Source organism: Molossus molossus, unplaced genomic scaffold, assembly GCF_014108415.1.
Source record: "Molossus molossus isolate mMolMol1 unplaced genomic scaffold, mMolMol1.p scaffold_m16_p_4, whole genome shotgun sequence".
Classification (NCBI taxonomy): Eukaryota; Metazoa; Chordata; class Mammalia; order Chiroptera; family Molossidae; genus Molossus; species Molossus molossus.
Genome location: NW_023425377.1, coordinates 81,769,056 through 81,987,561, shown reverse-complemented (window position 1 = coordinate 81,987,561; position 218,506 = coordinate 81,769,056). Strand labels below are relative to the sequence as shown.

Genomic DNA, 218,506 nt, shown 5'->3' with positions numbered 1-218,506 from the left:
CTTGGGGCCCTGGCCCAAGTGAGCTGGTCGGCGGACGCTGGCCTGGAAGTGGGGCTGGGATCGAGTGTCGGCCAGATGGCTGGACAGTCCAGGAAAGAATCCGATGTCAGCAGAGCGGGTCCCCTGGGAGACGGTGGAACTGGGCAGCTGGGGCCAGAGCAGGCCCCAGGGGAGCTGGAACCACAAACACAACACCCACAGCCTTGTAGCAGGAGGTACTGGTGAGGTCATAGGCAGCATGGCCCCATTTCTGTAGCTGGGGAAACTGAGGTGCAGCCCAAGGTCATTCAGCAAGTTCACCACTCTGAGCCAAGAAGCCTTCCTACCTTCCTCCTTCCTTTCCTTCTTTCCTTCCTTCCTTCCTTCCTTCCTTCTTTCCTTCCTTCCTTCCTTCCTTCCTTCTTTCCTTCTTTCCTTTATTCAATAAACACTTAATGAGCACTGACTGTGTATTAAGGTTGTTTGGGTTTGTGGGGACACAACAGGACAGGAAGGGAGCTGATGTGCTTGGGATGAAAAAGAAAAAATAAACAGTAAATTAATAAATGAGCATAGTATATTACAAGGTATTAAATGTATTGTAAACAGAGCAGCGTCAGGAGTCCAAGAAGGCAATAAGGGGCCGCCAAGTGCTAGTTACGGCAGGATGAGAGGTCACTGCACTGAGAAGGTGAGAGAGGGGAATGGCTGTGCAAAGGCTCTGGGGCAGGAGCAAGGATGGTGAGGAGGCAGTGTGGTCCTCCAGAACAGCCACTGTCTCCCAGAGCCAGCAGGCATTTACTCCAGTCCAAACTAAAGTTAATCTAGAGTAACATCCCTGCCTGCACGGAAGGCTGCCCGTGTGTCAGGCTGCAAGACAGGGCTCGGGAAAACTTAGCTGAAAAGAAGTCAGTCCTGTCTCTTCCACGGTATCCTTGTTTGCAGGTGTATTGTCAGGCCTGTTGTGTTGCTATTGTTCATCCTCGCCCTAGATATTTTTCCATTGATTTTTAGATAAAGTGGAAAGGAGAGAGAGAGAGAGAAAGAGAAAGAGAGAGAGAGACATCAATCAGTTGCCTCCTGCACAACCCCAACCAGGGCCAGGGATCAAATCTGCAACCCAGGTACATGCCCTTGACCAGGAATCGAACCCACCACCCCTCGGTCTGCAGGCTGATGCTCTAACTGTTGAGCCAAACTGGCCAGGGCTGCACTGGAATTTTTTTAACAGCTTTATTGAGTTATGACTCATATACCATGCAATTCACTCCATAATGTAAGTTTTTTTTTAATGTTTTCTCCTTTTTTTTAATGTTTTTTATTTTTTAGAGTGAGAAAGGGAGAGGGAGAGAGATAGAAATATCAATGAGAGAAGCACCAACATCAGTTGGCTGCCTCCTGCATGCCCCCTACTGGGGATGGAGCCCACAACCCAGACAGGTGCCCTGACTGGGAATTGAACCAGTGACCACTGAACCACACGGACCAGTCTGCAATGTAATTTAATACATTCTGTAATTTTTAAACTTTTTAATCAAAATGTTGTAGTCTATGTAAAAGGCTATAAAACAAGTCTTAAATGCTTGTATTAGAAAAGAAGAAAGATCTTAAAATCAATGACCAAAGTTTCCACCTAAAAAAGTTAGAAAAAGGGCCCAACCGGTGTGGCTCAGTGGTTGAGTATTGACCCATGAACCAAGAAGTTGCCAGTTCGATTTTCGGTCAGGGCACATGCCCAGGTTGTGGGCCAAATCCCCAGTGGGGGGCATGCAGGAGGCAGCCAATCGATGTTCTCTCTCATCGATATTTCTTTTTTTTTTCTTTATTGATTTTAAAGAGACGAAAGGAGAGGGAGAGAGAGATGAAAACATCCATGAGAGAACATCGATTGGCCACCTCCTGGGGATCGGGCCCACAACCTGGGTATGTGTCCTGACCAGGAACCGAACCAGCCACCTCTTGGTGCATGGGTTGATGCTCAGCCACTGAGCCACACCGGCAAGATTCATCGATATTTCTGTCTCTACCTCTCCCTTCCTCTCTCTCTCTAAAATCAATAAAGAAAAAAACATTTGTGTGTGTGTGTGTGTGTGTGTGTGTGTGTGTGGTATGTGCCCTTAGCGGAAACCGAACCCAGGTCTCTCTGGTCCTCAGGCCGATGCTCAACTGCTGAACCAAACTGGCCAGGGCAAAACATTTTTTTTTAAGTTAGAAAAAAGCCCTAACTGGGGTGGCTCAATTTGTTGGAGCATCATCCTGTGGCAGGTTCCACTCCTGGTCAGGGCACATATCTAGGTTGTGGGGTTCAATCCCTAGTCAGGGTGCATGCGGGAGGCAACCTATTGATGTTTCTCACATCGAGGTTTCTCTTTCTCTCTCCCTTCCTCTCTCTAAAAAAATCAATTTTTTTAAAAATGTTTTTATTAATTTTTTTAAAGAAAGAGAGATAGGAACATCAATATGAGAAACATCAATCAGCTGCCTCCTACACGCTCCCTACTGGGGATCGAACCCACAACCCGGGCATGTGCCCTGACCAATAATCGAACCAGGACCTCTCAGTCCATGAAATGATGGTCAATCCACTGAGCCACACCAGCCGGGCTTAAAAATCAATTTTTAAAAAGTTAGAAAAGCCCTGGCCTGTTTGGCTCAGCAGTTAGAGCATCAGCCCGTGGACCAGAGGGTCACAGGTTCGATTTCTGGTCAAGGGCACGTACCTGGGTTGCAAGTTCAACCCCTGGACCTGGTTGGGGTTGTGTGGAAGGCAACTGATCAAGGTGTCTCTCTCAAATCCATCTCTCTCTCTCTCTCCCTCCCTCCTTCCTCCCTTCCACTCTCCCTAAAAAACAATCAATGGGAAAATATCTTCGAGTAAGGATTAACAACAACAAAAGTTAGAAAAAGAAGAGTAAGTGGCAAGAAGGAGGTCAAAAACATTAACAGCAGAAATGCATGAAATAGGAAACTGTAGAAAGAATGAACAAAATCCACTCCCCCCACCAAAAACAAGCTGGTTCTTTAAAAAAAAATTAACAAAATTGATAAACCTCTAGCCAGACTGATTAAGGGTACAAGAGAAAGGACACAATTACCAATGTCAGGAATATAAGAGGCACATCACTAGAGACCCACACACAAGAGTGATCAGACAGCCCCACATTCTCTCTGTGTGTGATCTTTTGTATTTTTTTATTTTTTTAAATCCTCACCCAAGGATAGTTTTCCATTTATCTTCAGATAGAGTGGGAGGGAGAGAGAGAGTGAGAGAGACATCAATTGGTTGCCTCCCGCACAACCCTGAACAAGGCCGGGGAACAGAGTGCAACCAAGCTACATGCTCTTGACCGGAATCAAACCCACGACTCTGACCTGCGGGCCAACGCGCTAACCACTGGGCAAAACCGGCCAGGGTATATGTGTGTCATCTTTAATTATCACAGCATCTCACTGAGGGAGGCACTGTGACTAAACCTCATCTGTGGTTACAGATGGGGAAACTGAGGCTCAGAGACTGGAAATAACATAGGCAGTCCCTCCGTAACTCATCAGCAGAGCTGGGACTTGAACTCAGGACACTGGTTCAGAATTTAATCAAGGGTCAAGGGCTTCTTCTAGGCTCTAATCCCAGTTCCGCTTTCTGGAGTGCCAAAAATCCAGGATGGATTCCTTCAGCCCTGAGAATAAAAACCAAGCCCTCACTGTCACACAGGGCTCTCTTGTCCCCTCTGCCCTCACCTCCACCCCTCAATCCTCACTCCTCCACTCCAACCACATCATCGGGCTTGTTGTTTCTGAACCACTAAGACAGTTTCCACCTCAGGGCCTGCACCTGTCCTCCCTCCACCTGGATGCCTTGGCCAACAAATGAACCCACAGTTAGCTCCACCCTCAGTCACCTGTGGGCCCCCAACATTGGATGAGCCATTCAATGTTTTTTCCAGAAGCAGCAAAACCCCCCAGCTGTAGAGAGAACTGGCACTGAGGAGGGAGATGACAGAAACATACCCCAACCTCTCCCTCTCCTCCAGCCAGTCAGAGCCTCCCACTGACGAAACCTGGCCAGAAGAGCGGGAGCCCAGGAACCCCACCACTAAGGTCAGCAAGGCACAGAAAAGACAAATGTCCCTCTGGAGGTTGCTCCCCGAACCCAGCCCAGGCTACATCAGCCAACCATGGGGTACAGACCACTGGAGACATTGGTTCCAGCCCAGACTCCGCCTCAACTGCCTCAGTTTCCCACTAGGACATGAACTGTGAACCCCTTCCTGGTTTCAGCTGGGACTCGGCCCTCACTGCCTCAGTTTCCTCACTGTAACTTGGGAAGAGCTAACATAGAGGGGCCTGTGAAGGGCAGCTTTGAGGACCTCAGGGCCTGGCCACCTCGCCGGAGGGAGATCAGCCCCATCAGTCTGCAGGTCCTACACGATGTCACCGCTTCTCTCTGTGACTCAGGCTCAGCTCAGAGCTCTTCTCCAGCTGCCAAGTAACCGACATGTAGATGAGCTGCTGTTTCATTTAAAGCACATGCAAACAAGCCATGCTTTTAATACAATGTCTGAAGAAGAGAGTACATGGGGTAGGGGAGGGGAGAAGAAAGGAAAAAGAACCCGGATTGATTGGGGGTCGGAATGTGGAGCTTCAGGAGAGCCTCAGGGTCAATCCAGTTGCTGCTCCCTAAATTACAGCTTTATCCTAGCTACTAATTCAGCCAGAATTGATCTCTTTTTCCACTGTGTGCCAGGTACTGGCAGGCTGGGGAACCAGGAGTGAACAAAACACGCAAACTCCCTTCCTTGCCTTTTTGTCCAGAGTAGCAAATAAGTATCAGGTTTCTTTAGAAGGCAAGGGGTGCCACTAAAAAAGGTCAAAGGTAAGGAGGAGTCGGAGGTGTTGGGAGTTCGCAGTTTGAAACAGGTGGTCAGGGGAAGCCTCGCTGAGAATGTGACATGGGAGAAGAGACCTGAAGGAGGTGAGGAGGGAGCCAGAGGGGTCTGGAGAAAGGCCATGCTAAGCAGCGGTCACGCACACGGCAACGGGCTGAGGCTGGACGGTGCTTGGCATGTTGGAGGAACAGCAGGAAGGCCCATGTGGCTGGAGCAGAATGAGCGAGGGAGGAAGTGAGGTCAAGATGACAGGGCCTGTCGTGCAGGGTCCAGTGGGCGCGGGAGGACTTAAGCTTTTACCCTGAGAGACATGGGAGCTATGGAGGGCCGTGGGCAGAGCAGGAACGTGCCCGTTCAGTGCTCACTCGCGTTCTCTGGTGGCTACTGTCGGGAGAACAGGCTGTGGGGGGTTGGGGCCAAATCTGACTCAGGTGCTCACAGGCGCCCTCTGGTGGCTTCGGGGAGAACAGGAGGTGGGAAGCGCCGGGGGACCGCGGCGAAGGGGACTACGCTGGTCTAGGAGGGATAGTGAGGAAGGTCGGGGGAGGGATGAGGGCATAGGAGGTGGGGTGAGGGGTTGGGGGGTGGGGACAAAGGTGGAGAGGAATAGTAGACGCCACCCAGGTGGAGGTGGAGGATGGGGGTGATAAACAGGGGTGTTTTGGGTGTATCTTTAAACTGGAGACCACAGGTGTGTGGTAGATTCCCTGTGGAGATTAAGGGAACTACATGCCTTGAGGCCGCCTCCAGGATTTGCGCCTGAGAACCTGGAAGATGAGTCTCTGTAAGGAGGAGGAGGAAGATGCAGGAGAGGCAGGTTTTAGAAGAAGATCCAGAGTTCAGTTTTGGAATTGTGAGTTTGGTGCTCTGGTGGGAGGTGCATGTGGACACTGTTGGCAGACAGCAGTGCAGGACTGGATAGTTGTCTATGCTTCGTAACAAATTCTCCCAAGAGCAGTGGCTTAAAACAACACATGCATTTATTATCTCACAGTTTTCAGGCTGCAGAGCTGGGTTCTCTGCTCAGGCTAAAATGATGGTGTTGGCCAGCACCAGGCCTTATCAGGGGGTTAGATTGGGGAAGGGCCCACTCTTAGCTTCCTCGGGTTGTCGCAGGATTTATTTCTGTGTTGTTATAGGACTGGGGACCCCTTCTTGCTGGCTGTTGTCTGGAAGCCACTCTCAGCTTCTGGCCATGTGGCCTTTCATCCCAAGTGAGGTGGGAGCCATGGAGGGTTTGGGGCAGAGGGGGGATATGGTCTAGTGTAAGAGGAAGGGAAGAGTCAAAATGGTTGTTGACTTCTTTAGTTGTTTATTATCCATTTCTTCCATGCTCCTTCATATAACACACATGCACAGGAAGAGGCAGGAGCTGTACCCCTGGTGTCCAGAGGCAGGAGCTGTACCCCTGAGAGTCCAGAACATAACTTGTCCATGGCAGGCGCACAACAAATGCCCGTTAAAGAAAGGGGTGAAGGGGAGCTCTCATCAACATTGTTGCTACTGCTAGTCTGAGTTTTCACCACCCTTTTCTAAAAATCATTTGAGGCTGCAAATGAGGACACACGGTCAGAGGGCTGGGTTTATTGGATGATCTGTCGTTTTCTCTCCTTGGTATACAGGAGGTGGCTGGCCAGGTGTTCACAGGGGCTGCTGCCCTATCCAGTGTCAGTTCACACTTCATGTCGCTTCCCACCTCCCCAGTGCCTTGAAATTGTCCTTTGTCCAGTGGCCAATCCCTTGACTCAGACTCACGCGCCTCTGTGGCCCCTTTTTCCATGGGGACTCTAACAAGGAAGCCTTGTTCTTCCCAGAGGACTAGAACACAGAGAGCCTGCCAGCCTCCCTCCCTCCCTCCCTCTATCCCAGAAAAAGCTGGCTCTGCATATGGGACTGAGAAGGGACCAAAGCAAATCTCTGTTCCGTTGGGTACCCTGCTGCACACCTGCCAAGTCCCCATTTTACAGATGAGGACACTGAGGTTCAGAGGAAAAAAGGAGCTCACATTCAGAGGACTGGGAGACTGGAGAAGGGTCCCAGCAGGCTTTCCTGGAGCCCACAAAGTCCTGCCTGACCCAGGTCCTTTCTCCTCTCTGGCTTTATCCATCCCTCTAGTGCAGCCTCTGGCCCCCTTGCCTTTTTTTTTTTTTTTTTTTTTTTTTTTTTTAAGAGCAATAAACACCGTTATTACATGAGCTAAGAGAAGAGAGAGGGGATTTATTTGCCTTTCTGGGCCTTGCTTTTCCTCAGATGGAACTCCAGTTTCTCGCCCTCCAGTGCATAGCCAGCTGCATGGCCACACTGGCCTGGTCTTGAAGCGAAGCATGCAAGAAGCTGGCCCTGCTGGAACTGCTCCTCTAGAAGACCACTGACTTTGGTCTTCTTTTCCCTTTTATCATATTTCTTCTGCATTTTCTTGGATCACTTTTTGTTCAAAATCTCTTCCTCCTCAGGAGTCAGCTTGGCCTCCTTCTTGTGACCCAGGTGCAGTGCATAGCATAGCAGGACTTGTACCACTGTGAGTACAGTGTGCTGTCAATGAGCACAATGCTGTTCTTTATTGGTGTCTTGGTGCAAACTAGTTTGTTGTTGGATGCATTGTAGACAACATCAATAATCCTAGCCCCAGAACAACACTCCTTGTCCACGTCCAACCTCAAGGCAAGGTACTTCTTGTTGCCCTACTGCACGCAGTCTGTGTGTATTCAGTAGGGGGCAAATCTTAGTGTTAACAACAGATTGCCCCAGCTTATACTTTCACTTCTTGTACTAGGGCTTTCTCTTGCCCCCAGTCTTGTGGTACTTGTGCCCATGGTTCAGCGACAGCTGGAAAGAGGAAGCCCACTTGCTTTTTAAAAACACACCAGTGTCCTGGCCGGTTTGGCTCCGTGGTTAGAGCCTAAGCCCGAAGACCAGAGATGCAGGTTTGATTCCTGGTCAAGGGCATGTACCTTGATTGCGGGTTCAATCCTGGGGCCCCAGTAGGGGTCGTGCGGGAGGCAACCTATCAATGTGTCTTTCTCACATCAATGTTTCTCTGCCTCTGTCTCTCTCTCTCTCTCTCTCTAAAAATCAATAAATAAAACATTTAAAATAAACAAATATTTGCTGAATTAATGAGTGATCCTCGCCCATAGAAACTGCTCATAGTCACAAAGCAGGACCCTCCTGACAAAAACACCTGATCTCTAGCACCATTATGCCAGTTTTCAAAAACATCCGTTCACCCTTAGATAAAACAGTGGTTGTTCCCTGGCACCTTGACCCTTGGCCAGGCAATAAGACCCTGAACGCCTTAGCAACATGACTCCATCCAAGCAACACAACCCTATCTCATCCCAGCCTCATAGCAACTTGAGATGCCCCGCAGCTCCTGGTGTGATGCGCAGCTCCTCCAGTCCATTCCCCGAGGTGTGCAAGTCAGGTGGCGCAGGTGTACCGGGTGACAGCCGAGTGGGAAGGGGGGAGGCTAGAGGGCCCTGCGGCGCCCCTCCAGACGCAGACCCCCGGCGCGCGCAGCATGCTGGGAGTTGTGGTCCGGCGGAGGCGAGGCGCGCCCAGGAGCGGCCGGGAGAAGTGGCCGGAGACCGTGAGTGCGCGCGACGACGGCGGCGGAAGCGGCGGCTGGTTCTGGCGCGGCGGGTAGTCGCTGGCCGCGATCCGAGCCAGGCCTGGAGCTTACCTCAGCGGCTGCGGGCTGCAGCATACTGGCGCCCCACGGGGCCGAGCCGGGGGGGAGGGAGGGCGGCGGCCCGGGCACCATGACCAGCGAGAAGCAGCACATGAACCGCAGCGTCCTGCTGGCCAAGATCGTCCTCAAGGATGGCGGTGCCCTGAGTTCTCGCCCCTGCCCCCGACGGTGCTGGGCACCCACAGCCCGTCTGGACCAACTGAGACTCTCAGCATCGGCCTTGGAAGATGAACCCTAGCTTCATTCCCTACTCAGGACCCCCACACAGCCTGATCCACCCAGATACCTGCCCCAGATAGCCAGGCACAGTGCTGCAACCCCGGCTCCCCACCCTTCCCGAAGATCCACCCCCAGTTCCACCTAGACCTTTCTCATTGGCCCCACCGTATCGCCCAGACCTGGCTGCCAGGCTCCCATCCTGCCCAAGCCCCTTGGCCCCACTCATGTTGCAGGTGCAGACACTGCACCTGAAAGAAGCTCCTTGGGCAGAAAGCTTCCCTGAGGAGCTCAGGTCTGGGCACTGACCGTGACCCCGCAGACCGCCCCCTCCCCTACAGTCAGGCCCTCCTAATTCTTACAATCCCTTCACCAGCAGCCTCTCCCACCCAGGGGTTCCCAACCTCTGACATTCCCAGCACTGCTGGCATTGGGACTTGAGTGTTCTCGGGGCACTGTGGGGTGTCGGGAAGCGCCTTTGGCCCCCACTTGATGCCAGGAGCACCCCCAATCTTGATAACCATCAGTGTCCTCAGACATCACCCTGTGTCCGCTGGCGTAGGGAGTGGACAGAATCCAACCCCTTAAAACAACAGGGGTGCTGTGGCTGGTTTGGCTCAGCGGTTAGAGCGTCGGCCTGCCGGCCAGAAACACCCAGGTTCGGTACCGCTAAAGGCACGGACCTCGGTTGTGGTTTTTCCCCGGCCCTGGTTGGGTCGTGCGGGTGGCAATCACTCGATGTGTCCCTTTCATGTCGATGTTTCTCTCTCTCTCCCTCTCCCTCTCTCTCTCTCTCTCTCTCTCTCCCCCCCCTCTATCTGAACAAAATATGGAAAAGTGTCCTCAGGTGAGGATTAAAAAAAAAAGGGTTCCCAGGTCTCAGCCTGAGGTGAAGTAGAGAGGGGAGCCCACTACCTGACCAAAGAATATTTCCATTCTATGTTCCATACTGGCCATAAACCCAGTCTGGGGCCAGAGCCCCCTGCCCACCAGAAATGGAATTTGAGCCTCACAGGCCAGTTAAAATCTCCAGCAGCACATTGAAAAATACAAAAAGAAATGAATGGCATAAATGAAATGAATTTTATAAAATATAAAATAAAATGTACTTTATTTAACCCATGTTACCCTGAGAAGAATATACCTGCCAAGAAGGACTCCTTGTGGGATGTTGTTTTGTTTGTTTTGTTTTGTTTTTATTGATTTGAGAGAGAGGAACATCAAATTGTTGTTCCACTTGTGTATGCTTTTATTGGTTGCTTCTCGTATGTGTCCTGACCAGAGATCAAACCCACAACCTTAGCTCTAACCAACCAAGCTACCCAGCCAGGGCTTCCTTGTGGTTTATTGGAACCAATTTCATAACCAGAGTCGAGCAGCCATTGTGTATAGGGGCTTTCAGCCAAGCTGCATATCAGAAAAAGGCCACAGACAGGGCTGTCAGCCTCCTGCCAGAGTCGCTCTTTTTTTTAAATCCTCACCTGAGAATATTTTTCTTTTTATCTTCAGATAGAGTGGGAGGGAGAGAGAGAAACACTGATGTGAGAGGACACATCGACTGGTTGCCTCCTGCACTACCCCGACCAGGGCCAGGAATGAACTGCAACCAAGGCATGTGCCCTAGACTGGAATTGAACCTGCGACTCATTGGTTGATGGCTGACACTCTACCACTGAGCCAAACTGGCCAGGGCCAGAGCTGCTCTTATAAGAGAACCACTAGGGTCAAAATTTGACCAATAGGACTGAGATATTCCCCATCAATTGGAGCTGTGCAGTACATCCTCATTTACATATTTACAGACCAATCAGACCATTTCATTCCAACTACTTTATTACAGTTCTTTTTGTACCAAACTAAAGATTAGAGTTCTCATTTACATGAGAATTGACTAGTCAGGAATGGGTTGGAACTCCTGTTTACATGGAGAGCACTTTCAGTTTCCACTGAGGACTGTATTTCCCTGACTGAAGTTTTCCAATAACTGAGTTAAGTATCTGTTTTTAAATTGAAATTGTAAATTTAAAATTACTTTTCAGCCCAGCTGATGTGGCTCAGTGAATTGAGCGTAGTCCCATGGACAGAAAGGTCCCAGTTCAATTCCCACTTAGGGAACATGCCCGGGTTGCAGGCTTAATCCCCAGTAAAGGGTGTGCAGGAGACAGCAATCGATGTTTCTCTCTCTCCCCTCCTCTCTCTCTAAAAAATGAATAAAACCCTACTTTTTAGAAAAAATTACATTTCAGGTGGTCAGTAGCTGAGAGTGGCTGGTGAGCTGCCTTGGCCTAAGTTGTTGTGTGACCTCCCTGGCTGGTCTCTGCTGGGGTCCATCCATCATCCAGGGTGCAGCCAACTGGTCTGGGGCAGGAAATTGCACACCATGGCCCAAAGCTAGCTCTGGTGCCCATGCCAAATCCTTCCAGTTGAATTCATCACCACCCCTACTCGAAAGTAGATGACATTCAGGCCACCCTTCCTCTTCTGTATCTGCTCCCAGAGCTCCTTTCACCTCCCAACACAATCACCTTGCCCTGTGGCCCAACACCCACAAGTAGCTCAGTGGTGGGTCCCTGAGCCATGCTCCCAGTTCCCCAACCAAGGCCCCATCAGCAAGGAGCTGCTGATGAAAGACAGCATGGCCTGAGCAGCCACAGGGCCTGAGGTCAGGGGTTGAATTTCTAGGGACCCCAACCCCACCACCTCTTGCTCAGGTCCTCCTGACTCAGGGTGGTGGAGCCAGCACCCTCAAATCTGCTCTCACCAAGATGTGCCTCCCTGCCCCGTGGGGCAGCCGAGGGGCCTGGGCACCTTCAAAGCTCCCCACCACCCTCACCTTGTCTAACTCCTCTAGAGTAGCTCCCCTGAGCTCTCCTCCCCAATGGGGGATGAACTGCAGTCCCTGGTGAGCTTCCAGGCACTTCCATCCTGTCTGATCCCAGACGTCACCACTCAAAGCCTCCACTCCCCTTAACACTCCTGATGACTTAAATCTCAGGCCCCCAGATGGCCTGAGGAGCTGGGCAACATGCAGACCCCCAGCTCGGACAGCCATAGGATGGCCACCTGCCACCACCTGTTTTCCCAAACTTGGGTTCATCTTCGCAAACAGATTCATCAAACAATGTTGTTGTCAGGCATTGTGTCAGTTATTCACTCAGGGTCCTGACCTCCCAGCTTGGTGCCCTGGGTGTCACCCTTCCTGCCATGTCCCCTCAGCTTAGCTCAAAGGCCAACAGGAGATGGAAGGTCTGATGGACTGAAACATTCCTTTCTGCTCTAGAGCCTTCTGTGTAGCTATTTATTAAACACCCTCCCAGGCTTCCACCGACCCGAGACCCACCAAAACGTGGAGTGACCCCATGGGACAGGACTTGGGCTGACATTTCAGGTATGGAGTCCTCCAGCACCAGAGCTGGGTGAGGGACCTCACAGATGTCTCAAATGACCCAGCCCTGCTCTCACAGCTGCAGCCCACCCCCCAGAAAAAGATCCTAGAGGTCCCCAACTGACCGGTGGTGGCAGTGAGGAGAGCTTGCCCGGACTGGGGCAAGGGTGTTCCTGAAGGGAACAGGCGTCTCCAGGGCTCCCTCTCCTGGACACTCTCCTTGGCCTGAGTCCCTTGCATCGCACCAGTGTTGTGGTGGGGGAGTGGAGGCCAGGATGTTGTCTTGGAGAGGGGGCTGGGACCCTCTGTGGGAAGAAGGCTTCCTGCTGAGGCCCGCTGAGGACTTCCTCCCTGGTGGGGACAATGCCGGGAAGGGGGAGCTGAGGGCAGGCTCTGCAGGAAGCCCAGGCCAAGGGCAGTTGGGGGTGGGGGGGCTGCGCAAGGTCCTCAGCCCCACACCAGGCAGCTCCCATGGACTCAGTCTTCCAGGGGCAAGACCACATGTCCCAAGTGCAGGTGTAAAATTGGTTCACTTCCCAGCTACTGCTGCCCGCAGGCTTCCAGGGGTCCCCCGCTTACCCCTCCCTGGGAACCACCCAGGCCCCTGTCCCATCCCTCTCTGCACCCCCCCTTACCCTCTTCTTTTCCCTTTCTCCAGGCTCCACCTCTGCCCAGAACCTTCTTCATCTCTTCAGCCCACCTGTCCTCAGAGTGGTGGCACTGACCGCCCCACCCACCCAGATCATGGGGCTCTCCTCGTGCTCTCTACAGCGGTATGAGTCTGAATGTGAAGATGCACCCATCACTTACACAAATAGAGCTCAGATCTGGGAGCCTGGGATGGGCAGCAGTGGGGGAGGCAGGGCCCCGAGAGCTGGGTCACGCCCTGCAAGGAGCCTCAGCTGCCAAGGCAGCAGGAAGTGGAGTCAGGGGCTGGGAAGAGGCCCATTCACCAGACCAGCTGGGGTTAAGGGCCCAGCTTCCCGAGAAGGGCCCACACCTCCAGGCTGGGGAGGACTGAAACTTGGAGTCTACCTTCCTGTGTGGCCTTTCCCGGCACCAGGGCAGGGGGGAGGGTTGGGACCAAGGAAGATGGACTCTGAGTTCACACACATGTGCCCTTGCCTCTCTAGGCCTCAGTTTCCCCTCTTATGCTCCTAGTCCCTCCAAGCCTTGGTTTACTCCTTCTGTTCCCGGCCCCTCAGAGCCCCAGTTTACCCCTCTGCTCCCAGCCTGTCCTCTTGGGCCTCAGTTTCTGCCCCTGACACGAGGATGAGGAGATGCAGACAGGCAGAGTGGTGGTGCTCAGACACCCCATCTCCTGGCTGCCCAAGAGAAACAGGCACAAGCCACACCTGGAGGTTGGTGCAGGACAAACCAGTATTCTTCCATTCTTTTCTTCCTATGTGCCTGCTGTGATGGGGTCTGGGGTCATCCGGGCCTACGGCAGACAAGATATCCACCCCACACCACCCCCACGCCGGCCCAGTACAGGGGAGTTAGGGCTTTGAGGAAAATGCACCTGGATTAAGTGAAGTAGAGGAGAGAGATGTGGGAAGGTGGTTCGGGAGGACTCTACCGTGACAACATTTGGGCAGAGACTGAACAGGGTGAGGGCACAGCCATGCAAAGGCCCTGAGACTGCCTGATCCCTCAGGGCTCTGGCCAGCAAGGAGCTGGGTTTTTTCCTTTATACCACAGGCAGCCTAGGGGTTGGGGTGTCTGTGTTTCTGAAACCGCTCTAGGTGCTGAGTGGTAATTGGCTGGGAAGGGCACACAGGGAAACGGGAACTAGGCTGAGGGGCACGGAGCAAAGGGTGGAGGATTCCGGCATTGGAATGATGAGGTTCTCAGGACAGGCTGGTGACAGCTGTGGTGGGGTCCCAGGCCTCTCCTGTGGACCCCAGACCCAAGACTGTGGAACAGAGTATGGAGGCACCCCCACGCCAGGGGCTCCCGGCCTTCCACCAGCCTGCCCCTTTGACAGAGAGGAGACATGCTCAGAGGTAGGGCGACATGTCCCAGGCACGAGTGGGCCTCAGTCCCAACATCCCAGGAGACCCTCCCCCACCCCAGGACCCTTTCCTCAAGGAGGCTCCATCACGAAAGACGCTCGCCCCTGGAGCCCCCCCCACCCCCCCTCAGCGTCGCAGAGGGAGCTGGAAGGCAGCGGTCTCCACCGACCCCCGCCGCTCAGGGCAGTGAAGGCCGAGATTGAGCCGATGGGCGCGCATGGGTGGCGCCGACCCTGGGTCTAGTTCGGTTTTCCATTCACTTGACCTCGACAGTCACCTCACTCTGGCCCCATCTTCCAGCCTTTCCGTCTCTGAAAGTGAGACCTGGAATTGGCCCAGATCTTCCCGCCCCATCTGTTGGGACCTCGGCCTTGCCGCGCCACCCCCCGCCCCGCCCCCGCCCCCAGCCCCAGTCTCTCTGTCGCCTCCAGGGTCGGGGGTCAGGGTGGGAAACCCCCTCGGGAAACCCCCGAGGAACAGCTGGAGGGGGGTCGGAGATGCAGGGTCGTGGGGCTGCGGAAAGAGCCCGAGGCACCACTATTTAAGCCACTTCTCTGGAGGCCGGGGACAGAGCAGGGGACCCAGCATGGAGCAGGACCTAGCCTTCCTGCTTCCCCTTCTCATGGGGCTCCTCCAGCAAGGCCGCGGTGAGCAGGGGAAGGGGCGCCCAGAGGGGAGGAGGCTAGGAAGGAGGAGGGAGTGGATGTGAAGGGAGTTCGGAAGAGGAGGGGGGCTTCGATAAAAAGAGGGGTTTCTGCCCTGGCCGGTTTGGCTCAGCGGTTGGAGCGTCCGCCGGCGGACCAGAGAGTCCAGGATTCGGTTCCCACTAGGGGCACGTACCCGAAATAAATAAATAAATAAAATAAAATAAAATAAAAAAAGAGGGGTTTCTGAGTCCGGCTGGTGTGGCTTCATGGTTCAGTATCGACCCATGCACCAAGAGGTTGCCGGTTCGATTACCAGTCAGGGCACATGCCCAGGTTGTGGACCCAGTCCTCAGTGAAGGGCATGCAGGAGGCGGCCAATCGATGTTCTCTCTCATCGACGTTTCTATCTCTCTCTCCCTCTCCCTTCCTTTCTCTCTAAAATCAATAAGGGGAAAAAATTTTTTTAAAGAGGAGTTTCTGAGAGGAGAGGGGCTTAGGAAAGAGAAGGGGGCAGTTGGGGAGTGGGATCCAGGAAGGGCGGGGGGAGGTTCAGGGAGGGTGATGGGGGAATCCTGCAGAGGATCGTCTTGGAAGAGAGGGCGCCCAGGACAGGGGTCTGAGGCTGGGGGCGCAGGTTGGGGACGGGGCGGGACTGAGAGCGCCGCCGTCTGCCCACAGGTGGGCCCCTGGAGGTAGAGCCCAGGGAGCCGGTGGTGGCCGTGGCCTTGGGCGGGTCGCAGCAGTTCACCTGCCGCCTGCCCTGCGCGGGCCCCAGGGCCGCCTCGGTGCAGTGGCGGGGCCTAGACACTAGCCTGGGTGCAGTGCAGTCGGGCGCCGGCAGCAGCGTCCTCTCCGTGCACAATGCCTCGCTGTCGGCTTCGGGGACCCGCGTGTGTGTGGGCTCCTGCGGGAACCTCACCTTCCAGCACACCGTGCAAGTCCTGGTGTTCGGTGAGCCCCTGCCCTCCTCTCCTTGCCGCCTTTGCACAAACCGAGCCCACCCAGCAGCCCTGCTCTATCTCTGTTCTTATGCCACCTCTGCCGGGAAGCCTACCCAGATTGCCTACCCTGCCCCAGCTCAAAGCCTGCTTTGCAGCTCCTGAGTCACTCTGCAGTCCACTTCCACCTCTACACATCCCCCCTCCAGGCCTCCCAGCTGTCACACCCCAGCCCCCAATCCACCCCCAAACCTTCCATACCCGACCCCCTGCCCTTTCTGCTCTGGATCCCTCTCCAGCCCCTTTTTTACATCCTAGCCACAAAGGGTGTGACCAGTGGGTCTTCCCTGTCCCTGTGCACCAGCAGTCCCCACTCCCTGCTTGGTCCCACCCCCACCCCCACCCTCAGAGCCCAGTCTTGATCCTCTAGGCTCAGCCCACCCCCTCCAACCCTCCCTACACAGCCTTCCCGAACCAGCTGACTGTCTCCCCAGTGACCCTGGTGGCCGGGCGAGACCAAGAGTTGGCCTGCACGGCCCACAACATCACTCCTGTCAGCCCTGATGCCCTCTCCTTGTCCCTGCTCCTGGGGGATCAGGAACTGGAGGGGGTGCAGGTCCTGAGCCGGGATGAGGAAGAGGAGCCCCAGGAGGGCGAGGACCTGCTTTTCCGGGTGACAGAGCGCTGGCTGCTGCCGTCTCTAGGGACACTTGCCCCACCCACCCTCCACTGCCAGGCGACCATGAGGCTGCCAGGCTTGGAGCTGAGCCACCGCCACCCCATTCCAGGTGAGTCTGCAGGACCCTGACTGCCCTGCGCCTTAGTGTCCCCCATGAAGTGGGTAAAGTCACACCACCAAGCTCCTATGAGCCTTGATGTGTAGTGTTCAGCGGCTCTTCTGGAATCCTGGTCCTGCTCCTCACCTGCTGGGTCCCTATCTAGAGGGTCAGAGTACCTACTGGCAGGTGAAAAAATTGTGTTCCATCTTTAGTCTGCCCCCTGGTGGCAGCCAGAGTGAAACGTCTAAATCGTTTGCTTATTCATTCATTCCACAAGTTTACTGAGCGCACACCCTGTGCCAGGCTCCGTGTGCTTTGGTATCAGCTCTGCCCTCCCACTTGGTCCCTGGTTCCCACCCTCATCCCCACAGTCTGTCCTATTGGTAGCAGCCACCAGAGGGCGCCTGTAAGCACCTGAGTCAGGCGTCACCCTTCTGCTTCTCACAGCCCTTCAGGGCTCCCACCTCCCTCCATAAAAAGCCCAACTCCTCCCTGGAGCCCCCAAAGCTCTGCACGACCTATCCTCTCATCTCCCTGCTCTCATTTTCTCCCTCTCTCCCTCTCACTCACTTTGCTCCCTCCACACAGGCCTCCTCACTATTCCTCCAACAGACATGGTCCAGCCTCAGGGCCTTTGCATGTGTTGTGCCCTCCACTGGGAATGCTCTTCTCCCAGATTTCTCCATGACTCCCTCACTCACCTCCCTCAGGTCACTTTTACAGGGAGGCTTCCCCTGACCCCTCATCCCACCCCTCACACATGTACATGTTTACACACACACAAGTCCTTTCTCTCCTATTGACTGTTTCATTTTTTGTTTTTTTTTAATAGAAGGAAAAGAAGGGAACTTTATTACCCTGCTCCATCTACCACAGTCTTTTTTTTTTTTTTTTATCCTACCTGAGGACATTTTTGCATTTACCTTCAGATAGAGCGGGAGGGAGAGAGGGAGGAAAAGAGAGAGAGAAACATCGATGCGAGAGAGACACACCGACTGGTTGCCACCCACACGACCCCAACTGGGGCTGGGGACAAAGTGCACCTGAGGTACATGCCCTTAGCTGGAACCAAACCCGGGACTCTCTGGTCCGCAGACTGACACTCCAACTGCTGAGCCAAACCAGCCAGGGCCTATTGACTGTTTCTTGATCAACATCTGACATTTTATGTTTTTATTTTGCCCCATTATCTATCTCCTTTGCTCTTAGCTTCACCAAGATAAGAATGTGTGTCTTGTTCATGGTTGTGTTCCCAGTGGCTAAAACAGTGCCTGAAGCATAGGTGTTGAACAGATACACTCTGAATGAATGAATAGCAGTTATCATGGTGCCCAGCACATAGCAGGTACACAGTAAGTACTTGCTGAATGGTGAACAAATGGTAACATTTAACACAGGCCCTGGCACACAGTAGGCGCTCAGTTTGTATCAGATGCACACTCTCCTCTCTCCACCTCCCAGACCCGTAATAATAAATTCCAGTGCTCACTAACCTTATGCTCTGGGCACATGTGTGGGCCTAGGTGGTGGGCTCTCACCTCCTTTACAGTTGAGGAAAGTGAGACAAAGAGATTCAGAAGTTCTCTCAGGGTGGGGAGGGCCACAACAGGCCAACTCCACTCCTGCCCACTGGTGTACATTCACCCAAGTGGCCCAGAGTGGGACTTAGAGCAGTTCTGATCCAACTCCATCATCCAGATGGAGAGGCTGAGGCAAGAAAGAGCACTGGGGCAGAAGGGAGAAAAATGGCTGCCCTCTTTTTCAGTCCTGCACAGCCTGACCTCCCCGGAGCCCCCCATCACAACCTCTCCTGAGGCCACCCTGGAGCAGGACTCCACCGACAGTCCTGGGAGTCCTGGCCCCAAGCCTGGGAACAGCTCCATCAAGCCCTGCCGCCCTGAGATCCACCAGTCACCAGCACCAGGGGGTCTGGAGCTGCTGTGTGAAGCAGCCTGTGGCCCTGATATAGCTGTGCATTGGACCCGGGCACCCGGCGATCTGGCAACTTACAAGATGTGGGAAGACGGGGCCCGGGCTTGGCTGAGCGTGCTGTGGGCTGGATGCAACCCCGAGGGCTGGTTTCAGTGTCGCTTGGAACCAGGGGGCCAGACGGCCAGTCTGTACCTACTCCCAGAAATCTGTGAGTTTGGAGGGCAGGGGAGGGCACTGGGGAGGCCTAGGAGGAGGAAGCTTTTCATCAAGACCTTAGACAAGGAGGTGCCCCGCCTAGCCTTAGTTTCCCCAACTGTCCAGTGGGCTTCCTCAAAACATAAGATTACAGTGGCCTGCATGGCGATGACTATAAATTTCAGGGACAACACAGGTTTCAGAGTAATTTGTAAACTGAACTTTATAGACTACAACAGCCTGTGGAATAAAAAGAGAATTCCCCCACTTAGGTCATTTCAAATTTTCTAGTAGCTACATTCAGAAAATAAAAGTAAAAATGAGTTAGATAATATATTTTATTAAACCCAATATATCTCAAATATTATCACTTCAACAAGTAATATGTTTGTTTTGTTTTTTAATCCTCACCAAGGATATTTTTACATTTATCTTCAGATAGAGTGGGAGGGAGGGAGAGAAAGAGGGAGAAACATTGATGTGAGAGAGACCTATTGATTGGCTGCCACCCTCGTGGCCCCAGAGGGGTTGGGGACAAACTGCAACCAAGGCATGTGTCCTTGGCTGGAATCGAACCCACGACTTTTTGGTACAAAGGCTGACGCTCTAACTGCTGAACCAAACCAGCCAGGGATCAACAAGTAATCTGTAAGAAACTATGAATGAGGTATTTTACGTTCTTACTATGTGTATTTTACACTGACAACAAGCACTTCTCCACCCAGACAAGCCACATTTCAAGCACAGACGTGAGTGGCCGCCTCCCTGGACAGCCCACTTCTAACTATAAGGTCCTACATACCTTTCAAAAGATTCACTCCACAGTCCTCTGGATATTCCAGTTGTTTTTATACTTTTCAAAAGATATTCTAAGCCAGTGATTTTCAATCAGTGTGCTGCAAGAATTTTTAAAACATTCAATACCTATTTAATCAGGGGCACTGACCTCTTTTCCCTAACATTATCAAATTGAAAAATGACAACAGACAACACAATAGCTGTCCTGTATGAATGAATCAAAATTATACCTTTTTGTCAGATATTTGGTGTGGCACAGAATTTTAGTAATTAGTTTACGTATACCATGAGATGAAAAGGCTTGAAAATCGCTATTCTAAGTCAAGTACTTTGTTAAATTTTAGGGAGCTTGATAAATTTGGAAGCCCTTGGCAGGTTCTGCTGGGCTTATCCCCACAATCTGCAAAGAGGTGTTCAGGCTCCTGCTGCTTCTCTCTCCAGGCTCCCCACCAGTGTCCGAAGCCCTGTGGATTGGCAGCTTGGTGCTGGGGCTGCTCCTCCTGACGTTCCTCACCTATCGCCTGTGGAAACGCTGCCAGTCCACCAGCTGACCACCAGGCCCACCAGCGCCTCTGAAGTAGCCTGCCTTTATTTCAACTCAATTGTGACTGCAAGACAATTGCAGGGTTCTGGACAGCATAAGGGCTGACCTAGGGTCCTTCACCCTGATGGCTAGAACATCTAGGCTCCCCACCTAGCTGGTTTCCCCTCTGTGGGATCCCTGGGAGCTGCCCCCAACTGGAGAATAAAGAGCAAATGGTCTGATTTCAGTAGCTTCTGTTGTAGTATGAGGACCCTGGACTCCTCTGCCTTGGGCGACTCCGCAGAGAGAGGGGATGGACAGACACCCTAGCCCCAGGCCAGTGGGGCTGGGGAAGTGTGTACTCTGACTGGGGAGGAAGAATACAAATGCTGTGCCTTTCCCTGGATGCAGGGACCCTGGAGCTTCAAGATTAACTAGGAGTCATCAAAAGAAATGGAGAATGTATTGGGGGTGGGGGAACAGTGTGGAAAAATACACAGAAGAGAGGTAGCTTATTAAGGGAGCTAAGGAACAGAGCCGAAACAGAGGCTACAAATGGGATCAGTAGATGCCAGGGGATTGAGCCCGTGGTCACTGGGGAGCTATGGGAATGTTCAGAGTGCTACAGGATATAGTGTGAGAAAGACCCCTCCGGTGGTGAGGATAGGTAACGGCCTGGGATGGGGACCGTAGATGGTCAACTCATTCCTCAAACACGCACAGGGCTCTAGAGTGGTATAGCGTAGACCGCTAATGCAGCCTAGAAGTGGCTGGGACGGGGGTCCCCATGAGGTGAACTATAAACGCAGACCAAGATTGGGTTAGGTTAAAAGCCAGGCTGAGAGCAAAGGCTCAAAGACGAAAATCAGAAAAATGGGAAGGGGCGGCGCTTCCTTGAATCCGGGTGGATCAATCTCCTCTCAAGCTACCCCAGCTTCTCTGGTAACCGAGGAGACTGGTTGCTAGGGAACTATGCTAAGGAAGGACTCGCCCACTATCAAAATGGCTAACATTCCGGCTTCATGCCGGAAACCAAGCCCTTCCTTGGGAGCCATTTTGGAATCTGGCAAAGTTCAGATTCTGAGACTAAGCCAAGAAATCCAATCAGTATATGTAAAGAGGAAACTGGAGGGAGAATGTCAATTAGAACCTAAGGAAAAGAGTGGCCTGCACTAGTCATTCACCAGTCTCCCAGAGGTAGCCAACGTCCTCTGCCCTTAACAAAGATGGCCGTCAACCCACCGTGGAATACGGCGGCGCTTCCGGTTCCGCTGCCCTCAGTGAAGATGGCGGCGGTGGAGAAGCGGCGGCCAGCCATAGCCCCGGCGGCCAATTTCACAGACAGCAGCCGGTCGTCGGTGTCCCGGACTGCAGCAACGACCGAGAGCGAGGAGGACTTCCTGCAGCAGGTCGGCGTGACAAAGATGCTGCGCGCAGCCCTGTTGAAGGTGCTGGAGGCACGGCCCGAGGAACCGATCTCCTTCCTGGCTCACTACTCCGAGAACATGGGCCTGAGTACTCCTGAAAACGGCGGCGCTGGGGAGCCCCCGGGCCAGCTCCTGCTGCAGCAGCAACGCCTGGGTCGCGCGCTATGGCACCTTCGCCTGGCTCACCACTCCCAGAGGTGCGGGACTGGGACGGGTCTCTGGGCGGGTAGGGGCCCCGACCGGACTTCAATTCCCAGCGTGCTCCGCGCGGCTCTTCGTCCCAGGCCCCAGCGCTTGAGCGCGTGGCATGCTGGGAACTGTAGTCCGCAGTGCCTCCCTAGCGCGGGATGGACCCAGATCGCGAAGGGCTGGATGTCACCATGGTAGCCTGGCGGTGGCCTGCATGCTCTGCGCCGCCGCCTATAGCTGCTGCCGGCTTCGTCTTTTGTGATGCCTTTCTGTAGGTAATGAGTTCCCCCTTGCAGTCCACCCAACTTTTTGAACATCATGGAGTCCAGAGAGGACTTTGCCCAAGATTGCACAGCAAGTTATCCCAGCCAGATCCCTCCCAGCTGGCTCATTACGAGCATAGCAACCCCAATGAGCTAGAAAATGAGTATTTTATAAGGTTGGGCTGTAGTGACAGAGAGCAACGCAGCCACCCAAGGCCCCTATCCTAGATGGAGGCTCCCAGCGTGCTGGAGGGGTGTCCAGATAGAGCCCTGAGTGACGCACAGAGAAAGGTAGTGCCTCGGGTGCACTTGCCTGGAGGCTGTACAGGTGTAGTGGGGGACCCACAGCTTCTCACAGCTGACGCATGGTAGGGTGGAGGGAATGTCACCTACCCACTCACCACGTGTCCCCCCTTCCTCACAGTTGTGACCCTATGTAAAGTGGTTGAGGAATATGTGTTGAATGCATGATCTGCATCAGGTGGATTGGGGAGAAGCAGCATCATCAACCAGACAGTCACTGACTGGATGTGGGTGGGCTGGGCCTTGGTTAAGAGCATCTCCAGAAGCAGAGCCTGAAGCAACCATTCATGTGGGGGTGCCTTTATAAGGGGATGCTTCCAGGAGACCCCAGGAAGGGAAGGAAGCCAAGCAAGGGAACATTTCAGCAAGGGTGCATCTGGGCAGACCTCCCAAGAGAGTCACAAGAAGGAACGCACAGATTCTGGGGAGGGACCTCAGCTGTGGGAGGGGTGTGGAAGGCGGGCATCCAAGCAGAGCAGCCACATTGCCACCACAGAAGGAAAGGGAATACGGGGTATCTAAGATGATAGCCAGACAAGGGAGCATCGGGGTGTCTGGATGTTGGGGCCACCCTGGAGATGGGAACCTGGAAAGAAGAGCAGGTTGGTGAGACATACATGGGCTCGGGACATTCTGTGAAGGCCGAGATGATGGATTTGCTGGGGCAAGGGTGGAAGGGGAGTGTGCAGGATAGTCCCACGTGTCCATGGGGCCAAATACTGAGATGAAAGGTCACCAGTTTGGGGAAGTTCCCAGAGTCCCTTGGAGACTTTTAAGTCAGGGAGCTGGGAGTACCTCGCAGCAGGAAAGTGGAAAGGCAGGTCTGCAACTGAAATGTGTGACTGGGACAGGAGGTTGTCAACTGGGAGGGGTTGTGAAAGCCTCAGAAGAGCTGAGAAGAATCCAGGCCTCAGCTCTGAGTAGCCCCAGCCTCGGAGAACTCACAAGAAAGCATTTCAAGGCAGACCAGAAGTAAAGGAAGGAACCAGAAGAGAATGGCATCCCTGGACATCCAACAAGGAATAATGGTTGGTGGCAGGGCCATGTACAGTTGTTCAGGTCAAGCACTGCATAAGCCACTCGCCCTGTGGACATCACAGATGAGAACATGTATATGAAGGCTTTTTGCAGAGTTTTTCCTAATTCACACAAAGACATCTTGTGGGCTGGTGGCAGCCCTGTGTCCAATGGCCCAGTAGATGAGGGCTAAGAAGTATCGGTTGAATTTAGGGTCCACAGGAAAATGTGTTAGTTCCCTGTGGCTTCTGTAAGAAACTTGTTTAAACAACAGAAATATATTCTCCCACAATTCTTGAGGCCAAAAGTCTGAAATCAAGGTGTTGCAGGGCTGAGCGCCCTCCGAAGGTTCTAGGGGAAGGTCCTTCCTGCTCTTCTAACTCCTGGGCATCCCTGGGCTTGTGGAAGCATCACTTCAGCCTCTGCCTTGTCGTCACACAGCCGTCTCATGTGTCTCACTGTGATCTCTCTACTCTTCTAAGAACATTTGGCATTGGATTTAGAGCCACCTCACCCTGTTTCCAGATCCTGATTTAATTACATATTAAAGACCCTATTTCCAAATAAGGTCACACTCACAGGTTCCAGATGGACATGCATTTTGTGAGGACACAAGTCAATGCAGTGCAAGGCATTGGATCCATTGCTGCAGGCAGCTGGGAGAAGCAGAGGCACAGAGGAAGAGCTATGAGCAGGGGATGTGGTGGGTGCTGGTGGCAGAATCAGCTCCTCAGAAGACAGAGCAAGTGGTGAATGAAGGAGGCCCTTAACTGTGCCTGCGGGGTTAGGAGCAGAAGCCTGGCCAAGCCAGTCCCAGGTGTAAGAGACAGGTTTTCTGAGATTGGGCAGCTTCGCCTGACATCGTAACATTGACTGGGCCATCGTGGGGCTGTTCTTGAGCATGTCAACATGAGAGATTTAGGTAGAAGTCAACTGAAACTCCTCTGCCGGTGTCTGGAGAAGTCGGAATTGCTGGCCTGCAGGACTGGTGATGCTGCAGCTGCATCCTATCACCCCCTTCCCTGGCCTCAAGACCCTGTGTGTCCTCTAGACTTGTGAAGGCTTCATGGCCATGAAGGTACAGGGCCAGAGTCAGACCCAGTCAGTGTGGCTCCAAGGCCTTCTTCCAAGCCACCATGTTGCTAATACTAACAGCAAGTGTGATGTCCCCCACAGGTCCCTGGGACCTGGGAAGACATTCAAAAGGTACTAAGAAGTCTAAGCCAAGGTTCCTTAGCTCACATCGCCTCTGGAGGACTGTCCTGGACACTGCAGGGTGCTGAGTATCATCCCTGGCCCCCAAGCTCTAGATGACTGGAGAACCCTCAGTGTGACAACTTCAAATGTCCCTAGATATCCAGTGTGCCCTGGGGGCAAAATCACCCCCATTGAGAACCCCTGATCTAAAGTGAAAAGTCTCCATGTCTCTCTCTGGGGACATCCCAAAAATATATTCCTTTTTTTGTTTTAACAAATGCTTGCATATTTCACAAACTGCTGACCGGAATGGAGCCCTCAATAAGTGCCCAGTCCAAATTCACAGACAAAGAGACTGAGGCCCAGAATCTCCAGGTAGAGCCAAGATGGAACCCAGGCTGCCAAGTCCAGAGTAGGCTGTCTTACCTTCACCCCCACCATGATTCAGCACATGGTATGGGTGCCCCTCATGGCTGAGAACCATCTGGGGAGCCCCCAGGAGGGACAGTTATGAAGCCTCAGCTTAGAGGTTGGTTGTTGCCTTCCTCTGGGCTTCTTGCCCAATCCTCGTCGAAGCTCTGATCTCACTAGCTGAGCTGTAATTACCCCTTTGCATGCCTTCCTACCCGACGAGGCCAAGAGTCTAAGATAAACAGCATCTGGACAGCCTGGCTGAATTGCAGCCCCAGTTGTAGCGAATGACAAGCACCCATGGGGCCCCTCCCATGTGCTGGCACAATCTTGAGCACTTGGCATAAAAACCTACCCTTCCGTCCTCACAAGACTCCTGAGGCTCAGAGATTACAGCCCTTGTTCTCCAGGTGACAAAACTGAGAGGCGGTGGCTAAGACTTGAGTGCAGGTCTGAGCTGGGGCCAGGAACAGGCATACACATAGAAGTTGCTCATTGAACACCTGGGGAATCAATGAGCACCTAGATGTTTGACCTCTGGTGGGTCAACCAGGTTGCTGGAACAGAAGCTTTGGGGCCCAGAGTTGAATGGATTGTGGGCCACTTACGTACCAGTCAGGGTAAGCTGTGTCCCACTAAATGAACAAACACCCCTGAAACGTCAGTGACCTCAACACAACTAAGGTTTGTGTCTCACACCATGGGGCTGCTGTGAGCTTACACATCATAGCAATGAGGAATGGACCATGGGGAATGGTGTGATGGCTCTGAAAACTTCCATCAAACATGGCCCTTGCATTGCTTACATTCACATTTCAGTGACTGAAGCAAGTTACAGGGCTCAGTCACAGGATGGAGAGAGTTGGACAGCACAGTGGTGACCAGCCTTCAAGATGCCCATGGAGACCCTCACCTCTTGGTATTCGCACCTGCATGCACTCATCTTCCACATCCACAGGGTTAGCCTATGTCAAATTAGGTGTCATGGACATGATAGAGAGTGATTTCTTCCTGGGAGCACATGCTCTGCGAAAACAGCCACCATGTATGCGGTGTTCAAGCCATCCCATGGGATGCCCAGCTATGGCCGCAGCTGACATCGTGACTTCAACCTTACAAAGAAATGGGCCAGAATCCTCCAGCTAAGCCGCTTCCAAGTTCCTGCCATACAGAAACCTCAACATAATAACTGTTGTTGCTGTTCTAGGCCACTAAGTTTTGGGGTAAGGTATTACACAGCAATGGGTAACTTATACAGGCACTCACGACTGCCACAGTTGACCAGGCTTCCCAACTTCTTTATTCTGATGAAAGGAGTTAATAAAAGCTCATACAAAGGGTCATTATGTGGCAACAGTTGTAACCATGGAAATGAATATTTGTTGAACATGAGGCTGCATCTGGCACCACCCTCAGTACTTCCCTGGATGGTCTCACTCACTGCAAAGCACCCAGCATATCAAAGGGCCCAATAAATGGGAAGACAGAGGAGTTGATAGCCAGATGGGTACAGACTGGATCTCAGCTGGGAGGGAAACCACCCAGGCGACTGCCCTCTTGCCTCTGGGCCTCAGTTTCCCCTGTAATGGGACTTTGACCACATAGCTCATTGAGTCAGCACAGCTATCCATAAGCCTCATACTGGGCAGCAGAGGTGACCAGAGTGTTCAAGTTTACTGGATACCTGCTATGTGATGGCCAGCATTTGCTTGGCACCCACTGTACACTACCCCAAAGAAAGGTGAGATGACATGCCCAGGTTACACATGAGTAAGAGTGGAGCTGCAGGTGGCTCGGTTGGTTGGAATGTCATCTCATACACTGAAAGGTTTTGAGTTTGATTCCCAGTCGGGGCACATTCCTAGGTTGTGGGTTTTTATCCCATCAGGGTGAGTACGGGAGGCAGCCGATCAGTGTTTCTCTCTCTTTGTCTCTCTCTTAAACATATCCTTGGACTCATATCTCAGTCATTTGGCTAAGATCAAGTGTAGTATCTGTTTTTATCAGTTTAAAACTTATCCTTGGGTAAGGATTAGCTGCAATGTGAACCATGGAGTGGAGCTTCCAGAAAGAATGAATATAAGGTCTAGGGTCAGCCCCTTCTTCCCTGGGATCCTTGGTCTGACCATCAGTCTACCCTGAACCTCACTTCCCTATTGTGACTGTGAAACTAGTAATAGGCCACCAGCCCCACTAGCACTGGGTCACAGGCCAGGTGCTGGGCTGTCAGTCTGATGAGAGTGAAACACCGGATAAACTAGCCACCCAGGCTCATCCTGCATCCCACACACTTAACTAGTGCTCCCCCACTTTGCATGTGAAGCTCAAAGCACGTTCAAGACACCTACTAAGACCTCAGGTTCCTCCTGGGGCAAGGAACCATACCCACCTCATAACCCCCACTTCATAGCCCTCACCTCACAACTGAGAGCATGGTTGACAGACTTCTGTAAACATTGCAAATTCTGTCAGCTTTGCAGGCCAATCTCTGTTGTGAACATTGGACTCTGCCATCGCAGCAAGAAAGCTGCCACAAGCAATGTGTCAGTGCATTGACGTAGCTGTGTGCCAATAAAACTTTGTTTACAAAAACAGACAGTGGGCTGGATTTGACCCACGTCTATAGTTTGCTGACTCTTGGCCAGTGGGATTCTGGAGGAATGGCATGAGTTAACCCATGTTAAATGGATAGGCACAGTGTTTGGCCAAGAGTGACCACCCTGTAAGTGCAAATGTCATCTTCAGGAGGGCAGTTGAAGGGTCCCATGGGGCGGATGCCCATCTACTGATTCAGCAGACATTTATCAAGCACCTGCTGAGGGCCAGGCACTGGTGCTGCACAGTGACTGACAGATAAACCCTGATGTGGGCTCCTGAACATTCAGATGGGAAAGACATAAACTCGTAAGGACACCATATAGCAAGTCTGACAGTGGTTAACTGCTATGAAGAAAAATAGAGGAGGAAAGGGTTAGGGAGGGGAGGGCTGGGGGAAGGGCATTCGCAGCATGTGCAAAAGCCCTGAGGCTGGACCAGGCCTGGCATGTTGGAGGAAGAGCAAGAGGGACAGGAGCCTGGGGCTAGGCTGGTGGGCATGGGGAAGAAAGCTCTGCTGGGCTGGCCCAACACCCCTGTCCGCCTGCAGGACAGCCTTCAACAACAATGTCGGTGTGGCCTACGAGTGCCTGAGCGCCAGTGGGCGCAAGAAGAAGCCGGGGCTGGATGGGCGTACCTATAGTGACCTGCTCAAGCGCATCTGCCGAGATGGAGAGGCCCCCGAGGAGGTCGTGACACCCCTGCTGCGCAAGATCCAGTGCCGGGACCACGAGGCTGTACCACTGGATGTCTTTCGCACTGGCATGCTCACCTGCTTTGTGCTGCTGGAGTTCGTGGCGCGGGCCGGCGCCCTCTACCAGCTGCTGGAGGACCCAACCCTGGCCGTTGCTGACCGCCGCATGGGCCAGGCAGTGCTGGACACTCTGGAAGGGGCCCTGCAGGCCAGCAACAGTGCTGCTGCTCCTGTCCACTACCTGGAGGCTGGCTCTCGCCTGGGGCCTGATAGCCTGGCACTAACTATGGACCGAGCCTTGGTGACTCGGCAGCCCAGCTCCCCTATGACCCGAGAGGAGTTCCTGGAAAAGGCTGCTGCCCTTTTCATTGCTAAGGTCAAGCCAGTGAGCTGAGCCCCTCTCACACCTCACTAGCCTTCTCCTCCCAGACAACTGGGATGCTTTGAGGCGTGGCTCTCCTGCTTCTAGGCAGAACACGGGTCTGGGACTGGGACTGGGGTTTCTGCATGCAGGGGGAGGTGTGGGGAGCCCTCACCCAGCCTCTGATTTGAAATGATACTCCAGCTGCCCCATCAGGGGAAGGCTGAGGGTCCCCGGAAATTGATACCCCTCCCCAAACACCTGTAAAGGCCCCTCTCCTCAGCAGTAATAAAGTCTGTGCCTGAGGCAGACCTGATGTGTATGTGTGCTCCCCACACCCCAGCCCTATGCCACAGAAATGATTCTTCACCCAGCTGCATACTGGCCAACCCCGGCAGGCCCATCATTGCCCAGAGGCCAGATTTGCCACCTGGATGCAGCTTTATGGGAGCAGAGGGCAATGGAGCATCCAGAGAGGTGCCCTAGACCCAGGAGGTCCTGCCCCCCAGGACTGTGGGCCTACGTTGCTCTGGAATATGGAGACCCAGTCCCTAACCGTCTTCTATACATGCCCCACCCAAGCAGTTCTTCTCTGGGCCTCAGTTTCCCCTGCTGTCAGATGAAAAGGTCAACAGCAGACTGGCAGTGATGATGGAAACAGCTAATACATTCGAAACCTACAACGTCTTATTTGACTCACCATGGCCCTATGAGGAAGGTAAGTCACTACCCTCATTTGACAGATGAGGAAAACACATGGGAAAAGCAGGTGCTGTGGCCAGAAAACAGGCAGAAACCGTAGACATCCACCACCACAAGTTTCAGAGCTTGAGCAGCAGGCTTTCCTGAAGGACAAGGTCCCATGTGGGACGAGCCCAAGGCAGGGCACATAAACCCAGTGCCTTCCTTTACATTTGTAGCACTTCCCACCCCCAGTACTTCCTAGGAATGTGGGGTATACATAGGGAGAGATCATGGCTAATCACTATTTATTGACAAGGTGCCACATGCAATGTTATGACATTGCTTTTATGGGCAATGAGGGTCAGAACACCTGGACCACTCAGCAAAGATAATAATAGCCCATTGGACAGATGAAGGGGCTTGATCCAAGTCCCCAAAGTGCAGGGCAGAGGGCCTGAAAGACAAAGCCTAGAGAAAGCCAAGGCTCTGCCCTGGGCCGCCATTTGAGCTGCTGCTCTGCCAGGGCTCTGACTCCTCTGTCCCTACCCACTGTTGACATTTTATTTTCCTTTCCCCAGACAGGTTTGCCTGCCTGTCAGCTGGGGCAATGCAAGAGGCCAGGTTCTGGGGCATCTGGGGGAGGGTGTCACCTCAGTCCAGCTTGAAGTGTTGCAGGTGTTGGCTGCCCAGGACATCTGCCAGGAAGGCCGCAGGCACAGCCAGAAGCCTGGGCCACAACAACAGGTCATCCTCACAGGTAGTTATCACCCTGCAGAGGTGGAGGGATGAAGTCCAGGGCACCCCACCTCAATCTCCTGACCAAGTGTCCTGGCAAGTGGTGTGTGGGTGTCTGGGCCCAGGAACTCAGCCAGGTCAGAGCTTAGGCATGTCGGGGTGAAGCCCTGGGTCAGGGCTAGCTAGCTGGGGTCAGGACTTGGGTGGGGTCAAAGGTCAGCCTGAGATTAGGGCCCAGCCAGGGTCAGGGGTCAGTCTGGGGATTCAGCCAGGATGGGTGCCGAGTGAGTGCTGAACAGGGTTTCTCTGCGGGGCAATTTTGTCCATCTCTTCTGATTCCAATTGGTGGATCTGAATGGTGACCAAGACTCTGCTCAGGCCTCCTAACTTTCTTCGCGTCCACATGGCCGTCGCAGGGCCTTCGCACTTGTCCGTAGCTGGGCCCAATCCTCAGCCCCACCGACGGGAAACTGAGGCACGGCCCGCCGAGGACCGGGTGAGCGGGCTCTCACCTCCCTTCTGCCTCACGGGGTCCTTTCTGGTCGCCGCAGCGACCCGGGAAGGGAATCCGCCAGTCCACCTTACGAATGTGGAAACAGGATCAGGACCGCAGGGTTGCGATCGGGACAAGCCGACTTGGCTGGGACCCCGGCCCGGCCCGGCCCGGCCCAGCCCAGTTCCCAATTCCCCGCCCCGGCCCCGCCCCGCGCCGGGGACGTCACAAAAAACGACCCCAAAAGCCCGGCGTACCGGGCCGCGGCGGCGCAGCCCAGTCCTGCCTGCCTCCCCGCGCACAGGCGTCCGGGGTGCCAGTCCGAGCCGGGGGTCTGCAGCGGCCTCCCAGCGGGTCGGAAGCACCAGGGCGCCTGGGCGTTCGGCCCCCTCCCTCCCGGCTGTCGCGCTCAGCGCGCGCCCGGCGGCCCGAGGGAGGGGGACTCCACTTCCCGGCGTACCCCGCGGGTGAGCGCGCAGGTGTGGTCCACGGCCTGGCCGCGGCACGCAGGCGCTGTCGGGGCCTGGCGGCGGCGCGCAGGCGCAGCGCGGGGCGGGGCGCTCGGGCCGGGCCGAGGGGAGCGCCGGGCAGGCGGCGGCGCCAGAGCGAGTGGAGCGCTCCGAGACTCCGGGAGGCGGCGGCAGCGGCAGCGTAGAGGAGGAAGGCGGCGGCGCCCCCCAAGCCGGCGCGCGGCCCGGCCCATCCCGCGCCCCCGCGGCGGCCCCGCGGCCCAGCGCATCCCCGATCCCGGGCTCCTCCGCTACCGCCGCCGCCGCCGCCGCCGCCGCCGCCGCCGCCATGGCCCGACCGCTGGTACCCAGTTCACAGAAGGCGCTGTTGCTCGAGCTCAAGGGGCTGCAGGAGGAGCCGGTGGAGGGCTTCCGGGTGACCCTAGTGGACGAGGGCGACCTGTACAACTGGGAGGTGGCCATTTTCGGGCCCCCCAACACCTACTACGAAGGCGGCTACTTTAAGGTGAGCCCGCAGCCCAGTTCGGACACCGCGACCCTTTTCCCGGAGTGGTCCTCCTTTCCCTCTCCCCAAGTCCTCCGCTGTCACTTACGGGGTCCCTCAGTCACCCCTTCTCAGACCCCAGGAGTCCCCGAGAACCTCCCAGTTTCCTCTAAGACAGATTCAGATCCCCCAGAGAGCAGACCCAGGACGCTCCCTGTTTTGTTTGGGTACGGGTTCTGGCTTACCTCACTCCTGGGAGGGCTTAGTCCCTGGTGCTCCCTTCCCCCCGCCCCGCCCTTGCTGACCCAGCCTTCAGCTGCCTTCCCAGCCCCTTGCCCTGAGAAGACAAAGCCCTCCCCAGAACCAGCAAGCACTATTGTTGGGGAGCACCAGCCTAGGGGAGGGAGGGAGGCCAGCAGTGTGGGGGTAGGGGTCTGGCTCTGCCACTTGATCAGATTTTAACAAAGGCCTGGATGGGGCCTTGGCAGCCAGGACCTGCTTGGAAAGCGGCCACCCTTGCCGATAGCAGCGGGCCAAGCCCTCTCAGCTTTATCTGGAGCTTTACATAACCTGTTCTCTCCGGAAGATTGAGGAGGAGCTGTCACTCCCATCCTTTACCCGTCCCTGGGAATTGCACTGCAGAGGTGCCCCCATGGACCACCCCCAGGCCTCTGGCTTCTACCAGCCTCCCAGACCTTAGTCTCAGAAGCTTGGGCTCCTCTCTCACCCCAACTGGCCTTTCTCATGTTCCACTAAGCAGATAGCTGGAATCTCATGCTCTGGGCCATTTCTTCTGTGGTTTAATTCCAAGCGGTTCCCTTTTGCTGTTGTTGGGATCAGGAAAGGGAAGTTAGTGCTTTCCCTGGGACTGGTGTGACAAAGGACTCAGGCCAAAACCCAGGCAGCTTTCTCAACCTCTTGATCTTAGTCCAGATGTGCCTTCGAAGGACCCCTTTCAGGTCAAAGGACTTGACTTTTTGAGCCAGAGGGACGAGGCAAGGGGTCTCCCTGTGGGAGAGGTGGGAAACGAGCTTTCTGCATAGGAACACACTCCATCACAGCCTGCCACCAGCCTGGCAGGGACCTGCCAGGTTCTGCCTGGTTGGGGAGCAAAAACCACATCTAGGCCAGGCTGAAGGTGCAGGGCAGTGCTGCCCAGACAGATGTCTCTGTTTGTACTTTTAACTTAAAGTTTTGGCCTCACCTGCTCACTCGTCTATGAGGAGCAGCCTGGCCTGCTGAGGTGGGATAGGCAGAGGAGTGTGAACAGCCCTGGACTGAGTTCTGCATTTGGAGTCAGGCCTCCCCTTGCAGGGAACAGATTTGGGGCTGATTACTGAAAGGTTTAACCAGCTCCCTGCCCAGCCTCTTTTGTCTGCTTCGGGAACAGCAGGTTGTGAGGAGGAGGGCTCTTTCAGAACCAGGATAACTAAGTCCCACTCCTAGGCAAACCCAGGTTAGGACTCTAAGGCAGGTTGCAGGTCAGTAGGAAAGGATGTGCATGTCTAGCTGTTGCCCTCTCAGTGGTTGCAAGGAATTGTGAGTAGAGCCTCCCAGGCTGTTGTGGGGGTAATCACATTTTCCTAGAAAAGAATGGATTGCAGAAAGAGTGCTGCCAGACTTTGATCACATCTGCCATGGGGTCTTTCCTCAAGGAAGCCAGCATGGGGCCCAGGGCAGTTCTGCCACCCACCCAACCCCCCCATTCAGGTCCCCATATGGTCAGGTAGGGAATGGGGGGGGGGGACCTCTTCCAAAGGAGATGTGGAAATGCAGGGGTAGGAAGTGCCCATGGGCCACCATCACTTCCCAACCACTTCCTGCAGCACCTTCCTTGAGGCCCAGCCACCCTCAGTTCTCCTTTATGAACCATGAGAGCTTATGAGCTGTGGCAACACTCAGCCCAGGGGGGGCTCCTGGACAATGCAGTGTGGTAAAGGGGTGCCAGAGAAACTAGGTTCTGGAGCCCTTCCACATTTTTTTAATGCTTCTTTTGTGTATGTGTGGTACATGCCCTTAGTGGTAACTGAACCCAGGATTCTCAGATCCACAGGCTCACGTTCAACCTCTGAGCCAACCTGGCCAGGGCAGGGCAGCCCTTCCACATGTTTCTTGCTGTATGCCCTAGGGCAAGGTGCTTTCATTCTCAGAGCTTTGGTAAACAAGATGCGATGGGACTTGATGGGTGCTTGGTGCAGGAGAGGCCTATCTCCCTGCTCCGCCGAGGCGTCGTCAGCTGTTCTTGGGGTTGTCACTTAGAAGCCCAGCACTGGGCTTAGAGATCTGCAGGGAAGGTACTGAAACCCAGGGGTCCGACTTGTTCTGCTGCTGTGGCCAGTGGCCTCATCATTCACCTGAGAACAGTGACTTGACCAAAATGCCCTCAGTGGCCCCTACCCAGTAGAGATACCCTGCTCCTCTGTGGCCCTTAGCCTGCTCCACGCCCCTGAGAACCTGAGGCACTGTCAGATTCCTGGGCCATATGTTCTGAAGCCTGGGACTTGGGCTCAAGCAGGCAAATAAAGCTTCCTTACCTACTGAGACTGTGTAGCTCTGTCACCAGTCAGGTGGCCCTCCCCATCTACCGCATGACCTTCCTGTCTGCCTTCCTCATTTCCCAAGATGGACACCTGTGGTCAGAGAGCATGTCCACCCAGCACTGACTCATCTCCTCCCATAGGGCCCAGGCCACGGAGGTGTTGGGAAGAACTGCCAAGTGAACACACATCTATTTTAATCCTCCCCACAACTTGGGAACTGAGTCTGGGAGTCTAGTACCGCGCTTGAGGCGCACAGCTCCCAGGGTCAAGGCCCCAGGCCCCTGCCGGTTTGTGGAGCTGTTTGCTGGTGTGAACCCACCCTGGGGCCCAGCCTCCAGACCTTCCTATAGGCCAGGGCCACAGGTGGGCTTTGAGCTGCTCTCTGGGCAGGCACCTACACTCCCCAGTAGCAGGGTAGGGACCAGGATTAGCTCAGGTGATCCCCAAAAAGCCCGAGGCAGCCCTGGTCGGTTTGGTTCAGCAATTGGAGCGTCGTGATCCCCAAAAAGCCCAAGGCAGCCCTGGTCGGTTTGGTTCAGCAATTGGAGCATCAGCCTGCGGTCCGGAGAGACCCGGGTTCGGTTCCCGCTAGGGGCACGAACCTCCGTTGCGGTTTGTCCCCGGCCCTGGTTGGGTCATGTGGGTGGCAGCCACTCGATGTGTCCCTTTCACGTCAATGTTGCTCTCCCTCTCTCTCCCCCTCTCACTCTATCTGAACAAAATATTGAAAAGTGTTTTCGGGTGAGGATAAAAATAAAAAAAGCCCGAGACAATCTATTGTGCACCTGACCCTAGGTCTATTAGGGGTGTGGGTGGCATTCGAGATTTCTTGTACACTCACACACGCACAAGTGCCCATCCCAGCTGGACAGCCCTCCTGTAGTGGGGGTGTCCATCCCAGGCTAATATCCTTGTTTGTGTGTTTATGGGCGGAGTCCTCAAGAGGTATCCAGTCCTGTCCAGCCTGAACTCATACACAGCACCGAGGGGACAACAGGGCCGGCCCTGGTTGAGTCCTGCTCTCTGCCCACCCCCCAGGCACGCCTCAAGTTCCCCATCGACTACCCTTACTCCCCGCCAGCCTTTCGGTTCCTGACCAAGATGTGGCACCCCAACATCTACGAGGTGAGCCTGCCCCTTCCCACCTACTCCTCCCAGCCTCTCTGTAATGGGGGTGGACAGAGAAGGGATGCTGTGTGGCCTGATGAGCTGGTGTGGACACTGACCCCTCCCTCCTCTCCCTGCACAGACAGGGGACGTGTGTATCTCCATTCTCCACCCCCCAGTCGATGACCCCCAGAGTGGTGAGCTGCCCTCAGAGCGGTGGAACCCCACCCAGAATGTCAGGTGAGGCTGGTTAGCAGGTAGATGTGCACCCCTCACCCCTAGCATTTCTGACCTCTTTGCTCCAGACATGGGAGACACACCTGTGTCATCCTCAGGGTCACAGCTTCTTGTGGTGTTGTGGCATCTATTAAAACTGATCTTCTGCCAGGGTGCTGGGGCCCCAGAAGGTCTTGGGCCATCTCTGCAGGCCTCTCCCGTCACTTCCTGACACCCACTGCCCCATCAAATGGTAATCTTGTGTCTATATCTTTCTGTCCACAGGGTCTCCCCTCTGCCTTACCCTGAAGTCTCTCCTCTTTCCTCAACCCCCACTGAGCTTAGCTACCTCTGTCCTCGGGGGTGAACTCCTCACCCTGAGTGGGCCAGCCCCACTGTGGCCAAGTCCCTGGGCCTGGTACCCTGCCTCCAGCCCAGGCCATAATAAGAGATGGTAGCACAGAGGGACCCATTTGTCAAACAGGGAACTAGGGCATGGGAGAGGCATGTTTCAGATGGAAGGAAGGTGATCCTGGGTATGGCTGCCCATACATGTCTTGTCCAGGGAGCTGGGCATGCAACAAAGGGCAGGAGGAGGCCAGCAGTCATGGAAGGCCCAGTGAGAAGTTGAGACAAATGTTGCTTTTGGGATGGGTGTGTACCATGGGCTCTCTGGGTGGGTCCTGGCTTCAGGGTGTATCCAGAGCTTCTCCAGTGAGTCTCAGGCCTAAAAGACTACAGAGCTGGGATTTTGTGGGTTCTCCAATAAATGGCAGCTACTGGGGGGGGGGGGGCTATGCTCGGCCTATGGTTCCTGGTACAACAAAGGACCTGGCTTCCAGTGAACACCCCCCATGCCCTGCAACTGCTGACTTCATGCTCCCTTCCCCAGGACCATCCTTCTGAGCGTCATCTCCCTCCTCAATGAACCCAACACCTTCTCCCCAGCCAATGTGGATGCCTCTGTGATGTACAGGAAGTGGAAAGAGAGCAAAGGCAAGGACCGGGAGTACACAGACATCATCCGGTAAGGAAGGGCTCCCAAATCAACCTGGCTTCTCAAGTCTGCCCACAGTGCAGGAGTCACTAACTAGGAAACCAGTGCTACTGGGCAGTGGGAAAGATCCAACCAGATTCAAGCCCAACCCATTTTTCTTTCCTCCTGGACTCTTCTCCATTTTTTAAAGAAAACTCAGTATTTTTCTTTCTTCTTTGCATTTTGAAATATCTGTTATACAAGTCCATATATTTAACATAGTACATAGACATACTGTGTGCATGTGCACACACTCGGGTGTGCGTGTGCGTGTTGGGATGTGGGCATATCACACACACAGGCATAATAGTACAGCACAGAAATAGACACCCAGGTGTCCAGCAGCAAGCTCCAGACATCCTCCTAGTCTTCCCTTTGCCCCTTGCTTCCCTCCCTTCCTCGCGGGCAGCACATCTGAGAATGGGGTCCTCCTGTTACATTCGGCCCATATAAGTATGTCCAGCAAATGGGGATGTGATTTGCCGGTCCACATTTAGGTGCCCCGTGACCCACATCCGGACGTACACATACCCTTCCACTGCTTGCTTCTGTCACTCATCAGTTTTTCATACGGTCATTTTTCATGTTACTGAGACTGTGCTTAGTGTAATGTGTTATCCTTCCCATGTAATAATTTGCTGCTGTGAGCCTCACTTATGTTAGTATTTTTAAACAAATTAAAATATAATGTTTTGGAATCATTATCTAAAAGCAGAAAACCACCATGGTATCAGCATATTTAGAAAATAACGTTTTAGCCCTGGCCAGTTTGGCTCAGCGGTTAGAGCGTCGGCCTGCGGTCCGGAGAGACCCGGGTTCAGTTCCCGCTAAGGGCACGTACTTCGGTTGCAGTTTGTCCCCGGCCCTGGTTGGTCGTGCGGGTGGCAGCCACTCGATGTGTCCCTTCACGTTGATGTTTCTCTCTCTCTCTCCTTCCTCTCTCTCCCTCCCACTCTATCTGTACAAAAAATGGAAAAATATCCTCGGGTGAGGATAAAAAAAAAAAAAAAAGAAAGAAAATAACGTTTTATAAAAAAAAGAAAAAAGTATACGTGCGTGTGTGTGTGTGTGTGTGTGTGTGTGTGTTTTGTTTTTTTAATCCGCACCTAAGGATATTTTTTCCACTGATTTTTAGTGAAAGTGGAAGGGAGGGAGAAAGGGGGAGAAAGAAAGAGAGAAATGTCGATTGGTTGCCTCTTGCATGTGCCCCAACTGGTCCAGGGATGGAACCTGCAACCCAGGTACATGCCCTTGATCGGGAGTCGAACCCGAGACCCTTCAGTCCTCAGGCCAATGCTCTAAATGCTGAGCCAAACTGTCCAGGGCCATTGGCACTTTTATCATGGAGTTTACTGACTTGTTTCATGATCAACAGCCCTTTATTAGGTTTTTTCCAAATACCTTTATAGTTTGTCATTTACCTTTTAATTAGAAAAGTAAATAAGAAATTAGAAACACCCCTGCTTTATGGCACGTTCGTTCCAGGCTTAAGTATTTACCCAACTGAAATGGGCACGTTCTGCTCCAGCATCCATGCGGATGTTCAAAATGGCATCAGTGTGCCAAAACAAACAACAATCCAAATATATGAGGTGAAGGGTGAGCAAGCCGTGGCCTGTTCGCCAGCCACGTGGAGGCATCACCAGGCTTTAATTTAAGCTTTGTGAAGGAAGCCAGGTACACACGGGCTGATGGCACACTCCCGGACAGGAATCCTAGGAAGTGCATTCGTGGCCATCGGGGATGTGGGGTTTAAGAGGCATAGGGGCCTCTGGGGGTGATGGGTACATTTGTGAGCTCATTTGTGGGATGCTTTCATGAGGCGCTTGTGGGTAGTTCACTGCTGACACTTGACATGAGTACAGTTTGTCTTCATAACGCTACGGAAACAAATCAACGAGAAGGCAAAAAATATTTATGTGCAAAAAGACACAAAAACCCCATGATCCTAATACCTAATGGTTAATGTTTCGGTGTATCCTTCCAGACATATATCCAAAAAGTGGGACCACGCTGTATATGCCACTTGGTAACCGGCTTTTTAGTCAGGTTTGTTGAGGTATCACAGTAAAGCTCATCCTTTTTGGGTTCAGTTTGGTGAGTTTCGACAGTTAACATGACTATCTCTTTGCTGAGGTCAGATCCAGCTCCACCACCCAAAACTTCCCTGCTACCCTCCACTGTCCCTTCCTTCCCCACTACACCCCGGCAGCCACTGCTCTTACCTGGAAAGTAGGAAACAGCCTTTTGTAGCTTCCTGGTACCTGACCTTTGAGGCTGTTCATGTGCTTTATCTCTTCCTAATAAAACCAACTGTTCCCTGTCTCTAGACAGCCCTCAGTTCTCCATTTCATCTTATTCTGCAGTTCGACTAGTTGTTTGTCTTACATGTGTGTCTTACATGTACATGCTTACATGGAGATGCGTGCAGTGTTTTGTTTAGGGCATTGGTGGCCTTGCAGTGTCTAGTCTTTTATTTGTTTTTTGTTTTTGTTTTTTTTTACTTGCGTTTTCCTTGACTGAATTCTGCTGGCTTCCTTACATAGTCTGGCCTGTTTCTGCTGGTTGTTCTGTGGTGGTTTATGTAAGAATTTTCTAAATGACTGACATATACAGTCCCCAGGGGACCCATGAGCATACAGGGTGCACCCTTCTTTTCTGCATCTCACTATCATTCCGGGAAAGCTGTCCTTGATGCTTAGGAGTCGTAGTTTCCAGTTTGTGGAGCTGATGAAGAGTTGTGATGGACGTAGCAACACAAGTCCCCCCACCAGCCCCCAAGAGCAGGTGTTTGCTCGGCCAACACCTGCTTTTGCCAGCCTCATTTGATACTTGTGCACAACCCACGGGGTCACAGGGTGAGTGCTGGGTGGCATCTCCAACGTGTCCTGCCCACATGGCCCACTCCTCTGCCAGTTCTTCCCTGCCACCTCCCACATGATGCTGAAATAAAATCCAGACTATTTTTATCCCTCCAGACTCCCTGTGGGCCAGCTCACATGTGCCCACGTGGGTGGCTGTGATGGCTGCTTTCTGCCTGTTTGTTCACCCCATCTGTGTCCCCACAGTTCTGTCAGGGTAGCGAGGCAGAGCCCCTGGTGGGCTTAGAGGTTTCAGCATCTGCAGGTTGGTCCTTCAAAATTCCAGTTTCAGACATACTTGGGACTAGAGCGTTGGACAGCTAGGTGTATGCCTTGTGGGATTCTACCAATCTGTCACCTCGCTTGTTCTCCCTTTCACTGTAAACAGGAGCATTTCCCTGACCTCACCTCTGCCTGGTGAACAGTGCAGTGCTGAGTCTGCACTTGCCTAGGTGAGCCCATTGCATCCTTTCCCTCTCACAGGATGCTGTCCCCGCCGTCCACTTTTCTTCCCCTCTGCCTGCCTCCCGCTCCTCAGCTGAAGTCCTTCAATCCTGTGGCCTTGGAGAACTAATCCCCCTTGATATTTGGTCAGGTGGGTTAAGTATATAATTTGGTGGCAGCGTTTTACCTGGTGTAGCGATCTTCCAGGATCCTTGGTTTCTGCTGCAAAGCCCCCTATAGCTTGGCCTCGCTCAGGCCCCTCCCTGGGGCTTAGTACACGAGTTGCCCTCCACAAAGCTGCCTGGTCACCTCCTTCCCTCCAGAGGCATCTGGTTATGGATCTTGACAAGGCCATAGCTCACCTGACTCCTGCCTGTCTCTCCCCCAGGAAGCAGGTCTTGGGGACCAAGGTAGACGCGGAGCGGGACGGTGTGAAGGTGCCTACCACGCTGGCCGAGTACTGCGTGAAGACCAAGGCCCCGGCGCCTGACGAGGGCTCAGATCTCTTCTATGATGACTATTACGAGGATCCTGAGGCTGAGGCCGAAGCTGACAGCTGCTTTGGGGACGACGAGGATGACTCTGGCAATGAGGAGTCCTGACACCATGTCCCCCACCGAATAAACTTACAGATTTTACCTCACCAGGCCCAGACTGTGTGGGCTCTTGGGCACCTCCTGACGCCGAGACTACCTCAAGGAGGTGGCTCCGCTCTTGCATTGTCTCCTTGATCTCGCTTTCCTTTCCCCGTGTTTGTTCTGGGTTTTCCTCTGCTTCAGAGAGGAGGGGCCAGGCCATCACATCGTGTACCGGGGCCCCAATAGTGCTGGGCACCCGGTGGGCGGGCCTGGGGGCAAAGGTGGCCTGAGGGGCCTGGATTCCGGCCCTGTCTATTGCCCCACTGGCTGGAACCAGAGACTTGGGGTTCCCAGCTCATGAGTAGACGGATTAACTTGTGGTCACCTCTTCTCTCTGCTTTGGTTTGTTTGGAATCTAAATAAAAGACTTGACGAGAAGCCCAGTGAACCAACCTCTCCTTGGCCTCCCCAAGGACCACAAGGTACAGTGGCCAGGCCTGGTGCCTGTTGCACCTGAGTGCATGGGGTCCAGGGGCAGGCCCTGCGGCGGGGGGTGTATTCTTGAGACAGGTTGTGGGCCCCACGTCCTGAGCCCTAGACGAAACAACCTGCAACCTCCAGCCCTCAGGTGGCTCCACCTTGCCCCTGCAGATGCTACACTCAGTGTCACCCAGGCCTCTGACTTTGTATAACTGAAAAGCCTAGAGCAAGTTGGCTTCAGGCTCTGGTAGGATATCAGAACAAAGGACCGAGTGAGCCCTGGCCTGACTGGTTACTGTGGCCAGAGCCTGTATGACCCCCGCGAAGGTGGTAGAAGGTGCACCCTAGGGCCCAGGCAGATCCTGCAGAGCCTGTGCACCTGGTCTGCTTCCTGCCCCACAAAGGCACCATAGCCCCGGTGCCACAAGTACGGCTTTCACGGCCCTCATGATTTTGTGTTTTTTAACATGAATGATTTTCCTACATTAAAATATGGAGAGTTTCACCCAGTTGTCTTAATTTCTCGCTTTTCTTAAACCCAACTGGTGGGCAGCACAGGGCCAGTGAGGGTCCATAACCATTGACCAGAGTTCTCAACTGGATTTGAGAGTCCCCCTGTGGCAACCATACCGGTCCCCCTCCCCAGGCCTTATTCCAGGAGCCTCTGAGCCCTGCAGTGCATTACAGGTGTCCTTGGACCCCCACATGTGTACCCCAGGAGTGTGACCCTCTCCAAGCACTGTTGAGGCACCAAGGCCAGGCCAACACCCCCCCCCCCTTTTTTTTTAAACTTGCAGGCACCTCCTGCTGCTGAGGCCTGGAGATATATAGCTTCCCCTCACTTCCTCTTTTAAGTTAGAGACATTTCCTTAAAGGGAAGCTGAGTCAACCTCTGCACCTTGAGGGTGGTGAGGGGGCAGGTGTGGCCCACAGTGTGAACTACTGGGCTGTTTCCTGTTTGCTATGAGCCCAGCAAGTGGCTGGCAGCCTCCGGAATGGCAGTGGAAGGGAAGGGCCTCCTGGGGCCCAGGAGCCGCTGGCCTGTACTAAAAGGCCCAGGTATCAGCCTGGCCGGTGTGGCTCAGTGGATTGAGTGTCCTCTCATGGACTGAGAGGTCCCAGTTGGATTCCAGGTCAGGTCACATGCCCAAGTTTCTGGCTCGATCCCCAGTAGGGGGCGTGCAGGAGGCAGCTGATCAATGTTGCTCTCTTATGTCAATATTTCTATCTCTATCTGTCTCTTCCTTCCTCCTTCTCTGGAAAATCAGTAAAAACACATTTTTTTAAAAAGGCCCTGGTATCAGCAAACCAGGACCTACAGCCAGACTGGCCACACCCACTTTTTTTTTTAATATGTTTTCTTTTTCTTTTTTTTTTTAATCCTCACCCAAGGACATTTTTGCATTTATCTTCAGATAAAAGGGGAGGGAGAGAGGGGAGAAGAGAGAAGAGAGAGAGAGAAACATGGATGTGAGAGACACATCGGCTGGTTGCCACCCACACGACCCTAACTGGAATTGGAGACAAACTGTAACCAAGGTATGTGCCCTTACCTTAGCAGGAACTGAACCTGGAACTGGTCCGAGGGCCTACACTCTAACCACTGAGCCGATCAGGCCAGGGCCACACCCACTTCTTTACCTGCGTCTGGTTGTTTATGAGCTGCAGCTTCAATACTGAGTAATGGCCCAAAAGTAAAAACTATGTACATCTAGCCATTTACAGAAAACTTTGCTGCCCTGGCTGAAGTTGCTCAGTGGTTAGAGCGTCAACCCTTGAACCAAAAGGTCGTGGGTTCAGTTTTCAGTCAAGGGCACATACTTGGGTTGCAGGTTCTATCCTAGGCCCTGATCTCAGCACCTGTGGGAAGCAACCAATTGATGTGAAGTCTCTCTCTCACATTGATGTTTTCTTTCTCTCTCTCTCTCCCCCTCCCTCCATCCCTTGTGCAAAAACATCAATGGGAAAAATATCCTTGGGTGAGGATTAAAAAAAAAGTAGAAAAGAAAGAGCCCTGGCCAGTTTGGCTTGGCGGTTGGAGCGTTAGCCCGCGGACTAGAGAGTCTGGGGTTCGGTTCCCACCCACTAGGGGCACGTGCCTCTCTTGCGGGTGGCAGCCACTCGATGTGTCTCTCTCACATTGATGTTTCTCTCTCTCTTCCTCTCTCCCTCCCACTCTATCTGAAGATAAATGCAAAAAAAAAAAAAAAATGAAAGAAGAAAATTCTCCAACCTCTGTCCTAGAGTTATGCTAGCATCCACTGCCACCCTCTTCAGGCTTGTTGGTTCAGCCTCTCTAGTGTCCCTTGGACCTCTTCTTCCTTGTCCCCATACTCTGCTACAGAACAAACCATCTGAACTTAGTGACATAGAGCCATTGTCACTTTATACTCAGCTTCTGTGGGTCAAGAATCAGGTGGCTTGTACCCTCTTCACCGTATCTAGGTGACTTGAACCATGGTGCCTGGGTTCATCTGGAGGTACCTTAACTCATGTTGGGCGTCTGGGCTGGGGCAACTTTGAGGGCAGACTCAGCGGGACTGAGTGCCCACACGTGGCCCCACATTCATCACCAGGGCTTCCTCTCGGCATGGCAGCACAGGCTCCAAGATGAGGGTTCCAGGAGCAAGGTCATTTCAGAGCAGCCTTGGAGGTCACACCATGCCCCTTCTGTATAAGATTGGTCAAAATAGTCATGAGCCCACTCAGATTCAAGGAGAGTGGACCCAGACTCCACCTCTTGATGGGAGCATGTCCTAGAATCAGTGGCCATGTTCTAAAACTACCACAATCTGCCATGGCTGGTGTGGCTCGGTTGGAACATCATCCCATACACCAAAGTGTTGCGGCTTCCATCCCAAGTCAGGGCATGTGCGGGAGGCAACTGAGTGATGTTTCTCTCTCACATCAATGCTTCTCTCTCTCTAAAATCAATAAAAGCATGTCCTCAAGTGAGGATTTGTTTTTGTTAATCTTCACCCAAGGATACTTTCTCCATTACTTTCAAGATGGAGTGGAAGAGAGGGAGGGGGAGAGAGAGAAAAATTGATGTGAGAGAGACATATTGATTGTTTGCCTCCCACACGACCCTCACAGGGGCCAGGCATTGAACGTGCAACCCAGGTACGTGCCCTTCACAAGGAATCAAATCCATGACCCTTTGGTCTATAGGCTGATGCTCTAACTGTTGAGCCAAACTGGTCAAAGCAGGATTTTTAAAAAATAAAATAAAATAAATAAAACCACCACAATCTCTTCTTTTCCTCCTCAGACTGTACTCCACACTATTGCCCAAATATCTTCTGCACACACAGATCTGACCATACTATCTGAGGCCTCCAAGTTTGAATCATCTTTAGTGACCAAGCCAAGGACAAGTGGCTTCAACATTCAGAGCTTCAGTGTTCTAAGCTGCAAAATGGGGTTAATAATTAGAGTTGTCCAGTTAAATGTGAATTTCGGATAAACAACAAAATATTTGCTATAAGGGTATCACATGCAATATTTGAGACATGCTTATACAAAACAAAATTATTCATTGCCTATCTGAAATGCAAATTTAACCAGGTACGCTCTACTTGTAGTTGCTAAATTTGACCATCCTGACACTAATGGAACCTACTTCCTAGGATTATTAGGATTAAACAAGACAGAACCTGTGAACACACACTATAAATATTTTTTCTTAAACTTGTTGACTCCAAGAGGAATATACCACCCGAGAAGGACTTCTTGCAGTTAATTGGGCCCAAAATCATAACCGGAGCCTAGCAACCATTGTTTGCAGGGGTTCCTCATGGAGGCTGCATATCCAGGAAAAGCCACAAATTAGACTGCCAGCCTCTGGCACTGTGCGCCTACCAGTGTCTCAGCTGAACCTTATTAGAGAGCTCTTAGGATCAAAATTTGACCAATGGGCTGAAGACCTGCCCTTCAATCACAGCTGTATGGCTATAACCTCATTTGCATCTTTACCAACCAATCAGAGTGGCTTCATTCCAACTAATCAGGACAGTGCCTTTGGAGTCCTCATTTGCATAAAAATGGACCAATCTGAAACCAAGGATGGGAACTTCTCTAAATATAGCAGCTGTTTTGGTGGAGCACACTTTCGGTTTCTGATGGAGATTATTTCCCACAGTGGGGCTGAACAAAGCTGTCTTACGGGGACTGAGCTGTGACACCAAAGCTGTAAAACTGGGCCACCTCACCCAGACTGGGCTGGTTGGGCTGTTTCATGACTGTGCTATATCATAATTGACTTGTCTCACAACCAAGACTGCCCATTGCCATGCAATATCACAATTTAACTTTCCTCTGAATAAAGTCTCCCTTCTCCACACCCCAAATTAGGGACTCCTGCTGGTGTTGAATTGAGGACCACCTTTGGTTGATTAACTCAGCTCTAGCTTCACACACTCTACTGAGTAAAGACAGAACTCCAGAGCCTCAAGCCAGATGCTGTCAAATGAGAGAATGAATGGTGACTTGCTTCCAGAGCCCCGGCACATAGATGAGTTCATCTGCTTTTGGGGATCAATTTTTTCAGCCACCTCTCTTTATTTGTCATGATCTTCTCAGTAGCAAAGGACAAAACGCCCAATTCAAAATGACTCAAGCAAAAAGGAAATTCTTTGGTTTCTGTGCCTGACAAGGCTGGTGGTTTCAGGAATAGCAGGATCCAGGCATTGGTTCTGTCCAGACTCTGTCTCCCTGACCTGTGGTCAGCAGAATAGCCCCAAAGATGTCCATTCCCTAAGCTCAGAGTCTGTGCTCTAGGGAAAGGCAGGAAACAATTCTCCCCTGGACCCTCCAGGGGAATCAGCCCTTCCTACACCTGGGTTTAGTCTAGTGAGGCCCACTTACTTTTAGCCTTCAGAACTAAGAGATTAAGTTGGTGTGGTTTCAGGCACTGAATGTGAAATAATTCATTAATTCGTTACAGTGCAAGAGGAAACTAACAGCTCCAAGCTCAGCTTTCTCTGTGTGGGCCTCATTTTCAGGTGGACTCCTCTAACTTTGGGGTCATCTCCAGGCGGACATCCTTCCAGCTCCAAGTTCAGCAGAGAGTGAGGACTGTTTCTGAAAAGTTCCAGTGGAAGAGACCCACATCATGGTCCTCGCTGAGCCTGCTTAGAATGTTCTGCCTCCAACCAAAGTGAGGGATGGAGAGATCTAATTGGCCAGTCTGGGTCACATGGGCGGGAAGGGCTGAGGAGTGGACTGTGATGGTTGGAGGACTGAAGCCCCAGAGAGCCTACATAACTGAACCCTCCATGCCTAGCCCAGGGCAGACATCACTAATTACTACAGCACTCCCTGCAGCTGAGGCTGACTAGGACCCTCAGATTTGTGGTCATCACCCAAGTGCTCATAGCACACGAGTGTTCAAATCATCTTTATCCAGAATAATGAAAGATTGGAAACAGCCCAGATATCCATAGAGCAATGAATGGATAAACAAGATGTAGTCTATCCATACAGTGGACTATGATTCAGCCTTAAAAAAGAAGGAAATGCTGCCGCCTGCTACAACGTGGATGAACCTTGAGGACATTATGCTTAGTGGAATAAGCCAGACACAGGACAAGTACTGTGTGATTCCACTCATATGTGGTCCCAGGAGGAGTCAAATCTGCAAAGTCAGAAAGTAGATGGTGGGTGCCAGAAGCTGAAGGGAGGGAAGTCAGTGTTTAATGGGGACAGACTGTCAGTTTGGGAAGATGAGACAGTTCTGGAAATGGATGGTGGGGACGGCTGCACAACATCGCAAACGTGCTTAATGCCTGAGCTGTGCACTGAAAAAATGGTTAAGATGGTAAATTTTATGTATTTTGGCATGATAAGAAACAGGGGGCAGCCCTGGCCGGTTTGGTTCAGCAGTTAGAGTGTCGGCCTGCGGTCCAGAGAGACCTGGGTTCAGTTCCCGCTAAGGGCACGTACCTCGATTGCAGTTTGTCCCTGGCCCTGGTTGGGTCGTGCAGGAGGCAGCCACTCAACGTGTCCCTTTCACGTCGATGTTTCTCTCTCTCTCTCTCTTCCTCTCTCTCCCTCCTACTCTATCTGAACAAAAAATGGAAAATGTCCTCGGGTGAGAATAAAAAAAAAAAAAAAAGAAACATGGGGCAGCCCTGGCCAGTTTGCTCAGTGGTTAGACCGTTGGCCTGAGGACCAGGGAGTCCCGGGTTTGATTCCAGCCAAGGGCACATACCTCGGTTGCGGTTCGTCCCCCGCACCAGTTGGTGTCGTGCGGGTGGCAACTAATGGATGTGTCTCTCTCTCCCTTCCACTCTGTCTGAAGATAAATGTAAAAATATCCTCGGGTGAGGATTAAAAAAAAAAAAGAAAAGAAAAGAAACAGGGGGCAAAGAAAACAATCACGTTAAAACCACACACGCACACACAAAGGTGTGTGAGAGGGGGATGAACATGACGGGATATTAGATGATGAGGGGGAATTTTTGTTAATTTTTCGGGTGTGATGTGTAGTGTGGTTTTCTCTTCAGCGAGCCTGTACCTTTTAGGAAAGACTTCTGAAATGCTTCTGGGTGAAATAAAACCAGTGGGGGGTGGTGTGTGTGCTGCGGAGAGTGAAACTGTGAACTTTACCTCCCCTATAAGAAAGGGTGGGTGAGGTGGGAGGTGCTGGGAGCCCAGGCACATGGCTCAGTTCCCCAGCGCCATGGAGGCCCCTTTATCTCTGCTGCTGCTGCTGCTGGCCCTGGGGATCCTTCAGGCAGGTAAGTGAGAGCGAAGCAAGGGGAGAAAGGCCGGAAACTTTGGCCCCCCAGGTGGTCATGGGTGGGCATCACAACAGAAATTGGAAACAAGTCCTCTGTCCCCAGAAGGGGACTGATGGAAGAAATGTCGGCTGCTCCAAAAAGGAGGTGAGGCTGAGCAGGGGCCCTGAGGTAGAGGTCAGGTCACATCAGGAAGGCATTTTAAGGTTTTTTTTCATATATTTTTAAAAATATTATTTTATTGATTTTTTTAGAGGGATAGGAAGGGAGAAGGAGAGAGATAGAAACATCAATGGGCCTTGGGTGGTTTGGTTCCACGGTTAGAACGTCAGCCTGCAGACCAAGGGTCGCAGGTTTGACTCTCAGTCAAGGGCACGTGCCTGGGTTGCATGTTCGATCCCCAACCCTGGTCGGCGTGGTTCAGGAGGCAACTGATTGATGTGTCTCTCTCACATCAATGTTTCTATCTCTCTTTAAAAAATCAATTTATAAAAAAGAATTTGTATGTTATTTTTCTGAACCAACAGTTTCAGATGCATTGCCCCTCACTCCTAAATGCCATGGCATGTTTTCTTCGAACAAGGACATTCTCTACACAATCACAGCAGGATTCTCAACATTCATACAGTGCTATTAGCTCATCTACGGACATTATTTAAAAGTTCCCATAGCACTGGCTGGTTTGGCTCAGCGGTTAGAGCGTCGGCCTGCGGTCCGGAGAGACCCGGGTTCAGTCCCCGCTAAGGGCACGTACCTCGGTTGCAGTTTGGCCCCGGCCCTGGTTGGTCGTGCGGGTGGCGGCCACTCGATGTGTTCCTTTCACATCGATGTTTCTCTCTCTCTCTGTTCCTCTCTCTCCCTCCCACTCTACCGGAACAAAAAATAGAAAAATGTCCTCGGATGAGGATAAAAAAAATAAAATAAAATAAAAGTTCCCATAGCGTTTTTTTGTGGGGACAAACCTAGCAGCGTGCACGTGATCTCATCCTCTACTGTGGGTAGTTTCTTTATTTCCCCCTGGATCTTGTGACTGATATTTGTGATGCCTGTGGGTCTGCCTGCTGTGTCCCCAAGGTTGGGTTCAAGTTGTTCATTTTCTGCAGGAATCACAGAGGGTTCATGCCTGCTTCATGGTGCCATTACCTTGATCACTTGGTGAACCTGATATTCACCAGATTTCTCCAGGGTAAAATCATTAATTTGTTCTTGCAGTTGTTTTAAGGGGAGACTTTGGGACTCTGAGAATATCCTGTGCTCCTCACACCTCACACTGAAGCTGGCTTCACAGAAAGTGAAGCAGATGCAGGCTTTTTGCCTCCTGCCAGCACCTGGGAGTCAGGGTCCTTATATACATATGTACATAACCCCGAGTTGCAAAGCAGAAAACCTCGACCCAGGGAATGAGGCAACGCCCCCAGGATCACCTGGCTGGGAAGGACAAAGCTGGAATTTGAGCCCTGCTGGCTGCCTCCCCAAACCATATATGTTTGGCCAGAACTGGATGCCTAAGAGCTTAAAATAGGAGGTGGTGGGTGATGGGTATCCCAGGATTCCGGCAAGGCTGGATGAGAATGGCTCCGTGATGAATCGGGGACCAAGTAGGATAGGTATTTAAGCATCCATCTACCATCCTTTCTCCCTTCTCTCCTTCCTTCCTTCTATCCATCATCCATCTACCCATCCATCATCCTTTCTCTCTCCCTTCCTTCCATCCATCCATCCATCATCCTTTCTCTCTCTCCTTTCCTTCCATCCATCATTCATCATCCATCCATTCATCTATCACCCATCTATCTATCATCCATTTATCGTTCAGCCATTCATCAGCCATCAGCCATCCATCTATTATTCATCCGCCTTCCTTTATTTTGTCATTCATCCATCAGTGTTTGCTGAGCACAGACTGTTCAGGCCTGTGGTGAGCAAGACAAGCACAGGGCCCGCCTCCAAGCACAGGACTGGAGGGGATAGATAGTTAATGAGCAAGTCTGTGTGATGCAATGTCAGGAAGTGCTGAGTGCTAGGAAGAGAACAGAACAAAGTAAGGGTTATATTAAGGAAGTTGGGGGTATTGGTTTCTGAGAAGAAGGCTTTTGAGCAGCTACCCAGTAAGGAAGCCAGACTTGGGAATGTCTGGAGAAAAGGCTGCCAGAACAGCATGTGCAAAGCCCCTGAGGTGGGAATGAAGGCAGTGCACTGGAGGAACAGCTGGGAGGCCAGAGTGGCTGGAGTGGAGTGAGGAGGCATGAGAAGGAGGCAGGGTGCCCTGGCTGGTTTGGCTCAGCGGTTGGAGCATCGGCCTGCGGTACAGAGAGACCCGGGTTCGGTTCCCGCTAAGGGCACGTACCTCGGTTGCAGTTTGTCCCCGGCCCTGGTTGGTTGTGTGGGTGGCAGCCACTCGATGTGTCCCTTCACATCGATGTTTCTCTCTCTCTCTTCCTCTCTCTCCCTCCTGCTCTAGCTGAACAAAAAATGGAAAAATGTCCTCGGGAGAGGATTAAAAAAAAAAAGAAGAAGGAGGAGGCAGGGCTAGCTGATGTGGTTCTTGTGGGTCATGGGGAGTTTAGGGGTTTAAATCATGAAGGGGCCCTGGCCAGTTTGGCTCAGCGGTTAGAGTGTCGGCCTGCGGACCAATGAGTCGCGGGTTCGATTCTGGTCAAGGGCATGTACCTCAGTTGCAGTTTGTCCCTGGCCCTGGTGGGGTCATGAGGGAGGCAACCAGTCGATGTGGCTCTATCACTTCAATATTTCTCTCTGTCTCTCTCTCTCCCACTCTATCTGATGATAAGTAGAAAAATATCCTCAGGTGAGGAATAAAAAATTAAAAACATTATAATAATAATAGTGAAGGGGCAGCATGAGGAGGAGGGTGTCTAGGGGGGGGGAAAGAAACATCTGTAACAAAAATAAATTAATAAAACTTGAAAAAAATTATAATAATAAAGCATGAAGGGGCTCTGGCCAGTGTGGCTCAGGGATTAGAACATCAGCCCACGGACCAAAGGGTCATAGGTTTAGTTTCCGGTCAAGAGCACGTACCTGAGTTACAGATTCAATCCCTAGCCCCATTCAGTGCTCATGTGGGAGGCAACCAATCAATGTGTCTCTCTCACATCGATGTCTCTCTCTCTCTCTCTCTCTTTCTCTCTCTCTCTCCCCTCCCTCCCTCCCTCCCTTCCACTCTCTAAAGATCAACAGAAAGCCCTGACCGATTTGGCTCAGTGGTTAGAGTGTCGGCCTGTGGTCCAGAGAGACCCAGGTTCAGTTCCCACCAAGGGCATGTACCTTGGTTGCAGTTTGTCCCCGGCCCTGGTTGGGTTGTGCAGGTGGCAGCCACTAGATATGTCCCTTTCACGTCGATGTTTCTCTCTCTCTCTTCCTCTCTCTCCCTCCCACTCTATCTGAACAAAAAATGAAAAAATGTCCTCAGGTGAGGATAAAAAAATAATAATGATAATAATAATAAATAATAATAAAATATTTTTTAAAAATCAATGGAAAAAGTATCCTTGGGTAAGGATTAACAAATAATAATAATAAAGCATGAATGGGGAATCGTAGGAAGATTTTTGAACCGATTTACATTTTAAAACTCTATCAACCTTTTTAAATTTATATTTGATTTAAAAATAATTTTATAACATCTTTATTGAGATATAATTCACATGCCATACAATTCACCCTTTTCAAGTATGTAATTCAGTGTTTTTAGTACATTCAGAGAGTTATGCAACTGGCACCTTTATCTAGTTCCAGAACAATTCATCACCCCAAAAACAACCCCATCCCCAAAAGCATCCACTCCTCACCTCCTCCCACAGCCCCTGGCATCCATTAGCCAACTCACTTCCTGTCTCTGTGGATTTGCCTGTTCTGTGGATTTGTATTTCACATAAGTGGAATCACACACTGTGTGGCCTTTTGTGTCTGGCTTCTCTCACTGAGCATCATGTTTTCAAGATCCATTCAAGTTGTAGCCAGTGGCAGTGCCTCACTCCTTTCATGGCTGAGTAATATTCTGTGGTGTGGATGTATCACATTGTGTTTATTCACTGGTTGCTGGACATGTGGGCTGTTTTCACTTTTTCACAATTGTGAGTCCTACTGCTATGAACATGTGTGAACAAGATTTGTGTGGATATACGTTTTCATTTCTCTTGGAGGGGAGTTTCTGGGTTGGGTAGTAACTCTTTAACCTTTGAGAAACTGCCAGATGGTTTGCACAGTGGCTGCACCATTTTACATGCCATGGAGGGAATGGGTGAGGGTCCAGTTTCTCCACTTTAAACAGCTTCTCTAGCTGCTCCAATAGGGGCTGTGCTGTGGTGCCCAGGGGAGGCCCAGCGAGGCCCAGAAGCAAGGGATGGGATATGAATGCTGGATGGTCACTTGCTGGTGACCAGGATGTGAGAGTGAAGGATGGGAAGGGATCAAGGACGGCCCTGCCTGTTAATCTGAATGTCTCAGGGAACAGAGGGAACTGTGTTAGGGCCCAGGCTCCCCAGGTCTCGGGTGGAAAGCTTGTGGTGGGGGTGGGGCACCCAGCCCTAACTTGGCATTTGTTCCTCTCCCCAGGAGGTGACACATTTAAGACCGACATCATTGGTGGTCATGAGGCTGCCCCCCACTCCCGTCCATACATGGTATCTCTGCAGAAAGCTGGCACCCACCTGTGTGGGGGAGTCCTTGTGCACCCGTGGTGGGTATTGACAGCTGCCCACTGCGTCGCCCAGCCGTAAGTGACTGACCTGCCAACCCCCTCTGTCACCATGAGTGTCCCGAATCTATCCCATGGTCCCTATTCTTACCAGGGAGTGGGTTCTGACAAATTTAAGCCAACTGTAGGGTCATAAGGGTGTCCCCTTTCCCTCTCCTGTGATTGTTGTGGTGTGTATACATGACATCAACCTTAGGCACACATAAGTGACATAGGCTGCAGGATTCCTAGGGAAGCTTTACTTGCTACAACAAAACGCCTTCCAACTGGACAGAGTTGGGCCTCTTGTGACACCCAGAAATGTGTCTCCCATTGTGGCCAGGGGGATAGACCTGGTCTGTGAGAGTGGCAGAACCAACCTAGGAAGCCACCAAATAAATCAGTCTTGGAACTGCCCTACTTCTGGACTAGCCAGTAATAAAGACCCCAGAGCAGACTGGTCAAAGTAACCAAAGGGGATCTATTGGCTCATGCAACTGAAAAGTCTAGGGGGACATAAGTCTTCAGGTACAGCTTGATCCAGGTGCTTGCATGAGTTGGTCAGGACCCTGTCTGTCTCTCAGCTCTTCTGTCCTGTCCCTTGGCCACAATATCAGGAAGGTTCTCACATGGTGGCAAGAATGGGCACCCTATCTGAGTCACAGCACCAAAAAATAAATAAAATAAAAAAAGATTAGGCCCCCTTAGATCCTGAGGAAAGAGTTTTTTCTCTATACTTTGGGCAGAGTCATGAGTATCAATACTGATGATCCCAGCCTAGGTCATGTGCCAGCCCTAGAACAAATTATTGTGGTTGAGGCATAACATGTGCACTGGCTGAGTCTGGAGACCCCACTTAGGGGAGCCCCACGCTGAAGATCACGATTTTTGGACACACATAGCCCTGCCTCTGGCCAGGAATGAACTGGAATCTGGGCAGGGTGGAAGCAAGGACAGCTTTCTGGAAGAGGTGGGGAGAAGACAGTTGAGAAGGAACAGGGGGAGGACCATCCAGAGAAAGGCCAGATAAGGGAGCGGGGTAGGGGTGGGATAGGAAGTTGGCGGGCAGTGAGTACACTTTGACCTTGAATTCAGCCAAGATGGACCCTGGAGTCAGGGCTCGGGGTATGTGAAGGGGTCCCCAAGCTGCAGAATGACAGCTCATACCCTAATCCTGCTGCCCGTAGGGCACAGCTGCTGAGGCTGGTGCTGGGGCTCCACAGGCTCGGAGACCCTGGCCTCACCTTTCGAGTCAGGGCAGCAGTCCTGCACCCCAGCTACAAGCCGGCCCCCAAGCTGGAGAACGACCTCGCGCTGCTTAAGGTACTGGGGCAGGCGGGAGGAGTGACAGCTGCACCCAGACTCGCACTGCCCCTCCCCCACTGTCCCTCACTCACCTGTCCCTTCCTATCACCTGTAGCTGGACGGGAAGGTGAGTCGCAGCAAGACTGTTCGGCCCCTGGCCTTGCCCCGAGCACACAAGGCAGTGACAGCGGGAGCAAAGTGCAGTGTGGCGGGCTGGGGGCTGACCCAGTGGAGTGGGCCTCCGGCGAAAGCGTTGCAGGAGCTGGACGTGCATGTGCTGGATGCCAGGATGTGCAACAACAGTCGCTTCTGGAATGGTGGCATCACCCCTTACATGATCTGCCTGAAGGCCAAGTCCAAGAATCAGGCCCCCTGCAAGGTGACGGGGCAGCAGCAGGGAGGCCGGGGCAGCCTGGCCTGAGGGGAGGGTATCAGCCTGCCTCCAGGGGTTACTTGGCAAGCCTCAATTCTCTCTGGGCCCCAACTCTGTCCGTTCTCTGGGGAAATCTGGACTAGCATTAGTCCATTTCTCAGATACAGAAACCAAGGCACAGAGAAGTTAAGTAACTTGCCCACAGTCACGTAGTCAAGGAGCAGCAGAGATAGGCTTTGAGCTCTGGCATCAAAGATGATCACAGCATGTGCAAAAGTCCTGGAGTGGGAAGAAGAAGAAAGAATGTTAAAAGAACAGGAAGGAAGGAAGGAAGGAAGGAAGGAAGGAAGGAAGGAAGGAAGGAAGGAAGGAAGGAAGGAAGGGAGGGAGGGAGGGAGGGAGGGAGGGAGGGAGGGAAAGAGGTGGAGGGGAGTAAGGAGGTGTGTGCAGGGAGATGTGGAACCACGGTATACAGTCATTGGGTGGGGGGAGTTCCTACCTCAGGAATAATCAGGCTTTCTCCAGCGGGCATAGAAAGTAACCTGTGCCCTGTGGGCTCCAACAGGGGGACTCAGGCGGACCCCTGGTGTGCAGCAAAGGCCAGGTGGCTGGAATCCTGTCCTTCAGCTCTAAAACCTGCACTGACATCTTCAAGCCCCCCGTGGCCATTGCCGTGGCCCCCTACGTGTCCTGGATCAGGAAGACCATCAGCCACAGGTCTGATGCTCCAGGAGTGATCCTGACTCCTTTGCTGTGAGACCTTCCCCTGCAGGATATAGGGAAGGGCAAAGAGGGAACTGGCACAGCTCAGAGACCAATTAATTGTAATAAAAAATTGTGTGATTCCTGCCTGGATTTTGACCCCACTTCTGTCATGCTGGCTGTGAGACCTTGGGCAAGCCTCAGTTTCCCCACTTATAAAACAGGTTGCCTCTGGCCAGTTTGGCTCAGCAGTTGGAGTGTCAGCCTGCGGACCAGAGTCCTGGGTTCGGTTCCCACTAAGGGCACGTGCCTCGGTTGCAGTTTGTCTCTGGCCTCGGTTGGGGTTGTGTGGGTGGCAGCCACTCCATCGACGTTTCTCTCTCTCTCTTCCTCTCTCTCTCCCTCCTGCTCTGTCTGAAGATAAATGCAAAAATGTCCTCGGTGAGGATAAAATAAATAAATAAAAATAAATACATAAGTAAATAAAACAGAGGTTGCACTTTTGAAGCTGCTGGAGGGAGCCCAGCAGCAGGCGAGGGCCGGCTTCTCGCAGGAGGGTCTTCAGGGCAGGGCCAGAGGATGGCAGGGGATGGCATTGGCCAGTGTTGGGAGCCACAGCCAGACTTTGGCTGGCAGGGGGTGTTGCAGGGGGTGTGCTGGGTGCTGGGGAGCGGGGTGGAGGTCACTGAACAAAAGCATCCCAGAATCTGCTTCCTTTTTATTTATTTATTTTTTTTAAAGAAAGAAATATTGATGTGAGACACACTGACTAGTTGCCTCCTGCATGACCCCATCCAGGGCTGAGGACCTAACTGCAACCGAGGTATGTGTCCTGGACCGGAATTGAACCTGTGACTCTTTGGTCTGCAGGCCGATGCTCTAACTGCTGAGCCAAACCGGCCGGGCTATGTTTTTTGTTAATATCTTTACAGTATTGAGATATAATTCACATGCCTACAATTCATCCATTTAAAGTATATATTTAATTCAGTGATTTTTGGTATGTTCACAAGGTTATATAATCATCACTTCTATCTAATTCCAGAACATCCCACCACCTAAAAAGCAGCCCTGTTACCATCAATAATCACCTCCAGCCTCCTCTGCAGCCCCTGATACCCATGAATCCACTTTCTGTCCCTGTGGGTCTCCCTGTTCTGGATGTTTCACATGAATGGAATCACACATTGTGTGGCCTTTGGGTCTGGCTTCTCTCACTGAGCATCAAGGTTCACCTGTGTTGTAGTGAGTGTCAGTGCTTCACTCCTTTTTGTAGCTGAGTAATATTCCAGTGTGTGGATGGGTCACATTTATCCTTTGATGGGTAGTTGAGTTGTGTCCACCATTCGGCTGTTGTGAATTTACTACCATGTGTACATGTGCATGAGTATTCGTGTGCACGCACATTTTATTTCTCATGGGTGAGCCCCGAGGCATGAGATTGCTCAGTCGTACAGTGACTGTGTAATTGTTGGAGGCCCTGCTGTTTTCCAGCAGAATCTTTGTATTATGAAAATTCTGAAACACACAGCCAAGTTGGACCAACAGCATAGTGAGCACTTAGGTGCTTCACCATCCACTGTCCCTCTGTCCATCTATCCATCTGGCTTCGCTGCTGACATACTTCACAGCATGGTTCCCCACACTCTTTTTTTTTTCTTTATTGATATTACAGAGAGAGAGGGAGAGAAAGATAGAAACATCGATGAAAGAGAATATTGACTGGCCACCTCCTGCATGCCCCCCACTGGGGATTGGGCCCACAACCTGGTCATGTGTCCCAACCACAAATTGAACCGGCAACCTCTTGGTGCATGGGTCAACGCTCAACCACCGAGTCACGCCGACCAGGCTCCCCAAACTCTTCAGCAGGGGTTCGAGTCCTTTCTCTCCCTCTGTCTCTCTGTCTCTTTCATACAATGAAATGAGCAAATCTAAGTGGATGACTTGCTGTTTTGATAAAAGTTGACAAATGGTTGTAATACAAACCCCAGCAGAGATATGCAACAGTCACCCAAGAAGAATCCACTGCCCCTCTAAGTCTTGCCTTAAATTTAATTTTTACACAGCCCTGGTCAGGTAGTTCAGTTGGTTAAAGCGTCATCCTGCTGTGCCAAGGTTACAGGTTCAATACCTGGTCAGGGAACATAAAAGAATCAACCAATGAATTCATAAATATGTAGAACAACAAATTGATATTTTTCTCTCTCTCTGAAAATCAATCAATTAAAAAAATTTAGTTTTGTCCTGGCCAGTTTGGCTCAGCGTTTAGAGCATCAGCCTGCGAACCAGAGAGTCCTGTGTTTGGTTCCCGCTAAGGGCACGTACCTTGGTTGCAGTTTGTCCCCTGCCCTGGTTGGGGTCGTGTGGGTGGCAACCACTCGATGTGTCTCTCTCACACTGATGTTTCTCTCTCTCTTTTCCTCCCCTTCTCTCTTCCACTCTATCTGAAGATAAATGCAAAAATGTCCTCGGGTGAGGATTAAAAAAAAATTTTTAGTTTTTGCCTAGTTATTACTACATATAGGAAAAGAGACGAAAGGTCACCCTGGAGGAAGACAGTTCCCAGGAGCTCATTTTCCCCCGGAGGCAACTGTTGCCAGTCTTATGTCTTCAACCAATGTGTTCTGTGCAACATTTTCACAGGGTTTTTGTTTTGTTTTTTGGGGGGTACGTGGTATGTGCCCCTGGTGGGAACCGAACCCGGGACTCTCTGGTCCACAGGCCAACGCTCCAACCGCTGAGCAAACTGACCAGGGTCATTTTTACAGGTCTTTATACAAACGGAAACACTGTATCCACTCAGCTGGGCCTGACTGTCACAGTTAACAGTCCTGTCCCACCACCAGGGTGTGTACCAGGAACCTGAGCTGTCACCTCCTTTCCTCCTGTCCCTCACCTCACGGTTGTGGGTGACTGTGGTGCATCTACCAGCTCAGTTGTGAAGTTTGCTACAAAGGCTGGTGCTTATTTTTTCTCTGATAACGGAACTGTGGTCATGTTCACTGAGCACATTCACTTATTAAGTTCCAGGCCTACTACAAAGTGTCAGAAAACCTCAGCAGACTCTTTCCTTCTTTATCTATTACAGAGCAAGAGTGAGAAGGAAGGACAGATACAGTCGAGCACTAGGGCAAGGAGGAGGGAAGATGCAGATTCTCTCTCCCTTTTTTTTGGAAAATTGCTGAATGACCCTTATCTTCTTTATTTTTCTTTTTTGGGGGAGGTGTGTTAATCTTCACCTGAGAATATTTTTCCATTAATTTTTTTAGATAGGGTAGAGGGGAGGGAGGGGGAGAAAGAGAGAAACATTGTTGAGAGAGACACATCAATTGCTTGCCTCCCAAATGACCCCGACCGGTGCTGGGGATCAAACCTGCAACCCCAATATGTGCCCTTGATGGGAATCAAACCTGAGACCCTTCAGTCTGAGGGCCAATGCTCTAACCACTGAGCAAAACTGGCCAGGGCGATCCTTATCTTTTTTGTAGCAGACTTTATTTATTTATTTATTTTTAATATATTTTTAAAAAATTTTTTCCCTTTATTGATTTTACAGAAAGAGGAAGTGAGAGGAGAGAGAGAGAGAGAGACAGAGAGACAGAGAAATATCGATGAGATTGGCTGCCTCCTCATGACCCCCCACCAGGGATCAAGCCCACAACCTGGGCATGTGTCCTGACCGGGAATCAAACCGGCGACCTCTTGGTGCATGGGTCGACGCTCAACCACTAAGCCAATCGGCTGGACTATTTATTTATTTTTTAATCCTCACCCAAAGATGTGTTTATTGGTTTTAGAGAAAGAGAAAGGGAGATGGAGAGAGAGAGAGAAAGAGAGAGAGAGAGAGACATTGATGTGAGAGAGAAACTTTGCCTCCTATACAAACACTGACTGGGTGATCAAACCCACAACCTGTGTATGTGCCCTAACTGGGAAGTAAATCCATGACCTTTCGGTGTATGGGAAAACACTCCAACCAACTAAGCCACACCAGTCAGGGCATAACCAACTTAATTTTTTTGTTGTTTAATGCTCACCTGAGGATATTTTCCCATTTATCTTCAGACAGAGTGGAAGGGAGAGAGAGGGAAAGAAAGGGAGAGAGAGAGAGAGAGAGAGAGAGAGAGAGAGAGAGAGAGAGAGAGAGAAACAACAACTTGAGAGGGATATATCAACTGGTTGCCTCTCGCAAGACCCCAAACAGGGTTGGGGACAAATCACAACCAAGGTACGTGCCCTTGGCTGGAATCGAACCTGTGACTCATTGGTCCGCAGGCTGATGCTCTACTGCTGAGCCAAACTGGCCAGGACCTAATTTAATTTTTAAAACCATTTTAGACTTACAGAAAAGTGGCAAAGAGCACAGAGTTCCAATGCACTCATGTCCCTTCCCCCATGTGCACATCTTGCATGAGCCAAGTACATATGTCACAATTAATGAACCAATATTAATACTTTATTCAGATTTTCTCACTTTCCCTGAGTGTCTCTTTCCTGGCCCAGGACCCCATCTGACATTTAGTTGTCTCCTTACGCCCCTCTAGGCTGTGACGTTTCCTCCGACTTTCCTTGTTTTGATGCCCTGGATGGCTCAGGAATTTTGTAGAATGTCCTTCAGCTGAGATCTGTTTTTCTCATGACTGGAGGATAACCCACCCCAAGACTGAGGTTTGGGGAAGTAAGTACATTAAAAAACAAATTTTTTTCTTCATTGATTTTAGAGAGAGAGGAAGGGAGAGGGAGAGATAGAAACATCAATGAGAGAGAACATCGATTGGCCGCCTCCTGCATGCCCCCCCTGGGATTTGGTCCACAACCTGGGCATGTGTCCTGACCGGGAATCGAACCGGCGACCTCTTGGTGCACAGGTCAACGCTCAATCAGTGAGCCACACTGTATATATTATATATATATTATTTTATCCTCACCCGAGGACATTTTTCCATTTTTTGTTCAGGTAGAGTGGGAGGGAGAGAGAGGAACAGAGAGAGAGAGAGAAACATCGATGCGAAAGGAACACATCGAGTGGCTACCACCCACACGACCGACCAGGGCCGGGGACAAACTGCAATAGAGGTACGTGCCCTTAGCGGGAACTGAACTCGGGTCTCTCTGGACCGCAGGCCGACGCTCTAACCGCTGAGCCAAACTGGCCAGGCAGTAAGTATATTTTTAATGTTAACTTTTACCTGTGCACACAACACACCCAGGTCACAACAACCTGGTGACTTCTCACAAACCAAACAGTGACGCTGTGATTTAATCAGAATGTATATTTGGTCTTCATCCACATTCTTGGCACAGGAGTTTCCTAAGTGTTAAGACAAACAAAGGGGTCTCTTGTTCACAGTGAGCACCCTTCAACCACATCTGGGACGGGGCTAACAGACAGAGAAACCAAGAGGTTAGAACAGCAATTTTCAACTTTTTTCACCTCATGGCACACATAAACTACTAAAATTCTGTGACACACCAAAAAATATATTATATTTTTTGCTGATCTGACAAAAAAAGGTATAATTTTGATTCATTCACACCAGACAGCTATTGTTGTGCTGACTGTTGTCATTGTTTTTATTTGCCAATCTAAGGGCGAAGAGGTCAGTGCCCCGAGTGAATAGTCAGGTACCGCATGCTTCAAAAATTTCTTGCTGCACACCGGTTGAGAATTGCTGGGTTAGAAGGTTGGAATTGTCAGCCTCAACCTGGGAAGGGAGGGATCTGCCAGTTGAGCTCAATACAAACTCACACCCCTGTTCCACAGGGGCAGACGCTCCTGCACTCGTGACCCTTCTGGATCTCACCTTGTGTGCCTTGTCATCTGCTGTCGATCTGTGTCCATCACCACGCTGCTCGTTATTCTTTATAATAAGCAGGTACATGTAAGCAATCTTTCCCTGAGGTCTGTGAGCAGCTCTAGCAAATTAATCAAGGAGGGGACCGAGGAAACCTCTGCCCTGTAGCAATCAGTCCGAAGCACAGGTGGAGGCAGTCTAGTGGGCGTTTCCTTGCCCCCTCCCCCTTTCATGGTGGTCGTTTTCAAGCTGAAAAGTTGGAAAGTTGTACAGACAATTGTATATCCTGCCTCTAGATGGGTTAATATTTTGCCATATTTGCCTGACCTATCATATATATATATATATAATAATTTGGAGGCTGAAGCACTTGAAAGTGAGTTCTGGCTCTTCATCCTTACATTATTTTATTTGCCTCTTGTCCCAGGAGGAGCCCCCACCCAGTCTCCCCTTAAGGCCTTCACTAGGAATCACCGGGAATGCCACCCAAATTTCTATTTCCTTTGCACTCTTTATTTTATTTTACTTTTATTTTTTTAGCAGGAGGGAGAAAGGGAGGAAGAGAGAGAAACATCAACGTGAGAGAGACACATTGAGTGGTCGCCACCCACACGACTCCAACTGGGGCCGGGGACAAACTGCAACCGAGGTAGGTGTCCTCAGCGGGAACCGAAGCCGGGACTCTCTGGTCTGAGGGCCAATGCTCTAACTGCTGAGCCAAACTGGCCAGGGCACTTTTTTTTTTTAATCCTCACCTGAGGATATTTTTTCATTTATCTTCAGATAGAGTGGGAGGGAGAAGGAGAGAGAAACATCAAGAGAAACATCAATGTGAGAGACACATTGACTGGCTGCCTCCCGCACAACCCTGACCAGGGCCGGGGATGAACTGCAACCGAGGTACATGCCCTTGACCAGGAATCAAACCCGTGACCCTATGCTCTAACCGCTGAGCAAAACCAGCTAGGGCTGAAATAGTAATAAAATAATACGTCTACACAGGATTAGATCAAAAGGAGAAACACCAATTCAATACATGTGCATGGGAGAATTACGACAGGATGCTCAGATCACATAAGATGAAGCTTAAAAAATTACCAAACCAGCTCTTCTTATATTCTTTTTTGACAAAGAATCAACTGAACCCGGGACTCTGGTCTGCAGGCCAATGCTCCAACCACTGAGCCAAATCAGCTAGGGCAGAAGGAGTACATTTATGAGAAATCAATAGGACTAAGAAAGTTAGTGCTCATTGGAAAAGAATCTGAGCAGGGTGTGAGCTTGGTGGGAAGTCAGCAATGTGTTTATAGAAGCTCTTTGGTTTTGGACTCAGCTCTGGTAATAAGAGGAGAGTTAGCTCCTGATTTTAGGGGGACAGAGAGGTCAGGGTTTTCTTCTTGCACAGGCAGTTTCTTAAGTAACTTTAATTCAAAATAATTAATGTGCCATTGTGGGACATCTTGGGGCAGCCTGCACAGGGCCCTAACAATATCAGTCACCCATTTACAGTGTATAGTTTAGCCCTGGCCGGTGTGGTTCAATTGGTTGAGCGTTGTCCCACGCACCGAAAGGTTGCCAGTTTGATTCTTGGCACATGCCCAGGTTGCTGGTTTGATCCCCAGTTGGGGTTTGTACAGGAGGCAACCGATTGATGTTTCTCTCTCTCTCTCTCTCTCTCTCTCCACTCCTCCCTCTCACTCTAAAAAAATCAATAAAAACATATTTTTAAAAATAGTTTAAAAAAATAAAATAAAGTGTACAATTCAGTAGTATTTAGTATTCATAATGTGGTGCAACCATCACCTCTACCTAATTCCAGAACATTTCATCACCCAAAAGGATGCCCTATCCCCATCAGCAGTCACTCCCCAGCCCCTGACAACCACTGATTCACTTCCTGTCTCTGTGGATTTGCCTGTGCTGGACATTTCACATAAACAGAATCACACATTGTGTGGACCTTTGTGTCTGGCTTCTCTCACTGAACAACATATTTTCAAGGTCCATCCACACTGACAGCAAGTGTCAGTGACTCATTCCTTTTTAGGGCTAAGTAGTATTCCACTGTGTGGATACATTGTATGTATCCATTCATCCATTGATGGACACTTGGGCTGTTTCTCTACCTTTGGGCTGCTGTGTACGTGGTGGCCTTTCCTCTCTGGCTGCTAATTTCCTGTACTTGAGCTTCCAGAGACTGACTGTCATCCCCTCCCCCACCCCAACCAGTATGTGGCCCCTGAACGTCTTTGCAGGAAGCTTTGATTTTTATTGTTCTTCATCAGCTTCAAGTGAGACCGGATTTAGGTGCAGGGCCACCAGCTTCCTTACTGGCCTCCCCCAGATGTCAGAGGTCCCTGAGCCCTCTGCAGGGTCCTGGCATGGCTCCAACTGGACAGAGATCACTGGAGGCCAGGCCTGTGTTTGCAGGGCTGGAGTCACACTAAGTTAGAAATCTTATCTTGCCTCCTCAGCTTTCCTTCCTGGCCCAGCTGGGTCTCTACCCCACCCCCAGGTGAGCAGGAGGCCTGGGATTTCGCGAAGGGACAGAGCAAGCCACTAGCTCCAATGAAGTGCTGCAGCTCCCCTCTGGGCTGGTGAAAGGGAAGGAGCTGAGGAAGGTCCTGTGCCCTGGTGCCCTGTCCTGCCTGGGGACTCACCTCCTAGCTGGTTTCTGAAAGTGTCCACAGCTGAGTGGGCCGTGCTCTGGTTTCCGATACTTTCAACTGGACAGATATGGAGGGGAGTGTGACAGTGCCACTGAGCGACTGCCCCTGGGTAGCCAGAACAAAGCACCACAAACCAGGTGGTTTTGGGAGGGCCATGCTCCCTTCCGAAGCTCCAGGGAAGGGACCCTCCTGCCTCTTCCAACTTCTGGGGACTCCTGTGTCTGTGGGCTTGTGGAAGCCTCACCCCAGTCTCTGCCTTCAGGTGGCTTATTCTCTGTGTCTGTGTCTCATCTTTCATCTCTTATAGGACACTAGTGCCTTCAGGTGGCTTATCCTCTGTGTCTGTGTCTCATCTTTCATCTCTTATAAGGACACTAGTTATTGGATTTAGGGCCCACCCTAACCCAGGATGACCTCATCTCCAGATCCTTAACTTAATTACACCTGCAAAGACTATTTTTCTAAATAAGGTGCCCACAGGTTCTGGGAGCTACCATTCAGCCCACTGCACCATCCTGTCCCCTACCCAAGTCCACTCTCAAAGCTCCCAGGCCCTCTCTTCTTGGTGGCTGAGACATCTCTCTACAACGTACATCGGATGATAATTCTCCCTTCCTCAAATACCTCCCAGAGCTCCCTAGTGCCCAGAGAATAAATCCATACTCCTCCCACCGCTGCAGTCACCCCTTGGGGAGGGATTGGATTTCAAAACTCCACCCTTTCGGAAAAATACACATAGAGAGTTAAGCTGGAACATTTTACGATGGGTGGATGGGGTGAGTGTGAAGAGAATAAAAACCCTATGCCCTCTTCTCTCCCATGTCTGTGAGTTCAAAAGATTTTATAAGAAAAAGGAAGAAGCAAACAAACCAAAGCCACAAGCACCCTGTGACAGAACAAGCAGCTGGCGCCCTTAGTATGAGGCTTCTGCCAGGAGGCAACTAGTGTGACGTAGGGAAGGAGCCAGGTAATAATCTGGGAAGGCACAACCCAAGCCAAGGCTTGCAGGCAGAAAACGGTGCCAGTGAGGCTAGTGCCGGGGCTTTGGAGAGATGGAGGGTGCTGAAGCCCAAGGTGTCAATGGGGACCAGGCCTGAGGGCTGCTGAGAAGACTTCGGCTTTTCCTTTTCCTGCAAGAGTAGCTGAAACAAAGAAGGAGGGGCTGGCCTGCCTTCTTCCTTGGCCATTTCTAACCAGGGGAGGACTGTCTACTGCTCAGAACAAAGTTGGAGAAATGGGCTGGAGAAGAGTGCAGGGAGGTTAGAGGTTCCTGAGCCTCTGCAGAGTCCTGGCGTGGCTGCAACGCCAGGGCAGCAGGGTCTGAGTTCCCCTCTACTTCCAAGGACAGGCCTTCCAGGGCCACTTCATCGACGGTAGCCAGACTTAGCCTTGCCCCCTGAGGAAGAAGTCCGGGTCTATCCCAGAGAGGGTACAGGCATCAGAGGTGGGAAAGGGGGACAGTGAGTGAGTGAGGATTACCCACAGCTAAGTAGGGGCAACTGTTGTGTGCAGGTGGGTGCACAGCAGGAGCCCAGGTGAGGTGGTCGTTCCTCAGCTCACGCAAGGTCAGAGAGTGACCAGTGCAATGAGGGCAATTACAAAAGGGGATGGAGCCAGGCTGCTTTCAACTGGGCCAGAGATGCCAGATAGAATGTAGGATGCCCAGTTAAATTTGAACTTCAGATATCGAATAGATAATGTTTTTAGTGTAAGTACATCCCAGATACTATGTGGAATATACTTATACTAAAAAAAATTACTGATTTTAGCCCTGGCCAGTTTGGCTCAGCAGTAGAGCGGCGGCCCGAGGACCAAAGAATTGTGGGTTCGATTCTGGTCAAGGGCACATGCCTCGGTTAGAGTTCATCCCAGGCCCTGGTCAGGGTCGTGCAGAAGGCAGTCAGTTGATATTTCTCTCTCTTTCCCACTCTATCTGAAGATAAATAGAAAAATATCCTCAGGAGAGGATTAAAAAAAATTACTGATTTAAAAAATCTGATATTGCCCTGGCCGGTTTGGCTCAGCGGTTAGAGCGTCGGCCTGCGGTTCTGAGAGACCCGGGTTCGGTTCCCGCTAAGGGCACGTGCCTCGGTTGCAGTTTGTCCCCGGCCCTGGTCGGTCGTGCGGGTGGCAGCCACTCGATGTGTCCCTTTCACGTCGATGTTTGTCTCTCTCTCTCTGTTCCTCTCTCTCCCGCCCACTCTACCTGAACAAAAAAAATGGGAAAATGTCCTCGGGTGAGGATAAAAAAATAAATAAATAAATAAAAATAAAAAATAAAAATAAAAAATCTGATATTTAAATTTAACTTGGTGTCCTATATTTTTACTTGCTAAGTCTGTCTACCCTTGATGAAGTGGTCCTGGAAGGCCTGTCCTTGGAAGCAGAGGGGGACTCAGACCCTCCTGCCCTGGGGCGGGGCCAGGACTGAGCAGAGCAGGGATCTGGGGAGTGGGAGGGGTAACGCAGGCTTTCCAGGGAGGGGAACAAAAAACTGGGTCTTCAGGAAGCTGAGCTTTATTTAGAAAACAAAGGCAAAGGCTATTTCCCATGAGATCTGTCCTCAGCCAAGCCTAGGGAGGGCAGGGGATGCAGAATAGGAGAAATTCCACCTCCCAGGCTGTAGGGGCTTTGGAGCCAGCTGGCTGTCTTTCTCCCTCATTCTGCACGTAGCTCACTATGCCCATCTGTGTGGCCTTGTCAATCTAATAGCCCCAGGGCTGGGGCTTCTAGTTGATTTCTCCCAGGAGTGAAATCTTCATCCTTCATTCCCATTATCAGCAAGTTCTGGCCTCTCTGCTACATCCTTTAAGCCTTTTTCTTGAGTGTCCTCTGCAGCTGGGACTCCACCAGCTCTGCCCAGCCTCCTACCGGGATGCTACCTCCCTACCTAATAGGCTGTTTTCAGACTGCTCACTCCTTCCCATGGCTTCTGCCTCCTCCCCAATATTGTGTCACCTCATATGTCATTGCCTGGAAGAAGCTGCCTGAGCCCTTAGGCAAAGCAACCCCCTTACATCACCTCTTTTTTGTTTTTTGCATTTATCTTCAGATAGAGTGGGAGGGAGAGAGGGAGGAAGAGAGAGAGAGAGAGAGAGAAACACCAATGTGAGAGAGACACATCGAGTGGTTACCACCCATACAACCCCAACCGGGGCTGGGGACAAACTGCAACCAAAGTACATGCCCTTAGCCGGAACGGAACCTGGGACTCTCCGGTCTGCAAGCCGATGCTCTAACCACTAAGCCAAACCGGCCAGGGCTACATCACCATTTTTGTAATTGAGATAATTCACATATCATACAATTCACCCATTTAAAGTGTACAGTTTAGTGGGTTTTAGAATATTCACAGGATTATGCACCCATCACCACAATCAATTTTAGAACATTTACATCACCCTAAAAAGCAACCCAGACCCAATTAACCATTACTCCCTATCCTCCTCCCCAGCCCCTGGCTACCACTAACCCACTTGCTGTCTCTGTGAATTTGCCAGTTTGGACATTTTACATAAATGCAATCACACACGGTGTGGTCTTTTGTGTCTGGCTTCTCTCAGTGAGCATCATGTGTTCAAGGTTCATCCATGTGTCAGTGCTTCACTTCTTTTCATGGCTGAGTAATATTCCAGTGTGTGAATGGACACATTGTGTTTCTTCATTCACCTGTTGATGGGCACTTAGGTTGTTCCACTTTTTGGCTATTGTGAATCCTGCTGCTGTGAGCATTCATGTGCAAGTGTTGATGCTGAGAAAGAAAATACCTGGCAAGGCCCTGGCCGGTTTTGCTCAGTGGTTAGAGAGTTAGCTTGTGGACCAAGGAGTCCCGGGTTCAATTCTAGTTGGGAGCACGTGCCTCAGTTGCGGTTTGTCCCTGGTGGCAGCCGGTCAATGTGTTTCTCTCACATCAGTGTTTCTCTCCTTCTTTCCCTCCCTCTCTGAGGATAAATGTAAAAATATCCTCGGGTGAGAATTAAAAAAAATTTTTATTTCTCACCCAAGGATACTTTTCTATTTATCATCAGATAGAGTGGGAGGGAGAGGGAGAGAAACAGAAAGAAACGTTGATGTGACAGAGCCACATCAACTGGTTACCTCCCATGCTACCCGACTGTGGGGGGAGCGGGGGGACGAACCACAACCGAGGTACGTGCCCTTGGCCGGAATCGAACCCACGACTCATTGGTCCACGGGCTCTAATCACTGAGCCAAACCAGCCAGGGCTAAAAAAAAATTTTTTTTTTGTAAAGAAAATATCTGGCAAGGATTCCGTGTGTTTAAGTGAGCCCAAATTCAGTCTAGCAGCCATTCTTCTAGAGGCCTTTCATGCAAGCTGCTAACAGAGAAAAGCCACAGATTGACCTGCCAGCCTCCTGCACTGTAATCCTGCCTGCTGAGTCAGCCTTATAAGAAAGATCCTAGAATCAAAATTCAACTGATAGGACTGAGACTTTTCCTGTCCAATCAGAGCTGTGCAGTTATATACTCATTTGCATTTTTTGTTAATCCTTACCCAAGGATATTTTTTCCATTGATTTTTAGAGAGAGTGAGACAGAAGGAGGGAGGGGAGAAAGATAGAGAGAAACATAGATGAGAAAGACACATCAATTGGTTGCCTCCTGCACGTGCCCCAACTGCAGCTGGGGATTGAACCTGCAACCCAGGTATGTGACCTTCACTGCTTGGGCTGACACTCTAAGCACTGAAACACACTGACCAGGGCTCCTGGTGGCATTTATTTATTTATTATTATTACTATTATTTTTTAATCCTCACTCGAGGGTATTTTTCTATTGATTTTCTGATAGAGTGGGAGGGAGGGAGGGAGAGGGAGAGAGAGGAAACATTGATGTGAGAGAGGCACATTGATTGGTTGCCTCCGGTACAACCCCAACCAGGGCCGGGGAAAGAACCGAAACTGAGGTATGAGCCCTTGACCAGAACTGAATCCGAGACTCGTTGGTCCCAGGGCCGACGCTCTAACCGCTGAGCCAAACCAGCCAGGGCTCCTGGTGGCATTTAAATAGTGGTGACGACCTTCAGTTGACACAAGTGTCTGTGTTGGTGTGAGTTTTCAGTTCTCGTGGTCATATACTTGGAGTGGAATTGCTGGGTCAGATGGTAGCTGTTTTGTTTGTTTGTTAATCCTCACCTAAGGATATAGTTTACTGATTTTAGAGAGGACGGCACATGATCAATAGGTTACCTCTGGTACGATCCCAGACTGTGGATTGGACCCACAACCTAGGTATGTGTCCTGCCCAGGAATCAAACCCAAAAACTTTTTGGTGTACGGAATCATATTCCAACCAACTGAGCTACCCAGCCAGGGCTGTAACTCTATGTTTAATTGTTGGGGTATTTTTCACAATGGCTGTACCATTCCACATTCCCACCAGCAGTGCATGAGGGCTCTAGTTTCTTCACCTTCTCCAACACTTGCTATTATTTGCCTTTTATTTATTTAAAAAATTTTTTAAATCCTCACCTGAGGACATGTTTAGAGAGAGGGGGAGAGAGAGAGAGAAACATCAATTGGTTGCCTTCCATACAGTCCCCGACTAGGGATCAAATCCAAAACCCAGGTATGCAACCTGACCCAGAATCAAACTGGTAACTTTTTGGTGCACAGGACTACGCTCAACCAAAAGAGCCACTCTGGGCCCAGCATTATCTATCTTTTTATTACAATCATCCTAGTGGCTATGAAGTAGTGTCTCACTGTGTTTTTTTTTTTTTTTTTTTTTTTATCCTCACCCGAGGACACTTTTCCATTTTTTGTACAGATAGAGTGGGAGGGAGGAAGAGGAAGAGAGAGAGAGAGAGAAACATCGACGCGAAAGAGACACATCGAGTGGCTGCCATCCACATGCTGCCGGGGACAAACTGCAACCGAGGTACGTGCCCCCAGCGGGAACCGAACCCGGGTCTCTCCAGACCGCAGGCTGACGCTCTAACTGCTGAGCCAAACCGGCCAGGGCTCACTGTGGTTTTGATTTGCATTTACCTGAGGTTCATGATATTGAGTACTTTTCATGTTCTTATTGTCCACTTGCATGTCTTCTTTGGAGAAATGTGTATGCAGATCCTTTGTCCATTTAAATTGGATTATTGTCTTTTAAAATTAAGTTGTGTTTATTATTTTCTTTTTAATTTTTATTAATTTATTTTTGTTACAGATGTTTCTTTTCCCCCTCCAGACACCCTCCTCCCCATCCCACCCCCACAAGTGTTTATTATATATTCTAGATATAAGTTCCTTATCAGATACATGATTAAGCAATATTTTCTCTCATTCTATGGGTTGTCTTTTCACTTTCTTGGTGTTCTTTGAAGCACAAAATGTTTTGTTTTGTTTTTTCCTTTATTGATTTTAGAGAAAGAGGAAGTGAGAGGGAGAGAGAGATAGAAACACTGATGATGAGAGAACATTGATTGGCTGCCTCCTGCATGCACCCCACTGGGGATCAGGCCTACAACCTGGGCATGTGTCCTGACTGGGAATCAAACCAGCGATTTGGGCATGGGTTGATGCTCAACCACTGAGCCACTCCGGCCAGACAAAGCACAAAATGTTTTATTATATCAACTTATTTTTTCTGTTGTTTTGTGTGCTTTGGGTGTCATATGTAAGAAATAATCGCCTGCTCTGGCCAGCATGACTCAGTGGTTAGAGCATCGGCCTGTACACCCAAGGGTCGCAGATCCGATTCCTGGTCAAGGGCACATACCTGGATTGCAGGTTTGATCCCTGCCCCAGTCGGGGTGTATGCCAGAGACAACCAATCCATGCATCTCTCGCACATCGTTTCTTTCTTTCTTTTTCTCCCTCTCCCTCTTCCCCTTCCCTCATCCCTTCCACTCTTTCTAAAAATCAATGGAAAAAAATATCCTCGGGTGAGGATTAATAAATAAATAAATACATCATTGCTTAATGTTTTAACTGGAATTATTTTGTAATTTTAAAAAAGTGCTCTGGCCAGTTTGGCTCAGCGGTTAGAGCGTCGGCCTGCAGACCAATAAGTCACAGGTTCGATTCCGGTCAAGGGCACCTACCTTGGTTGCGGTTCATCCCCGGCCCTGGTGGGGTCATGAGGGAGGCAACTAGTTGATGTGTCCCTCTCACATCGATATTTCTCTCTCTCCCTCCCTCCCATTCTATCTGAAGATAAATAGGGAAAAAAATGTCTTCCGGTGAGGATTGGGAAAAAAAAATACTGTAAAAAAAAAGTATTTGTTGAAAAACACTGGGACCTCATGGTAGGTTTTCCAGACAAAATATAGGACTGCCAATTACATTTAAATTTCAAGTAATAGTGAATATCAGATAAATAGGTAATACTTTCCTTGCATCACTATGTCCAAATATTGCATGGGATAGTTACATTAATAAATTGCTAATTTCTACCTGAAATTACAATTGAACTATCGCCCAGGTCTTTTCGCTAAATCTGGCAGCGCTGGCTCCCCCAGGTTACTTATCCCATTTGTTCATAGGGATCCCTATGGCCTCCCTTGACGATTTTTTCTGTTGTTGTTAATCTTCAGTGGAGGATATTTTTTCCACTGATTTTTAGAGAGTGTGGGAGGAAGGGAGGGAGGAGGGAGGGAGAGAGAGAGAGAGAAACATGGATTGGCTGCCCTAACCCCTAACCCACACAGGCCAGGCAACGCTTTCTTTTTTTTCTTTTTTCTTTTTTTTTTTTTTGTAGTGTGGTAAAATACACGTGATATAAATTAAGCATTTTAACTACTTCAGCCCTGGCCAGTTTGGCTCAGCAGTTAGAGCATCAGCCTTCAGACCAAAGAGTCCCTGGTTCGATTCCTGCCAATGGCACGTACCTCTGTTGTGGCCCGTACCCCGCTGTGGGTGAGGCAACCAGTGGATGTGTCTCTCTCCCATTGATGTTTCTCTCTCTTTCTTCCTCCCGCCAAGTCTATCTGAAGGTAAATGGAAAAATATCCTCCATTAATGATTAAAAAATAAATAAATAACTACTTCTGGAGTCACAGTTTAGTTCTAATCACTTTCTGAAATGAAGGCCCCGCCCCTTTTCCTAGCAACGTAGCCACGCCCCTAGGTCGCAGGACGTGCCCAAGCCCTGGAGTGCCACGGTCCAGGCCTGGTTAGTGCGAGCCTGCCTGGTCTTGCGCGAGTACGTGCATCTGCACGCGTGCGCAGACGGCGGCCGGCGCGCCATGCGCGTTCTTCCCTGCGCGCGCGCGCCCCGCCCGCCTTCCGGGTTCTTATAGAGCCGCGGGCGGCGGTTGGCGACGGGACGTCGGCGACATGGCGACTGGACTACTTGTGGTTCTGGTGCTCGCGCTGCTTGGCTCCGAGAGCGGCTCCGGGGCGGGTGAGGACTGGGTGGAGCGGGTGGGGGCCGCAGGCGAGAGCCGTTCCGGCCTCCGGGGTCCCTCCGGCGTGGGTGGAGGGGGGTACCCGGGGAGCTCTGGGGACGGCAGTACCGGCGGTTCGGAGGTACCCAGGTGTTTGGGGGCACCCGTGGGTCTCCCTGCCGAGGTAGTGTGTGGGCAAATCTCGACATAGGGGGCTGGGGTCCGCCGAGGGTGATGCTGGAGGTGAAGTCCCAGATTTTCGGCAGCCTGGGGCAGGCTCTGGGAACCGGGAGGGGTTTGGCCACTGGAGAGGGGATCTGGAGGCAGCCCCCATCCTCTCCCTGCCTGGAAGGAACGACCCTGCTGGTTCCTGCAGCGTTCCCTTTGGAAGGGTGCCCAGGAGTCTGAGGAGGCAGCTTGAGGGTGGGACCCCGACCCGGGTGTGCTGGCGCGAGGGGTGCGACGGAGGGCCCCCAGACTCTCCGGGCCCTTAGCTCTTATCTGGAAAGCGGGCTGTTGTCCTCAAGTGGAAGCTGTAAGCAAATGCACGTGAGTTTCCCAAAGGCGGGAGGCCCTGGAGTTGGCAGGGATTGTCATTCTTGCCGGGATTTAGGTCCCGAGTCTTGCTCTGGGTATGCACCTGCTCTTGGTATTTGCACAAACATTTAAGTTTAAACCCTTGTAGGGAAGCTAGCATGCTCTGCTGCCTGTTTTTCTGATTTCCCAGCACAGATGAGGCGCCATCTAGTCCACCCACTTCATTTTACAGGGGTGAAAATAGGCCCGGGAGGGGAGGTGGGTATGTTCCAAGGTCATCATGAGGTCGCCCTGTCCACCCAGTAAAGAATAGGAAGTGGAGTTTTTGTGGACTGTCAAACATTAACTTTTAGAGCTCTTCTTGGGGATGGACAGATGTAGTTTAGAGAATGCTCCTGAGAAATGGATCGAGGTATAGTTTTCCAGGGGAAGGCCTGATAAAGAGACATTTTCTTCCCATATCGAGACTTCCCATTTGGTTCTAGGTTAAAGATTTATAGTGGCCGGCATGTAGGGAACAAAGTGCAGGCCAGAATGGTCTGGGGCTCTTCTGGAGAGACAGGATCTGTCAGGCTCTTAGTGACTTGTAAACTGTCCTGGGCAGGAGCCCAGAGGGACTGCCTCCTGTAGAGGCTTCACTGGGTTACTCCTGATCTACTTTATGATCTTAATTTGCCTCTTTTGTCTTTGGTATAATCAAAACAGCCATTTATTGAATTCCTCTAGGTAAGGTCCTGTCTGCCTTCCAGCACTCTGGAAAAACTCGGGAGCCTGTAGGCAAAGTAAATTTGGAAGATACACAGCTGCATTTGGCAGCTTGAGCCCTTTAGAGATAGCCCTTGATGGCTGCAGCCAGCCAACGGGTGAAAGAACCTGTGGTCTTCCTCTGCTGGGAGCACAATTGCTGAGTTTGTTCCTCTCTGCTTAGAGCAGAAGCACTGGGCGATTCCAGAACTCCAGCCAGTGAAGCCTAGAGGGTCTGTGCCATTGCACATTTGGGGCTGTTCATGCACACTTATCTCATGTCTGACTCCCCCTGGGATTCCTGTCTGGTTCATTCGCCTCTTTCACTGTTGACAGTTCCCCCTTTTCCAGGGACTCTTGGAAAGATCTGAAAGTCTTTCAGAGGATGTCACTACACATCCTTTTTCTGTTTAGAAAGAGTGACTTAGTGATAGTGTTTGCCTGTCCTGGTCAGGTGAGTGCCCCAGAAGTGCTTTAAGGGCTCTGCCAGGAGTAGGTTCCTTGACCTGAGCATCAGCATCCCCATCCCCTGAGGCCCTGGGTCCATTCTCCTGCAGGAGACCCTGGTTCTTTCTGGGATGCCTAGAGTCCTGTTGTCTTGGTGAGGCATGTTTGAAGGGCATGGGTTTTCTAGCTGGGTCCCTTGGGTTGATGACTTGGTCTCTCTGAGCCTCAGGTGAGGGGAGAAGGGAGAAGGAAGGAACCACAGCTGGTATCTCTGAAATATTCTTGGCTCCTATCTGAGCCCTGCAGTGCTGCCTTGGGTGGGGCGAGGGCGGGTACCTTTCGCCTCATCCTGCAAGTTCCTTGGCTGTTTACCACGAGGCCTGCCTGGCCCTGTGCCCTGGCCCAGCTGCCGAGTGGGCACAAGGAGGGGTGGCTGTTTTTAGATGAAGGTGACTTTACTTGAGAACGTGTGTGTTACAGTCATGGGACCAGAAACACAGAATGGAGTTTTCACTTTCTCTCTCAGGTCTCCTAGTGTTCTAGGGGTGGAGGCTCCTGCCTCCTTTCCCTGTTAATTCTGGGGGTACTTCCCCCAAGTCTTCTAGGCACTAGGTATGGCCAGGTGTTGCCAGAAGATGTGCTTTTCAACCTTTCTCCAACATCTCTTTCCCCCTCCCCCCTGCCCCCAGGAGCCTTTTGAGATTTTTTTCCCCTAATGGCCCTGTCCTGGTGACATTTTAACATCATTTACAGGAGCTGTGGTTTCTGTGTGTGGTGACCCTGGGTAGGGCCACAACCATTAAAATGCCTAAGACACCCCGTCTTCAGGGGGGGGCGTCTATCTGAGGGGCTTTAGGCTCACTTTTGGGCCACCTCTTTCTTCCACAGAGAGGCAAGTGCAGCTGGGACAAGATCTAACCGACTTCTTTTCTAGCAGCCCCTGGGTGAGGGAATAAGAGCACAGATGGGGGTCTGAAGCTCTAGGGTAGAGAGAGGCAGGCCTGTCTGGGAGTAGGGCTACCTCAGCTTCACTTCCTGCCCTGACTGCTCCCAGCTTTGGCACATAGCTGCTTGTTTTGCAATCTTGGGAAATTTTGATCGCTGAGAAGTGTGGATTACCAAAAGGCTTCCAGATTAGGTAGTGGAGCTTCCAGCTTCACATCCCTGTCTGGTTGTAACTGTGCCTGTCCTGAGTCCTATGAGTTGCCTTTGGGCCACCACAGGTGGGGAGATGTGAAGGTCCACTTGTTCCTGGGGCCTTGAGGTCACTTTTCCCAGAATAGACAGCCTGAGGCCCCTGAACTTCCTGGCCAGCAGTCTGCTCTCTTACATGCAGCAAGGAGCTGTGATTGTGTGTGTATGTACATGTACACTCTGTGTGCATGTGTTTGTGCACATGCATATGTGTGTGGGTACACATCAATGTGTATGTCTGCCCCTACCACCTACACATGCACACATATAGTGGTGCATGATCATACGTGCCCTGGGAGCAGATGGGTGCCCCAGCCCCAGAGGCCTCCTTGCATTTCCTGTCTGGCTGTGATTGAGCTTTTTGCTTCATCCCCTGCTTGCCTGGAATTCTGAGACATTGTGTCCTCTTTTAAAGAAAGAACCAGCAGGTTGCCAGTAGTGGGTCAGTGAGGACTGGCCTACTCAGGAAGAGGCCCTGCCTGGCTGTGCATGTGTCCTGTTCACCAGCAGGCCTCCATTCTCCAGACTAGAAACACAGCTTGAAAGCTGAGTCTGCATGCGTCAAGTTTGCAATGGGAGAGGGTGGGGTGCCACGAGCCCACTGAGGACCTAATTGCCAGGCTCCTGGCTGTTGCCCTGGGACCCAATAGAGGTATGGGGCTGCACCTGTGGCCCCTGGCTATTGCCCTGGGACCCAATAAAGGTATGGGGCTTCACCCTTGGGGGATGCTGATCTCAGACTGCCTGAGAAGACAGGTGTATTCTGCCTGTGGATCATTCCAGATCCAGCTATGATGTTGGATGAAGTTTTTCTGCTGCCCTTTGGGTTTTGAGGTTTAATTTCCTTTTTTTTCTTTTTTATCCTCACCTGAGGATATTTTTCCATTTTCTGTTCAGATAGAGAGGAAGAGAGAGAGAGAAACATCAACGTGAAAGGGACACATTGAGTGGCTGCCTCCCACACGACCCAACCAGGGCCGGGGACAAACTGCAACCAAGGTACGTGCCCTTAGCGGGAACCGAACCTGGATGTGTCTGGACCGCAGGCTGATGCTGTAACTGCTGGGCCAAACCGGCCAGGGGGAGCTTTACTTTCCTTAATGACTAACTGGGTCTTTCTAGATAGGTGAGGCCAAGTAAGCTTTGCTTACGTGGTGAGAACCCAGTGTGGTGTCCAGTGGATACAGGAGAATACTTTTCCTGTCATTTCCCTCTGGATTGGGAGTATTAGGCATAAGCCAGAGGTTTGCTGTCCATGGAATCAATTTATACTGCTGCTGAGTTCCAGGCAGCTAAGATAACCACCCAGGTTGGGGTCACTACCTCTGACCATTCTGCCTAATTTCATGTGTTTTGTTTTGTAATTTCACTGTTTTGCTGTCAAAAATCACTGTGTGTCCCAAGTGAGGAAGGCGGGGGTCCAGGGTGGGCAGGCCTACTGGATGGCTGCCAGACTGCCTGGTTTCTTGTAGCCGCTCTTCTGGAAAGGTAGCCTCTGAGCAGAAGTTGTTTAAACACAGTCTTGTGTTCTGTTCACTTAACTTCATAGCACAGGCTTCTCTCCACAAACTAAGAGGAAAAGAAGCTGATTGCAAACATCTCTGCCTGAATCTCTTTATGCTCAATCCTGTGGGTGCAGCCTTTTTGAAGGGCCCTTGACTGCTGTGGCTCAGGTTGCTGATTGGATTCCCAGTCAGGGCACATGCCCAGATTGTGGGCTTGATCCCCGGGGAGGGGGTATGCAGGGCACAGCTCGTAGATTTTTCATTATCATCAGTGTTTCTCTTTCTCTCTCTCTCTCCCTTTCTCTCTCTCTCTCCCTTTCTCTCTCTCTCTAAAAATCAATAGAAATCTTTTTTTTAAAAAAAGGGATGCCTTCAGGGCTCCAAGCTGTAGGTGACCATCCTGGAGACACAGACACTTCTGAATAAAGCTCTGCCTTGGAGCCATCCCAGAGAAGGCAGGTGGGGGCCAGTGTGGGCAGTCCTGTGGTGTCTGGGACCCCATGTGGTTGGGTAGGGGTGTCCCCATGACACTTGCTCCAACCTTGGGACAGGGCTCCAGTGTGGACATGGGTGTGCTTGCTGCCCCACCAATGGTGGTCAGCATCTGACATGGTCAGGCAGTGGCTGGCCCTGCCCTCAGGGAAGGGTTCCATTCCCCTTACCCTCAACGTCTGGTCCATGGAACACCTGCTTGGCTTACTATCTGAGCACTAGGCGGTTGGGGTTTGCCTCCTATTTTTGATCCCAGAAGAGGAGCCCTCCCAGCTCATGCCCAGTCTCTTGTGCTTCTCACCTTTTGGTTCCAAGTGATTTTCACATTTCAGTTCCTCAGGAGACCATCCAAAACTAATGGGGAGATCTGCCTAATTGGAAATTGAGTTGAAGGGCCCTTGCCAATTGGGTCCACCCTCAGTGTCCTGGACAGGACAACATATTGTCTCCTGTACAGTGGCTTTGTGACAGTTGTGAGTGGGCTGTAGGAACTCTTGACCTGCTGGAGAAAAGGCTCCTTCCAGGACAGGAGCAGCTGGAGCCCCCTGGCCCTGTCATCCCCTGGTGCTTCTCAGCCCACAAGCCAACCACACCTGTCCTCACCGCAGGTGGCTTGCTTTTATGAGGGAGAGGGAAAGTGTAAGACTATCCATTGAGGGAGTGGTGCCCTGAGCAGTGGTAGATTTATTGTTTTAAAAGGAAAATAGATGCCCTGGCCGGTTTGGCTCAGCGATTAGAGTGTCAGCCTGCGGTCCCAAGAGACCCGGGTTCGGTTCCCGCTAAGGGTGCGTACCTTGGTTGCAGTTTGTCCCCGGCCCTGGTTGGGTCGTGTGGGTGGCAGCCACTTGATGTGTCCCTTTCACATCGATGTTTCTCTTTCTTTTTCTTTCTCTCTCTCTCTCTCTCTCTCTCTCTCTCTTCCTCCCACTCTATCTGAACAAAAAATGGAAAAATATCCTCGGGTGAGGATTAAAAAAAATAAAATAAAAGGAAAATAGAGTTCAGCCGATGTGACTCAGTGGTTGAGTGTCAACTCATGCACCAAGAGTTCGCCAGTTTGATTCCCAGTAAGACACATGCCCAGGTTGTGGGCCTGATCCCCAGTGGGGAGCATGCAGGAGGTGGCCAGTCGATGTTCTCTCATCATTGGTGTTTCTGTCTCTCTCTCCCTCTTACTTTCTCTCTCTCTAAAATATGTAAGGGGGGGGGGGAGGAAAGTAGCGCCTGGGACAGTTTTCTCAGTGGTTAGAGCATTTGCCCTTGGACCAAAGGGTTGTGGGTTTGATTCTGGTAAAGTGCACATACCTGGGTTGCAGGTTTGATCCCCAGTCCTGGTTGGGGCACGTGCAGGAAGCAACCAATCAATGTCTCTCTCTCTCATTGATGTTTCTCTATTTTCCTCTCTCCCCCTCCCTTCCACTGTCTCTAAAAATCAATGGAAAACATATCCTCGGGTGAAGATTAACAGCAACAACAACAAAAAATAGAAATTAGGGTCTGTGCTGGGTTGGGCCTACAATTTGGGACCCCAGATGGGTGTTGGCCTCTGTTCCCATACTTGCGACCCATGTCTTCTGATAAAACCTGCCTCAAGTCCTACATCCCATCCACTAGCTCTTCAGACCTGAGGCCCATTAATTCCACAGGCAATGTCCTTCCTAAATGTGCCATTGTGACAGTGGCCTTGTTAACAAGGCTGTGGCTTCTCTGCCAGGAGGGCGCTGTGATTGTGTGGAGGAACCACTGTGGATTTGCTGCGGGACAAATGGGCAAGTGGCTAGGGGGGTCATGGGCTTTGTCCTTCTCTGATCCCTTGGCTAATCTCCTCTTGTTTGCACAGAGAACAAAATCTTGACTACCATAACTGATGATGGCTCCAAAACACTCCTCACCTGCACCTTGAATGACTCCAGCGCTGAGATCCTAGGACACCACTGGAAGAAGGGGGACAGGGTGCTGCATGAGGACTCGCTGACAGATTCGACAATGAAGTACACGTGCGTGAGGCCCACAGAGGCGCCCAGGCCTTGTGTCTCAGTGGTCCTAGCAAAAGAGGGGTGGGACCTCTTTTCGGGGAGCTGGCTTCACCCTGGGCCCCCTGTTGCCCCTGTTTGCTCTGATGCGTTCTTGTGGCTCATAGCCATGTGGTTAGCTGGAATGAAGGCTCTGATCCATGGGCTCACTTTAGTAGGCGTTAGATACAAGCTCTGCTCAGATCCCTCGGTCATGAAAAGCCCAGGAGCCAGGGAGGGTCTAATAGCTGCCAGACATCATGACCTCCAAGACCCTTTTCTCCTTCTTCCAGGCACTGGCAGAGGAGGGGGATACTACATGGGTCCCCCTCAGCCGGGAGTCCCTGTGTTCCCAGTTCATTAAGGTCTTGGGCACTCAAGGCTGCCCATGTTGAAGCCTTGTCTTAATGGAGGTCAAGCTAGCTCTGGAAACACAGAGCCCTATTTTGAGGCTTCTGGGGTCGCTTAGTACAGAAGCTCATTTGGTGCAGGGTCCAGATCAGGGGTGGGGCCAAACCCATCTGCTGTCCCCAAAACCACCTTGTCCCTTCTTGATGGGACATGGGCAGTATGTACCCTCCTGCAGGGTTTCCTTACCATGACCTCCAAGGCCTTGCTCTGGCCCTACAGGGTCAGCTGTAGAGGGTCAACTCACGTTTGCATCTGCTTGCAGGATAGATACAGATGAGCGCATGGGGCGGTACTTCTGCATCTTCCTCTCGGATACTGAACTCAGGGCCTCCGTGGATGTGAAAGGTGAGCTCTGTGGCCCCCAGAGCACATCGGAAGGGGCAGGCTTATCCATCCCTGGGGTAGAGGAATCCACACACTGAAGGAGGGTTGGCTCCCCTAGGCTGTGGGACTCAGGTTCTGCTGTGTTCTGCCCCTACCAGGGTCTCCCAAGATTAAGGCTGTGAAGAAGTCAGAGCATGCCACCGAGGGGGAGAGTGTTGTGCTGGCCTGCAAGTCTGAGTCTTTCCCTCCAGTTACTGACTGGGTGTGGTACAAGATGAGTGATGGCGGGGACCAGGTGAGGGCTGCACCTACCTGGGGTTAGGGGTGAAGGCCTGGGCATCAGTGCCCTACAAGGTCCACCTGCCCCCAGGTTCTCACCAACAACTCCCAGAACAAGTTTGTGCTGTCTTCGGAGACCAAGACAGAGCTGCACATCCAGAACCTAGACCTGGAGGCGGACCCTGGAAAGTACGCCTGCAATGGCACCAATGCAGAGGGCACCGACCAGGCAGTAATCACCCTGCGCGTACGCAACCGCCTCGCCGCCCTCTGGCCCTTCCTGGGTATCGTGGCCGAGGTGCTTGTGCTAGTCACCATCATCTTCATCTATGAGAAGCGGCGGAAGCCGGACGAGGTCCTGGATGGTGAGCTGGCCCCATGCCCTCTGCTACCAATCTGTGGGCACCGTCCAGGAATGCAGTATAGTGGGGGGCACTTTGGAGTTGAGGGAGAGCCCCCTCTTCTGGGTCAGGTCCCCAGGTTTCTCCCCAGGAGCTTCCTTACTTTTTTTTGTTTTTGTTTTTTTATTTATTGACTTAAGAAAGAGAGAGAAACATCGATTTGTTGTTACACTTATTTATGCATTCATTGATTGATTTGTGTGTGTGCCCTTACTAGGGATTGAACCTGCAACTTTGGCGTATTGGGACAATGCTTTATGTAACTGAGCTACCTGGCCAGGGCCTCCTGCACCACTTTCTGAGGCTTGGGTCTGCTTACCCCCACAGCCTCACTTGGCTGCTGGCAGGTGTTCTCTGGTGAGCAGCTACCCTCAGCTGCTTAGCCTCTCCTCAGAGCAGCTGCTTGGGTACCTGACAAAGCTCAGGAAACTTGAGCCGCCCTGGCCAGGTGGGGGTACCTGCTTGCCTGCGAGTGGACAAAGAGAGCAGGCCGGGCTTCCCTGGGTCCCTTGGGCTGTGACCCCAGATAGCTCATTTTGAGGGTACATGTCCTAGGGACATAGGGCAGGGCCCAGCAGCACAGGAACCACCTCTGACACCTGTTCTCTTGTACATGGCTTGGCTGCGCGTCTGCACAGATGAAGACACGGGCTCTGCCCCACTGTGAGTCTTGGTCTTGCTGAGTGGGGGGATGCAGGGGTGGGTGTGGGGGCAGGTGGAGGAGCTGCTGGCCTGGATGCCCCTCTATCTGTGACTGGGGGTGGGGGTGAGGGGCGGCTCTTTTGTCCTCCTGAGCACTGAAAAGCCCCCTCATGTCCCCAGGAAGAGCAGCGGTCACCACGTGAATAACAAAGGCGAGAATGTCAGACAGAGGAATGCTAACTGAGTGAGCAATCCAGGTAAGGGGTGTGACTCCGGGCATGACTGGGGGCCAGGCTCCTGCCCTGCTGGGGCTGGGGTCTGAGTGCCCCTTCCTTCCTGCAGGCAGTGAGGAGGAGTCTGCACAGGCCTGAGCTGCTGTCCAGAGGAGCCCGGTGTTCCAGGTGTTCCTGGTATTCGCACCATTCCAAGTCCTCTCCTCTTAAAGGAAACCTAACCTGCCAAGTAGACAACGCTGTGGATTCAAATCACATGTTTTCACTTATTTTTAAAAGAAACTAAACTAGGGTTTTCTCTATGGAGAATTCCATTCCTTAGGGGTTTTGTTTTTTATTTTTAAGTGCACTCTAGGGGAGCCGTGAGGTTCTGTTGGAGACCTCTGCTATCCCCTGCCTATCCCCTTCCTGTTACCTCCTTGTATGTACCTCAGCTCATACCCTCAGTGTCCCCTGGGCATTTTAATTTAGCCTTTTAGTTCATCATGCTGGGGGGCTGTGGAGGGAAGACTGGCTTTTTCCCTGAGATTCCTTCCATAGGTTATCTCCTGAGACTGCTGGGCCTTGGTTCTACTGCTTCCCTGCCTTTTTCAGAAGGTCACAAGTCACGATGCCTGACATCCTGCCTGTCTGAAGCAAGTGCTGTCACATCACCACAGGTCTGTGTGACCTGGGACAGGCTGACCTCACTGTTCCTGCCATCCCCATGCTGGGGAGCAGTGGTCTGGGTGACCATCATGGAACGGGAGTTGCTAAACAGCCCCTTTCCCATCTGTGCCAATAGTAACTGAAAAAAAACCTTCCCCATCTGGGTCTGAGGCTTCTTCCTCCACAGCGTCCTGACTCACATGAGAACCCCCACCCCACCTGTCTGCTCACCAATAAAGGCTGACCCGCCTCTCCCTCTTCTGGCTCTGTCTGCACTGATCCTGGATCTTACAAGGAGAGTTGGGTGGGGATGGGTGGAATTTAGCTCATAAGGCAAGTTCTAAGCTGTACTGAGGCCCAGAGTAAGGTTACAGTGCACAAGAGAGCATATGTGGGGGCAGGGGCAGGACAGGGTGGGATGGCGCTAATCACTGGGGCTGGGAGCTTTGTTCCCAGGACAAAGGGTGTAGGCAAGGAAGGGTGGACAGGCCACAGGACTGTGGGGGGCCCTATAGCAGCTCTGAATGGGATGGGTGGGTAGTCACCAGCTGTTTCAGAGACCCTGGACAACTGGGATCCTTCCCACTGGTTCCTCAATGTGGGGTAGGGAGCCTCTACCCACCCATCCTGGGCAGGACACTCTGGTTGGGTGGCCTGTGAGCAGTGGTGGCAGCCAGGAACTCCAGTAGAGCACAAGGACTGTCTAGGACCCATGCAGGGGAAGGTGGGAGTGGGAGCATCTGGAGCCTGGTCTCTTGTTCCAGCTGAGGAGGGCAGGGGTCCAGCAAGCAAGAAGGGGCACCTGCTCGTGCAGACTGCACCCTGACAGGCAAGGAGGCATGAATAGGTTGAAGGGCCAGGGAGCACTCGGGCAGCAGGTCACAGGAGGCAAGGCTTTGCTGAACCGTGGGACTAGCAGGTACCATCTAGGCCTCCCACCCACTGCACTGAGGAAACCAAGTCCCAGACGGGAAAGAGCTTGTCCAGGAGTAAGTCTATTTCTATACCTATTAAATTCCCCCTTCTGGACACATTCTCAGGCTGTAAGCAGGTCTGGGTGAGGGTCTTGGGGAGTATTGGACTAGCTCTTCTCAGGTCTGCAGAGAAGCAGCTATATTCAGTGTTGGAAAAATGTCTGGCATAACTACCACAAAGCTGAAAAGATAGGCTGTACATTGGCCACCAGGTCCCTTGCCTTCTGTTTAGACACTTCACGGGGACCTCCAAGGCCGCATAGCTGTCAGTTGTGTCTGATTTCCCCAAGCTCCTGTGGGGAGAATAGGGGATTCTTTATAGAATCCCCTCACCCTCTTTGTTCTGTACCCCACAGCCTGGGAAGAGCCATGTCTCATTTCACAGGAAGGAATTCCATGCCAGAAACCCTAAGCCTGGGGATTGGGGGCTGTCCCTGCCCAGCCCTACCCTCTGGAAGCCACTAGAGGGTGCCACATACACACTGGAGTGAGACTTGGGCCTTGGGGAGTAAGTTCAGAGCCCCTTTTTTACTGCCTGGTCCCGTGTGCCTTCCAGCTGGACACACCCGAGTCCCGACCTCCCTGAGCCCTGGGGTCCCAAGGAACCCACTACTTTAACTTTTCTGTGGTCCATAAGATGCACATGCCTACTTGTTTGCTCAGCAATATTGATTGGGCTCCAATGGTATACGTGGGGCTGAGGATTCTTTGGACAGGTCCCAGGTCCAGTGGGAAGAGTCAAACCTGATAAGGGGACAGTGAATCTGGCCTCTCACTGGGGATGGCTTGGCTAAGCCTCCTCCTGTTCAGCCTACCCCTCCCCAACTCAGGGCTTGTTTGAGTGTTTGCTTGCTTGGGGTCAGATGAGGCAGCTGCACAGGGTTCTTAATCAAGATGGGCAGTGCCGCCCTGGCTGGGTGGCTAAGTTGGAGTGTCGTCCTGTATACCAGAGGGTTGTGGGGTCAGGGTACATACCTAGGTTGCAGGTTTGATCCCTGGTTGGGGTGCATATGGGAAGTAGCCGATCAATGTTTCTCTCCCTCTCTCCCTTTCTAAAATCAGTAAGAAACATATCCTCAAGTGAAGATTTAAAAATTTTTTTAATAAAAGATGATCAGTGCTGGGGGTTCAGAAGCGATTTTATAGAGCAGCAGATGGGGAATGTGTGGTGTGGAGAGGTGAACAGGACTCAGACTCAGGCAAGTTTACACAAAGCATCCCCCCACCCCCACCCCCAGAGAGACGCTGCTCGCTGCTCGCTGTGTATGGATCAGTCATCCAGTTCTGTGCACACAGAAAAATAAATCTAATTAGCAACTGGACCAGCAGCCTTGTTCCTCTTCCTCACACTAAGTATTCTTGTCCCTTTATCCACTCAGCAAGCAGCCCCATACCACTGGGGGGTGTTCTCGGTGAAGACCTGCTGAAACCTACCTTAGTTTCCCCAGCGATGGGATGGAGAAGTCAAAGCAGCCAAGTTTTGGGAATTATGAGAACATCTTTGGCAAGGGCTTGGAGGGTTCAGGAACCAAGGTCTCAGCACCCCAGCCTACTCAGGGCAGAGAGGCTGTCAGATAAACAAGGGCCCATCCCTGAGGCTGCTTGGAAATGTTCTACCTACTTTTCAGGGACCCCATGAGGACAGAGCCTGTGGTAGTGGCCTCCGTGGGCCTTCCCTGAGCCCCTGCAACATCCCCTCTCTAGTGTTATGACCATGACCCTAAGGGTATCTCTGCTTTATCTGAAACAGGGCCAGATGTGGGGGCTGTCAGACTGGTTCTCCTACCCCTCCCTGCCCTCACTAGCAGGTCTTGGGGAGCTCAGTAGGGAAAGAAAACTCAGGGGAGTCCTAAGTCAGCACAACTGGAGACCTTACCCTATGGTGCAGACTAAGGACCTGGGGAGGGATGCTCTGCCTAATGTCACTTGCCACTTGGGTTGGGTTGGCTCTGCCCTACACAATGGTGTTTGTGCATGTGACTTAGACATGGGACACAGCACTCCCCTTCCTAGAGGTGAATGTGGGGTCCCAGTCCTGCCACACACAGTTGATCAGACATTCAGAATTTCTTGTCTGGTAGTGGATTTTCCTGGTAGCCCTTAAAGCTTAAACTGCAGGGTTCTTCACTGGTCCCCAAACTATGGACTTTAGGGCTTTGGACTTGGGCCTGCCCCCACTGAGAGGGTGCTGAGATGGGTTTGAAGTGGTGGCTGGGAGGTCAGGGCCAGCTCTGGGGTGACTTCGAAGGAAGGGAACGATGGAGCAACGATCTGGGGCCTATTGAAGGCTCAGTTTGGGGAGGCTCTGGATGGTGGGAGAGATGGGGGTTCCTTTCAAAGGCACTAGGGAGTCAGGAGCAGTTTTAGGCAACAGACCATTGTGAACTGACTTAGAGTTTACACAGTCTAGTCCCACACTACCATCTCTGGGTGTCATCTACACCCATCCACTAGGTCCTCAATATCCCCTCTCACACAAGCCAGACACCAGCCTGCCTCTGTGCACAGGCCCTGTTCTGTCTGCCAGACACTCTTCCTGTCCATATAACACTGTCTCTCCCCTCCTCCAGATCTTCGTTCAGACACCACCTCCTCCTTGAGACCTCCTGATGTCACACCCTGCACCTTCCTCACCCCTTTCGTGGCTCTGAATGGTTACAGCACTTAAGCACCTTTTAAAGAACAATATAGCCCTGGCCGATTTGGCTCAGCGGTTAGAGCGTCGGCCTGCGGTCCGGAGAGACCTGGGTTCGGTTCCCTCTAAGGGCACGTACCTCGGTTGTAGTTTGTCCCTGGCCCTGGTTGGGTCCTGTCAGTGGCAACCACTTGATGTGTCCCTTTCACGTCGATGTTAATCTCTCTCTCTCTCCCTCTCACTCTATCTGAACAAAATATCGAAAAATGTCCTCGGGTGAGGATAAAAACAAAAAAAAACCATAATGCTTGCAGCGTTGGTTATCTGTCTCCTCTGCTCGACTGTCAGCCCAACCAGGCAGGGGTGGCCCATTATAGTCCCAGCCCCTGATCAGATGCTTAACAAATATTTTGAAATGAATGAGTGCATTCAATGCAAAGAATACGCTGACCTGGCAAGTAGTGAGAGTGGGAGAGATGGGGGAGACTGGTGGCAGCCAGGCCCAGGGTAGAGCCTGTAGTTTGGGGAGGAGTCACCAGGACTTGGGGACAAAACCCCCTGAAGGCTCAGAGAAAGGCTGGGACCCTGTAAGTCCCATGGACCTCTGACTCGCAGGTTCTCTCCAGGTCCCTGGGAAGCAACTGCACGTGTGCCTCTCTGGCTGCCAGGCGTGGTGGGTTCTCAGGCTGGTCCTCTTCACTTACTTGCTCTCAGCAGCGAGCCCCGGGGTTCTGGCGGCCTGCCTAGACTGACATCTTCCCAGGGTGCTCATAAAAGATCCCCCTTTAACAGGAACACACATCTGCCTGGGGGGGGGGGGGTCACAGCCTGGCACTGCCAACTCTGCCCAGCCTCTCTCTTGCTGCCTCTGGACAGACAGTGGCCCTGCCTGTCCACCCAGGGTCTGGCTGGGGGCACCACAGAGGTGGTCCTTGGGTGGCTGGACACCTGGTGAAGGCACGAGAATTCGCAGGGCTCAGGGCAGCCTGATGGGGGTGAGAGATGGCCTAGCTCAGCTCACCATTGTCCAAATGTGCAGGGACAAATCGCATCTCAACCCTCATGGGTGGAGGCACCCTATATGGCATCAGGCTGAAAAGTGCCATGAAGGCTGGAGGGTCTCAGGAGGCCAGGACTCCTGTGTCCTAAGCTGGGTGTTCCTCCTACTCCTTGAGACCCCTCCTCTCTCCTCTCTTTGTCTTTCCTTTGTGCCCCTCTCCATCTCATTCCATCACCCTTCTCTCATGATACCTCCCCCATTTTCTGGTTGAGCTGGGGGAAACAGCGAGGGGGGCGGTTAGGGACAGAGCCCTGGGCCTGTGTTTCCTGTCACCTAACACCAATCTGGCTCCAGCCCTGGAAACAGAAGCTCAGGTATATCTCAGAGCTGGGGGCAGAGGGGCTGGAGGCTGGGGGGGTTGGTCGGGGTAGAGAAATTGGGCATCTGGTGGGAAGGGATGATGGGCTCTGTGATCCCCTATGACCCCAGACACTTCCCGATTTTTTTTTTCCTTATTGATTTTAGAGAGAGAGCAAGGGAGAGGGAGAGAGAGAAACATCGATGAGAGAGAAGACCGAGAATGGAACCCGTGACCTCTTGGTGCATGGGTTGACACTCAACCACTGAGCCACACCAATGGGCCACTTCCTGATTTTAAAGCCTGTTAAGCTTGCCTTGGCAGGGTAGCTCAGTTAGTTAGAGCGTTGTCCCAATACAACAAGGTTTCGGGTTTGATCTCACGTCAGGGCACATACAAGAATCAACAAATGAATGCATAAATAAGTAGAATAACAAATTGATGTTCCTCTCTCTCTCCCTTCCTCTCTCTAAAATCAATTAAGTAAAAATTTAAAAAGCCACCCGGCCAGTGTGGCTCAGTGGTTGAGCGTCGACCCAGGTACCGGTTCAATTCCCGGTCAGGGCACATGCCCAGGTTGTGGACCTCATTCCCAGTGGGGGCATGCAGGAGGTGTCAATCGGTGTTCTCTCTCACAGATGTTACTATCACTCCTCCCTTCCTCTCTCTCTGTAATATCAATAAAGAAAAAAAAAGTCTTAAAAAAAATTTAAAAACCTTACAGGAGGCCCCAGCTTCCCACTGTGGTTTAGGGCACTGTTTTGAGGGTGTGAGTCACCAGCACCCTTAGATAGCTCTTCCTTTCGGCCTCAGTTTCCTCATATGTGGGGGGGGGGGGGGCGACTGTGGGGCTGGAGACCGGAGGCAATGACCCCACTTTGCCGCTCCCCACATAACACATTCCCACTTGAGGGTTTGTCTAGGGTCCTCAAGTGAACAAGCAAGGGCTCCAGTGGCCTTTAAAAACAGCCTTTTATTATGTAAATCCTCAAACCCATAGAAAGGAAAGAGGCTGGCACGGGAACGGCCCCACTTCTCTGCATCCCACCAGTAACAGTTACCGCCCCGCCCGGTGCTCCTGACAGAAGCGAACCCAAGGCCTCTTGCCAAAGCCAAGGTCGCGCGCAGAGGCTTCGTCCCCGCGGCTGGGCTCGGTGACCTTGGATACGTCCTTCCGTTTCTCCGGCCTTGGTTTCCCCTTTTGGGTAGATACCCAAGCGGGTCTCTCAGGTCTTGGGCCGCGTGACCTTGGGCTGTCCCCGAGGCGCGGCCTCAGTTTCCCGGGCGCGGACGCAGGCAGAGGCGGGACTCCCGCCCTGCCCAGCCCCTGAGAACCAGGCTCCACCCCACGCGGATCCGCCCCGCCCCGCCCCCGCCTCCCACCCCCTCCCTCGGGCTCCGGCCGGCGGCGGCGGCGGCGGCGGCTCCGCTCCGCACTACCCGGCGCCGCCTCGCTATGGACGCGCGCGGGGGCGGCGGGCGGCCCGGGGAAAGCCCGGGCGCGACCCCCGCGCCGGGGCCGCCGCCGCCGCTGCCGCCCGCGCCCCCCCAACAGCAGCCGGCGCCACCGCCGCCGCCCGCGCCCCCTCCTGGCCCCGGGCCCGCGCCCCTCCAGCAGCCTCCCCGTACTGAGGCGGCGCCCCCGGAGGCGGCGGACGAGGGCGGCCCTCGGGCCCGGCTCCGCAGCCGCGACAGCTCGTGCGGCCGCCCGGGTACCCCGGGCGCGGCGAGCACGGCCAAGGGCAGCCCGAACGGCGAGTGCGGGCGCGGCGAGCCGCAGTGCAGCCCCGCGGGGCCCGAGGGCCCGGCGCGGGGGCCCAAGGTGTCGTTCTCATGCCGTGGGGCAGCAGCGGGGCCCGCGTCGGGCCCGGCTCCGGGGCCAGGCCCGGCGGACGAGGCGGGCAGCGAGGAGGCGGGCCCGGCAGGGGAGCCGCGCGGCAGCCAGGCCAGCTTCATGCAGCGCCAGTTCGGCGCGCTCTTGCAGCCGGGCGTCAACAAGTTCTCGCTGCGGATGTTCGGCAGCCAGAAGGCTGTGGAGCGCGAGCAAGAGCGCGTCAAGTCTGCGGGGGCCTGGATCATTCACCCGTATAGCGACTTCAGGTACCGCCACCGGGAGGGGCGGGCCGGCGCGGAGGGGTCACAGCGTACCGAAGTGCAGGGGCCGTCCTTGGAGCGTTTCGGGGAGGGCGGGGCGGCGCGCCCCGCGGGTGACCTCGGGGCCTCTTGGTGACCTCGGGCGCGTCTACGACCCTCCTGGAATGACCTGGGCGCGCGAGGCTCCGCCCTTGGAGGGGCACTGGGAGGCGCGCGCAGTCTCCTGCCTTAACCCTGGCGCTCCCCCTCCCACGCACGCAGACCTCCCCAGCTCTGCCGGGAGGGCTCAGGTCACCGGCCGAAGGACCAGGGTCTGAGCGCGGAGGGACGGAGAGGACGAATAGAGGGGAACGTGGGCGCCAGGGAGACGGCGGAGCGGAAGGAAGGAGGAAGGAACTGCTCCCGGGAAGGACGCGCCCTAGAAGGTCTGACAGAGAAAGGGTTAAGCGGACACGGCCCGCTCCCACGATTTCCACCTGCGCTCCAAACCGCAGGGAGGCGCGTCCCGTCCTGAGCCGGGGTATTGCGCGAGGAGGGGCGCTAAGCATTCCGGGGTCTCCAGGCTGTGTCTTCTCTGAGGCGCATCAGCCCCAGCTGCTGGGTGGTATGCACATTGTCAGTGGGTGTGTAGATGTTGATATGGATTAAGCCGGTTAATTAATGCGTGGAAAGGCTCAGATCGAGGTCAGGTGCAGGCCACCACAGTGCCCCACACTACCTCTTCTGCAGCCAAGAGGAAGCCTAGGGCCACCCAACAAGACCTGTATTATTGCGGTTCTTGTTCCTTGGCTTGCGCTCTGTGGCCTGCGAGTATGGACGGTGCATATCACTGCAGATCGTGTGTGTGATCACGAGCATGTGACTGCGGGGGCGGGGGTCCTGGGGCCGTGGGCTGAATGATGGGGAGGAGTGTGTTCCTAGGGGTGTGTCTGCGTGGTGGTTCACTGGTGTATGTTAGGGGGAGATAGAGGTGTGTGTGCGTGTGCCCGGGTTTGTGTGCACCGGTGGGCAGTGTTTATGAGTTGTGTGCACGGTGTGTGTGAAGTTTGGTGTACTCGAGTGGGGTCCATGTGTAATGGGTCCAGGCCTCCCAGCCCTGGCTCTTAGGGCGGGCGCGATTTCAGCACCACGGACAGCATCCCAGTCGCCGCTCTGAGCGCGCCAGATCTCACCACACAGAAGTTCTCACCCCCACTCACCTTCCACCACCAAGTCGGAGGTCTCCACTTGACAACTGGGGAAAATGAGGCCCAGGGGCATAGTTCGGGACAAGGCTGGAAGAAAGTCTGGAATTTCAACTCCTCACCCCTCAAACCTTCCCTGGGAGGTGAATACAGTCTTGACCTGTGGCTTGAGTTTTGAGAGGCTGAGGTGGGGTGGAGGGCAAGGGCCCAGGGGCAGCCCAAATGGGATGCATCTGGATGGTCTTGATCTGCATGGGGGCTCAGCACTCCTTTGTAGATGGTACAGGCTGCGAGAGCTTGGGTCTCAGCTGTGAAGGGTCATGTTCCAGTCTGTGAAATGGGGAGCTAGTGCCATCTGGCTGAGAAGGTGCACTTGGGACACGGTGGGCAGGTGGAGATGGCTGCAGAAAGTAACCCCCCCCCCCATTCCCTCCAGCACGTGGATGGCCCTAGGTTTTTTTTCCTCTTCCTTGCAGAAGGGATAATGTGGGGCTTGGTTGAGGGATGCCAGGAGGAGCAGTTGGGCTCCCCATCCTGTGCCCTTTGAGCACAGTCACCTGTGGGATCCTGGGCAGGCCATGAGGTCTGGGCTGGTCAGATAAATTGTAAATGGGATGAGTAAGTGGGAGGGTGGTCTGTAGTTGGGAATAGGGGAGCCACAGTCAAACTGAAAAACTTAGGCTATTGTCAAGCTGTGGTGCAGTAGGACATCTACATCCTCCTTGCTTATGGAACTGTGCCCTATCTGGACCCTTCTGATTTAATATGGAGCAGATCCTAAGCACATGACCAAAGCAATTCTTCCTGAGCCCCTCCTGGGCCAGTTGTGACGGGAGCACCTTAGGAATATTGATTCAGTCCTCACATCAGCTGTGAGGTGGATGCTGCAGCTACCTGCATTTTACATGTGAAAAAGGTGGGGCACAGAGAGATAAAGTCACTTGCCCAAAGCCGCACAGCTAGTCAAGGGCAGATCGGGTATTTACACCTGGGCAGGCTGGCCCCTGTGTCCATGCTCTTGACTGCTGGACAGCCTGGCCTCTGGCCATGTCCTATACAGACCAAGAAGACTTGAGAGGGAAAGGTATTCTGGGGATTGTTCAAGATATTGGGGGCACCCGGAGATGTGCGTGGGTCTTCTCTGTTTTTATATATGTGTGTTATTATTTTTTTAATCTTCACCTGAGGATATTTTTCTACTTATCATCAGATAGAGTGGGAGGGAGGGAGAGAGAGAAACATCGATGTGAGAGAGACACATCAATTGGTTGCCTCCTGCATGACCCGACCAGGGCCGGGGATGAACCACAATCGAGATACGTGCCCTTGGCTGGAATCGAACCCATGCCTCTTTGGACCGCGCTAACCGCTGAGCAAAACCGGCCAGGGCTGTATGTGTTATCTTTAAAAAAACAACCACAGAGTAGTGGGGAGGGGCCTTTCTGGATCCACTTTTCCACTTTTGCTTCCTTGTGTCCTCAAACCCTGATGATGCAGATACCATCCCCAGTAGTGTTCATATCCACACACCTTTCTGATTTAAAAGGGAAGTTGGGGTGGTGAAGTGGAAGCGCCTGCCTAGTCCCCAGTCCCCACCTAGCGTCTGGGAGTCTCCCACTTCCTTGAGCTATGACTCCTTTTCTTGTCAGTGGAGCCTACCCCTGCCTGGCACTCACCTGGCAGCGAGAACGGGACAGTTACTGTTTGATGCACTGGAACAGCCCTGGCTCCGCCTCATTCTGTGAGGGCTGCAGTGGAGTATCCAGGGAGGAGGGCATTTGCAGAGGCCCTCAGGAGGGAGGCCTCCCAGCCAAGACCATGCTGTGGAGGGTGTCTGCTGCAAGCCCCTGTGCCACCTATGACTGGCCTTGATTCCTCTCTGGAACTCCCTGCTCAGTTTCCCCAAATGTGAGATGGTGGTGGTATGAAGGGAAGGAGTTGTCTGGCTTTCGCAGCCATGCCAGCATCTCTCCAGGCCTTAATTTCACACCTCTCTCCTCTCCTTCCTGTGGAATGATAGCCTTGGTACAAGCTGGTCCCCTCGCCCCCAGTGCTTCTGATTTTCAACTCCCAATTCACAAGCCACTTCCCCCAGGACCCCATCCAGCATGTGCACCCTGCTGTTCCCACCTGTTTTGTGTCTGCTGCTCAGATGCTTGAAGCTGCCTTTTCACTTGGTGTTGCCTACTTGTCCATCAGCCCCCCACCGTGGGCATGAGGGTCTGTAGAGGTCCCTGTCACAGTGGGTGCCCAGAAGTCTCAGAACTAGCTGAGGGGCATGCTTGGGTGCTGAGGAGGTCTAGGGGAGCTCTGGCCTGGGGGCAGAGTCCTCGTCTCCCTAAAGAGAGCTTGGGCAAGTGGCTTCCTTGCTGCCTTCCATCCTGTTTTTAAGTCTATAAGTGCCTCTGAGGTCTGACTTGATTTTTTCCTGCCGCTGTTGATTTTCAGTTTAATGCTCCTAAAGTGCCTACTGCTGGGAGACCTGGTGTGAAAGGAAAGAGATGAGTTGCTCCCTTTCCTGGCCCTCAGAGGAGTTTCTACACAGCCAGGATCTGTGGATGCTGACCTGTTTCTGTGTCACCTCCTCTGGGGTCCCCCAGACTGCGGTAATAGAGGCTGGCTTAAAGAACCTCACAGGAATAGAGGCCCCTGTCCCCTGCCTCAGATGGCCAGGAGGATCAGTGGGAAGTCAGGATGGGGGTCTCTCTGCAAATCCCTATATTAGCTCATAGGAATAAACCCCACATTATCCAGAGTGTGGGGTCTGGGGGGGCAGGTGTGAGGGTTTCTCTGGCTTCAGACCCAACATGAAGGCACTCGGAGTGGGAGACAGTAGAAAAAAAACCATTTCCCAGGTGGGACGATTGAGTCCCAGGCCCCTGGAGCTGGGAAGAAGTGATACCATGGTCCCTGTGAAAGGGTCAGGGCTGGGGTTCACCAGAGCCTCTCTCCTCACTCCAGAGGCTTCCTGCCAGAATTTCAAATCTCTGGACCCGGAATTTCTGCTTTAAAATTTCACATCCCCAAGCCTCCTCAGGGGGATTCTGGCAGGGGGTTGGGGGGCGGTGGGGGGTAGGAGGGAATTTCTGTTTTAAAATTTCACATCCCCAAGCCTCCTCAGGGGGATTCTGGCGGTGGGGGGTAGGAGGGTTTCCTCAACCACTTGTTTGCTCAGGCCAGACCTTGCCACACTTCCCCCATCAGCAAACCCACCCCAAATCCATTCAACACAAGTCATCCCGTCTCCTGCTTGCATGTCATCCTCAGTCCACTTCATCTCAGGGTACACATGTCTACCTTTCCCCCTCACCTAGAACCTCCCCTGGCCAAAGCTCCCAAAGCCCTGCAGAGCCTGGCTCCTGCCCCATCCCATCATCTCCTCTCACCTCCTTTACTCCCTCCCTCTGCTTCAGCCCCAGGCCACCCAGCCAGCCTTGAAAGGGGAAACCCCACTGCAGCCTCAGGACCCCTGCACTTACTGCCCCCTCTGCCACAGTGCAATGCCTCCCTCACTCTACCAAGGGGCTCCTTCTCCATCATCTGTTCAAATGACACCTCCTTTAAGAAGCCCTCTCAGACCACCCTGGCTAAAGTGGCTTCTCTGGAGCATCGCTTTAATTTGTCTGTTTGTGTGAAACACCTGTCCCTGCTGCCTGGACCGGGGGCCCTAGGGAGGGCCAGGTCTGTCTGGTCATTGTGTGTCCTTGGGGCCTGGCACACCATCAGCTCCCACAGTCCACCCTGTCTTAGGATAAGCTGGGAATCCAGCATCTTCCCTGGCAGGAGTATCCCTTTCCTAATCTCTGTCACTCACTTCTCTTGTAACTATATCTGAGGGCTCAGGCCCCTAATCCTCTATCCTCTGCTCTCCGTTAATCACTGACCTGGCCCCTAATCCCTCAGATTTGCCAGATCTGTAATTCCCAAGGTTCTGGATTCTCAAATTCTGGAGGGAGGGAGCCAGCTGCCTTGTTCACCATGTCCCTGACCAGTGGTGGTGGTGGTGGTGGTGGGGCGCTCAGCTGAGCTCCTGCTGGGAAGTCTGGCTGCCTGGGTCCTGTCACTTAACACTTGCCATGCCTCGGATTCTCTGTCTGAGCCAAGATAATAGCTGGGCAGCTGCTAGAGGAGGACTGAGCTCATGGTGGTAGCAGCTCATGTGGGTGCACCTAGGAGAGGGTTCCAGGCCCTCTCCCATCTACAGGGTGCTGGAACTGAGGAACCTGGACCTTGGGGCCAGGGGTAATTGCTGCTGAGCCCCCTTCTCCCTGTGTTTCTCTGGCCTGCTTTTCTCTCTCTGTGAACAAGGCATGAACTGGCCAGTCCATCCACTGCCCTCCTGGATGGAGTAGCCAGGATCTGGGTACTTCCACAGTAGCAAGGGCCCCACTATTTGTTAGGGAAGATTTTAAACTACAAGATTTAACTGTGGTCATTGAAGATGCTGGGTACCTGAGGGCTGGACATGTGCCAGCCCCTGCTGGCTACCTGACGACATCCCAGTGGTCCCTGTGTCCTGGTGGTCCCTGGGGTGCCCAATGAGGAAAGGGCTGCTGTGACTGGGTGGATGAGGCATCGCAGCTCAGAGAAGGAGAGCCATTAGCCCCTGGCTGCACAGCTTAAGGGGGTGGGCAGGGCAAAGAAAAGGTAGGGGTGTTGGTGCCTTGGTTGGTGTGGCTCAGTCCTACGCACTGAGGAGTCGCCACCGTTTGATTCCTCGTCAGGGCACTAGGATTGCAGGCTCAATCCCTGGCAGGGGGCTTGCAGGAGGCAGCCGATCCCTGTCTCTCTCTCTCTCTCTCTCTCTCTCTCTCTCTCTCTCTCTCTCTTCCTCCCTTTCTCTCTAAAACCAATAAAAGTATTTTTTTAAAAGGTGGGGGTGCTGGGGAAGATACCCTGAGTTCCTCTACCCTCCACCCTGTTCCTCTACCCCAGGCCTCAGTTTCCCCTTGCGAGGACCAGGCTGGCTGGAGAGGACAAGGGTCGAGGCCCCAGGCCAATTTGGGGGCATCCCAGTTGGAGCAGGTGAGATGCCCTGCAAATGGCACCAGGTTGTCCAGCCCACCAGCCCCTCTTAGGTCCCCTGCCCTCTGCTCCAATACCTCAACAGGGGCTATTACTCAGAATGGGAAGACATTACCCAGCATGTGATAGGGCTGGGGCTCAGGGCCTGCGGGAGGAGTCCCGGGCAGTGGGACAGCAGACAGAGGGCAGGCCCCGGGGATGGCAGGCCTGGGTCTCAGTTTCTTGCCCCAACTCCCTGGCTGGGCCACCTATCTGGTCTGTCAATGGGGAAGTGTGGTGCCTGTCCCCACCTGCACCCCAAGAATAAAAGGAGAGGATGTCTGAAGAGTCACCTGTCAAGGATGCCCTCTGCTCTGTGGCCATTTAGATAGTTTCTAGGCCCCGCTGGTGGTTTCTAAGCCCTTGGCCTTCTCTGTTACTCTTCCTTGCTTGCTCTGTACCAGGGTGTGTGCCCCCAAATGGGGTAGCAGGTCTCATTTCAGAGAGGTTGGGGTGGGATTAGGAGCTCTTTAGTGGATGCTCTGGGTACTGGGAGTGGGGACTGGCAGCAGCAAGCAGGTGAGGCCCCTCAATCTCATTGGGTGCTGGGGCCCTAGGGTCTCAAGGATGAGTAGATGCCCCAGGTGGGGGTCTTGAGCCCCACACATTGTCTAGATTCAGCTGAAAGAAGGTCTGGAATTTCTAGCAGTCATTTGATTTTGCCTTAACACCCACCCCCAGATCAAGTCAGCCCTTTTGGCTCTCTCAAGGTCTTCATCCCCACCCCAGGTGGGTTTGTCCAGGGTTCCCCCATAGGACCAGGGTCCTCACATCTGCTCAGAAAGTTCCATCACATGTAGGCGGAACATTGCCTGGGAGGACCCTCAAAGGCTGCCACTCCCTGGGCTCCTCCTGGATGAACAGAAGAGACTGAGGTTCCCAAGGGCTGGAAAGACTTGCCCAAGGTCACACCTGCCAGCGGGCAGGAGAAGTGGGTGTCAGCCAGCCCTGGCTGCTGCTACCACAGTCTTAGATGTTGGGTTTCTTCCAGCCTTTGGCTCTCGCAGGCTGAGCTATTGTGAATATGTTGGTGCAAATAACTTTTTAATTTTTTTCTCTTCCTCTTGGACAGTTTCCTTGGGATCAATTCCCTGGAGTGGAACACCAGCCGGCAGGCGTGGTGTTAATAGCTCTCACAGTGCCATCAGAAAGGAGCCAATTTACAGCAGCTACTGAAATAGGGAGCTCACTGCAGCCAAGCCAGTGCTGGGGCTTATGACTTTTTATTTATATGTGCTGGTTTGGGCGAGTCCCTCCAGCCACTGAGAATCTCAGTCTCTTCTTCTGTCCATCCAGGAGGAGTCCAGAGAGTTGCAAGCTTTGAGGGTCCTCCAGGGCAATGTCCCTCAGTGGACGTGGCAACTCCAGCCATGATGGGGAGGGTGCTAGTCCTACGGGAGAGCCCTGCACGAACCTGCCTGCAGATTGAAGACCTCGAGACACCTGAAAGGGTTGACATGATCTGGGGGTGGGTGCTCTTCCCTCAACATTTAAAGGCAAAATCAAATAATTGTCTCTGTTTAAAATTTGAGATCCTCCTTTGTCTGAATCTGGACAGCAGGTGTGGGCTCAGACCCCTATCTGAGGCAGCTGCTCATCACTGAGACTCCCAGGCTTCAGGGTTTTTTTTTTATAATGTTAACATATATATAAAACATAAATTTTGTTGTTGTTAATCCTCACTGAGGATCCTTTTTCATTGATTTCCAGAGAGAGTAGAAGGGAGGAGAGGGAGAGAGAGAGAAAAATGTTGAAGTGAGAGAGACACATCAGTTGGTTGCCTCCCGCACAACCCCAGCTGGGGCCAGGGATCGAAACTGCAACCCAGGTACATGCCCTTGACCAGAAATCAAACCCACTACCTTTAGGTCCACAGGTTGATACACTACCACAGAACAAAACTGGCCAGGGCTAAAACATAAAATTTGGCATTTATCCATTTTAAAGTGTACAAATGAGTGGCATTAAGTATAATCACAATGTGTTGTGCACCCATCACCCCATCCATGTCTAGAACGTTTTCATTTTCCAAAACAGAAACTCCAAATCCTCCTCCCCAGCCCTTGGCAACCATGAACCCACTTCTATCTGTGGATTTGCCTGTTCTGGACATTTCATATAATTGGAATCACATGCTGTGTGGCCTTTTATGTCTGGCTTCTCTCACTGAGCATCATGTTTTCAAAGCTTATCCATGTTGTAGCAAGTGTCAGTGCTTCCCTCTTTTTCGTGGCTGAGTAATGTTCCAGTATGTGGATGGACCACATTCATCCACTGATGGACATTTGGGTTGTTTCTACCTTTTGGGTGTTATGAACTGTGATTCTGTGAATATGGGAGCACCAGTACCTGTTTGAGTCCCTGCCTGGCCGGTTTGGCTCAGTGGTTGGAGCGTCAGCCTGTGGTCCAGAGAGACCCGGGTTCGGTTCCCGCTAAGGGCACATACCTCGGTTGCAGTTTGTCCCTGGCCCTGGTTGGTCATGCGGGTGGCAGCCACTTGATGTGTCCCTTTCACGTCGATGTTTCTCTCTCTCTCTTACTCTCTCTCCTTCCCACTCTACCTGAACAAAAAAATGGAAAAATGTCCTCAGGAGAGGATAAAAAAAAAAGAGTCCCTGCTTTCAATCCTCTGGATACACACCTGAGAGTGGAATTGCTGCATCATATGGTGACTCAGTTTAACTTTTGGAGGAACTGACTGTTCTTCAGAGTGGTTTTGATTCACATTTTCCTGATTGCTGCAAGGCCGGCAGTTTGTCCATGTGGCCTTTTGCTGTGTCTGTATGTCCTCATGAACACTTCATTCAGAGCACATGCTTGGCCATCCATAGATATTCCTTGAATGGTCGGGCCTTTTTCTGAGATTGCTTTCAGGTGGAATTTAGGAATTGACCTTGGGGTCTTGTATTTTGGAATGGAAGCAACTGGGCATCACTTTTTCAAGCGTATCTATTGCTCCAAATGTCTGAGCAGTTGCCAAGTCCTGTGGCTCGGGTTCCTCCCACCGTCTCAGACCTCTGCTCTGGCTCCACCTGCCTGTGCCTCTTCCCTGCTGGACTAGCAGCCCTGCAGCCTCCCTGTCTGTGGCCCTCAAAGGGAAATGGAAACACCGCCAGTGCACAGCATGGAAGCCCACCTGCTCAGGATGGCTGGTGTTGGTACTCTGCATCCCCAGGTCAAGCTGACATGTCCACTCCCACCCTGCGCTCTCCAGCCCCTGGCGCCCCCACTGAACTTGTCACCCATGTTCCTTGCTCCAATCCCCCAACTCCCCACCACCCTGGCTCCTCTTTGCTTGCCTCCCTCTCCTTTGTTTTTGTTTTTTAAATACTCACCCAAGGATATTTTTTTATTTATCATCAGATAGAGTGGGTAAGAGGGGAAGAGAGAGGGAGAGAAAGAAACATCCATGTGAGAGAGACACATGGATTGGTTGCCTCCTGCCCAACCCGACCAGGGCCGGGAGGAACCCCAACCATCCCTCTCCTTTCTTGTCCTTTGCATTCTACGCTTGTGCCAGGCACATTGGTTGTTTTTGGTCAAGGAAACATTTAATCAGTTCTTTGAGCGACCTTTTAGGCTCCGCGAGGTCTCCAGTTTCTTCAGGGACCGAAGGAGGGCCCCAGCCGGGGGAGCCCCGTGGGCTGTGGGTTCTGTCTGAGGTTGGGCTGGAAGGACTTCCTGGAGACAGAAGTCCACGCTAGCCATGACTTGGGGCCAAAATCTCCGAATTGCGGGCGGAGAGATCTGAGCTGGTCCTGGAAGGCGCATGTGCACAGTGGATATGGCATGCCTGGCAGAGCGCGTGGCGTGGGCGAGGGCTCTGGGGCTGATGCTCACGCCTATCCCCAGGTTCTACTGGGACTTCACCATGCTGCTTTTCATGGTGGGAAACCTCATCATCATCCCTGTGGGCATCACCTTCTTCAAGGACGAGACCACAGCCCCGTGGATCGTGTTCAATGTGGTCTCGGACACGTTCTTCCTCATGGACCTGGTGCTGAACTTCCGCACGGGCATCGTGATCGAGGACAACACCGAGATCATCCTGGACCCCGAGAAGATCAAGAAGAAGTACTTGCGCACGTGGTTTGTGGTGGACTTTGTGTCCTCCATCCCCGTGGACTATATCTTCCTCATCGTGGAGAAAGGCATCGACTCCGAGGTCTACAAGACGGCGCGCGCCCTGCGCATTGTGCGTTTCACCAAGATCCTCAGCCTGCTGCGGCTGCTGCGCCTGTCACGCCTCATCCGCTACATCCACCAGTGGGAAGAGGTGAGGGCACACGAGGGGCGTTGTGGTCATGGCTGTGAGAGCGGCAGGAACTATCTGGCGGGCGGGGCTGTGTTGGGGGACTCGGTTGTGCTATGGGGGGGTCCAGGGGCGGGGCCACAGGGAGAAGGCAGCTGGAGTACAGGCACAGGAGAGGGATCATGAAGGGGTTTGGGGTGGGGTCACAAAGGCTGCAGTGAGGGGCTTGTACCATAAGGGACAGAAGAATATAGGCACGGTGTGGGGGCGGGGCGGGGCCGCGGGCTGGAGACCGGGAGTACACAGCGAGGACCCTTGACACATCGCGCCCCTGGCCTCCACTCTGCCCTGTAAGCGAAGGAATCCACAGCTCCATTGGGCAGCGGGGAAACTGAGGCTCAGGGAAGCAGTCATGCCCCTGTTCCCCAAGTCGGGACCACCTCTGGACTGCCAATGCCATGCGATGTCACCCCCGGTTTCTAGGGCAGCGACAGGGCTCCGAGGGGAGCAGCAGGCGGGGACAGGGTTGCTGGAAGGGGCAGCGGTCCTGGCGACGTTCTCTTTCAGGACATTTCACTAACCAGAACGGTAGCAGGGCGGGGATTTGGGTCCCGTGGGGGAAGGGGGGCTCCTTTCTACCTCACGCGCCCGCCATGCCCCAGATTTTCCACATGACCTACGACCTGGCGAGCGCGGTCATGCGCATCTGCAACCTCATCAGCATGATGCTGCTGCTGTGCCACTGGGACGGCTGCCTGCAGTTCCTGGTTCCCATGCTGCAGGACTTCCCTCGCAACTGCTGGGTGTCAATCAACGGCATGGTGGTGAGCACCCCGACCTGGGCAATGCCCAGCCCACACCCACCCAGGCCGAGTCCACCCGAGGTCCCAAGATAGCGCCCCTCTGGGACCATGAAGAGGTAGCTCCTTGATCATTTCAGCGAAGATGACAATTTTTGTCACCCAGATAGTCTACTTACTGTTCCCTCCCCCATTGAGTCCACTTTCTGATGTACATAATTTATTCAAAATACAAATGGGAACGTGGTATCATGGACCGTAAGAGATAACAGTCCATGGAGAGACCCAGTCACCGGTTGCTGCCTTGGCTGAGATACCGGCTGTTGAAAAGGGCGAGTCTTGGGTGCTCTTTAGCATCACAAGGAGCCTTTCTTCTGCTCCTGGAGTGCTGTGCGGCTGGTGCCTGTGGGGGTGGGATGTACTCGGAGCTGGGCAGGAGGGGCGGGGGGTTGGTGGACCAGAGAGAGCAGAAGGAGCATCCTCAGGCGAGCACCCGGCGCCTGGCACAGCTGCCTGGCTGAGGCAGCTCATTGTCTGGCTGGACACCCGGGCATGCTGTCCTGTTTCCTGAATGGGGGCCTCACTGCTTCCCTCCCCCATCCGGGTTAACTGAGGACTGGGGGGGGGGGGTCCTCCTGGCCCTGTCAGATGCCTCCACCCTCTTGGCCCCTTTGATCAGATTCTGGTGTCCCTAACTCACCATCCACAGGGTCCCTGGAACTTTGGGATTCTCTGGGCCTTACAGACACTCTGATCAGAGGCTGCAAAGGGGTGGGGGCTCCTGAGCACCCAGGGCCAGACTCTGGCCCCTCTGATCCTCAGTTTCTCCAGGAGTAAAGTGGGGAAGCATCTCCAGACCTGCTCCTGCCAGACTCACTCTGACACATGTACACATCATATCACCTGCCTGAGTCTTGGTTTCTCTTGGTTGTCTCTGGATGTGGGAAGCTTACCACTTTGGATGCCTGGGGAAGGACAGGCAGGTGGGGCCAAGGAGCTCCCTGGGACTGTGAGCACCTGCTCACCTGCCTACCTATGGCCTTGCAGAATCACTCGTGGAGCGAGCTCTACTCCTTTGCGCTCTTCAAGGCCATGAGCCACATGCTGTGCATTGGGTACGGTCGGCAGGCACCTGAGAGCATGACTGACATCTGGCTGACAATGTTGAGTATGATCGTGGGTGCCACCTGCTACGCCATGTTCATCGGACATGCCACTGCCCTCATCCAGTCGCTGGACTCCTCGAGGCGCCAGTACCAGGAGAAGGTCTGGGGGTCCCACCCCACCATCCCTCCATGTAGGGGGCACGGGGACCCTAGAGGGAAGTCTGGAGCTTGGAGGGGATACATGCTGAGGAAGAGGATGGAAGCCAGGAGGTCCAAACAGGGCAGGGCCAGTCCATGGGGCATCAGGGAGCTCCCTGGGGGCTGGGGACACAGGAAGACCTCTCTAGGGGTCTGGGATGGCTTGGAGGTGCTATGACAGGGAAGGCACTGAGCAAGAGGACTGTGGTCACTCAAGTACATGCTGCAGCCATGTCCATGGAGGAGGCCACTGGGGGAGTAAGGATGTTCGGCCACTTGGGCCTGGCCTCAGGGTGGGGGGCCTCCCTGGGGCTACTCCGAGGGCCAGTGGACTGGAAAGGGCTGAGGGAGAGCAGGCACTGGCCCCACATGTTAGCCCTTTCTGGAGTATGGCCTTGATGTCTACCCTGTGCCTCAGTTTTCCTTCTCAAAGGGCCAAGGGTGAGCTTGGCCCCACCCCCATGCTTTTCTATGTATCCTGCACTGCTACTTGATGGCTGACCCTGGGTGGACAGCTGTGAGCACCCCCAGCAGTGCCAGTCGGGTTAGCCGGGTCAGCTGGGCCCAGTGCCAGGTGCCCCGGCTGTCCGGAAGCCACGGCCTCGTACCCAAAAATGAGCTGGTGCCGCCACCCGCCCACCGTCACGGGTTCTGCTGAGCTCAGGGCAGCTGTGGCCGGATGGGGCTGGGTTGGAAACAGGGCTGGGGCACCCCTGGGGGTGCCATCCTAGGGACGGCAGGGCCTGGCACCCCTGCCTGCTGCCCACATCCCCTGGGGTTTATAGAAAGATCCTGGGGAGGCGCACCAAGGCCACAGGCAGAGTTGGGAGCCTTGGGATGGGGGTCCAGCATCTTGGGGGCCTAGAGTCAAGCTGTCAGAGATGGAGTCACCAGATATAATTCAGGACACAGGAATAACTTCTGTTAACATAAGCATATCCCAAGTATTGCACAGGATCCCCTTACTCTGAACATTTTTGCTGTTGCTATGAAGTTGAGATGTAATGGGGTGTCCTGTGTTTGTTGTGATTGTGGTTAAACCTGGGAGCCCCATTCGGGCTGAGGCAGGGGTTCTCTGAGCAGTGGCCACTGACTCAGGCCCCCCCATCCCCTTACAGTACAAGCAAGTGGAACAGTACATGTCCTTCCACAAGCTGCCTGCGGATTTCCGGCAGAAAATCCATGACTACTATGAGCACCGCTACCAGGGCAAGATGTTTGATGAGGACAGCATCCTGGGAGAGCTGAACGGGCCCCTTCGAGAGGTAAGGCAGGGCCACAGGACCCTCGGGGTCGGATAAGGTTTGAGACACCCTTGCTGCCAGGCTCCCAGTCTCCAAGATGAGGTGGGACTGGCCCAGCTGCAGCATAAGGGTCTCAAGCTAGATTTGTACACACAGCAGACACCTCTCTGTGAGCCGCTGCCTCCTCCATTCCCACAATGCCCCAGCCACCGAGTCCCCACACCCTCTACCTGATGTCACTTACCTTGTTTGGGGTCTAGGTTAGACAGAGGGAGGAGGCAGAGGAAAGTCAGTCAGCCCGGGGTGGGTGTTGGTTCAATCCCAGCTCTGCCTCTCAGCCTGTGACCTTGGGCAAGATTCCTGAGGCGCCATGACAAATGACCAAACACTGGATGGCTTAAAACAACAGGAATTTAGTCTCTCACATTCTGGAGGCCAGAAGTCCAAGATCAAGGTGTCATAGGGCTATGTACCCTACGGAGGTCTGGGGAGGGTCCTTTCTGCCTCTTCCTGCTTCTGGTGTAGCCAGCAGTTATTGGTGTCCCTAGGCTTAGAGGTGTGTCACCCTGATGTCTGCCTCTGTCTTCGCATGGCTGTCTTCCTGTGTGTGTGTCTATCCTCTTATAAGGATGCCAGTCATTTTTTCAGGGCCCACCTCCTCCAGGGTGATCTCATCTTAAGTAATGACATCTGCAAAGACCCTATTTCAACAAAAGATCACATTCCCGGGTACCAGGAGTTCAGAACTTCAACACATCTTTTTTGGGGACATGATTCAACTCACAACACTCAACAAGCAGTTACTGAAGGAGTCTCTGAGCCCTGCCCTGTGCCCTCAGGGAGGTCCAGAGGGAGGAGCTTTGGGAAGGGGTGGGGGATGACATCTTGAGGCATTGTGAACTGTGGGTGTCCCAGGGGGAGGGCACAGCCAGGAAAAGGCTTGAGGAGGGAAAGGTGTTTTCTTCTAATGCTTGTATAGTTTCTGTTTTTTTATTCCTATTCTCCATCCCTGTCCCTTGTTCTGCTAGTTCTCTGTAGTTCTGTTTCTGTTTTGTTTATTCCTTTATTTTGTTTTGTTTAAATTGCATATATAAGTGAGGCAATACAGTATTTGTCTTTGTCTATCTGATTTATTTCATTTAGCATAATATCCAGTAACCATAGACAGACATGTCCATCTATGTTGTCGCAAATGGCAAGATATATATATATGTATATATATATATATATATACATATATATATATATATATATAAATAATTGATTTTAGAGAGAGGAAGGGAGAAAAAGAGAGAGAAACATCAATCGATTAACTCCTGCACACACCCTGACCAGGGATTGAAGCTGTAACCTAGGTACGTGCCCTGACTGGGAATCAAACCCACCACCTTTTGGTGTACGGGAAGATGCTCCATCGAACTGAGCCTCACTGGCCAGGGCTCATTCTTTTTTTGTTGCTGAGTAATATTCCATTGTATATATGTACTACTTTTTTTTTAACATTTAATTAATTTATTTTTGTTACAGATGTTTCTCCTTTCTTTAAAAAAATTTTTTTTCTTTATTGATTTTGCGAGAGGGAGGAAGGGAGAAGGAGAGAGAGAGAAACATTGATGAGAGAGAACATTGATTGGCCGCCTCCTGCATGCCCCGCAGTGGGGATCAAGCCCACAACCTGGGATGTGCCCTGACCAGGAATCTAACTGGCAACCTCTTGGTGTGTGGGTCGACGCTCAACCACTGAGCCACACTGGCTGGGCTGTACCACTTTTTTTTTTTTTTTATCCATTAATCTATGAATGGACACCTAAGTTGTTTCCATATCTTGGCTATTATAAATAATGCTGTAATGAACATAGAGGTGCATATATTTTTTCAAATTGGTGTTTGTTTTCTTCAGATAAATATCCAGAAGTGGGATTGTTGAATCACATGGCAGCTCTATTTTTAATTATTTGAGGAATCTTTTTCCACAATGGCTGCATCAATCTACATTTTCACCAACATGTACCTTTGGCCATCTGTGTATCTTCCTTGGAAAAGTGTCTACTCAGGTTCTCTGCCCTTTTTTTAAGTAATAACTTATTATGTTTAAAATATGTTTTTATTGAATTTTTAGAGAGAGAAGAAGGGAGAGAGAGATAGAGACATCAGTGTGAGGGAAAAACATCGATTGGCCGCCTCCTACACACCCCCTACTGGGAATCGAGCCCACAACCCAGGCATGTGCCCTGACTGGGAACAAACCAGTGACCTCTTGGTGCATGAATTAAAAAATGGGTCAATGTTCAACCACTGAACCACACCAGCCAGGCCTTTTTTAATTGACTTCTTTGTTGTTGTTTTTTGTTAAGTTGAATTAGTTTTTTGTTTTTTATTTATTTATTTTATTAATTTATTTCTGTATGTTTTTATTTTTTATTTTTCTTCATTTTTGAGAGTATTACAGATGTCCCTCCTTATTTTTCCCCCATTTCTACGCTCCACCTGGCTCCTGCCCTACCCCAGGCCTTCACTGCATTATTGTCTGCATCTGTAGGCAGACAATTATGTGCATATGTGCATATAAGTTCTTTGGTTAATCTCTTCCTGCTGCCCCTATGCCTTTTCCCTCTGAGATTCCTCACTTCCATGCCTCTGGATCCATTTTATTTATCAGTTTATTTTGTTCATTAGATTCCACATATAAGTGAGATTGCGTGATACCTGTCTTTCTCTGTCTGGCTTATTTTGCTTAGCATAATAATGTCCAGGTCCTTTCATGCTGTCTCAAGGCCCAAGAAATCCTTCTTTTTTACAGCTGCATAGTATTCCATTGTGTAAATGTACCACAGCTTTATCCACTTATCTACTGATGTGCACTTAGGCTGTTTCCAGTTGTAAATAATGCTGCTGTGAACATAGAGGTGCATATATTCTTTCTGATTGGTATTTTGGGATTCTTAGGATATATTTCTAGAAGTACGATCACAGGGTCAAACAGTATTTCCATTTTTAAATTTTTTAAGAAAACTCCACACTGTTTTCTATAGTGGCTTCACCAGTCTGCATTCCCACCAGCAGTGTACTAGGGTTCCTTTTTCTCCACATCCTCATCAGCACGTGTTGTTTGTTGATTTATTGATGGTAGCCATTCTGGAGGTGTGAGGTAATGCCTCATTGTAGTTTTAATTTGCATCTCTCTGATTAGTGATGTTGAGCATTTTTTATATGTCTCTTGGCCATCTGTATGTCCTTTGGAGAAGTGTCTATTTAGGTCCTTTGCCCATTTTTAAATTGGATTGTTTGCCTTCTTTTTGTTGAGTTATATGAGTTCTTTATATATTTTGGAGATTAATCTCTTATCAGATGTATCATTGGCAAATATGTTCTCCCATACAATGGGTTCCCTTTTCATTTTGAGGATGGTTTCTTTTGCAATGCAGAAGCTTTTTAGTTTGATGTAGTCCCATTTATTTAATTCTTCCTTTGTTTCTCTTGCCTTAGGAGATATATCAGTGAAAATTGTGCTATCTGAGATGTCTGAGATTTTTCTGCCTATGTTTTCTTCTAGGATTTTTATGGTTTCATGACTTACACTTAAGTCTTTTATTCATTTTGACTTTATTCTTTTGTATAGTGTAAGTTGGTGATCTGGTTTCATTTTTTTGCAAGTACCTGTCCAGTTTTCCCAGCACCATTTTAAAATTTATTTTTAATCCTTTCCCAAGGATATTTTTCCATTGATATTTAGATAGAATGGAAGGGAGGGAGGAAGAGAGAGAGAAACATCGATGTGATAGAGCCACATCGACTGGTTGCCTCCTGTACAACCCGACTAGGGCTGGGGACAAACCTCAAACAAGGTACATGCCCTTGACCAGAATCAAACCCACAACTCTTTGGTCCTTGGGCCTATGCTCTAAGTGCTGAGCCAAACCAGCCAGGGTGCTGTTGGTACTTTTGTTTTTTATCCTCATCCAAGGACACTTTTCTGTTTTTTATTCAGATAGACTGGGAGGGAGGGAGAGGAAGAGAGAGAGAGAGAGAGAAACATTGATGTGAAAGGGACACATCGAGTGGCTGCCACCCGCACGACCAATCAGGGCCGGGGACAAACTGCAACCGAGGTACGCGCCCTTAGTGGGAACCGAACCTGGGTCTCTCTGGACTACACTGACGCTCTAACTGCTGAGCCAAACCAGCCAGGGCACTGTTGGTATTTTAATAGAGAGCTGTATGAATTTTTAAAATATTTTTTTGATATTGGCCCCTTATCAGAGGTATCATTTGCAAATATCTTCATCCATTTGATTGGTTCCCTTTTTGTTTTGTTTATCATATCTTTGGCTGTGCAGAAGCTTTTAAGTTTGCTGTAGTCCCATTCATTTATTTTTGCTTTTACTTCCCTTGCCTTTGGGGGTCAAGTTAAAAGTCTGAGTCCAGCCAGTGTGGCTCAGTGAAATAAGTAATGTCCCATGGACTGAGAGGTCTCCGGTTTGAATCTGGGTCTGGGCACATGCCCAGGTTTTGAGTTTGATACCCATTAGGGGACATGCAGAAGGTGGCCAATTGGTGTTTCTCTCTCATATTGATGTTTCTATCTCTCCCTTCCTCTCTCTCTCAGACAATAAAAAACCATCTGAGACCAAGGTCCATAAGTTTAGTGCCCGTGTTTTCTTCTATGTTTTAGTTTCAGATTTTATATTCAAGTCATTAATCCCTTTTGAATTAATTTTTGTGTATGGTTTCAGATTACAGTCTAGTTTCACTCTTTTGCATATAGTGTCCTGCAACTTTACTGTATTTATTTTCTAATAGCCTTTTTTAAAGTCTTTGGATTCTCTCTATATAGAATCATGTCATCTGCAAATAGTGAGTTTCACATCTTCATTCCCAATTTGGAGGCATTTTATTTCTTTCTCTTGTCTGATTGCTCTGACTAGAACTCCCAGTACTATGTTGAAAAACAGTGGTGAGGATGGGCATCCTTGCCTTTTTCCTGATCTTAAAGAAAAAGCTTTCAGTTTTTTATTATTGAGTATATTATTATTATTATTATTATTATCGTCACCCCAGGATATTTTTTTGTTTATTTCAGATAGAGTGGGAGGGATGGGGAGAGAGAGAGGAACATCAATGTGAGAGAAACACATCGATTGGTTGCCTCCCACATGACCCTGACAAGGGCCGAGGATGAACCACAACCAAAGTACATGCCCTTGACTGGAACTGAACCCAAGACTCTTTCATTCATGGGCTGATATTCTAATTGCTGAGCCAAACCAGCCAGGGCTATTATTGAGTATATTAGCCAAGAATTTGTCAGATTTACTTCATACTCATTTTATTGAGTGTTTTAGTCATAAAAGGATGTTGTATCTTGTTAAATGCTTTCTTTGTATATACTGAGATGATCATAAAGTTTTTATCTTTCATTTTGTTAATATATGTCATTAATTGATTTATAAATATTGAACCATGCTTGTGTCCTTGGGATAAATCCCAGTTGGTTGTGGTGTTTGATCTTTTTAATGTATTGTTGAATTCAGTTTGCTATTTTGTTGAGAATTTTTGCATCTGTATTCATCAAGGATATTGGATTATTTTGTAATATGTTCATTTTTGTTTGTCTTTTCAAAGAACAAGCTTAGTTTTATTGATCTTTTCTATTTTTTTAAATTTTTTTTTTGTTTTAATCCTCACCTGAGGACATTTTTCCATTTTTTGTTCAGATAGAGTGGGAGGGAGGGAGAGAGAGAGAGAGAGAGAGAGAGAGAGAGAGGGAGAGAAACATCGATGTGAAAGGGACACATCGAGTGGCTGCCACCCGCACGACCAACCAGGGCCGGGGGCAAACTGCAACTGAGGTACGCACCCTTAGTGGGAACTGAACCCGGGTCTCTCTGGACCGCAGGCTGATGCTCTAACCACTGAGCAAAACTGTCCAGGGCTATTTTTTAAATTTCTCTTTCATTTATTTCTACTCTAATCTTAACTATTTCCTTCCTTTTGGTTTGTTTGTTCTTCTTCTAGTTCCTTTAAGTGTAGAGTTAAACTTTGTTTTAAAAGGAGTAATTAGCACTTTGTTTTCCTTTATTGATTTTAGAGAGAGAGGAAGTAAGAGGGAGAGAGAGAAACAAGGTTGAGAGAGGACATCGATTGGCCACTTCCTGCATGCCCCGCTCTGGGGATTGGGCCCTCAACCTTGGCTTGTGTTCTGACCTGGAATCAAACCAGCGACCTCTTGGTGCATGGGTCAACGCTCAACTACTGAACCACACTGGCCGGACTGTATTCTGCAGGGTTTTTGGGTGAAATGATGTATAAATATCTATTAAGTCAATCCCTTTTAATATGACATTTAAATCTATTTTTTTTTTTTTATTGATTTCTAGAGAGAGAGGAAGGGAGAGGGAGAGAGAGAGAGAAACATCGATGAGAGAGAACATCGATTGGCTGCCTCCTGCATGCCCCCCACTGGGGATACGGCTCACAACCTGGGCACGTGCCCTGACCGGGAATCAAACTGGTGACCTCTTGGTGCATGGGTCGATGCTCAACCACTGAGCCACACCGACTGGGCTAAATCCATTATTTCCGTATTAATTTTCTGTATGGATTGATTTTGAGTTGGACATTAAAATTTCCTACTATTACATTACTGTACATTTCTCCCTTTATGTCTATTAATATTTGCTTCATGTATTTAGGTGCTCCTATGTTGAGTGCATATTTATGATTGTTATATCCTCTTCTAAGAGTGACTCCTTTATAATTATGTAATTATCTTTATTGTCTTCTTAACCTCTTTTGTTTTAAAGTCTATTTGGCTGATGAGTATTGCTACCCCAGGTTTCTTTTCATTTCTATTTGCATGGACTGTTTTTCTCCATCCCTTCACTTTTAGTCTGCGTCTTAATTTGATATGAGTCTCTAGTAAGCAGCATATAAATGGGTCTTGTTTTTAATCCATTCAGCCACCCTATATCTGCTTATTGGAGCATTCATTCCATTAATATTTAATGTAATTATTGATAAGTACATACTGTTAGCCATTTTGTTAATTGTTTTTTGGTTGTTTTTATAGTTCTCTGTTGCTTTCTTCATCTCCTGATTTCTTTTCTTGTGGTTTACTGGTTATCTTAAAAAATACGTTTTTATTGATTTTTAGATAGAGAGGGAGAAGGAAAAATAGAAACATCTATTGGCTGCCTCCTAGATGCCTCCTACTGGGGATCTAGCCCAAACCTGGGCATGTGCCCTGATTGGGAATCGAACCATTGACCTCTTGGTGCATGGGAAGATGCTCAATCCACTGAGCCACACTGGCTAGATATCTTTAGTGATTTGTTTGGGTTACTTTCTCTTAAGTCCTTATATATCTTTTGTCGGGTTTTTTTTTTCAAACTATAAGGGAAGTTTATTTAGAAAGTTAAAGAGGCAGAAGAAGGGCCCTTGGAGCTTAGGAAAGAGAAAGGTGAAGTTAACTCACCTTGGGGTAAAGAAGAGGGGGAGGGGAAATGCACCATGTGCTCCTGGGAGGGAGAGTGCACTGTAGGTTTTTTCCTGTGGTTACCATGAGTTTTATGTATATTATTCTACATCTATAGCAGTCTATTTTAAGCTAATAGTCACTTAAATTCAAATATATTCTATAAGGAGTACATTTTTACTCCTACACACTTTATGTTGTTGATATCATATTTTAGATCTATTTGTGTGGTATATCTACTTATTTTATTTATCTATTTTGTTGTTAATCCTCACCCAAGAATTTTTTTTTTTAGAGAGAGTAGAAGGGAGAGAGAGAGAGAGAGAGAGAGAGAGATTGATATGAGAGAGGCACATCGATTGGTTGCCTCCTGAATGTGCCCTGACCAGGGCCAGGGATCAAACCTGCAACCCAGGTTATGTGCCCTTGACCAGGAATTGTACCCGTGACCCTAAGTGCATGGGCTGATGCTCTACTGAGCTACACCAGCCAGGGCCTGGCTACTTATTTTAAATTGAGTTTGATACTTTTTTCTTTGAACTTTGCAGTTTTTTACATGTCCAATTTGCTATATTTACTAAATATTTAGCTTTATTATGAAATTTTTTCCCTTTCTCATATTTTATGATTTCTGGTTATGGTCTTTTCTACTTAAAGACCCCCTTTAACATTTCTTGTAAAGATAGCTTAATAGTGATGAACTTTAGTTTTCTTTTGTATGAGAAACACTTTTCATTTCCCTCAATTCGGAATGATAATCTTGTTGGGTAAATTATTCTAGGTTGTAGGTTCTACTTTCAGCACTTTAAATGTCCTGCCATTCCTGTCTGACCTATAATGTTGCTGCTGAGAAATCAGCTGATAGCCTTATGGGTTTTCCTTTGTATATAACTAGTTGTTATCCTCTTGCTGCCTTCAAAACTGTCTTTAATTTTTGCTATTTATTTTTAATTATGACATATCATATATATATATATAATTTTCACCCAAGGTTATTTTTAAAAATATTTATCTTCAGATAAAGTGGGAGGGAGGGAGGGGGAGAGAGAGAAACACTGATGTGAGAGAGACACATTGACTAGTTGCCTCCCACATGACCCTGACCAGGACTGGGGATGAACAGCAACCAAGGTATGTGCCCTTGACCGAAATTGAACCTGCAACTCTTTGGTGCACAGGCCATTGCTCTATCCACTGAGCAACACTGGCCAGGGCTCAGCCATTCTTTTCTTTTTTATCCTCACCTGAGGACATTTTTTTCATTTTTTGTTCAGATAGAGTGAGAGGAAGAGAGAGAGAGAGAAAAACATCGATGCAAAAGAGACACATCGAGTGGTTGCCACCCGCACAACCTAACCAGGGTCGCGGACAAACTGCAACCGAGGTACGTGCCCCTAATGGGAACCAAACCCGGGTCTCTCTGGACCGCAGTCAGCCATTCTTTTTTTTTTGGTTTCCCACCTGAGGATACTTTTCCATTAATTTTAGATCGAGTGGGAGAGAGAGAGAGAGAGAGAGAGAGAGAGAGAGAGAGAGATATCAGTGTGAGAGAGACACATCAATTGGCTCCCTCCTGCACTTGCACAAAGCCAGCCAGGGTGGGGGACTGAACCCGCAACCCAGGTACATGCCCTTGACTGGGAATTGAGCCTGCTACCCTTCAGTCCATGGGTTGACACTCCAAACCAGCCAGGGCTCAGCCATTATTTAAGTAAAGTCTGTTCCTTTCTCTTTCTTCTTCTTCTGGGATCTCTATAATGTGAATGTTTGAGCACTTGACTTCATCCCAGAATTCCTTTAAATTGTCCTTTTTCGTGTTTTTTGTTTTTGTACTATGTTTTTATTGATTTTAGAGAGAGGAAAATTGATTGGTTGCCAGCCTGACCAGGGAATCAACCTGCAATCTGGGTATGTGTCCTGACCAGGAATCAAATCAGTGCGTGGGATGATGCTCAACCAACTGAGCCACACTGACCTGGGCAACTATCCTCGTTTTTTAAAAAATACCCTTTTCTTTCTGCTGTTCTGATCAGTTGACTTCCACTAGTTTGTCTTCCAGGTAGCTGATTGGTTCTTCTGTTAGCTAGTCTGTTGTTGATTCCTTCTAATGTGTTTGTCACTTGAGTATTATATTATTCGTCGTCTTTGTTGTTTTTTTAATCCTCACCAGAGGATATTTTTCCATTTATCTTCAGATAGAGTGGGAGGGAGGAAAGGAGAGAGAGACATAGATGTGAGAGAGACACATCGATTGGTTGCCTCTGACACGACCCCGACCAGCATCTGGGTCACTGGTCCAAGTCAGAGCAGTCCTGGGTGGGGATGCCCATTGGGTATGGTGATGCTCTATTGTCCCTTTGGAGGCAAAAGGTTACAAGCAACGAAACTGGGAAACACACTGCAGTGAACTTGCAGGTAGGCCAAAGCCCCAAAATAGAGCCCTGCCTGCCCTAAGTAGAGGGGACCAGCACAAAGGTGCTCACCAGCCCTTTTACTCTGGAGAGTTCCCACAGCTCCCAGAGAGGTTTTGTGGCTCCAAAGTCTCTGTTTGGTCTCTCTCATTTGTTGGAAGAAGCTGTTCATTCAGCCTTGTTGTCTCACAGAGTAATTGTCTATATTGGTGTATGTTTGAGTTTGGAATGGGAGGGGGCAGGTTCAGCAGCCTCCAATGCTGCCATTGCAGACCTGTTTTTACATTTAGATCCTGATCCATCTGGAGTTTAGCCAGAAATATGGTGTGAGGAAGGTATTCAGCAGCATCTTCTACTATGGAGCTGAAATGTCTGGCATTGGCCCTTGACATGGGGCCACCTTTACTTTTTTTAAAAAAATAATCCTCACCCTAGGATATTTTCCCATTTGTCTTCAGAGATGGAGGGAGGGAGGGAAGGAGGGAGACATTGATGTAAGAGAGACACATCTACTGGTTGCCTCCCACATGACCCCAACCAGGGCCGGGGGTGAACTGCAACTGAGGTATATGCCCTTGACTGGAATTGAACCCACGCTCACTGGTCCGTGGGTTGATGCTGTACCACTGAGCCAAACTGGCCAGGGCCCACCTTTACTTTTAAAATTCCATTGTGCTTGGGTCTTTTCTGGACTTTTATTTTGTTCTGTTGGCCTGTGTACAATGTTTTTTTGTGTGTTCGTTTTTGTTTTTTAACTTTTATTGATTTTAGAGAAGGGTAAGGGAGAGAGAGAAACATTCATGAGAGAGAAGATCGACTGCATGCCCCCACTGAGAATAGGGCCCACAACCTGGGCATGTGCCCTGACAGAGAATTGAACCGGCGACCTCCTGGTGCATGGGTCAACGCTCAACCACTGAGCCACACTGGCTGGGCTACAATGTATTTTAATATCTTGAGAGGGCTAGTCCTACCTCCTGCTCTCCTTTTTCATGTATTTCCTGCTATTTTTGCTCATTTGTTCTAAATGAACTTGACTGTCTCATTATTAGAAAGCAAACCTGATGGTGTTTCCATTGGGATCATGTGAAATATGTAAATGAACAGGTAGAATGGGCATCTTTCATCTTTATGATGGTGAGGTTTCTATCTAAGAGCACAGTGTGTTCATGTTTACTTCAGTGCCTTTCAGGAGTACTTTCTAGGTTTCTTCATATAGATTCAGATGTCTTTTTACCTTCAGGTCACACCATTTTGTGTAGCTCTTTATGCTGGTGTAAATTGGGTCTTCTCATCCATTATGTCTTCTTTTAAAAAAAGAATGAGACACACAAACACATTGATTTCTTGTTTCACTTATTTATGCATTCATTGGTTGACTCTTGTATGTGCCCTGACTGGAGATCAAACCTGCAATCTTGGTATATTGGGACGACACTCTAACCTGGCTGAGCTACCCAGCCAGGGCTCATCCATTATACCTTCCACTGAGGAGTTACTGTTTGTACAGTATATAAAAGCTATTGATTCCTTCTTTTTTTTAATCCCTACCCAAGGATATTTTCCCATTTATCTTCAGGTAGAATGGGAAGGGCAGAAAGAGAAACATCGATGTGAGAGAGACACATCAATTGGTTGCCTCCCACACAACCCTGACCAGGGCTGGGGACAAATACAATCGAGGTACGTGCCCTTGACCAGAATCAAACCCACCAACTTTTTGGTCCATGGGCCAGCACTCTAACCGCTGAGCCAAAATGGCCAGGGCAACAGCTATTGATTTCTTTCTAAGGTGAGCTTTCCTTTTTATTGAAATGCATCTTACAGGAAACTCATATCATAAGGGCATGCTCAATGTTCTGAAAAGTGAAATCACCATGTATCATCCAGCTCAAACATGAAACATTTCAGTCCCCCAGAAGCTTTTTCCCCAAGGTTAACTGTCAACCTAACTTCTGCCACATTGGTTTATTTTAATGTTCTTAGTTTTTATGTTGATTTTTTTTTGTTTTAATCCTCACCCGAGGACATTTTTCCATTTTTTGTTCAGATAGAGTGGGAGGGAGAGAGTGGAACAGAGAGAGAGAGAGAAACATCGACGTGAAAGGGACACATTGAGTGGCTGCCACCCGCACAACCCAACCAGGGCCGGGGACAAACTGCAACCGAGGTACGCGCCCTTAGCGGGAACTGAACCTGGGTCTCTCTGGACCGCAGGTCGACGCTCTAACTGCTGAGCCAAAACGGCCAGGGCTATGTTGATTTTTTTAATCACTTGCTAGAATGACTAACTCCCCTATTGTTGTCTTTCCATTGATTCCTGAGGGGTTTCCCAGGTAGTCACAATAAAGGAGATAATAAACATAGTTTTAATTTTCCCTTTCTAATTCTTATGTCTGAAATTGCTTTTTTCTTGTATAATGGCATTGACCAGCATTGCCAATGCAGTGTTAAATAGTAGGAATCAGTGCACATCTTTTCTTGCTCTGGTCTTTGGTGGCAAGCCCTCTAGTGTTTGTCCATTAAGTAAAAAGCTGGCTTTCAGGATAAAGTGTTAAACCCCTTTCGCAGATGAAGAAACTGAGGGTCTGAAAGGTGAAACAAATACCAAAAGGTAGGGTGAGGTGGAAGCAAGAGCTCAATCTCTGCCTTGATGTCAACCCTGCCTCCTGCCCCTACAGGAGATTGTGAACTTCAACTGCCGGAAGCTGGTGGCCTCGATGCCACTGTTTGCCAATGCTGACCCCAACTTTGTCACAGCCATGCTGACCAAACTCAAATTTGAGGTCTTCCAGCCAGGTGACTACATCATCCGTGAGGGCACCATTGGCAAGAAGATGTACTTCATACAGCACGGCGTGGTCAGTGTGCTCACCAAGGGCAACAAGGAAATGAAGCTATCCGATGGCTCATATTTTGGGGGTTAGTGTCTGCAGGAACCAGGGGACAGGCAATACAAAGTTGGGCCCTTCCTGGGGATGGAGGGGAAGGTGGGGAGACCACTGTGGTGCTGGCAGGAAGGGTCTCTGGATAGAAGGGCCACACTAGCAAAGGTGTGGGCTGGACCATTGCTCATGGCAGCTGGGAGCACCCCAATGATGAATGGGTGGCAGCTGGGTTTTGCCCAGCCACTGAGGTGCCTCCCTTGACCACACAGAGATCTGTCTGCTAACGCGGGGCCGGCGCACAGCAAGTGTGCGGGCTGACACCTATTGCCGCCTTTACTCGCTGAGTGTGGACAACTTCAATGAAGTGCTGGAGGAGTACCCCATGATGCGGCGGGCTTTTGAGACTGTCGCCATTGACCGCCTGGACCGCATTGGTGAGTGGGCCTGGCTCAGCCCTCTGTGGTCATAGGGGAAATTGTGCCAAGATGAGAGGTGGCGTGGCCTAGCTGACCCACACTTGCTGAGCACCTACCATGTGCCAGGTGTAGCCTGTGGGCCATGAGGGTGCCTTGAGCGTTGCCCTTAGGAAGCTCACATCATAGAGGGCATGTGGGAGTGGTGGGGCTTCCTGGTGATGCTAAGTGGAGACCAGGATTACTAGGTATTGCCAGGATGAGAACGCGTGTTCTTTGCACATGGATACAGCATGTGCAAGGGCTCTGAGGGGAATAAACCTGGAGTCAAGAAAGCTGGGGAAGCTGAGAGGAGGGAGGCTGGGGAGGTAGGCAAGAACCCAGACATAACAGGGCCTAGGCTGTGGGGGGAGGCATTTGGACTGTAAATCGGGAGCAATAGGGAGACACAGATGATTCAAGGCAGGGGAGGACCTGATCAGATTTGTATTCTATAAGGGTATACAGGAGGTATAGGGAGAGGTAGAGGGAATCTCAGGAATGGCTGGGAAGTAGAGCCCTCAGGACTTGCTGACAACTAGAGTTAGGAGGCAGGGAGATGGTGGCCCTTGTTGGTTTGTGGGAATAAAGACAATGGCGGTAAAAGCAGGACTGGTGGGGCAGAGAGGGGTTAGAGGACTTCCCTGTATACCGGAAGTGTTCAATACATGTTTATATACAAAAGGCACTCAACAATTTGCTCTATATAGTAGGTATTCGACATATTTGTGAGTGACAGGTGCTTGGACTTATTGACCTATACAGCAGGCACTCAATATTTGCTTGCTATATGTGTTCCACACTTGGCACTCTGGCTGTGAACAGGCAGGTGGTGTTGCTGTATACTGCAGGTATTCAATATATGACTGCTATATACAGGAAATGCTCCATGTACGCTGGCAGTATACATAGATGTCTCATACCTGCTTTATGTATGCAGCCGATGCTCTGTGCCTGCTACACATGACAGGTGTATGATTCCTGCTTATTGTATATAAATCATGCATACCTACAATATACAGAGGTTCTCAATATTTTGCCTCCCACGTACAGCAGACACTAGATACCATCCCTCTATATATAGGGGGCACACAATACACAGAGCTGTATGCCTACTGGATTCTTATCACTGTATGCAGAAGGTGCTCAGTACTGCTTGTGGTATATAGGAGGTATGTTTTGCATACAGGTATAGAGACTAGGTACCCAGTACATGCTTGGTGTATATGAGGCATTCACTATACATCTGTGTATGTACAGTACAGGCTATAGAGAACAGGTGAGGATACTTGTTAGCTATATGCAAGAGACATGCAGTACACACAGGTGTATGGGTATTGCCTGTAAAGAGTAGGTGCCTTACCTGCTTGCTGTATGCAGGTGTTTTGTGCCTAATGGTTGTAGTGTTGGTGCCCAATACCTGGCTGTTGTATGCAGGAGGTGCTCAGCACATTCAGTGGTATGCCTACTGGATACCCACTCACTGTATGCAGAATGCGTTCCCCTGTGCACTAATACCTCCTCTGTCCCCAGGCAAGAAGAACTCGATCCTGCTGCATAAGGTGCAACACGACCTCAACTCGGGCGTGTTCAACAACCAGGAGAATGCTATCATCCAGGAGATCGTCAAGTATGACCGGGAGATGGTGCAGCAGGCTGAGCTGGGCCAGCGTGTAGGCCTCTTCCCACCACCTCCACCACCGCAGGTCACCTCGGCCATTGCCACGCTGCAGCAGGCTGTGGCCATGAGCTTCTGCCCGCAGGTGGCACGCCCACTCGTGGGGCCACTGGCACTTGGCTCGCCCCGCCTTGTGCGGCGCCTACCCCTGGGGCCCATGCCCGCTGCCACTGCCTCGCCGGGGCCCGCGCCCGCTGCCAGTCCCCCGGGCGCACCTGCCAGTCCCCGGGCACCACGGACTTCGCCCTATGGCGGCGCACCGTGCTCTCCAGCTGCTGCGCCCCGCGCTGGGCCCGCACTTCCAGCGCGCCGCCTGAGCCGCGCCTCGCGTCCACTGTCTGCCTCACAGCCCTCGCTGCCCCATGGCGCTCCCGGCCCTGGCCCCGCAGCCTCTGCGCGTCCAGCCAGCAGTTCCACACCGCGCTTGGGGCCCACGTCCATCACCCGGGCCGCCGGGCCCAGCCCGGACCGCAGGGACTCGGCCTTGCCTAGTGCCACCGGAGGCCTCGACCTGCTGGACTCAGCGCGCTCGCGCCTCTCCTCCAACTTGTGACCCTCGCTGCACCGCCCCGCCGACCCTGGTGGGCCAGGGGCGGGGCCTTCATCCAAACCAAAGCCATGCCATTGCGCACTGCCCCGGCCGCCCACCCCAGAAGCCATAGAGGAGACGTAGGTAGTTGTAGTTGGACGGATGGGCCCTTGTCGTCCCCCCCATCACCCTGCGCCCACCCACATTGCCCCAGTCCCCCACATCCCCCACCCCCGGCGGTGGCCTCACGAGCATGCGAGGGGGCTCCCTTCACCTCGGTGCCTCAGTTCCCCCAACTGTGAAACAGGGAGGGAGCCACCCCATGGCCTAAAGGAGATGGCTGTGGACTTCCACCCACCCCTACCCATGTAGCTGGCCCGCCGTCCGATGAGGATTCTGTTTAAGTGCAATACTTGGCCTGCCGGCTTCCCTGCTGCCCCCATCGCACTCACGCAATAACCAGCCCCGCCCCCATCCATGCGCGCCCCCGCGGTGACCTTCCTGGAGCGGGCACACGCAGCACCCTCCAGAGCCTGGTGCCCAGGGACCGGCAGTCCTGGCTGTGCCTGGGTGTGGGGGCAAGGCTGGGGATTCCCCGCCTTCGTGATGAATGTACCGACTAGCCGAGACAGAAATATTCCCACCACGCCTCCCACGCCCCTAATCTCCACACCCCCATTCCGCGCAATAAACGACAGCATTGGCTCCCAGCCTGCCCGCATCTGCTTGCTGGGAGCTCCCATACTGCAGGGTGGTATGCACCCTCTACCCGCAGAAGGCAGCGCTCCCCTGAGTGGCAACAGAGCTTTATTTACACTATGGTACAGAGGGCCCCCGGGACAGCCCAGCAGGTCTGCGTCAGCTGAAGAAGTATGTTGAGTGCTTTACCTGCTCCAGGTTGAAGGTCCCTGTGGAACAGAGCAGCAAGACCATGAACCCTGGTCCTGATGTGGGCGGGGCTCTGAGAAAGCCCAGCCCCCAGCTGGCAATTAGGACACCCCTCCCCTGCCCATGGCCTTACCTGTTTTGGGTACTGACAGTAGCATGTCCAGCAACCTGGTGACTCGAACATTCGTGGACCTGAATTGGAGAGAGCAGGGTAGAGAGTGAGGCCCAGGATGGATGAGGACCAGGTAGCAGAAACTACACTGAGGGTAGGGTGTCTCACTTGGGGCCAGAGCAGAACCGTTCCACCAGAAACCGGGACAGGTCGTGCAGGATGGGTTGGCTGTGCAGGCGGATGAACTGCTCACGGCACACCTTGGGGGAGAGGGGATGTCATGAGTTGGGAACAAGGGGCTGAGAGGTGGAGTTACCACCTCCTGCCCCAACACCTATAAGAGCACTGGGACCAAAACCCAGACTGAGGTTAGGGGTTTAAGCTCCTACATGGAGAGAACCATGGGACCAGAGGTGTCCACTCTTGGAGGGGAAGGGGAGTAGAGGGTACCTGATTCATGATGGGGACATCAGCTGCATGGGTCCAAAAACAGTCGTGCACGGAGACAAAGGTCAGGCCCTTCCTGTAGCAGAGGAGGGGTTCCCATGAGGAGGGGCCAGCCCTCTCAGTCCACTCAGGGCCCAGCTCAACCACTGGGCTGGGGGGCTGAGTCCAGTGATGTACACCCTCCTCTCTCCTCATGCCCCCCATCTCTGCACGCTCAGCAATTGTCCCCTCAGTGTACGGATAAAAAGTTCTCAACTTAGAATGAAATTCTCCATGTCCTCTCCACCCTGCTCCCAATTGCTGCCTGGTTGATTCTCAGCTCCCTGTAGGGGCCAGCAAATGCTGTCCCCCACCCCCACCACCAACCACAGGGCTTTGTCCTAGGAGTCCCCATGCCATGCACACTAAGCAGATGGGAGCACAGAATTCACCCCTGACCCCTCAGCTCAATCCAGCCAAGCCCCCATGTTAATGGTCATCTCTTCTTTCTTCTTTTAATTTTAAAGAGGGAGGAAGTGGGGGGAGAGAAACATTGGTGAGAGAGAGAAACACTGATCAGTTGCCTCTCACATGTGCCCTGACCAGGAATCAAACCCACAACCCAGATATGTGCACAGAACAATGCTCCAACCAACTGAGCCACACCATCCAGGGTATTAATGGTCATGTCTATCAGAACTATCCACACACCTGCCCCACCACCCCAAGCTCACTGCCTCTGAGGGGCTCATTACAGCAAACCAGAGGGTTCTGCCAGCTGCCCCAAGGCCCATACATCTGACAGGACAACGTCCAAGCCCCCCAGAACTGGTCATGCAGTGTGTGCCTGCACTCTTCTGGATGGATGCAGTCACAGGGGCGCTCCAGGGCCAGCTTTACACTCAGAGGAACGACTCCTTCCCTCCATGGCCCAGCACTTTCTCATCACTCAGACCTTGCTGACCCAGGGCCATTGCATGTGTTTACACAGTTATCTTCTGGGTATCAGGTCCAACAGACTGGGTTCCCTGCCTGCTGTAGGTCTCTGCCCCAAACCCCACCCGTAGGAATTGGCATTACAACCTATCTCCTGCACTATGAGGGTCCCCACCATGTCTACAGCACTGGGCCTGCCTGCAAGTGGTTAATGAATGTGTACCATACAGATGCAGGGCCTACCTGTAGCAGTGTAGGGCTGTAAGCATCATGTGTGAGGAGTCCAGGGAGTGGATGAAGTTGGGTGGGAAGCCATTCTTCTGCTTCAGTGTGTTGGGCTTCCTGTGTGTGGGGGTGGAGTACACTCAGAGAACCTGGTACCTCTATCCTGGCCTGACCTAAGTGGCATCCCCTGGCCCAGCAGCCCCCTCAGTCCTCACCCAGCTGTTTCTCAGTCCAGCTACCCACCCCTCCCCTGCACTCACTGGCTGGTGTCCCCATTGTTGCTGAAGGTGAGGCTCTGGATCCCTCCGTTGATCTGTAGGGTTGGGGTGGGAGGGGAATGGGGTATAAGGCCTACCCTGGCACTGGGATGGGGGTGAGCATGGAGGTGGGGGCAGCACATACCGACACCTTGGAGTCATGGTGGTAGGGCTGGATGATGGGGATGCCCAGGGGTGTGACCCACTCCACAGCCAAGCCAGTTCGAGCAATGAGTCGGGCGCTCTCGGCCAGCCAGCGCTGCAGGGATGGGGACAGGCTCAGGGTAGGGCCCAGTCTCAGAAGCCCTGCTGGGGAAGGGAGGAGGACGGAGGACTCACCTGGATAGCCCGGGTGCCCGAGAACATCTCCTGAAGACTGTTGAACACCTGGCGCACAAGGTAATGAGAGGCCTGCCACACAAACTCCTGGGGATGGGCAGGCACAGAAATGGCGGGGCAAGCTTAGAGGGGAGGGGCAGCCTCCATGACCAAACCCACAACCCAGGACCAGAAGACCTAATAGGGCTGGCTCAGATTCCTGAAGTCCATTCCCCCATTTTTCTGGTGGAGAAACCAAGGCCCAGGGGCCCAAGGAGATAGCTAGCTGCTATGGGTTCCTCCCTCTGCACCCCCTCAACCCCACAGTGGGGGCGGAAACAAGTCCCTCTCTCAGAGCTGCCTGCTGCCCAGCAGCCAATTCAGGGGAAGCTGCAGGCTGGATTTGGGGTGAAAATGCACACCTGAGGAAAGCTGCTGAGCTCCCGGAGGCGCTTCTCAATCTGCAGGCGGCCGCCATAGCGGGTGACCCCATACACCACAGTCATCACCGTCTGCTTGACCACCTTGCGGCTGATGAAGCCCTCCAAAACCTGGGCCACCTGCACACCCCGCTCAGCATCCTGCTTTCGGAACACCTCCACCTAGGCAGGCGCTGGTGGTCAGCAGGCAGGCCGAAGGACCCTCTGCCCCCTTATCTGGGCCCACCCTACCCAACAGCACCCACCCTACCCAACAGCACCCCCACGAAGCCCCTTCTCCATTGGCCTCACAGTTCCCCCTTCTAACACCTCCCCTGGGAAGCCCACCTTGACTACCCTGTCACATTATATATGACTGGAGAAGCCATGGCCATGGGGTCCACAACACACAGATATTCATAGGACAGAGACCCTAGGTGGGCTTTGGGAATGAAAACAGGTTAGGGGGCCATGGTGCCTACTTGTGCTGCTACGCTGCTGTACACGTCCTGCGGCACATCTGAGGGCACCAGGTTGACAGAGGCAGCTCCCACGCTGTCCCGACCCAGAGCAGCATAGTGTTGCAGGCCATTACAGGAGCCATCCTGGGCCAAGGAGGAGATGGTAGGAGTCTTGGCAGGGCTGGTGGGAGTGTCCCTGGCAATGAGTCACAGCTCTGTGCTTCCCAGCACTCTGTTCATATCGCGAGCTTGCTGGACTCCAATGCATAGAGGCAGGTGTTGTTACCCCACCACAAAAAGGAAACTGAGGCACATAAGGTCTCAGTACAAGGCCAGCTGGATCCACTGGGGCTGGCCCCCACACAAAGACACCAGCTAGACACCCACACTGTCCTGTGGAACCTCAGACTCAAGACAACTTTGGATAGCCCCACTCCACACCATGGTCCCCAACTCACCTGGTGAACAGGGAAATGGGAGACGTAAGCGGCAGGGTTGGGGGCACGCACAGCCTGAGCAATCTCCATGCAGCAGGCCAGGGCTTGCCAGGGCTCGTCTGCCTCCATCCACCACTTCCGGCCCTGCAGGAGGGCAGTGTGCTGGGTGAGGCTGGGCCAGGGTCAGTGGGCCAGGGCTTCCTGAGCATGGATGGAAGCTGGGCTGGCCCAGGCACTACGAGGACACAAGGAGGCTGAGACAGAGCCCCTGGGACAGTAGAGTGAGAACAGGAGCGATAGACCAGGGAGGGAGACTGGGCCCAGCCCTGAGTAAGCAGTCACAGAATGGGGATGGAAAGAGAGCTAACCTGGAGTGGGAGGTGGCACAGCTGCTGATGGACTGGGGCAGAGGAAAAGACGAGTAAAAAATGTGTCCTAAGGGGAAGACTTGGGGGACTGGGGTTATTGATTTTGGCTTAGAGACAGGGATGTCTACAGGGCATCCCAGATGGGTGCTGAGGTGGCTGGAGCCAGAGTGGAGGACAGGCCAGGAGACAAAGAGAAAGGAAAAAGGGCCCTGGCCGCCCCTACCATCATGGGCTGGTCGGCGGAGTCCAGGATGTCCTTCATCACCTCGTCAGCAAAGGCCAAGCGTGCCTGCAGTGACTCACGCTTCTTGAGCCCAGTCAGGTTGACCAAGTGGATCTTGAGCCAGTCAAGGCCATGGGGGCCAAGTGGTCGGCCCTGGGCAAACTCTAGCAAGGCACGTGCCAGGTCACTGCCCAGGTGGTTGAAGTGGGGCGGGCAGGGGTAGGTGCGTCCTCGGAAGTCCATGTTGTGAGGCAGCCAGAAGATACGGTGCCGCAGGTGCTGTGCCAATGAGAGGCGGTAGAGTGCATCAGTCCGAAGACTGTGCATCTCCCTCGCCACCTTCAGGCAGCGGGCCAGCTCCCGTCGCAGCTCAGCCTTGCGCTCTGGTGAGGCACTGGTTGGCAGGCGGCACTGGGGTGGGCGGGGAGCCTCAGAGGCAGGGGCCGGCACACCCAACTGGGGGCAGCCCTTGGCGTTGAAGAGGGTCAGCACCAGGTCCAGCACACGCCCATTGACACGCCAGGCGCAGTTGCCCAGCTGCGTGAGGGCATCCAGGGCACCATGCAGCTCAGTGGGTGGACAGCTCTCCAGCAGGCGCTGGTGCTGTGTGGTGCCCTCCACGGAGCGCATCAGCTTTGTGGGGCTCAGCAGGAAGGCACCCGAGTGTGGTGAAGTCCAGGGCAGTGGCGGGCACAGCATGGGCACTTCAGCAGCCTCAAAGGTCATTGTGCGCTCGGCCGCAGTTTCCAGCAGCTGCATGAAGGCTGGATGTGGCTTCAGAATCCCAATCTGGGGGTGGGATGAGCAGACACCAAAGAGTCAACTGCCCCAAAGGCAAGCAGCAGGCAGAGGGCCCAAAGGGTCTGTCAGATGCCCTTATCCTGAGATCAGGCCATGACCCCAGAAGGATTTCAACAGTACTCCACCATGGCCCAGAAATTCCCACACCACCCTGAGCCTCTAGCCTCATCTCTAAGCGTGTTCTGCTGCTGCAGACAGGGGAGGGCCCTCTAGGACCAGAAGCCAGTTTCACAGAGGCTCACCTGGCGGAAGCTCCGGAAGGAGTACACGTGGTAGAGCACAGGGATGAGCTTGCGGGTGCCCTGGCGCTGGGCCAGGTGGCTGGGCATCTTCACTGTCTGCACCAGCACCTCAGCCAGCTGTTTTCCCAGCTGCACCACCACAGTCAAGGGCCAGGGCTGCTCATGAGGGACCTCAGGCGCCCCCAGTGCCTCCCAATGCTGCCGTGGCAGGCAGGACACCGCCACCTGTGGGTAGCATCATGGGTCAGAAGGCTGGGGGTCTGGGTGCAGAGCTGTAAACTCCCAGCCACCCCTACAGGTGGAAAGTTACAAATGAGGAAACAAGCTGAGGGGCAGCTGGGAAGTGGCAGGGCCTGGGGATATATCCAACTGCCCCAGGGTGGAAAGGAGGGGAGTAGGGATGTGACTTCCTCTGGGGGCCTCAGTTTCCCTACCTGGAAACTCACCCAGGCTCCCTAGCCCCGAGGAACCCTCAGATCCCAGGCTTGGGAGAAGCACCTCATTCCGCCTTACCTCTGTGTCAGATGCCAGCAGGTGTAGGTACTTGAAATAGCGCCACTGCAGTGCCTGCACCTCCTCAGTGAGCTGCTTCCTCTGCACCACGTGCCGGTTGAAGATGCGCATGCCCAGCTGTTGTGCCAGGGAGAGGAGAGACTCTCCCTGCGGGGACAGCACCTGCAAGGTCTGGGGGTGGTGCAGTGAGCCCCTTGCCCCACAGGTGCCAACACTCTACCCACACCCTACCCACACCCATTTCTCACCCCTGCACACACATGGGCCCGACCCCATCCCCCCATGTCCACTGCCCACCTGCAGCAGCAGCTGCACATACTCCGCCTCGCTGAGCAGGCACAGGTAGGGGAAGAGCGAGGGGCGGCCCTCACGAGCAGCATGGGCCTCTCTGGCCTTGGTCTGTCGCAGCGCCAGGCACAGCTCCGCCTCCCACCTGGCACGTAGCTCCTTCAGGGTCTTTCGCTGTGGGGGTGGAGTACAGATGCAGGGTCACCACAGTGCTCTGTGGGCCCAGTGCTCACAGGTCCCCAGAAGGAGTCTACCAGGAGGTGGTGCCGCCAAGGTGAACCAAGTGGCTGCTGAGCACTCTTCTCCAGCAGTGGAAGGGCACAGGGTGACCCAGCTTAGTGAAAGGGAAGGAAGGCAGCTGCAGGGTGGGGAGAAGGGGCTGTGGCACAGCAGGCAGCATGCTCAGACCAGGGGACACCCAGTTCAGCTGAGTGGAGACCTGAGCTCAGCCGGGACCCTTACCGCTTGCAGGACTTCACTGGTCAGCAACGGGGCCTTCTCCACAGAGTCCACAGTGACAGTGGTGGCCATCTCCACACTGAGCTGCTGCTGGAACAGGTCCTTCAGTGTCTTCAAGGGCAGGTGCTGCCTTGGGTAGGACACGGGGTGGTTCTGCCAGTGGGGACAGGTGCCTGCCCTGAGACCTACATCTCTCATAGGCAAAACCCGTCCACACCCAAAGTAGAGAAGAGCAGCTGCCCACTCTGCTGCTCAGAACCCCAACCCTTGCAAAATCACATCCATTTTTCCAAATCTCCTGAAAATCATCCATCCTGCACATTACAAGGAAAAGGCTGGTACACAACAGTGTGAATAATAGCTACACTGGTTTAAAAACAAAAAGGTCTGTATTTGCCCAGCCTCATTGGGCTGGGCGCTGGACAGCCCAGGAAGACAGTTCAAGACCCTGAACATTGCTTTTTGCATTTTAAACTTGGAACTGCCTAAAATGTATGACCCACCCCTAAACAGATAAATTAAAAATAGAAAACTCTGCCCTAGCTGGTCTGGCTCAGCAGTTAGAGCGTTGGCCCGTGGACTGAACAGCACAGGTTCAATTCCAGTCAAGGGCATGTACCTTGGTTTTGGTTCAGTACCTGGCCCTGGTCCAGATTGTGTGGGAGGCAACCAACTGATGAGTCTCTCTCACATTGGTGTTTCTCTCTCTCTCTCTCTCTCTCTCTCTCTCTCTTCTCCCTCCCTCCCTCCCCTTCTATCTGAAGATAAATGGAAAAGTATCCTCGGGTGAAGATTTAAAAATGAAATAAAAATAGCAAAACCCAACACACTGAGAGGATAAAAAACATAGATCTAGACAAATACTTGTATATGCACACCCACAGCAGCATGATTCACAACAGCCAAAAAGTGCACATGACCCAAGTGTCCATCAGCTAATGAATGGATAAATACAGTGTGTTCATCCATACACTAGAATACAGGGTGGGGGGAAAGCAGGTTTATAGTTGTGAGTACACAAAACACAGATTTTCATTCTTGTATTCTTACGTATTATTATATTATTTTCCATAAAAACAACTGTAAACCAACTTACTTTTGCCCCACCCTGTATCACTCAGCCACGGGAAGGCGTGAAGCACTGACATTCTCAACATGGATGGACCTTGAACACATGATGCTCAGTGAGAGAAGCCAGACACAAAAGACCACACAGTGTGTGATTCCATTTATGTGAAATGTCCAGAACAGGCAAATCCACAGGGGAGAGGAAGTGGGTTAGTAGTTGCCGGGGGCTAGGATTTCTTTTTGGGGTGATTGAAACTTCTAAAATTAGAAGTAAACCTACTAAAAAAAAAATTTTTTTATCCTCACCCGAGGACATTTTTCCATTTTTTGTTCAGATAGAGTAGGAGGGAGAGGGAGGGAGAGAAAGGAAGAGAAAGAGGGAGAGAGAAACATCGACGTGAAAGGGACACATCGAGTGGCTGCCACCCGCACGACCCAACCAGGGCCGGGGACAAACTGCAACCGAGGTACGTGCCCTTATCAAGAACCGAACCCGGGTCTCTCTGGACCGCAGGCCGACATTCTAACCGCTGAGTCAAACCGGCCAGGGCTACTAAAATTTTTTTTAAATACTGAATTACACTTTAAAAGGTGAACTATATGGTTGGTGGATTCCCAATAAAAACAAACAAAAACCCAAGGCACCTGGGTGACTCCCTCAGCACTATCCTCTCCTGGGAAGTGGTGCTGGGGTCTTGCCAGACGCCTTGCTGCTGCTGCTTTAGGCTGACACCTCTTAGGACAGTTATACCCAGCTCTGCTACCAGTCCTGTGCTCAGCCTACAGCTGAGTCTCGAGTGGGACAGCGACCTCTGTGGTGCCAGAGTACATGTAGCTGACTTTTCCTCCTTCTGGCACCTTCCAGCTTCAACCCTTAGGGTAATGGCCCGGCTGGGGGCCAGGAGCTAGCCAATTCTTAGTTGTTCAACCTCTGAGAAGCAGGGAGGGAGTCTCCAAGATGCAGGCAGCTCAGTGAGGAGAAATGAAGAGAAGGCTGAGGCTCCTGGTGCCCCCACAGGGAATAGGATGACCAAGGTTCACACGTGACAGGACCCCACCTGCAGGTACCAGGCCGCAGGCTGAGGCTCACCTTGTCATAGATCTCCCTGAGCAATGGGGAGGTATTGACCTGACATGAGGGCAGGGGCGGCTGCAGAGGTATGAAGGTGGGCTCAGCTTTGTGCACGGCCCTCAGGAGTGCAGCCCGGTCCTCCTTGCACAGTGGCAAGCTCGTGAAGAAGTCCTGCAGCTGCAGTCCATCCTGGGCCATCTGCTTCAGACACCTGTGGGGAATACATGGTGGGTACTGAATCTCCAACTCACAGAGCCACCCCTGAACATCCTAGAGATCTCAGCATCAGGAGGCTATCAGGTCCTACAGGAAGTCCCAGCCCTCAGCACAGGCCAAGCCACCCTCCTAGGCCCAACACAACACTGTGTTCATGGTAGGACCACCCTGACATCCACCTACCTTTTGATGGTGCTGGCATCCTGGTTCAGCCGCCCCATACACTGCAGGGCAGCTGCATAGGACAGCAGGTCAGGCGCAAGGCCGGCATCTCTCATCATGAAGAATACGTAAACCAGCTCTTTGAAGGAGCCCTGGGGAGACCAAGCCAGGATGAGGGTCTGGGATGATCAAGACTGCCAATCCCTGGGACCCCTCACTGTAGTCACAGAATCAGGCTGGAAAGGGCTACTAGTCAGGAATGGTGAACTCAGCAGAGAGACAGCCCATCTGACGTTTCTGTGTGTAGCAGAAATGCTGGCATGGTGGTAAAATCATGGCTGGATCACAAAGGAAGCTTAGGTACCGGGGGGGAGGGGGGTGTTAATACTTTTTGGTTTTGTGGATATGAATATGCACAATTTCAGGGCAGCTAAAAAGGGATCCCTTTCCAGATAACCGAGCTGCAAGACGTTTTCAAATACTGCTAACTTTTCAGAGGACCCACTTTCAGGTTTGTTGGTTTTCTGCTATTCTTCTTCTCTTTCATGGTCTTTGTATTTCCCCCTGACCACCTTCATTGGGTTTCCCCTAGTTTCCCAATGCGTAAGTTGTGTTACTAGCTGGAGACGGCTACTGCCTTCCCTCTGAGCATGGCTCCACTACACCTATGACTGGTTGTCCAACTCCACAGTCACAAGCCACACAGTCATTTAGTTTAAATTTCAATTAAATATGCAGTCCAAGTGCTCAGCAGCTACACAGGCTAATGCAGAAGAAAAACTTTTCTTTTTCTTTTTTTTTTTTGTTAATCCTCACCCAAGGATATTTTTCCATTGATTTTTAGATAGAGTAGAGGGGAGGAAGGGAGGGGGGGAGAGAGAGAAACATAGATGTGAGAGAAACACATCACATCAATCAGTTGCCTCTTGAAAGACCTGATCAGGGCCAGGATTGAACCTGCAACCCAGGTACATGCCCTTGACCGGGAATCAAACCCACAACCCTTTGGTCCGTGGGCCGGCACTCCAACCACTGAGCCCAACTGGCCAGGGCAAAGAAAAACATTTCCACAGTGGGTCTGAGATGGGGTGGTGCAGAACTTGCCCTCTCCCATTCCAAACTCAAATATACCTGGTACACAGACAATAGTTATTCCTGTGAGACAACTGAGGACTGAATGAACAGCTTCTGACAACAACAAAAAAGAGATGAACAGAGAAGGCAGGAAGCCATAGGAGCCCTTTGGGCAGAGGAGCCTTGAGCACAATTGTGCACATCCCCTCCACCTCCATTGGGCCAAGGGAATTACCACCACACTGGTTCCCAACTACACTGCCCAAAGCCTTTTGCCTCTGAACAAAGGGACAATAGGACATCACCACACCCAACTGGCCTCTCAACTTGAAGCCACTGTGGCTCGGTGGGCCAGTGCCCTGACACCTAGTGACTTCCCAAAACCACCCAGCACCTGAAACCTATACAGAGGCCGCTTCTAAATCAGACCACTTTTTCATGACTAGGAGAGAGCTATTTTCTCTAATTCATATAAACAAATATAGAAAGTCAAACAAAATGAAAAGACAGAATATCTTTGAAATGAAGAAACATAAAAAAAACTTCAGGAAAGAAACCCTAAGGAAACAGAGATAAGTAATTTGATTAAAAATGTAAAGAGCCCTGGCCGGTTTGGCTCAGCGGTTGGAGCGTCGGCCTGCGGTACAGAGAGACCCGGGTTCGGTTCCCGCTAAGGGCACGTGCCTCGGTTGCGGTTTGTCCCCGGCCCTGGTTGGTCGTGAGGGTGGCAGCCACTCGATGTGTCCCTTCACATCGATGTTTCTCTCTCTCTCTCTCTTCCTCTCTCTCCCTCCCGCTCTATCTCAACAAAAAATGGAAAAATGTCCTCGGGTGAGGATAAAAAAAAAAAAGTAAAGAAATGGTCATAAAGACAATCACCAAACTTGAGTGGAATAGAGGAACTAAGGAAAAACTTCAACAAAGAGAAAGTATGAGAAAGAGCCAAGTAAACCTGAAGAATACAATGCCAAAATGAAAAACACAATAGAAAGAATAAAAATCTGATTTGCTAACACAGAATCAGCAACCTGGAAAACAAACTAGTGGAAATCAGCCAATCAGAACAGCAGGGGAAAAAAAAGTATATAAAATAAAAAGGATAGTTTAAGGGAATTCTGGGATAACATCAAGCACTCATTCACACTATAGAGATCCCAGAAGGAGAAGAAAGAAAGTAACAGGAACTTTAAAGAAATGATGGCTAAACCCTGGCTAGTGTGGCTCAGTGGTTAGAGTGTCAGCTCAAACACCAAAAGGTCACAGGTTCAATCCTGGCACAGGCAGGTTCATTTGGGAGGCAACTGACTGATGTTATCTCTCTCACATCAATGTTTCTCTCTCTTTCTCTCCCCCCATCCCTCCCTCCCTTCCACCCTCTCTAAAAAAATCAATGGAAAAAAATACCCTCAGGTAGGATAAACAAACAGAAAAGAAATAATGACGAAAAACTTTCCTAATCTGGGGGAAAAAAAACAGGAAGCAGAGTTCTGAACAAAATGAACACAAAGAGACCCACATCAGGACATATTGTAGTTAAAATGGCAAAAGTTAAAAGACAGACAATCTTGAAGGAAGTAATAGGAAAACAATGAGTTACATATAAAGGACATCCCATAAGGTTATCAGCTGATTTCTCAGCAGCAATATTATAGGCCAAACAGAGTGGCAGGACATTTATCTTTTAACTTTTTGTTGTTGCAGTTAATTCTCACCAAAGGATATTTTTTTCCTTTGATTTTCAGAGAAAGTGAAAAGGACGGGGTAAGGAGGGCGAGAAAGAGAGGAGAGAGAGAAACATTAATGTGAAAGAGACACATCAATTGGTTGAATCCACATACATCCCGACCAGGGCTGGGGATTGAACCTGCTAACCCTTGATTGAACCTTTGATGCCCTTGACTGAGAATCAAACCCGTGACCCTCAGGTGTGCAGGCCGATGCTCTAACCACTGAGCATGCCAGCCAGGGCATGGCAAAACATTTTTAAGTGCTGAGAGAAAGAAACCTACAACCTAGAATGACTTATTATTGAGCAAAGCTGTGTTTCAGAATTGAGAGAGAGATAACAAAAGGCGTTTATTACCCTTAAACCAGTTTTACAAAAAATGTTAAGGGGTCTTCTTTAAGGAGAGAAGATAGGTCATAACCAGAAATAAGAAAATAAGAGCCCTGGCCGGTTTGGCTCAGCGGTTGGAGCGTCGGCCTGCGATCCAGAGAGACCCGGGTTCGGTTCCCGCTAAGGGCACGTACCTCGGTTGCAGTTTGTCCCCGACCCTGGTTGGTCGTGCGAGTAGCAGCCACTCGATGTGTCCCTTTCATGTCAATGTTTCTCTCTCTCTCTCTCTCTCTCTTCCTCTCTCTCCCTCCCGCTCTATCTGAACAAAAAATGGAAAAATGTCCTCGGGTGAGGATAAAAAAAAAAACAAAAAACCTACTACAAGTTCAAAAAAAGTACCCAACTACAATAAGTAGTTAGATACACAAGAAGATCTACAACATGATATCAAAACTATAAAGTGTGTGGGGGGAGTAAAAATGTCCTTATAGAATATATTCAAACTTAATACCTATCAGCTTAAAACAGACTGCTATAGATATAGAATGATATGCATAAACCTTATGGTAACTATAAACCAAACCCTACAAAAATATACAAAGAATAAATAAAGAGAAACAAACCCAAATAAAACGCTAAAGAAAACCAGCAAACCACAAGAGAAGAAAACAGCAGGAGAGAACTATAGAAACAACCTAAAAACAATGAACAAAATGGCAATAAGTAAATACTTTTCAAAAATTACATTAAAAGTAAATAGATTAAATGCTCCAATAAAAAGATATAGAGTGGCTGAATGGACTCATCTATGTACTGCTTATAAGACACTCACTTCAAATCAAAAGACAGCTAGCCCTGGCTGGTTTGGCTCAGCAGTTGGAGCATCAGCCTGTGGACTGAAGGATCATGGGTAGATTTCTGGTCAAGGGCATGATTGTGGGTTGCAAGTTCAATCCCTGGCCCTGGCTGGGGTTGTGCAGGAGGCAGCCAATCAATGTGTCTCTCTCATATCAATGTCTCTCTCTCTCTCCTTCTCCCTCCCTCCCTCCCTTCCACTCTGTCTAGAAATAAATGTAAAAATGTCCTCAGGTGAGGATTGACAACAAAAAAAAGACACATAGGGACTCAAAGTGAAGGGATAAAAAAAATTCCATGCAAATAGAAACAAACAAACAAAAAAACTGGACTAGCAATACACATATCAGACACAATAGACCAAACTGGCCAGGGGCATAAAGCAATTTTTAATGGATATAAATAGGAGAAATCCACAGTAATACAACAGTAGGGGATTTTATTTTTTAACATGTTTTTATTGATTTTTTTAGAGATAGAAACATCGATGTGAGAGAGAAACATCAATCAGCTGCCTCCTGCACACTCCCTACTGGGGATCGAGTCCACAACCCATACATGTGTCCTGACCAGAATCGAACTGAGACCTTCTTAGTCCATGGGATGATGCTCCATCCACTGAGCCACAATGGCTGGGTGTACAGTAAGGGATTTTAATACCACATTCACATCAATGGACAACTCATCCAGAGAGAAAATTAAGGAGGAATATTGGCTTTCAATATCACACTGGACAAGACTGACTTAATAGACATTTTATAGATCATTTCATCCAAAAGCTGCAGAATACACATTTTTTTTATCCTCACCCGAGGACATTTTTCGATATTTTGTTCAGATAGAGTAGGAGGGAGAGAGAGAGAAAAAAAAAACATCGACATGAAAGGGACACATCGAGTGGTTGCTACCCACACGACCCAAGCAGGGCCAGGGACAAACTGCAACCGGGGTATGTGCCCTTAGTGGGAAATGAACCCAGGTCTCTCCAGACTGCAGGCTGACGCTCTAACCGCTGAGCAAAACCGGCCAAGGCTACACATTTCTTTCAAGTGCACGTAGAACGTTCTCCAAGATAGATTACATGTTATATCACAAAACAAACCTCAGTAAATTCAATAAGATTAAAATCATATTAAGCATCTTTCCCAACCACAATGACATGAAAACTAGAAAAAAAACCACAGGAAGAAAACTGGAAAAACACAAATATGTGGACACTAAACAACATGCTAAACAACCAAGAGGACATCATGAAACACCAATCAGAAAGAATATATGTACTCCCATGTTCGTAGGAGCACTATTTACAATAGCTAAGACCTGGAAACAGCACAAATGTCCATCAGTTGACAAATGGATAAAAAAACTGTGCTACATATACACAATAGAGTACTATGCAGCTGTAAGAAAGAAAGATCTCTTATCCTTTGAGACAACATGGAGGGACCTGGAAAGTATTATCCTAAGCAAAACAAGCCAAACAGAGAAAGACAAGTATCATATGATCTCACTTATTTGTGGAATATAATGAACATAACAGTCTGAGGAATGGGATAGTCCCAGAGACTTGGAAGTGGGGTATAGACTGACAATCCCCAGAACAGAGGGTGGTGGGGGAGAGATAAACCACAGAACTGATATGCATGTATGCATAAACAATGGACATGGACAACAAAGCTGGGGACAGGGTGGGGAGGGAGGGGAAGGGGGGAATTAGTGGGGGAAAAAGGAGAAACATCTGTGACAAAAATAAATAAATTAATTTTTTAAAAAAAGGACATCAACAAGAAATCAACAATGAACTTTAGACAAATAAAAATAAAAACACAACTTTAGTCCTGGCCAGTTTGCTCAGCAGTTAGAGCATCAACCCTCAGACCAAAGGAACGTGGGTTTGATTCCTGGTCAAGGGCATGTACATGGGTTGCAGGTTCGATCCCTGGCCCTGGTTGGGGTCACTCGGGAGGCACTAATTGAAGTGTCTCTCTCACATCTATGTTTCTCTCTCTCTCTCTCTCTCTCCCTCCTTCCCTCCCTTCCACTCTAAAATTCAATGGAAAAATATCCTCGGGAGAGGATAAAAAATAAATAAGATTGAACCAGAAAAAAATACAAAATCTAAACAGATCGATTACTAGCAATGTGATTGAAGCAGTAATCAAAAAACTCCCAACAAATAAAATTCCAGGACCAGATGGCTTCACAGGTAAATTTTAGCAAACATTCAGAGAATGTTTTCCAAACTCATTTTACGAAGTCTGCATTACTCTTATACCAAAACCAGACAAAAACACTACAAAATAAGAAAATTATAGCCCTGGTCGGTGTGGCTCAGTTGGTGGAATGTTGTCCCATGCACAGAGAGGTCGCCAGTTTGATTCCCAGTCAGGGCACATGACCAGGTTGTGGACTCTATCCCTGGTAGGGAGCATGCAGGAGGCAGCCAATCAATGCTTTGCTCTCACACTGATGTTTCTCTCTCTCCCTCTCCCTTCTTCTCTCCCTAAAATCAATTAAAACATATTAAAAAAAAAGAAAGAAAATTATAGACCAATATCCTTTAAGATCATAGAAGCAAAAATTCTCAACAAAATATTAGCAAACCAGCCCTGGCCAGTTTGGCTCAGCGGTTAGAGAGTCGGCCTGCGGTCCAGAGAGACCCAGGTTCGGTTCCCGCTAAGGACGCGTACTTCGGTTGCAGTTTGTCCCCGGCCTTGGTTGGTCGTGCGGGTGGCAAACTCGATGTGCCCCTTCACGTCGATGTTTCTCTCTCTCTCTCCCTTCCTCTCTCTCCCTCCCACTCTATCTGTACAAAGAATGGAAAAATATCCTCGGGTAAGGATAAAAAAAAAAAAAAAATATTAGCAAACCAAATTGAACAATACATTAAAAGGATCATACACTACAACCAAGTGGGATTTATCACAGGAGCCAAGGATTATTCAATACCTGTAAATCAATGTGATACATTAACATAATGAATTATAAAAACCATATAATCATTTCAATAGGTGCAGAAATGCATTTGAAAAAATTCAATCCTTTTATGGTAAGAACTCTCAATAAAATGAGTAGGAAGGAAAGTACCTCAATATAATAAAGGCCATATATGACAGACCCACAGCTAACATCAGACTCAGTGGAGAAATGCTGAAAGCTTTTCCTCTAAGATCAGTAACAAGGCAAGAATGCCCACTCTCATCAGTGTTATTCAAGATAGTACTGGAAGTCCTAGCCACAGCCATCAGGAAGAGAAATAAATAAACTGGGAATGAAGAAGTAAAGTCATTATTTGCAGATAGCATGATACTATAAAGACAGAACCCTAAAGAGTCCACTAAGAAACTATTAGAATTTTTTAAAAAAGAAACTATTAAAATTGATAAATGGGCCCTGGCCAGGTAGTTCAGTTGGTTAGAGTACTGTCCCAATACACCAACATTGCGGGTTTGATCCCCAGTCAGAGTACATACAAGAATCAACCAGTGAATGCATGAATCAGTGGAATAACAAATCAATGATGTTTTTGTTTTTATTTATTTATTTAAATCCTCACCCAAGAATATTTTTTTTCATATATCTTTTTTTTTTTTTTTGAATCATCACCAGAGGACATTTTTCCTTTTTTTTTTTTTTTGTTGTTCAGGTAGAGTGGGAGGGAGAGAGAGGAACAGAGAGAGAGAGAGAAACATCGATGTGAAAGGAACACATCGAGTGGCTGCCACCCGCACAACCGACCAGGGCCAGGGACAAACTGCAACCGAGGTACGCGCCCTTAGCGAACCCGGGTCTCTCAGGACCGCAGGCCGACGCTCTAACCGCTGAGCCAAACCAGCCAGGGCTTTTCATATATCTTTAGATAGAGTGGAAGGGAGGAGTGGGGGAGAGGGAGAGAGAGAGAAACATCGATGTGAGAGAGACCCATCAATTGGTTGCCTTTCACATGACCCTGACCAGGGCCGGAGACAAACCGCAACCGATATATGTGCCCTTGGCCGGAATTGAACCCATGACCCTTTGGTCTGCAGGCTGACGCTCTAACTGCTGAGCCAAACTGGCCAGGGCCAAATGGATGTTTTTCTCTTTCTCTCTACTTAAAATCAATAAAATAAAAAATTTTAAATAAAAAAGAACTGATAAGTGCATTTGGTAAAATTGCAGAATACAGAATCAATATACAAAAATAGGTCACTTTATTTATTTATTTATTTATTTATTTATTTATTTATTTAATTTATTTTATTTTTTTATCCTCACCCAAGGACATTTTTGCATTTATACTCAGACAGAGCAGGAGGAAGAGTGGGAGAGAATCATTGATGTGAAAGAGACACATCAAGTGGTTGCCACCCACACAACCCCAACTGGGGCTGAGGACAAACTGCAACCAAGGTACGTGCCCTTAGCGGAAACTGAACCTGGGACTCTCTGGTCCACGGGCCAACACTCTAACCGCTGAGCCAAACCAGCCAGGGCAAAATAGGTTACTTTTTATAACAAACAATCAGAAGAAAAAATTAATAAAACAATCCCATTTACAACTGCATCATTACCTAAGAATAAATTTAACCAAAGAGGTGAAAGACCTGTACTCAGAAATCTATAAGACACAGAAGATACAAATAAATAAACTATAACTTACTTATGGATTAGAAGGATTAATATTGTTAAAATATCTTTACTACCTAAAGCAATATACAGATTCAGTGCAATCCCTATCAAAATACCAATGCCATTCGTCTAAGAATTAGAACTAATCCTAAATTTTATGTGAAACCACAAAACACCCCCGAGTAGTCAGACATTTTAAGAACAATTTGCAAGGTATCACACTCCCTGATATCAAACTGTACTATGAATTGTGAAGAGACTGCTCTGAGTGACCGTTGCCCGACCCTAGATCCAGCTAGATCCGAGCTGAACAGATTGCTTCCTATAACCCCCGCAGAGACTGTCTGATTCCCATGTGCTGCTGAGGAGTTGCCTGTATGCTAGATGCTTTGTGAGTGCAGGGATACCCAGAAGATGCCAGCTGGCCTTATTCATTCGTTTCCCAGGTGTGCTGGTTACTGGGCCAGGCCCTTGTTCATTCCCTGGGCAAGGATGTAAGGCATTTTCCCCTTATCTGGGGGAGGTCACATTCTAGGTACTCCATCCATCCTGCCCTGCTCTATATAACCACTTAGCACCTGCCACATAGTATAAAGGAAATCTACATCATCTTGCCACTGCCTGAGACACACCTTGCATATAAGTTCCCCTAATAAATTCCATTAATAACCAGACTAGGGTGGCACCCTGTGTCTTGGGTCTTAACCTGCCCTCCCCATATGAAGGTAGATTTCGTCTTGGGGCTTTCCCCTGGTCTATGTATATAGATAATTGGTGAGCTAACCAGGAGACTGAAGAAAAGGGGTTTGGGAAATCCCAGGCTGGGCCATTGACCCCCATGTGGGTATAGGAGGTCCGTATGCTAGATACATTAGTATGGGGATTCCCTGAAGACGTTAGCTGGCCGTATGCCTGTATTTGAGGAAGTACTCATACACCAGCAAGGAAGGGGTGTGCAGGGCCACAGCTGTGGGCTGGTCCCTCTTACAGGTGGTGCAATTGGCCACTGACTCCTGCCCTCCCCATATGAAGGTAGATTTCCAGTCTGGGGGCTTTCCCCTGGGTCTATGTATACAGATAATTGGTGAGCTAGCCAGGAGACTGAAGAAAAGGGGTTTGGGAAATCCCAGCAGGTAGAAGCCAAGCGTAGAAAACTAGAGGAAGAACTGAAACTAGAAAAAAATGTCAGACTGTCTACAACTCTGTTAGCATGGGGACTGGCTGATAAAAGGTGGGGGACAAGGCAATAGTTGGAAACTTTGGCCTGTCACTCTGTCAAACTGGGAGAATGCAGGTTCCCACAGCCTAAGGTCTAAGCATTTGTGACTAAGCCAGGGTTGGGCCAAGTTTCAGCAAAAGGCCAGAGATTGCTCCTGCCTGCTCATGCAGCTGTGGGACTCAGGGAGATGGCAATTCTGTAACCCGGCAGGAAACAGAAGAGGAGCGTCACTGCACATCATGAGTGGCTGCACAGTGCCTGAGTAAGTCATGGCACCCACTCCCTTGTATATTAATTCATTCTGCCCTGCAGGGTGGCCTGGACAGATGACAGACACCGTCCTGGGCAGAGGTGGTCGTGGGAGTCTACAGAAGTACAGCAGATCCTTACAATGCTGGTCAAGTGCCAGGTGATCTACACCCTGGTGTTTTAGGGGCCTGACTGCGCCATGTCGAGAGTAGGGGACACGTTTTGCAGACAGCCTCCAGCACATGCTACTGGACACTCATCCCGTAGTGGGACACTACATCTATGATGTCGGTCAATCTGCAGGTCTGGGGGATACCATGCAGTCCCGAGACCGAGTCTAAGCTGTGAGGAAGGTTTGAAACTCAGAGAGAAAGAAAAGGAAGATGGTTCTTTGAACAGACCTGGCTTTTTATGGAAGTCGTGAGGTCTCTGTGTCTGTTATGTTTACATGTGTCTACATATGTGCTGTATTTGTGTGGTATTTTCTAACTCTGTATGGGATTGCTAACTTGTAAAAAAAAAAAACAACTCTATTTCACTGACTTAACCATAAACAAGCACTTATAAGGATTGGTTATTCTAAAATTCTCAGAAATATAGTTCCAAGTAAGAAAAAAATACCAAAACAATTACTGGACATAGTTTCACCTACTTTTGTTTCCTTCTTAAAAAGAAACCTCTATTTCTAATGAAAACTAAGGGTTAAGAATTCTAATTAAGACTTCCGGTCAAGATGGCAGCGTAGGTAAACGCGGCATTGCGTCCTCCCACAACCACATCAAAGTTACAACTAAACCACAGAACAACCATCATTCAAAACCGCCTGAAATCAAGTTGAATGGAAGTCCTACAGCTACGGAATTAAAGCAGCAGCCACATCCAGACTGGTAGGAGGGGCGGAGGCTCAAGGGCCGGTGGCGAGACGGGCTGGTCCCACACCCACGTGTGGCGGATAAAAATCAGGAGGGACACCTCGGCTGGGAAGGTCCTTCCTGAGGACCGAGGGGTCCCCGTCCCACACCAGAGGCCCCACTCAGGGTTCCAGTGCCAGGAAGAGAAGTCCCCATAACTTCTGGCTGGAAAAACAAGCAGGAACTGAGGCTCAGGGAAGCTGACGCGGCGGAGCCCCAGGCAGCTCCTTAAAGGGCCCGCACACGGACTTATCGGACTCTCTCCCTCTAAGCTTGGAGGGGAGGCAGTTCGAGGAGCACCAGAGACATACAGGGAAGAACTGAGCTGTTTGGCACTGGAGCGAGGGCTGGAGAGGGGGCTTTCTCCCGGGACAAAGGTGCTGTCAGAGGCCTTTGTTCCTTTGGTGAGCCCTTCCCTGGGGCGGCAGACAGCCACCATATCTGGGGCTCCAGCAACCTGGCTCACGCTGGTAGCGCCCTGGTGACTCCCTGAGGCCCCGCCCCACCCAACTTTCAGGCCCACCCAAGCTGTTGCCACTTGCTTAACCATAGGATTGGCCTGTCTTGGATCCTGCTTCAGGTTTTTCCTAAATTCTTTCAAACGAGCAGCATCTGGTCTCAGCTAGCCCCATACCGCTCGTTAAGTAATACACTGAAACAAACACAGGGAGGCAGCCAAAATGAGGATACAAAGAAACAGGTCCCAAATGAAAGAACAGAACAAAACCCCAAGAAAAGAACTAAGCGAAATGGAGATAAGCAACCTAACAGATGCTGAGTTCAAAATACTGCTTATAAGGATACTCAATGAACTCAGTGAGAACCTCAGTGAACTTAGTGAGGGCCTCAAGAGCATAAAAAAGGACCAGTCAGAATTGAAGGAGGCATTAACTGAAATAAAGAATAATTTACACGGCTTCAATAATAGAGAACGTAAATCCAAGAAGCAAACCATCGATTTGGAATATAAGGAAGCAAAAAATGCCCAATCAGAACAGCAAAAAGAAAAAAGAATCCAAAAAAATGAAGATAGTGTAAGGAGCCTCTGGGACAACTTCAAGCGTGCCAACATTCGCATCTTGGGGGTGCCAGAAGAAGAGCGAGAACAAGAAATCAAAAACCTGTTTGAAACAATAATGGCAGAAAACTTCCCTAACTTGGTGAAGGAAACAGACATACAAGTCCAGGAAGCACAGAGAGTCCCAAATAAGATGAACCCCAAGAGGCCCACACCAAGACACATCATCATCAAAATACAAAAGGTTCAAGACAAAGAGAGAATCTTAAAAGCAGCAAGAGAAAGGCAGCTAGTTACCTACAAGGGAGTTCCCATTAGGCTGTCAGCTGATTTCTCAAAAGAAACTTTGCAGGCCAGAAGGGAGTGGCAAGAAATATTCCGAGTGATGAAAAGCAAGAACCTACAACCAAGATTACTCTATCCTGCAAAGCTGTCATTTAGAATCGATGGCCATATAAAGAGTTTCCCAGACAAGAAAAAGTTAAAGGAGTTCATCACCACCAAACCATTATTAAATGAAATGATGAAGGGTCTTTTTGAAGAAAAAGATAAAATATATGAACAAACAAAATGGCAATCAATACATATCTATCAACAATGGAATCTACAAACAAAATAAACAGGTAGATCAGAAACATTCTCATAGATACAGAGAACATTTTGTTGGTTGCCAGATGGGAGGGGGTTGGGAGAATGGGTGAAAAAGGTGAAGGGATTAAGAAGTACAAATTCACTGCTAGACTGACAAACCTCAAAGGGAAAGGGGTTGGGAGGGTGGGAAGAAATAAACCAAAGAACTTATATACATAACCAATGGACACAGATAATAGTGTGGGAAAAGGCGGGAGGGGGGCGGGAGTGGGGAGGAGGGGGGTCAATGGGGGAAAAATGTGGAACATCTGTAATACATTCTACATTCAACAATAAAGATTTTTTTTTTAATTAAAAATTAAATTCTAATTAAGATTAAAAAATTAACAGACATGTTTTTGGCAATAAAAGATATAAGGTATGAAAATACATTTTTGAGGGAATAAAAGTGGTTTTGTCCTAAAATAAGGCTGGTCACTTCTGAATGAGTAAGAAATAAACTACAAGGGAAAAAGAAAGTTGTAGGTTTATGGAGAAGGAAACTTTGAAAAGAAATGTTAATATGTAGGCAAACTAGCTAAGATTAGAATGAATTTAATTCAATACATAAATTTAAATATCAAATCAAAAGTAAGCTAATGCAAAATTAGTTTAGTTTTCCCTCTCTATGCTAAAAGTCTCCTGCACTACTGGTCTGATCTTAGTAAGATTATGTGAAAAGTTTTTTGCTGAAATGCAAAAATTCTATGATTTATCATAATAGTTTTCTGTGTTTTATGTTGTCTTAACCAGATCTTCAATTACTTAAGAAATCTGAATCTTTTTTTTTTTTCTTTATCCTCACCCGAGGACATTTTCCCACTATTTTGTTAAGATAGAGTGGGAGGCAGAAAGAGGAAGAGAGAGAGAAAGAGAGAGAGAGAAACATCGATGTGAAAGGGACACATTGAGTGGCTGCCACCCGTACGACCAACCAGGGCCCAGGACAAACTGCAACCGAGGTACGTGCCCTTAGCGGAAACCGAATCCGGGTCTCTCTGAACCGCAGGCCGACGCTCTAACCGCTGAGCCAAACCGGCCAGGGCAAGAAATCTGAATCTTAATAGTAAAAGTTGCCCTGGCCGGTTTGGCTCAGCGGTTAGAGCGTGGGCCTGTGGACCATCGTGGGCCTGTGGACCAGAAAGTCCCAGGTTCAGTTCCCGCTAAGGGCACGTACCGTGGTTGCAGTTTGTCCTCAGCCCCAGTTGGGGTCGTTTGGGTGGCAACCACTCGATATGTCTCTATCACGATGTTGCTCTCTCTCTCTCTCTCCCTCTCTCCCCCCTGTTCTGTCTGAAGATAAATGCAAAAATGTCCTCGGGTGAGGGGGGAAAAAAAGTAAAAGCTAAGTTTTACTAACAATTAGGCTTACTTGGGAAGCATCATCAAATTAATAATACTAAACCTTCTTTGTGTTGTATTTGTATAGCATGAGTTATTGGTGTTCCAGAAATCATGTGAAATTCCTGGAAATCTAAAATTCCTGGCACAGGATGTCGATCATCAAAACTGAAGACACACACTAACAAAACTGAACTTGAGTATGAGGTTGTGGCCCATGTGGATGAAGTCCATTATGCTTCAGCAAAAAATAGCCCCTCCCCTGACCAGTGTTGGTCAGTGGTTAGAGCGTGGCCCTGTTCACTGAAAGGTTGTAGGTTCGATTCCCAGTCAGGGCACATACCCAGGTTTATGGTTCGATTCCAGGTCAGGGAGCATATGAGGCAGCCAATCGATGTTTCTCTCTCTCTCCTCCTCTAGAATCAATGAGAAAAGCGTGTTCTCGGGTGAGGATTAAAACAAAAAAAAGGCCCCTCACTGTCAAACTTTTGCCATCCTGATGTCCTTGTAACATGGCAGCAGTCTGCTCCTGAATCAGAAAAAATAAGGTGGGTGAAGAATGGCTACAAATTGAACAAATAATCAGGGCTATGAAAAAGTGGAAGACAGTCACTTTTTTTTTGTTTTTTTTATCCTCACCCAAGGACCTTTTTTTTTTTTTTTTTTTTTTTGCATTTTATCTTCAGATAGAGCAGGAGGGATAGAGAAATATTGATGTGAGAGAGAAACATCGACTGGCCGTCACCCACAAGACCGCATCCGGGGCCGGAGACAAACCGCAACTGAGGTATGTGTCTTTAGCAGGAACCGAACCTGGGCCTCTCTGGTCCATGGGCCGACACTCTAACTGCTGAGCCAAACCAGCCAGGGCAGCCGCTTGGTTCCTTCAGGCTCCCTGGCAAGCCCCATTTTTCTGAGTTTGCTTTCCTTCATGCACCATAGTACATTTAAACTGGACTTTATTCAACTGCCACTCATATTCCCGAGTCAAGGCTGATGCTCTCACAGCGACAAAGAGACTGTTAAAAAATGTTTCCCACCTGGAGGATTCTTTCAAGTGCTCCTTCAAAGCTATTCACCTAGCTCCAACATGTCAAGGAATGATAGCTCATGACCAGTCACTCTTTTGTTTCCTGACCCCTGTGAAATGGACTCACTATATCATTGACATAATGTTAACCTGTGAAGATTTGCCTCTGCTACAGAGAACCTGGCAGGCTTTACTGGATCACCTACAACAGAAAGGATGAGCAGTGAATCTGCAGAGAATTCAAGGCCCAGGCACCACAGTAAAGCTTCTGGAAGTTGTTTGATTAGGTAAGATCAGTGTTGTCCCCAAGGCTATTGTCAAGAAGTACAAGCCCACCCCACACCAAAAAATGTAAAAGAGGTACAAGCTCTTGTCGGAATTTGGTGTACCAGTGAACATTTATATCCCATTTAGCACAAAGCCTTCTCCTAGTTAAGAAAGGGCATATAGCCCTGGCTGGTTTTGCTCAGTGGTTAGAGTATCAGCCTGAGATCAGAGAGACCCGGGTTTGGTTCCTGCTAAGGGCATGTACCTCGGTTGCAGTTTGTTCCCAGCCCTGGTTGTGTGGGTGGCAGCCACTCAATGTGTCCCTTTCACATCAATGTTTCTCCTCTCTCTCTTTCTTTCTCTCCCTCCTACTCTATCTGAACAAAAAAATGGAAAAATGTCCTCAGGTGAGGTCAATAAATAAATAAATAGGAAGGAAGGAAGGAAGGAAGGAAGGAAGGAAGGAAGGAAGGAAGGAAGGAAGGAAGGGAGGACGGGCATATATGGGACTGGGGAGCTGAACAACAGTCTACCTTTGAGAAGGCAAAAATACTGGTCAAACAAATTAAAGCTCCTGGACTCTTTGGCAAGACTGCCACTTGAGTTAGATATCTCAGTAACTCCAGAAGGCCTGGATGGAGCTTTATAGCAAAAACAGCAAAGGAGCCATGGCTGGTACAGCAGTGTTGGTTGGGCGTTGTCCTATGCACTGAAAGGTTGCTGGTTCGATTCCTGGTCAGGGCACATGCCCATGTTGTAGACTTGATCCCCAGTAGGGGACATGCAGGAAGGAGCTGATGAATGTTTCACCTCTTGCATCAGTGTTTCTCTCTCTCTCTCCCTTTCCCTTCCTCTCTCTCTAAAAAAAACTAAAAAACAAAACAAAAACAAAAAACAGCAAAAGGCCCTGGCTGATTTTGCTCAGCAGTTAGAGCATTGGCCAATAGGTGCGGGTTCGATTCCAGTCAAGGGCACGCACCTTGGTTGTGGTTTGGTCATGCAGGAGGCAGCCAGTCGATGTGTCTCTCTCACATCTATGTTTCTCTCTCTCCCTCTCTTCCTCTCTCTCCCTCCCACTCTATCTGAACAAAAATGGAAAAACGTCCTTGGGTGAGGATTGAAAAAACAAAACAAAACAGCAAAGGGAGAAGAGAGACTGCCCCTTGTCTTTTGGTCCCAACTGTGGAAGTGGAAGAGATCAGATACACCCAGACAGAGGAGCCAGTTACAGTAAGAACTTCTCTCCCCATCAAGGGGTAGAAAGACAACATGCTCCACTGACCAGCCTCTGCACAGCCCAGACTTCTGTGCTGACAAAATGGCATGCCCATCTACAACAGAGGTGTCCCTGCTCCATCCTGTGTTAGCCCCTGCAACCTGCAAAGAAGGAACAGGGGAAATTCCAGCTGGAACTTGGTACACCAATGGCTGTAGCCGGGGCAACCCATCTACCTGGACAGCCACCACCATTCACATACTGATGGTATCTGCAGCCAAATGCTCTACCACTGAGCTATACCCCCATACTAATAGTATCTGGATAGAAACAGGAACAGATCACAGTAGCCCTGGGGTGAGTTAAGTGCAATCTGGTTGGTAATCATGTATGAACCTTGGCCACTGACAGTTGGACCATTCTGAAAAGACTAACTGTATGGCTTGGACAGTGGGGGGTGGAGAGGTGGATGATTATGAATAAACCTTTAGAGGGACAGAGATATGGAAAGGTATCTGGGCTCACTTGCAGTAGCCCGAGGCAGGTTTTGTTGTCCTCCATGTCTACAGCTCCAGGTAACCAGGAAGCAGATGCCTTGGCAAAAAATACGCACTTAAGCCCTGGCTGATTTGACTCAGTGGTTAGAGCATAGGCCCGCAGACCAATGAGTCACGGCTTCGATTCCGGTCAAGGGCACGTACCTCGGTTGTGGTTTGTCCCCAGCCCTGGTTGGGTCATGCGGTAGGCAACCAGTCGATGTGGCTCTGTCACATCAATGCTTCTCTGTCTCTCTCCCCCTCCCTCCCACTCTATCTGATAATAAGTAGAAAAATATCCTCAGGTGAGGAATTAAAAAAAAAAATGCACTTAAGCACTGACCTATTAGTGGGCACTACAGATTGGGGTCATCAGAAAAGTGTGCCCTGTGGTGCTTGGGTAGGATGGTGCACAGCTGAGGAGGCAGGGCTGCCGTTAAAATACAGTGACCTGGCAATACAGTTACATCTTGTCCTATATGCTCCAGACAACACCCTAGACAACTTCTACAGAAATCTGGGCCATTCACCAAAGCCCCCAACTGGTAAGGGACTGCAAATGGACGACATAGGACCCGTCCCCTTGAGCAAGGACTCCAAATATACTCTGCTATGTGTCAACACTGCCTTTGGTTTAACTCAGGCCTTCCCATGTCCGCAGGCTAATCAGGCTGCTACCGTAAAGGGACTAGAAAAGCTGAGTACTATGTATGGGTACTCCCATAGAACAGTAACGGTGGGGGGGGGGCATATTTCAAAGTAAATTAGTACAAGAACAGACAGAAAAACATGATATTAATGGAGGGCCCACCTCCCATATAACCCACAAGCAGCGGGGCTGGTGGAATGCAAGAATGGGGTCCTTAAGCAACAGATAAAATTACTAACTGGAAAACTTTCCTTGGCTGAATGGACAAAGGGGCTTTCCTAGGCATTAATACATTTAAATGACCAGCCTCACCTGGGCTGGTGTGGCACAGTAGTTAGAGCGTTGACCCACACACTAAAGGGTCACGGGTTCAATTCCAGTCAAGGGCATGTACCTGGGTTTCAGGTCCATTCCCTAGCCTCATCAGGGCATGTGTGGGAGACAACCAATTGATGTGTCTCTCTCACATCAAAGTTTCTCTCTTTCTCGCCCCCTCCTTCCATTCTGTCTAATAATCAATGGAAAAAACATCCTCGGGTGAGGAGTAACAATAAAATAAATAAATGACCAGTGTGTGGGGCCTGTTGCTCCATGCACTAGGCTGGGAACTCTGAGACACCCGAACAGTAAAGGTGTGGAAAACAAAGGGTATAGCAATAGTCCTGATGCTTGCCATAGAACAGCCCTACTGTCACTGAAATATGGAGCCATTTACTGGAATCTGCAATGGGACATCCCACGAGGGTGGGTTGGTTACTTCATGCCCCTGGGTGGGGGTGAACTGCTCAGTCTCCAGTGGGACCCTGTCATCCTAATGCAGTCAGGACCTGTGGAGACACACTATACATGGACCAGTGCACACACTACTGAAAAGGGGATAACATAGAGGTCCTAGCTGGCATAACTCCCTCCTATTCACGTTGCACCAGAGAGCACCACCTCCTTGACCAATACACATGGTTCACACAGCCTGACCAGGTTCGCAAGGCCGCAGCTACATTTACATCTAAGGATCAAGCTATAAGCGTCATTCTCATAGAAAGAGAAGACCTACCAATCCAAGTCCCCACTACATATATGTCTTTCTGACCTTGGACTTCTGCTGCTCCTGTCGTGTCCAATTACAGGGGGCACCTGTGCCATCATCCAAACTGAGTGTTATGTTTTTTATGGCAAATGAATCTAATATCTCTTCTTTGTTAACATGTATGAAAGCTCAAATAAACGCCCTGAGTGATCTGACCCCAAGACTTGGCAAGTTGTTAGCACGCTGGGGTTTGGGTACCAGGGGGCATGGTAGGAAAGTGGTTAGTAATGCTATATTGTTGCTGTGAGCTGTAGCTCCAATGTAAACGAGCTACCTTCCAGCTAATGAAGCCTTCACTGATCACTCAGGGTACCTCGTGGAATCGGGGGTTGGTTCATGAGATTAAAAGAGTTGATCATATCACAAGGGGTGAACTACAGAGGAAACACTGTTTCTAACATGACCATCGCCAGACTCTTGAGCTGGACCCTCAAGCTAGATCCAGCTAGACCTGCCAGAACAGAGGCTGCTTCCCCTAAACCCCGTGGAGACTGTCTAAGCCCTCTCCTATGCACCAGATGTGCTGTTTCTGGGACAGGCCCTTCCCTGCCCTGGAAAAGAATGGAATACATTTTCCACTTATCTGGAGGGGTCACAACCCAGTACCCCACTGTCCCGCCGTGCCCTATATAACCTCTTAGCATCTGCCATGTGGTGTGGAGAATATCCATGTTATCTTGCTGCTGACCAAGATGTAAGTTCCCTTGATAAACTCTATTAATCACCAGACTGAAGCAGCAGCCTCTTTCTTGAGTCTTCACCTGCCCTCCACGTATGAGGGGTAGATTTTCAGTCTTGGGGCTTTTCCCTGGGGCTATGTATACTGACATTAAACTACAATAACCAAAACAGCTTGGTACTGGCATAAAAACAGACACACAGATCAGTGGAACAGAATAGAGAACCCAGAAATAAACCTACTCCTATATGGTCAATTAATCTATGACAAAGAAGGCAAGAATATACAATGGGGTAAAGACAGGCTATTTAATAAATGGTGTCGAAAAAAACTTGACAGATACATGTAAAAGAAGGAAATTGGGCCACTTTCTTACACCATACACAACAATAAACTAAAAATGGATTAAAGTTTTAAATATAAAACCCAAAACCATAAAACTCCTATCAGAAAACATGGGCCTTGGTTGGGGTATGTGTGAGAAGCAACCAATTGATGCTTCTCTCTTGCATTGATGTCTCACACTCTCTCTCCCCATCCCTCTCACTCCCTCTACTCTCTCTACAAGTCAATGGAAAAAATATCCTCACACCCTGGCCGGTTTGGCTCAGCGGTTGAAGCATCGGCCTATGGACCAGAGAGTCCCGGGTTCGGTTCCTGCTAGGGGCACGTACCAAAAAATAAAAAATTCTCAGGTGAGGATTAACAACAAAAAAACATAGGCAGTAAACTCTTTGCAGTATCTTGTTGGATATGTCTCCTCAGGCAAAAGAAACAAAAGAAAATATAAACAAATAGGACTACATCAAAGGAAACTATCAACAAAACATATGAACAACCTACTGAATGGGAGAACATATTCGTCAATAATACATCCAATAAGGGGTTAATATCCAAAATATATAAGGAATTCATACAATTTAACACCAAAAACAAACAATCCAATTAAAAATTTGGCACAGGACCTGAATAGACATTTCTCCAAACAGGACACACAGATGGCCAATAGACACGAAAAGATGTTCAATGTCACAAATCATCAGGAAAATGCAAATTAAAACCACAGTGAGATCTCACCTCACACCTGTCAGAATGGCTATCATCAATAAATCAACAAATAACAAGTTTTGGCGAGGATGTGGAGAAAAAAGAACTCTCGTGCACTATTAGTGAGACTGCAAACTGGTGCAGTCACAATGGAAAACAGTATTAAGGTTCCTCAAAAAAATTAAAATAGAACTGCCCTATGACCCAGCGATTCCAATTCTGGGTATTTATCCAAAGAAATCCAAAAGACTATTTGAGAAGACATTTGCAACCCCATGTTCACAGTGACATTATTTACAATAGCCAAGATATGGAAGTAACCTAAGTGTCCATCGATAGACGATGGGATAAAGATGTGGTACATACAAGGTGGGGCAAAAGTAGGTTTACAGTTGTTCATATGGAAATACAATGATTAATATTAATACAAGAATAAACTCTGTATTTCGCATACTCACAAACGTAAACCTACTTTTTCCCCACCATATATACACTGGAAAATTACTTAGCCATAAAAAAAAGAATGAAATCTTACCATTTGCAACAACATGGACGAAGAGAATATATTATGCAAGGTAAAGTAAGTCATACAGAGAAAAACAAATATAATCTTACTTATATGTGGAATCTAAAGAACAAAACAATAAATAAACAAAAGTGAAACAGACCCATAAATATAGAGAACAAGCTGATGATTGCCAAAGAGGAGAGAGAAGGGAGGATGGAAATACAAAATACAAAAATAAAAAATAAAGAACATTTCCAACACTGCAGACATTTCTATTGGGCTGCACTGGTGTAGAATGTGTCTATCTCACCTTTTAAAAATATTTAGTAGTATTATCATCCATGTGAAAACACATTTTAGAATCTCACATACCATCCCACCCCTCTCCTACACACACGTGGAGCTAGAAGCCCTAGGTTCAGTCCCTCGCTCCTGCCAAAAAGTTGGTGGGTTCCTCATTTTACAGATGAGAAATCTGACACTCATAAAGAAGTGAGTGGCATGACTGCCAAGCCCTGTCCTACACTCAATGGCCACCCAGAAACACTACTTAGGAAGCCAAGGAACCCTGCGGTCCCCACACAGTGTCATGGGCCCAGACACGTCCATGCTGTCACAGCACACTTTGCTGGGTATTCTGGAGGGTTCGTGGACTCAGATGGGAGGACAACTTTTTCATCTCTACTCACTGAAGGAATTGAGTATACCTCCCACATGATGGATGCAAGCAAGACACAAGCTGACTGTCACCTGGGGAGATGGCAGGCATTTCCATGCCCTACTATACTGATGCAGATGGTTGTCACCAGGCTGCTCCTGGGCCTCACTATTAGTACATCAGTCGAGCACATTAAAGTCTCCACCACAGATGTCCTCACATGTCAGTACATGTATCTACACAAAACTGGCTCCCTTATCCCCTAAGCAGTAACAGTTTTCCCTGCAGTTCTTCGAATTATGGCTGCATGTATACAACATTCTTCTAAACAGCCAGAGTCAAAGAGGGAATCACAGAGGGATTAGAAAATACTCAGAGAAGAAAAGGGAAAGACATGGGAGCCAGCTAACGTAGCATCCAGAGAGAAGTCCATGGCTATGAACAGCTGTATTAAAAAAGAAGAGTCTTGAAAAAAAACAAAGGAAAAAAATTAATAAATGGGACTACATCAAACCAAAAAGATTCTGCACAGCCAAAGAAATCAGCATCAAATTGAAAAGGGAACCCACTCTCTAGGAGCACATATTTGCCAATGATACATCAGACAAGGAGTTAATTTCAAAAATATATAGAATACTCATACAACTCAACAAAAGAAAGACAAAGAATCCAATTTAAAAATGGGCAGAGGAGCCCTGGCTGGTTTGGCTCAGTTGTTGGAGTGTCAGCCTGCAGACCAGAGTCCTGGGTTTGGTTCCCACTAGGGCCATGTACAAAAAAAAAAAAAGAAAAATGGGCAGAGGACCTGAACAAATACCTCTCCAAAGAGGACATCAAATGGCCAAAAGACATGAAAAAATGCTGTGTCACTATCATCAGAGAGATGCAAATTAAAATGACTATGAGGTATCACTTCACACCTGCCAGAACGGCTGCCATCAACAAATCATCAAACAAGTGCTGGCGAGGGTGTGGAGAAAAGGGGACTCTACTACACCGCTGGTGGGAACAAAGACTGGTACAGCCACTTTGGAAAACAATATGTTGTTTCCTCAAAAAATTAAAAATTGAACTGCCATTTGACCTAATGATCGATCCCACTTCTAGGAATATATCCCAAGAAACTTGAAATGCCAATCAGAAAGAATATTATGTACCCCTATGTTCATAGCAGCACTATGTACAATTGTTAAGATTTGGAAACAGCCCAAGTGTCCATCAACAGATGAGTGGATTAAAAAGCTGTGATACTTATACACAATGGACTATTATGCAGCTGTGAGAAAGATCTCTTATCCTTTCAGATGACATGGAGGAACCTGGAGAGTATTATGCTAAGCAAAATAAGCCAATCAGAGAAAGACAAATATCACACAATCTCACTTATTTTTTTCTTTACTGGTTTTAGAGAGGAAGGGAGAAGGAGAAAGAGATAGAAACATCGATGAGAGAGAACATTGATTGGCCGCCTCTTGCATGCCTCCCAATGGGGATTTGTCCCACAATCTGGGCATGTGCCCTGACCGAGAATCGAACCAGTGACCTCTTGGTGCATGGGTCGACGCTCTAGCACTGAGCCACACAGACTGGGCACATGATCTCATTTATTCGTGGAATTAATGAACAAAATAAGCTGATGAACAAAACAGACCCAGAGACATTGAAGTAGGGTTCAGACTGACAAAGCTCAGAGGAGGTGGGCAAGGGGGTGGGAAGAGATAAACCAAAGAACTAATATGCATATATGCATAACCAATGGACATAGACAACAATGCTGGGGGGGGAGATCGGAAGGAGGGTATCAATGGGGGAAAAAGGAGAAACAACTGTAACAAAATTGATTTTTTTAAAAAAAGAAGTCTTAACCTTCCAAAGTAAAGGATAAAATTAAACCCAAAGCATGAAAGTCATTACCTTGGTGAGGGTCTGCAGACTGCTCTAAATGCCAAAAGTGTCCCTTGCCTTGGCCCAGCGGACCAGAAGGAAATGCACTAAAACATGAAGAGGATTTATTCCGTCTTTTTTTGTTGTTTTTTTTTTCAAAACTTCTTTTGAGGGCCACATGAGATTTATATCCACTAAGTCTATGAGAATTATTAAAACAGCAACAAAGCACTTGAACTTTGGGTCTGAAAGACAAGGGTAGCACCTGGCTGGTGTGGCTCAGTGCACTGAGCATCATCCCATGGACTGAGAAGTCCCAGTTCAATTCCTGGTCAGAGCACATGCCCAGGTTGTAGGCTTGATCCCCAGTAGAGGGCGTGCAAGAGGCAGCAGATTGATGTTTTTCTCTCATGGATGTTTTTATCTCTCTCCCTTCCTCTCTAAAAACAATTATCAATAAAGCCCAGCTGGTATGGCTCAGTGGTTGAGGGTCAACCCAGGCACCAAGAGGTCGCCGGTTCAATCCCCGGTCAGGGCACATGACCAGGTTGTGGGCCAAATCCCCCATTGGGGGCACGTAGGAAGCGGCCAGTCGATGTTCTCTCTCATTGATGTTTCCATCTCTCAATCCTTCTTCCTTCTTCTCTCTAAAATCAATAAAGAAGCCCTGGCCGGTTTGGCTCAGCAGTTAAAGCGTCGGCCTGCGGTCCTGAGAGACCCGGCTTCGGTTCCCGCTAAGGGCGCGTACCTCGGTTGCAGTTTGTCCCCGGCTCTGGTCAGTCGTGCGGGTGGCAGCCACTCGATGTGTTCCTTTCACATCGATGTTTCTCTCTCTCTCTCTCTCTCTGTTCCAAAAAATGGAAAAATGTCCTCGAGTGAGGATAAAAAAATAAAATAAAATCAATAAAGAAAAAAAAACTGGGGAGGGGGAAAAAATCAATAAAAAATATTAAAAAAACAAAACAAAAAACAGCCTGGCTGGTGTGGCTCACTGGTCAGGGCCCATGCCCAGGTTGTGGGCCAAATCCCCAATGTGGGGCATGCAGGAAGCGGCCAATCATTATTCTCTTGTCAATGTTTCCATCTCTCTCTTCCTCTCCCTTCCTCTCTCTCTCTAAACAATAAAGAAAAAAAATTTTTTAAATAAAAATAAAACACAAGAATAGGAACCTAAATGCTGCCCCCGAGCCTCACCTCCCCCGTGATAGGTGGTAACCCCTTTCTCTCTGGGCCACCTAGCCCCCACTCACCTTACGAGCCCATCCAAGCAGGACAATGTTGTACATGGGCAGGGTGAGCATCCGCTGCTGCCGGGACTTGCTGTGCTGCATGACCAGCACATGGTGGGCGAGGGGCAGCTGGTCCACAAGCACGCAGCACTCCAAGAAGGCCAGGAGTTTCTGCTGCTGGCCCTCACACCGCAACCTGGAAGCCCTGTCCACCAGGCCATGCTCCTCCTCACGGCTCAGCCTCCTTGGAGCCTCCTGTAGCAGCTGGGCCAGCTGCTCCTTCCAGGGACTCCTGGGGGTGCTGTGCTCCCAACACTGCAGGCGGTCTGCCAGATGCCCACTCAGCAGTTGGGGCTCCACACGCAGCTGCTGCTTGCGGACCCGCCGCTCAGCCCGCTGTTGCAGCTTCGCCTCCAGCTGTTGCTTGCGCTTCTGCATCTCAAGCTTCTCCTTGTCCAACTTCTGCGCCCAGCGGCCGCTGAGCCTCAGGTTGGCGCTCTCATTTCCAGCCTGTGCCTTCCTGGGTGGCTGGGAGCCACCAGCCTTTGGGAATCGAGCCACATCCACCAGCTTCGCTGTCACCTCTGACACATTGTCACCCTGCAGCTGCCGCACCCTGGCCTCAAGCACTGTGGGAAGGCAAAGGGCAAGGATGTCAGGGAAACCCAGTTCAAATCCTGATCTCTCCAGAAACCCCACCAGCCAGGAGGTAGGAAGTAAATGGTCTCACCTGCTCTTGAGGCCTCATTTCTATGTATTTGCTGACAACTCTCACACGTCCCCGGACTTTTGGGCACATGTACCCCTCACCTACTTAGCACCTCTCCACCCAATCCCTCTCGCACTCAATGTCCCATACAGGCCCCTGGTGTCCACTCTGCATCTCTATCACCACAGCTCTGTTTTCCAGGTGCTCAGTCCACACCTCCAGGGATATCTACACCACTCTCCCTCCACATCCACTGTTGGCACATCCCCAGGGCTCTGTCCTCAAAATCTACCCAGGTACCTCCATGCCCCCATGGCCTTCCACTGTCCCCTGCCACTCACTCTGCTCCTGCCATAAAGGTTTCAGAGCCTTTGCATATGCTGCTCTTGCTGACTAGAAGGCTCTCCAAGGATTCCCAGCCCAGTCCAGCCTTGCTCTACCCTTCCTGAGCTGTACCAGCAGCTCTGTTCTCTGTAGGTCTGTCGTCAGTCACCAGGACACTGAACTAGCAAACACAGAACCACTGCTCCTGGGGAAACACAAGGTTCCTGCAAGCTTCCAGTCACCTTTCTGCCAACTGATCAGCACATAATCCTGTTTGATGTGTTTAAGAGCCCTTATCTCACATATACTGTTGATTCAGTAACATCCAGCTTATAGTCAACAGCACTATCACTCACACCTAAACAAAGTGACAGTAACATATATTTTCTCCAAAAGGCACAGCATTGCCTTTCTGCTCAGGATCAATGGACAGCACCTCGGCTCTATGCCTGATGCCACTTAAAACAGCAAAGTCACCAACAAACAGCAAAAAAATGTAAAAGCATGGCTGCAAATACATCCTGTAAAGGCCACTGATTTATAGGGTGTACTGAAACAAAGCAGAATGTGCTTGGTTCCACCTCAGAGGGGTACATGCACATCTTCTGTGCTGTTCTGAACTTCAATGTTCACTGCTCTGCATATACCTACACAGTCATGAAAACACCTCGAGGATTGATTTGGGGTTGCAAATAAATTTTAGCTGCTAGATGACTTTGCAAGTATGCAATCAGTGGATCAACTACATTTGTCTCCTGCATGCATCTCTCATTAGAACATCAAGCCCCCAGAGTAGAGGACCAGCACACAGCAGGGGCTCTCAAAGGATTCTTGAAAATGAAGACGGGCATGAATTTTGCCTTTAGAGCCCTGGCCGGTTTGGCTCAGCGGTTAGAGCATCACCCTGTGGACAAGAGAGTCCCGGGTTCGTTCCCACTAAGGGTACATACCTCGGTTGCAGTTTGTCCCCAGCCCTGGTTGGGGTCATGTGGGTGGCGACCACTCGATGTATCTCTCTCATGTCAATGTTTCTCTCCCTCTCTTCCTCTCTCTATCTCCCTCCCGCTCTATCTGAAGATAAATGCAAAAATGTCCTCAGGTGAAGATAAAAAAAATAAAAAAAAGAATTTTGCCTTTAGAGTGGCCAAAATTCAAGATAATCAAATGCACAGGAGAGACTTACAGGCTGGAATGCGTCAAGGAAGAACTGAGGTAGATGTGAGTGGGAGCAGGGACATCTAAGCTGACCTAGAAGATGAGGCACTAGCTCTGTAGACAGCAGGGGAACAAGCAGGGGCAGAAGCCCTAAACAGCCACAGATCTTCCTGAAGAGGCTGCGAAGAAGGGCAAAGACCTTAGCGTATATACTCTATGCAGGAAGATTTTAGGCTGGACAGTGAGTGACACCAAGTGATTCAGAATTCCAAAACATTCCTCTGCTTGAATGATAAGATATCTGGGCTTTGCTTTCTACTAATTAGGTGGACCCTAGCCAGTTTGGCTCAACGGTTAGAGCATCAGCCTACGGACCAAAGGGCTGTGGGTTCAATCACTGGCCCCAGTTGGGGTCGTTCGAGAGGCAACCAATCGATGTGTCTTTCTCACATCGATGTTTCTTACTCTTTCCTTTCTCTCCCTCCTTCCCTTCCACTCTATCTAAAAAGCAATGGAAGCCCTCGCCGGTTTGGCTCAGCGGTTGGAGCGTTGGCCTGCGGTCCTGAGAGACCCGGGTTCGGTTCCCGCTGAGGGCGCGTACCTCGGTTGCAGTTTGTCCCCGGCCCTGGTCGGTTGTGCGGGTGGCAGCCACTCGATGTGTTCCTTTCACGTCGATGTTTCTCTCTCTCTCTCTGTTCCTCTCTCTCCCTCCCACTCTACCTGAATAAAAAATGGAAAAATGTCCTCGGGTGAGGATAAAAAAAAACAATGGAAAAATATCTTTGGGTAAGAATTAACAATAAAAATAAAAATAATTAGGTAGGTCAGCCTTTAAGAAGTACCTGCAGCCCTGGCCTGTTTGGTTCAGCGGTTAGAGCATCGGCCCATGGACCAGAGAGTCCCGGGTTCAGTTTCCGCTAAGGGCACGTACCTCGATTGCAGTTTGTTCCCAGGCCCAGTTGGGGTCGTGTGGGTGGCAACCACTCAATGTGTCTCTCTTACATCGATGTTTCTCTCTCTCTTCCTCCTGCTCTATCTGAATGAAGATAAATGCAAAAGGTCCTCGGGTGAGGATTAAAAAAAAAAAAGAAGAAGTACCTGCAGCCCAGGCAGTGGATTGAGCATCTGAGAGGTCTTGGTTGAATTCCCAGTCAGGACACAGGCCCGTGTTGCAGGCTCGGTCCCCAATAGGTGTCGTGCAGAAGGCAGCCAATTGATGTTTCTATTTCTCTTTCCCTTCCTCTTTCTCTAAATAATCAATAAAAACATTTTATTTATTTATTTTTTTAATCCTCACAAGAGGAAGAGAGAGAGAGAAACATCAATGTGAAAGGGACACATCGACTGGTTGCCTCCCACATTACCTGATCAGGGCTGGGGACGAAGTGCAACCAAGGTACATGCTCTTGATTGGAATTGAACCCACGACTCATCAGTCCTTAGGCCGACGTTCTAACTGCTAAGCCAAACTGGCCAGGGCAATAAAAACATATTCTTAAAAAAAAGAAGTATCTGGCCCTGGCCGGTTTGGCTCAGCGGTTAGAGCATCGGCCTGCGGTCCGGAGAGACCCGGGTTCGGTTCCCGCTAAGGGCATGTACTTCGGTTGCAGTTTGTCCCCGGCCCTGGTTGGATCGTGTGGGAGGCAGCCACTCGATGTGTCCCTTCACGTCGATGTTTCTCTCTCTCTCTGTCTCTTCCTCTCTCTCCCTCCCACTCTATCTGTACAAAAAATGGAAAAATGTCCTCGGGTGAGGATTAAAAAAAAAAAAAAAAAAAGTTACAAAAAAAAAAAAGAAGTATCTGTAATAGCCTTGACGGGTGTGGCTCGGTGTTTGGAGCGTCAGCCCACAGACCTAAGAGTAACAGGTTCAATTCCCAGTCCAGGGCATGTATCTGGGTTGCAGATTCTATCCCCCGCCCTGTCAGGGCATGTGCAGGAGGCAATCAGTTGATGTATCTCTCTCCCATGATGTTTCTCTCTCTCTCTCCCTACCCTTCTCTCCAAAAAAAAGGGAAAAAAATATCCTCCTGTGAGGATTAATCAAAAAAAGAAGCACCTGGCCCTGGCCGGTTTGGCTCAGCGGTTAGAGTGTCGGCCTGCGGTCCAGAGAGACCGGGGTTTGGTTCCCGCTAAGGGCACGTACCTCGGTTGCAGTTTGTCCCCAGCCCTGGTTGGTCGTGTGGGTGGCAGCCACTTGATGTGTCCCTTTCACGTCGATGTTTCTCTCTCTCTCTTTCTCTCTCTCTCTCCCACTCTATCTGAACAAAAAATATCCTCAAGTGAGGATAAAAAAAAAGAAGCACCTGTAATAAACCTATGCAAAGCAGGTCTCCAGCCAAGAGCCCTGATCCGGGCTTTCCAACCTCTCCTTGTGCTTGTTTTTTTTCCTTAATCTGTTCTTGCCCTGATTTCTATATAGGACTCTATATCTTCAGCTGTGGTATAGTACTTTAAAGTACTTGTACAACTTGACAACTATAGTACTTGTAAAGTTTCTACAAAGATGTTTCCTTTTCAGAGAAATTCATGAAGACACTCTGAGATACAGATTTCTAATTAACTTTCAGATCACAACACTGAACAGTTACAATTTATAAAACTCTAAGAAAAACTGGATTCACAAAACTGCTAACAAAAAGATGTAGATCAATAAGAATTAGTAACATGAGCCCTGGCTGGTTTGGTTCAGCGGGTAGAGCGTCGGATCGCGGACCAGAGAGCCCCGGGTCCAATACCTTGGTTACAGTTTGTCCCTGGCCCCGGTTGGGGTTGTGTGGGTGGCAGCCAGTTGATGTGTCTCTCTCACATCGATGTTTCTCTCTCTCTCCCTCCCACTCTATCTCAAGATAAATGAGAAAAAAAAAATGTCCTTGGGTGAGGACAAAAAAAAAATTAGTGACATGGGACTAAATGAACTAATAAGGATGATTATAATTTTTATGATGACTTTTTATATGAAATATTACTGGGTTTTTTATCCTTGTTTTCCAGATATAAGAATTTTTTCCCCCCTAAGTTAGCTATGACCCCTCCCACAGCAATTCAGTAAATTATACCTTTGTAAGCAGAATTGAAACATTTATCTTTCCTTCCTACTTGATTCCTCCAGAATTTCAGGTAATTTTAACTAATCTAATGTGACCAAATTTAATGGTGTTGACTTTTGGATTCATGTTTCCCAATTTAAAGAAATATCTTGCACCTAACAGACTGCTCAACCAAAAGATGATGTGAGCCTGGGCCGGCATGGTTCAGTGGTTAGAGCGTCGGCCTGCAAACAAAATGGTTGTGGGTTCGATTCCTAGTCAAGGGCACGTACCTGGGTTGCAGGTCTGATCCCTGGCCCTAGTTGGGGCCCATGTGGGAGGTAACCAATATATGTGTCTCTCTCACATCAATGTTTCTTTCTCTCTCTCTCCATCCCTCCCTCCCTCCCTTCTATTTTTTTTTTTTCATTTTAAGTTTTAATGCAAGTTGTATGTACAATTACTTTATTCCTGCATTTTCTCAATTGTTTCTTCCTTATATTTGCCCTTTTCCTTTCCTACTTGGCAAGATTTGGCTTTACACTCAAGGATCTTTTGGCAGTCTTTGTTCAGCTTTAGTCTAGTAATAACCACCTTGCTGCAGTGAACGCGCACATGAACAGTTGTACCATTAGCTTTCCCCCACTGCACTCGTTCAGTGCAGACGACCTATTTCTTCCTGTAAACCTGGACTACTTTGCCAATCCGCTGCCCTGTGTAATGTCCTCGAGCAACCTGAACTTAGTTATCCTTTTGGGTGGGCATGGACCAAACGTTGTACTTCTGTCTCAGCTCTTTGGAGAGAGGAGAAGACATAATCTTCTTGCGAATGTAGGAAGGTGAATTGAAATGCCTTTTACAGTTCTTGCTCTGGTCAGAAATCACAAAGAGATTGAACTTCATTTTGACTGCTGGCGCTTCTATGATGGCCTCAAAAGGGAAGAAAGAGTCCCTTCTACTCTCTCTAAAAATCAATGGAAAAAATATCCTCGGGTGAGGATTAACAACAACAAAAAAAGGATGTGGTATTTTAAATTACTAGGAAGTGAAGCAAGACAACACCTGTTGTGGACAACTAACCCCAGATTCCAGATCAGGCCTATATAATCTACACACCTTCCTTTTCCTTCTCACAAATGAGAGGCCAAACACTCACTATAATAATTATTGTTTCCTCTTAATTTCTTTCTTTCTCTCTTTTATTTTTTTAATTTTTAGAGAGAGAGGAAGGGAGTGGGAGAGAGAGAGAAACATCGATGAGAGAGAACATTAACTGGTCACCTCCTGCATGCCCCCCACTGGGGATTTGGCCCACAATCTGAGCATATGCCCTGATCGGGAATCAAACCGGTGACCCCTTGGTGCATGGGTCAACGCTCAACCACTGAGCCACACTGGCCAGGCTACCCTTAATTTCTACCTGGGAAGATAATTCAACATTGGGCATCATCTTTAAACCTATTTCACAGGTCAAAACATGCAACTATTTACATACATAGGTTTAATACCTGGCAATGTCAGCCCCAATAAAGGTACCAGATTTGGAAGAATACTTTTCCTTGGGCAGGTATTTATTACAATGAATAAATATACACTATTAGAAACTTATCCAAAACCTTAGAGGAAATTGCTACAACTACTGCCAAAACAACAGCCAATAAGGAAAAATATCTTTAAGTTCCCTGCATAAGTTATATTAGACAACAGAATTGCTCTTGACCATATCCTAGCTGAACAAGGTGGAATTTGCTGTTAGTACCTCCTGTTGTACTTGGATAAAACACCTCTGGTAAAATAAAGAGGAAAATAGATATAATCCAGGCACAAGCCAAATGACTAAATACAGTACCCACTGACACCTCATAGTTCTCTAACATCTTCAGCTGACTGCCCTGAAGTATTACCCCTGATTCAGATCTATTCTTCAAATTGGACTTAGCATTTTGTTTGTTACAGAAACTTTTGCTGTTATAAATTGTTTTGCATGTCTTGATGTTATAAAGACACCACTTTGATAATGGCTGTTCAATGTTTTGAAATGATCACTAAGGCCTATGAGACTTCATATAAAAAATCTTAAGAAACTACACTTTTTTCCTTAAAGAAATATGATGGGGGGGGGGAGGAACTAGCCCAGCCAGTGTGGCTCAGTGGACTGAACGTTGTTCCATGGACTGAGAGGTCCCGGTTTGCTTCCCGGTCAAGGCACGTGCCTGAGTTGCGTTGGAGGCAGCCAATCAATGTTTCCCGCTCATCGATGTTTCTAGCTCTCTCTCTCTCTAAAAAAATCAATAAAAACATTTTTTTTTTTTTAATGAAGAAATATGATGGCAAAGCCTTCCTTTGTTCTGGCGCTCTTGTTGCTCAAATGTGGTCTTAGGCTCCTAAAAAACTATTTTCCCTCCCACATGGGACATGACATACCAAGAATGAGCCTTCCTGGTGACAAGGGACCAACAATGGCATGATATAACCAAAACGAGCCATTTGACAATGAAAGACCAACAACGCTTTCAAGGAAAGATCAGGAAAAAAAGGGCAAAATGTAAAAAAATAATAATAATAAATGGAGCTGGAGCGACCATCCCAGAGAAATTGCCGTGCACATCTCATGCCTCAAACCTTGGAATGTTAAAACAGGGCAAGATAACCTAAGCAGCCCTGTGTCCCAAAGAACTGTTTGCAAAGATAACAAGAAAGCAGATGGTTATTGGATTAAAAATTTAAATGTGTAGAATTAGCATATCCACGTTATGTTAGTTGCACCAATAGCAATGCCTTCCTTCTATGGATGTAATTGTTTTCCTTCACCTTCTCATAAATACCCTTTGCCTTTGTCTCCTAATTGGAACACTGTTTGGGTTTCTGTCTGAATTAATTACTACTAAATAGCTAGTCTCACTGGTCTCAAATAAATGCTTGTTAAGCCCACCTAGAAAGCCCAGCTAGGGCAACATGGGTCAGTTCAGGGTTCTAATCCTGGCTCTGCAAGTGCAGCTGTGTGTGGCCTTGGGCCAGTCTCTCCAGCCACAATTCTGAGTGTCAGCTGTCTGGAAAGTGGGAGCACCAGGTAGGTGTGGGAAAGGAGGGAACCATAATCGGTCACTGCTTCATTATCATGATGGGCCCTCAGGACCACCAGAGAGGTGGGACCGCATTAGTTACAGTTTTACAGACTGACACCCCTTCTTGTGTGGTCTCCGTGAGAAACCAGGCAGGTGAGGCAGAGAGGCCAACTAGGGGACAAAGAAGGGGCTTCAGGCCTCAAGCCTTAGGGCTCACCCTCCAGCAGCTCCGCGTGGCCCCAGTCCCTCCTGCGATCTTGCTCACAAGGGCTGGCAGACGAACTCCTCCTGCAGCCCCATACGCCACCCAGGGCCCCTGTGGGAGAGAGGGGTAAGTTGAAAGGGAGGATCGGGCACCTGGGGGGGGGGGGGGGCTCGTGTGGACAGATATTGCAGGATCCACGGGCAAAGAAACCCTAAATTTTCAGTGGAAGCTGTCAGTGTTCACGGTCTCACACTGAAAGAAAAGATCAAAGTTAAAGAGGTCCCCATGCGCTTATAAAACTGGAGTGAGGGATCAAGGATAAAGGGTTCCTTGAACCAAAGGTACGGCCAGTTCAAATGTCAATAGAGCTAGATAGCAAACAGGGGGTCGGTCAGAAAGCACCAAAAAGAAACCGAGTGTCCTGCCGACCCCTGTTGGATGAGTGCGTCAAGGGCAAGTGAAAACGGGGTCGTGTCAGTGGGTTCCCCAGAACTGCAAAAGGCAAAGGTCGTGGGATTGTAGCTAGATCCCAGGCCGAAAAGCCAAAGGTCACGGCCGGGTGTTGGGGGTGGGGAGTGGCAGCAGCCTCGGGGTCGCCCCTTGGCCTCCCCTGTGTTACCTTCCTCGGCCAAGAGGCTGGGGCGGCCGGCCGGCCACAAGGCCCATCCGAACCCGGCCGCGCCGCGGCCCCAGCGCAGCGCCGACATGCCGCCCGCACGCGGACCCAACTAGCCGCGCGTTCAGCGCCTGCGCCCCCGGCGCCTGCCGTGAGTTGTAGTTCCACAACCTACGGCACCCGGGAAGGGACTACACGGCCGATAAAGGCCCTCAGAACCACAACTACCAGAGGGCAACCAAGCCCCGGAAGCATAAGGACATGCGCAGACACGGCTTTCTGATTGGTTCTTCCCTCTGTCTAGGGAGGGCGGGCAGAGCCAATGTTTAAGCAACACTGGGTGGGGGCAACCTGGATTATTATTACTTTGTATTTTATTTTATTTATTTTTTTATCCTGACCCGAGGACATTTTTCCATTTTTTGTTCAGATAGAGTGGGAGGGAGAGAGAGGAAGAGAGAGAGAGAGAGAAACATCGATGTGAAAGGGACACATCGAGTGGTTGCCACCCACAGGACCCAACTAGGGCCGGGGATAAACTGCAACGGGGCATGCGCCCTTAACAGGAACCAAACCCGGGTCTCTCTGGACCCCAGGCCGACACTAACCGCTGAGCCAAACCGGCCAGGGCTCTATTACTTTTTAAATTAAGGAGTACTGGTGCCCTGGCCGGTTTGACTCAGTGGTTACAGCTTGGGCCTGAGGACAAAAGAGTCACCATTTGATTCCGGTCAAGGGCATGTCCTTCGGTTGCCATTCGATCAGGCCCTGGTTGGGGTCATGCTGGAGGCACCAATCCATGTGTCTCTCTCACATCCATGTTTCTTTCTCTCTCCTAACTTTGTCTGAAAATAGATGGAAAAATATCCTCGGATGAGGATTTTAAAAAATAAAATAAAAATATATTGTTGTCTACTTTTTTAAAAATCTAAATTAAGGAATACTAGCATAATAATTAAGATAGCGCTCTAGCCCTGGCTGGTTTGGCTCTGTGGTTGGTCCATCTGCCTGGGACTAGAGAGTCCCAGATTGGGTTCCCGCTAGAGGCACATACCAAAAATAAAAGATAGCGCTGTACAATTCAGAGATTTCTGTTCACAATCTTCATTAATCCAAGGGCATTTTGGGGGCAAGAACTATTATTACCCCCAGTTTAGTGTGAAGGCAGCTGGGGTTCAGAGAAGTCAGTTAAGTTCCCAAAGTCACAGAGTGAACATTAATTAGGGAGACTGGAATGAAACTCCAGGTCTGGCCCAGCCAGTGTGGTTCAGTGGATTGAGTGAATCCCATGGACTGAAAGGTCCCAGTTCGATTCCCAGTCAGGGCACATGCCCAGCTTTGGGGCTCAATGCCCAGTAGTGAGGACGTGTAGAAGGCAGCCCATCGAGGTATTTCTTGCACATCCATGTTTCTATCTTTCCCTTCTTCTCTCTCTAAAAAATCAATTTAAAAAGCATTTTTTAAAATTGCCAGATCCTTGGTATGTGGTATTAATTATATTTTAAAAGGAAAGAAAGAGCCCTGGCTGGTTTGGCTCAGCGGTTAGAGCGACGACCTGTGGTCCGGAGAGGCCCGGGTTCAGTTCCTGCTAAGGGCATGTACATCAGTTGCAGTTTGTCCTTGGCCCTGGTTGGGTCCTGTGGGTGGCAATCACTCGATGTGTCCCTTTCACATCGATGTTTCTCTCTCTCTCTCTTCCTCTCTCTCCCTCCCGCTCTATCTGAATAAAAAAATTTTTAAAAAAAGGAAAAATGTCCTCGAGTGAGGATAAAAAAAAAAAGAAAGAAAGAAAGAACCTGGGCCCTGGCTGGTTTGGCTCAGCAGTTAGAGCATCAGCCTGCGGTCCAGGGAGACCTGGGTTCGGTTCCCGCTAAGGGCATGTATCTCGGTTGCAGTTTGTCCCCAGCCCTGGTTGGATCATGCAGGTGGCAGCCACTCGATGTGTCCCTGTCCCTTTCACGTCTGTGTTTCTCTCTCTCTCTCTCTCTCTCTCTCTTTCTCCCATTCTCTCTCCCACTCTATCTGAACAAAAAATGGAAAAATGTCCTCGGGTGAGGATAAAAAAAAAGAAAGAAAGAACCTGGCCAGTGTGACTCGGTAGTTGAGCATCGACCCATGCACTAAGATGTCGCCAGTTCAATTCCTGGTCAGGGCACATGCTCAGGCTGTGGGCCCGATCCCCAGTTGGGGACATGCCAGTTGGGGACATGCAGGAGGTAGCCAATCAGTGTTCTCTCTCATTAGTGTTTCTCTTTCTCTCTCCTCGTCTCCCTTCCTTTCTCTCTAAAATCAATAAAGAAAAAAAAAAACTTTTGTTTTTAAAGAAAAGAAACTCCAGATCTGTCTGACTCTCAGACAGATGTGTTTGGGACACTTCCCTGGACATTACTCTCTTCCACTCCTCTGGCTTCGATTTACCCACTAGTCCCCAAGCTCCCAAGGACAGGAGCAGAGTGGGCAGAAAGAGAAAGAGTGGACTAACATACTAAACTGACATGACAAATGCAATGAGACACTTCGTGGAGCCTGGAGTTTCTCAGCCCTGACCTCCAGGGCCAGAGCTTTAGAATCAGACCTGGAAGGCATGCCCACTGTCAACCAACGAAAGGTCAGTGTTGCCAATCCAACAACAGGAGTCCCCAACTTGAGGGATGGCACAGGAGAGACTTTATTCAGTAAAAACAGCTCTCCTGAGGGATGGCTTGGCCGAGGGAATGGCTAAGGTAAACCAGGTCAAGCATACAGCTCAGTTTACAAACAGGGAAAATGTAGCCAGGTGCTCTGCTGAGGCAGCAGTGAGGTGAGGCTGGCTTGTATAAAGACAAGTGTCCATCCCCTAGTCTCCCTGATGGGTCCATTCCCATGTAAATGAGGACTCCAAATTTGCACAGTTTGATCGGTCCATATAGTACTGTCCTGACTGTTACACTGCATAGTTGGTCAGTAAATATGCAATTGAGGATATCATTGCACAGCTCCAATTGAATAGGGCAGGTTTTCAGCCCATTGGTCAATCTTCGATCCTAGGAGCTCTCTTATAAGGGTCAGCTCAGATAGTGACAGGAGAATAATGCAGGAGGCTGGCAGCCCAGTCTGTGGCTTTCCCCTGATATGCAGCTTGGGTGAGAAGCCTCTGTAGACAATGGCTACTAGACTCCGGTTATGAATTTGAGCCCATAACCAAAAGGAGTCCTTGGCAGATATTTTCCTTCTAGGGGGTCAACACTACCTATCATTCAGTTGGGGAAACTGAGGCTAGGGAAGGGGACTACCTGGTTTGGGATCAGCTGGCATATGGAGGATGGAAATAAGAATATCTGGGGTAGACCTGGGTTCGGTTCCCGCTAAGGGCACTTACCTCACTTGCAGTTTGTCCCTGGCCCTGGTTGGGTCATGCAGGTGGCAGCCACTCGATGTTTCTCTCTATCTCTCTCTCTTCCTCTCTCTCCCTCCCACTCTACCTGAACAAAAAATGGAAAAATGTCCTCAGGTGAGGATAAAAAAAAGAATTATCTGGGGTAACTGTTTTCCAGGCAAAGGTCATAGCAAGTATAAAGGCCCTGAGGCTGGAAGAAAGATGGATAGTTAGGGGAACTCAATCAGAGTGGGGGTTGGGGGACGAAAGCAGAAACGACACTGGAGGGGTGCTCAGGAATCTGACCATAGTGAGCCTAGGGGCCTCAGCTCAAACTGTCACCAATCCCCCTATGCTCATACTTCCATTTCCTCACTAGCTCAGAGTGAAGGCCGAACCTGTGCTCTGGAAGGGCCAGACTCCTGGGGCTGGAAGCCTCTTAACAGCACATTCCAGATGCAACTGCCCACATGAGCATGTGCACTGTGAGGCACAGTGATGTCATTTGCTGGGAATGTCTTCAACAGTATCCTCCCAAACCTGTCCAAGCACAAACACACCCCAAGATGCCCTGAGGGGTACTGACTTCAGAACTGACTCAAACCTGGAGTTGCCTTCCTGACTCTGGAGGGTGGGTGGCTGAATCAGCTGAGCCTGGTGTCCTAAGACCTAGAGACATCCCCTTGCATTCCATAAGTCTGGCAGAACCAGGAACCTGGGCTGGAAGCCAAGACTCCTGAATTATTTCATCTTTCCTTATGCCTCAGTTTTTCTTCTATTCTGTGGGACATCAGATGCCCCAAACTAGTATTTCCCCAAGATCTGGATTCCTGGATCTTAGCGACAAGAAAGCTATTCTTTCAGTCCCACTAAAACATGGGGAAGTTAAATATACGTGCCCACCTATATTTAATTTCTATCTCAGTTCCCTGGCTATGATATTAATGACCTGAAAATTTGTCACCTGGATGTGATATTATTGACCTGAAAATATAAGATGACTATAATCCATGCCCTGGCCAGTTTGGCTCAGCAGTTAGAGCGTTGGCCCGCGGACCAGAGAGTCCCGGATTCAGTTTCCGATAAGGGCACGTACCTCGGTTGCAGTTTGTCCTCAGCCCCAGGTGTATTTATTTTGTTGTTATTGTTAATCCTCACCTGAGGATATTTTTTCTATCAATTTTTTAGAGAGAGTAGAAGGAAAGGGATAGAGGGGGAAAGACACATCAATTAGTTGCCTCCTGCATGTGCCCCAACTGGGACTGGAATTGAACCAGCAACCCAGGTATGTGTTCTTGACAGGGATCAAACTTGAGACCCTTTGGTGCAGGGCCAACTCTCTAACCACTGAGCCACACCAGCCAGGGCTCCTTGTATTTCTATTTAAAGACAATGTGTCAATATATGGCACTAACTTTCCATTCCTGATGGTGATATCAAGTTTCCTTGTAAAACTTAAGCAAGCAAAACATTGATAAGACACAAGCTAGGTGGAGGCACATGTAATTAAATGGGGAATACGAGGTTGAAGTTTGGGCAATGCCCTGTTTTAGAAACTGTTCGTGTATGCCAGGTCTCACCCAAATAATGTTGTCCAAATTGAGCCAGGAGACATTCAGATGAACTCAGGTTGTGGGTCACTCTATGACACTTCAGAAGTGTCCTTGTTGAGAAAGCCAAGGAAAGGTGGGGATCTCTAGATGGAAGGAGATGGTATCCAATTACCGTAAACAACAGAATTACTGCCTCCCAGTTTTGGAGGCCAGAAGTCCAAACTCAAGGTGTGGACAGGGCCATGCTCCTTCCAAAGGCTCCCAGAGAGGGTCCTTCCTGCCTCTTCCAGCTTCTGGGGGCTCTAGTGGTCCCTGGGTTTGTGGCCGCACCCCTCTAATCTCTGCCTCTGTTGCCACGTGTCTTTTCCCTGTGTGTCTATTAAACCTTTCTCTGTCTCTCTTCTAAGAATACTTGTGACTTCATTTGGAGCCTGCTAGGATGATCTCCTCATTTGAAAATCTTAACTTAATTGCATCTGCCAAGACTCTTTTTGCAAATAAGGTAAAATTCACAAGTTCCAGGGATTAGAATGTGGACATATCTTTGGGGGCCATTATTCAGCTGATCCCAAAGTCTAAAAAGAGAACTGAATGTGCTTCATGGTTTGAGATCAAGAAAAAAAGCTATTCAAGAACACTGTGGGGACCCTAGGAGACATTTTGAGCATGGATGGTAGATTCGATTGCAGGTTGGTTATGATGAAGGAATGTGACTTTAGGAGACATATCCAATGTGCTTACAGGGAAAGTGGCACTATTCCTGTGGCTCATTCTCAAATATTCAATTACATAAAAACATTACATGTGTGCTTATTGGTTTTAGAGAGAGAGGAAGGGAGAGGGAGAAAAATAGAAACATTGATGAGAGAGAACATTGATTGGCCGCCTCCTGCATGCTCCCACTGGGGATTGGGCCCACAGTCTGGGCATGTGCCCTGTCCGGGAATTGAACCGGTGACCTCTTGGTGCAGGGGTGGACGCTCAACCAGTGAGCCACACCGGCCGGGCACATGTGTGCATTTTTTTAGATGTAATGTAAGCTCAATTGCCCTGACCAGTTTGGCTCAGCGGTTAGAGCGTTGGCTTGTGGTCTGGGTTCGGTTCCCGCTGGGGGCACGTACCTCAGTTGCAGTTTGTCCCCGGCCCTGGTTGGGTCGTGTGAGTGGCGACCACTCGATGTGTCCCTTTCGCGTCGATGTTTCTCTCTCTCTCTCCCCCTCCCACTCTATCTGAACAAAATATCAAAAAAATGTCCTCGGGTGAGGATAAAAAAAAAGAATACAGCTCAAGTAACTTTCACAAATCAAACACACAGGTGTCCAAAGAACACCCAGCTGCCAAATCCCCTCACGTTCCACCCTGTCACTGCCCCTGCATGTGATACTCTTATGCCTCACACCATATGTTGGTTTTCTTATTTTAGAATGTCACAGAAATGGACCTCTTTTGTGTCCTTCAGCTTCTATTCAATATGATGTCTGAGGTTCATCCATATTGTGTGTTTCATGAGGTTATTCCTTTTCATGGCTGCATAGTATTCTCTTATGTGCATTTGCTGCAGTGTATTAACCCATTCTAATGCTGATGGAGAGCAAAAAGAAGATATAGAATTGAGAATTCCAGGAAAAGAACATGCATTGTGCTTTACCCACTAAGATGACTATAATCCATGCCCTGGCCAGTTTGGCTCAGCAGTTAGAGCGTTGGCCCGCAAACCAGAGAGTCCTGGATTCAGTTCCCGCTAAGGGCATGTACCTCGGTTGCAGTTTGTCCCCAGCCCCAGTTGGGGTCGTGTGGGTGGCAGCCACTCGATGTGTCTCTCTCACATCAATGTTTCTTTCTCTCTCTTCCTCCCTCTCTCCCTCCTGCTCTATCTGAAGATAAATGCAAAAATATCCTCTGGGGAGGGTTAAAAAAAAAATGACAGACAATCACAAGTGCTACCGAGAATATGGAATAACTAAAACCATCATGCACAGTGGACAGGAATATAAAATGGTGCGGGTGTTGTGGAAAACAGTCTGGAAGTTCTTTTTTTTCTTTTTTTAATTCCTCACCTGAAGATACTTTTCTATTTATCATCAGATAGAGTGGGAAGGAGGGAGGGAGAGAGACAGAGACAGAGAGAGACAGAGAGAAACATCAATGTGATAGAGCCACATCGACTGGTTGCCTCCCACATGACCCAACCAGGGCTGGGGATAAACTGCAACCAAGGTATGTGCCCTTGACCAGAATCAAACCTGAGACTCATTGGTCCACGAGCCGACGCTCTAATTGTTGAGCCAAACCAGCCAGTGCCAGTCTGGAAGTTCTTTAAAAAGCTAATCTTAGCCCTGGACAGTTTGGCTCAGCGGCTAGAATGTCAGCCCATGGACCAAAGGGTTGCAGGTTCAGTTCCAGTCAAGGGCACATACCTTGGTTGCAGGTTCAATCCCCAGCCCCATTTAGGGTCATGCAGGAAGCAACCAATCATTGTGCCTCTCCCACATTGATGTTTCTCTCTGTACATCACCTTCCCTCCCTCCCGCTCTATCTAAAAATCTATGGAAAAATATCCTCGGGTGAGGATTAACAACAACAACAACAACAAAAAAGCTAATCACAGAATAATCATATGGCCCAGGAATTCTACTCCTAGATATATACACGAGAGAAATGAAAACATATAAATATATGTTCATAGCAACACCAGTACACACATGTCTACAGCAGCATGATATACAACAGCCAAAGAGCCAAAACATAGAAACAACCAAGTACCCATCAGTGAGTAAATGGATAAACACAATGTGGTCCATCCACACACTGAAATATTACTTGCTGTGAAAAGGAAGGAAGGATGGACCTCGAAAACACAATGCTCAGTGAGAGAAGCCAGACACAAAAGAACATGTAGTATGTGATTCCATTTAGTGAAATGTTCAGAATAGGCAAATCCACAGGCAGGAAGTGGGTTAGTGGGTGCCAGAGGTTGGGCAGGTTGTAGGGAGTAGATGCTAATGGGGAAGAAGCTTCATTTTGGGGTGATGGAATGTTCTGGAACTAGACAGAGGTGGTTGAAAACTTTGCATGTACTGAAAACACTGTGTGGTATGTGAATTATATTTCAGTGAAGCTGTTATTAAACTCCAACACCTGGGGCAGGGCCAGCTTCCCGGGTGTAGATCCCATCCATCACATAGATCCCCCAAATCCTCCTGGAGGGTGGAGTGGGAACATTCTAGGAAGGAAAGAGCAAATTTCTGGCTGGCTGGTAAATGTGGAATGTTATTCCAAGTCTGTGTGCTGTACCTCTGCCCATAGGTTGTAGAGTATTTCATTCCATCCTTCTAGCCTTCCCTTTCTGGGCCCATTTTCCAGAGAAGAAACTGAGGCTGGGGAGGTGATGAATGCATGCAGGTCCCTCAGGTGCTGGCCTCAGGGCCTCCAGTGTGGTGAGACAGGCTGGACTGTACCCAGGCCATAGGCTCATCCTCCCCAATCTGGGGTGCTGGGGCTTGGGCATTTGCCACAGCCCCTGTGTGGTCCTCCTGTGGCCAGGAAGAAGGATCCGGGGAATCCCCATAGTCACCAGGATGGCAACTCAGCTTCCTGCTGGACCAGTTACCCCTCCAGTGTTCCATTAGGGCAAGCTTGTTACCTTTTGTTCACCCCAGTGCTATTTAAAGATGCCACCTGGGGCCATGGCTCTAGGACTGGGCTGATGGGAGCAGAGGGTCAGGGATTGGAACCCTGGGATGTGTCCCATGTGGGGTTGTGGGGAAGTTGCTGCCCCTTCCAGGCCTGTTTCCCCACCTATCACCAGTGCCTATTGACTTTGAATCTGTGAGGTTCACTGTAATCACCATTCAGGACCAAGGGCATGGGATGGTCCCCAGTGTGGCTTGGATGTGTCTGTAAATGATGAGTAGGTGTGGGTATAAACAAGGCTGTCCTACTCCTAATGCTTAGGACATGCAGCTCGGGACACTGGGAATGGGGTGCAGGCCTCCGTCACCATCCACTGGCCACAGACATGCCCATGGGTCCATCTTCCCATTGACCACTCTCCCATTCACCCACCCACAACACCCCATCCACACACCTGCCCAAATGCCTTGTGTGCACACTGTTTCCCAAGCGTTCATCTGCTCTTGCATCCACAAGCTCCCCCACTCCCACGCCCACCACTTAGCGAAGATTCCTGCCCAGGGCTGGCTCTCAGGAAACTCGTTTGGAGGGCAGACCAGTTCCACCTGGGCATGCTCGGTCAAGGGGCCTGGCCAGAACAGACAACACTCCGCCAGAACTTCCCACCCAATCTCTGACCCCTAAGCAACTCTACTTCTCTCTGTCTGTCTGACTTATCCTCTCTCTCCCATATCTGTCTGTCTGTCTGTCTCTCTCTCTCTCTCTTATCCGGCTTTCCCTGTGTCTCATAATCTCCGTTTCTCCATCTTCGTCTCTATTTCTTTTTGTAGCTCTGCCTCAGCCTCTTTGCCTCTCACAGTCTCTGTATCTCTGTCTCTCTCTTTCCATGTTTCTCGTCTTTCTCTGCCTCATTCTCACTGTCTGTTTCTCAAGTCTCTGTCTCTGTTCCTCAGTCTGTTTCTATTTCTGTCTCTATGTCTCTGTTTCTATCTCTGTCTATCTCTATCTCTGTGTCTCTGACACACACACACACACACACACACGGCAGCCCCTGCCTGCCAACCCGGTTCCTCAGTCTGTTTCTATTTCTGTCTCTATGTCTCTGTTTCTATCTCTGTCTATCTCTATCTCTGTGTCTCTGACACACACACACACACACACACACACACACTGTGTCTCTGACACACACACACACACACACACACACACACACACACACACACACACACACACACACACACGGCAGCCCCTGCCTGCCAACCCGGTGACTCACATACAGAGCATAAGACAAACACACGCGGAGGCCCCAGCGGGTTTTCCTGAATGGGCCGCCCCCGCCCCTCGCCCACCACATCCTGGCCCCGCCCCAATTGCCCCGCCCCCCAGGCTCTCCATTGGCCCGCACAGGGCGGCCCCATTCGGACTCTGTCCCTGACTCAGCAATGGCAGAGCCGCAGACTTGCCACGGGAGGCAAAAGCCGGCAGCGAGCGGGCGGCGAGGCCATGCGCAGCCGTCTGTGGCTGGGCCTCGCATGGCTGCTGCTGGCCCGGGCTCCCAGCGCTGCGAGGACCCCAAGCGGTCCGCGGAGACCACGTAGCTACCCACACCTAGAGGGCGACGTGCGCTGGCGGCGCCTTTTCTCCTCCACCCACTTTTTTCTGCGCGTCGACCCCAGTGGCCTCGTGCAAGGCACCCGCTGGTGCCACAGCCCTGACAGTGAGTCGCGTGGGGCTGCCCGGTGACGGGGGTGAGGGGAAGGGAGGTTCTGGGCAAATAGGCGGCAATAACAACTGCAGTAATCTTAACGATGAGCTGGGCCCTCCGTCACGCGATGGAGAGGCCCAAGGGGCTCCTGTGGTTGTATGGCATTGGCCAAATAATTTACTTTCTGGGGCTTCATTTTCCTCAATTGTAAAATGGGCCAAACACAAATGGTCCCAGAGAAGCTCTGGCTCAGTAGCAGAGAAGGGTCTTTGCAGAGTAGTTGAGTTGAGGCTCTCTGGGCCCATTTGCAGAGGGGAAACTGAGACTCCAGAAAGTTATATGATGCAGTGGGGCAGAGAGCTGGGCTCTGAACTCGACTCCCACAATGCAAAACAAAACTCCGGACCTGCCTGGGTTTCGGATCCCTTTATTTCTTCCTAGGAAACTGAGGCAGAGAAAAAATGACCTTCCCAGGGTCACACTGCTGGGGGGATGGTGTTGCTAGGGCTTCTTGATGTACAAGAACCTCATCAAGTTGGAGTCACTGTCCCTACTGCCCCACCCAGTAAACAATAGGCACTCAATAAGTATCTGTGGAATGTAAGAAGCAAGAGGAGATGCAGGAGCAGAGAAGGGGGTTGGGGACAGCTGGGAGGCCAGAGTGGTCAGTGACTCCATGGGCCTGCCTCAGTCTCCTCACAACTCTGAGGTCTGGGCAGGGAGAGCTGGGAGGATGGAGCTAATTGCTGGCCACTGCTGAATTACCACCATTAGGGCAGATAATCACCCCTGCCCTTCCCAACTGCTTTCATCTGGGGCTCCCAAGGCCCTCATTAGGTTCACCATACCAGGGCCATGACAGGGGACTGGCTGGGCCGGTTGACTGGTGGTGGACACAGCCAGGCAGGGTGGCCTTAGGCCTGGTTCTGCTGGGTGTTCTGAGACAGTTGCTGCTTCTCTCTGAGCCCCGGTTTCTCCATCTAGGCAGTGATAGGGTGATAATGGATGGCTCTGTGGGGAGTGGGCTTGGAGGTCTTGTGTCCTTTATTGATTCGGTGGTTATTAATTGGGCACCTCTTGTATGCTGTGCTGGGCACAAGGGACATAGCAGTGACCAGGACAGCTCACCCTCATGGGGTCCCAGAGCAGAGGGTAAAACAGTTAAACACGTGAACAAGTAATAGGATCATTTCAGAGGGGACCACATGAGATGCAAAGAAAGTGAAAACAGGGCAATGTACCAGAGGTGACTGAGGGATCTTGGGGGCCTTTCCAAGGAGGTGAGCTTGAGTTGAGCCTCATTTCAAGAAAAGGAGCTGACCATGCACAGGGGCCTGCCTGAGGAAACAGCAAGTGCAAGGCCCCATGGAGCATGGGGTGAGCTCTTCAGTCTTCCAGACTGAAGACCAGAGGGAAAAGCCTTGACTCCAGATTAGACCCCAGTGCATGGGTGGGGCTGAGGGTGTGTGTAGTTGTTCATCCCGAAGTCCTGCATCGCTGGATAGGAAACTGGCTCAGAGCTGGGCAGGGCTTGCCCAGGGACACCCACCAATTGATGGGACCTGAAGCTGGCTGTGCACCTTTCCAGGCCTTAAGTTTTCCACTCTGGGAAGTGGGCACAGTCAGCACCTCTCACCTGGAGCTGTTGTGTGGGTTTAGTGAGGTACAGTGCTTGGCATACAGTTGGCGCTCAAGTAGTGTTAGCAGCTATCAAGTTGAATGCACTAAGTTATAAACACCCCACCTTCCACCCTCAGACCTTTGCCTGGGCCATGCCTCCCTTCTGGAGTTTCGTCTCCCCATTAACTACATGGCTGCAGCTGGCTGAGCTGTCAGGGCTGGACATGGCAAAGGCAGTGAGAACTATAGGGAGAGGCTGCGCAGCCCCATAGTCACTGTTAACTCACTTGTTCTTACTGAAATCAACAGCTCACCCTGGCAAGCACCTACCTCCTCTGGTTTGGTTTTCTCATCACTGACCTAACCAGGACCCTCTCCTGCTTTGCAGTTTGCTCTGGTTCCCCAGTACCCTTTGGAGAAAGCCAGACCCCTCCCCACTTACAATTTTCAATGTGTCAGGGCCACATCCTCAGGACAGCTCCTGGTGGGCCTCTGTGGTCTCCAGTGTATCCCCATACCCAGCACAAGGCCAGGCACACAGGTGGTGCTTGGTGAATGTTACCTGAATGAATGAATGTACGAATGTACAAATGAATGAATGAGAGTACATGGGGAGCAGATGGTGGCTGAGGGCCCTGACCAAGCCCTTCCCAGCAGGCATCATTGAGATCCGCTCCATCCGCGTGGGCGTCGTGGCCCTCAAGGCTGTGCACACCGGTTTCTTCGTGGCCATGAGCCGCTGGGGCCACCTCTATGGGTCGGTGAGTGCATGGTGGGGGTGGCCGGTGGTGGGCAGGTACTGGCAGGAAACGGGGGTCCAGTGGCCTCCTCATGTGCCCGACCCCTGCAGCGGGTCTACACTGCTCACTGCAGGTTCCAGGAGCGCATTGAGGAGAACGGCTACAACACCTACGCCTCACTTCACTGGCATCACCAGGGTCGGCCCATGTTCCTGGCACTGGACAGGCGGGGGGCCCCGCGACGTGGTGGCCGGACCCGGCGGCACCACCTATCCACCCATTTCCTGCCTGTCATGGTCTCCTGAGGCCCCGAGGGGCCATGAGGAACAGCTAGACAAGATTCCAGAAGACACCTGGGCAGGCGGCCAGGGACCAGAGGTTGGAAGAGGCCCAGGCTGTGGCCAAACCATATCTGGTCACTCATTCATTTCACAAGCATTAAGTGCCTACTATGTGCAGGGCACTGGGGACCCTGCAGGAACCCCACAGATGCAGCCTGGCCCTCATCTGAGTCTGAGGGGGGTGAACACTGAGCTGAGCAGGGGCTGTGTCCAGTCATGAGCTGGGGAGCATATAGTCCCCAACAAGGCACCTCCTGGACTAGAGACTGAAGGATCAGCTATGAGGTCACCAGGTCTGGGAAGAACATTCTGGGCCAGGGCACAGCCTATCAAAGACTCAGCAGTGGGAACCCACTAGAGTGTTGAGGCAGGGAGGACAAGGGGAGCTGGGAGAGAGGGAGTTGGGGCCAGGAGAGGGCAATAAGGACATGCCAAAGGGTGACAAGTCTTGTGGACATATTGCCTCTCATGGTAAAGGGACTTTACAGGTGGGATTAAGTCAAGGCCCTGAGATGGGGGTGATCCTGCATTATGGGGGGCCCAGTATCATCACAAAGGTCCTCATAAGAGGGAGGTGGGAGAGTCTGAGTCAGAGATGGAAGAGGCTGTGCTACTGGCTGTGAAGATGGAGGAGGGGCCATGAGCTAGGTATGTGAAATCTCTAGAAGCTTGAAAAGGCCAGAAATGGTTCTCCCTGGAGTTTAAGGAAGGACTAGTCCTGCCCACACCTGGGTTTAGCCCCCTGAGACTTTTATGTAAGACTCCTGATCTCAGAACTATTAAGAGAATAAATGTATGTGGTTTAAGCCACAAAATTTTAGTAGTTTGTCACAGCAACTGTAGAAATATACACACGGGGTCTGAAATTGAATAATGTCTTCAGGTCTCCTCAGTTCTTCTGCCATGTACAGGCTGAGAAGCTTCATAACAGTGTCCTCCACAGATTGGGGGTGAAGAGGGGTACATGGGAAGTGCTATGCCTGGGGGAGTACCCACTACCTTCCCAGCACCCCTGGGCTCCCCCACCCCAGGGCTAAGCTCTACAGCCTTGGGCCAGACAATTCCACTCCAGGCCTCAGTTGCCCCTTCTATAAAGTGGGGATGCTGATGCCATTTACCCCATGGGGTTTTATGGGGAGCTAACATGGGAGCTCCTCCCAAGCCAAGGTGGGACATTCTGCTTGGGGCAGGTAACAGTCCCTGGGGGTGAGGTGAGGGCTCCCACCCCTCCTGGCCTCCTCCTGTCACTTAAAATACAGAAAACAAAGGGTCACTTACTAGAGGGTGTGCAGAATGGACACTCACTGTGGTCAGAGCCAGCAGTTCCATCTGGGTGACCCTGCACTCCAGAATAGCCTTGGCACATGAACACTGCTGCAGTAAGGACGGGCTGGGGAGGCCCCATCTGACAGTTCAGAACATTGGGGTTTCCTATTTCACATTTACAATGCAGTGACCCTCTGCACCTTCTTTTTGAATGTCACCAGCCCACTTCCAGGGTTGTTTGGGACATTGGTGTTGGCTGGTGTCCAAGAGGCACAACCCCAGGGTCCGGCGCAGAAGGAAAACGCCAACCACCTGCTTCTCTTTCTAAGTAGGTGTATTTTTAAATAACTTCCAAGATACACATATTTTTTCCTTTAAAAAACGTCTGTCAGAGCAGTTTTGTTCTGTTTTGCTGGTCATTCTTGTGGTCCCAAGCCCCCTGCGCTCAAGGTGGGGACTGTTGGACTGTCTGGTGGGGCCAAGACCCCAGCTGAGTGGCTCTACCCCGTCTTTCCACAGATCATGCAGGGCCGTGTGTGAGCTAACGTCCATTTATTTCAAAGCAGTAATAATTTAAAATTATAAAAACCTTTCCACTGTTGAACATGTAGAGGGTGAGGTTAGAGACAAATGGGACAGGGGATGCTGGGGACGCCTGGTGGCGACATATGCCCTGCACTCCACTGTGCCTAGCCCCTCAGGGGACATCCCTAGGGGAGGTCTGGGCTTCCTCCACAACCTGGAGGCAGTGGGTCCTCCGAGCATCTGCCCACAGCTCGGGGCACAGCTGGCACCGGAGTCCATGGGAGCCACGGTTGTGTAAGAGCTGAGGAGGATGGGGCGGCACCTCCTGGGCTCCGGGACGCCAATGTCCCCCATGCCCGCAGGGCCTGGTGCTGCCCGGGGTCCTGTGCTTACTCTGGGGACTGGTGGGGGGACTCAGGAATTGCTTGCTGGGTTCTCATTGCTGGGCGAGCTGGAAGAGGAGGATGACGAGGAGGAGGAGAAGCTCACCCCAGTTAGCCCTGGGGGATTGGTGGCTGTGTTCTGTCCTGTGAGGCTTTTTCGGCAGACGGGGCAGCTGTCGTGCTTTGTAGGGAGAGGGAAGCATTTCAGAGGCAGACAGGGGCAGGACTGGGGAGGGCCCTGTGGCAGTGGCCACCCACCTGCTCACCTGCTCCAGCCAGGGCACAATGCAGCCATCATGGAAGAGGTGGTTGCAGGGCAGCTGCCGCACACGCTCACCCAGCTCGTAGTCATCCTTGCACACGGGGCACTCCAGCCCGGAGCCTGTGGGGAGAAGGGAATCTCTGTGACACACCAACCCAAGGTGTCCCATTGGAGAGACTGCCCATCCAGGGCCACCTCAGACCCAGGGGAGAGAGAGAGGCTGTGTCCTCAGTCCTGTATCCCAGGGGAACAGAGGGGACACTTATAAAGCCTCCCCTTCAAGCCGACCTTTGGTCCAACATAAAGGTCCTAGGGAAAGTGTCTCAAAGAGAAAAGAAGCTGGGTGACTGAGGGCCACGTACCTACGTGTTCCTCGGTGACAGGGACGGTGGGGAGGGCCTGGATTTTCTCTTTGTCTGCGGGTGGGGGGCCTGTGTTTTCAAACTGATTGAGGAGCTGAAAGACAAGAGGCCAGAGTGCAGGAGCCCCGCCCGACTCTGAAATGCAAGGCTGTTACCTGCAAAAGCACCGAGGCCGTGTTTGTCCTGGTCCCCTGGACCCCTCATTTAGGGGTTAGAGGACAGTCACTCCATGAGCCCCAGGCATGGGCTCCTTCCCACTCTTCTGCTCATCTAGTTAGTGTCACCTCACAGTCAGGGCAAGAAGATGGGGTCCTGGGGCCGAGGGTCCCACCCAGGGGCTCATGCGGTCCTGCATCCTGTGAGACATCAGCTAGAACCAGAGGGCTGGATCCCACCAGAGACAAAATACTCAAAGGAATCATTGGTGAGCAGCCCTGAAGGTGGCAATGTTCCTGCCTCACAAGTGCCACTAAGGTCATGGTGAACACCCATCCCAGGACGTGGTGAGAATGTGGAGACCCACGTAGGACAAAGCCAGGACCCATAGCGCCCAGCACTCGGTTTCCTGCTCTACGATGGTACCATGCCAACAGGAAGCATTTGGCTGGCCCAGCCTCAGGATGGAAGGAATAAGGAGCTGGGAAGCACAGTGTCCACACCAGGGATGCAACCCATCAGGGACACACTCCTATAGTCTTCTCAGTACTCAAGGGCGTGGGCCTGTCAAAACTCCTCCTCCCATCTGAAGGAAAGATAGTGATGCCCCTACTGCCACCTGGGGAGGCCAGCCCGTACCTGTGTGATGATTGCATCCAGCCCGTTGGCCCCCCAGGCGTAGTCCATCGGGTTTGAGTGCAGGACACCCCTGGGCAGAGACGTGTGGGGTTCAAGTGGCAGAGGGGCTAGATGGGGCTTAGGGGGCCCACCCACTTACTCACCAGGGGCCCAGGCCCAGGTTGGGGATGGTGGCTGGAGTGATGATGCCATTGACCAACTGCTGGATGATCCTGGAACAGAGCAAGGCCAGGCCTCCAGTCAGTGCCTTCCCAGGGCCAGGGCCCTCCGGGGGAGGACACACAGAAAACTCGATTCTGGCTTCTAAATCCACAGCATTTAAAGGTTGTGCTTTCACCATGGCCAGTTTGGCTCAGCGGTTAGAGCATCGGTGTACAAACCAAAGGGTCCCCAGTTCGATTCCAGTCAAGGTCATGGGGGAGGCAACCAATCAATGTCTCTCTCTCTCCCTCCCTCCCTCCCTTCCCTCTAAAAAACAAAAAAAAAGCCAATGGAAAAATATCCTTGGGTGAGGATTAACAAAAATAATAATAATTAAAAAATAAAGGTGGGCCCTGACCGGTTTTGCTCAGCAGTTGGAGTGCTGGCCTAAGGACCAGAGTCCCGGGTTCGATTCCCACTAGGGGCACGTACCAAAAATAAAATAATATAAAGTGTGTTTTTAACCAGTAAGAGAGATTCATAATGAGGACAAAAAATGAAACACAAGAGCAACCCAGAGATGCATCTCCCTCACTGAGTTCTGGGCCAGGTTTCCCCAAGGCCTGGATGGCACCTATGGCCCTGTCACCACATCCAAACCCCGTTATACAAACTGGGGAAACATCCTGGAAGCCGTGAGAGCTGTGGGGTCAGTCCTGCTGTTCATAACGGCCCTGAAACATCCAGCACAGATCCTGGTGTACCCAGAGCCCAAGGTCAGTGTGGTGTGGGTGCTGTTGAGATTAGACAGTTGGGGCATCAGGAAATGCCTCCAGCTCAGTGATGGAAATAAATAGGCTTGGTGTAGGTTTAAACCCATTTTAAATGATGTGGGTGCTTCATGTACAGTCAAGTACGTCTCAGAGATGTGTGAGAAGCCTAGCCCCACCTCCTCTGGAGGGATGGGGTCTGCAAGGAACATTCAGTTTTTATTCTCAGTCCTTCTGAGTTCCTCTCCCCTTTCTGTGCTGTCTTCAAGCTATAAAGAAGCCATTCTGGTGCCAACCTGAACACGGGAGGGGGCTAGGGACTCTGTTAGAGGGCAGAGATACCAGGAACTGCCAGTTTGATGCCACCTGGGACAAAGACCCAAAAGTGAACCAAGCCAATGAGGCCCTGCTCAGAAGGATGATGGGGACACCGAATAGACATGAGGCCCCCCGCCAGCCCTGTCCAGGTCCTTGAGCCACACTTTAGCCCCACCATTCCCCTGGCCCAGCCAGGGTCCTGACCCCCCTATCTGCACCACCCCATTTTGCAAGGCAGGCTTGAGTGGCTCTTCCAGAACTCATGGGAGTACTGCCTGGCCCAGAGGCAGCACCCACACCTCCATACCCACAGAATCTTCTGGATGGATTGATGGTGGCTCTTCCTGAGCCAGGTAGGGCAGGCTGGAAGCCCCCAAGAGCAACCTGCCCGTCAGCCCCCACCTGCCCTCTCACCCTTCCAGCGTGGGGACGCCTTCATGCCGGCCGGTGGCCCGCCTCGCGGTGAGGCGGGCGCGGGGCTGCCGGGCGCCATACCGGTGCCTGGACTGCTGCTCTCTCTCCCGCCGACTCTCAGGGTCCCTGCCATTGTCAGCCAGCGCCCCTGGGGGGAACGTGGGGATCTCAAAGCTGTCGTCAAAGATGCCGAAAGCAAACTGCCCGTAGCCCTGCGGCAGCGTGAAGAGGTGTTGGTCCACGTTCTGCAGGAGGAAGGCCGTGACCGTGGGCTCCTTGCATGGGTGCCACAGTTCCTCCCCACTGTGGCCACTGTTCTAGGCTCAGGACTTCAAGGGGACAGGGAGACACCAGAGAAATCTTGGTGCATGTGCGGGATGCAGGAGGCTCCCAGAGGAGGGACCAAGGAAGGGGAGTTCAAGAGGCCCTGGGGCCCTGTCCGGATAGCTCAGTTGGTTAGACTGTCATCCTGATACACCAAGGTTGCAGGTTTGATCCCCGGTCAGGGCATATTCAAGAATCAACCAATGAATGCATAACTAAGAGGAACAATAAGTTGATGTTTCTCTCTCCTCCTTCCCTTCTCTCTCTCAAATCAATTAAAAATAAAACAAAAAAATTTTAAGTTAAAAAGAGGCCCCGGGAGTCAAGGAGAAGGACAGCCCTGCCTTTTGGGGAGTGGGGTGGGCATCTCCCAGAGGGTGAGCAACCGCCTGCAAGATGAGGGGCTGAGCCTGTTTCCTCAGCCATGCGAGGCATGATCCATTGTCAAGGGAGACCAGTTGACTCACCTCAAATGGCTGCCTGCTTTGGTCTGTGGGGGCTGTGGAGGGAGCGGAACCGTTCTCTGTACTCCTGGGTGGACACGGTGCAAGTCAGCAGTGGGGCGACCCGCTGGAGAAGAGGCAGGACCCCCGCCTGACCCCCACGGGCCTCAGGGTCATTCTCCACCCTCTGCAGCCCCTGCCCTCATCCCAAATCAGGAGAATGGAGACCATCTCAATCTCTGGCTGTCTGGGGAGTCCAGGGCACCACCCCCTGCCCATCATGGCCCTCCCAGGCTCTGCCCACCAAGACAGCTCTGAACCAGCATGGGTTCAGCACCCACATGTCCCCTCATCGCAGCTCTGCTCTCTCACCCCAGAAACCTGGATCCTACCAGCATGCACCTTGGCCCAGGGCCTCTGTGACCAAGGGGCTGCATTACCTGGTCTCTTCTGGAAGCTCTTCAATGAAACCAGACTCACATCGTGGGCAGATGTAATCCTGTGGGAGAAGAGAGCAAGTGAGCATGATCTCAGGATCCCGACCCCCATGTCATCTGCCTCCGTGGACTCACTGGACACCCATGCCTGGAGGAGGATACACCTTGGGCCCTGGCATCAGGACACAGCAAGCAGCACAGGACAGGAATGAAGCCCAGGATGGGCATCACATCAAGAAACCCATCTGTGAAACTGCTCCAGTATCAGACCCAGCAGAGGCTTGGCTGATGGGCGTGAGCAGGGCTCAGGCAGGGACACCCGTCAACCACAGCTACAACCTCTGTATCTCAACCTGCTCCTCTGCAGGTGATCTTGCTGCCCGCCCACATCCCAGACACAGAGTATCAGAGTGTCCACTCAGCACATTAGCTGATGAAAGCTCTGACAAGGCCTGCAGCAAACACAGGCCAGCTAATGAGGGTCCAGCAAGCTGTTCATGAGAACATTCTGAATGACCCCCCCTACACACACATAAAGGAGACGTGGTCCTGGGCGGCACATGACCCTATACTCCGGAGAGCTGCACAAGAGACTGTCAGTGGGGCTCCAGGGTTATCTGGGCCTCAGAGCAGGTCAGCTCCCAGGGAGACAGCCACTGAGGGCAGAGGGACTGGCCTGTGGACACCCCACAGTGGCATTTATGGAACATTCTGGCAGCCCTGGCAGACGACCTGTGACCCTAAGCTGGAGTGTGATCCCATGTGCACCTGCCATGCCCCTTGCACCCCCTCACTCCGGCAACCAGGTGGCAGACTGTGATGTCCTGAAGGGAAAGTGTAGGACCTGCCCCAGGCACAATGTGTGTGAGCCCTGAAACCACGCTGATGGCCCAGCCAGTGTGGCTCAGTGGTTGAGCATCAACCCATGCACCAAGAGGTTACCAGTTCAATTCCCGGTCAGGGCACATGCCCAGGTTGTGGGCCAGGTCCCCAGTGGGGGGCATGCAGGAGGTGGCCAATCGATGTTGTCTCTCATCGATGTTTCTATCTCTCCCTCCCTCTCCCTTCCTCTCTCTCAAATCAACAAGGGAAAAAAAAAAACCACGCTGATGTCCCTGAAACAAGCCCAGCCCACATCGTGCTTGTTGGGTATGTGCAGGCCAGGGCTAGCACAGGTTTCCCTAAAGCCACAGATAGTAAACAAGACATGCATGCAAGACCTGCTCCTGCCCAAGGTGACATTTCAGAAGTGCCGCCCGCATGCTGAGTGGGAGAGAAGGTAGAGCTGTTTACAGTGCCACATGACATCTCCTACTCCAGGAGTGATCCCACGGTGGCATGCCAGACACCTCTATCTGGACAGCAGGTGCTGCACAGCACACACCTGGTCCCTCTCACCTGCCTTGCTGCCAAAAGCAAAGCTGCCGGAGCCAAGTGGGAAAGGCAGGTGGGAGCTGCACAGGTCATTGGGCCTTGTATCCAAAATATATAAAGAATTCTTACAATTCAACAATAAAGAGACAAACAACCCAGTTAAAAAATGACCAAAGGATCATTTCTTCAAATACACAAATGGCCATTGTCCATAAAAAGACACTTGACACCACCAGGCAACAGGGAAATGCAGGTCACAACCAGTGAGACACACTGCACACCCATGGGACAACTACTCTCAGACAACAGTGACAAGTGCTTGCGAGGACATGGAAGAATCAGAACCTCCAACATGCTGGTGGGAATGTGCAACGGGCAGTCTCTCTGTTAACACAGTGAGCAGTTCCTCCGAAAGTCACACAAGTCCCCACATGATCCTGCAATGATAGCTGTCCACTCAAGAGAAATAAAAACATGCCCACAAAGAATCCTATCCAAGCATGTACCTGGCTCAATTCATAAGAGCCACAACGTGGAAAGAACCCAAGTGTCCATCAACGCATGAATGTGGTCATCCATGCACTGGAATATTACTCAACCGTGAAAAGGAGTGAGGCACTGACACTACAACGTGGATGGATCTTAAACACATGATGCTCAGTGGGAGAAGCCAGACACAAAAGGCCACACAGTGTATGCCTCCATTTATGTGAGATCTCCAAAACAGGCAAACCCACAGGGACAGGAAGTGGGTCAGTGGTTGTCAGGGGTTGGGGAGGGAGATGAGGTGAATGCTAATGGGGACACGTTTCTTTTGGGGTGATGGAATATTCAGGAATCAGATGGAGGAGATGGGTACAGGACTCCAAGTATACTGACCACACTGAAGTGTACACTTTAAATGGGTCACATCTCAGTAAAATGTTATAAGAAATGGTGAGGACAGCAGCCCTCTGCCCTCCTGAGAAGGAGCATGGGGGCAAGGGACAGCTCCACCACAGTGAGTGACCACAAAAGTCATAACCCAACATGGGATTCCCAGCCAGTGGGGTATCACTCAGGAGCTCCTCCTATCGCCCTCCTGCCAGCCCTCAGCCTGCTGTTTACTTCAAGGTTTCACACAAGCTATAGGAGGCCCATGGAGAAACGTGGCTGCAAGGGAGCCTGTGCTGGCCAGTTAGGATGCAGGAAACCAGACACCCCATAAACGTGGCAAGGTCAGACAAACCTGCCCACCACTAGGGGTCTGCCCAGGGAACCCCTCAGCTCTGGATCCAGGAGAAGGTCCAGGCTCTCACCAAATCCTGGTAGAGTCCTCACCCCCGACCTGTAGATGTGCCATGTGCCATGTGGCCTCAGCCTAAACATGTTTGACAGTTAGAAATGGGCAACCTATTCTCCCACTTTTAAGGCTCATTGAAGCTCCTGGGTGCTCACTGCTCTCAGCCTGTGTAACCTGTCCCATCGTCTTTGTCCTCCAAGGTCCCCACACCTCCCTAAACCCAACCACTGTGTGCACCTCAGACAATTAGCGCACCATCAGGTCCAGACCAATCTGGCCTGGCCACTCCCACAGCTCCACCCTCTCCAGACCCAAGTCCAGGCTGCCTCTGCCCTCCCCCTCGCCCTCTCACCCTGGCAGCCTCACACCAGTCCTGCCCATCTCAGGGCCTGCACACCGACCCCTCTGCAGAAGCACTCTTCCCCATATATCTACCTGGCCGGCCCCCTCACGGAAGCGGGGTCTCTGCTCAAACGTCACCTCCCGGCTGCAATCCTCGGTCTCCCCACCTGTAAACGGAGGATGGCCTCAACCCCAGGGCTCTGAAATCCGGCAGCCACTGAGGACCCGAGGGCTGTGGTTTGACATTGGGTCATGGTCAGGCCCTGCCTCTGTGCTTTGTGTCGAGTCCAGAGTGGCCCTTCTGAGCCATGGGCTGCCCCAGATTTGAGGCAGGGCTCCAGCCTCTGCTTGCAGGCGGTGGGGAAGGAGCCAGAACCGGGAGTCTCCCATGCTCTCCTCAGACAGCATATCCCAGAAGTTTTTATTAGATCAGAGTGGCCAATGGTAGAAACCCACATCCCAGCAAGGGGACTGTGAGATGGAATGTATCCCTCCCACAGGGCAGAACCTGTTTCCAGTGAAAGGGCTAAGGTGGCGACTGCTCCTCTCCCAGGTGGGAGGATCAGCTTGCCTGCTGGGCCCTAACTTGTGAGCACCTATCCCTAGCCAATGATTTGTCATGAATTAATTGCTTCTTCCCTCAGAGCAGGGGTGAAAGGTAAAGGGACCACCCTAGCATCATCACCATGGCAATAGCAGTGGCCAGAGCACCAAGGATGACACACACATGCTAAATTCACTGAGCACTCACTCCATGCACTGAGCCCCCAGGACGTGCCCAGAAGGTACTATATGATGCCCTCCTTGGTGACAGGGAGGACATGGGGGCTTTGACATGGGGGCCCAGGTCACCAGGGCCAACCCTCAAGACAGGCACCATCCTTTATCTAACAGCTCTTTCACACCACACATAGATAGAGGGCCCACAGCCAGGAGCATACAGTGAAGTTGGGGAAATTGAGGCAGGAGCTGGAGAGGTACCTGGCCCCATATGATCACCCACTCTACAGTGACACTGGCCTGTGGCCTAGGCCCCTCACTTGGGTCACTTGGGAAGAAGCAGAGCTCCAGGTGCAGCACAGACCCCATGGAGGGCTGGTGCAGAGCTGCACCAGGGGTACAGGGACTCAGATCTAGAACCAAACACAGTCAAAATGGACCCTTATAGCCCCCGGACACCTGGGGTGCACTTGCTGTTCCCTCCACCCCATGTAGCCCTCCTCAAATGTCACTGGGCAGGGAGACCTGCCCAGACCCTGTGAGAAATCTGATCGAGCCCCATCTCTGTCCCTCACACCCCAGTCATGTCCCATTTGTCCCCCCAAGCCTCCGTGAGCCCTATGAACACTGCTGGAGGCTGGGGTGTAAAGCCCTCCCAGAATCTGGCATCATCTAAGGCCCGCTTCATGCCAGCCATGTTACCATCACACACACACAAACCCCAGCAGATGGTTTAACCCAGGGGCACCTACCTAACCCAACTGTCCCCCATCTTCCCAGGCTGCTTTTGACATCACCAACAGGGACTGAGACTCCATCTCCCACTGACACAACTGGTGTGTAAGAACCTGCACTGAAGGAGAACTGACCTCTGCACAAACCCCAAGGATGTCAGGCACAGCAGGTCCATATCCAGGACCCTGCAGTCATGTACATCCACCATGTCCCCAGCACTCCCATTTCCAGGGAAGGACTGACTCTGGGCCTGTGCACCAGCCTCGAGGCCTCCAAGCCAGCTGGCCTGTTTGGTTCCTGCTCCCACATGCCTCACTCCAGCTAAGCCACCCGTCTTTTCCCTTTGCATTCTAGGAGTCAGGTGCTGGGCTCCTTTGTACAAATATACTCCCAGTGGATCTCATTGAACAAGTGTGCATTAGCCCATCAAACCCATCTGACAGCGAGGAGACTGAGGCCCAGGGAGGTTGAACACCTCACCCACACATAGCTGAGAAATGGTGCAGCCTCAGCCTGATCCTAGATCTGGGCCCAACTGGTAGAGAGAAGCCTGTGAGTCTAGGGTGCCTGAGAAGGTGCTTCTGTGACAACAGCCAGTTCCTGTCACAGTAGCAGTAAGAGCAGCATAAAAACCAGCCCAGTGTCTTACAGCAGACACAGTGGGGATAGTTTCCTACAAACAGAAGTCCCCGTTTCACGGGGTGAGTACTGGCTGGGACCTTCCACTGTTACCAAGTAAACCCTGAGAACACCAGGTATGCCCCTTAATGATAACTACCTCCCTGTCTACTAAGCCTCATTGAATCCCACTCCAAGCACCCTCCCACCCACCCAGACACCCCCTCCCTGCTGTATGTGCTCTTAGGATATTTACCAGCATTCCTGACTAAATATTTGACAATCACATGTTCAAGGTTGGCTCCCTAACCAACCTATAAACTCTGAGGACAAAGGTAATAGCTACCTTTTCACCACTGGATTCTGAGAGTAGGAAGGTCCTTGTCAGCCCAGTAAAAGTCAGAAGAGGTCAGAGTCTTCCTGGTCCAAGGCCACATAATCAGAAGTGGCCACACCAAGCCAGGACCCAGGATGGAAAAACCTAGAACAGCTAACTATGCAGATGCCCAGCCCAACTGCAGCCTCAGCCTGAGACCCAAGGCCTATCCTGGGGCTAACACCAGCTGTGAAGGGCTGCATGCAACTAACTCAGGCTGGTGGGCTTTCAGGAGACCAGCCCCTTTCTGCCTGCCACGGTGGAGAAAGAACGAACCCAGAGCTGAGGTGCGCAGAAGCCAGAAGAGGCAGAAGCAAGACTTCTGGGAGACAGGAGTGCAGCTCCCCAAGTCTGTGCTCACCCACCCAAGGTTTCGGTTTCATTTTACTTTTCCCTTTGCCTAGGGAGGGGAGGAAGTCCCTTGCCTCTGGAAACCACACGACCCTTATCCTTTCCTCCTGGGCCTAGACACCACTCTCCAACCCTGCCTCTAGTTCCTTCTCTGTGGTTGGGATAATGTGGACAACAGACTCCTTCTCCTGGCTCCTCCTGGCTACCTCCCAGCAGCAATTCCTCTTCCCAGGGAACCCCACAGCTGGAAAAAAAGGATTAAGTGTGGCTCTGAAATTAAAACAGGTTCTTCCACTCACCAGCCAGGTGACTGTGGGGAGATAAAGTACAAGGAGTGCACCCTGTAGGTGCTTAGTAAATCCTGGCCACGTCCAGATCCCATACCTGCTCCTGGTGAACAGGCCCGATGGCAAATGTCAGGCCGGCCTGAGCCGCTATGGGCCTGTTTTTCCACCTGTGAAATGGGAACGGGTCTGCCAAGAGCAAGGGAACACTGGTCCCATCCCAGACCTACTGACTCAGAACCTCCGGGATGAAGAGCCTGGAAAACTGTCTTTATGAAGCAGCCCACTCCTGCACCACACGGCGCTATCAGGCCATCTTGGGAAGATACCGGCCTAAAAGAGCAAGAGACAACGCCGGGCCACAGGCTGGGCGGGCTCAAGCCCCAAGGAAGCATACGAACGCAGGCTCACGGCAGCTGTCAGACCCGGGCAGGGCCACAGCCGCTGGTCCCGACGACGGAGCGCAGGCGGGGGACTTCCACCCGGCGGCCCAAAGCGAGGCGCGGCACCGACGACGCGCTCTGGGAACGGCCCCCGGTCACCTTCCCTCCGGCGCCCCGCTTCCTCTTGGGCGGCGCGCTGGAGCAGGTCATGCGGCCTCTACGGGTCTCCGTTTCCCCGTCGGGGACCCAGCGGCCTCACAGGGTGAGAGCCTGCAAATCGGGATCACCGGCCCCGCTGCACCACCGGGGACAGGCCCCGCCTCGGAAACCTCTGCCTTGCCTCGGGCCGACACCGCCGGGGCTCAGTTTCCTCGTCTGGGCCAGCTCGGTTCAGGCCGAAGGGGAGAGCCCGCCTCCCGCCGCCCTCCGCCTGGCTCGAGGCTCACCGGCAGGCGTGGCACGATCTCTACCGAGCAGCAGTGGCAAAAGTACCGTCCGGGCTGCGGCGACGCCTCAGCCATGGCCGCCGCAGCCGCCGCCTCCTCCTCCGCGCCGCCCGCCCCCCGTGCGGCGCCCGCCGCCGGCCGTTTGCTGCTCCCTCGCCGGCCGACGAGCCCGCGCACGCTCACGCACGGCACGCACAGCGCGTGGGGCGGAGTGGGGAACGCGGGAACAGGTCTGGCGGCGCTCACAGCGGGCGGTGACTCGGTCGACGGTGGCCGCCGAGGGGCAAACTAGGTGCAGGAGTCTCCCGAGCTGGGCGCCAGATAAAGGGCGGGGCCTGAGCGGGACGAGGTCGAGCTCCTTTTCCAAACCTGCAAAGGCCCCCCACTTCCCCTTATTATTTTTCCTACCTCAAGTACCTATATCTCCCCTCATTGTCCTCATTGCTCCTGGGACACGACAGGCGCGCTCTCACCTCCGGGCCTTTGCACTGGCTGTGCCTCTGCCAGGTGCACCGTTCCTCCAGACATCCGCGTGGTGTTCTTCCTCATGTCTTTAAAGTCCTTCAAATGTCTAATCTAGCACTATTTCCACCTAATAAACTGTTGGGTCAGCTCCACAGCAAATGAGATGTTTGTATTTTGTTCCCGGCTGGACTCTGAACAGTGACTGGCACATAGGCATTCCACAGACACTCGTTGAATGAATGCAGACAGGAAACCCATTCCTGAATCAAAGGAGATTCCAGCCCAATTATTCATTTATTTATTTATCTACTCAACAAACATTCATTGAGTACCTGGCTGCAAGGACACAGCACGGGAAACGACAGTGACAAAAAACGGGTGGTCTGAAATACTTTCTGGCTGGAGGAGACAGAGGTGAGTTCAGACACCCCCAGCACCTTGAGATTGAGCCAGAGGATGGGACCCTAGGCATTTCCTGGGGAGACAGACAGAGCTTCCTAGGGGAGGGATCGTTGGAGCCAGGGTGTTGAGGAAATAAAAATTTCAGTCTATATAGAAAAGGTCTTGAATGTCAAGAGGCTAGAGACAAGGACTTGTCTGCCAGCCACCATCTTATTCCCCTCAAGGATCAGACTTGATTCTAAGCCATTTCTGTTCTGACCACCAGAGTGCGCACCGGCCCTATCACTGGGAATCCAGGAAACCCTAGGTCCAGGGAGGAGCAGGTCCTTAGCCTCAGGCCTCTCATGCCCAACACCACCGACATTCATTCCTTAATTCTGCAGAAGTGTATTAGGTACCATCCAAGAGGCCTTGGAGCCAGCAGGCTTATGTTCAAATCCCACAAGCCACCCTGGCTGTGTGACCCTAGGCAAATTGCTTGATATCTCTGGGCAGGTGGCAGAACCTGCCTCTGAGGGTTTTAGAATTAGATGAGGCTTGGGGCACACATGGATAGCCACAGCATCTCCTCAGTCCTCAGTGGGCCCTGCTGCCTGACCTGAGGTCACCTGCCCCTCACCCATCTCCTCTCCAGCTCAGCCTCATCAATACCCTTGGATGGGCCAAGCTGGATCTCACCTCAGGGCTTTTACCTAGCCATGCCCTCTGCTGGAAGTGCCCTTCCCACTACCCCTTCTCTTTCCCTGCTTCTCAGAAGGTTGCTCCCATCCCTTCAGGGGGAGCCCCATCCCTCAATGCACCCCACTGCTCAGCACTCTGATCTCTTTCACTACAGCCATCACCTAATCCAGGAGTTAGCAATGATGTCTCTAAATATGTGAGGCCAATACCTAACATAGAGTACATGCTCAATAGTCTTGAAAATAATTGAACATTAATGAGTACCTGCTGAGTGCCAATATCCAGGCAAGGCTCTGGCAATGCAGTGGGAACAGGAACACACGGTTTTCTTTTCTTTCCTTTTTTTTTATTATGTTTTTATTGATTCTTTTAGAGAGAGAGAGAGGAGGGAGAAAGATAGAAACATCAATGTGAGAGAGAAACATCAACCTGCTGTCTCCTGCACATCCCCTATGCCCCCTACTGGGGATAAAGCCTGTGACCTAGGCCTGTGCCCCAGTCAGGAATCGAACTGGGATCTCTCAGTCCATGGGACAATGTTCAATCCACTGAGCCACACAGGCCGGGTGAGATCACATGGTTTTCTATGTTATAAAACTATGAGCTCTGGCCCTGGCCAGGTGACTCTGTTGGAGCATCATCCCAAAAACCAAAAGATTTTGGGTTCAATTCTCAGTCAGGGCATATACCTAGGTTGTGAGTTAGATCCCTGGTCAGGGTGCGAATGGAAGGCAAGTAATTGATGTTTCTCTCTCACATCAATGTTTCTCTCTCTCTTTCCCTTCCTCTCTCTCTGTAAACATCAATAAAAACATATGCTTGCATGAGGATTGTTAAAAAATAAAACTATGGAGCTCAGGAGGTGCCAGGCCTGAAGTTTAATCCTCACCCAAGCACTATGAGGTGGGACAATTATGATCTTACTTTACAGACAAAAGACTGAGGCTCAAACCTGGTCATGCATGTGGCCCAGCAGCCTTGAGGTTCTGGAGCCCTCATGGATTTATTGGTGAGCCTATTGAGACAGATTTTGGAGGCTCTCCAACTGGCAGGCACAGCAAGACACAGGTGCTTATTGATGGTTTTCCAGAAAAATTTCCTAGGAAAGGCTTTCAAAGTGGAGGTAGAGTGTGGCCTGGCCCCTACAGATCACTACCAAGACAGGAATATATCACCCCCTCCAGACTACCCAGGAAAGGGTAGAGCCTCACTCCTTAGACCCAGGGCAGGACTGTGACTGCCCCCCTCAGACTTGGTTCTGCCTTCCTCTTCAGACACTGCAGGACAAGGACAGATAGCCGTCTGAGCCTCAGTCTTCCATCTGTATAATGGATCTCTCACCTGTCCCCAGAGGATTTGCAGGGCAACTGTGATTATAGATCTTCAGCTCTTTCCACCTCAATCTTTGCCCAGGTCTTCCACACTGCCTGGAGCATGCTGGGACCATAGGATGGATACCAGCAACAACTTGGGGGCCAGTTCTCATTGTTCAGTTCAGAGAGGGAAGAGCCCTGCCTCAAAGCTCAGCACATGGGTCCTGGAATCTTGCTTACCTGGCAATAACTCCAAGTTCCAACCCTGTGATACTTGGTAACTCCAGAAAATCACTTCCCCTCCTTCACCTTTTTTTTTAATCCTCGCCGGATGACATTTTTCCATTCTTTGTTCAGATAGAGTGGGAGGGAGAGAGAGGAAGAGAGAGAGAGAAACATCAGTGTGAAAGGAACACACCAAGTGGTCGCCACCCGCACGACCCAACCAGGGCCGGGGACAAACTGCAACTGAGGTACATGCCCTTAGCAGGAACCGAACCCGGGTCTCTCCTGACCGCAGGCCGATGCTCTAACCGCTGAGCAAAACCGGCTAGGTCCCCTCCTTCACCCTTAATTGCCTATCTGTAAACTGGGTGCCTGCCTCACAGCATCTTGATGAGGGACAAAGAAGGCTGGCTCATCACACACTTGCTCTGGCCAATCACCCATGTTAATTAGTAAGAATCCATGTACACATGTCACAGCCCCACTGTGAGCTAGGCACTGTTCCTGGTGACCTGGCTGCAATCTTCCATACTGGCATCCATGCCCATTTCACAGACAAGAAAACTGAGGCCCACAGAGGTTACACATGACCTGGCCAAGGTGGCATAGCCTGGACTGGACTTTCACAGACACGACCTCCCTCCAGGCCTCAGTGCCACCTCTTCAGAGACCCGAAGTTCTCCATATTGTTGCCTATCTTCACACCTTGTTCCCTCCCTTCTTTGTTTCCAGCTACTGTATTGCTGTAGCAACACACTAAACTCAAAGGGCCTGCCTGTATTGGCCTATTGCTGCTATAACAAGTCACCACCAACTTGGTGGCATAAATAACCCCAAGTCTTGCCCTGGCCAGTTTTGCTCAGTGGTTAGAGCATTGGCCCATGGACCAAAGGGTCATGGGTTCAATTCCTGATCAAGGGCACATACCTGGGCTGTAGGTTTGATCCCTGGCCCTAGTCGAGGTCATACAGCAGGCAACCAAATGATGTGTCTCTCTCATATGGATGTCTCTCTCTCTCTCCTCCCTTCCCTCCCTCTCACTCTATCAAAAATCAATGGAAAAATATCCTCAAGTGAGGATTAACAAACAAACAAAAAAAACAAGTCTTGCTTGGCCAGTGTGGCTCAGTGATTGAGGATCAACCCATGCACCAAGAGGTCACCAGTTCAATTCCTGGTGGGGGCATGCAAGAGACAGTTGATCGATGTTTCTTTCTTTCTTTTTTTTTAATCCTCATCTGAGGATATTTTTCTATTTATCTTCAGACAGAGTGGGAGGGAGAGAAAGAGAGAGAGAGAGAAACATCGTCGTGAGTGGAACACACTGACTGGTTGCATCCCTGACGACCACAACCAGAGCCAGGGACAAACTGTAACCAAGGTATGTGCCCTTGGCTGGAATCGAACCCGGGTCTCTGGACGACAGGCCGACGCTGAGCCAAACCGGCCAGGGCCTGATTGATGTTTCTATCTCTCTCTCTCTAAAAATCAATAAAAACTTATTTAAAAGAAAAAACCAAGTCTTTCTCTTCCAACTCTGGAGGTCAGATGTCCAATATGGGTTTCACGGAGCTAAAATCAAGGTATCAGCAGAGTTGCATTTTTTTCTGGAGGCTCCAGGGAGAATCTGTTTCCAGCCTTTTTTTTTACTCCTCATCCAAGGTTATTTTTCTACTTATTATCAGATAGAGTGGGAGGAAAGGAGAGAAAGAGACAGACAGAAACATCAATGTGATAGAACCACATCGGCTTGTTGTCTCCCACATGACCTAACCAGGGCTGGGGATGAACCACAACCGAGGTATGTGCCCTTGACCAGAACAGAACCCGCAACTCATTGGTCCGCAGGCCAGTGCTCTAACCGCTGAGCAAAACTGGCCAAGGCATGTTTCCAGCCTTTTATAGCTTCTATAGATTACCCACATTCCTTGGCTCATGGCCCCTTCCTCCATCTTCCTAGCTAGCAATGGCAGGTCATGTCCTCTCGTGTAGCTTCTCTCTGACCACAAAGGGAAAGGTCTCCACTTTTAAGTATCCTGTGATGACACTGGGCTTAGTGGGTAATCCAAGATTGTCTCCCCATCCAAAGGTTCTTAACCCTATCTGCAAAGTGTATCTGCCATAGAAGGGTCCAGGGATTAGAATCAGATGACTCTGGCTGAGTTGGGCTCTCTCTTACTTGTAGCACAAACATCCCATTGCTGTACTTCTGCTTCCACCACCCCCTCCTCCTCCCCATGGTCCATTAAACTCCCAAGTTTCAATGTAAATGTCCTGTTCCTCTGAGAAGTCTTCCTTATTTTCTCGCAGGCTGGGTCAGGTATGGCTTTGGGGTGTCTTCATATCTCTAATCACAATCAATTTTTAATGCCAGTTTACCTGTGGGGTCTGGGGGAAAGAGAAGCCTGGAATGCTGAGCAAGGCCCATGGTGGGTATTTGAGCTGGGAGGAGCCTAGGGCAGCTGGGGTAGGAAGTGGGCTGCAGCGGGTGAAGCTGAGGTTGGGTCAGGGTAGAAAGGAAGGTATAAATGGAAAAGACTTAAAAGGGGAGGTGGGGGTTCCCCAGAGAGGGCCAGTGACTTGCTTGAGGTCACGTAGCACATGGCTTCTGGGTTGGAGAGACTCTCCAGGCTAGGAAAAAGGAGGCCACTGGCAGCTAGCCTCCATTTGGAACCCACATCAGACTGACAATGACCTTTTGATTTGCATAGCCCAGGCCAGGGTGTCTGAGGTCAGGTCTTGGCCAAGGTCGCACTGTCCAGCCCCCACACACCCTTGGTGAGAACACAGAGTCTTATCCCTGCTCATTTCCCAACCAAGGGAGAATCCCCTAAGACTGTCAGAGGCCAAGGTCAAGTCAAGATAGCTGGGTATCTTCCCTCAGTGCCTCTAGGCAGTAACATGGCCCTTGGCCTCTGGTTAGGGGATACAGGTCAGGCTGGGCAGTTAAGGTGGAGGAAGGGGTCTGCATGTGGCATCTGATGGTAGAAACTCTTGTGCATGCAGAGCAGGGGCTGTGCTGTGTGGCCACAGGGACCCTCAATTTCCACACCTGGGGTGGGGGGCAGATGCAGGAATAGGGGGTGATGAGGCAGAGGTGGCCCTGGGAGATAGATACCCAACTGCTCTCCATTTTTCAAATTTTCCTGAAAGCATTTACCGCTCTTTGAAGTTATATATTACTTTGTTGTTCTATGTGTTTCATTGGCTATGGCCCCTACAAACCATGAGCTCAGTGATGGCAAGACTGGATCTGCCTTGGTCACCCTGATAGCCCAGTACCTCACAACAGTCCCTGCCACCAGGATATGGTCATTAATTATTTCTTAAAAGCACAAACATGGAGGAGCTGCACAGAATCCGTGAGCACTTTGAGGTGCCCTGACCATTTGAAAGGCCCCCCAAGGTAGAAGGTATCAGCTCCAAAATAGGAAGAGTGTCTAGCTGCACCAGGCCCCTGTAGACTCACTTCCCAGGTCCTGATGTTGCCATCATAAACTGTGGGACACTCAAGATTTCAGGGCACTGAACCTGAGCAAGGAGGAAGAAATTCCCCATAAGACAGTAAGTTCTTGCGGGTATGGCCCCAGCATATCGTCTGCAGAGGTCTGGGAAGGGTGCACAGTTTCCCAGGGTGTGAGGGGCAAAGTCCAGGCATACAGTAGGCACTTTGGAAGTCCTGTGGTATGATTTTTGCAGTCAGTGATGTTGTTGGGACTATCTGTGTCCCTGGATCTCTCCCTGCAGCCCCCAGCTACCCCCCCCTAAACACGTGTTCACACCTAGCTGTGCCCACTGGCTCCCCCAGCCAGGTGGCTAGGTGGGCGGGCCTGGGGTGTGAGCAGCCAGCCTGGGGCTCAGGTCTCCCAGTGCGGGGCCCTATAGGGATGGGAGGACCACACATGGGCCATGCAAGAGACCACATGCAATCCACGACATGGTACACACTACCCGTGAGTAACCAATTAGCTCAGCCACAGTCCTACAGCTGAAGATCCCCAAACGCACGGTGACACCTCGAACTCACACCCAGTCACAATTTGGCCCCCTTGCCTCGGCTACAGCCATACTTCTACTAGTGGCCAGGCTCAGCTCCTGCACACATCGCGCAGGACTCTGCCTCGTGCCCCGCCATTCACGCGCCCCGCCCCGGCCCGGCCCCGCCCGCAGCCAGCGGGACCTTTATAGGGAGCGCCGGCCGCGGAGCACTGAGAAGTCGGTGTCGCCGCCCTCCCTGCTACCCGCCCGCGAGTCCGTCCGACGCGGGGCCGTTGCCGTCTCTGCGTTCGCCATGCGTCCCAGGGCGCCCCGGCCACTGTGGCCACTGCCCTGGGGGGCCCTGGCTTGGGCCGTGGGCTTCGTGGGCTCCGTAGGCTCCGGAGACCCCTCGCCCGGTGAGTGGGGTGGCCGGAAGAGGCGGGCGGGGTGGGCCACCCACGTGGGCCTGCCCGGAATGCGGGCTGGGGAATGTTGGGGGTCCGGGAGGTGGTGGTAGCTGGGGGGTGTAGGGCGATGATCAGAGACCGCTGCAGATTGAATTCGGGAGGGCTTGGGGCTACCCCTCCCCCAGCCCCAAAGGGCCTAAAGGAGGATAATCAGGAGGTCAGCAAAACAGATATGACTCTCTCACAATTGTGATCAATAGTAATCACAATGACTGACATTTATTGAGCCCTTAGTGTCTACCTCTTACCTCCTTGAATCCATGCAACAGCCCAATGGTGTGGGAACTCTTATCATGCCTGTTTTCCAGATGGGGAAACTGAAGCATGGGGTCACACTGTTTGTTAGTGGCAGAATCAGAATTGGAACTCAGACCATCTGGGTCCGAACACCACAGAAAGGCAGGGCTAGCTGGGTGGTGGGACCTAGCACCTCCCTAGCAGAGCCCTCAGATCTTCCCTGGGTCTGGCTTAAGCAAACGGGTCATTAGAATTTCCTACCTGCCACTTACTGGAAGGCACCTGGCAAGTAACATCCCCACTCTTGGTCTCAGTTTCCCCTTTTATGAGTACCAGGTGCTGAGTTCCCAGAACTGGTCCCTCGGAGACAGCACCTGGGAACCAGTGAGCTCTCTGGGATGGGGGCCATGGCCATTCCTGCCCCCATTTAAGAGTGAAGAAACTGAGGTCATCTGCCTCCCCCTACCCGGCAGCCCCACCCAGTTCTACACAGAGGGAGGGGAGAACGGAGACCCCTCCCCGAAGGCTGTGTCCCCAGGGAGACAGTGAGCTCATGCAAGGGGAATGTTCCCAAGTTGGAGTGAGTAAGAGGCAGTCCAGGCAATGGGGGTGGGGGGACTGCCAGGAGAAAGGGGCTCTGCATGCCCTCCAGTGCTGTTTAGACAGAGGGCAGAGGCAGGAGAGGCAGCTCCAGGACCTAGTGGCCCTGACACATCCAGCTCTGGGTGTTTGATTGGGCAGGATGCCAGGTTGGGTGGGTAGGGGAGAACTGGAGGGAGGGTGGTTCAAATAGAGGAGAGCTTCTCCAGATGACTAGTAGTGGAGCAGTGTTGGGGGGTCGAGCTCAGAGAGGATTCCAAAAGGATCTGGAGACCCTCCTTCCCAGGTTGGAGGCAGATCATCCTCTTCATAATTACTGAGTACCAACTGTATGCATCCCTGGGGCTGGGAGCTGGGTGGAAGGTCAAGGCCTGGATGTCAGGAGTGGTACAGGAGGGCACCTCTGGTCCCATAGGAACTGCCCCCCTGGTCCACAGGTGGTGTCTGCTGGCTCCAGCAGGGCAAAGAGGCCACCTGCAGCCTGGTGCTGAAGACCAACGTGAGCCAGGCTGAGTGTTGTGCCTCTGGCAACATCGATACCGCCTGGTCCAACTTCACCCACCCAGGGAACAAGATCAGCCTCCTGGGCTTCTTGGGCCTAGTCCACTGCCTCCCCTGCAAAGGTGAGACCCCAGGCATCAGCCACAATCCAGGGTCACTATGGTCAAAGGTGGACCCACTGGAAGTGAGCTCGCTGTCTCAGGGGTATGCAGGAGGAAGTCAAGGCTGCTGGGAGAAGCAGCTGTTGAGGGTATCCCAGCCTCAGCCTTCTTCATTTGAGGATTTAGGAAGAAGCTCTGAAGACTCCTCAGCTTGGTTTCCAGTCTCGAGGCCTTTACTTATGCCAATCCCTCTGCCAGGATGGCCTTTCCCACCTGCACTCCACCTGGTGGAAGAATACTTGGCTCACACCTAACTCCTGGGAAAGCCGATTTTCCTGACTGGCCTTTCTGGTTTGTAAACCCACACTCAGTGTTCCCAACTGTCATCTGCCCTTAACCCCACAGATCCCAGGGAACTGTGGTGGGTCCCCAGCTGCATGTTCAATAAGCATGTGCCTTCTGGACCATGTTTTGAGAAATGCTGCCTCCTCATCCAACAAGGAGCTCTTCAAGGGCTGAATTAATAAAATGAGACATATTATCTGCCTTGGAGAAGGGGTTGGGGGCCCTCCCAGGCCCCTGTGGTCAGGGTCAAACCTGCAGGGACCCAGAAGGGACACAGCTTGAAGGAGGTGGGCATTAGAGACAGGGTTTGGGGGAATAATAGGAGTTTATCAGCTGTGGAAAGCATGTGGGAGAACATCAGCAGAGATCATGGACTACAGTGAGGTCCTGGTGGGTGGGGTCAGTGCAGGAGAACAGGGAGGAGGCTGGAGCTGTGGGCTGCAGACCTGAAGAAGGCCAAACTGAGGAGCCTGGCTGGGCTCTGGGATGTGATTAATCCCAGATCAGCCTGGCTGGGTGGTCCTAAACTCACTGCCACAAGCCCTTGCTCACTCTAGAACCCTCTCTGGCTTATGGGAGGACAGACTTCAAAAAGTGCCTGGTCTGGGCATGAGATGGTCAAGGACAACCCCCCCACACTCCCCCCCCCCCCACTCTGGCTTTGGGGACAGGAACTCAGAACCCCCCCCCCTTCTGTTCCCTCTTGCATGAAGCCACACAGGCAGAATATTTCCAGATGTGCATGTGGGCGGGAGGAGCCCAGGTGCAGCCCACATGCCCTGGCAGGGGCAATCAATGCGGGGGCGCAAGCTATTCTCTTAGGAACATACACTTATTTTATGCTCATCCTGTAAGGTGGGTTCCCCCATCAGCCTCACTTTATACACAGGGAAACTGAGGCTAGAGTGTAAACTTGACTCAGAGGCTGCCCTCCAGACCCACAAGCAACAGAACTGAGTTGGAGGGGTCTATCCAGGATCTGGCCTGGAGTTATGCTGAAGTGCTCCTGGCTCTCCTCCACTCACAGCAGTGACAGGGCCTCAGTTTCCCAAACAGCATGACTTCGTGGGGTAGTTGGGAGGCTGCAACGAGCCTGGAAGGGCCTAAAAGGCAGGAGCAGCCATTAGTGGGGTTTGATTTTCATTTCCAAAGGTCCGGGCCTGAGTAGGGGATGGACTAGAGAGAGACTTCCCCTGGTCAGACCTGTTTTCCTACCTGAGAAATGGGGCTGCTAGGGGCTGGGTAAACCCTAGTTCAGACAGCTCAGGCCGTGGGAGGTCCGCTCCCCAGGAAATGAGCCTCACGCCAGGCACCGACGCCCCGCCCTCCCTATCGTCTCCTCTGGGGAGGTTCTGGCAGGCACGAGGAAAGGACACCGCCAGTTCTCCCCAGACCCGCGCCTGGATGGGGTGGACCCCCACCCTACTCCCGTGCTAACACAGCAGGGTCTCCTGCCTGCCTACCCAGAAACACGAGTCAGGGATTAGACGTCAGTGAGAGCGGGAAGGGGGGCTGGAAGCCTGTTCCTGTACCCCAAGATTCAGGACAAAAACTCCTTTCCTGCCCACACCGAGCCCCACCTCCAGACAACAGCACTCAGCCCCAGGCCCCCAGGCGTCCACCCGAGCAGTGGCTGAATCTCTCCCGCAACGGACCCCGAACCAGTACCCTTGCTGTGCGCTCTGACTCTGGACAGCCCTCCACTCCAGCTGGCCTCTATCCCTCAAGACAGGGGGCGAGGCGCCGTGGACTCAGAAGACCTCTGGCTACGAGCCCTAGCCCATGGGCGAGTGTTCTGTGTTCGCAGATTCGTGCGAGGGCGTGGAGTGCGGCCCCGGCAAAGCGTGCCGCATGCTGGGGGGCCGCCCGCGCTGCGAGTGTAAGCCTGACTGCAGGGAGATCCCCGCGCGCCTGCAGGTCTGTGGTTCGGACGGCGCCACCTACCGTGACGAATGTGAGCTGCTCACCGCGCGCTGCCGCGGCCATCCGGACCTGCGTGTCATGTACAGGGGCAGCTGCCGCAGTACGTGTAGGCGGGACCTGCTGGGGGCGGGGCCGCCAGACAGGCGCGTCAGTACCTCAGTTGCAGAGCGTGGGGGCGGGGCCTCCAGTGCAAAGTGCCTAGTGTAAGCAAAGATCTTGAGGTTTCGGGCGGGGCTTGTAGTGGGCGGGGCCTAAGTGGAGAGGTAGAGGGCGGGGTCTGATAAAGGGATTCTTTATGCTCCTGAGAGAGCGTGAGTGGATTGGGTCTTTTGTGGAGTCAAGAATAAGGAAGACTAGGATGGAAGTTTGGAAAATGGGATTCTGGGGCTCACATGAGGTGAGAAGTATGGGCGCGCGATACAAAGGGGCTTGTGGGTGCAATAAGAGGGGGCGGGGCTTGAGGGGCGGGCTCTGACTGTGGGAGGGGCCTCATGGAAACGGTATGGTTTCTGGCACAACCGAGGGGGTGGGGCCTGAGAGTGTACTCAGTTTGTGGGCGGGATTCCTGGTCTTGGTGGAGCCCCTGACCCACCCTGGTGCCCCGCCCGCAGAGTCGTGTGCACATGTGGTGTGCCAGCGGCCGCAGTCATGCGTGGTGGACCAGACCGGCAGCGCCCATTGCGTGATGTGTCGCGCTGCGCCCTGCCCCGCGCCCTCCAGCCCCGGCCAGGAACTTTGCGGCAACAACAATGTCACCTACATGTCCTCGTGCCACCTCCGCCAGGCCACCTGCTTCCTGGGCCGTTCCATCGGGGTTCGCTACTCGGGCAGCTGCGCAGGTGCGAGTCGGGTTGGAGAGCAGTTGTGGGCTGTAGCCCCCAGCCCCTCTCCATACTCCCATTTCTCTGTTCATCCTTCGCGTTCACCAGGCACCCCTGAGCCCTCTGATGATGAGTCCGAGGAAGAGGAAGAGAACTTCGTGTGACTTACAGGGCGACCTGGGCCTGGCGTTCAAGGCCTCCCCCATTTTATTTATTGCCACAGCAAAGCCTAATTTATGTCCCACGGACACTCCCCAGAGCCAGGACCAACCATGTGGGGGAGCCCTGGGCCCCTCCCCCAACTATATCTTGGAAGGATTGTGGGGAGGAGGCCTGGGAGTAGTGCTGGTAGGTGGGGCCTCCACCCCAGACATCCTACCACTGCCTAAGGAGACCCTGCTTCTGTTCACTCCGGGATAACTATTAGTTATCGCTGTCACTGAGAGGGCTGGGGATTCTCTGCCAGCAATTAATGAAAAGACACCCTAGTCTTCTAGAATAGGAACCAAGCGATAAGGAGGGGTCCACAACCTGGGTGCATATATGTGAGCCTCAAAACATGCTCAGACCCCTAGACAGGCAGAGGAAGCAGTCTCTGTCCCCTACCAGCCCAAGAATTCAGGGCTTTCCTTCCTCACTGCCTCCACGTACCCAGTAGGTCCTGTGGAGGCCCCTGAGAAAAGCCCAGCTTATCTCCTGGTAGGCAAAGCCCTATCTGTGCCTCCTGACACAGGCCTCAACTCAGCATCAGCTCAGAACAGGGTACCCTGTTCAGTGGTAATGGTACCCAGTCCATTAAGGGTGAGACTTGGTGGGGCCCAGGAGGCCCTACTCACCCACTGGCCCAGGTGGGGTATAGATGCCAAGGCCCACTGCACACCTGGCCTCTTGGAACTATGTGTCTGAGCAGCACCTCTAGTGCCTGCTGACTAGTCCACAGGTAAGGTCTGGACCTAGGACCCCTTGGTATCACAAGGCCCACCCTTGCTGGGCCTCTAGGCCCAGTTCCTAGCTGGACCCTCTTCGCTTACCAGCTAGGCCTAGGGGTCTCTACCCTGTCCAGTGCTAGCCTAAGGTCAATTCCCTCCATTCCTGGGCTGTCACTCAATGGCACCTCCCTGTGCCTTTATGTAGACCAGATGTGGGAATTCAGCTCCTCAAGTTTGGGGCCAGGAGTGCAGGGGGCAGTGTGCTCACCCTCTCCTAGCTCCCAGGAAGTGCCTTACTTATGACACCCAGAAAAGTGCCCTTGAGTAGGTGAATTTGCCCAAGCTCCCCAATAAGGCAACTTCCCCCACCCTGAGGTCCTGCCTCACCGAAGAAATAAAGATTGTAAAAAGCCACCTTGGGGTCAATTCCCGGTCTGCTCCTCTCTCTCTGAGCCTCTGTGCTGCCCACTTTGGTAGAGGGTCATTAGCCTGGAGCCTGGAATGCTATTAGGGTAGTAAGTGGGGGCTCTGGAAGCATCCAGGGGAGACACATGAGCTTATTTCCTTGGGGCATCCACTGTCCATCTCTGGGCCTCAGTGTCCATCTCTGGGCATGGAGCAGCAGCCAGACAGAGGGCTGAGACAGGTAGGGTGGTGGTGGGGGTGAGTGGGAAAGAAAGGAGGCCAGGCAAGTGGCTCAGGGAGGAAGTGGCTCATCTGAACTCTCAGCCACCTTGAACCCAAGAAGAAGTTCAAGGAATGTGGGGAGACCATCATGTCTGGTTGTCAGTTAATATTTTACTCAGTTATTTTGGCCCTTTTTGTTGGGAACTGATGCCCACTCCCATCCCAAGCTTCCTGGGTTTGGGGCCCTATGGACCCCTTGCCTCAGCCACGAATTTTCCAGACCGGAGCTGTTTGCATTGGTTGTCATCTCATCTGTGTACACAGCACTGCTATGGTTCAGGCAGCTCAGTGGGGGTCCCAGTGGTCCTGGGTGACAGTCTGGGCCAGGAGCTGTGGGGTACTGCCGAACCACATCCCAGATCCAGGTCATGAAAGCAGACACCTGTGTGTATACATCTGGGGTCTTGGGGTCGCCGCACCAGAGGCCAGAGAAGGAAACGAGGCCATGGGCCCGGTTCCTGCACACCAAAGGACCCCCGGAGTCCGCCTGGGATGGAAGGAAAGGTGAGGTCAGGGTTTCTTCTCTCATCCTCACTTAGCCTGAAGGAGCTTCTACATGTAAAGCTTACCAGGACCCTTTTCTGCCCTCAAAGTCCTTCCATGACCTCCTAGTACTATTTCAGCAAACAGTAAACCCCTCACCTCAGCCTTCAAGACCCTGAGGATTCCACCTACCTGTTTGCCCTTCTCTCTCCCTCACTCACCCGGTTCCAGCCACACCAGCCTTCCTGACTTCCTGGAGCAAGCCAAGCTTCATCCAGCCTCTAAGCTTTTGTGTGTCTTTGAGACCTGTTACTGTCCCCTACTGGACACTGCTTGTATAAACATCTGCAGCTATTTGTGCAGTATAGACCTGCAGAGCTATGCATGGCAGCCCTGTGACTGTCTCTCTACCAGGCATGCCTTCCCTCAGATCTTAAGGCTCCTTCAAATCTCAGCTCAAAGGCGCTCTCCTCAGAAAAGCCTTCCTGAATACTCACCCTAAAATCCCTGCTTCCTCCCTTCCCCTCACCTCCTGGCCCTAGCACCCTAATTGTCATCTGGAATCACATCTGCCCCTGTAAGGTGGCAGTTCTATAGATGGAGAAAGAAAGATGAGGTCCAGAGAAGTGAGGTGACTTTTCCAAGGCCACACATCTGGAAAGTGGCACAGTGTGGGTTTAGACCCAGGTGGTTGGGCACCAGAACCTGTGTTCTAAACCACTAAACTCTCTTGCTTGAAACAAAAGATCCTCTAGGCTGAGTTTCTCCCTCTGCATCAGGGCCAGGCTGCCATTGGTCCAAACAGGATATTAAGAGCAGGAGCTCCTCCTTGAGATCTGTTACTGCCCCCTACTGGGTAATGTTTACAAATATACAGAGCTGTAGCTCTGCACACTGCACAACCGGCACAGCCATACATAGTAAGGCCTATCTAGTCAAAAGTAAGCTGGGACTTAGTTCCCAAGGTTCTGTCCAGCTCTGACCCTTCTCTGTGGGCCTTGGTTTCCTCATGTGGTAAGTGGGAGGAATGGAGAATGAGTATCTTACCGAGCAGAAGCCTCGCCGCCGTCGGTCCCCACTGTGGGTGCAGATCATGGCAGGACTGAGCTGGCCCCTCCAGGAGCTGTTGCAGACATCCAAGCCCAGCACACGGACCTCAGTCTCCATCAGCCCAGGTGGCAGGTCCTCAAAGTTGGACACAGAGCCCCAGCCGGCCACCTGGCACCGCGTCCCAGCCCTGAGTGGCCTGGCACCCCTTTGGGGCAGCCTCAGCAGCCCCACTGCAGGACCCAGGATGGCAGAGGTGTTAAGCTGCAGGGAGAACACTGAGTTTTGGACCAACCAATCCATCACCACTGCTCCTGCCTCAGTTTAATTGTAACACCTGGTCTCTTGGCCTTATGGAGAGAAAGCAATGGCTGCGAGAAGGCCCACTGCTTTTGCCACCACGTGCGCCCTGTCCATCAGGCCTCACCCTCTCAGACCAGGACTGTGTTCACCCCTCAACTCCTCAGCTGCCCAAAGGATCTTTCTAACCAGCATCTCCTTCCCTGCTCTAAGCCCTTCCATGGCTCCCCATTGCCCTCGGGATAAAACCTCTTGCCCCCCATTCAGCCCTCTCCTCCAGCCAGAATGAATATACTGCCATGTCCTGGGCCCACCTCCACACTTTTGCTTACACTGTACTCCCCGCCTGGAGCACCTTTCCTATCCAGCTTTCAGGTTTCAGCTTAGACATCACTTCCTCCAGGAAGCCTTCCAATACTCTCAGGCTAGGGCAGGGAGCTCCTCTGGGCTCCCATGTGCCCCTGTCAAGTTTACCCAGCCGCCACCCTGTTAGACTAAAGGCTCTAAGGGGGTCAGTCCTAGGGTCTGTTCATGGCTGTGTCTCCATTAACTGGCACACAGCTGGCACTCAATCAGCAGTTTTGGAATGAATGACTTAGGCCCCTAATTTTGGTACACTCCCTGACCCTGGGCACATCCCTGACCACTCCGCAACCTCAGTTTCCCCATCTGCACAATGGGATGGGTGAGTCAGAGCAGCAGGTTCCAAGCTTTGAGGTTCCACAAGTGAGTAAAATCCAGACTTTGGCTGCTGACACTCACTGCCCCCTTTTTACTTGTCAAAGGAACCCACATGCCAGACCCTCCTATTCCAGGGACCCATTCAGTCATATTGAGTGTCTCTCTATTTTACTTTTTCACCACATTTGGAGGGCAAGTTTGGGACATTCTTTCTTTAAAACAGAGGACCTGGGGATGCCTGGAAATTTGGGGTGCCCAGGTGGGAGCTGCAGGAGGTGGTCCAAAAAGATGAACCTCATAGGGGAGCAGAGGGAAACTCATAGTTATGGGAGGAGCTGCTTCCTGGCCAGAAAACCCCATGAAGGGCCAGGGGATTGAGGTCTTTCATGGCCCTACTGTCTCATTTGTCCTCTCTTTCATCCTGAACATTGAGCACCTGCTGTGTGTCATCAATGGTTGTAAATGTGGTAAAAATCCCTGCCCTCAGGCCCACAGGAGGCAGTAAAGAATGGTGAAGTAGCAAACGTGCAGGTGCTGTTAGCAGGTGATAGCTGTGCTGGACACAAAAGAGGTAGAACAGGGAGAAGGGACAGCAGGACAGGGGCAGGTTGCAGGATGAAGGGGTCGTCAATGCCTCCTGAGAAGGGGACACTTGAACAAAGACTTAACCTGATTCAGGTGTTTCAGGATCCTTCTGCTATTTTTAAAACATGTCCAGTCCTCATGGGGGTGGCTGGGACAGGTCAGACTTACATCCACTGTTCCTCCCCACCCCCCCTCACGAAGCTCACCTGCAGCAGACAGATATCATTGGTGTGGGTTGTGGGCTGGTAGTCAGGGTGCCTGATGACAGCCGAGATGCCGAACACCTGCTGGGTGGGCTCTGAGGTGTGAATGTTGTGGGCCCCCAGCACTACCAGGACTGTTCCGGGGTCTCTGCAGGGGGGAGGAATATTATAGTGAGGGAGACTGTGCTGAGGACCGTCTATCATGGGCCTTGGTATCCCCATCTGCAAAACTGGTGCAAAGCAATCCATTTAATCTTGATGCCAGCCCTACAATAATAATTATGTTTGTTACCATTCCCATCTCAATTACAGTATTAGCTCTAATCATTGAAATATTAATTCTAATAACTATTTTAAACTATACTTAGAATGCCTGGCTGGTGTGGCTCAGTAATTGAGCATCGACCCACGCACCAAGAGGTCGCCAGTTCAATTCCCGGTTGGGAAACATGCCCAGGTTGTGGACCCAATCTCTAGTGGGGGGCGTGCAGGAGGCAGCCAATCAATGTTCTCGCTAAATAAACTATATTTAGAATGAATAGAATATTTACTATAATTCCCACCTTGATTATAACATTACCTCTAAAGGGATTCATAACATGCCTCCCCAAAATGTTCCTCTTTGGCATGTGGATTATTATTATTACTATTATTTTTTATCCTCATTCAAGGACATTTTTGCATTTATCTTCAGATAGATTGGGAGGGAGACAGAGAAGGGAAGAAAGAGAGAGAAACATCGACGTGAGAGAGACACATCGAGTGGCTGCCACCCACACAACCCCAACCGAGGCCAGAGACAAACTGCGACCGAGGTATGTGCCCTTAGTGGGAACCGAACTGGGGACTCTCTGGTCTGCAGGCTGACACTCCAGCCGCTGAGCCAAATTGGCCAGAGTGGCATGTGGATTATTTTGAGTTTAAGGCCATCAAGACCTTGTGGGCTCACTAGAAACTTCTGCCTCTCCTTTTTTTTTTTTTTATCCTCACCCGAGGATATTTTTCCATTTTTTGTACAGATAGAGTGGGAGGGAGAGAGAGGAAGGGAGAGAGAGAGAAACATTGATGTGAAGGGACACATCGAGTGGCTGCCACCCGCACAACCAACCAGGGCCGGGGACAAACTGCAACCGAAGTATGTGCCCTTAGCGGGAACCGAACCCGGGTCTCTCCGGTCCGCAGGCCGACGCTCTAACCGCTGAGCCAAACTGGCCAGGGCCTGGCTCTCCTTTAACCACCTACATGAATCTAAATTGGGGGCCTGGCCCATAATGAGAATTATCACCAAAGATACCGTTTTACAGCCTATCTAGAAGGCAGGGCAAGCTTCTAATTACTGAACACCTATGCTTCTTAAGGTCTTGAGGATGTCCCTTCTTCCCTCTGATGTCTCAGGCACCTGACCTCATCCCCAGCTCAGGTAACATATATACCTCATTTGTCCTTTCTGTCCCCAAACCTGTCATGGATGTGGGGGTCTCTGACTCCCTCATATATGTGAGTCATCTGTATGTATGTATGAAATCTGGTTATTTCCCCTTGTTAATCTATCTCATGTAGATTTAATTATTAGACCACCTGGAAGAACCTAGAAAGGTAGAGGAAAAATTTTTTCCAATTATTTCAATATTAATGTTATTAATTATTGTAAATATATACTTAGATCAAGCATGGCGATGATAACATCTACTTATTGTCATGGAGGTTGTTCCTCTGGCACTTCTCTTGTGGCCCCCACCTTTTTCCCTTTGTTGTCCCCTAAAGCTGGCCCCAATGAGATGCCTCTTCCTGCAAGAGCCCCCAAGGGAGAGGGTGGAGTCTGGCCATCCCAATCATGCCTCCACCTGGAATGTAGCAATGCCCACACCAGGAACACCGTCTTACTTCCCCCTTTAATCCTCACTACAGCTAGAGCATACAGAAGTCACAAGTGGCAGCAGGCAGGGGCTGGCCCCCAGGGTGGGCTCACCTGTCCTTGAAGCAGTGGGCAGCAGTGACCACCCAGCGGGTGCAGAGAAGGAAGCCACCGCAGTGATGCTGGCCCTCGAAGCTCACTGATGCCATGTAGGGACGGGAGTGTGGGGTCACTTCTCGGCCCCCAATGATTCTAGCCCCCCAGGAGCCTGCAGGTAGGGAGGAGGGGCATGTCAGGGAGGGGCAGAAGAAAGGCTAGTGGGGGCAGCTCAGGCACTGGATGGGATGGGGTTCGAGCTGGGGGAGAAAGAGTCAGAGATGGACAGAGATGGAAAGAGAGATGCAGAAGGACAGAGAGAGTGAGTGACGAGGAGCCCAGAGAAGGCCCTTGAGTGTGCCAGGAGGGAGACTGGATCCCAGAATCCTGAGCCTGGGCTTGGTCAAGATCCCAGCTGGACTTCCTGCACTACTCCCTGCTGAGGCCCGAGAGGGTGACCAGCCAGAGATTGTGTAGCTGCACCAAATCAGGGCCTATGTGGGGGTACTTTGGTGTTTCCTGGGGTAGGTCTGGGTGGGGGCCTTGGGGCACTTGAGGAGTTCCTGGGTGGGGCCCCTATATAGGGGATCCTACTCACCCAGAGGCCTCACGGACAGCATTAGAGCAGTGGTCACAGTCAGCAACAGGTGGTCCCAGGTCTCTGCCCTAGGACCCATGGCTAGTGCAGGCTGAAGTCTCCCTCAATAGCTTTGAAGACCAAGGCCCCCACCCTCACCCAACGGCCCAGAAAGGGGGAACCCATCTGTGGCCTGTGGTTGGAGGCCCCGTTAGGCCCCACCAGCAACGCTCAGATCTGAACTGGTGATTGTGGGAAACCAAGGATTTGACTGCCTTGGGGTTGTTGATCAAAAATGCAAGGGAGGAAACAGAGCAAGGAGGGAAGCAGGGAGCTGCCTGCCCAGGCAAACCCTGGCTCCACCAGTCCCTATGACCCCAGAGGTCACGTATCCTCTCTGTGCTTCAGTTTACCCAGCATCTGTCCCCAGGTCTTGATCAGTTTCCCCAGCCACACACCCTTGGTGGGGTGGGGGGGAGTAGGGGGAGGTGGGTTGTTGATATAAGTATCAAAGCTGCAGGTGTGTGAAACCTCATTTAGTCCTGGAGTGACCTGAAGATGTCAGTAATGTTTCTATCCCCATGTTACTGATGGAGAAACTAAGGCACAGAGAGGTTAAGTGCCTTGGCCAAGGTTGTACAGAGGGAACCAGTTTTGCAGCCTCAGGACAGCTCCTATCACTTCTGCCAGGGGCCAGTTCTACCCACAGCTGGGCCTATTTCCTTCCCATCTGATAGCAATTATGAAACAAGCAACTGTCCTTTGTGGTCCCAACTAACCAAGCTCCCAGAAGCCCTGAGGAATGGGCTGGGTGGGGGCCAATATTTCCATTTTCCAACCTGAAGCACAGAAAAAAGGAGCCTGGCTTGTTTGGGGCTGAATGGAAGATGGTCTTGAACTCAGAACTCCTGGACTATAGTCCTTGATGGATTTTTCCATGGACGATTTGGGTGGCTTTCCCAGTCAGAGCAGACTCAACAACAACAGTGATGATGACAATGATAATAATAATAACTCCCTTTACTAAACACTTTTGTTACTGATTTGTTGGAGCTCTTTATATACTAAAGAGATTAACTCATGGTTATATAAATTTCTTTTCTGAGAATTCTCAGATGCAAAGGACACAGCCCCCAGGAGAGTGAGTATGGGTTCTGCTGATCTGCAGATGGACAAATGCTGAACTGGCCAGAGGTGGGTAGCCCCATCAGGCCCACATTCCCATTACCTGTGAAGGCTGGGGCTCCCAGGGCCATGGAGCAGTCCAGGAGGACTGCAGCAGTCGAGGCTCTAGCATGCTGCTCTGTAAAGCGCCTGACCTAGTCTGCGCCTGAGGTTGGGGCTATAAAACTGGGGAGAGGGAGCTTCAGAGCCCCTTCCCTCTGGGATATAATCCCTGTCATGTCCAGCTTACCCCTTCTTAGCCCCTTTTGAGCTAAGGCATGAGCTAGAGTCAGGGCTTGGAGGAGGTAATGGAGTTTCTGTCTCAGGGACAGAGGAGGAGTGGGTCTTTGGAGCCCACACAGAGACCAGTATGAGACTTCCCTGGAGTCCAAGGGCCACCAAGGATGTCCTGGGACCACCTTAGCTGTGAGGACAAGGGCAGGGGTTGCTGGGCAGAGACCTGGGGATGGTGGCATCCAAGATGAGCAGAGGTGACCAAGGAGGTGGAAGGAGAAGGTGTGTCATCATGGAAATCATGGTTACAAGTGGTCCAGGAAGGGGGTAGGGCCCCAGACGGATGGGAGCTACAGCACACTGAGTGGAGAAGAGTAAGAAGAGTAAGGAGTGGGTGACGTGGATCCCTCTCTGGAGGGTGAAAGATCAACTCAAGCCCACTACTCTAGTTCATGACACATCCTGCCTTGTCCCACCTCCATGCCTTTTCTTGGGCTCTCTCATGATGCCTCTCCTCACCATCTCTGCCTGACCTGATTTCCCCAGCTCACGTGTCACCACCTCCAGGCTGGAAATGACTACCTGCACACCTCAGTCTGGGGTATAGATGTTGGGGTCTTGGGGTCCCCAGGCAGGGCCTTGAGAACTGTGGGGAGGAATTTGGCTTTTGATCTGAGGGAGGTGGGAGCCCTGGAAAGTTTAGTACTGGGAAAGGTATAGAATGGTTTGTGGGAGGAGAGATGTTCCCAGAAGTCCTTCTCCATTCTCCTATTCCTAGTTTCTTTTTCTTGTTTTCTTTTTGAAATGCTTCATGGATTTGCATGTCATTCTTGTGCAGGGACCATGCTAATCCTCTCTGTAGCCTTCCAATTTTAGTGTATGTGCTGCCAAAGTGAGCACTTTTCCTCCTATTTTTAAACAAAATGCATCCAGCATCCCTCAAATCTTGACTCATTTACTTAGTAGACAAAAAATGCCATTTCTCCAAGGACAAGTCTTCTGCATTCCTGGCACCTAACACTGCCAGGTGCCCAGTAGGTGCTCAATAAATCTTTTGGGACTGAATGGACACAGAGACCAAGAGGCTGCAATGAGACTACTCACAACTCCCTTTTGCTGAGCATACATGTACTACGTATTGCCTCTGGCTGCTTTCATGTTGCAATGGAAGATCTGTGGCTGCAATGTTGGAAATATTTACTATTTGGCCTTTTATAGAAAAAGTTTCTCAAACCCTGAGCTACTGTGTGCTAGGCTCTGTTCCACGCTCTTCCTGTATATTCACTCCACTAACCATCCCAGCTGCCCTGGAGATGAGCAAGGCTCAGAGAGGTTAAGAAACAAACCTGGGGTCACACAGCACATGGGGCTCTGAGCTGGGACTCAAGCCCAGGGCCCCTGATGTTTCTCTGGGTCTTTTTTTCTCCCAAGTTTGCTACCTTATCTCATTGTTTTAATGCTAAATGAATGTACATTTATTGTAAAAAGGAGGAAATGAAAAGGCCTGTAAACAAAGAGGTAGAAGTGTCCCTGCCCACTCTGGGGTGCATCCTGATGCATCTTTCTCTAGAGCTCATCCAAAGCTATTGCTCTTTGTACACACACTGATTTAAGTGCCACGTTGAGTGGAACCATTTTTCTTACAAGAAAACTAAGAGGCTCTGGCTGGTTTGGCTTAGCGGTTATAGTGTCGGCCTGTGGTCCAGAGAGACCCGATTCAGTTCCTGCTAAGGGCACATGCCTCGGTTGCAGTTTGGCCCTGGCCCTGGTTGGGTCGTGTGGGTGGCAACCACTCAATGTGTCCCTTTCACACCAATGTTTCTCTCTCCCCCCCCCCCCCCCACTCTATCTGAACAAAAATGTCCTCGGGTGAGGATTAAAAAAAAGAAGAAGAAAACTAAGAGGTTTAGAAGAATCTCTCTCTTCTGCCCCTTCCCCCAGCCAGATCCCACTAAGTAAGTATGTTTGGGGCCAGGGGACTAGTGTTCTCATCAGAACCTGAGAAGTTAGGGCCACAGTTTACATGTTGGCAGTGACAGGTCCTGCCTCTCTCCCAGTCTGTGGGATCCACACTGTGACACATGCAGCATGAAGGACTCAAGATAGACTGCAAAAAATTAAGGGGAACTGGTTGCCTCTATCTTCTGCCTGTCCCTGCTCCCCACGTGATCTTCTCCAGACTTCCCCTAGCCCAGGCCAGGCCTCACCCTAAACTCCAACCTGGCAACCAGCTGTCCACCCAATGTCACCCTTTGTCATCCCTCCAACCCCATCATGTCACTGTGTCCTTCCAGCTACTCAATCTGGAAATGGGGGGATCCCAATGCCTGTCATCTCACATTCCATCCATGGCAATCCTGTCAGCTCTCCCTTCAAGATCCATCCACAATCCACCTGTCTCTCAACCTTTTTCAGCCTAGGGGTCCCAGTTCAGCCTCTTCCAGGACTCTAAGCCCCTCCACTTTGCACTTGTTAATCCACTCCCCACCTAACAGCCAGAGGGACCTTTACAAAAATAAACCGGGTTGGTCCCTCTCCCATTCTAAAGTCTGTCATGGCTCACCAGAGCCCTCAAGACAAAGCCTGAGCTCTCCTTGCTCCCTCCTCTATCCACCTCACTCACTCTGGTCGCAGGGGCCTGAATTGTGTGTTGTGGGAGCTGAGGCATATTTAAATCATTAATCCTTCTTTGCGCTAGGTCCAGGACCAGCGTCCAGCAAGTGCTCAGAAGCGCCAAGAATTGCTGTTATCATCATTCCTCCTCAAATGGGCCTGGCTTGGTCCCATCGCAACGCCTTTGCATTTGCAGTGCCCTCCACCTCTTCCAGACCTCCAGGCTGCAGTAGAGGCGTCAGCCCCTCGTAGCGGCCTCCCGGACCTCCCCCGGGGTCCCACTCGCCCCTTGCCCTCCCAGCTCTCCCCTCCTCACTTCCCCTCTGGACCAAGAGCTGGGGAGGGGCCGGATTTTGTTTGTCGAGGTCAAGTCTAGAGCCAGCTCACAGACCCAGCCTGGCCGCCAGCAACAGCTCCTCTCGGACCAGGGATGAATGACTTCGGGAGGGGGACGAGGCGCAGCTCCGGGGAGGTTCCAGGTCAGGCCTACCGACGGCGGATAGGCTGCGGGCACAGCCTGCGCGCGGGGATGGGGGCGCTGCGGCAACCCTGGCGGCCGGCAGGAGGCGCAGCGCGGACCGCGGCGCCTGGAGATGGGAGGGGACCGAGCGGGGAGGGGAGCGACAGAGAAACGCGGTGGCGGCGGCGGCGGCGCGCGCGCTCAGCCCACCCCCCGCGTCCGCCGCCGCCCGGACAATAAACAGCCGCGCGCGGGGCGATGCCCGAGCCGGTGTCTACGCCCCCGCGCCGCGCAGCCCAGGTCGCTAGGCCTTAGCCCTCTGTCCCCCCCTCGTCACCCCCTTCCCCCCCTGCACACCCGCCCGCGTTCGACTCGACTCAGCATCGCGGACCCACTCGGACCTCCGCGGGGAAATGGAGTGAGTAGGCGCGCTCGGGCAGTGGACGGGGGGCTGGGGGCGGGGGCCCAGGGAGGGGTGAGGCCTCCACTGTCGACCCCCCATTGGGAGCGTCGCGGCCCCCGCGTGGAGAGGGAGGTGTCGAGGGGCTTCCGGGACCACCAGCTCAGCTCCGGAAGAACTCGGGCTGGGCAGAGCCCGCTCTGAGATCTCCCGGTACCCGACCCCGGCGGCCCACGGGCTCCTAGGGACTCGGGCGGCAGCGGCTGGGGGGCAGCCCAGGACACTGGGAGAGGAGGTGCGTGCCCTGCCCGCGCCCCCGGGGCCAACCTCGGCCACCTGTGGGCTCCGAAGTGATGAAGCGACCCCTCCCCAATGCACCGGTCAGCCCTTGAGCTCACCCGCCACCCCCTCTTCACCTCCTCACCCCCGAGCCTGAGCTCGCCGCTCCCTGCGCCCTGGACGCGCCCACGGGCCAATCCTCCCTCCTCCTGGCTGCCCTCCCTAAGGGCCTCGAGTGCTGTCTAAAGCCCCTGTTAAGGCGGGGGTGGGCTGCCAGATGTCCCGAGTTACCACTGGAGGGAGGGGCCTTGTCTCCAGGCTTCTTGTCTGGGATGTGTGAGACTGGAGGTCCAGTTGCTTTCCAACAGGGGAGTTTGGAGCTGATCCCCTCTGGGAAAGTGTCCCCTAAATAGGGTTCCAAATTGTGTAGCCAAGAGTCCACTGGCCCCTGGTTGGAATGGAGTGGGTGGCCTGGGTCTGTGGGGACTTAGGTGAGGAGCTGCTGGGCCACAGATGGTTCTTGCCGAAGCAGTTGCTGACTGAGTGTGCATGGTCATTTCAGACAGAGTCCTTTCTGGCTCAGGGTGGCCCACGCCCCCACTCCCACAGGTGGAAGCTGGGAGGTTGTGGAGTGTGATTGCCAGGGCAGGGAGTGGGAACCAGGTGTCTGGGGTCCCAGCAGCTGCCCATTATGTGTGTGAGGGGGGTATCTGCTGCCCTGCTCTGGACCAAGTCCCCTTGGGGTGGGAGGCTTGGACCTGTAGGTCCAGCCAGTCCAGCTCCCCTTGCCCTTCCCACTGGGTGTGTTTTCTGAACATACAACTTTCCTCCAGGGATTCACCCGTGACCCACCACACCCTCAGCTGGGTGGGAGCCCCTGCTCCCCGCCCTCCATGGAATGAGACACCCAGTGTCCTCTGCTTTTGAAAATCCAGACAAAGGCCTAGCTGCTCCCCAATCTGCCCTGGGAGCCCAGCCAGGGGCTCAGGGGAGCCAGGGCCAGACTTGTCTGCACTATGATCCCCACTTGTTTATATGCTCTTCTCCCTGGGCCCAAAGGGAGACTCTGGGCCTCCTGATAGCAGACCCCAGGTAGGGTGTGGCCTTAGGGAAGGGGCTGCCTTGGGGGAGGAGAGGTGAAAATCTCAGAAAATGTCCCCCAAGGCAGAAGAATGAAGGGATATTTTGGTTGAACCCCACTGTTTCCTTTCCCACCACCTCTTTCTTTCTCAGTGTGGATACTGAGGCCCAGGGAGGGGCAGCACTGCCCAGGGTCACACAGCACAAGGAGAGTGCCCTGCCCTGTGCCTTCTTGGTCACAGTTCAGATATGGTGCCATGGCCCCCCATTTGATGGATTACTGTTTTTTCTGGGTACTAATGTGAGATGGGACTTGGCATTACCTGGCTCGAATAGCCACAAGAGAAAGCCTCTGTCCCCAGTGTTTGAATTGATGATCATGGGGCGAGGCTCTATATGATGCTGCCCTGACTGGAGCACCTGCCCCTCACACATCATCCTTTTTCATGAAGGCAGAGCAGGCTCCAGGCACAGAGCAAAGAACAAATCACTCACCTCGACCTGTTTCCATGGATTTTGCCATCAGAGTCACAGGAGATTGTTGAGGCTTATGGTGGTGCTGGAAACTTTCTTTTAAAAATAAATTTAAGCCTGGCCTGTGTGGCTCTGTGGTCGAGCGTCGACCCATGCACCAAGAGGTTGCTGGTTCAATTCCCAGTCAGAGCACATGCCCAGGTTGTGGGCCTAATCCCCAGTGGAGGGCAGGCAGGATGAGACCAATCAATGTTCTCTCTCATCGATGTTTCTATATCTCTCTCCCTTTCCCTTCCTCTCTCTCTAAAATCAATAAAGAAAAAAATTTTAATAAAAATAAATTTAAGAATTTGACAAATTTTTGTTAAAGGATTAAACAAATTTTCATTAGTTTAAGAATTTAAGAATTTATTGAAAAGTAGCAAGAAACTGATCACTGAGGTAGTGGGAGAGATGGCTGATGCTGCAAAGATGGGACAAGGGTGGGGGTGGCAGAACAGGGACACACTTCTGGTGGGGAGAGCTGAGTGCCAGTCCTGCCCTGGGGAGGATTTGCTGTGTGCCACCCCGCTCCCATGAGGTACTGCTCCGCTGGGAGCCTCAGGGTCTTAGCTTGGAGCAGCCTTTCTCAAATGCTTAAACTCTGTCCTGGGTGAAGGCAGGGCTCCAGCCAGCCCTGGGACAGGAGCAGGAGAATAGAACTCGGGCAGACCGCTCCCAGATACCTTCCCACCCTTAGGCCTGGACATCTTCAAGAAGTCTCTGTTGGGTGCTATCTGGGTCCTTAATGTTTCTTTCACACTTGCTAATCTCCCTTTTTAATGAGAGGCACAGCCCGTTAAAAGGCAACAGTATCTAATGATAAAACAAGCTTTCATTTTCATTGTGTCTATTTTTCAGTGGCTTTTAGTCTGTGGCAGTGGCTTCTTGTCTTCTCAGTCTTGGTAACAATGAAATGTTTCCTTCTAAAACAAGGGGGTTTGATTCAGTGAGTGATGTGTAGGGAAGAAACATGCAGATAATAACTATAGGTGGGGGTGGGGGGGACATGGGAAGGTGATTCAAGAAGTGCTGGCATCATTTATTTACTTAAAAATCATTTAATGAGCACTTGCTGTATACCAGACCCTGTTCTGAGTGCATCGTCACTGTGAATTTTCTTGATCCTTACAGCAGTTCTGTGAGGTGGGGAAACTGAGGCAGGGAGAGGTGACATGACTTGCCTGAGGCTGCACAGCTGCAAAGGGGTGGGGCTTGCATTTCTTAGGCATTCCTCTTAGTTGCCAGGGTTAGGGGGAGGGACTCTTGTACCTTCCTATATCCCAGAGGTTTTGGTCTTCAGGGTTCCTAGATATCCTGGCATCAGCTTTTCAACCTGGTTGGTCTCCTTGGCATTTGCCCCTTCATCCCTCCCTCCCCCAAGACTCCTTCTGTAACTGCCAGTTTAAGAGTGGAGCATGGAAAGGGGTGTCCTCACTCCTTATGAGAATGGATATGTCACTTGCTTTCCCTGTGCCTCACTTTTCACATTTGATGAATGGGGACATGAGCCCTCCCAGGTGGGGCACAGTTAGAAGAGGGACAGGTGCTATATGGACTTGGCCCTTATAAGTATCACCTGTAGCTGCATGTGAGCCCCACCCTCAAGGGTCTCAGATTTTGATGCTGGGAAAAAATCACATCACCTTTTTCGAAGTCTGGAACCCTATTTTTGTCCATCTTTCCCCAATCCAGAAAGTGTCTCATCTGGTTATTTAAGAAACATTTCCTTCTGACCATCCTAGCCCCATGCAGGATCAGGGAGCCCCCTGGAGGGTCTTCTTTGAGATGTGGAGTAAAGTTTTCTGGTCTTTTCCATCATGGACCTTTTCTATGAAACATATTTAAGGGTTTACCCAGAAGGCAGAAGGGAGCACCTAGTAGAAAGTATAGCGTGTGCAGCCCTGGCCAGTTTGGTTCAGCGGTTAGAGTATCGGCCTGCGGTCCTGAGAGACCTGGGTTCGGTTCCCGCTAAGGGCGTGTACCTCGGTTGCAGTTTGTCCCCGGCCCTGGTTGGTTGTGCGGGTGGCAGCCACTCGATGTGTCCCTTTCACATCGATGTTTCTCTCTCTCTCTCTGTTCCCCCCCACACACACACTCTAAAAAAAGAGAAAGTATAGCCTGTGCAGAGGCCCATAGGTGGGAGAGCATTTGGAGAAGGGAACACTCTTTGGTTTGTGCTCTAGGGGCTAGGTCCTTACAGGCCTAGAGGGCCCAGCTGGGGGCCATGGGGAGCCATGGATGGTATCTGAGAAGGGGAGAAGTGAGAACTGATGCCAGACACCAGAAGGGAATCTTGCAGCTGAGGGGCCAGATCAGTGAGGAGCAAGTCAGGGTTCAGCTTAGATGGGATCTGTGGGGGCAGCTCAGAGACAAGTGCTAAAGTCAGGGGAGCAGAACCCAATGTCTGGGTGGGCATAGACCTGATTTCAGAGTTTTGTGGTGTCAGAGTCATGCACAAAGCTGAGCTGGCCTGGTCAGGGAGAGATGACCCAGTCTTTAGATGCATAGGGAGGCTAGAAGGTGCCCTGGCCATGGTACCAAAAGGTCTGTATGCAGCATGGGATGGCTGAGTAGGAGTCTTGTGTCTAATAAGTGTGAAATTGGACTGGGATGTCTGTCTCTGGCCCAAGGGTTTCAAGCAAGAATTCAGGGATAGTCAGAGCCTGTCACTGGGACAGTCCGGATTGGGCTGGAAATTGAGAGGCAGAACCCAAGCCAGGCCTTGGTAAGGACCAGAGTGGTGGCAGGCTGGTAGGAGTCACTGCATAGACAAGGGTAGTGGTGGGACAGGGCCATTCCTAGGAGCCCAGCCTGGGTGAGCAGAGCCAGTGAAGGGGCCAGTGATGTGGGGCCTTGAAGGCTGAGTGAGGGGGAGGGGCTCGGCAGGGAGCCGGCAGGGAGTGAAAAGATGATGTCCTAGTCAGTTTGTGTTCAAATCCTTCTGATCATGGAGTCTCAGGGCAGGGTCAGCAGGGCAGGAACCCCACTCTGGCCCTGGCCTGGCCCTAGTGAGAGGGTCAGCATTTCTGTTATATAAAGTTATACATTTATATTTACCAGCTTTATTGAGCTATCATTCATACCCCACACAATCCACCCACCTAAAGTGTACAATCCAGTGGTTTTCAGTACATGCACAGAGTTGTACAGCCATCACCTCTAACTCCAAAACATTCCTGAAACATGCCCCATCCCCATTTGCAGTCACCTCTACCCCCCTCCCCTCCCCTTGCCCCTAGCAACCACTAACCCACTTGGCTGTCTGTGGATTTGCTTGTTCTGCACATTTCACATAATGGAATCACATGCTGTATAGACATTTGTGTCTGGCTTTTCTCACTGAGCATCATGTGTTCAAGGTCCATCCATGTTGTAGCGAGTGTCAGAGCTTCACTCCTTTTCATGGCTGAGTAATATCCCAGTGTGGGGGTAGGGCCATGTTGTATTTATCCATTCATCATTGATGGACATTTGGGTTGTTTTATATATTAATTTGTACAATCACTTCCAAGGTGGTTGGGGCTTTTCCCTTGTCCTCTGTTGGATGTGGGGAACCCAGATCCTGTTTTAGATAAATGTGACAGATTTTCTTTAAAAAGAAAAAATGGAAGTGGTCATAAGACAGGTGATTAGTCCATTGGAGGTGGCAGGAATGTGAGGAGGGGAGGGAAACCCTTAGGTGCAGGGGGCCTCCTCTAAAAATAGAAAGACCCTAATTGACTTACAGTGAACATTTATTGAGTACCTGCTGTATCCTGGGTGTGGGGTACACGGCAGGGACAAAAAGAGACAGCTACTGTCCTGGTGGGGAAATAAGAAACAAAATCAGTAAAGGTCTAGGGCAGTGGTTCTCAACTTTCCTAATGCCGTGACCCTTTAATGCAGTTCCTCATGTTGTGGTAACCCCCAACCATAAAATTATTTTCGTTGCTACTTCATAACTAGTTTTGCTACTGTTATGTCTTAGGCGACCCCTGTGAAAGGGTTGTTTGACTCCCAAAGGGGCCGTGACCCACAGGTTGAGAACCACTGGTCTAGGGTGTTGCGTGAGGGTGAGAGCTGGTGAGGTATTTGGGGTCTTGGGGGGCTGAAACTTAAATAGGGAGGTCAGAGAAAGCCTAAATGAGGAGGTGATGTCTGAGGAAAGGCCTGAGGGAATGTATGAGGCCTGTGGGTACAGGGACAGCATGCACCAGGCAGGGGACACAGCCAATGCAAAGGCCCAGGGTTGAGAACGTGCTTTGGATGTCTGAGTATAGCTAGAGTGGTAGGGAGGGGGGACAGAAACTATGGGTTTGGGGGGCTGGTCACTGCAGCTGGATTTGCCTTGGACATGACCGTTGAGGAAGGCCTCTGCCTACAGTACCTCCATTCATGCTCCACTGCCCTTCCTGTCTCAGGGCCCAGGGCAGGGTCCAGCTCTTCCCGCTCTCTGCCCCAGGTTAATAGGCAACAGGTTTGCTCCTCTGGGTCTGTGTCCTGCTCTGACCCCCATCTCCACCATGGGGGTGATATCTCTTTGCCTTAAACCTGCTGGGAAGCTCATGCCTTATGGGCTGTTCACCCCATTAGTGGTCCTGGGAGTCACCTGATGAGGGGAGGAGACCCAGGAAGGCTTCTGGAAGAAGGGACTACACTTGAGCTGAACTTGGAGGAGGAGGGAAAGGGGGAGGCAGAGGAAGCTGACAAACACCTGGTAAAATGTAGAGTGCTTGAATGGAGGGCTGAGAGGCTGAGGTTTTCTCAGCGTGACAAAGCTGTGGAGGGTTTGAAGCCAGGAAGGTGCTGGGCAGACACCCCCCTCCCC

The 218,506-nt window shown here is 51.0% G+C and overlaps 12 protein-coding genes, 1 non-coding gene and 2 pseudogenes across 20 annotated transcripts in view; 10 read left to right on the top strand and 5 right to left on the bottom strand.

The window, feature by feature from the left end:
- Positions 1-14,758: 14,758 nt before the first annotated feature.
- On the top strand, positions 14,759-20,012 carry MADCAM1 (mucosal vascular addressin cell adhesion molecule 1). The gene is made up of 5 exons (XM_036281612.1): positions 14,759-14,819; positions 15,498-15,770; positions 16,222-16,545; positions 18,302-18,676; positions 19,903-20,012. The coding sequence occupies exons 1-5, from the start codon at positions 14,759-14,761 to the stop codon at positions 20,010-20,012; spliced, it is 1,143 nt and encodes a 380-aa protein (XP_036137505.1).
- Positions 20,013-21,243: 1,231 nt separating this feature from the next.
- TPGS1 (tubulin polyglutamylase complex subunit 1) lies at positions 21,244-28,808 on the top strand. The gene is made up of 2 exons (XM_036240963.1): positions 21,244-21,608; positions 27,937-28,808. The coding sequence occupies exons 1-2, from the start codon at positions 21,271-21,273 to the stop codon at positions 28,472-28,474; spliced, it is 876 nt and encodes a 291-aa protein (XP_036096856.1). The 5' UTR covers positions 21,244-21,270; the 3' UTR covers positions 28,475-28,808.
- LOC118616738 lies at positions 26,750-26,963 on the top strand (annotated as a pseudogene).
- A 2,316-nt stretch (positions 28,809-31,124) lies between the features above and the next one.
- On the top strand, positions 31,125-40,527 carry CDC34 (cell division cycle 34, ubiqiutin conjugating enzyme). 2 transcript variants are annotated; one of them, XM_036240758.1, is made up of 6 exons: positions 31,125-31,328; positions 34,886-34,972; positions 35,097-35,194; positions 36,063-36,197; positions 39,551-39,662; positions 39,900-40,016. In XM_036240758.1, exons 1-5 carry the CDS (start codon positions 31,152-31,154, stop codon positions 39,639-39,641), a joined length of 588 nt encoding a protein of 195 aa, XP_036096651.1. In that variant the 5' UTR covers positions 31,125-31,151; the 3' UTR covers positions 39,642-39,662; positions 39,900-40,016. The 2 variants fall into 2 exon arrangements, with proteins under 2 accessions (XP_036096651.1, XP_036096650.1); XM_036240757.1 differs by lacking the exon at positions 39,551-39,662 and having other exon boundaries at positions 31,127-31,328; positions 39,900-40,527.
- Positions 40,528-47,228: 6,701 nt separating this feature from the next.
- Positions 47,229-54,531, top strand: GZMM (granzyme M). 2 transcript variants are annotated; one of them, XM_036242138.1, is made up of 5 exons: positions 47,229-47,309; positions 51,885-52,044; positions 53,229-53,328; positions 53,426-53,689; positions 54,249-54,531. In XM_036242138.1, the coding sequence occupies exons 1-5, from the start codon at positions 47,231-47,233 to the stop codon at positions 54,438-54,440; spliced, it is 795 nt and encodes a 264-aa protein (XP_036098031.1). In that variant the 5' UTR covers positions 47,229-47,230; the 3' UTR covers positions 54,441-54,531. The 2 variants fall into 2 exon arrangements, with proteins under 2 accessions (XP_036098031.1, XP_036098030.1); XM_036242137.1 differs by having other exon boundaries at positions 53,193-53,328.
- Positions 54,532-71,079: 16,548 nt separating this feature from the next.
- BSG (basigin (Ok blood group)) lies at positions 71,080-81,323 on the top strand. Its single transcript, XM_036242140.1, has 8 exons — positions 71,080-71,213; positions 77,956-78,112; positions 78,801-78,883; positions 79,021-79,157; positions 79,233-79,506; positions 80,181-80,205; positions 80,365-80,441; positions 80,527-81,323. Exons 1-7 carry the CDS (start codon positions 71,147-71,149, stop codon positions 80,426-80,428), a joined length of 807 nt encoding a protein of 268 aa, XP_036098033.1. The 5' UTR covers positions 71,080-71,146; the 3' UTR covers positions 80,429-80,441; positions 80,527-81,323.
- Positions 81,324-87,459: 6,136 nt separating this feature from the next.
- Positions 87,460-118,116, top strand: HCN2 (hyperpolarization activated cyclic nucleotide gated potassium and sodium channel 2). The gene is made up of 8 exons (XM_036242120.1): positions 87,460-88,132; positions 98,227-98,650; positions 99,289-99,450; positions 100,474-100,692; positions 101,849-101,995; positions 114,541-114,781; positions 115,017-115,181; positions 116,733-118,116. Exons 1-8 carry the CDS (start codon positions 87,489-87,491, stop codon positions 117,428-117,430), a joined length of 2,700 nt encoding a protein of 899 aa, XP_036098013.1. The 5' UTR covers positions 87,460-87,488; the 3' UTR covers positions 117,431-118,116.
- Positions 118,117-118,202: 86 nt separating this feature from the next.
- Positions 118,203-161,244, bottom strand: POLRMT (RNA polymerase mitochondrial). The gene is made up of 21 exons (XM_036242119.1): positions 161,157-161,244; positions 160,550-160,648; positions 152,073-152,680; positions 127,319-127,449; positions 126,938-127,130; positions 124,783-124,932; positions 124,330-124,494; positions 124,033-124,203; positions 123,520-123,744; positions 122,477-123,265; positions 121,907-122,029; positions 121,470-121,592; positions 120,991-121,170; positions 120,590-120,676; positions 120,396-120,509; positions 120,254-120,306; positions 120,012-120,110; positions 118,857-118,929; positions 118,575-118,666; positions 118,428-118,486; positions 118,203-118,314 (listed from the first exon to the last, which is right to left on the bottom strand). Exons 1-21 carry the CDS (start codon positions 161,242-161,244, stop codon positions 118,265-118,267), a joined length of 3,672 nt encoding a protein of 1,223 aa, XP_036098012.1. The 3' UTR covers positions 118,203-118,264.
- Positions 157,733-158,170, bottom strand: LOC118616547 (annotated as a pseudogene).
- A 9,953-nt stretch (positions 161,245-171,197) lies between the features above and the next one.
- On the top strand, positions 171,198-174,064 carry FGF22 (fibroblast growth factor 22). Its single transcript, XM_036242141.1, has 3 exons — positions 171,198-171,411; positions 173,677-173,780; positions 173,870-174,064. The coding sequence occupies exons 1-3, from the start codon at positions 171,198-171,200 to the stop codon at positions 174,062-174,064; spliced, it is 513 nt and encodes a 170-aa protein (XP_036098034.1).
- Positions 174,065-175,719: 1,655 nt separating this feature from the next.
- Positions 175,720-187,641, bottom strand: RNF126 (ring finger protein 126). Of its 2 annotated transcripts, XM_036242132.1 has the most exons (9): positions 187,452-187,641; positions 180,544-180,602; positions 180,128-180,191; positions 179,337-179,581; positions 177,837-177,905; positions 177,694-177,763; positions 176,899-176,992; positions 176,541-176,656; positions 175,720-176,455 (listed from the first exon to the last, which is right to left on the bottom strand). In XM_036242132.1, exons 1-9 carry the CDS (start codon positions 187,524-187,526, stop codon positions 176,306-176,308), a joined length of 942 nt encoding a protein of 313 aa, XP_036098025.1. In that variant the 5' UTR covers positions 187,527-187,641; the 3' UTR covers positions 175,720-176,305. The 2 variants fall into 2 exon arrangements, with proteins under 2 accessions (XP_036098025.1, XP_036098026.1); XM_036242133.1 differs by lacking the exon at positions 176,899-176,992 and having other exon boundaries at positions 187,452-187,545.
- Positions 187,642-194,806: 7,165 nt separating this feature from the next.
- FSTL3 (follistatin like 3) lies at positions 194,807-200,793 on the top strand. 2 transcript variants are annotated; one of them, XM_036242136.1, is made up of 5 exons: positions 194,807-194,931; positions 196,257-196,442; positions 198,574-198,789; positions 199,301-199,528; positions 199,619-200,793. In XM_036242136.1, exons 1-5 carry the CDS (start codon positions 194,829-194,831, stop codon positions 199,672-199,674), a joined length of 789 nt encoding a protein of 262 aa, XP_036098029.1. In that variant the 5' UTR covers positions 194,807-194,828; the 3' UTR covers positions 199,675-200,793. The 2 variants fall into 2 exon arrangements, with proteins under 2 accessions (XP_036098029.1, XP_036098027.1); XM_036242134.1 differs by having other exon boundaries at positions 199,301-200,793.
- Positions 200,794-201,338: 545 nt separating this feature from the next.
- Positions 201,339-207,053, bottom strand: PRSS57 (serine protease 57). The gene is given in 6 exon segments (XM_036242139.1): positions 201,339-201,466; positions 201,469-201,613; positions 202,657-202,920; positions 204,429-204,573; positions 206,395-206,548; positions 206,975-207,053. Coding segments are annotated over 6 exon segments (858 nt in total). The 3' UTR covers positions 201,339-201,395.
- A 2,091-nt stretch (positions 207,054-209,144) lies between these two features.
- LOC118616603 lies at positions 209,145-209,251 on the bottom strand. Its single transcript, XR_004956599.1, has one exon. It is a non-coding gene; the product is annotated as a U6 spliceosomal RNA (small nuclear RNA).
- Positions 209,252-211,652: 2,401 nt separating this feature from the next.
- Positions 211,653-218,506, top strand: part of PALM (paralemmin) — a 26,011-nt gene continuing 19,157 nt past the window's right edge. For 2 of the 4 annotated variants that reach the window (XM_036242131.1, XM_036242129.1), the window contains exon 1: positions 211,653-211,842. In XM_036242131.1, coding sequence (XP_036098024.1) covers positions 211,838-211,842 — 5 coding nt within the window. In that variant the 5' untranslated portion in view covers positions 211,653-211,837. The remainder of the gene's footprint in view (positions 211,843-218,506) is intronic. The other 2 variants (XM_036242128.1, XM_036242130.1) reach the window with 2 other exon arrangements.

Coding starts and splice junctions, on each gene's coding strand:
- MADCAM1 (XM_036281612.1), top strand. CDS start 14,759: ATGGAGCAGGACCTAGCCTTCCTGCTTCCCCTTCTCATGGGGCTCCTC. Junction 14,820..15,497: donor GCTCCTCCAGCAAGGCCGCG/GTGAGCAGGGGA, acceptor GTCTGCCCACAG/GTGGGCCCCTGGAGGTAGAG. Junction 18,677..19,902: donor GTACCTACTCCCAGAAATCT/GTGAGTTTGGAG, acceptor TTCTCTCTCCAG/GCTCCCCACCAGTGTCCGAA.
- TPGS1 (XM_036240963.1), top strand. CDS start 21,271: ATGGCGGCGGTGGAGAAGCGGCGGCCAGCCATAGCCCCGGCGGCCAAT. Junction 21,609..27,936: donor CTGGCTCACCACTCCCAGAG/GTGCGGGACTGG, acceptor GTCCGCCTGCAG/GACAGCCTTCAACAACAATG.
- CDC34 (XM_036240757.1), top strand. CDS start 31,152: ATGGCCCGACCGCTGGTACCCAGTTCACAGAAGGCGCTGTTGCTCGAG. Junction 35,195..36,062: donor AACCCCACCCAGAATGTCAG/GTGAGGCTGGTT, acceptor TCCCTTCCCCAG/GACCATCCTTCTGAGCGTCA. Junction 36,198..39,899: donor GAGTACACAGACATCATCCG/GTAAGGAAGGGC, acceptor TCTCTCCCCCAG/GAAGCAGGTCTTGGGGACCA.
- GZMM (XM_036242137.1), top strand. CDS start 47,231: ATGGCTCAGTTCCCCAGCGCCATGGAGGCCCCTTTATCTCTGCTGCTG. Junction 47,310..51,884: donor CCTGGGGATCCTTCAGGCAG/GTAAGTGAGAGC, acceptor TCCTCTCCCCAG/GAGGTGACACATTTAAGACC. Junction 52,045..53,192: donor GCCCACTGCGTCGCCCAGCC/GTAAGTGACTGA, acceptor TGCTGCCCGTAG/GGCACAGCTGCTGAGGCTGG.
- BSG (XM_036242140.1), top strand. CDS start 71,147: ATGGCGACTGGACTACTTGTGGTTCTGGTGCTCGCGCTGCTTGGCTCC. Junction 78,113..78,800: donor GATTCGACAATGAAGTACAC/GTGCGTGAGGCC, acceptor ATCTGCTTGCAG/GATAGATACAGATGAGCGCA. Junction 79,507..80,180: donor GCCGGACGAGGTCCTGGATG/GTGAGCTGGCCC, acceptor GCGTCTGCACAG/ATGAAGACACGGGCTCTGCC.
- HCN2 (XM_036242120.1), top strand. CDS start 87,489: ATGGACGCGCGCGGGGGCGGCGGGCGGCCCGGGGAAAGCCCGGGCGCG. Junction 88,133..98,226: donor CACCCGTATAGCGACTTCAG/GTACCGCCACCG, acceptor GCCTATCCCCAG/GTTCTACTGGGACTTCACCA. Junction 99,451..100,473: donor TGTCAATCAACGGCATGGTG/GTGAGCACCCCG, acceptor ATGGCCTTGCAG/AATCACTCGTGGAGCGAGCT.
- POLRMT (XM_036242119.1), bottom strand. CDS start 161,244: ATGTCGGCGCTGCGCTGGGGCCGCGGCGCGGCCGGGTTCGGATGGGCC. Junction 120,677..120,990: donor AGCTCAGCAGCTTTCCTCAG/GTGTGCATTTTC, acceptor GCCCATCCCCAG/GAGTTTGTGTGGCAGGCCTC. Junction 118,667..118,856: donor ATGTCCCCATCATGAATCAG/GTACCCTCTACT, acceptor CTCTCCCCCAAG/GTGTGCCGTGAGCAGTTCAT.
- FGF22 (XM_036242141.1), top strand. CDS start 171,198: ATGCGCAGCCGTCTGTGGCTGGGCCTCGCATGGCTGCTGCTGGCCCGG. Junction 171,412..173,676: donor CTGGTGCCACAGCCCTGACA/GTGAGTCGCGTG, acceptor CCTTCCCAGCAG/GCATCATTGAGATCCGCTCC. Junction 173,781..173,869: donor GGGGCCACCTCTATGGGTCG/GTGAGTGCATGG, acceptor CGACCCCTGCAG/CGGGTCTACACTGCTCACTG.
- RNF126 (XM_036242132.1), bottom strand. CDS start 187,526: ATGGCTGAGGCGTCGCCGCAGCCCGGACGGTACTTTTGCCACTGCTGC. Junction 177,906..179,336: donor GGCGTCCCCACGCTGGAAGG/GTGAGAGGGCAG, acceptor GCTCTGTTCCAG/GATCATCCAGCAGTTGGTCA. Junction 177,764..177,836: donor AACCTGGGCCTGGGCCCCTG/GTGAGTAAGTGG, acceptor GTCTCTGCCCAG/GGGTGTCCTGCACTCAAACC.
- FSTL3 (XM_036242134.1), top strand. CDS start 194,829: ATGCGTCCCAGGGCGCCCCGGCCACTGTGGCCACTGCCCTGGGGGGCC. Junction 196,443..198,573: donor CCACTGCCTCCCCTGCAAAG/GTGAGACCCCAG, acceptor CTGTGTTCGCAG/ATTCGTGCGAGGGCGTGGAG. Junction 198,790..199,300: donor GTACAGGGGCAGCTGCCGCA/GTACGTGTAGGC, acceptor CCCCGCCCGCAG/AGTCGTGTGCACATGTGGTG.